General features: G+C 42.8%; 1 protein-coding gene and 1 long non-coding RNA gene across 3 annotated transcripts; both read right to left on the bottom strand.

Moving 5' to 3' along the window:
• Positions 1-42,242: 42,242 nt before the first annotated feature.
• On the bottom strand, positions 42,243-47,911 carry LOC123952189. Its single transcript, XR_006820570.1, has 4 exons — positions 47,855-47,911; positions 46,160-46,286; positions 42,741-42,899; positions 42,243-42,358 (listed from the first exon to the last, which is right to left on the bottom strand). It is a non-coding gene; the product is annotated as an uncharacterized LOC123952189 (long non-coding RNA).
• A 3,690-nt stretch (positions 47,912-51,601) lies between these two features.
• RAPGEF5 (Rap guanine nucleotide exchange factor 5) lies at positions 51,602-277,590 on the bottom strand. 2 transcript variants are annotated; one of them, XM_046020444.1, is made up of 26 exons: positions 277,301-277,590; positions 237,632-237,682; positions 235,452-235,558; positions 229,997-230,118; positions 228,387-228,555; positions 213,950-214,016; positions 194,146-194,194; positions 165,208-165,281; positions 155,160-155,285; positions 124,603-124,721; positions 124,057-124,145; positions 99,333-99,411; positions 95,113-95,257; positions 93,815-93,912; positions 91,197-91,227; positions 90,165-90,243; positions 87,764-87,913; positions 83,689-83,786; positions 80,230-80,352; positions 78,205-78,383; positions 72,817-72,907; positions 70,653-70,703; positions 69,764-69,851; positions 64,037-64,101; positions 58,670-58,724; positions 51,602-55,683 (listed from the first exon to the last, which is right to left on the bottom strand). In XM_046020444.1, exons 1-26 carry the CDS (start codon positions 277,529-277,531, stop codon positions 55,562-55,564), a joined length of 2,658 nt encoding a protein of 885 aa, XP_045876400.1. In that variant the 5' UTR covers positions 277,532-277,590; the 3' UTR covers positions 51,602-55,561. The 2 variants fall into 2 exon arrangements, with proteins under 2 accessions (XP_045876400.1, XP_045876401.1); XM_046020445.1 differs by having other exon boundaries at positions 51,602-55,680.
• Between the last annotated feature and the right edge of the window lie 10,768 nt (positions 277,591-288,358).

Raw genomic sequence — 288,358 nt, 5'->3', positions numbered from 1 at the left:
TCGGTCAGGGGGGCATGTTAATGTACTTAACCACTCTCCTACTGAAGGATTTCCAGTTCTCACTTTATTGAAAATAACATGTATGTTTTCTAGTAAAAACCCTTTTAGACATATCTCCATGCATTTGTGCGTATAATTATAAGGTGAATTCCTAAAAACAGAATTACCAAACAGTATAATCCTCGCTAATCAGACAGGTGACTGGTTTCCACTTCAGTCTTATTTAACTAAATATGAGGTTGAGAATCGTTTCATGTTTCATTTGCAATTCTCTCTGTTTGTGCCTTGCTGATTTGTTTGTTTTTCAGTTAGACTGATGGTCTTGTTGATTTATAAAAGCATCCTTTTAATGCATGTCTATCCAGTTTGTGTTATGAATTTCTGGGGTCACTTTTGACTCTTACGGTGATTTTTACCCTAAATAAATGTTTTTTTTTTTTATTTGACAGATAGAGATCACAAGTAGGAGAGAGAGAGAGAGAGAGAGAGAGAGAGAGAGGAGGAAGCAGGCTCCCTGCCAAGCAGAGAGTCCGACGTGGGGCTCGATCCCAGGACCCTGGGATCATGACCTGAGCGAAAGGCAGAGGCTTTAACCCACTGAGCCACCCAGGCGCACCACACCCTAAATAAATTTTTGGCCATTTATGCAAATATAACAATTCTTACCTCTTATGACTTTTGGAGTTTCTTTATATTTGAAAAGTCCTCTCCACTGTAGTATTATAAAAATAGTCACTTCTTTATTTTAAGAATGTTTATGGCTCCATCCATCTGGGATGAGTTGTGGTTGAGAAAGGAGCGAGAGATCCAGTTTCACTTTGTTTCCACATGGTTGGCCATTATCCTAACACGGTTTGTTCCCTGGTCTATCTTAAGAGGCAGTGTGACCACCCCAGGCTGTCATCTCATAGAAGTGTTTTAAGCCTGCTGCTTTCTCATGGATCTAGGCACAAACGCTCAAAGCTACATATTCATAACGTCTGTCCTTAAATGTCAAAAATCTCCACTTCATATAATCAAGATGTTTTAAGCTCGTTTCAAGATTCCAGGATTTTTCAATTCTGTTGGTGCTGGGTTGCCTCTTAGTTCTAGAATAGAACACAGTATGATCTCATATTCAGCATACGAAAAAGCAAAAAGCTCAGACAGCCCTCAAGTTTTTTGTCATGATTCACTTGATGGCAAAATCGAAACTAATCCATCATAAAGTTTATAGCCTCTATTCTGCTTAGTCCGAATGTCTACACCTTTCACTGTGGATCTCCATATACAGTGGGCACCCTGTATTCTTTCAAAATTGAAGAGAGTATGAATGTTAAAAACATATCTGCTCCTAAGGATTTTGGAAAGGGGACTGGGGCTCTGCTAAGAGTTATTTGTCTTACAGAAGCAAAAGCTTGCCAATAAAGGGAATGGAATGGAAACGGGAAGGAGGGGGCAGGGAAGAAGGGAGAGGATAAAAACTGTGAAAAGCTGGAGAGGAGGAAATGCTCTCACAGTCGATTCCTCCTATTTAAAGCCTCAAAGATGCGTATCAATCAGACTTCAAGCTCAGTGATTTGGTGGGAGGTTTTACTAAGAGCACAGCTGTAAGGAAGCCCTTGCAGAACAAAACACGCCAAAACAGCACTGAGATTTTTAACATTACCAGTAAGGAAAAAAAGGTCACAACTAATATTATACTAATAAAATAATGCCGGGTTTTCCTGTTTCTTCAAGGATCTTGCAATACTTCTTGGTACTCTGGGATGAGGTTTCCTTTCTGTCAAAGGGGTAGGTAGGTAGATCCTGGACATAGATTCTCCCAGACACATTTTAGGCTAACTTTGGGGTTTTCATTATGTTTGAAAGTCTTATCCACTCTAGTATTTCAAAAACAGTCCTCCCTCTTTTTTTAAAAGAGAATCTTAATGGCTTTTTAGAACCATAGCTAGGAAGCCAGAACTCTCTCAGCTCTGGCTGTTTGATCTACAGCACCAGAAACAAGACAGACAGTTGGCCTTCGCTCAGCTGAAACCAAACAGAAGGAAATAAATAGGAAGAGAAGGAACGACCTGAAGCTTCTCAATGTTGGCCGCGTATCAGAGTCATCACTTAAAATGTTATCAACTACAGGGGTGCTTCCCCATAAACTTGAATGGGATCAGAATCACCCTGGAGCACTAATTCACAGAGTGCTGGGCCTCACCCTCACAGTTTCAGAATTGGCAGGCCAGGGCTGGGGCCTAAGAACATGCATTTTAAGCAAGTTCCTGGGTGCTGCTGGTCCAGGGCTGTCATTTTGAGATCCCTATCTATCTATCTGAGAGAGAGATCGCCAGAGACACCACAAGTGGGGAGGAGAGGGAGAAGCAGGCTTCCTGCTGAGCAGGGAGCCCAACGCAGGACTCGATCCCAGGACCCTGGAATCAAGACCTGAGCAGAAGGCAGATGCTTAACCCACTGAGCGACCCAGGTGCCCCTGAGACCTGAGTATTTCCTTTTCAGAATTCCCCAGGTGATTCAAAAATGCAGCCAGGCTGGGGAACCACTGAGCAAGGCAGACACTTTCCTACGCAAACCAGACCAAGAGAGCCCATGTCTTTCTCCACACCGTAAGGAGACAGTCCTTAGTCTTATCTTCAGTACTTCTCAGCTAAGGGGAGAAGGTTCTTTATAGAGTTCTGGAGAGAACAGTAACGTTGCTTTATTGGAGGAGAAAGGTGATCCAAGAATACAAATGACTAGGTTGATCAGGATAGGATTGGGAACGAGATTCTGGGATTTTCCATAAAATCTAATTTAAAGTACACACTTTGTCTTTTCTTAGAAGCATAATTAGAAACATTGAGAATGTTGGGTTCCTTGTAAAAGGAATCTGGAGAATTTACAATAGGCGATTGCTTAAGAGCCCACTATAATTTGGAACATAATAACCCTGGGCAAAAGTGAATTTTGCCTAAAAGTTGCAGTGCAGGAGAAATTCCAGAGATTGTACAAATGATACCCTTGGAAAAGAAATGTCTGTAGTGATGACTGTCAGTTCATTTCTGGAAACTCAATAATCTACTCTTACAAAAGATTTTTTAATAGGATTGTAAAGATGAATGTCAAGGGTGAGCCAGGCATTTGCTCTGCTTGAAACTTCACGCAAACCCAAGATTTTGTTTCTCTGTTATTCCTAAATGTTGGAAGAGGCAGGAGACATGCTCTAACATGCTTATTCACTCCCTGGCAGACTATGGCACTAGACTGATTTGATTCTCCCTTATTTGTTGATTTTTTTTTTTTTAATAGCCTCTGGCAACATTGTTTGGCTCTGGGATAATAACCACTTGATCCTGCCAAAAAGAAATCTGGGAATTTTCTGATCTGCCTTTGTTTGTTTCCCAAATCTGCTTTGAGGACATGCAGAACCGGTTCTGATGGGTGGTAAAAGTATAAGTGAAGAGAATGTAGATTTTGCTGAATGAAACAGAAAAAAAAAAAGGACATACGCCTTCAGGATTCTCAGTACTGCAAGACTGGTTTATTTAGCTCTTAGCCTCTTTATTTGCGCTTCTATCAAGCCTCACTACATCCGCTAGACATTCTCTTTCACTGCCACGCCGTCCGCACTCAGGTGAGAACACGTATGTCACCAAGAAGACAGAATCCACAACAGCAAAGACTGAAGTCAGCCTTAGCAAGGAAAAGCTGCACTTAGCTTAAGTAGTAAAGGCAGGAGTGCTTCTAACTTCCTTCTCTAATGTAGCTAATCGTGCCCAAGCCCCCTGCTTGATTCAGTTCCCTCACGTGGCTGACGCATGAGACAGTGTCTCACTGGCCAGGTGAAAACAGACTTATCGAACAGATTTATTTGAACCTGAAATTGCTAGAAACCTAAGAGATGGGGGATTTTTGCATTTAACTCTTTCTCAGCCTTGACATACCTTCTGGGATAAGACACAGGTCGCTGCACTGCAGAACAGAAGATAGGGCCACCGTCGCTAATAGGCTATCATCAGTCCTCCTTTCAGGGGCCCCGCAGGGACACCAAGAATTTCCTCTGACCCGTCTCCCCCTAGGTGAGGGTCATTTTGCCACTCGCACGACCTTTGCCAGGTGGACAGGAAGGGAAAGAAAAGGTAAAACACAAACCATACTGCTGGTCTCTTTGCTGTTCTGGTTGGAGGCAGCTTCGCACAAAGCTTGACTGTCTGAAGTCAGATTCCACTTTGGTGACAGCTCAGAGCTCCTGGTCCTTACCCTACCTTAGCTGTCACACTTGCAGCAGGAGAGGAGGCTGGTGGGGGCTCTCTGCCATCCTCTCTGGCAGATCACTGTATAGTCCTCAGTGTCTCTGATCATGGGGCACAGCAGTTAACTGGGAGGTTTTCTTTCTGGAATCCCTTTTGGTTTTCTTCTCACTGCCTGCCTAACCTTGGCATACCGGGACACTGTGCTGACAGTCAGCAACAAGGACATCTCCCTCTCTAGGTCTTGAAAGCCATTAGAGACCATCTTACTACAGAGTCATGCTGCCCATCACAGAGCCCGCACCACTCCCCACCACTTAACACACTTTCACAGAAAACCCTCTTCTTCCTGCCCCACTCTCCATGTCCAGGCTTCCTCTGGCTGCATGAGCTTTGACTCATTTGTCAACACATTCCTAATCCCCCACTTTGCTCTAGCTCCCAAGAGTTTTGTCCCCAAAACTAATCCACAGAGGACTGTGACTTCCTCTCCTTCTAGCATGTTCAGAAATATATATTGTAACAGGTTTCCTTCTTCCTTTGACAAAGCCTAGAATCAACCTTGGAATAATACATCATTTGAGACAGACATATGGGATGCTTGTTGCTTAGCATACAGAACCTGGAACTTCCCCCAAGACAACTATTTGATACATACAACTGCCAAAGGACAAGAACGGAGCATCTAGAAGCCATGAAAATCAGCTTAAAAAGATGAGCAATCCAAAAGCGAAAAGGGCATGAGGAGAGGAAAGGGTCATTGAAAAAAAGAAAACTTGAAATATCAACAAACGTTTGAGAGGAAACTCAACCCCACTAGTCACCAGGGAAATGCAAATAAAATCCCCATCAGATGAGCCACATTTTTTTAAAATTTTAAAAAATTTTTGAAAGTCTGATCATATAAACTACTGACAAGGACAGGGGTGGGAGTGGCTATTCTCAGGTCCTGCCGGTAAGAATGTTAACTGTCTAGTCCCTCCGGAGAAGACACAGCCACGGCTGGGAAGTTGGTGGACACTTGACACACCGCCCAACACTGTTCCCCGAAGTACAGGTTCTACAGCATCTCTCACAGATACACACAAGAAGTTGTTTACAAGGGTGCTCAGCAAAACATTGTTTGTAATGACAGAAAGACATGGAAACATTCTACATATTGATCAATAGGAAATGGAGAGATAAACCACTGTATATACTCACATAATGGAACAGTGTACAGCATTTCTAATGCATGAGCTAGAGGTCCACGTAACAACATGGATAATTCTTTTTTTTTTTTTTTTAAAGATTTTGTTTATTTGACAGAGAGAGATCACAAGTAGGCAGAGAGGCAGGCAAAGAGAGAGAGGTGGAAGCAGGCTCCCTGCTGAGCAGAGAGCCCGATGCAGGGCTCCATCCCAGGACCCTGAGATCATGACCTGAGCCAAAGGCAGAGGTTTAACCCACTGAGCCACCCAGGCGTCCAAAATGGATAATTCTTACAAATACAATGGAGTACACCACAATTCATCTGGAGTTTAAAAGCACACAGCATACTACTATGGGCACTATTTCTAAATATATACCTGTATATTCCAAGTATTACAACACAGACGGGGAATCTGGCTGGCTTAGTTGGAAGAACATGTGACTCTTGAACTCAGGGTTGTAAGTTTCAGTCCCACGCTGGGTGTAGAGATGACTTAAAAATAAAATCTTAAAATCTTAAAAACAAAACAAAACACAAAAAACGGACAGAAATGGTAAACACCACCAACAATACTGTGGTTAACTCTGGAGAGAGTGAGAGGGACGCACTGACCATTATATCCAGAAGCTTTTATTGAAAAAATAAAGTAAAATGGTACAATGTTCATTTATATTAAATATGGGTGGAAATGGATATAGGTACTTTTCTGTATCTCTGAGATACTTCTCTTTTCTCATATTATAATAACTTCCATATTGGTCAAGAATGGATCTTTTAACCTCTTCAGAGGACAAATAAACCTAACAATTGAACTCGGAGTTTCTTCTTTCTTTCTGGTTCCTGGGCGTCTCCTCCTGGGTTTCTATAGGAAGCCCAGGGAAGGGACCAAAAGTTGCCAAGTGGACGTGCTGGGCACATTGAGTACCTTTGACCAGCAAACCTCTCCTCAGGCTGGGCTACACGTCAGTGCTCAGACACTTGCAGAAAGCGCTTTTTGTCTCATTCTCCTTTAAATGCTACATAGGAAGAAACAAAAGGAGATGCCCCCCATGGCTTTAAGTCAAACCCTTAATTTCATTTGAATATAGTTTTTTGTCATTTAATTACTGCCATTTTTCCTTTTCTTTTTTTTTTTTTTTTAACACTTCCAGATCGCTGTGTAATTTTTGTATCTATGCAGATTAGATGAAGAGTCCAGGAAGACCCAGCCACATAATTAAGGACAGAATGGAATCTTTCACTTTTACACCCATCTTTCCCCATTTAAAATATGACATTTTTCTAAATCATACATTTTTGGCTTCCAGATTTTTGCTTTAGACAAATATTTTCTGCTCAAAACAGGCTGCCATGAATCTGCAACCTCTCAAGTCAACCTGGTCTGGAATGGACAAATGTACTGGTTTTCTGCTCAGGATCCAATTCAAGGAAGAAACAGTGGGGAACCACAGGAGAAATTCCCCCCTCATTCGGGGCTCTTCCTGAAGAGCTTTTGTAGGACCTCAAGCTAAAATCTGTTACACATTTGGAAGGCTTTTTCGCAGCACTTGTCTCTTTGTTGCCTACCTGATCTTTAAGGCTGAATTACTTTAAGAGAAGTAAAGGCAACAATGGGTTATCAGCGTCTAGAAAACAGAGGGCATACTCATGTTTGGGAATTTGGGGAAAGTTTGATACAAAGACTATTTACAAAGATGTCATCAGGGTAAATGAGAGCCCATGATTAGTGCCCCTCAGGCTGTCACCACCCCTAGACGTCAACACAAGAGGAATGGAGTGGTTATCTATAGCCAGAGAGAGAGAGAGAGAGAGAGAGAGAGAGTGTGTGTGTGTGTGTGTGTGTGTAACAGGTGGGTGCTAGGACAAAGGCACCATTGCACGGAGGGGCCAGGAAAGAAAGACTCAGCGCTTCCTCCCTCCTTCCACCTCTGATTGGTGCCCCTCCTTAGCCAAAACCCAACTGGAACCAGAAGATGAAGAACCTTGTGGATTTCAGGTCAGCCTTCCAGAGCACAGCGTAGGACCATTAAGGAGAGTGGCTATCAGCACACCAGGCTATCCAAAATAGTTCTATAAATGTTCCCAGGATCTCCACTTGTTTCACGTTCCACATAGGCTAATGCACATCAGGAATTATTCCATGGAAGCCGTGTTCCCCATTTGGGTAGTTGAGGGAGCCAATTCTTCCGACAACGTACCTATCATCTAGAGATGCTCTGATCCCTGAACTGTTCCACTAGTAGGGGGTTAACGATCAACTGGTTATACTTTGATCATATAGATGATTGATCAGAGGAAGACGCAACACATTTTGCACTGACTGGGAGTGTAATAAAGTAAGACCAAATGCAAATGGATACAATTGCAGCTGATCTGTGACATAAAGAAGAGACCTTTCTTTGTACTTCTGTGTTCTGTAGAGCACTGATAGTGGGTCTTTCTCTCCACAGAGGAGATGTCTGGATCATCACAGAAAAAGTGTACTACATTTTCTCTCATGTTACGATTTAGTGAAACTTACATGTACTAACCAAGATGCATTATTAAATTTGAAAAAAAAAAAAAAAAACCCTTACTGGTGCAAAATACACCATTTCTATACGAAAGGCGCTAGTGAGATGACTGAAGCACAATTCCTGCCCCAAGACAAAAATAAATGGTCCTTCTGCCAATTAGGAGAGTCACAACTGGGTTACTTTGTGTAAAAATGGCCAAAGCCAAACCCAGACACAGCCAACACCCTACTTAACCACCGCAACCCCCTGATGGTCCTGTCTCAATACGGTCCCACTTAAACCTTCTTCTTTCAGTTCAACGACAGGACACCTGTGTTTTGTTTTGCTTTTGTTTAAAAGATTTTATTTATTTATTTGACAGAGAGAGATCACAAGTAGGCAGAGAGGCAGGCAGAGAAAGAGGAGGAAGTAGGCTCCCCGCTGAGCAGAGAACCTGATGCGGGTCTTGATCCCAGGACCCTGAGATCATGACCTGAGCCGAAGGCAGAGGCTTAACCCACTGAGCCATCCAGGCGCCCCTCTAAAGCAATTTTAAAAGACATCCCTCATCTCCTTAAAATGTGTTTGCTAAACAAGACTGACCAATGACGTAGAGAATAGGCAGGCTTAGGTTGGAATGATGAGGGGCGATAAACAAGGAAGTAAGTGGTTTTATTTCAGGAACCGTCAAGTACAAAGTTCAGGACCCTGAGAGTGAGTATCTCCTTAAACTTTATGCCCAGGATGCTTTAATCACACGTCCCTACTCTGGGCGATCTGATTAAGAATTCTTTTGAAAAGGCCGATTAAGCAGTAGGTGGGCAGAGGGAGTGTGAGGGGGAAGAGAATGCAGCCATGTCCATTCTTCACCCTGCCTGAATACTGCAAAGGTGTGGAGGACTTCTAAAGATAGCAATGCCTGGAGGACCCCTCTGAAGATTCTCATTTCACTGGTCCGAGAGAGTTTGATCTTGGGTACTCTGTAACTTTCCCAGGTGACTTTAATAATCAGAGTGGCTGATGAAAGGCTTACCTAAAAATGATGACAGCTCTTGTGCAGGGAATAAAAAAAGATACCATCAGATCCAGAGAAATGCAAAATAAGTGACTGGAACCATCCAAACCTTCAGTTACCGAAAGGCATTGTAATTTACAAGTAATGTTATTATAATGTCCTTAGAAGGCAATACCCACTGTGCCCACGAACATAACCATGCAGGGAGAGGGGGCTTGGACCACTTCAATACAAAGCTGTATCCGTGAAAAACGAAGCTACAAACAGAACCTAGGAAGATACGGAGGGCTGGATTGTTTCACATCAATTTCACGAAACTGGGGAACTTTCCTGAAGACTCGAGTACAAACTCTGTCAGCTATGGCTAGTATAAGGCAGAGAGAGTCATCGTGATGTAGGTTTGGATAAAAGCAGATAAATACATGTTTATTCCAAGAATGGAAGCAACATGCAAAAGACAGTTCAGCTATTTCCATGAATGCAGATGTTGGTTATAAATTATAGAATGAAGGACAGAGTACTATTTTGAAGTACAGGAAAAGCAGGGAGAATTCCCACCAAAAATAAAAAGGAGAAACCTATCCTTTACTTTCCATCTTCATGGAAAGTTTCATGCCTTTTTTTTTTGCCCCCTTCCTTCTTGCCTTGTCTTCTGACACCCCCTAATTAGTGCTCTCATCTCTGCCTCTGGCACAGTGCATGCTGTAGGTGGCTGGCGTGACATCGGATGCCTGCCCCTGCCGTGCTAGGAGGCACCCTGTGGCGCCCAAACAAAAAGCCCAGAAAGCCTGACCCAACTATTTTCCTATGAATAGAACATGTTTTCTTTATTGAGATAAAAGGTGTTTGTGTGCATCTATTTGTACGAAGATGAGCTATAAATATAGGGAGTTTTGTGCATGTCTATTGCATGTGAGTTTCTGAGTCTATTTAAAAAGGTTTGGGATCAGAATATTTCAGTGGGTCCTCAAATAGGACTGGAAACTCCTCAAAGACTCAGTATTTGTCCTCCTCGTTTGAAAGACTAAGGGAAGAGAGTGTAACTTTCTAAGAAGCAAGCTGGAGTCGAGTGAAACATTCCTGATCTTGAGATTAAAGGCGCTCCCAAGAAATAGGTTAACCTCCTCTTCCACCATCTTCTTTAATGACATCGTAAGATGGAACTGCTCTTTGCCTTGGAGAGAAAAATCTCAGAAACTTCCAGCGTGAGGATGAGAACAGTTTTTTGTTTGTTCATTTTTGTTTTGTTTTGTCTCGTTTTTACAGTCAGACATCCAACTAGGATTTATCCGGTGACTCCAGAGGGCTGAGCATCTTGCTGTGTTGAACCGAAGGCACTCTGGATCTCACTAGGGGGTATTTTCCAGAGACCTGTAACGCCACCCTACCGTGAGTGCTGAGATGCTGAAAGATGATGGGTGGGAATAATCAATGCTGAAAATAGTCCCAAAGAGGAGGATCTGGACCTCTGTCTCTCCCCAGGGTGGGGACATATTTGGGGAAGTCCCAGTACTAACACTAGAGGGATCAGTGTTAAAAAGCCAGGGCATGCTATGGCAACAGCCCCTTCCCTGCCCCTGTTGTCCCCCTGCTCCTGGCCACCACCAGTGCACCTGATGCTCCATGAAACAATCAGGAAACAGCCCCACTTCAGCCCTATCAGCTCAGCTTTCTGCCACAATGGAATTTTGAATGTTTTGGGTTTTTTTTTAATTTTGTTTTGAAAAACAATAAACAGGCAACTGTTAAAAAAAAAAAAAAAAAAAAGCCAGGGCAGTAGAGAACATGGTGATTCATCAGACCAGAGCCCACTCAACTCTCTAAAATGCAATGATGTAAGCTCTCTGCTATAGTCCCTGACCTGAATCTGGGAGGCAGGTTGTTCCCCCTTTCCCCAATGTCTGCTGGAGACTAGAGGCTGAATGTGTGCTTTCTCCCCAACTCTGCCCAAATTCATGGATTGAAATCCTAACCCTTAAGGTGATGGTATTAGGACATGAGGCCTTTGGGAGGTGATTAGGTCATGAGGGCTTTGACCCTTGTGATTGAGATTAGTGTCCTTATTAAAAAGAGTGCCCATGGGGCACCTGGATGGCTCAGTTGGTTGGGTGACTGCCTTCGGCTCAGGTCGTGATCCTGGAGTCCCAGGATCGAGTCCCACATCCAGCTCCCAGCTCCATAGGGAGTCTGCTTCTCGCTCTGACCTCCTCCCCTCTCATCTCTCTCACTCTCTCTCTCAAAGAAATAAATAAAATCTTAAAAAATAAAGGGGGGGCAGGGGCGCTCAATTGGTTAAGCTTCTGCCTTTGGCTCAGGACATGATCCTGAGGTCCTGGGATCCTGAGATCCTGGGATCCTGGGATCATGAGGACATGATCATGAGGTCCTGGGATTAAGTCCCACATCGGGCTCCCTGCTCAGTGGGAGCCTGCTTTTCCTTCTCCCTTTGTTCCTCCCCTCTGCTCCTACTCAGTCTCTCAAATAAATAAAATATTAAAAAAAAAAAAAAAAAGAGGGTCCAGGTGATAGCTCATTCCTTCTACTATGTGAGAACAAAGAGATCCTCTCTATGAACCAGATTCCAAATCTACTGGCACCTTGATTTTTGGACTCTCCAGCCTCCAGAACTGTGGGAAATAAATTTCTTTTATTTATAAGCCACCCAGCTGAGGCACTTTTGATCCAGCAGTATGGAGAGACTAGCATACCGTCTTAGACAGCGGCGGTAAACGTGCTGCTTATTCTACTGCTGTAGATGCTAAGTGCTCATATAAGTGCTCATACACATCTCCATTAGCCTGGGACAGGCCCACTGAGTCCCCATTGTCCTGGTGCACTTTTTTTTTAATTTTTAAAAATTTAAAAAAAAAATTTTTTTTTTAAAGATTTTATATATTTATTTGAGAGAGAGAGTGCATGCACACAAACGGGGAGAGACAAAGGGAGAGGGAGCGCAAACTCCCCACAGAGCAGGGAGCCCATCCCAGGACCCTGAGATCAGGACCTGAGAGGAAGACAGACGCTTCGCTGAGTGAGCCACTCAGGCGCCCCTGTGTTAGTGTGTTTATTAACAGAACCTCTTACCCCCACAAGCACCCAGGTTTGAGTCCCTAGTGAAAACTGAGTGGAACAAGGATTTGACGCTTATAATACAGGATCTGAAATTGACTGGTACCTTTGGGAGCCCTGGTTCACACAAAGTTAGGAAGAATCTTTTCATTGTTAAAAGTAATTGAGGACTTCTCTGTTTTAAACAAGATGAATGATTTGTCAAGCCTTTCAAGGGATCTGCTCTTTACTAGGTCATTCACTGATGCTCCGTGGGCTCTCCTGTATGGCTGTGCAGGTGTTCCAGCCACGGGGAGGCAGCATGGGTGAGCAGGTGGGTGGGGGATGAGCGTTCTGCCTCCATGCATTGCACCCAGGCTGAGCTCCTTTTCTGTTTTGTTTTGTTTTAAGATTTTATTTACTTATTTATTTGACAGAGAGAGAGCACGCACACGTGAGCAGGGGAAGAGGAAGAGGTTGAAGCAGGCTCCCCGCTGAGCAAGGAGTCCAGTGTGGGACTCGATCCCAGGACCCTGGGATCATGACCTGAGCCAAAGGCAGCCACTTAAACCAACTGAGCCACCCAGGTGTCCCCTGAACTCCTTTTCTTACTCAAATAAGAGCACTGTGTGGAGAACAGTGGCCTCAGGCATGGTCCCTCACAATGAAAAATATACACTGTGTTAAGGAGAAGGGACAAACACATTTGCTAACCCTTACAGGACAGGAGATAATGAAGAGCTAAATTTGGAGTGCCTGGGGTAGGGCAGGGTAGCCAATCCATAAAGGCTGAACGAATAAACGAATGGATGGTATCAAATTCCCATCATATGCCCTGAGTTCAGAAAAGGGGAAATCAACTAGAGTTAGACTGGGACAAACTGTTTTAATGAGTGAGATGGGAATTCTAAGGGAGGAATGAATTGGATTGAACAGACAGGGAGGATCTGTGGGGAAGGGGAGTGGGGAGAAGAGCTCCATTTCCAAAGGAGAGCAAGACTGTAGGAGTCTAGACAATGCAACAGGCTGACGCTTGAGAGGAAAGAGAGAAGACTTCCACTATCTTCCTAAAAAATAGACGCAAGAGCTATGCCCCTGTAACCACCATGTATAATTTGGCCAACAGAAAAATAAAAAAAAATCAACTTGATTTTCCAGTATAATGGAAGGAACAGCACAGTCAAGTTCTCTAGAAACATCTTTGTTACTTCCAGCCATGTAAACCACTGGCCTTTTTGACCTCAGAATCTTCTTCTGTGACTGTGTGTGGGAGCAGACACCCATGAATGACTGGGCATTTTAGAAAGAGCTCTGAACACGCGCAGAGCATCTAATTCTCTGAGGTGATAAAAGAGTTTACGCTAAAAATTCCAGATGCGCAGGAGGAACAAAGTCCAGGGCCGGGCACGCTCAACTCCTGGGACCACAAACTCGCATGCCTTCAGTAGCCAGGCAGTAAGTGTAGGACTGAAGCTGATGAGGTGAAAACAGTAAGAAATGGCACACAGGCTTGTGTCTTCTGGTCAGTGTATAGCTCTCTTGAAGCATTTAAACGAACATTTATAACCCACTCAGCTGGGGCACCTGGGTGACTCAGATGGTTAAATATCAGCCTTTGGTTCAGGTCATGATCTCAGGGTCCTGAAATCAACCTCCCAGCAGAGCTGGGAACCGGCTACTCCCTCTCCTCTGCCCTTCCCCCTGCTTGTGTTCTGTCTCTGTCTCTCTCTCAAATGAATAAAGAAAATCTTAACAAATAATAAAGTAAAATAAAATGAAAATAAAACCCACTCAACCAACCAAAGAAATAATCTGTGAGCTGAACTGAACCTCTGGTTCAGGCACTCAGGAAATGTTTGTCGAATGAATGAGGAGCCAATGTTCAAGAGACATTTCATATTTACTTTCAGAAAAGAACTCCATGACCATGAGGATGGCTGTCTAGATAGACACAAGGAAAGTTGTCCCCTTTCCTCATGGTTAAAATTTTGCAAAAGCTTTACTGGTTGAGAGTGTTTGACACTTTGATTGTTAAACAGATCCTCCTCCTCTATTTCACTGGGGAGAAATTGCCCAAGACCCGCAAATTCTGACAGTCTCTCTTTCAGTTACATTCACAGCAGATGCACTTGAAACAAATCAGACCATTGCAGGGAGATGTAAAGAAACTTTGAAATCACACAGATGAATAAACCATGCTTTTTTAACCCCAAAAGAAGCAGAGATCAAACATTCTTAAAACCAAACTTGCTCAATCTTTTAAAAATAATTTCTACATTGGGGTTCCTGGAATTCACAGGGCAAACTGGGGGACAGGAATTCTTTCTGTCCATTCTCAAATGGTTTGACAGGACAGTAAGGATGGTGGGTATCAACCATATCCTAGATCTAAAAATCACACTCCTTTCTAGCAGTGTAGCTGGCAGGGAAAGGATGGACTTAAGGATTCTAAATCTACTTCCACTGCCAATGAATGTGACCTTGAGCAAACTTTAAAAAAGATAAACACCATAACCTGAAATTGTCTCTGGAATATACCTTAATATTTACGAATGAATCAATTTGCAAATGACTCATCTTAGATGTAAAAATACTAAGAGTTTTAACAACACAAACCAGCACAATTGAATCTTACATTAAAAAAAAAAGAACAAGAGGGGCACCTGGGTGGCTCAGTGGGTTAAGCCGCTGCCTTCGGCTCAGGTCATGATCTCAGGGTCCTGGGATCGAGTCCCGCATCGGGCTCTCTGCTCAGCAGGGAGCCTGCTTCCCTCTCTCTCTCTCTCTCTGCCTGCCTCTCTGTCTACTTGTGATCTCTCTCTGTCAAATAAATAAATAAAATCTTTAAAAAAAAAAAAAAGAACAAGAAAAATATATATACATGGAGGCATTTACTATGTAAACTAGCTGTACCCTGAGGACAATTCATTATGCTCTACCTGAAAACACGACCATTAACTCCTTACACTCCACGCCACCCTTTTGCGTCTACACTGTGCACTTGCTGTCAATTTCAATGTTATTTCCAGGCTACGTATCCGACAGTTTAGCTTACTATAACTTTACTTTGGGCGCCTCACAAAAAGAAAGTAAACTGAGGTAAAGGGAAGCATGCTTTAATAAAGACGGTTCATAGGCTATCTTACTTTAAAAACCATTCATTCTCCTAAAGAAACCTTCTTGATGTGGGTTAGATGAACGCAAATTCAACGCTGTAACAGGCTCTCAATAACTACGTGTTTAACTCAAAATAATATAGGGGAAATACCTAGTACAGAATCAGAAACATAAAAGTAACTATGTGAGAGCCCCTGTCACTACTATTTCAGAAAATAAAACATAAGGTATTGGCTTTGCTCTTTTCAAGACTTGGCAAGTACACTGCCGTAGACAGTGGTTCTCAAATGTAACTGAGCATGAAAATAATTGGCGAGTATGTTTAAAATGTAGATTCCTATGTCCCACTAAGTCAGATTATCTGAATTATCAGATTAAAACTCTTAAATATATATATTTTTAAAATTCCCTAGTTTACTCTGATGCAAATGGACTACCACAAGGGAACCGCTGTCTCAGGAAATTTTTCCTTAAAAACTTAAAATTTGGGGGCGCCTAGGTGGGTCAGTCGGTTAAGTGGCTGCCTTCAGCTCAGGTCATGATCCCGAGGTCCTAGGATCAAGCCCTGCGTTGGGCTCCCTGCTCAGCGGGGAGTTGGCTTCTCTCTCTCTCTCTGCCTGCTGGTCTGCCTACTTGTACTCTCTCTCTCAAATAAATAAATAAAATCATTTAAAAAAAAACTTGAAAATTTAAGAATCAAGAAAAAAATACACACATCGATTTAGTATGTGTGTCTTTACATATACATCTATATGTAAAATGTACTGACAAAGATTCCTTGCTTGACCAAATTGCAGTCAAGCTCCTGAACCTTCTCCTAGGTCCATTTAAACACTTCCTTGTAAAACCCAGTTCTACCAAGAACTAAGTGGGTTTAGTGAAAGTCTTCAACCTCCTGAGCAGGTTCCTCATTCTTCACCATCCCCCAGGGAGGCCTGATCACTCCAAGCCTGTCTTCAGCAAGAATCCTGTTAGATTGGTTGAAGCAAAAAAAGTCTCCTTTACTGATAATTTCTCTTGGTAATTTTCTACCCACCCCTCCTGACCCCACTCTTGGCTGTAATTCCCACTGCTCATGCTGCATTTGGAAGTGAGCTTAGTCCTACACTGAGGTCTCTCTTCCCCTATTGCAATAGTCCTGAATAAACTCTGTACTTCTTCACCTGTTGTCTAGCTCTGGTTTTTCTCTGACACATTCATGTGTATGTAGGCGTGTACACAGATAACCACACTGCTAATTTTCCACGGCTGCTTCTTAGGGAGAAAGACTTTTGCCTTTTAAGCATTTTTCAAATTACCATTCTGAACTAAAATGAGGGACCAAAGCCAATAAACCTCTCAAAAAATTTAGCAGGCCATCATCTAGATATAGAAATGGTCACCTCAATACTTCAATGTGTTTGTCGACTTCTGTAGTATGAAATATACTACGACTCACTTTTGATGATGGTGGGTAAAATAAATAAATAAAACCCACTCAGCCAACCAAAGAAATAATCTGGAACAAAAAATGATGCAACTCATTTTTGAAAAACTGATCTGAAAACTTGCCTTTGTGCTGAGAGACAGATAGACTTAGAAAACATTATTGAAAAAGTGAAAAACTTTCCGAAGGTCCCCAAGATGGATGACAAAGTCACTGTGTGCCTCACACTCCCCCACTGTGAACACCACTCTCAGAGTTTGACTATACACAAATGTTTAGACCATTCCACTAAATGACTGGAGGGGCACCCTGGGTACAAAGGGAATCAAGGGAGCTAGGGAGATCCTCTCTGTGAATGGGGAGGTCACTTCCGTGGAAGCTAATGGACTCTGAGTGGGGGTGAGGATGTTTGCTACATCCTAGTGAGAGACAGTTTTCTTGATGCCTCAGTCTGATCTGTACCTATACTCTTAAATTTGAATAATTTAGAGGAAAAATTCTTCTCTTTCATTCTCTACTTTGAGATTTGGGGGGCTGAGGGAACGCTACAGAAAACAATTCTATCCCATATGAGGAAGGATAAAAACAGCAATATTCATTCTTTATCTCCCTCTGCCTCTCATTCATAAAAAAAAAGAGATGAACTGGCTGGGCCCACTAACATTTTTCAGAGGCTCCATAGCTTTAAAGGACATACCCCAAAGCATATCCCTAGGATTAGGATAAAATCATGGGATACTTACTCATTTTAAAATTTTGATAGGCTCAGCAATGCTAACTGTGAGAATTCATGGGTCTCATTCATCACTGACCAGCTCCATTAGAACGTTTATGTTCTCTTACAAGTAACAAATGGACAGAGACTTTCATGTGACTCGGAGAATGACATGATTGCTAGTTAACAATCCATTTAGGAAGACCATTCCACCCATTTTTGCAGACATAGCCTTGATATACTCACAAATGGCCAAAGAAAACATTTCCTAGAGAAGCCTTGTATAAAGAAAGCAAGCAAATACAAAATTGGGTAAAACTATCCTGTTGACCAGTGTCTTCCAGAAAAAAATGCCTACCCAGCACCGCGCCTGGTACACAGGGGCCATGGAAATTATTTATTAAATGAACAAACACATGATGGGAGTGGTGGAAAATGCATTGGGAAACAAATACTAGAAGGAAGGTGCCTGGGCATTCACAGTGTTTTTCTGTCTCCCTTTTACTTTTTTGTATTTTGTGTACCAATTTTCTACAATAAGCACTTACTACTTTTATAGTTCCAAAAAGCAAATAAATATTAAAACCAAACAAGGCCTTTTTCTTTCTATTTCTCAGTTTTTCCCACCTGAAAGCTTTGAGGTCTGACTTCCTATTTTGGGAAATTACTTTCATATTTTATCCCACGGAGAACTATTTTTTCCGATACTGAAAATACAGCTATTAGGGAGGAGATATTAAAAAACAAAAACAAAAAGGAAAAGAAAAGATGTCCTTCTGCTTGGAAAGCTGCCTAATCAAATTAGAACAGAACTTAACCGAAAACTTCAACAGGGCTTACTAGCGACCTCATCGGAACAAAGTAAGTAAACCAGGAAACCTGTCCGCAGTAGGAAATACACGACTGCTTAGCTGGGTGAGCGGAGGCTGACACTGACTCTAGCACCGGCACCTCCCAGGCTGGCCGCGGTCTGTGCGTTGGTCCGTCTTCATTCCCTCCGTCACTCACGCATCGTCACCTCACGCTTCTCGAGCAGCACACTCTCGCATGAGGCTGGTGGAGGTTCAGGCCAGACGTGTGACCACTAAACGACCCCTCGAGTTCTTCCAGTCTCAAAACAGTGTGGACTTTTCCTTAAAGTGAAAGAATCTCGTCAGTCAGGACACCTAAGACTTCGACAGTAGCGCTCCTCAAGGGCTGCCTTGCCCGTGGGGAGAGCCCGGATGGCAGCTCCAGCAGGGTCTGGAGAGCAGGACCAGAGTGCCAGGCGCCAGGGAGCGAGGTTCTTCCATTCGAGTCATAAACTCCACTTACATTTGAACAGAAATGTCCAAAGTCCATTCACAGCCTTCATCACTTTGACCTCCTTGACCACCCTGTCAAGTCAACATGGCAGAGTGCCCTGTGATGGACAGCTGTGTGAGGGACCCTAGAAATGGAGCGACTGACTACCTTCACACTGTTTGCTGGGAGGAAACTGAGGCAGGCCCGGAGCGGGGCTCAACTTCCTTTCAATGTGGCACACCGCCCTTCTCGACCCTGCAGGAATTTAAAGAGCCAGAATGCTCACCCTGATGGCACGGAGCTATTCTAAGTCATTGGCACTAGGTGAACGGTCTCCAGTAACTGATTCAGCTTGATGTGTACACGGGCAAGTAATTTTCTGTTAGACAGCATCATCATTAGCTTTCAACAATTAAGATCCTTGTCCCTTTAGCCCAGAGAAGCCCATGGAGAAGCTGTTCAGGTAGTTCTGATCCAAATTTCACAGATCCAGGAGGCTTGGTTTTTCCATCGAAGGGTCAGTAAAGCGTACAGATGATGGGCTGCGGAGTGGCTGTGAATGGCTGACCCTGTTGAGGTTTGCCGGCCACCACGGGCTGTTCTGATCACACTGTCATCTGGCAGGCAGCTTTCAAGCAATTACCCGTGGCCACTTAGTGACAGTATTAGGAAAGTTAAGTTGGGATTGTTCCCAACTCCTAATTCACCTCAATAAAAATCGAAAGTTAAAAAGACAACTGGCTTGGCTGCTCTCTCTAAGTGTTTTTGAAAGACACAGCTGGGGCAGGTGGGAGTGAAGGAAGCCATCAGGCTGTGAACGGAGATTAGCCAGAGATGCTGGGGGAGGACTGGGAGCGGCCCCACGAGCTGTTGCCAGGGGCCAAGGGAGCTAAGAGTTTTAAGATGTGCGACGGGACAATCTGTGCTTATCCGGAGGGTGCTTCTCTTTTATGGATCTTCAGACAAGACCCTGTGATCTCTGCCCTGTCCCAGCCTATTTTCTTTACTCTCCTTTGATAATGCATCTCCACCCCGGGGCCATCAACGTGAAAACACAGGACTCTGTTTTGTAACGTCAGGAAATTCTGACTTCTTTGTGTGATTCTTGAGGACACATTAGTGGGGTTTTTTTTCCTTTTTTTAAAGATTTTATTTATTTATTTGACAGAGAGAGACACAGCTAGAGAGGGAGCACAAGCAGGAGAAGTGGGAGAGGGAGAAGCAGGCTTCCCGCTGAGCAGGGAGCCTGATGGGGGGCTCGATCCCAGGACCCCGGGATCATAACCTGAACGGAAGGTAGACGCTTAACAACCGAGCCAGCCAGGCGCCCCATGTCAACTTTATCTTAATTTTTAATCCTGTCGGTTGCATATTTGGTTTTAAAATGATCTGTGATTTAAAGAACTTTTTTTGTGTGTGATTTAAAGAATTTTATAGGAACTATAACAAAAGGAAAAAAAAGAGAAAGAAAGGAGAGGGGAGACACCCCCCCGAACCTCAGCTACCCACCCCAGCTTTTGCTTTTCCTCCATTTCTTTCATTTCCGAGAATTTTTAGAAAGAAGTTTTCCATTCAAGATGCTTAATATTTCATGGCCCTGAGCCTCTGCAATAGAGTTATGATAAAGTGGCTGGATTTGGGGGGTGACTATTGTCTTAAACGTGAGTGAATACCGAAGGACCCCAGCGATCCTCAGCTGGCAAATGAAGAGTCACTTCCCCACCCCACAGCACTGCGTACTCTCCCACCTCCCGTGGCTGGCTTCCAAGAATTCTTGACATTGACAATTAGCTCAGCTCCTTATAATTTAAGCAAGACTTAATTTAAACAAATGGTTCTGTTGCCATCTGGGAAAGGCCTGGCAGAGAGTTAGAAAAACCCTCTAAAATGTTTAGTCTGTTTTACTCCACATTTTCCTAATATTTTGCTTTATGTGTCTCTTTCTGGTTAGCAGCTATTACGAGTCTTCATCTCTCTCCTTGCCCACTTACACCTGTTCAGCTCGAATTTCTGTACTTCTTCCTTCCCTCTCTGGCTTCTCCCTCTTCCGATTGGTTTCTTCCTACCCTTTCTGATGAGGTCGTAGTGTAGCGTGAGGCACAGGCCCACGGGCTTGTTAAGGAAGGTCCCCTAGAAAGTCTTGCTTACCTGTTTCTGTCCATCCCAGGGAGCAGAATCTTAATAGGTAGGTAGGGGAGGTACGAAAGTATTCATGTAAGAGTGAGAAATGAAATCCCAACCAGTTACGAATTTTAAAAAGCTGACTGATATTAAATGTAAAGTCAGAAAAGCAAAAACAGGGCACTTGGGTGGCTCAGTGGGTTAAGCACCTGCCTTCAGCTTAGGTCATGATCCCAGGGTCCTGGGATGAAGTCCCACATCCGGCTCCCTGCTCAGCGGGTAGTCTGCTTCTCCCTCCCCCTCTACCCCTCCTCCCTAGTCTTGTGCACTCTCTCTCAAATAAATAAATAAATAAAATCTTTTAAAAAAGAAAAAGAAAAGCAAAAATAAACAAGTGGTACTACAGCGAACTAAACAGCTTCTGCACGTCAAAGGAAACCATCAACAATGTGAAAAGGCAGTCTCCTGAATAAGAGAAAATATTTGCAAATCATCCACCTGATAAAGGTTAACATCCAAAATATATTAAAAACTCAGACAACTCAATAGCAAAGAACCAAATAGTCCATTCTCAAAAGGGGGTAGGATTTGAGTAGACATTTTCCAAAGAAGATGTACAGGTGACCAATAGGCACAGGAGAAGGTGCTCAGCATCACTCATCAACAGGGAAATGCAAATCCAAACCACAAAGATATATCATCTCACACTTGTTGGAATGACTATCATCCAAAGGACAGGAAATCACAAGGATGGCGACAGGGGATGCAGAGAAAGGGACCGTGCATGCACTTGCGTGAGATGTCAATGGGGGCAGCCACTATGAAATGATGGCTTGAAGATCTGTCACCAAATTAAAATCAGAAGGACCACATGACCCAGCAATTCCATTTCTGGGTATTTATCTGAAGGAAATGAAAACACTAAACTTGAAAAGGTATCTGCACCCCCATGTGCACTGCAGCATTATTTATAATAGCCAAGACATGGAAACAACCTGAAAGGATGAATGGATAAAGAAAATATAGGCTATATATATCATATATATATAATGGAATATTATTCAGCCATAAAAAAGGAAATCTTGACATTTGAGAAGATGGTTGGACCTTGAGGGCATTAGGCTCAGTGAAATATGTCAAAGAAAGACAGATACCATATAATTTCATTTATATGGGGAATCTAAAAAAAATAAGCAAACAAAAAAACCCCTGAACTCAGAGATAGAGAACAGACTGAGAGTTGCCAGAGGCAGAGGATGGGGTGTAGGTGAAATAGGTAAAGGGGATTAGTATATGTGCTGCCGAAGCGAGCACAGGTAAAGGGGATTAGTATATGTGCTGCCGAAGCGAGCATAGGTAAAGGGGATTAGTATATGTGCTGCCGAAGCGAGCACAGGTAAAGGGGATTAGTATATGTGCTGCCGAAGCGAGCACAGGTAAAGGGGATTAAAAGTTACAGACTCCTGTTATAAAACAAGTAAGTCATGGGGACCTAATGTAGAGTGTGATGATTATAGTTAATACTACTGCATTGTATATTTGAAAGTTGCTAAGACAGTAGAGCTTAAAAGTTCTCATTACAGGGGGACCTGGGTGGCTGGGTCGGTTGAGTGTTGACTCTTGATTTTGGTTGGGGTCGTGATCTCAGGGTTGTGAGACTGAGCCCCAAGTCAGTCTCTGTGCTGGGTGTGGAGCCTATGTGGGGTTCTCTCTCTCTCCCTCTTCCTCTTCCTCTGCCCCCTCCCTGCTGTTCATGGACACACTCTCTCTCAAAAAAAAAAAAAAAAAAAAAAAAAAAGGTTCTCATTACAAGAAAAAAAATTGTGCCTGTGTGTGCTTATGGATATTAACTAGACTTATGTAGTGATCATTTTGCAATATATATACACATCAACTCATCATGCTGCACACCTGGAACGAATAATGTTATATGTCAATTATAGCTCAATAAAAAATAAAAAGCTGACAAATATCGCAAACATCACAAAATCCAGAGATGCAGCATTATATATACATAATTTATATATAATTATTAAAACAATAATTATATATAAGTTGACTGACCAGCCCATTATTTTTTCCTTTATTTTTGGCTGTGCACTTTTTATATGACATTAATTTTTATAATATCAAATAGTAACATCTCATTCTTAAATATCATACAAATTTTTAGAAATTTTTTGTCAAATTTAGGAAAACTCAGGGTACATGGGTGGCTCAGTGGGTTGAGCATCTACCTTTGGCTCAAGTCATGATCTCCGGGTTCTGGAATGGAGCCCTGCATTGGTCTCCCTGCTCAGTGGGGAGCCTGCTTCTCCTTCTCCCTCTACCTGCCCCTCCCCCCTCAAATAAATTAATACTTTTTTTTTAAACTAAGGAAGCTATTATTTTTAACTTAAAATTTTAAATAGTAACAACTCTAAATGCTATACCTTGAAGCCCATTATGAATTGGCTTGTAACAGATGTCCTTGTTCTGGTGGCCTGTTATGAAGGTTTTTTTTCTTCATTTTTCCCCTTACTTTTCTTATCTGAGTATACGTGACACACAATGTTATAGTAGTTTCAGGTGTACAACATAGTGATTCAGCTTCTCTACATGCTATGCTCTGCTCACCACAAGTGCAGCTACGGTCTGTCACCATGGAAGGCCGTTACAATCACCTTGACTCTATTCCCTGAGTCATGCCTTTTAGTCCTGTGACTTCTCCAGTCACTAGAAGCCTGCATCTCCCCTTCCCCTTCGTCCATTTTGCCCACCCCAAAACCCCCTTCCCTCTTGCAAACATCAATTTGTTCTCTGCATTTACAAGTCTGATTCTGCTTTTTATTTTGTTTTGTTTTGTAGATTCCACATGTAAGTGAGATCATATGGTATGTCTTTCTATTTTTTAATTTTTTATCTAAACAGATACAACTTCTGCTTTAACCCAGCACCAATGAAAACTAAATCTTTTACTTATGACATTTAAGATCTGATGAGTACATGAGTTTTCCACAGACTAGCTTCTGGCTTTGTGCATTGCAAACCTATTCCTCCTTCATTATATACACACTTTGGTCTTAGGCACCTTTGTTTTACAATGCTGGGTGAGGAAGCATAGTAGACCATAGGTGTTCAAGTTCCTTCGCCAACTGGGACAATCCGCAAAACTTTGTGCAACCTATTTCTCCACGAAAAAACTGGGAACTATGGGACACCTGGGTGGCTCAGTCAGTTAAGCATCTGTCTTCAGCTCAGGTCATAATCTCAGGGTCCTGGGATCGGGCCCCACATCGGGCTCCCTGCTCGGTGGAGAGCCTGCTTCTCCTTCTCCCTCTCCCTCTGCTGCTCCCCCTGCTTGTGCTCGCGTACGCCCTCCCCGTCAAATAAATAAATAAATAAAATATTTTAAAAAAAGAAAAAGAAAAACATAACTGGGAACCAAAAAATAGGTCCTATGAAATCCAAACCAAATGTATCTGCCATTCAATTTTCCCTTGGCTGCATCACCAAAACGACTCTTTTAACACTTCCAATGCCACCAGATGGAAAAAACCACTGGAGTGAAAGTAGAAAAAGAGAGTGGTTCTAACTGATTACAGTTAAAATATCTCATCTTTCAAATTTCACAAAAGCATGTGACATGTGAATACGTTCCCAGCTCAGCCCAGGACTTGAAAGAAGCTGTGCAGTCTACGGCCATACCACCCTGAACGCGCCCGATCTCGTCTGATCTCGGAAGCTAAGCAGGGTCGGGCCTGGTTAGTACTTGGATGGGAAAGAAGCTGTGCAAATGCACATCTCTGAGCCTTCAGCTTCATTAGCTGCACTAGGAGTCTGCGTCTGCTATAAAAAAAAGTTTACCATGGGTTATTTTTTTTTTTTTAGAAATCGAAAAAAAAAAAAAAGCTTTAGGAACAACAGAAACCTTATTCTGTAATAAGACCTAAATTCAATTGCTTCTACATATTCGTACTGATAAAAATAATTATTTTTGTACAGGGGCTCTCTGTACAGATGTGACCACTGGAGAGCAGTTCAGGTTCACAGACAATGAGGGGGCACCTGGGGATAGGACAGGGAGGGCAACTTGCTGGACCAAGGCAGCGGTGAGGAAGGGCTGAGCATGCGTGGAGCCCTCCAGCTCAAACCCCAGGCAATTACAGCCTTGAAATGGCTCCTCAACATGACCCAAGCTGTGGAGATAACCACCACTTGATTTTTGGCAAGCAACGCCCTTCAAAACAAAACAAACCAAGAAATCAAACAAGGATGAAGACAACAACCTCCCTTCTTCTTTCATCTCACCTGAGAACCTCATTCTTTCTTTGCCAAATCCATTAACCCAGCTGACAAGAGAAAGAAGAATTCTTTTTGTTGTTGTTTCTGGCTGGCTGGGCAGGCACATCAACTTCTGCCTTGGGGTCCCTTTTGGCCATCCCTACCCCCTAAAATGGGTTCTGATGTCATCTGCCTGGTCTCCACATGAAGAAACCAGTGTAAATTCTTCCACAACAGGCTAGAGAACATGGTCTGCTCCAAGAGGGATCCTCGCAGGTGGCCCATGACGTGAACATAAGGCGTGGGAGAGATGGGCTGGCATTCCTTTGCCCAGTGGGTATGTTCTTTCCTTTCAGAAACTGTGTTCTTTGTGTGTTTTGACTCTAGAGAACATGGGAGAACCTCAAACACTCACTAATGCGCAGAAGTCAAACAGAACGCTGCTTAGCTTTCCCCCTCACAACTATTCCCCACTCTATTTTTCCTAATGAAAGCATACCCAAGAATCAAAAAACTCAATTCACAAATTCATTCATAAATATTCACTCTCAAATATTTCTCAAATGCCAGCACAGAAGAATTAGCAGTGCATAGGGCAAAGTTCCTGTCCTCGTGGCCTTTATATTGTAGTAGGTGAGAACCTAAGATGGGAATGAGGGATGAAAAGAGCTCCATGAGCAGCGAGAAATAGTAGGAGGTGAGGAGGGAGAGGCACCCTGGGTTGTAGTCACCAGAGTTTTGAGGACCACAATTGGGGCTTTAGATTTTATTCTAATCCATTGAAGGTTGGAGTGACATGATCTGACTGACATTTTAGAAGGCGCACTGTGCTGCTGTGGTGAGAACGGACTTAGGGAGTGGACAAAGCCAGGGAGCTCCGCGTTTGGAGGCTGCTGGAATAAATGTCAGGTGGTTTCCATGCAATGGCCAATGGTTGGCCAAATCTGCCAAGGTTTGCAGTGGCCTCCAAGTGAAGTCCTCGGTCATTTTGTGTCCAGCTCCAGCCTGAGTCTGAAGAACTTTCGTGTCATCCTACCAGGGGTCAGAGTGACAGACCAAGAGCCCATGTTTCCCACCCATTTATACCAACTGCACAGAGGGGTGCAAAGCTCCAGGGGCCACACAGACCTGGGGTGGAGCCTACACAGATGAGCAGAGACTCTGGGCAAATTTCTTAACCTGGAGAGTCTCGGTTACACGGTGTAGACTTGGAGAGGCTGATGCCATCCAGTTGTGAGAACAAATGAGACAATTATGTAAGTAAGGATTGAGCAGAGTAGCAGGCATTTGACTGTAATCAAATCTAAAATGTAGCCATATCAGTGGTGAAAATGGCCACTTTCCGCCCTCTAGAAGTAAAAATACTTCTGTAATATTCTGATTACCCAGAGAAACATCCTTTGAAACAGTATCCAGATTCCTGGCAAATCTCCAGGAAATTGATTTACTGCGACTGTGTCTCTTAGTGTTGTTCAAAGTAAGGAATGTACCAATTGTGACATCAGAGGCACTTGTTAAAAGTGCTGATTCGCCATTAGGGAAACACAAACCAAAAGCACAACTGGATATCACCTCACACCTGTCAGAACGGCTAAAATGAAAAACACAAGAAACAACAAGTGTTTCAAGGATATGGAGAAAAAGGAACCCTCATGCACCATTGGTGGGAATGCAAACTGGTGCAGCCTTTGTGTCAGACACTATAGAGTCTCCTTAAAAAATTAAAAGTAGAATTACCATATGATCCAGTAATTCTACTACTGCATATTTACCCCCCAACCCCACAAAAACACTAATTCAAAAAGACATATGCACCTGTATGCTTATTGCAGTATTATTTATCATGGCTAAATTATGGAACCAGCCCAAGTGTCCATCGATAGATGGATAACGAAGATGTGGTATATCTATAATGGAATATGACTCAGCCATAAAAAAGAATAAAATCTTGCCATTTGCAATGACGTGGATGGAGCTAGAGAGTATTATGATACTACGTGAAATAAGGCAGTCAGAGAAAGACAAATACCAGAAGATTTCACTCATATGTGGGATTTAAGAAACAAAACAAATGAACAAAGGAAAGAAGACAAACCATGAAACAGACTCCTAACCACAGAGAACAAACTGATGGTTACCAAAGGGACGGAGGGGGGGTGGCTGAAATAGGTGATGGGAATTAAAAAGTACACTTATCACGGCGAGCACTGGGTGATGCACAGAATTGCTGAATCACTATACATACAGCACACCTGAAACATATAACACCGTATGTTAACTATAATGGAATTTTTTAAAAAATCCAGATTCCCAAGAGTTCCAAACAGAATTCCCAGGTGAGGGCAGGGATCTGCATTTAAAGCTCCTCACAGGGTGGTGGTGTCTTTTGAGAACCACCACCGCCCCCGCCCCAAGTCTGCAGGGAAGCCCAGAGAGAAGGGGCCCAAGACCTCACCCAACTGGAGGAGGCTGATCCAAGTCTCATCCCCGCTTTGTGAAAAAGGACCCTCTGCCTCCACCGAGGCGGCTGCAGGAGGTGCAAGGGCTGATGGCAACACGTCTTCATTTGGGGCAACATTTCAGTCCGCCTAGTGTCCCCTCCCCCCTACTCCCCTCCCCCTACCCGCAACCCCCTGCCAAGTCGGAAGGCACATCCTTCACAAATCTGCGGGCTCTCACTTTCCCGACCACAGCGACACCTGCTGAGGTAAGGCGGTAAGTGCGACTTGGGGACCGGGCTCCTGGCCGAGCATCCCCGCCGCCGCCAGGAGCAGGGCGACCACACCGGGCAAGGGGCGCAGGACCCTCCCTCACCCAGCTGATGGCCACCGGTGGCTGCTGCCCAAGGGGGCCCCGGGGAAAATTTCGGAAGACAGCCCCGCTGCAGTGAGATCTCGCAGAAAGTCCACGGCTTTTGGGAAATCAAAGGACCAGCGCTCTCCAGCGCCCACCAGGCGAGAGCGTTTGTGTCTAGGAACAAGCTTCCCAAAAAGGGAAGGAAGCGACCCTACCGTCCAAGAGGGAAAGCTTCACTCAGCCGTCACCCCCGCCCGCCAGGCCCTGGGGCCACCGCTCCCGCTGGCACTCTCCCAGTTGCTGTGTGTCTCGGTGCCCTGCTGGGTCCATCCCATCCACATTCCCAGGCGAGAGGGCCGAAAACACTAGCCGGATCTCAGGGAACCACTGAGGGAGGCAGATAACAGGACGGAAAGGGAGAGGTCCAGAGAGCTTTCTTGGAAAAGCTTAATCCAAGAAGAGGAAAGCAGTAGGAAGGGAGGGCAGGGCAGCTCGCTGGGGAATGACAATCATTGCCCACACACTCCCCTCCCTGCCTTTCCACACCCACTCCATCACTCTCTCCCTGCCAGCCACGGGGTCCCACGGTGTACTGCCTGGAGATACAGGACTTGAATTTGAGTTCTCTCTCACTTAGGGTATGTCTTAGCTCTTGTAACAAATACCAAAGACTGTGCCTTAAGCCCTAGAAATTGATGTCTCAGACTTCTGGAGCCTGGAAAGAGAGGGATCAGGGTGTCAGCACAGGGGGTTCTTGATTTGCAGAATGAACTCTTGCCTCACATGAGAGAGAGTAGAGGGGGACTAAGTTGTCTCTTCTCCTGAGGCACTATGCAGATGGGGGGGCGGTCTACACTGATGACCTTATTACATCATCAAGGCCCCCCTCCAAACACCATCAACATTAGGAATTAGGGCTTCCAAGGGGAGTGGGGGGAATAACACAAACGTGCAGTCGGTTAAAACGTGCATCAAGACATCTTAGTGATTCTGACAGTAAGAACCTAGTACCCTTCAAGTTATGTATTATCACCTTCTGCTCCCTTCATTGTCAGCTCTAAGGGGTAGAGGTTTTTACTGTCTGTTCTGTTTCATTCCCTGCTGTACCCCATGCCTGGCATTGTCTGCTTAATATTTATCTGTTCAATGAGCAGTCATAAGACCCACTAAGTCAGAGCTCACTCTGTGCAGTAACTCCCTTATTCTCACAACTCTCCCGGAGACATGATTTTCAGAGAAGGGAAGCCAGGCACCCCATAAATAATGTACATGAGGTCACGTTCCTCACAAAAATTGAAGCTGGGGTCAGACCAGCAACCTGGCTCCAGAGTCCTCCCAGGTCACCGGGGCACCACCCTGCCTCTTGTGAATGAAGGAAGGAGAGAGAAAAAAAATGTTGGTTCTCTGGGGAAAGGTACAGGCTTTTGGGCCGCACAAGTTCTTAGTGCCAAGGAGGACCCTTCTGACTTAGTGCTGGGGAAGAACTGGGGTCCCTGGGGTATCCAGGCTCTGTGGACCAATGCTCTGGAAACTCATCCAGAGTAACCAGCCTGTAGCAGCTCTGCACCATGCCTGGGCCTGTGGCAGTGGTTGTCAACTCTGTCTGCACGTTAGAGTCACTTCTAAGAGACTGTAAAAAGAAAAAAACCCCAAAAAACTCAGCAGCTCAGGCCACCCCCCACCCCCACCCCTTAACACAATGAGAAGCCTCAAGGATGAATCCCAGCCACCAGTTCAGTACTTCTGGAAGTTTCCAGGTGATTCCAGTGAGCAATCAAAGCCAAGGACCTGGGAGGCAGGGAGTGGAATTTGGGGGGTGGGGGGGGAGCAGGAGCCATGTTCTTTCTCAAGAGTGTGGTCACTCATCACGTGCCTCAGGCTTGTCTGTCAAGAATACACATTTCTGGGTCCCCTCCAGACTTACCAAATTGAAATGTCCTAGAGTGAGCCACGGGGTCTACTCAAAAGGACTAAACTTCTTGATGTTTATGTCCAGGGAAGCCTGGGAAGCCGGTGAAGCCAGAGGGCAGTGGTTTTGAGAGTCCCACACCAGCAGCAACAGCGCCACCAGCTGGAACTCGTTGGAAATGCAAACGCCCTAGCTCCCAACTGAGACCTCGGGGCCCACAAACTCTGGGAGTGGGCTCCAGCAGTCTGTGCCTAATGAGCCATGGGGTGATACTGGTTCTTGCCAAAGTTACGAAAACCATTGCCCTGGGTAAAGGGCCTCAGATTCGAATCCCAGCTTGGTCACTTCCTAGAAGTGTGGCTCTGGGAAGGTTATTCATCTCTGTGCTTCAGATTCTTCATGGGTTAGTTGTGGGGTCGGGGTGGGGGGTGATTGTATGAATTGTGTTCTCCCCACTCCCAGATTTATACATTGAATCTTCACTCCCAGTACCTCAAAATGTGGTCTTATTTGTAAATAGAATCTTTGCAGATATAATTAGTTAAGATGAGGTCATACCAGAGTGGGGTTGGTCCCTAATCCAGCATGACTGGTGTCCTTCTAAAACAGAAAAACTTGGGGATGCCTGGGTGGCTCAGTGGGTTAAGCCTCTGCCTTCGGCTCAGATCATGATCTCAGGGTCCTGGGATCGAGCCCTGCATCAGGCTCTGTTCAGCAGGGAGCCTGCTTCCCCCCCCCCCCCCTCCCTGCCTCTGCCTACTTGTGATCTCTCTCTCTGTCAAATAAATAAATAAAATCTTAAAAAAAAAAAAAAACAGGAAAACTTGGGATGCAGATAATCACACAGCAAGAATGTCATTTGAAAAACGGTATTATGCTGCCACAAGCCAAGGAACTACCAGAAACTAAGAGACCTGGGACAGTTTCTTCCCCTAGTGCCTTCAGAGGAAGCGTGGCTCTGTCCACACCTTGATTTTGGATTTTTTTTTTTTTTTAGTATGAAGTTTTCTAAAAGATTTTAATTTATTTGTTGGACAGAAAGAGCAAGAGAGCACAAGCAGGGAGGAGGGGGTAGAAGGAGAGGGAGAAGCAGGCTCTCTGGGAACCTGATCAATTCCGGGACCTTGGGATCATAACCTGAGCCAAAGGCAGATGCTTAACCAGCTGAGCCACCCAGGTGCCCCTTGATTTTAGATTTTTGATCACCAGAACCTTTACTCAACATTTCTGTTGAGTAAGCCCCTCTGCTTCAGTACTTTGTTACATACAGCAGCCCTTTCAAACTAATACGGGGTGGGGGGCTGGTATTTGGGACAAGGCAAGCAACTAGTGACTTCTCAACAAACGTTAGATTTGGTTATTACTAAACTTGAAAGTGATTCTGTACACTGCCCCCTTAAGTAGGAATTAAACCCAAGGAAAAGGAAGAAAGCTTGACATTCCACCTAGTGGACTGGGGCTCAGGTGGGCGGAGTGGTGGTGTGTGCCAGGCCAACTTGGCCCTGGCCAGAGGCCGAGAAACAGAGGACAGATGGTCATCACCCCGATCTGGACAAGAACCAAATGCGGGATCCAGAGGCAATGGCGTGTTCAGCTCTGATGCAGCTCTCCTCATCTCAAAGCTCTCTCTGTGGAGGCTTCCCCTGAATTGTCCCAGCCCTTCCAAGTCGTAAGCATCCCTGACATGGGGACCAGAGTCCATTACCAATTCCCTGATCTACTCAGACCCTCCAAAACTGCCTTTGCGTATATGTGTGTGTGTGTGTGTGTGTGAGAGAGAGAGAGAGAGAGAGAGAGAGAGTGTGTGTGTGTGTGTGTGTGTGTGTGTGTAAGGTTCATTAAATCACCTAAAATGGAAATAAATGAAGCAGAATAAAGTTCCCTTTCCTCAACACTTACAGAGAGCTATCCGGCTGCTAGTTAGACAATGCCACCCTTAAACAGGGAGTAAGGAAAGGGGGAAAGTATAAGCAGGGAGGGACAGCACCCCCACCCCAGCTCTGAAACTATTCCTGGCAGGCAAAAGAGCTAAGACAGAGTGAAAGGGAGATAAGGGAACAGACCAGACCACCTGGCCCCGGAGATGTTAGTGAGTATTTCTCTTCCGCGCCTACACTGTAATCAGAGAAAATGACCAGACCTCAAAGGAGTCCATCATTAAGGGTGTTATCCATAATAGTCCTTGCTCAAACTAAGAGAGCTTAAGAATCTCACCGCCACAAGCTTCCTGGTCAAGTTTTCAGTAAAAGACCACCACTAAAAGCCCTCGTGGCAACCCATTCGGGACCCCTCTCAGTCTAGAGAGCTGCTTCTTCTTTTCTGCTCTCACCTTCACTGAATCAACTTTCACTTCACTTCACCCTATTGCGTCCACGAGATCCATTCTTCGTCTCGGTGAGACCAGAAACCTGCCATCCTGCAGCGATGGGAGCCCAACCTCTGTAGTCAGGTGACTTCTTCACTTCTATTGTCCTCCAGAGAGACAGAGGGAGCCAGGTGTGTGCATGCGACCCAAGCAATTGGGGTCCCACTTCCTCCACGCCAGCCTCCTCATGCCCGGCACGGGGAATTTGAAGCTCATTTTAAAAGAGTCTGTCCTGAGGCAGTTGGCATGCTGGGAGTATCAAGGGGGTGCTTCCTTTTTAAAGACTATAACATTTCTTTCAAGTCATTAAGGAGGTAGAGATCGTCTGAGAATGGTTCTCTCTTTTTTTTTTTTTTTTTTTTTTTTTTTTTTAAAGATTTATTTATTTGACAGATAGAGATCACAAGTAGGCAGAGAGGCAGGCAGAGAGAGAGAGAGGAGGAAGCAGGCTCCCAGCCAAGCAGAGAGCCCGATGCGGGGCTCGATCCCAGGACCCTGGGATCATGACCTGAGCCGAAGGCAGAGGCTTTAACCCACTGAGCCACCCAGGCGCCCCAGAATGGTTCTCTCTTGAAGGCAGGTGCTCTGTGCCAAATGCAATCATCCCAGCAGACAAGGCTGGCCTCTCTGCTGTCCTAGGCCCTATGCAAGATCATGGCAAGGTTGGGGAAATGAACTGGGCTCCAGTCATTGCATGGCATCACAAGTGTGACCCTCAGGCCAGCTGTTAGCTGCCCTCTGTAGTGACAGTGAGAGGCCTCGGCTCCAGCAGAAAGCTAGCCCTCCAACTGGAGGCGAAGTTCAAATTCAAACTCCTTATCCACATTCCACCCACTTCTTGCAGATCCTCCTCTCCCTCCTGGCAGCAAGAGACATAAGGGGCACTGGTTTTAGAGGGGGAAAGAATGCTGGGTGAGCTTGGGCAGTTATGCAACCTCTCCAAATTGAGGGCTTTAGTTTTCCTTCTCTAAAATGGCTTTCCTCATGAGGCTGGGAAAAGTTAAGGCTGGGTAGGGGAAGCAGTCTGTAAACAAGAAGGAATGATACAGATGGAAGCACTGGACAGCAAGGCAACTGATTATGGCCTGTACACACACAGCTTGCTTACAAGGCCAGGGTTTGTTGACCTTGGTATGACGGCTTTGCACTTGGCTTTAAAGAATATAGATGAAGGGACACCTGGGTGGCTCAGATGGTTGAGCATCTGCCTTTGGCTCGGGTCACGGTCCTGGGGTCCTGGGATCAAGTCCCGCATCGGGCTTCCAGCTCAGTGGGGATCCTGCTTCTCCCTCTCCCTCTGCCATTCCCCCTGCTTGTGTTCTCTCTCTCTCTCAAATGAATAAAATATCTAAAAAAAAAAAAATTAAAAAAAAAAAGATTGCAGACAAAGTTCAACGGGAAAAGTAGCGGACTGAATAAAGGCAAAGGGAAGTGAACCAACAATATTCAATGGGCAGGGATTTTTATCATTTTATCATTTAATCCACTCAAAAATCATTTAATCCACTCAAAAATCAACGGGGAGAGAGGTAACCAACCAAAGCAGGAAACCTGAGGTTCCCAAACTTTCTCAGTTCTCAGGGCTCTGAGTGTGTCAGCATCCCTAGGAAAAGAAATACCTAGAGGTTCTATTTGTTCTGTAGACAGGTTCAGACAGTTATGTGTGCTGATACCCCAACAACTGAGCACCGGTGGGCCCTGCACAGCTCCGGAGATTTGGAGTCAGGACACGCCCACCTCATCTCTGGTTCCATATTGAGCTTCACACATTTAGTGTTTTATCACAGCTCCATGCCTAGTCTCACGCTGATACAACATCATCAAAAGGAATGACAGGACTTAATGTTGAAATGGAACTATGGCAAGCTAGAGGTTCACACGATGGCAGACACATGTTCCCATTTCCCTTAAAAATTCAAAATTTCCCCGAGAGCCCAAGTCAGCTCACTGTGGTGCCCCAGGCTGCCTCCCTGTGTAGTCTGGAAACTGAGGTAACAAACTAATGTTCAAAGGTTTGAAGTAATTTCAGGTCAGAGCTTCTCAAATTTTCACATGCACAGGAGTGGCCTGGGGATCTTGTTTAAATATGGATTTGGGGGGCACCTGGGTGGCTCAGTTGGCTAAGCACCTGCCTTCCGCTCAGGTCATGATCCTGGAGTCCCAGAATCGAGCCTCACATTAGGCTCCCTGCTCAGTGGAGAGTCTGCTTCTCCCTCTGACCTCCCCTCTCGTGTGTGCTCTCTCTCTCTCATGCTTTCTTTCACTCTCTCTCTCAAATAAATAAATAAATGATCTTTTTAAAAAGTAAAATAAATGTGGATTTTGATTCAATAGGTCTGGGGCAGGGGCCTCAGAAGCTCCTGTTCTAACAAGCTCCTGAGTATGGAGGATGCCACAAGCTGGAGGAGTACACTTGGCGAGTAGTAAGGTGCTCAATGAAGCAGTTGGAAGAGGCTGAGCCACCATCCTAAACACCCGGGTCTCTAGAGCCCACGCTCTTCTCCACAACCACACTGTTTCCCCCATACCTAAAACTGTACAGGGAAATTTTTTACTTGTTATCAATGGACGTCCGGTTTCCAGATGGGCATTTAAAGAAGTTCAGAAGTTGCCTTACTTGCCTGATGAGGAGGACAAAGGGACAAGAAGAATGTAGATAGAATTTAAATTCCTGGGGTGCCTGGGTGGCTCAGTAGGTTAAGCATCTGATTCTTGATTTCGGCTTAGGTTATGATCTCAGGGTTGTGAGATCAAGCCCCGTGCTGGGCTCTAGGCTGGACACTGAACCTGCTTGAGACTCTCTTTCTCCCCCTGCCCCATCCCCATGCACTTGCCTGTGCGTGCGCGCGCTCTCTCTCTCTCTCTCTCTTTTTCTTAAATAAATAAATAAATGTCCTTACAACTTGTAGCCGTTTGACAACGACGTGAGACAGGCAGAGTGTAACAGTTCTCAAGGAGTTCACAATTGTCTCATTGTTAATGCTTTGCTAGAGACAAAGAGCGACCTTATCTTGACCAGCCAGACCTCCAGGTCCTTGAAGTTCCTTTCAGAAACTTCCTTGATCTCCACCTACCCTCCCCCACCAACTTAAAAGTATATAATCAATCACTCCTCAAAATCCTGGTGCAGTTCTTCGTCCTGTCCCCATGCTTTCATAAAACCACCTTTTTGCACCAGAAACATCTCAAGATCTTGACCATCCGCTCTAGGCCAGCATCGCATGGTCATCCATCCACACAATGACAAGAAACGTGGGACAAACTGAAACCCAACAACTCTTCCTAAATTCATCAGAGAACTCAGGCAACAAGACAAGCCACTGCCCCCAGCATTGGCAAGACACACAGGCGAATCCCGAGAACAGTGACCTACCGGGCTCGCAGCTCAGAGGCTCTAATCCCCAGGACACCAGGACACCAGCGCAGGATGGCGACAGCCGCGGGGTTGCTGGAGGCCCTGTGCAGGCAAGGCTGAGAGTCAGACTCCAGGAGGGGCTGGAACACGGTGATGAGAGTTACCGCTGCCTCTCGCCTCTCGGAGGGGGGTTCAGGGAGAAGTCCCCTCCTGCTTCAAGACAGGGGGTGGGGGAAAACAGCTTTTCTTAAATACACGTGGAGATTGCCGTTCTTCTAACAAGGCCAGCCCCTCAGTGAAACTGTTTTCCCAGAGCCTAGTGAACTTGGGGAAGGGAAATACTCAACTCAGCCCCTTCAGGCCTCCCCTGAGGGGAATGAAAGGACACACACACACACATACACACACACACACACACACACACCCCCCACCACCACCACAACCGCCCCCCACCCACCAAAGAGCTCTCCCGCTGGTCAAGGCGGCCCAGGGGCTCCGCAGAGCCGAGACTCCAGAGCCGAGCTAGAGAATGCTTCCCTCCACCTGCCTCGTGGCCCGCTGAGGCTCCTGTATAGCAATCAGGGCTGCTGTGAACCTCACAGGAGATGGAAGAAGACTCGGGAAATCCGAGGACAACACGGGAGACAAAATGGAGGACACCAGAGGAAAGCTCAGCTTCTGACACCTACCCCTGCAGCAACCCGCACGCGTGGCCAACCCTCAGCCAGAGAAACGTAAACCCTTACACTAATGGCCCATTTCCCTCGATTCCTTTCACCTGGTACATCACGTCCAGCTTGCAACCAAAAAAACTACAAGCCATGTTAAAGACCACCCCCACAATTTGAAGAGCCCCCAAGTCCCTGGCATATGTCCCACTGTCCCATCAGACAGTATTTACAACACACAAGTTCCCACTAAAATTATGAAGACTTTCCAGATGGAGGCCGCAGCGCATCACCCCCAGGCATGGGTCCCTCATGTGTCGGTGACCCCGAACGCAGCCCAAACGTCTGCCAGACCAAAGGCGTGGGAGCTGTGTAGCCCGGGGCTTGCTCATACCCGAACTCTGCTTCGGATCCCTCCCAGGAACTAGCTCTGGAGAGGACTGTGGGTTTTTTGTTTTGTTTTGTTTTAAAGATTTTATTTATTTATTTGACAGAGATCACAAGCAGGCAGAGGGGCAGACAGAGAGAGAGGAGGAAGCAGGCTCCCTGCCGAGCAGAGAGCCCGATGCGGGGCTTGATCCCAGGATCCTGGGATCCTGACCTGAGCTGAAGGCAGAGGCTTTAACCCAGTGAGCCACCCAGGCGCCCCGAGGACTGTGTTTTGAGCCTGGGGTCCTCACCAACTCTGTGACCCTGTCAATCATTACCCTGTTCCCCAGCCCCACCTCAAGCCCAGCTGGCCCATGGAAGCCCAGGTGCTTTCTCTTTGGATGCCTGCCCTTGCCCAGAGAGCAAAGCCAGCATCCTACCCCCGGAAGAGACCCCTGTTTCTGCGTGTGCCTGTAGTGTTCCATCAACACCGCCGGGCAGTCTACAACACTTAGATCTGCTCAGCTGTTTTGAGGAGGAAACAGTGTATAGATAAAATTCCGAGCGGTCTTTGCAGAAACAACTCAATTGAATGACATTCCCAGGAGATGTTTACTTAAAGCAAATCAAAGCTATTCCACGAGAAGAGCGATAAGATACATGCAACGGGATCTCATTGCAAAAAGGAGTCACTTTGGGCACCTGGGTGGCTCAGTTATTTCAGTGTCTGACTCTTGATTTCGTCTCAGGTCACGAACTCATGGTTGTGAAATGGAACCCTGCATCAGACTCACGTGCTGGGCATGGAAACTTTGGGATTCTCTTTCTCTCTCTCTGCCTCTGGCCTGCCCCTAAAAAAAAGAAGGGGTTACCTCAACATAGAAATGAGAACATGAAAGAATTCAGAAAAAAATCAACAAAGCCCTGGTCCCACTGGGTATTCCTGCGAGCCAACAGAATTGAGGCACCAAGTCCTAGTCCATGGAGCCTGCTGGAAGCAGCAGAGGATCTCCTGCAAAGGGAGGGGGGTCCCCCACGTGGCAGCAGGAACCTTGAAAGGAAAGTAACTTGCAGTCTGCAATCACAAGTGCCTTGCTGAAGGTGGACCCTGGAGAAATGAAAGACGCATTCCTTCTGCCAAGTTCCCAAATGCATGTAGATTAGCAGAGTGTGGTCCGGAGCTAAGCTTGGGTGGCAGGAACAAAAGAGAGCTGGGGGACTTTGGTTTTGCTCCTGAGGGGACACAGTGGAGGAACTGAGTGGGACCTGGAGCCTGCATAGCCAAGGGATTTTTTTTTTTTTTTTTAATACAGGGATGTCATGAATTCAATGTTAAATTGTCTGTGTTGCTACAGTAATGGGATGGTATGAAATACTGATTGAAATCCATCTTTTTTTTTTTAACATATTGTCAGAGAGATGGAGCACAAGCAGGGGTATGGCAGGCAGAGGGAGAGGCAGGCCCCCCACTGAGAGGGGGGCTCCATCTCAGGACCCTGCGATCATGACCTGAGCTGAAGGCAGGTGCTTCACCGACTGAGCCACCCAGGCATTCCTGGGATCCATTTCTGACTCCAGAGGCTACAGTAAAGGGCAGGGAAAACGAAAATCCGCCAAGTCCTTGTATTCTTCAGGTACGCCAGGGCTACCAATCTTCACAGGGAACCTATGCAGACAGTGAGCTAGACCAACCAAGTTAACAGCCCCCCTCCCTGGACACACAGATAGGCCTGTGTACAGTGAAGGATGAAGCTTGCACCAAAAAAAAGGCCTGGCCCCGCTGTGCTCCCGGGTAGTAATCTCTGAGCCCTGGGAATGTCCTGAGAAGAGTGTATTTGTTTACATGGGGGCCTTGGGTCACACCAGTCTATGCCAACAAAGTGATGTACGGTGGGGACCGTGGACCATGTGATTTCAGCTTGCTCTCTGAAGGCTGCAGGCTAGAGGCTGAGACGGAAGACAGTCACATGAGCAGGCAGCCATGTCTGCATGACCACTCCCAGGAAATAACTGGGAGACCAAGACTTCCATGAGTTTCTCTGGTTTGCAGTACTCTGTGTCAGCTCACACAGTTGCTCCCGCTGCTTGGGTTCCCTCTCTTGCTGTCTCTCTCTGTCAAATAAGTAAATAAAATAAAAGCTTAAAACAAATAAAAAAAAAAGGAGGTGATTGGAAAGGAAGAGTCAGTCTGAGATGTGGAGGGAGGCTTGAACAGAGCCCAGTGGAGGAGCTACTAAAAAAAGGTTTCACACTTACACCTTCCCACTGGGGGGTGCCTCAGTGAAGCTGGCCTTCTCCGGAATCCCCTCTGCACAGCGCTGTCATTCTTAATCCTGACTGTACTTGAGAAGCACTGAACACACCTGGGCCTTGTCTCCAGAGATTCTAATTTAATTTGTCTGTTCTGGAGGTTTAACATTACATCATTTTTAGCTAGCTTTATCAGGAAATAATTGACAATGAAATTACCAGTTTGAGATTAAAAAAAAAATTTATGTATTTATTTGATGAGAGAGAGAAAGCAGAGGGAGAGGCAGATTCCCTGCCGAGCAAGGAGCCTAATACAGGGCTCATTCCCAGGACCTGGGATTAGCACCTGGGCAGAAGGCAGATGCTTATCTGACTGAGCCACCCAGGTGCCCCAGTTTGTTGAGCTTTGAGAAATGTTTACAGGAATATAAACATGTCAATCATCATGATGAAAAATATATGCATCTCCCCAGAATGTTCCTGATTGATTTGGGTGGCTTGCAAACAACATAAATGTATTTTTCCCAGTTCTGGAGGCTGGAATGTCCAAGATCAAGGAACAAGCAAGGTCAAGTTCCAGTGAGAGCCTGCCTCCTGGTTTATAGCTGGCCCCCTCTCTCTGTATCTGCACATGGAGCCTCTTTTTACCAGGCACTAACCCCCTTTATGAGGGCTTTACCCTCGTGACCTAATCCCCTCCCAAAGGCCCCACCTCCTCATACCATCAACCTTTGGGGTTAGGATTCAACATATGGAGGGGGACACATTCAGACCAGAAGAGTTTCCTTGTACATCTGTAGAGTTAATGCACTATACATTGCTCTAACCCCCGGCCCCAGGCAAACTATGATCTAATTCTGTCCCTATACTTGTGCCTTTTCTAGAATTCACATAAATCGAAGTGTATATCATGTCACTGGGTCTAACTTCTTTCACTTGGTGTTGTGCTTTGAGGTTTATCCACCTTGTGTTCAACAGTAGCTCGTCACTTTTTACTGCTGAATGTTTGCCAATCTGTGTATATACTGTAATTTCTTGCGGTTTGTTTGTTTGTTTATCCATTCACCAACTGATAGATATTTGGGTCTGGCCTGGGACCCCTGACTGAAGGTCTTGCAGATCCCCTTTCTCCAGCGGGGCTGAAGCGCTCAGCGGCACCGCAAGCGTGGCAGCCACTAGATGGCGCTCCGCGCTCACACTGAACTCGAGAAAAGTTCGCAGGCGCAGAATCTGGTGGTTGCCTCATCATCCTTCAAGTACCACAGGCCCACAGTCTAAGGCCCACCGTCCTTTTAGGGACCTACAAAAGTTTTAAAATTTCTTTTAAAATCAAGAGTCAAAAAGGAATATAATATTCCTGGATTATATTCATCTTTATACCAATATGTTTATATACATATACACTCAGCTATTCTTTATATATGCATACCTTATATATTTATTTTTTTTACTGCAGGAAGGATTCCATGAAAGCAAAGTGTCTAGGGTCCACAAAAGTCCCAACTTGGCCTGGATTATTTCTCCACATCACATTTACTGTGTGCATAAAAAATGTCATTGGAAGTTCAGGCAGGTCCCAGGGTACATCTCTCCTTATGAACATCTACCAAGATGCACACATTCATTTATTTATCTAACTCAATAAATTCATTCTCAGTCAAATTCCTCTTGATCTTACCTCCTAAATTTCGCTCCAATCTGTCACCTTCCCTGTGCACCCACGCGGCCACCTAAGTACCAGTCACCGGCCTGTTTCCCCATGGATTAGGACATTAGTCTCTGGTTGGCCTCTCTGCTTCCAGCACCTCTCTGTTAGCAGCCAGAGAGCAACCCTGAAGAGCTCTAAGCTGTTAGTTAGCCTTTGCGTGCTTACAAATGTTTCACACAGAGGACACACCTTCCTAGTCATCACCTCACCCGATAAAATCCACCTGCCCCTTCAATGCCCATCTCCGCGGGCTCTGGCTCTCTGCAGCCTCTCCTTGCTCCTCTCCAAAGTCTGGCTCCTCCATGTGCCACCTTAGCTGTACCATATTTGTGTGTTTATATTTTTTCCTTATCATGTTATGGGGGTGTGTGTGTGCATGTTTCTCTTGTGCGCAGAGGACTACTATTTTTAGAGCGGCCACTAGATGCTGGACACTGTGCTACACATAGAAAGCTCTGTGTCCCTCCAATTCGCCTCTCATTTTTAGGTGACCAACTTACCCTACTTTGCCTGGAACTTTCTACGTTTTAGCTCTAAAAGTCCTGGGTTCCAGGAAACTCCTCAATCTCAGGTAAAAGGGGATGGATGGCTAGTCATCCTAGACAAGGAGCCCATCATACAGATGAGAAAACTACGGCTCAGAGAAGTTACAAAAACTCAGCAAAGCCCATAAAGCTAGTTAGTGCTGAGGGACCTGGGCTGTGTCCTTCAGAAAATCAGTCCTCTTTCCACCATGGCATGCTGCCTGTTCACAGTAGTCAACTTTGTAGCTTCATACCTATGATGATTCTGCATATATTAAATATTTGATGGATGAGTGAATGAATGAACAAATTCTCCAATAGAGAATCAAAACAGTTACCACCTAATGAGATAATGAGCTAGCCAAGCCGTCTCTCCTCCCTCTCTGGGATTCTGTGTAGTCACAGAATGTTAGAAAACTGGGCTCTGAGGGGAGAGATGACTTGCCCAAGGTCACACATCTGGGAAGAAGGTGGAGCAGGAACCAGAACGCAGGTTTCCTGACTCAGGATCTGGGCTTACTACAGAACTGAGTGAAATAAACCAAAGCGTAGAGGGAAGAGTAGGAGAAAACTGGACTGTTTTGTTTTGTTTTACATCTAACTGAAGATGTTAAGCAGCTCTGAATGGCCACGATCTGCACCATTAAAAAACAAAAACAAAAAACAAGATTGAGAACTTCTTTTTTAAAAAAAGGTAACTAACAAAATAACAACATCTAGTGTTCCAAGTCGGGAGGGCTTATTACTGGAGCAGGAAAGGCAGGAGGTACCAAATTTGCCAACCAGAGGGAGCCTTTTTTCTTGTCGATCCTCCCTAATTCCACTTGGAAACAGTCAAGACTTGGGTTCAAACCAATCGGGCATCTCCAAAACGGAGGGAGTGTTTGGAGACCAAGTGGCCAGGCACGGCCAGCCGGAGAAGGGGCCATGCACACTGCGACTGCGGCACAGCTCTGAAATGCCCACTTTGTCTCCAGTTTTATGAGCAGCTCTTGGCTTCCAGGCTTTGTTTGTGCTTTGTCCCAGGCCTTTACTGACCTCTTTGATTCGGAAGGGAAGCTCAGCCCCAGGCAAATGGGAATTTCAATGCACAATGGAAACGGTTCCTCTAGGGAGTTGGCTGGTCCCAGCATCTCGACTCTGGCCTTTCCAGAGAAGTGTGGCCTCACTGTGCTTGGGGCAAAGAACAAAGACGCCCCAGTGGCAACTACTGGGGCCAATGTAAGTGCCTGAGGGATGAAAAGTTGATGACTTTCCCCTCTTTTCCTCCTGGATCTGCCCTCAAGGCTCTTTTATGGGAAAGACGGGAGGAGGGAAGGAATAATCCTTTGTCTTAGCCTTTTGTGTGTCCCCCATTCCCAATACCCCAATCTAGTGGGCTGCAGGTGGCCCATTGAGTCCATACCTAGGAGTGTTCCAGATGCTTTTAAGTGGCTGAGGAAACAGGGCTGCTCAGCCATTAGGAGAGTGGAAATCCTTAGCCTTCAGGGCGAGCCACCCAGGTAATCAGCCCTGGTAGGACTGTTGGGACAACAGAGCAGAGGAGAAAGTTGAGCAGAGGAGGAGGATTCCCCACACCCCCAACCAGCATGAGTGTTGTTTCTGAGCACAGCTTAGTTAATGTCTCCCACGCTGCTCTGAGCTGTGGATGGCGCTCCAGAGCCTCAAGGAGGAACGTGACAATGTGCACTCTAGACTCCGGGACCGACTGCTGCTCCCACGAACCTCACGGTTGGCTTACCTGGAATCTGCTCTGGGAAAGAGAACTTGGATTCCCCTGAGCCATAAGGGCTCAGAACATGCTGAAATTGCTACCAGGTCTTTGGACAGACAGACCCCAGAACAGTGGGAGGGGCCAAAGGGGACCTCCCTGGGCTCAACCCCAGCTGTGGGAGATGCTCACCTGTCAGGCAGGTTCACGGTTATGGCCACCCTCCCAGGGTCTTGAAGTGACCCCTGGCCGAGGTGGCCTCGTGATGGAGAGACTCCCATGTGTAGCCACTGGTGTCCTGTCCCCGGCTCCGTGACAGTTACCTTCGCCTTCCAGCAACCACACCACTACCTGCCACCAAATCAGTGGTTAAGACGGCAGTCTGTTCCCTGAGAGACCATCTACTCCAGTCAGGAGGGGAGGGGTCGCGCAGCAGTGCACAGGCTGTCGCCTCGTTGGAGGAGGTCAACCTGAGGGGCGGGAGGGTCCAGAGGCTACCCTCAGAGGGAAAGCCAAGGAGGCCGGGGGCCGGGAAAGAGCCACTTTCCTGAAGGTCAAGGAGGGGATGCAGGCGGGGCAGTTGACGCCCCGCGGGGCAGGTAAGTCGGCTTCGCCAACCTAGTCCCAGGTGTAGCACAGCGCCTCCTAGGCCACGGAGGACCGCTCTGCACCAGTTGTTGAACGAGCAGTCCGAAGGCCTGGGAGCCAGGGTACCTGAAAGATGTAACTGGGCTGGAGTGAAGCCAGGTGGGATGGGGAGAAGGGTGGGATGGGGGGTGGGCGACAGTCCCGGAGGAGAGGGGGAAGCGGAGGTCAGATGGGAGGCGCCCGCTCCGCCCTGTTTGGGATTTTCACGTTCTCCGGAGAGCACGGCCAGTGCGGGGAGCTGGGAGGAGTGGGGACTTGCTGAGTCATCCCAGCCCGCCCTCACCCTTCTCATCCGCTAAGGAGACAACAGGTGGCAGTGCCCCCCCCCCCCCCCAACCCTTCAAGCATCAGCATTCTGTAGTCGGGCTCCTTTCTCATTCCCTGATTTCTGTATTTTCAAAAAGGCTCTGCATTGTGCTGGAAAAACAGAGAACAAAGCCTTCTAGCCCGAGGCCCGGCAAGGACGGCAGCACAGCCCTCGCCTCTCGCTCTGCTGCCGGCCTTGACAGGGTCCCTTTGTGTCCTCCGATTTCACCCGCCCCACAAGAACCGCAGTTTCAACAGAGGTTGAAGTTCTGCGCAGGATAGTCGCATGCCCACCAGATGTCGCTAATGTCTCGCATTTTGGTCACGACCGTTTGCAGGGCCCCCGTCCATCAAGGATAAGCATGAGGCACCGAAAGTGCACTGTGAGCGGGCCGAGCACGTGGCAAAAAAAAAAAAAAAAAAAAAAAAAAAAAAAAAAAAAAATCCTTTTTCCCAGGATTGTTCCGAAGTTAAAAGAAAGTTCTCTCTTATAATGGATAAAGTCTGTACAACGGAAACTTTGAGTTGCAAACCTAGGACCACCTTAAAACACTTGTTTTGAGGGCCTATGAGAAATCCGGTTTTAGGCATATTGCATTCCACTTGGCTAACTGCAGTCCCCAGAATCTGGGATGACAAAATCATAACTCATATTTCTTCATTTCTCCCCAGATGGGAAGTCTGAATGAGAATGCAGCCCCGGAAGGAACGTGGTGAAGTCAAAGTTGAAGGTGTGGTTGACAGGGAAGCGAGTTGTGTGGGCAGCCTTGCTGGTGGCCCCACGGAGAGCTTGCTGCCCAGCGGGGTGGTATATGTTGGGTGGCCCTTGGAAGGGATGGGTGCTTCCACGTCATTCTACACAGCTGTGCCGGGCATGCTTGGAGCGCAGAGCCCACGGTCTGAAGGAGTGTTATTTAGCTTAAATCAGCCAGAAGCACATGCCCATCCTACACAAGACCCAGCTTTTCCCTTTGACCCTGGTGAAAATTCCAGAAATGGATGGGCACGAATGTCCAGCATATCTAGCATACACACCAGACTGGTGTAGAGAAACCCCTGTGGGCTCCCCAGTGGACCCCTCAAGCCCAATACATCCCAGACTGAGCTCTTGATAGTCTCCTTCAAACCTGCTGCCTCTGACGGCTTTCTCATACCAGACAATTACAATGACATCATTCCAGTTTCTCGGGCCAAAATCCTTTGGGTTAACCTTGACTCCTCCTTCTTTCCACATTCAGTCTGTCAGTACCTACCGGCATACCTACCTTCTAAATATATCTAGAATTATTCTACTTCATACCACCCCACTTACCCCACCTGGTGGAAATCACCATTGTATCTTGCTTGGATCACTCCAGTAGCTTCCTAACTGATTTCCCGGCTTCCACGCTTACCCCATTTTTGGTCTCTTGGGAAGTCAGCAGGCAACATGATCTTGCTGAAACACAAATCAGAGCGTGTCATTCTCTGCTTCAAACCTTCCGGTGGTTTCTCCTTTGAGCTAGAGGAAACACCCAGGCTCTGTGCGTTCTGGACGTATTATCTCTGGCCTCCTCTCCTTCTCTCCCCTCGCTGACTGGCTCCAGCCACACCAGACTCCATGCTGGTCCTTAAAGTCTGGGTGCACTGGGCGCCTGGGTGGCTCAGTGGGTTAAAGCCTCTGCCTTTGGCTCAGGTCGTGATCCCATCATCCTGGGATCGAGTCCCACATGGGGGGTGGGGTGTCTCTGCTCAGCAGGGAGCCTGCTTCCCTCTCTCTCTCTACCTACTTGTGATCTCTGTCAAATAAATAAATTAAAAAAAAAATCTTTAAAAAAAAAAGTCTGGGTGCACCTTCAGGATCTTGACACTTGCTGTTCTTGCTGCCTGGGATGCCCTTCCCTCAAGGATTTGCAAGGCTGGCTCCCTCCCTCATTTCAGTTCTTCTCACCAAGTCTCTACTCTTTTCCCAGGGCCCCCATAACAAAGTCCCACAAACTGGATCTCGCAGTTCCGGGGCTGGAAATCAGAAATGAAGGTGTTGGCAGGGTCAGTTCCTTCCGAGGGCTGTGAGTGAGAGTCTGTTCCGGGCCTCTCTCCTCGGTTTGAAGCAACTGTCGCCATGTTCGGGCAGTGTTCTCCCTGTGTGGTCTCCGAATTTGCTGTTCTTATAAGGACACCAGTTTTACTAGATGACCCATCACGGCAACATGATTTTAAATCTGTACAGACCCAATCTCCAACTAAGGTCACGTTCTGAAATCCTAGCTGTTAGGATTCCACCATGGGAGTTTTTTGGGGACCAAGGCAACCCACAGCAATGGCCTCCCCTGGCTGACCTGTCGAACATTGTACCCACCTCCCTGGCACGCTCCAATCCCCTTCCCCTTCCCTCCTTTTTACCGTCTGAGCTATTCCCAATGATTTTACTTCTGCATCCTATTTATTGTCTAGCTCTCCAAGGGGACTGGAGCTCCAAAAAGGGATCTTCGTTATGCTTGTGGCCGTTTTTCCACCACTTAGAAGACTCCCTGCCACACACAGGTGCTCAAGAAATGTGTGTGAGGGAGTTGATGAAGCGTGATACAGATTAGCATTAGCTTACTATTAAGAGAGGAGCGAGGGAGAGACAAAGTTACTGGGTGATTTAGGGAAGAAAAGCACTAGGTAAGTGTAACCTGAAGTCCAGCGTGGGCTGTCCCTCCTGCTTTCGACCTCTTGGGCTTTTCTGCCTTACAAAGGGCTTGTCATCTCCAACCAGGGCTCAGTCTGGGCTCAGTCTTCTAGTGCTTGCCTCAACAGACTCTAAATGAACCACAGAAAATTCCATTGAGGACAAGCGTCTGTCCTCAGTCTCAGGTCAGAAGCATGATGCTTCTACAGGTTGCCCCCAGGAAGCACGAAGCTTGTTAGGGGGAGCTTATGCCCAAGGGTTCCCGGGTCTGGGGTGGGAGCAGGGGGCCTGCAGGGGATGGGGTGGGAGGGGCCCAGGAAAAGCCCTCCCCAGAGCTGCAAGTGGTGGGGTGGCCCCGGATCAGGTATGAATAGGCCCAAGGCCTGATATGCCTTTCTTCTCTGTGTTCATCTTGAATGACAGTGTGAATGCTGACATTGGAAGGACCCCAGCTTTGTAGGCTCTATGCAGACATCTTTGCTCAGATCAATCAGCAAACATTCAGGGCGCCGTTGCTCTGTCCCAGGGTCACACGGGGCCCGTGGGGATTCGAAAGGAAATCTACTCGTATCTCACTCTAACACGCACAGAGGACTCTCAAACGCACCGTCCGTTTCATGGTCACAGCTGCCCGGTGGCAAAGATGGTGCTAATTCTCTTGTTTGACAATTGAGAGCAGTAAGTGTAAGAGAAGTTCAAGGATTTGCCTAGAGGAGGGTAGAAATGTGGGTGCAAATCTGCTGGCATGCATCCAGTCGCCCCCGTCATCGTCGTCTTCTTCATCCCTATCAGTTGCTACCACTTGAGCACCAACTGCATACCGGGCATTGTAGTCAGCACTTTACATGCATCCTACTGTGGTTCTCGTACCACCCTGTGAGGTGGGAGTATATGAACCCCGGGTTAGTTTATCTTATTTTTATTAAATACTTTATGTATTTGAGAGAGAGAGAATGAAAGCGAGCGGCCATGAGAAGGGGAAGGTCAAAGGGAGAAGCAGACCCCCTGCTGAGCAGGAAGCCTGATGCGGGACTCCATCCCTGGACTCCTGACTCAGGCCATGACCTGAGCTGAAGGCCGCTGCTCAACCAAATGAGCCACCCAGGAGTCCTGAGCCCCCGTTTATGATACACAGAAAAGGCAGCTAAAATCAAGGTGGGAACTTGCACTAGTTCGCCCAACTCCTCAATGTCTGAGCCTGACCTCAGCCTGGCAGTCCGCCTCAGAGGCTATGCTGTTCAGCGTTTTCCTGACCCTGGAGGTAGCCTGCCCTGGATGGGAGGCAAGACAACACGGGGTGGTTCCCCAGAGAGCACCGGTGGGCCCTGATCCCGAGAACTCAGGGATAAGGGATTCCTGTGGGGGATGGGATCTCCCAAGGGGGCTTTAGAGAGGACAAGCCTTACTTGGTAGGGACGGAAGGGGGCTCGGGCGGAGTGTGTTTGGTGGGGTGGGGTGGGGGTGGGGGGAGAGAAGAGACAGGGCAGGCCTGGGTGCTGGATCCCGGTAGGGGGCTGGGAGAAGGCACACTGGGGCCAAACGGCAGAGCAGGGCACACAGAGGCCGCTGAATGGACAATTTTCCCTTACTGCGTCTCCTCCTTACCCCACAGGAGGCAGTTGCAGGCTGGGTACCCAGAAGCAGCCCCCCGCCTAGTGAGTCCAAGGCCTTTATTGGGTTTTTTATCGCCGGCACTCACCTCTGGTAGGACTGAGGAGTCAGCATCAGCGCAGGACAGGAAACAGGCTCCTTTCCGGCCCCCTTCCCCTGCCTTTTCCCTTCCAGTTTGAGGCGGAGCCGGAGCCGGGTCAAGTGAATACAAAGGGGGCAGGAACAGTTATTTCCCACGTCAGCCAAGTCGCTTCGGTAAAAAACAAAAAACAAAAAACGAAAAAACCCAAAGCAAAACAAAACTAATTAGCTCTAGCAGTCACGGATCTGCACCAGCTTTCTTAGCAGCCGGTGGCTGGAAGGGACCCTGAAGGTCTCCTGGCGTCGCCCTCATCATTAGCTGCGGATTAATTATCTATAGGACTTTAAGGTTTAATACTTTGAAAGTAGCAAATAAGCCTCGCATACACTTACTTATTTAGCAATTATTTTCTAGGTGCCAATTCCCCACTGCCCCCCCGCCCCGAATATCGGTTTAAAGAGGGAACCAAATTATCAGTCTCCTGGGGCAGCTGCCTGATGTCTTGGGCACTGGAGAGGCAAGCAGAGGCCAGGAGGTAAAGCCCTTGCATGCCCCTGAGCTTTCGCTCTATAGCCTGGGGCGCTACTGAAGGATTTTGAGCTGGGCAGAAGCATGATCACATTTGTGTTTTAGGAAACAAAATTTTTGAGGGCAGTTTGGAGATTTTATGGGGGGGAATTCATGGGACTGCCCGTGATGAGGGAAGGACACAGGTAGGTGACTGTAATGACGGAAAGACTGGACAGCAAAGGTCTGAGCTCAGTCTCAGGGATGGGATGGGGCTGCTGGTGGAGACACTGACAAACAGGGGGTGTCGGAGTGGGGAGACAAGATGGTCGCCACACCATGGACTTGGCCTGGTGGTGTATCACCGTGTGAGATTCCCCCAGAGAAAGGGACCTCTGAGTTACGTGATGCCAGAGACCCACTATTGTCATAAAACTTGGGAAAGATCTTGCCATTGCCTTAAGTCTTCCATGTGGGCTAATTATTTTTGACACTTGAATCTTTCTTTCCTTTTTTTTTTTTTTTAAGGTTTATTTATTTGAGAGAGAAAGAGAATGAGAGCAAAAGCGTGAGCAGCAGAGGAAGAGAATCTCAAACAGACACCTCGCTGGGCACAGAACCCAACTCGGGGTTCGATCTCATGACCCTGAGATCACAACCTGAGCTGACATCAAGAGTCAGACGCTTAGCCAACTGTACCACCCAGGTGCCCCAAGACTTGAATCTTTCTGCTGCACTGTTTTTGGTTTTGTTTTTGTCAGAACTGTAAGAACAAGTGGTCCACTGCAGAGATTTTCTCGGAACATGATTTTTTTTTTTTTTTTTTTTTTTTTTAGAACATGATTATTTTCACACAAGTTCTAACTAGAAATTACAGCCCCTAACCACACACAGACAACGTGGGACCCTCCAAAGATCTGTGAGCAGGAAAGGGGCCTTCGGGGGAGGAGTGGTCAGTACCACTTCCCAGGATAGCCTCTCAGGCCAGCCGGCTCCAGACTGGGACCGCCTGTGGGTCTTCTGGGAGAAGAGAAGTCCAGTGAGGAATGCCTGGCTTTTCCACCCTCCCCACTCGCAAGATGTCGGAGTGACACCCAGGTGACAGCCCGGGGATGTCAGAAACAGCCCAAGGTATTGGGAGCAAGTGACTCAGCAGACAGACGTGTTACTGTCTTCCTAGGGCAAACTGCCCAGGCGCATTGGGAAGATCTGGGACGTGGTACAGTTTTAGCAGGAAATTAATGATGAGGTGGTGCGGCTGGCCAGCAGGGAAGGGCTCCCACCCTTCCCCTGCCCACTGTCTCCCTGGAGTGCAAGCGCTATGCAAGGAGAGACTGGCAGTTCCTTTACCCCCAGGTCAGGGGTGGCTGCAGAATTTACTCCGGGACTGCTGTGGGGAGGAGTGAAATGACCTGCTGGCAGAAATGCCCTGAAAACTAACCATAGGGAACCCTACCCACTCCCCCCGAAGACTGCCCCCGTCCAAGCGGGGGTCGGGGAGGCATAATGAGGAGCCACAGTAGGGCTGAGGAGTAGGTCAAGTTCCTCCTGAGCAAACATCATGTCACGGTAAGAGAAACAAAACTGAGAGCCGCGGTTGGACCCGGTTCTGAGTGTGGTTGGAGGGGGGTTCTCAGCTCGCGACCTCCAGAGCCAAGGGCATATGCTCAGACCGCACGCTTCTGCATAGCACATCTGTCTTGCTTGCGGGTATGCCTTCCTTGTGCTGGGAAAGGATGCTGGCGGCTTCTGCTAGGACAGAATTGTGCTGCCTTCTGGAACAGGGACACTCTACCAAAGAACATTAGCTGGTCTAAAGTTTTAGGAATCTTGTTTGTTAAGCAATGAGCAGAAAGCAAATACACAGGCAGCTCAGTGGGGATCCAGAAGACCTCAGAGAAGAACCAAGCCAGCCTTGGAGCTCTCTGTCCTTGAAATAGGACTTTGTAGTGAGAACACCAGGGTCAGGACCAGAAAGTTCATTTTGAAGTTTGCTAATTTGAACAGGAACATTTTTCATCCTCCCAAAATGGGGTATGAGCGGGGTATGAGCAATCCCGATGAAGAGAATCTCCCAACTATCGGCATCAACGGGAATTCTGATTTCTTCCGCTCCCTTCCAAAGCTGGAGCTGAGGGCTTCCCTTCTCCCTTCTCTCCTGCCTCGCTCCAGACGGTAGGCCTGCCCCCTGATGAAGTGGTAATGGATGAGGACAAAGGCGCTGGGGCCCAGTGGTTTTCCCCTTGCTGCTCCCTAATCTTCTCAGAGGGAATGTACCCCTGCTCTCGCCTCTCACTTTCCCTTGGCACCCAGAAGGGCCACTTCTGGGAGTAAGAGTCCAAAAACATCATCTTCTGGTCTTTTTTCCCACTTAAAGAAAAGGCCTCTGCCTGGCAGTGTGACAACAGTAGTCAGTTTCATCCATGAGGCATCTGCAAGCCAGGACTACGGCCCACACACTGAGGGAAAGCACAGTTTATCAAGAAAGAAGTGTCCTGGGAGACTTGATTAGCTTAGGCTAAATTCTGCTGAGGTAACAAATCACCCCCAAACCTCAGTGGCTTCTAATGCCGATGTTTTATGTTTCTCTCAAATTACACGTCCTTCACAAGCTGGGAGGGAGACACCTCTTCCTGGAACATGGTAGGTCTTATGGTGGAAGGGACCCGGCAGGCGTGGCTACCTGGTCAAGCTTTAGTTTACCGGTTGCACAGGTCACTCTGCCTATTTTTCACTGGACAAAGCAGGACATTTGGCCGCTCCCGAGTTCAACATGGCAAGATACATATTCGTGTCGCAGGAAGGAATTACCACATGCCAAAGCTTGATACTGGTGAGCAGGAGGTATGAGCCTCCCCTAAGAAGGGGTGGAGATTTTGAACAAGGATATGGTCTAGTCTTCCCACTGCCCCAGACCAGAGCAAGTAATTACCCCTGTGCTTCACCATCCCACCCACAGCTTGGTGCGGGCCGGGCCTGGAGCTTCCCTTGGTATCTGGGTTGATGAGGAAAGGAGAGGTCCTGATCCCACTTGAGTGCGGTGACAGGGGTGACGGAATGTGAGAATACCGACGTCATTTCCTACACAGGGTCTTAGGTCCCCCGATACCCCATGGCAGCCTGGGAACCTCTCCACCTACTTGTGGATCTTTCAGCGAGCAGGTGATTTCTGGGTCCCAAACAGTGAGGGTCAGGACACAGGCTATGGAGCCCACAGACGTAGCAAGAAGCTATGAGGCGTGAACAGCATCTTTAACATAATCTTATATTTGGAAAAGCAGTTTTTAAAAAACACTTGAAAATACAAGATAGGGTAACAGTGACTTACATAAGTTTTCACCTTATATTGCTTGGGCCATTTTTTACATATAAATTATTGCTTACTAGCTTCGATAAATACACAGCACGGTCATATACACAGAAGCAGAAAGCATGATGTAAGGAGAAAGAAAATACTGTTAATGGCAATTCTGGTAATTCCACAAATGTTTCATATTCACCAGCTCTTATAATGGTGGAAAACTATGAAGTGTAGTCCCTGAGAAGTTAGGTAGACACCCTGATTGCGGGTTTGCTATCTTCTAATTGTTAACGCAAGCTGACAATGTCCCAGCAGTCCTAATTAATGGTACATTAAAGAGCGAGAGTCCTTGCTTCAGGGCGTCAGTTTCATCCCAGTATTTAATAACCGTGTCATACGAATACAATAAATAGGCTATGCAAATAAATATTACTCTGCTAAAAAACGTTTAGTATATACAGCTTTGCTTTATACAGTAGTACAATTTCATCTAACTTTTTGGCAATTTTAAAAAACTTTTCTTCCCCCTTTAAGCACGACGGCCCACTCACTGAGAAGCAGGCTGAAATTCTAAGGACATCTCTTTGAAGCAGTTAAAAGAAACTCCATATTACACAACTGCAGAGGACCTGATCTCCCCCCATTTGAATGTTTTTGCCTAGTTTCTGAGAAGCGTGGATTAGCTGTGCCATTCCAAAATGCAAGGTCTGGGACCTGTGCTGTATGTGACGGCCCTAACAAGACAGGGGACTAGGATCGGGGCCGTGGGGAAGCCCAGCTCCAGAGGCTAGAAATCACCAACTCCCTCTTTCATTCAACCGTCTCTCTCCACTCAGAGGCTTGCCTACACGGCGCAACACCTTCTGTCTATCGGAGGCCTGGCTTTTTGCTTTATTCCTCATCCTTGTGACTTCAACGTACGCTCCACCCACCTTGCTTGCAGACAGGGGTCTAGGAAAATCCATTTACTCCAACTTCATTAATGATACTAACAGAAAGTGAATGTAGATCATAATATTTAGCACTAGAATCAGTTGGTACAGATTATAACAAAAAGTGAATTTAAAACGCTGTAACCTGTGGAGCATCTGCAAATATGGATGGAGATATCCGAAAGGTTGCCGTTTTGCCTGCAGGAACCTGTCCTGAGCTCACTTCCAAGTAGGGCCGCTCTGTTAGGCTGCTGACGAGTCCACGGGCCCACAGGACCATCCGGAGGTTGTGCTGTAGCAGCAAGAGCCTGCTGACAAGTGCTCATGGGCCACTTGCCAAGGAAGGTGGCAGATGACAGGTTTTCAGAGTGAATGGAGATCTTATGCAACCACAAAATCTAAGACCTGGGAGGGAGTTTCGACATCTTCATCCGTGCTTCTAGCCAGAACAGAACCTATTACCAAGAGATGTGGGCAAATATTTGGAAAGGGATTACAGCCCACCCCTCTTCACAGGGGACCTTGCTGTCGGACAGACTGGCTTAGGGAGAGCAAGTTTCACGCTGAGCTAAGTGTGGTTCCCACGGTTCCGCCTTCAGTTCTTGAGTTCCAGAACGAGGTCTTCACAGGGCTTTGGGAACCGCTGAGCAGCTGATGTTTGGGAACTCTCTGGAGACAGTTGTTAAATTTCAGAAAGATTTGAAAATTCTGACATTCAGAAGGCAGGGATGAGAAAGCAAATGTAAACCACACAAAACCCTCCCTTACGGCTGCTGCCGCGCTCAGAGTCGCGTGGCCACGGCTGGAGGGGACTGGGGGCAAGAATCCCATTCTCCGTGGCCTGGGTCTGCCCACACCGGGCGGAATCCCGACTGCACGTTTGAAGGTGTTCAAACGTGGTGCATGTGTGGATGCAGGTGGCTGTGTTCGCATCCGAACTGGGATCTGGGCCGCTGGAGCTATGCTGAAACCGTTCTCTGCTGAAGCCAGGTCCTCAAGAGGTAATGCTCTGGTGGGAGCATCAGAGATCTGATGTGAACAGAGCTAATGCTAAAATGTGGAGACGATGTTAAACCGGCCTGAGACCATCGGACTGGCCACACGATCCTCCTCCCTAGCGCAGAGAAAAGGTGAGAACACAGGCCTTTGTGCTGTCAGCCCACGCTATCTCCAGTAACTGCCAAGGGGAGAGCTCTCGCCTTGCTCAGCCGTGAGAGGAGCCGGTCTTCCCTGGCTCACTGGCTCTCGTGTCCTCCAGGGTCTCAGTCCATTCCAGGTAGCCTGAGCTTGTCTTTGAGTGGCCCAGTCCTGGAGGGTGACTTTCCCTTACAGCCCTGTTAGTTTTCAGGCCTCAGGTTTCTACACGCAGGGACAGATGGCGTCTCCTTGAAAAGTCTTCCCCCCCAATTTTCTCCATATGGTTCCTTCCCATGACCTCTCAAGCTCATGCGGTTCCCAAGCCCAGGCACCAGCGCCGCTGACAGGGTATATCAGCCAGCTTCGGGCACCACTGTCCTAAGGTGTGGACGGGACAGCGGGAAGCAGTTCTGTGAGGGCACCTGAGGGATGAACAGGAGGAGCACGGAAAATTCACTCGCGTGGAAAAGGAGGGCCGAGCACCTCCTCGGGACGGGCATGTAGCCGGCAGCGGCAGATCTCACTCTTGTATCCCACACACTTGTTGTTCACGGGAAGCTCAAGGGTAATCCTCTAATCAGGTCTTCAGAATATCAAGAGGTTTTATTTACTAGCAGAGCCAAAATTGGAATAAAAATAGACTAAAAGGTTCTTAGACTTTTGGGGGAAAAAAGACAAATTAGAGAAAGATCCAGGCCTTGGCTGGGAGGTGGACTGCAGAACTTCTGAGTGTCCAACATCAATCAGACATCTGGGTATTTGGGGCTTCTTATTTGCTGTAAGACGGGCAGTCACTGGTCACCACCTTGCCCTTGTCTTGGGAGTGCTAAGTGTTTGCCACATCAATCCCACTTAACCTCCCTGTAGCTGGCTGTTACCATTCTATACTGGGGCAGAGGAGCCTGCCAGAAGCCAGCAAAACCCCAGGACATCATCAGGCACAAGAAGGTACACCTTTGGGACTCTGTTACCTCTCTGAATTATTACCAAGTGCCTATCCTTTATCAGGCACTGTGCTTTTCAAAAAATCACGTTGTTCCCAATAATAAATGCGAATCTTCTTGCATACATGAAGAAAATCCCCAGAAATTAAACAGTAAGTCTGTTTCTTACAAATGATGACTATTTTTCCTTATTGGCAAAGCAATGCAGCCCATAGCTGTAAATCAGTTGGGCAGAACCGCATTTCCCCTACAAGCCTGCATGGATAAATGACTGTGGATACAAAGAAATGCATGCCTTGGTATTTCCATTTTGGAGATCAGAGCATGGATGCCAGTTGGTCTTCACTAACTTCCTAGACAGTGGCTTTTGGTGAAATCATGGTTTGTACTGACATCGGCCACTCCTTTTCCTTGGAAATTAAGAGATGCCATCACTGTCTTTATGGGTTCAAATGAGCTGCTTTTTTGACAGCCTATAAACAGTAATCTACCACCAGGCAAAGTAAAACTCTTGTCTCACGCACACTCGTACTGACGTATTTGGTCACTAGGACAAGACATGCTCTCGTCTTGACACGGGCACATCTCGAGATCAAAATTGGGTTGCATCAACAATGCAGTCGTAAGAAGCCAGACTTCTCCACTTCAAGCATGCTTCTGACTCTTTTTCTGCCTTCTTGTTCTGAGAGCAGCTTGGAGAGGCCTCTCCCCATCTCTGGTGGCTGACATCACTTCCTGAACATGCCCGGCTTGGCCCTCCTGTGTGTGTCTTATGCTGATAAAACTCAGCAACTTCTTTTCTCACAGGAAAGCAACGTGCTCAGCACCGACATGCCCAGAGCTCAAAGTGCTGCAGTTAAGGGGGAGGCTGGCTGAGGGGAGAGGGGGCCGCTCACACCCGGGGCTCGATCCGGTGGGACAGCTCAAACAGGGCCTGCTGGCTGTCGATGACATACAGGTGATTAACGTAGGATTTTAACTCCTGGTGCTCCTTTGGAGACATGTCACCTCCTGCTTTTTGGAAGGAAAAAGAAAAGAAAAAGTCAATCTTCTGAGAACAGAAACACTATCTCTAAATACCAGTAAAACCTCAGGCTGAGGCTGAGGGCACATGGACCAGGTAGCTTCTAAGTCACATGCCAGAAGGGAGATCCTTATCCTCATGGCGCACACACTTCTCCAGCCCAGGCTCGGGTCTCAGCTCAGGCCCTTAGACTGGCAAGCTATTTGTTTCACTAACATTCAAGGAGCACTTACTACCTCACATTATCTCGTATTTAGCAATTGTGTCAGGAGCCCCCCTACAGAATGGGAAGCAGCAGAGACACACAGCCAGTATGTGGCAGAGCACGACTGGTGCCCAGGCCACGTGGCTCCAGAGTCCACGTCCCTGGTCCCATGTCACGGCAACTGCCTGTCTCAACGGCTTTCCCGGCTCTTTGAGCTCCGTCTGGAATTGTCAGAAGTTACTGCTCATCTGCTCAGCACACGGACACGACAGTTGGCTTGTGTTTAGATGTTGTATAATTCTTTGGCATCCTTACTTTTTGAAAGAATAAAAAAAAAATGAAGGAAATAGTTGAATGAACACGTAGCACGGAACTGAACTTAAGGTATGCTGAGCAGGCAAAGCAAGTTCTGGAAGTACGCGGACCGGCTCATGTCTGCCCAGCAAAGGACGAGGCAAGGGGGTTTTCTCCTCCCAGGAGACCCTCCTCCCAGGGTCGTTAAAAACCTGAAGGGCCGTGGGAAGCTTTCACGCCCTGTGAGCTCGCAGGCACGTGCCATGCTGGTGACAGCTCCGATAAGGGGCCTGAGATAAAGCAGCCTGGACAACGGGGCGGGCCCACTTCCCAGAGTCAAAACCAAACAAAATCCAGAAAAAATCCCCCCAAAACTCAAGGCACTGGGGCCTGACTAAACCGCCAGAGAGAGACAATGTCCCTGAGAGACGGTGACGTCATGTCCTCCGGCCTCACGGGGTTTCAGACGGGAGCAGCAGCAGTGGGCCTGAGGAGAAGGGGTGTGCAGGGGACTAAGAATTTTAGTGCAGCAGTTTTTTTCTCTGGGTGAGATCCATTTTTTTCCTCCTCTGTGACACACGTGTTTTATCATTTAAGGCTTGTAAGTCATGGGTAGCTTGTCATTCCTTAAGGCTTAATGGCAAACAAGGCTTTGAAACAAGGTTTCAAAGAGTTGAAGCATCAGGAGTTCAAGTTTTTATCATTCCACTTGTTTGGAAGTGACCAAAAGCAGTATTATTCTAGAACACCTTCTCTGGGAGACACTGAGAGACTGCTTTTGGTTTAGTAAATACTGGTTTAGAAAACAGAGTGGTACAAAATAATTTTGTTATTACTTTTTTGACCTGAAGATGGCAGAATGAATGGTTCCAACCATGACCAATGACACCTGCACGGCACTCTAATTTTTAAGTGACTTGGTTCCTGTTATCATTTTATCCCCAGTGCTGACATGGGTTTACTATGACTATATAAACTATCAAACTTAACCGCACTCAGTCGCAAACCCAATTTTTAAAGATATGTAAGTAGAGAACACAGAGTTATGCTTCACGTTCTGTACACCTACTCCCTGGCGACGGGAGGTTCACCCGTGGAGGGTGGAGGCCACCAAGCAATATGACCTTCCTGCCCACACTTGGAGAGTCTCTTAGTCAGGGAGACGGATGTCTCAGAATGAACTGAGTACCCATCGATACTTGGGAGGCCAAGGAGGAGGAAACAAATAGGAACCAACACTCAGCAACATTATGCTTGTACATTTGAATGAATCCCCAGGACCCTGTTATCACTGTTTCTATGGTGAGCGCCTCGACGGTGTGCTTTCTGCAGAATTACACATGCACGTGTCAGGTGGCAGTAACCGACGGAAATATTTTAAAAAACTTTGGTCCTGCATTTGTAGCTCTCCCTTTCAAGCAGAAACTTGATAATTCAAACTGAATTTCCGTTGCTTTGTCGGGAGACAATACTGCCAGCCGAGACCAGCTGGGACAGAAAAAAAAATTATTAAAAATATGCACTTATCCTTAGGAAATAGGACTTTGATCTTTCTGCTTTCTACTTTGTGTCTGTATTGTTGAGAAAATTACAATGAGGATGTTTTACTTAAAGCTTTATTTAGTGGCCAGCTTTGATTTCTAATTATTGAATTAAACTTTCTAATTTTTTTTTTCATTTCTCTTCTTATCTAGGGAATCTGCACAAGGCAAAGAAAAGAGGATGGGTCAGGAAGTCTGGTGGGCTCCATCTGACTAATGGCCGAGTGGGTTAACTCTCCGAGGCTCTGCTTTCTGCTCTGCCTTAATGATCTCCGTGCACCAATCACCAATACCGGGTTCAGGATGCCAGTGCCCATGTGAACGCTCCTTGAACTCAACAAAGTTATTTCCTTCCTTCCTGCTGTGTTTTAATGCTATTTAAACATAGTGTAAATTATGCTTGAGGTTTAAAAAGGACCACATATTCCTACATATGTTCATCTCAGTGGGGGAGTCCATAGAAGTGCTCAGAAAAATACACTTTCAGTGAAAGGCAACTCCGGTCAGGAAGTTTTTGTTGGAGAGGAGTAAAAATTCTGGAAGGCTGCTTTAGGCACTTTTGCAAACTGTGTTCCTGTTCCAGGAAGGCTCCAAGCAAGGAGGTTAGGGACAGGATCACCCCTGATAAACCCACTGGTAATTCGGAGCCATGGGTCAAGCAAACACTTTCTGGGTCAGGGGTGCAGTGTGAGCCTCTGATTGTCTAAAGTTACTCTGTACAGGGAGACCTGCTGCCGAGAGAGGATAAAAAGCTGCCATATCTTGTCTTCCTTTGCATCTCTAACAGGCAGTGACGAAATGAAAAGAGAATATGGCATCGGCATATTACCCTTTATAATCAGTTTCAATACATTCCCACCAAACATTTGGGACTGGCTCGTGGTCTGTGCCCAGCGGCAGTAAGCTTACATTCTGTGCCGGACTGCCAGTACTCACCAAACTGATTCGTCCTGCAGTGTCTCAGGGTTCGGACAGTGTCGGCAATCATGTGCTGCAAGGGAGAGCAGAAACCTATCAATGGGAGAGTTATTTAGTGTGCTGCTGCCTCCTGGGATGGAAGGATTTTATACCCTTGGGTAAAATGGAAGGGATGTATTTGGACCTGGGCTTTAACTGAGAACACTGAGCTTGGCTTATGAAATGATATTCGGTCTTCATCTGCAGAAACAGTGCTCCTAGCCCGGGCTGCACAGAGTCTAACTGAGCCCTGGGTTTCCACATGCCAGGGACTCTGACAGCCCTTTGCTCTGACAGTGTTGGCAAATCGAGCACCCCAGCCCCATCTGCCTGTCTGAATCTGCACAGGCTTTTCACTTCTGGGGATGTTTTGGCTGCTTTCCGTGAAGCCTGTCTGAGATTTCCCTTCTGAGTCTGGGAGGCTCCTTCGGACAGTACAGATTGGCCTGTGCGGTCATCACTGCTCAGGATCTCTGCACCTCCTCTAGGTCAGGTGCCGCTAGAGAGGGCTCTGCGTGCCCAGCACCTGTTACATGTCACACAGGGATTCACTCATACTTGCTGAATGCAGGTAGGAATATGGGTGGCATCGAAGACTCAGTATCGCAAATCAGAACAGGAAAAGAGTCACAAAAGTCGAATATTTTCTAAAACCCCAGTATCATTACAGAGACTATTTTCTGTTTATGATTTACATTCCCTCCAACAGTCTTCAGGATTTTGCTTTAATTCTTTCTTTGAAGTTCTCACTGATCTGCAGGCAAAAATCTTCTTGACCTTATGGCCACCTTAGACCAGCTCCCACCAGCTCATACTCAGGTACCTCCAACAGTCTTCTAGTTCTCTTGTTTTTGGCGTTCCACCATGAAGGAGAGAGAGAGCACTTAGGACAACACCATTCTGCACTGCCGTTCCTCCCCTCCGGTTGCTAGAAACATCTCCCAACACTGTTGCTATCATGTTCTAGTCCTCTGGAAAATCCACAGTGACTTTCTCATTTGGTTCATCTCAAAATCCAAACATCAGGGGCGTCTGGGTGGTTCAGTGGGTTAAGCCTCTGCCTTTGACTCAGGTCATGCTCTTAGGGTCCTGGGATCGAGCCCCATATCGGGCTCTCTGCTCGGTTGGGGGGGGCTGCTTCCCCCTCTCCCTCTGCCTGCCTCTCTGCCTACTTGTGATCTCTTTCTCCGTCAAATAAATAAATAAAATCTTTTAAAAAATCCAAACATCATCCTATTATTCGAGAATAAACATTATCCATTATCTGGTCCTCCAAACCTCCCTAAACATGTCATCATCTTTCCTGTCCTGCGTGTACATATCAAGCAAAGGCTCGTCCATTTACAGCAAGCCCTTAATGAATGATTGCTAAAAGAATAACATGAGTACAAAACTTTTTTTTAAATTTAATATCCCTTAGAACTGTAGAAACTTTATTTGAACATGACCTACTTATTAAATTGTTCTCCGCTGTATTTCTAATTTATTTCTACTCAATAGTGAAAAATTAAATAGGGCAGTGATTAGAACAGTAGCTCAGTCTGCCTTTGTAAAGGAAATGAGACGTGACTCATGTCTGTGAATGTATTGTTAATGTTTCCTTCCCCAAACGTGACCGCTCTTCCCAGGGCAGGTCTCTTGTTCTAAGCTATGGCATCACACTGATTTCTATCGTGTGCCACTCGTGTGGCTCCCGGGAGCCCTGGGCAGGTGTAAGGCTGAGCACTGAATGCCACAGGGACACCTGGGTCCTGGGCCTCATCTTTGGCTTTCCTGAAGCAGGAAGGAGGAGGAGAAAGAAGATCTGGTAAAGCATGACACTCTCGACATGGAAAAGAGAAAGCGTCTGTTTCTTGGTTATTTAATAGTTCAGGGGTGAAATGGTTAGAGCTGCTAAGACAGCAGAAGGCACGACGGACAGCTCATTAGACCCAGTGTGTGCTTCTGGGCCCTCGTGTCGTTGGCCGTTGGCCATCATGTGCTGGCCTGTAACAGCCAGATAAAGAAAATGCACTGAATTATTTGCTAGCTGGCGTAGGCTAATATCCACCATGAGGAACTGGCTTCTTACCAGTTAATTCAGTTAGGTTCTATTGGTTCATTATTGTGAAAGATGATCCTGCTGTAGCTTAAGCAAAATGCTGTTCCTTGCTAAGAAACATTCCTTCGAAAATATTGACTCCATTAGGAAATTCAGTTTCCTTCTCCAGCATCCAAGTAGGAGACAGGGCTGTGTATAATGTAAAATAGATTTCTGTCCTTCGAAAAATGTGAATGCACCTTGTCTTCTCTGTGTGAGGAAGAGGGTCAGCCTGAGGTGGGCTGCATCATTAAGTGGCATCTACTTTGAGGACCAGGAACTCCCCAATATTACAAAATCTGCTCTCTTTAGCAACGATGTGCTAGCAAGCACCTAATGGGTGCACAGGGGTGCTAGGACCCTGCTCTGGGTATGTATACCTCTGTTTCTTTCTTTCTTTCTTTTTTTGGTGGAAAACAAAGCAAAATTTATTGAGCAGTAGTTCAAAGCTCCTGAAGAGGGAGCGGACCCAAGAGGACAGCCTTATACCCGCATTTATTTTCTAGCTGTCTTTTTTTCATAAAGTCCTCTTCAGGAATTTGAAATTTAAAAGAGAGGGGCGCCTGGGTGGCTCAGTTGGCTAAGCATCCGCCTTCGGCTCAGGTCATGATTCCAGGGTCCTGGGATCGAGCCCCGCATCGGGGCTTCTCCCTGTGCCATTCCCCCTGCTTATGCTCTCTCTGTCAAGTAAATAAATTAAAGGGCGCCTGGGTGGCTCAGTGGTTTGGGCCGCTGCCTTCGGCTCGGGTCATGATCTCAGGGTCCTGGGATCGAGTCCCACATCGGGCTCTCTGCTCGGCAGGGAGCCTGCTTCCCTCTCACTCTCTCTGCCTGCCTCTCTGCCTACTTGTGATCTCTGTCAAATAAATAAATAAAATCTTTAAAAAAAAATAAATTAATTAAAAAAAATAATAATAAAATAAAATTCAAAGGAGAATATGATTACTTATATATGCCATGTTATTTCCTTAAACCATCTTAAAGAATTAAGGGGTACAGATAGCTACTGATTTTAACAGAAGGACTGTTTATTAGACTTTGTTTTGTTCCCTGTGGTTAGTCTGAAGTCTTTTTTAATTTTTTTTTTAAGATTTTATTTATTTATTCAACAGAGGGAGAGACAGCGAGAGGGAGAACACAAGCATAGGGAATGGAAGAGGTGAGCAGGCTTCCTGGTGAGCAGGGAGCCCAATGTGGGCTCACTAGACCTTTATAGGGGATTCCACTCAGTGTGACACACCCATCCCACAGGGTTACACATGCTCTCCAACGCTTGTTAGGCATTCTTAACCAGATGTGCAGGCCAGGGTTTGAAGGAGATACTGATCGAAAGCATCATTTGCTTGAAATCATTTCATTAACATCACACACTGGAGATGAACCTACACAGAGTCTAGAATGTCAGTGCCTATAGCCTTTGGTTGCAAAGAGGTGCCCTATGGTCTTTAGAACATGACACACTGATGTAGCAGAAATCTCAAAGGATCAGTACCAAAAAACCCACTTTGAATATCCATTTCTGGCTGTGTTGGTTTGACTGTAGAGTCTTCTAACTGAACTCTGAGCAATGTAGAGGGTCTTGAGAAGTTATAGACTCACCCACTTTTTTTTTTTTTTTTTTTTTTTTAGATTTTACTTATTTGATAGAAAGAGTGATCATAAGCAAGGGGAGCACTAGAGGGAGAGAGAGAAGCAGTTCTCCCTGCTAACCAGGGTGCCTGATACCGGGCTTGATCCCAAGACCCCAGGATCATGACCCCAGCTGAAGGAAGACACTTAACCAAATGAGCCACCCAGGTCCTCCTAGACACATCCACTTTACAAATAACTGGGCACAGAGGCACCTGGGTGGGGGAGTCGGTTAAGTATCCAGCTCTTGGTTTTGGCTCAGGTGGTGATCTCAGGGTTGTGAGATCGAGTCCCATACAGGGCTCTGTGCTCAGCACAGAGGCTGCTTTAGATTTTCCCTCTGCCTCTCCTGCTCATGATCTCTCTCATATAAATAAACAAATCTTAAAAAAAAAAAAAATGGGTACAAACCTATCATCCTCCAGTGATTAAAATGGAGCTATGACAAGATATCCCAAGATGTCTGTCTCCCAGATTCTAGAATTATGGGTTTTCAAGTTGCACTGTGGTTCTCTGCTGCCTCACCCGCAGTGCAGTGAGTTAAGCTGACCATAAGAGCAGGGCACTTACAAGGCAAAGGTCAGACGTCAAACCCCGCCTGGACTCATCAGTGTGTACTGCTCTTTGGTCATGGTCTGCAACCTCTGTCTCCCTCAACCTTCTGTCACAGGCCTGACCTCGTCTCATAGGGAACGGGGGGGGGGGGGGGGGTGTCAGTTCCTGAAAGAGTTCACACAAACCCATTATCATTGCTGAAAAGGTCACTCAAAGGTCAGGATCTCCGGACAGGGATCACTGGTATCATCTCTAACTATGAAGGACAATCTCATTTGTGTCACTAAAGCTCATTTACCAGACAGACTCATTCTGGGGTCAACTGGGCCTCTTTGGAGCACTCCTATTTGATTTATCTGGCTCAGTTCTGGCAGGCCACCCCTCCTTGGCCCCTGGCCACTCAGAAAGGTGAGGAGGAGCCTACTGTATGAGAAAAAAACCTGGGAAGGTCCTAGAAATAATTCAGTAAGATGCCTTCTGGTCACTTGCAGGGAGGAACTGACTGGGAACCTTTCATCGGTGAGCAGGGAGGGCACTATGCCAGCGCTGCAGTCTCCACAGCTGTGCGCCCTTCAAGGGCTGGCAGAGGCACGCGACCTGCTCTCACACTCACACGCTCCCAATTCCACCTTCATATCCGAGTGGGGAGCACTGGAAACAAACACACCTCCCCAGAAGCTTCCTCCTGAGCGTCGGGAGCTGTGTACACCGAGACACAGAGCAACGCCTTTCAGGCAGTCAGGCTTAGCCTCCTGCATGCGAAATTCCTCCCAACAGAACCTTACGGTTTTACTTCTGGTTCAGTAACACACCTTCCACCTCTGACAGAAATGCAATGAAGTCCCATTTTCAAGCCGAAGAAGCAGGTTTTCATATGTGGTTCTCAAAGCCTTGCGAGCACCCCCATTTTTAACTGGAATACATTTTCGTGACAATGCATAACATGCAGCGGACGAGCTCCTGCAAACCATCATGCTTTCAAAGGAGAAAAGTACTTAAACCATTTGTTTCTTGGAGCAAGAAAGAAAAGCATACACTTTCCTTACAGGAGGGAAAGGGGAGAAATAATGAAATTTACATACCAGTTTTTCAAAATTGACAAGATTATCCAAAAATGTTTTATTTCCTTCATGAATAAATGTTACATCTGAAAATTAAAAACAAGATATATGTGCTGTTAGGAATGAGTCAGGGCTAGGGAGGTCTAGATGCAATACAACCTATTAATTTTTCTTAAACATTGTGCATTATTCCATAAATTTGACGAGGCAGCCTGGAATTGAATCTATATGGTATTCGATGTGAAAGGCATAATTTGTGTCTGTGAGTGTGGGAAGAGAACATTAACGAACAAATGCAATGAGATATTTTGTACACAGTGAAGAGCTTGACTTCAACTTAACCAGTATAACTTAACCAGTCCACTAATTTTTAGGCCAGAACATTGAGCAGGAAAGAACAACATAGCCAGAAACAAGAGTTTTAATATCTTTGTGTTTGCTTTATAACAATTTCTGGCCAAGTGCATGGGGCCTGTTTTACCTAAAATGTTAGTGGATCCAGACGCAGATGTTTCCATTTAGATTTTTGGTTCCAAAACCCAGTGCCCGAATGTGTATCAGAAGTGTATCAGAAAGGGACAGGCCAGAAAATGGCAGAGGTTCTGGCCCTCCTTGACGGGTGCAAAAAAGCATCACTGACAAAAAGAACACAAGGAAAGTAGGATGAAAGTGCATTTTCAGAGGAAGGGGAAGTTACATTTGGTTTGAGCCTCACTGCCTTTAAAGTGACAGAAGCTCCTCAAGCAAAAATCTCCTTTTGGTTGCAAAAACAAACAAACGAAACCCCAAAAATCAAAAATCAGAACCAAAAAACCCAGGAGTGCCTCTTCAAGAGAAAGGGATTTGGGAATCAGTTAAAATAAAGATAGCAGCTGAAGCTCAATGAGCGGTGACTCATACAAACTCACATTAGAGGGTCAATGACTGAACACTAAGGGAATCCTCTAAGATAAAAATCAAAATAAGAAATATATTACAGTTTAAAAAGCCTGCAAATAATCATGTCAGATCACAAATGTGGAGGGCAGAGGTGCCTGGGTGGCTCAGTTGGTGGGGTGTCTGCCTTTAGCCGGGGTCATGATCCCGCGGTCCTGGGATTGAGCCCCACATTGGGTTCCCTGCTCAGCGGGGAGCCTGTTTCCCCCTCTCCCTCTGCCTGTAGCTTCCCCCTGCTTGTGTGCTCTCTCAGTCTCTTTGTCAAATAAATTAATAAAAATCTTAGTTTTAAGAATTAAAAACCAAAATCAAAAGTGGAGGGCAAACCAAATGAAAACTACATTGCTAAAGTAAGCTGACATAAAAGAGGGAAAAGAACAGCTTTAGATTCCTATAAATAGAAAGGGAAAGCATTTGCATCTAATCAAGACTTTCATTCTGCTGGTCCCCGTGGGGCAATTATGAGCTAGGTGCTCTGGAAACCTGCCTAGGATGCATTTGGCCGCTGAGCTTTGATGGCCCACGAGGGGGCGACACGAGTTACATAGTTACAGGTTACCCTGATACAAATGTTTCCTCAAGCCATCCATTACATACAGCTTCCAGTACTGACTGCAAAGTTTTCCTGGGACTTTTCCCCTTCTTTAAAAATGATGTTCTACCTCGGGCCGATCGCACGCCCCCCGTGGCAGCGACGACCCATTCAAACGTCTGCCCTAGGGACGCCTGGGTGGCTCAGTGGGTTAAGCCGCTGCCTTCGGCTCGGGTCATGATCCCAGGATCCTGGGATCGAGTCCCGCATGGTCTCCTTGCTCGGCAGGGAGCCTGCTTCTCTCTCCACCTCTGCCTGCCTGTGTGCTCTCTCTCTCTCTCCTTCTCTCTGACAAATAAAAAAAAAAAAAAAAAAAATGATGTTCTAACAGGAAAACAATTCACAATTATACGATCATCTGACAAACTCTGGTTATTTTATTATCTTTCAAGACTTTGCTTTCAGAAAAGAACTACAAGCTTCCATTCTGTGTCACAATAGTTAGAAGACAGTAGTCCTGGGTCACCTGGCTGACTCAGTCAGAAGGGCATGCAACTCTTGACCTTAGCGTTTTACATTTGAGCCCCACATTTTGTGTAAAGATTACTTAAAAAATAAAAAAAAATCGTGGGGTGCCTGGGTGGCTCAGTTGGTTAAGTGGCCGACTTGGTTTCAGCTGAGGTCATGATCCCAGGTGCTGGGATGGAGCCCTACGTCAGGCTCCCTGCTCAGCGTGGAGTCTGCTTCAGGATTCTCTCTCTCCCGTTGCCCCTCCCCAACTCATGCACTCTCTTTCTCTAAAATAAGTAAATGTCTTTAGAAAATCTTAGAAGACAGTCGTCAATGCAGTTAGCTCTTACCTTTTCGGTGTGACAAATAAACACCGTGTGTACCCTATCTACATCACACACCACCTAAAAGCCTAGCCTCCCCTAACTCCCTGAGACCTCAGGTCACAAACGCCCTCTTTGAGTCCCTTGGTCCATTTCCCCAGGGTCACATTATTGTCATCCTCTCATGGTGTTCCCAAGGATAATGATGAGGACTCATGACAATACGGGCACTTACCTGTACTAAGAGCATTAACAAAGGTAAGGTACAGCCCCAGCAGGACAGAGTGTGAAGAAATTGTGGGCCAAAGAATATGCACTTCTGGCTCACGATGAGAGCTCTCCTTGTCCCAGCCAGGATTCAAACCCAGGGAGCCTGGTTCCTCTCACCACTGTGTCTCTCCAGGAGCTCAAGCTGGACAGACTTGGGCATTTCTTATACCCATCAGAGCCGCCTTGCCAGATTTATGGCACAGGGAGCATGTCAGCAACTTTCCACGTCTTCCCTTTGTGGCTCCCTCTCTTCCCTCCAGCCTGAGGTCTCTTCTCTTCTTGGGTGGTCTCACTTAACCCCAGGGGCTTGGAGGCCAGGCTCATACTGGCCTGAGAATAAAGCAGGGAAGGTGCTTTTGGCCAGGTGTGAAGGAGAGAGAGGCTGGAAGGGGCTGCCACCCAGAAGGGGCTCAAGGGGCTGAAGGGTTTGATGCAGGTGGATGGCAGGTGTGTGAAGAGGAAGGTAGGAGGAAGATAAACCAGTAAGTGGAAGGAAGGGAGGGAGGGAGGGGGAGAGAGAGAGAAAGAGAAAGAAAAGAAAAGAGACAAAGACAGAGAGACCTGGTTTTTCAGAACCGTAAGTCCGGGGCTGGGAAGCACTTCAGGGAACCCAGCCAGCAGAGTGCAGGAAATGAGCGCTGTTCATCTGAAGACACTCGAACACTCTCCAAACACTTCATGTAATAGAGCTACTGGAGGAAACGGCTCCATTTGGAGATGACAAGAGAAGGAAGAAATGTACAAGCACCCTAACATTCTTTTGATTTAAAAGCCCCTGCAACTCTGCAGTAATCATCTCGGCTCTGAGATACACACAAAACCCCCCAGAGGACCTCAGTTCACCTTCCTACACCTGTTGATAGTCACTCTGCTGGAAAGGACTACCGTCTCCCCAAACGCCGCATGATGCACACTGCTGGGCTGCTTCTGACTCTAGCTCAGCGGGATCCTTGCCCCTACACTCGTTTAGGGTTTCCCATTCATCTGCTTTCTGAATTGATTCCACACCCCGGGTGGGGGGAGGAGTGGCGAGGGGGGAGGGGCGGCGGGGGGCGGGATCAAAAGGCAAGAATTCAAATCAGAAACAGGAAAGCTGATGCTGGAAGGACCCTCAGGTTAAGGGCTCACTTGATAATCTGCATGTTTACTGGGAACTGACCCGCTTACAAAATGAAACACGGGAGGTCTAATCCTTTGTAACACCCAAGGAGTTCAATTTGGTCCTTTTTCTCTAATAGCAACCCGAAGTGGGAGGAACAAGGGGGAGAGGGGTGAGTTTTCACTAAAAGGCTGGTTGTTCTAAAGTAGTTTATCACAACTTTAAAAAAATTTTGCAATTAAAACACCCCCAAATTGATGTTTGTTTTTTTTTTTCCAAAATGTTTTGTTTCAGGCATGACATACATATTTTAAATTTTCACCCTATATTCCTTCAGAAATTATTTCAGATAAAAATGATAATTTGAAACAATAAAGTGTTAATGATGTTTATTTTTATAATGACAAAATATTTGAAAAGGAAAACTAAGTGCTTAAACTCAAGAAAGCTTCTAATGAAAAAATGTTTAATTTACTAGAGTGAATGTATTTGCAGAGAAAAAAGGAAAATTTGTTTTGCTGCCAACAAAGAGGTCTAGATAAACTCAGTAGAGCAGAAAATTGCATCCAAGCTAAGATGTAAGTCTGAGACACTTGACTGCATTAAATATTTTGGGGGGAAAATCACAAATATTCAGCAAAAAGCACTGCTCATATCTAATTAAGCTAAAGGGACACTGTCAACTAATTTCTCATTACCTTAAACTTTTCTTTCAAAATTTTTTCTGCTTAAGATTAATTTCTCTCCCAGATCTGTCCTCATTTCCTGTTTCCTATTTGTGTCTAAAGGATTCTGTTACTTCCCACCTGCCACCCCCCACTCTCCCCTTGAGAATGTTTCATTTTGCAAATAAAAACTGTAAGCCTGAATAAAGCTTTAAATTGTTACTTTGGCATTACAATCTCTCCCTATTCCATCCATTTACATTTAGCAGAATCTTTTCAGCTTGAACGAAGCATCTGCATACCTCAGTTGTGCTAACAGAGTATTGTTTCAGGAAGATTCTTGCTTTGTACTAGATGCAGAGTGGATGAGGAGTGGCGGGGCTCACAGCCTCTCAGAGATTTCTGCAAGCTCTGCCTGTTCTGGAGAGAGGCCGAGGAGGGAATACAGGCATCTTTGCCAGTGGGAGCAGCGATGGGGTTGGGGTGGGCTGGGAGAATGGCCGGGCCATCCAGCAATCTGGTTCCCAGGCAGCTCATTTCCAGAATCACATGTAGGAATCCAGTCATTGGGGCCAGACCCAGCAGAAATTATAAGCCTCTGAAGGGCGGAAGCTACATAAAAAAGTCTTCCTATAAAATCCCTTGGAAAGACTCAAAATATGGCCAAAAAAAAAAAAAAAGTCCAAATCCCTTTTTCCTGGAAAGCACATAGGTAGCGTATATATTGAATGTTAGTAGCACAGGCCAGATTCAAAGGAACTTCCTTTGAATAAACCCTCTTGGTTTGAAAGAGACTACTGAGATCTCACTAGCGAATTTAACTAAAGTGTTTCGGGATGAATTATTTGGGGCTCTCCAGGAGACAAGTCAACGGACCAGCTTGCAGCATCACATACTCCCTCGAATGCCACTCCTGGAAAGACAGCACCTTCTCCCCCAGTCACAGACTCTACTGCCAGGGGGTTGACCATCGGTACTTCTCACACAGGGCAGCCTGGCAGTTAGCTCTCCGAAATTTAAGCTGCAAACTCTTCGGAGTGTGATCTCGCTCTGGGTTTTTTCTCCCAGCCTGACGAAGTGGATGGTCAACTCCAGGAAAGTAAGCCTGCACTTGGAAGCAGAGCAAAATAAAAACACAGGCGTCCAGTGCCAAGTTCTATGAGTCAGGTGAAAATGGTTTGGTATCTCTCCGAAACAATTCAGTACTTCAGTTACCTCAGAAATAACTGAGCACTTGCAAACCCATCTCAAGCAAACACAGTTAGGTCTGAATGTCAAAATTGCTCTGAAGAAATAGACCAAGAGTCTCTCTTGCTCTTTTTTTTTTTTTTTTTTTTTTTTTGGCCCTGTATAGTTAGAGTGATACATTTCTGCTGATGGGATTGGATGGCATAAAGGGAAGACAATTGTTACCTTTAAGCAACAGGGGCATGAATGGGATTTTGGGTGGTTTCATCTTTTTGAATGCATCTCTGTAGGCTTTGTGATTCAGGGAAGGATCCTGCCAAAGGAAGCAGATTACAAAGAGAAAGAAAAATCAATGTGCTATAGAAACAATTCTAAATCCACTTTTGCTATACAATTTGAACATGATTTAGATATTGAGAGGTTCTTCTTCAGAACAAAGTAGATAAAGGTTTCCTAGGAGAAAAAACTCACTAAATTAGGGCAGGAAATGTAGGCAATGAATAAAAGTCAACTTATTGGTTTACAATAATGGGAAATGACTGCAAAAGAGAGGCACCTTTTGATTGCCTTATTATTTTCCTCAAATAGATTCTTTAAGCACAGTTTCCTCTGCATAATTTCTATCACGAGGTAGCCCCAAAGTCTTTTGTTAGGTACACTGCAAAGAAAAACCTCCCTCATAACGCACAGACAATGCACAGAAAATAAGAGAATGCTGTTTTCTTGTGTTCTGAAAAGCAACTAGACATTTTAAAAAATTTAAACCCTAGAAATGGTACGAAGGAGAAAAAGGAAAAAAGAATCATGCATTAGACACTGCACATTCCATTTATACCAATTAATTTTGTAGACGTTGAAATAGACTATATACTTAAAAATCTGCATTCTGGAAATCGCGTTAAAAGGACCCTTCTCACTACCTTTCTCCATGGAGAGGAAGAAGCATTAACTGTCAACTTCTTCCCTCTGTAGGAAGGAAAGCTACAGTTTCAGGTACGAGTGGTCTAGTCTAAGCTACCAGTCACGGTAGAGGGTCATGAACAAGGCAATCTAGACAGAAATTCGGCACTATCAATTAATTTGAAGAGTAAGTCTCGTTTGGCTCACTACTTACTGTTAAACTTTCAAGTTCAGAGAAAAGTTTCTTAAACTTCCCAGGGATTTTCTAAAATCAAACAAACAAAATACAAAAAAGAAAAGGTCAAAGAAGTCTGTTACTTTCAGAGGAACCAAGGGGGGAACATTCTTAAACTAAACTTCCACGTGTCACGTATCTGAACACAAATACCTCTATCATTTGGTTTACCCTGTCTGCTTCTCACTATGCAATCTTCAGCATTCCTTAATATGACACTCCTTGGGAATGTTGCTAAAAACAGTTTTAAAATAGGTCATGGCTACGTGACTCAGGAATCTAGCTGATTAGATATTCCACACGCTGGTGATTTTTAAACACAGACTAGGATTTCTGTTCCATATCCCACCTTTGGCAAATGCTCTTGTCTTCTCGCGTAGTCTTGCTGAGTGGGAAATAGTAATATTGGCTAGCTTTTTTTGTTTAAATGATCTAACTGCATTTCACAGCAGAGGGCTAAATGGTGAAAGGCCATAAAAACCCTAACTGAGCTGCGAAGGTCACCCCCAGCAGCAGGTGGCATGGGAAGTCACAGAGGGTGGAAACAGGCTCTCCAGGGCAGTGGAGTCTGAATTTGAATTCCCACATTGCCCCCTTCCAGCTGGGTGGTTTGGGGTGAGTTTCCACTTGCCCTCCTGGGGTCCAGTCTGAACTGGTCCCGGATCTCCTTTATCACCACATCCTCTGTTCTAATTGGTCCAGCCCATTCTGGATCCGCCATGGGGCAGATGGTCAGGGCCCTGCACATAGGAGACCATCTACATGTCCACGAAATGCACACTGTTTGAATTGAATTGAATTCTTTCTCCTCTCAATTTCTACACATCGAGGCTTCTTTCCAGGTTTAATTCAAATTCCATGCCCCTCCGACCCTGGCTGGCCATTAGTTTCCCTCCAGCTCTGATGGACTGTGGCACCGCTGTCCACCTCCTTTCACCTTACGATGCGCACGCACGTCTTGTTTGCTTAACTGGGCAAGCAGGCCTTCCGTTTCTTTTCTTTGGCACTCCTCTAAGGAGCACTGACCCCGACCCTCAGGTCACCACCATGCTTCCCAGGGGAGAATGGCCCCTGATGCAAAGAAAGTGAAACCCTAGCACACTGCTCGGAGCCCTGTGCTGACATCTCACGGCAGAAAAAAGAGAGTCGGCCTGTCTTGCAGGAGTGAGAATCGGGAACCATGGAGAAAATGGAGTAGTGACAGGAAGTGAGGCTGAGGGGACTGGAGAGATGCTAAGGAGAGTGTGTGAGCCATACACAGGTCAGGGCCATCGGGGCAGGCTTGATGGTGAAAGAGCAGGGCTGAGGGAGAGAAATGGTACATGCAGTGAGGTAGCCAGTCAACAGCAACAGAGAGACAAACAGAAGCCCAAAGAAAGAAGGTGATGGGGCCAGGGGAAGGGCCAGAGCCCTCTTTCCTGTGTCTGGTCACACTCAGGGACCCCCCAGTTTCAGCTCCTCCCACATAGGCCCTTAGAGTCCGTGTCCCAGAACTTGAATTGACTTGAGTGGGCCTCTCCATCTGAGAACGCAGGCCACCTTCCCCAAGCAACAGGGACACAGGCAGAGCCCAGACTGGGGAGGGGCTGAAAGTTAACACTCTGTGGGCCTTCTTTAAAAAAAAGAATACAAAACTACTGTACTTCTGCAAATTTTACAGAGATACACATCATCCACATGAACACACTGCTGGGGGGTAGGGGGGCCTGCAAGAGAGAGGTCTGGAAGCTTATGTCCATTAGCATCTCAGCAAATCTGCTTCTGGACACATGTCACCACTTCTGAAAGGACCAGCATGGGACTGCAACCACACAACCATGGCAGCAAAGCAGAAAACTAGGCGTGGAGCATTATACAATTTTTATCTCCTTCATATATATATATATGTTCTCTGTATGAAAATATGTATTTCATGTATTGGATTTTATATAAATAATAGAGCCATTCTGAAGATCATTTGATTAAAACAGTCCAACCTGATACATGGATTTTTAACTTTTTTCTTTCCTAGTAGTACTTACCTCATTTAAACAATCCAAATAAATTTATTTTGAAGAACGGGCTTTCGCTGGAACATTTCCCATTCAGTTTTCTTTATCCCTAACACCCCCCTCCCCTTTCCATGTAGACCCCCAAGGCTCACCTCCCAGGTCTGTGACAACCGGCTCACAGAAGCAGTGTTGAGACCCATCACGATAGCAAAGAAGGAATTCAGGTTTCTCTGGGCTTTGCAGCTACGGAATAAAGAAAGCACAAGGTACTTGGAGCAACATCCTTTTGCCAGATGGCTGCAAAAGATAAAGATGCAAAGGCTCTCCTAGGCCACAGAGTTCAACATCCAGGGTGGTGTGGGACTCCAAGGCCAATACACACTGAATGCCCTTGTGTGTGTGTGTGTGGTGGGGGGGGGAGGGGGCTTGGCGGTGTCCCCTCTGCTGCTCCTCACCAGGTGACAGATTCCTAACACTCCAGCTCATTTTTCCCTCTAGGAAAAGATCTGTGCTCCGACACCCTCTGGACACCTCAAAAGATTCCTCCTTTTAAAAAATCTATTTTGGGGGCACCTGTCTGGCTCAGGTCATGATCCTGAGGTCCTGGGATCAAGTCCTGCATCGGGCTCCCTGCTCAGCGGGGAGCCTGCTTCTCTCTCTGCCTCTGCCTGCCGCTCCCCCTGCTTGTGCTCTCTCTCTCTCTCTGACAAATAAATAAAATATTTTTTAAAAATTAATAAAAGATCTATTTTGGATGATGCATCTACAATTTCAACAGAAAACTCTTGAATTCATGTTTCTTTTTATATAGCATACTCTTTTTTTTAAATAAAGATTTTATTTATTTATTTGGGGGAGAGACAGAGAGAGAATGAGAAGGGGGAGGGTCAGAGGGAGAAGCAGACTCCCTGCTGAGCAGGGAGCCCCTGATGTGGGACTCAATCCTGGGACTCCAGGATCATGACATGAGCTGAAGACACTTATCCAACTGACCCACCCAGGCGCCCTAGCATACTCCTCCTATAACAGCTCTCTTGTCCCATCTCTCTGTACCCAGGATGCTGTCATTACACTTTGACAGACAAGCCCCTCTCCCCTCACTGGTTCAAGCTCCCTCTCCCTCGACATTCAGGTGCATTTTCTTCACTGTCCACCATATAGACACTGTCCTATGGATCTATGTAAAATATGGCATGTGCTGTGGGGATCCCGTCCCATGTTTCTCATTTAGAGGAGAAAGGAGGAAATAAAATCACATTGAGCTCCATTCACTCTGTGAGATTATCTGTTCTGCATTACGTCAGTCATGCCCTTCAATCTAATCGGTCAAAAGTCCACTGGTTTTCAAAGCTTGCAGAGGGGGCTTGGCCTCCCAGGTCAGCTAGGGCAGCCTGTGTGTTCCAGACACTCCTTTATCTGCAATGTTTAAAAAAAAACAACAAAACACTTCTCCGAGCCAAGTTTTTAAAGTTAAGAAATTCCTCTAACATGATAAATATGAAGTCATATGAAAGTGAGCAAGAGTAAGCCAGGGCAGAAAAAGTGCCAGCTTGTGCCAAATGCCCTCTGTCCCACTGCATCCCCACTGGGCTCATGAGGAACTTGGGGACAGTGGATGGGTAACTCCCGAGTCCTGCCTTTTCAGTTATACTGTGTTAGAGTGTGTATTATGAATTCTCCACTACCATCATAAATGGCTGTACAACTTCATCAAAAACGTTTCATGATTTGTTTACTTATTCCCCTATTGTTAACATTCAGGGTATTCTCAATTCAATTCAATACAGAAGGCTACAAAGAGTATCTTCGTGCATAAAACTTTTTAACTGGATTTATGGTTCTTTTAATTAAAATTCAGTCATTCATGACATGATTGGTCCAAAGCTATCTTGATGTTAAATGTTCTCGGCACATACTGAAAACTGTCCCCCAAAATGGCACGGCTTCCCAGTGGCACAGGCTGTAGGGGAAAGTATCTAGTTCAGAAACAGGAGAACGGATGGGGCTGTTTCCGGTCACACACACAGTTGGCTGTGCCTGGCAGGTCCTCCCTACACAGCTGCTCCCAGGGCCAGCCTCGGGGGCTGCATGCTGCCCAAGGACAGCTGCGCCTGGGCTCCAGGGCAGACAGGGCCCCACCAGGGAGCATGTGGCAAGTTCTATCCCCGCCAACTGTGGAATGTGCAAAGGCACTGCTGCCTCCACACTGAGGGTCCGAAGTATTTGGGCTAGACCCTGTCCCACAGGCCCCTCACTGCGGAGCCTCCACGGTCATGGGCTGTGTCCCTCGGAGTCTTCCTTGCCTGGCATCTAGCCCTGCCTGCAGCTCGGGGGTCGGTGAGGGGACCTGAAACTCAGTCTAACTGGCCCCTTTATCTGCTTTCTACCAACTTTCTCCTGGTGGACACTGCTTGGTATGCTTCTCTGGGTCAATGATTTTGAAAATCCACTATTTTTGTATATTATCAGTGACAAAAGTCATCTATTACCTGGACTCTGCTTCCCTTTCTGTCTCCTCACCCTCCCTGGAAGGTTCATACCAGCCAGAACAGACATGAGGCAGCTCTAAGGCTTGGCGTGCTGATGGGAGGTTCCTCTGAGGAGAGGCTCCTGTGGTCGGGGAGAACCATCTCGCCCCTAGGCCACAAGCACCTCTGTGGGAGGCTCTCTCTGACTCCCAGGTCCTCCCACTTACTACAGGACGGAAGCCCAGTGGGTCCTGTGATTCTTCACTAGACATTTAGGTTCCTCACAGCTAGAGGATATATCCATTCATTTTTATATTCTGCCCATCACCCAAATACCCAGTATACAGCAAACCTTTCAGACAGCATTTGCTGGAGTTGAAAACAAGACTTTTGGGGGATATGGTTTTATTAATATTCATTTTTAAAAGTTTTATTAACTCCTCTTTTTATTTGGTATCATTTATCTGTCTGGAGTCTCAGGTAGAATTCTCATCTTTTTATCTTTAAGCTCCCATAAACAATTTTCCTAACCCAGATCTCTTTTGTAGTCATACTTACAATAAAAAAAAAAAAAAGCACACATAACTAACGTCTGAACCTAAAAAAGAACAAATGCTTTCTCTAGAAGACAAATTGATAGAGTATAAATATTGGATACCAATCCGGTCTGGAATCCTTTGTTCCTAAGGTTCATTCATTCCACGATAAGAACAGACTGACACTGAAACATTCCGGTTTAGCAAACACTCCTTTGTCTGTGTGAGGAAATAAACTCCACTCAATCCACAGAGGTGGGGGTGGGGAGGGCGAGAAGGAAGGAAACATGAATATGCAAATAGATGCCTTAGGCAGGGGAGACACTTCATGATCATGGAAATTACTGTTTCCCTAGGTTATTCCTACTAGTGTGATTATGAGGAATTTAACTTTATGTTTCTGTTGGCATTCTACTCCATGGGCTAGGGATAGAGAGACCAGTACCGTAAATAATTCAAGAGCATGGGGCCATATGGAGAAGATGTGAATATATTTCATTTCCCTGAGGATAGATATAATCTTATACTGGAACTAAGCTGTGTGGTGTCATTTTACTCCTTGGGACATTAATGTCCCGTTTCTCCAAGTAACTGGCATTTATAAGAAAGCTTTTGATCCAAAAGAGCTTCACCTTTATGAATTTCACAGGCCATTTGGAATGCACTGGCCAAATTAAGAAGAAGAAGAAGAAAAAAAGGAATATTCACCATAAAAACTATCCAAGATTTAGGAATATCTGCTGAATCTCTCGCCTTCCATTCCCAGTAACACCAAATACCAGGTTGGGTACTTCTGTTATCTCTTGCGAGGTAAACTACATGCACTGCATCTGGGGTCTTTTTGCTTGCAGTTCAGTCTATGCGCTACCTTCTGATCAACCTTCCTAAGGACAGCTCTGATCCTGACAGTCTCCTGCACAAAAAAGGCAACGAATCCCTAGCTCCTCGATTCAGCCTAAACTCTTTGATCTGAAATGCACTGTCCTTCACAATTTGGTTTTATCTTCCTTTGCAGATCAATCTCCCACCACTTCTGTACAAAGAACACTCCATTCTGGTGAAAGCAGATGAGGTCCCTTTCCCTGACCGTATGCTGCCTGCCTCCTCCTCGAGTGAGGTTCACTTCCACGGACAGAACGTACTTCCGAACTCTTATCTGTCCAGCTCCCCCCAGAATTCAAATACAGCCTTGAATGCTAATTCCTTCACAAATGTTTTCACATCCTCCTTTTCCACATCATTGGCATACGAGCTCCCCGCCCCCCAAAGTCCCAGGAGAATTCGATCTCAGAATAAGGCATCCCCCATTCTATTTTGCATGTTAGCCATCTGAGTTATCAAAGTATCCCCTCCAGCAGGTTGCAAACTCCTCAAAGGCATGGATTGGGTGTAGGGTGGGTCTGGTTTCCCCATGGAAACCCATGGTTCCCTGCAAGGATCTGTACAAGTAATGAGTGATTATTCATAGTTTCCTGAACGTGTTACACTGATGCACACTCCAAAACCGTTTGACGTAGAAACTACTTGGGAAGACAAAGGAGAAATAAAATGGGTAATAGTAGGAACTGGGAAAGATTCTGATTCCTGCTGCCTGCTTCCTTTGGAAGCCCTCTCAGGATACTAATCTGGCATTTTAAGGGAAGCTCTCAGCAAGTTGCTAAAATGTCATTCAACTAACCTTTACTGAGTCACTGCTATTTAAGTTCTGCATCAGGCGTATCAGGTACAATGTTTGATTAGTAATGGCCCCTGTCCTCTGGAGGCTAACACAGGCAAGGGAAGGGATTCTATATAAACAGGGAAGTTTAATAAATGTAATAAAAGAAAAAGTTGAAAGGGAATAAGCATGTGTGTGAGGGAGCATGGGGGTAGGGAGTAGTTAATCCTGCATCCGAAAGTCAGAGAGGGCTTCAAGAAGGAAGCAACTTTGATCTCGGTCTTAAAGAAGGACAGCAATCTGCAAGGTGGAAGTGGTCATTTCGGCAGAGCCAACAGTGCCGTGTGCAGGCCTGGAGGACAGCGTGCCTGGGACAGACAGCCATTAGGAGCGGCTGCGACATGGAGCGCACCCAGCGGGTGAGGCTCCGAGGTCAGGTGGGACCAGCCAGGGCTGGGCCTGCAGAGGAGTTTGCAAAGTCCACACAGTGGGCATCAAGCAGCCAAGAACAGGATCCTAGAATGCACCCAGTTTGCAAGGATTCTCCCCCCTCATGTCATCTTCCCGGTTCTCCCTGCCTGCTGTAGCTCCCCAGGCACACCATAGGTCAGCTGCAGGACGGAGCATGTGCGTGCTGGCTGCTCACTCTTTCTGCAGCACAGAGCAGAGGGCCCGAGTCTGGTATTGACACTGACTGCAAAGTGTAAGCCCTTCACACGCAAAGACATAAATATTCCAGAACAGACCTTTTCAATCATTTGGTCACTTCACTCTGTATTTTACTTTTACCTCCCAACCCCTCTTATCATCACAAAGGTAAAAAAATGGACTCTCTCAAGGAGACCAGAAGAACTGCCCAAGTCACCGTTCAAAACTCACTGCGCAGCGATTTTGATGAATTTTTTCAGCAGCTGCACTCGCTTGGCCAGCTGGCTGCAGAGCAAGACCTCCGTGGCCACCCAGAGCTGGACTTCATTGCATCTCTGTAGGAGAAGGCTGAGGTTTGCCGTGTGCTCCCCACTGCCTTGTCGGCCAAACGTGAAATAGATCAGCTCTTGCTGCAGGAAGACAGGTGCACATCAGCATTTATTTTCAGCAGAGACAAGCTGATACAAAAGTCAGTCCATGGTTAAGAGCTGCCGCCGGTGGCCACTCTCATCATATGTCATGAGAACGTAACAATAGATCCGACCGGAAGCAATGCAGGGTTAGAGACGCCTTGTGAAATAATGTTCGCTTAGAATCCTCACAAAAAATGTTATTTTTAGAATGTGCAGATGACACACTTTTACGTGAAACTCTAAGAAGTTCTGAAGTTTAAATCACAGGCTGAATCAAATCCAAACTTCCTGAACTTGGTGTACTGGCAAAAGCAAGTGGAAATGATTGTCACTAGTACAGGGAGGTTCTCTCCACGAAGGTTCTCTGATTGTAGAGTGAATCAGGATCACCTGGAGGCCTGTTACAGCAGCTCTCTGGGCCCCAGCCCCCGAATTTTCTCCTTTGAGAGGTCTGTGGTGGGACCCCAAACCTGTGTCTATAACAAGCCCCCAGGTGGTGCTGCTGATGCTGGTCTGGGCACCCGCTCTTTGAGAACCACGGATAAAAGAGTAAAATAATGAACAGAAAGACAGGGAGATCAGGGAAAGGTCCAAAATTTACAAAAGGGAGCAAGACCAGCCACTCTTTATCCAGACTGATCATAGGCAGAGCAACAGAAGGGATGTGTTTTTAAATGAAAGGGTGTGTGCACTTCACAGGAGGGGCCCCTCACTCCCCTGAGAAAGCAGTACAAACAGCGACACAGCCTGCTCCAGTCACATCTCGTAAGACGCATATCGTTCAGCTTGAAGGAGTTCACCACTTGCTTGGATTTAGATTATAATGTGGGCATTTTTCTGAGGAGGATATTTAAAAAACACTCCAAACAGAAGAGAGAACTCAAGTCCCCAAACTGGGCATGAGTTTCTTCAGAAGGAAAGGCTGTTTGTAATGAAAAATGTCACTACGTGGCAAAGCAAAGGCAACACATGGTTGCACAGAAAGGTCTCATTTTTCATCTCCTGATTCCTGTGAGCCCTTCCACTGGCTACATTTACTCCTTAATTGTCAGTAGCATTTGTCCCTACTCTATCATTTTATAAATGTTTAAGCTGTCTTCAAAGGGAGGGGTGATGGACATAAAGATTTGTAGCCTATCTCCAAAGTTTCAAGAAAGTACTTTAAGTCTCGCAGCAATCTAAATGTTTAGAACGTTCTAGAGGAAAAGAATGACTATATGTGTACATGCATAAATATGATTCTGTACAAAACCATGAACTTTATGGAAAAAAATTAAAGTATCAATATCAAAGTTGTCAAATGTAAAACGGCTTTTCAATTCCATTAGATCTTCATAATTATGCAAATACATACGTATTCAAACATATAAAAATAGAGCACTTTTATACTACAGTACACATATGATTATATTAGGAGCACATAAAGCATGATCATGTATCTGACTTTCCTAGGTTTATATTTAATGTATTTAAAGTCCCCAAATATCTTTTGGGCTACGGCATCCTAAGCAGAACTACAGCACAAGATGATGGATCTTCTTAAAACTGAGTCATGTACAAATACTCTTTTAAAAAAATACAAAGTTAGGGGCGGCTGGGTGGCTTAGCCTTCAGTTTGTGTAATAATCCTGGGGTCCTGGGATCCAGCCCCGCATCAGGCTCCCTACTCAGTGGGGAGCATGCTTCTCCCTCTCCCACTCCCCCTGCTTGTGTTCCCTCTCTCACTCTCTCTGTCAAATAAATAAAATCTTAACTATCTCAACTATGATTTAATCATTTAAAAAAAAGAATGCAAAGTTAAAATAGCACTAGCATTTATTTTATCTTTCCACTCCTTACTTACCTCGTGAATTGAATTGAAGAGACTCCAATCAAAATTCATTAATTCCAGAGCAAGATCCCAAGTGTTCATTCCCAAAATCCTCATCGACCTTTGCTGTGATTCCTCATTTTCTGCAAATGGGTTCTAAACCAACAGACAGAAGCAAAAGGATCGTCGGTAATTCCCAAATGTTTGGCACTGAACTGGCTGACCACAGAAAGCCACTAGAAGCCCAGATTAGGAAAGTAATCTTGTCTGAGTGCACTTATTATTTTTCCTGGTCTGTTCATCTTTGGTGAGTTACAACCAATTTGGGAAACAGCCTTGGAAACGGCAGAATGTGATCAATGATACTTCAGTGAGTTAGCCCGCCCCTCCCCCCACCACACATGCACGCATCCACAGATCTGATTATAAAACACTGCCCCAGCAGACAGCGTAATGAAAGCGAAAGCCCTGAAATCACTCTGGCTTCTGGTAAGAATTAGTGTGCCAGCAGGTTAGTATAAAAACAAACAAAAGAAATGTCATGGTGCACTTCAATAAAGACAGACATGGTTTTCACAGGAAATACATTTAACAAGCCTCATCCCAGACACACATTTACAAATTTTATTAAAATGCCTGTGGGAAGTGATAAAAATTTAAACAAGAAATAAAAAATAAAAGTTACTTCATTTATGCCCCATGGTGGATGATTATTTCCAGTATCTGTTGCTTTACCTACACAAAGAGGTATGAGTCTGGTAATGGCACTTCCTTAAATGCCACCAAAACTTTAAATATTTTGTCACTGTTAAATTTATTAAAAATTATCTGGCATCTTTTCAAAATACTTGATATTTTCTAATTAAAGTACAAATTCTCCAGGGGCATCTGGCTGGCTCAGTCAGTAGAGCACATGGTATGGGGTTGTGAGTTTGAGCCCCATGTTGGCTAAGCATTTACTTGAAAAAAAATTCTCCCATTTGAGGGGTTGGATTTGAGTAGTTAATGATACTAAAGCTATTAATAACTTGGAGAAAAAAGAATGGGACTTTGCAAAAATAAATGACATGACAGTATGAAGAAGTTCCAAATATTAATTCCTCTTTTGTTGTTTTTTTGTTTGCTTAAATATTTTATTTATTTGACAGAGAGAGACATAGTGAGAGAGGGAACACAAGCAGGGGAAGTGGGAGTGGGAGAAGCAGGCTTCCTGCCAGGCAGGGAGCCCAATGCCAGGCTAGATCCCAGGACCCTGGGATCATGACCTGAGCCAAAGGCAGACGCTTAATGACTGAGCCACCAAGGTGCCCCTAATTCCTCTTTCAAAACTGTAAAATTATTAGCATTTCACAAGTTTTACTGTTATGAAAAGGTTTCCTAACTTGAAGAAGGAAAAAAAAAAAACAAGTGACAAAAGACCTTCCCAGAGCTTCTCCAGACTTTTTCAGTGCAGGTCAAGGTACAAATTGTCCCTGTAGCCCCTGGTGGGACACAAGGGGGAGCTCAATGAGGGCGGACTGAAATAACGCGTGTGCAAATACTGAGTAGGGTTGGGTGCGGGGGAAGGAAAGCTCACGTTTCTCGCGGCCTGATTAGTCTGGAACCAGACAGATGCCACACTACTCTGCAGGCATTCAGCGGGAGAGCCAAGAGCTGGGAGGATGGACATAAGTCTCTGCATACTAATTTGGAGATGTAAGGATATTTTCAGTTGGCTTTTTACCCCTCCTGCTTTTTCTCCCTAAATGTACCCCTTGCCCTGGTACTGCCTTCTGGGTACCCAAGGCTGTCTACAACCCTCTCCAACAAACACTTTCTAATTCATTCAGGGCTCTAATTCCTGCCTTCTGAGAAGAGCAACTCATCTATACGTAAGTGGAATGGGGGGCTAGTGGCTCCCCACATTATCTCTCCTGCCCTTACAATATTCCATTTCAACTGCAATCTTTTGGAGATAAAATGCTGAAAGCTAGGACTCCAATAGGGAACTCCGAGGCAGCATGCAGAGCTGGTGGCAGGATGGCACCTGGTTCATCCAGGACATACTTCAGAGCCCCCATGTCCTGCACTAGGACATTGCTCAGGCCTGCCTTCTGCTCTTCTGAAGCTGGTCCTGGTTGGTGGTCAGAGAGCACACGGGGCGTGCGAAGCAGGGAACTGCAAAGAAGTCTGTGGGTAGCATGAGGAAGGAGGGCGTGGAACACAAGAGTGTGAGTCTCCACCATCACCCAGGAGCTCCAAGGAAGCCAGAGGGTAGATTGTCCTCCTCCCTAGGGAGGGTTAAAGCCAAGCCAGTCTCACTGTCTATTTAAGGATGCTGGGTGGTAACAGTTCACTGACGGAATTACGTCATGCACAGACATGGGACCTGTGACCTGCTGAAGGACACTCCAAAACAGAGAGGCTAGAGTCAGACAGGTTTCCCTCTGCTTTGCCCCCTCATCACATACAAATGAAAGGAATGTGCAAGACCTTCTGAGGCCAATAATATTGGAGTCCTAGCCTGGAGTCCTACCACTTCCCCTTCCTTGGCTGCTGGAAGCTACAGTAAGGGACTCTGCCTCTCTGAACTTCACAGGGTCACTGGGAATGTTAAATGAGATACCGTAGGTAAATTACCCAGCACCTAAGTGGTAATAAGTGCCAAAAGTGACAAAGATTAGTATTCTGGTAGGCTGATACTTGTAGATAATTTTACTTAAAATATTTTTATTATAAGCAGTTTTGGCTAACCCATGTGGTATATACATTCCTCAATTATAAACACAACAGGAGTCGCCTAGAAAGAACCATGCCAGTGATGGCTCCGTGAAACAGACTAGGACCGTGTCTCTAGAGGATACCATCACCATCTGGCAGGGCCTGCTCTTTATGGATATGGGTCTGAGGCCTGATCCTACCAGGCAGAAAGCAATCACAAGGCTAAGGTTTTTAGGAGGGTAATGACAAGTCATCTGCTTAGGCGTAAATGGTCTTACATTTAAAATGAAAGTAACTTATAGCACGGGTTCTACATTTCTTCCAACTCTTATTCCTCACCAGCATCCCATACATCATCGTTATGAGCTGATCTTACATGGGAAGGCTGATAATTGTCCCTTTCTTCCAGTGAACGGTACACTCAAAGTGCACCAGAGAGACGGATACAATACAGAGTCTCTTTCCCCCTAAATTTGCATAGGGTACATTTCTCAGCCTGATCACCTCACATCCACCAAAAAAGAAGGAATGGAATTAAGATTAATGGGGAGGGGGGTCACTTCTCTCACATCCCCTGTCAGAGGCCCGAGAGAAGCAGGCTTTGACTTAGGGAGGCTTAGGATTCCTCACAGTGTACCTGTCTTTGATTTGCAAAGGCAGTGTTGCTTGCCAGGTATATTGCTGGCTAGAGGAGGAAGTAGTTTGATGTGTTTCTCTAACATTCATTATAAAACATACAAAAATATGACTTTAGTCTGCTATCTGTTTCAAGTAAAGGCTAAAAGTCCTTACCAAAGTGTCAGCTAGGTCTTTTCGGTAGACATATATCCGACCCGATGCTTCAAGGGATTTGGAACTGGCCAAGTCATTGGGCTGAAGTTCATGCTTTTCTTTATTAAAAAAAATAGAAAAGGTAATTAGAAACACGAGAACAATGGTAGGCATGCACAGTATACCTAAAGAGTGAAAATTGCCAAAGAAAAATATTTAAAAGCAAATAGAATGCAGATGTAATTCAGATCTGCATACTCTGTTCAATGGCACCAATGGGACCATGGACATCACTGCTCAATATCCACAGAGTGGAAGCCTTTTGCAATTCCTTCTTGTAATATTTAGTCATTTTTTAGAACACAGAACAGTTTAGAGAAAAAAGTAAAAGTCACTCATAATCCCATCACTTGGGGTTGCCCTGGTGGCTCAGTAGGTTTAAGAGTCTGCCTTTGCCTCAGGTCATGATCCCAGGGTCCTGGGATCAAGCCCTATGTTGGGCTCCTTGCTCAGCGGGGAACCTGTATCTCCCTCTCTCTCTCTCTGCCACTTCCCCTGCTTGCAATCTCTCTCTCTCTCTCACTGTCAAATAAATAAATAAAATCTTAAAAAAAAATCCCATCACCCTCAGATAACCATAGGATGGTAATGTTGGTAATATTTGGGTATGTTTTTATTCTGCTCTTGATGTTAATGTGTGTAAACGACATTCACACCTACAACATATAATTGCAATTACTTATACATACACATTCATAATTAGTATGGATACCTACATATACATTTGTAGTTATTCCATATGTGGTTTTATATTCTGATTTTATTACAAGCACTTATCCACTTGTCAAAATTAACTATGTATATCATGTTTAACTGGTTACATAACAGTCCATTATACCATCATGTAATCTTTCCTCTATTGCTGACCAATTTAATGGTTTCCAATGGTTTGTTTTTTTTTTAATATTTTATTTATTTGACAGAGAGAAATCACAACTAGGCAGAGAGGCAGGCAGAGAGAGAGGAGGAAGCAGGCTCCTTGCGGAGCAGAGAGCCTGATGCAGGGCTCAATCCCAGGACCCTGACATCATGACCTGAGCCGAAGGCAGAGGCTTTAACCCACTGAGCCACCCAGGCGCCCCATCCAGTGTTTTTGTCATATTAATTAGATGGCAAAATATATGCAAATACTAGCACAGGGTCTGGTACTTAATAGGGGCTTGATAAATGGGATCTATTATTATAGCAGCCGTAATATATACTGCTGAAGTCAACTTCCTAATGCATAAATCGTTGGCTGCTCATACATGATTTTTATAAATAGATTCCCAGAAATGGAATTACTAGGTCAAAGTGGAATGAATATTTTTTAAAAGTTTTCGATACAAACTGCCAAACTGCTTTCAAATTCTTACACTGACCAACACAGATCATTCCTGGTGGTAAGTTTGCTATTTAGCTAAAACCAAAAATCGATTTCTCGGTTTATTTTAAATTTCTTGACCACTGGAAAAGCCGAGTGTTTTCCATGTATTCTTCTATTTCCCTTATTACAAATTATTCCTGTCCCTCAGCCATTTTTCTACCATCATTGGAGTGTTCTTATAACATAATAGCCGTCTTTGTAGAAAAATGTCCTCCTCCAAACTACAAATTACAGATACGAATTGACTAAACTAACCCTCAAGTTTATTGCATGTAACATAATCAGCTTCTAAGTCAGCCTTTTAGCTACCTAGCATGGCTGGGGAATACTATATTCCATGTATCTTCTTCTAGATAACTTAATCAGTTCAAAGGCCAAATTTGGTTTTGAACATCTCTGCTTAATACAGAGCACACAAATGATAATCCAATATATTCTTTATGGCCCAGCATTATAAAGATCAATAGCACTTCCATGTCAGGCCGTTGACGTGTGTGGTAAATGGTCCCACACGGCTGGGCTCTGAAGTTCTTCCATCTCTCCTCCCTCTTTCTCTAGCTACAATTTCTTGCCACCCTGTGTGTGCTCATATCTACCCTACATCGGAATTTATGAAGCCATTCTGCCCTTGCTACAGAATAAAATGCCATGACTTTCTGACAGTAACTTTTCCATTTCCTGGGAAATATTTTTTTTTTCTTATTTTCAGGTTTGTTACTACACTCTAAAAGTTAAAGCTCATAGAATTTTAAACTCTGAAAAACTATAGGGAGGTATGTTTCTGTTACTACATACATTACACCTACTCTGGGTATAAAACAGCTAGAAACCTACTGAAAGTCATGAGGATAAAAGCCCTAGTCCTTTTAGAAAAATCCACAGAACCTACCACATTTGCAATATCTTTAAACTTTTTTTGACAAAAAGAAAATAAGAGTAGATCTCACTGTAATTTCATTTTGAAGTAGTATTTAAAAGATTATTTACTGAAAATTAGGTAACCAGAGCAAGGAATACATTAAAACACTTTTCCCCCTTCTTTTTCTTCATAGAGCATTATTGTTTGGAGGTTATTAAGCTATGGGCAGAAAGGTAAAAGTATAAATAAAAGTACTAATTGATGGGAAATGATGGCACATATCCAAATCTGTGGGATAATTCAAGAGATAAGCTGATATTTCTAGAGAAGATTAGCAATGAGTCTATACACATTCGAACAACATTGGCCTCCCTGATGAACCTAATTTAATAGAGTGTAAAAATGGTATTTCATGGCCATCAAATAGATATTGGGTAGTAAAACAGCTACTCATTACTCTCCAGGTTCAAGCGTGGCTCTGGACTGACTCGGAGTCAGCCCCAAGGGAGAGGGGTCTCAGGTGTGCTACCAAGTTCTCTCAGGGTCCTTCCTCCTCCACAGTGGGGACCCAATGACTACTTTCTATAACGGTACTGTCTTGAGAGGCAAACGATGGTTTTGATGAAGTGTAATATTATTTAGAATCACTTAATATTTTTGGTCACTTAAAACTAAACATAATACACATTAGTCATATCCATCTGGAATGCCTGAAATATTTTATTAAAAATTCAACACATTAAAATTCATGTAGTCCAGATGTTTTCTTCCCCTTTTGCTCTTTTTCTCTAGATAATGTTTTGATGGGATGCACAATTAGGGCCCCTTGAGAGAGAGGAGAGACTCTCGTGAGGCCCAGGGAGAGGGACTAGGTGGATTGCATATGTAATCTGCTAGTTTATAGGACTGTTTTACCTGCTTCTGTCACAGAAATGCTTTAACACCAAGTTAAATTCTGATCTTCTCCTCCTCCCCCTAGCCTGGTAACAAAGGGTAAACAGGAACGCTGGTTATCTGCTCCCCCCTCTCCCTCTCGCCCCATCTCTGGTTGATTGGCTCACACACTACTCCCATTTTTCAACCACTGATGCTAAGTCACTTTCTTTGTATTCTTCTCAGAGTTAATGAGATATTAAATAAAGACTGTAAGCCAAAAAGGAGGCCAGCAACATTGAGATCTGACAGGCCCCAGTGAAAACGAAGGGGTCCGTTCAGGTCACGTAGATCAATAGTGTCAGCTTGTAATCTGTGTGATCTTATTCAAAACAGACAATAAACCATTCTCTGAGGATAAATAAGGCCCAGCAGAAGGAAAAGCTATAACCAGACCTCACTCCCCACGTCCACCTGAACGAACACAGCCTGCGAGCTTTCAGCTTATTGGAGTTTTTATTTCCTTCAACGGGGAGTCTTTTTAAGTATTAAACTGTCAGCCAGCAATATGACTAGTTCAAGGCTGTCTTTCTTCCTCCTTCCTAAAGTAATTTCATACTTTAGCAATTTCCCAAGTTAATTTAAATATGAAAGTAGAAGGCTTATCTAGAGTATAAAATATGAAAAGCTTTATAATATATTTCAAAACACTGGCATGGCCCTTTATTCCGTTCTTGGGGAGGAAATTCAGGATCCCACAGTATCCAGCTGTTGTCATGGAAACGCCTCTGCTAGGCAGCTTCTTATTGTTACTGTGGTCACCCAGCTGCGGACCCAGAAGGGACAAGCCGTGCATTTACTCTATAAAAATGTCGACTCTCCTCCTCTCAGAGGCGATCCAGGGAAAGATTAATATTCCAGGACAGAAAACAGTTTACCCCCAGAGAACGTGACAGCCACCAGAGCCAGCTCCTCTTCTGCATGCTGGATCTTTTCTGCCACAACTTTCAGGATCTCATGTGCTGTACTGGAAACTTTGGCCTTCACACTGACATAGGAGTGCTCCGTTATGTACACGTGGCAGAAGACTGCGTACAACACAAGAATCGTTAGTCAACAGGGAACTGGAGGCCTGAGGTACAGACATTTCCAAATGAAGGCATCCACCACCCTATTCTCTTCAGTATAAAACTTACACAACTTGATTTACATATTTATGTCTGCGCTTGGGTGCCCGAGGGCATCCATAGAGAAACAGGTACTTGGCCACGCGGGATATACAGACATTACAAAGCTGGTGAATGAGTGTGCCAAGGATTTAGGCTTCCCAAACTGGAATGAGAGACCTGTGTCACGAAAGCCACGTGCTCACGGTGGAGACAGCCTGACCACGGCACAGGGGGATGGGGTGCAGGGGAAGCTACATAACTTATAGTTCTGAGTCCCTTCTTTGAGGGTTACTGAGATTTCCCAAAGCACTGTGTTAAGATATCTCACTCATAAATCTTTATTTTACACTACATTTCCAGACAGTCACTGTTGGGTCAATCAGGAACACCACATTATGCTATTGGAGCTCTCTTAAGCTTATATAAAAAATCTGTCTGTTTGCCATGGTTTTTGTGTTCAGGCATCTTGATCATTTAATAATGATGTCCCTCATCAAGATGCAGGTGAGTCTGGTTTCCAAAGAGAAGGCACATTTCTAGCCCTTTAAATATCCTTTTTGTTGTCTGCAGTGCAAATAATTATTTCTAGGACATTATCACTACCAGGGTGACTTGGGGTCCTGGAAAAAAATTTTCTTCATGATTTGAGAGCAGAAAGTGTTAAATAGTAGTGAAGATAACTGATACATTGTTTCTCATAGCAGCTACTTTGAATTATAAAATACTAGCTTCTTTCAAAAAGATAATATACTTATTCTTCTCTGCCATGTTCCAAAAAAAAATAAAAAAACAAAGGGGGAGTGCAGTTCCTAGAGAAATCTTACATGCAATTTAAATGCCCCCCCCCAATAAACCCAGGATGCTTCCCACAGAAAGGCAGATGAGGCAAAAGAAAAATGAGTTTACGTGTAGGAACCTCAAAGTAAACACCACTAGAAGGCACGGACAATATTTTGGTCTTGGTTTGTCACTAAAACAATAGCATCTAACAAACAGTTATTTTATATGTTGTCAACAGACATATGAGAAGCAACAAAAGCTTTTTTGCTTCCACAGAAAAATAAAATTTTGAGCAAGACAAGATCCAGTGCACAAACCACTGAATATGAGGAAAGCTTAAAACCTGCTTAATAAACAGATGAACAAAAAGAGGCCAGGGGTCTTGAAATACTTCCGCTCTTTGTAACTCAGCTTGGGAAATTATCTGGTTAAACTGTAAGACAAATCAGCCTGGAGGGTGGGCAACTAAGAAGGAATTAGGAGGTAAGATTGTTTCTTTCCCAGCTTCTGCAAACACTGTGCAGCCGCAGAAGCCGGGGTGTGACACTTTGTTTAAGTATGTGAGAAGCGGAGCAGACAGGAAAGGTTCTCACTTAGAATTTCAGCCCAGACGGAGAGGTGGGCTCTAAGAGATGCCTCCTAATCACAAGAGTGTGAACGTTTCCATTGTTATGTTTCCCCAGGCTCTGCACTTGACTCAACCTTTATGCACACAGAAGGAAATCATTTCCTGCTCTGTTACAAAGGAGTAACATAGAAAGCAGCACCTTCATGGGGCTAAAGGTTATCTACCCTCCCCCACCCCTACTGTGCAAGCATCTTCAGAGTGGGTCCTGAGCCCTGTCACCCACCGGGGAGCTTTGAGGAGTGCTGATCGAGGGTGGGCGGACAGGGCACGCAGCACTGTCTTGCCGGGGGGGTTTCTGCCACACTCCTGTCCTTCTGCTCTTCTTGCCAAGAATCTCTTCTCTGCATCTCAGGGACTGAGCCTATCAAAGCCCCACATGTTGGCTTTAATAGGCTTTCCAGTCAGTCCCACACAGCGAGCTGACTGATCAAGGGAGAGAGCAGCCAAGAGGAACAGGTAGACCTTCCCGGCAATGCTGCACCTCTCACCGTGAAAGTAAAGCTCTTGTTCCAAGTTTTCTTTCCTCCCTTCTCAGTCAGAAACATCCTTGGCCCCTGAGACACTGGTGTAGGGTGAAGAAAATGGCCAGACTCGAAGCAAGAAAATAACGACTATCATATTGGGTGTGAGCATGCTCGACACAGGTCACAGGGCTGTGATGGCTGGAAATGTTCCAAGGCGGGCTGATGTGTTAATGCTGGAGAATGAGGGTGATTAACTACGACTCCACCTACCCCAAACCCTCGTTAACATGACACTCACTTTCCTCTGTTTCAGTCACGGTTCCTCTATGCTGGAGCCAGTTCTCCTTGAGACTGAATTGGTGGAAAAGGGCTTTATTCTGTGAGAAGCGAGAAAGAGAACAATGAATGAATGCATTCCTGCCCTTTGGAAAACCACAGCTTTTTACAACATGTTCCAAAAGAGCTAGCCAATTTTTCTTTCTTTCATTTTTTTAAAATATGAAATCCACCCATCCAATTTTAGAGGACTAAACAGGGAGTTAACCTCTATTCATGCATGTGGAGGTAAAGAGGCTGAGCAAGCAGACCTTGGCCAAAGCCAGGAGCCGGCAAAAAGCTCCTATAATTATTCCCTGCAACATGCTGGAGAGTATTGGCCTGATTTTGAACCTCTGGCTACCACAAACACCCACAGGTTCTTCTCTAAAGAGAGATATCCCAACATTAACCACGCTTTGGAACAAAGCAACTTTAGATGGTTGCACGCTTCCGCTGTAGCACCAGGACTTGCTTAAGGGAAATAAGTACATTATTCATTATGATTATCCACCTGATAGATGAGCTTCTACGAAACGTGTGCCTGACATCTCATTTTGCATTTCCCCTTCAAGGTGAATAGGAAACACACTCCTTCTTTCCCTTTTTGTCGGGTTGAAAAGTACAAACCTTTTGCTTATTACTAGACTTCCTCACCCTTGCAGTCAAGATTCTTGCCTGCATTTCTTTTTTTCTTTTTTTCTGCATCAATGTTTCAAATTCAAATTTATGTCACTCTGGGAACACTGGAGAAACTCCGAGTTTCCAAAAATATGTAAAATGTCAAGTCAAGGGCACGTGGCCAGCGTCTGATCTGGATCTACAGTGGCTCAGGCAAGGTGAAGTGAAGCCGTGAAATCCACGTAAGTCACAGCCCCTGGCTTCCCCGACTGCCCCTGGTCTGCTGGAGGCAGGATTCATTTTAATTATGAAGAAAGGCCAACTGAGGCCAAGCAAGGTCTCCCAACTTGACGGCCCCATTTCCCCATTTCGGATAGAGAAAGGTCTGCCTCACCTTCCTTTGTGGTGAATATTCATCTACAGTGCTGAAAGGAAAAGGAAAAGAAGTCAGTCTTTGTCCCAAACCCAGAATAATGCAGTGACTGTCACAGATTAGTTTTCAGGCACTGGGCAGATGTTTTTGCTTTTCAGAAAGATAAAACCTGGTATTCATTAGGTCACTATGTATAACACCCTTGACTTTGGGCTCTGGGTTTCGACTGAATGAGGAAGAAAAGATGTTATCTGCTCAATGGGTATATTTTACTTTCTATGCACAGAAAGTGAGTGCTGAAGGAAGAACTAGGTTTAGTCAGTCCACAGAAACTATACTGATAGATTGGGTGAAATTCTTGTTATTCAGATGGTTAAGTTAACCAAGGCACAACTTTTCCAGAATGTTTCTGTGTATGGTGGAAGTAAGGGACATTCTGTAGGTCCCCAGCTCAAACCTTTTCCTAGAATCTAGCGATAACTCAATCTTTCACCAAAGAGGCAAAAACCATATCTTACATCACTTTTTTTTTTAATTTATTTATTTGACAGACAGAGATCACAGATAGGCAGAGAGGCAGCCAGAGAGAGAGGAAGGGAAGCAGGCTCCCTGCTGAGCAGAGAGCCTGATGCGGGGCTCGATCCCAGGACCCTGGGATCATGACCCGAGCCGAAGGCAGAGGCTTTAACTCACTGAGCCACCCAGGCGCCCCTTACATCACTTTCTTATTTCAATCTATTATTTCCCATTTTATGAGTTTTTAAAATGGGATGTATTAAGTTCCATTAATGTACTGAATGTATATAAATGCATTAAGCCATGAATTAAAGTTTCCCAAGGGTAACCAGGCCTGCCTTATAGCAAAGACCAACTTCTACATGGGGGATTATTTTGATGTAAAGGTTGTCTCTCTTATTCTTTCCTGCTTCATTTATTTGTTTACATTTTCATACTCATCTTAGGTGCTGAGAACTTATTACAGTGTAGACAGTGACAAAGGAACAACACCCAAATTCCCAACTTTATTTCTAACACTGCCCCATACGGCATCTCATTTCTGAATTTCTAAATGTGATTTTCATGACTTAGTGAGGACTAAAGCTGTTACATGATTTGTTTGTGCCCTAAAATTAATTTATATGGACATTTAATTTGCAATAGGATCTCTCTTTCCTAAAATTAGGTCAGGCTTGAAGTCTCAGATTAGTCATCTGAAAGGCCTAAATTAACACTTTCTACGAGAAGTGCCTCTGTGACTGCTGACATCTTCATAGAAGTTTCTCACAACTTGACAACATGTGCATTTCATGTTTACTAAATAGAAAGTGCACTGCAAATCGGAGAAGAGTTTTTCCTTTCAGATGAAGTTTGCAGCTCTATCTGAAAACTGAATAATGACCTCATGTTTTCATTCACCAATATTAGTAAGGAGAATTTGTGGTCAATCAGGTGCTGGCAATCTGAAAGACCAATGAGACCTACCATAGGGACACTTAGACATACCAAAAGTCAGGGAGTAAATGGTTTTCTTTAATCTTTCTAAATTGATAAAAGAAACCCTAGGGAATCCATAAGATGGAGCTTTAAAAATGCTTCATGACTTGCTGAAACCTATTTCTAAAACTTTTTTTTCCCCTATTCCATTAGAGACAGCTATGAGCCCCCCAAATGACAAGTTAAATATTTACACTTTTAAAATTAAATAGTAACTTATTAAAGAATTGTTTTTATGTATCCAGGTTGTTCTTGCTCTTTTGGTTTCTATTGTATCAAACAGTGTTTAAAAAAACAGCCAATATTATGCAGCCATAAGAAAAAAATGAAATCTTGCCATTTGCAGTGAGGTGGGTGGAACTAGAAGGTATTATGCTAAGTGAAATAAGTCAGTCAGAGAAAGACCATTATCATATGATCTCACTGATACGTGGAATTTAAGAAACAAAGCAGAAGATCATAGGGGAAGGGAGGAAAAAACGAAACAAGATGGGATTGGGAGGGAGACAAACCATAGGGACTCCTTTTTTTTTAATTTATTTTTTTTTATTTGACAGACAGAGATCACAAGTAGGCAGAGAGGCAGGCAGAGAGAGAGGAGGAAGAAGGCTCCCTGCCAAGCAGAGAGCCCGATGTGGGGCTCGATCCCAGGACGGATCCCAGGACCCTGGGATCATGACCTGAGCCGAAGGCAAAAGCTTAACCCACTGAGCCACGCAGGCACCCCAGGGACTCTTAATCTCAGGAAACAAACTGAGGGTTGCTACAGGGGTGGGGGATGGAAGGGATAGGGTTGCTGGGTTATGGACACTGGGGAGGGTATGTGCTACGGAGAATTGTGCAAGCCTGATGATTCACAGACCTATACCCCTGGGGCTAATAATACATTATGTGTTAATAAAAATAAATAATTAAATAAAAATAAAAAATCGGCATGTAAGTGGAAAAAAATAGCCAATAAGCTTGATATTGTGTTCATTCATTTTGATATAAAAGCAAAATAGACAATTCACTACTAGAAAAGCTAAGGAATCAAGGGATCCCAGATTCAAAGTGTTCAAGATGAACTTTGTAAGACACTCGAATTCTATCACCTTTGCTACTTTCTTTTATTAACTGTAATACAGAAAGGTGTAGGTACTCACTGGCGACGGTGCATTCCAAGTATCTTCTGAAACTCTTTCAGTTCTTTTTCAAGTATTGGATATTCATAGACATCATCCAGTACGTTCCTGTATATGGTCTGGGGGGCAGGGGGAGAAAGAAAAGGTGGCTGAAATGCCTATCCTGTCAGGACTAGGACTCGCACGACAGTTAACCTGCTGAGGGAACAGGTGGAATGAAGGATCATGCAGGGGTTAAACCAGTACCAGTGGGATCCTAGGTGGGATTCTACCTCCTAGCCCCTCACTCAACTGTGTGGTTCTCTCACAGCTGTCAGGGGCCATACATAGTCAATGCTAAAGTTAGAGACACCTGGAAGGCTACTCGAGATTCCCATGCCTATTCTATATTAAAAAAATAATACCCACATAGTCACTTGGAAAGAAAAAAAATGGACTGAATCTTATTACCCAGTTGTTTTGAAAATAACATTAGTTTTGAGGCACCTGGTGGCTGAGTCAGTTAAGCATCTTGGGCTCAGGTCATGATCCCACAGTCCTGGGATTGAGCCCCAAGCCCGGCTTGTATGTTTTATCTACCTTAACTATTTAATCTGTAATCAAAATTCCCATGAATTATATAAAGTAACCTTGGGGTGCCTGGGTGGCTCAGTGGGTTAAAGCCTCTGCCTTCGGTTCAGGTCATGATCCCAGGGTTCTGGGATTGAGCCCCACATCGGGCTCTCTGCTCTGCGGACAGCCTGCTTCCTCCTCTCTCTCTCTGCCTGCCTCTCTGCCTGCTTGTGATCTCTATCTGTCAAATAAATAAATAAAATCTTAAAAAAAATAAAATAAAATAACCTTAAATTAGCAAATGTAAAACTGGCTGCCTACATTTTTTTTCATAATTGATGATTTTCAATGAAAAAAATTTCTTTAAAAAAAATTTCTATCTATGTATAGAACAGCAGGCCTCAAAAATCAAAACAGGGGCACCTGGGTGGCTCAGTCAGTTAAGCATCTGCCTTCAGCTCAGGTCATGATCCCAGGGTCCTGGGATCGAGTGCCGCATCAGGCTCCCTGCTTAGTGGGGAGTCTTTTTCTCCCTCTTTCCCCTACCCTTCTGCTTGTGATCTCTCTTGCTCACTCACTCTCTCTCTCTCTCAAATAAATAGAATCTTTAAAAAAAAATAAAAACTAATTAATATTTTCTTTGAATCACAGCTTGAATATGACAAAAAAGTTGCTTGACTGCCACCTACAAAAGGATTTTTGAAGTACAGAACTGAAAATAAAATCAGTCGTTTGGAATCAAAGAATATCTTGAAGTTTGACATTACCTTTAAGAACATTTTTGAATGTTCGTCTTCATGTAACCAGTCTTTGTAGAGGGCAATCCATTGGGACACAAGATGCAAAACCTTACGTTTCCGACAAGGAATATCTGCGTTTTCTTCTTTGCCTTGATACTTCTTAGCAGAATAGGTGCAAATGGTTAAGAAAGAATATTGCATTGTTGGAAATATTGCATTGTGCTCTAACTGAAAATACGAAGAGATGCATGTATTCTTATTTTCACAAAACATGCTAAAGCATTTGCCAAAGAATCTGCAAGTATCTAAGCCTGTGGGAAGAAAAGAGCTTGGGTAGCAAGAGCAAAGGTGTGCACCAGAAAGAGCAAAAGTAAGTAAACCCAGGAAAATGATGTCCCTGTGCTTGGTGGCAGGTCGTGAAGGTTAATTAGATGATTTGCATTGACAGCTGCTGACACAGTCCCACAGGCAGCACGGGTCAATGCCACCATGAAGAGATTCTAAGTGGCCCATGAATTTCAAGGGTGGCCACAGCAGAGCTGGCCTCATTGCACAGGTAGACACCTTCCATAAGTTACGTCAGAACTAGGCCAGATATCCTTTGATTTTCAGAAATTCACAATTGATAAAAGCAGTCACTTCTCAATTAGCCCCGATGGGCACTGATTTCTGGAGTATCATTTGTGCTGATTTAAATGACCACTCCCAGGAATTTGCTTGGAAAAAAGGACTGGATAAGCATGTAAACATAATTAAAAAGGACTACTACTTTTCATTTTCATCAGCATAAAAAAAGTAAAATAGGAATAACCTAAATGGGTCAAGCACTGGATAGTTAGCTAAATCGTCACAGATCCATTAATAGGCAATCTACGGCCATAAGACTGATGGTCTAGTGGTGCATTTATGGATGGCGAACACTTACCATATTGTTGAGCAGGAAAGCAAGCAAGAAAATATGTTGGGATCACCTGCTTCCATTAACTATGCTTATTTATAAGAAAAATTTCATCACCCTGAATGATATATACTGGAAGTTAACAGGGGCGAACTGTGCTGTTCAAATTACATAAAAATAACAACTCCCCAAAGGCAATGTGCTTAAAGCCTTGGGGATGAGATGGAAGCGTGGCATTTTCCAAACCAACCTAGTGTTTTTGTTCCCCAAATTATCATTTCTGACCATCTCGGACACAGTGGAAAGTTACATAGGGAAAGGAAATGCTATGATACCAAAGACAGGGAGGCTTTGGGGCTGCTGCGCAGGATTCTCCACTACTCAATGCTGAAATATAACTGCAAAATACGAGTATCTATGTCAGCCTTTGTAAATATTTTAAAATATATTTTAGTCACTGTCTCTCTAACCTGCAAGAATACATCCAGGGCACTTGATTTTTTTTTTTTTTTTTAATTTCTGTGTGAGTAATAGACTCAGACAAACACACAAAGAATCTGTTAAAGCATCCATTTTCCCCTGGTTTTTCTCTTAACAGACAAAATATAAAATATTATAGCCTACATTATTTCTACTTGTACAAAGGTCATGTTCTTCTTTTCCTGTGACTACCATGGCCTAACCAATATAAAGAAGAAAACCTAGAAAATTCGGAAATACTAAAAACTTCTTTCTTTTACGTCAGCACGTATAAGTCAGGAGGTGGGCTTTTTTATTTTTTTATTTTTTTGACAGAGACGCAGCAAGAGAGGGAACACAAGCAAGGGAAGTGGGAGAGGGAAAAGTAGGCCTCCTACTGAGCAGGGAGCCTGATGTGGGGCTGGATCCCATGACCCTGGGATCAAGACCTGAGCCGAAGACAGATGCTTAACGACTGAGCCACCCAGGCGCCTCACGGAGGTGGGCTTAATTATTACCACTGCATCTATGTTCTATAATTATGGACCTGTAGGATAGAGCCATTTCAGGGACTGAAACATCAACGGCCCTTCTCCATTCACAGTTATAACCATTTATTTGTTTCATCTTGTTTTGCCTACAAGATGTATTTTTCAAAAACTTTAGCAATTAAATTTAACATTTGGGTTACTCTGTTTTCTTTATCAGGGTATATTCACTTTTATACATTTTGCCCATGCTAGATTATATTGATTTATAAACATAGCCAGAGGAAGGGAATAATGGGAAGGCACTGGATGACAACTATACCTTCAGTGTAGTGCACTGAACATTAGCTAGCCTAAGGCTGGAAGCTTACATAATACTTTTTATGATGATAAAAGCTAAAAAATATAAAATTCTATCACAGTAAAAGTATCTGTCGAAAATACCCAAACACAGCATAAATGGCTCTAATCTATAACTAATGTTTAAAAACAATGGGAGACAAACAACAAAAACTAATTCAGACCACTCCTTAGAAGGGGATGGCAGTGGGATATATAAGATAGCTTCACTAAGGGACACAAAAAAATCTCTCAAATTAAATATGGATGCCATATTTTTGTTTGTGGTTTGTATTATTTCACAAAAATCAGAGTATGGATTTCATGGGTTTTGATAATTAGTAAAAAGGCTGCTAAGAATATGAACTAAATTTTCATAGAACATGTCTTGGTCAAAGACTTAAAACATGGTCATATGAAAGTGAAGGTTTAGAGACTTCAGGGAAATTCTATGAGGCATTAAATTACTCAATAATAATCTCAAATAATACTAGGATCCTATTTATTTATTTATTTATCAACTTTTATTTAAAGAGAGAGGGATGTGGGGAGGGGCAGAGGGAGAGAGAGAATTTTCAGCAGGTTCCATGCCTGGCGGGGAGCCTGATGCCAGGCTCAATCTCAGGACACTGAGATCATGACCTGAACCAAAATCAAGAGCTGGATGCTTAACTGACTGAACCACCCAGGTGTTCCTATAAGGATCCTATTTAAAAACAATGGTTTGAAGACATCTATTTGCTATGAAGCAAACTATATGGTTTAATAGATGGTTTAGTATTAAAATGTTGAAGAAATTAGCTCATAGTTATTTTTCTAAAACACTGTTAAAGAAGAACTTGAAAGCCTTGTAATTATTGCAGAATTTTTTAATAACATCCACTTGGAAGCTGTGGAAGAAATCTGTTTTTAAAATTCTCTAAATTCAAAATGGGTAATGTTTCAAGACCAGTTTTATGAACCAGTTCAAAAAGCTCCCCAAGAAATGTAGCTTTGGAGGCGCCTGGATGGCCCAGTGGGTTAAAGCCTCTGCCTTCAGCTAAGGTCATGATCCCAGGGTCCTGGGATCGAGCCCTACATTGGGCTCTCTGCTCAGTGGGGAGCCTGCTTCCGCACCACCCCCACCCCCGCCTGCCTCTCTGCCTACTTGTGATCTCTGACTGTCAAATAAATAAAATCTTAAAAAAAAAAAAAAAAGAAATGTAGCTTTGTGTGGCCATATGGACATAGCAAAGCGCTACGAAGTAACCATGCTTTCTAGTTTATATATTTATTAAGAGAGATTTTATTTCAGTTAAAAGGCTATCAAGCTGGGTAGAAATGTAACGATCATTTAACAGGACAATATTACCAAGACCACTACTACTATGGCTCAATAAAAACTCAGGTATATGCAAAAAAAAAATAAAAAAAAATTCCATCTTCCTAAAAATGTTCACCAGGGCTCTAGTGGAATCTTCAGTTTGGTTTGATAAATACCTGACAGTTAACAGACTTCTTAAATGCTTCTGAAGCACCTTTCTTGCACACTGTGAGTCAAGAAGTCCGTATGGAGACTCTGTGTAAGTTTACTTGGCTTAGCCTTATGCCTTTCATCTGTTGCATCCCTTCTAGTTCATGTGTCAAATCATAAAGCTTCCCTAACTCGTCATTAACCTTCTCATCACACCTGTCATTCTAACAGCACATGTCTTCACAAAGCTTCTGAAAGATGACAGTTGATTGTCTTACAAGTTCACTTATGGCCTGTCCACTCAACCTCTTGACTCTGGGCTTTACCCGCTGGGCCAAACTTACCTCAGATTTCTCATCTTGAGACCTACGTTTGAAGAAAACATGACACAAACAGTACAATTTACCCACAACCCAGAAGGTGAGAACAGCAGTTCTCCCTGTCTATTCTGTCTCATTTCATCTTTTACCTTGGATATCATTACATTAATATTTAACAGACCCACACTCTACAGAGAGGCTGAGTAAATTAAGAAAGGCAGTTAATTCCTAATGTGAGACATCTGTCTGAGAGGAAGCCAGCACAGCATCCTGAAGTTAATGAAGGATATTGCCTCAACAGCGCCTGGCACAAGTCATCAGTTGTCATAAAGACCGTGTACGTGAGGAGGAAGTCATCAAGGAGGGTCTCTGCAAAGAAAGAAAAACAAACACAAGGTAAGCACACCAGTGATAAGAAGGGCAACTGCTTCTCCAGGCTCTCAAACAGCATGTATGGCAGAAATACGGTAAGTGGTGGTGGTTGTGGGAGGGGTTAGGATAGGAGAATTTTAACCAAAAAATACATTATTTGTTGAAGTTAAGATTTTTTAAACTCCTTACACAGAACACCTCAAGCAATGGGATTATTTTTCTTGTTGCAAGGCTCTCTAAACATACAACAATTGTTATTTTTTTCGCTCCCTAAAACATCATTTATTTTTGTGGGTGAAGATGTTATAGAAACCCAATGCATAAATAATATCCTTTTAAAGATAAATTTTATAGTCTTTCTGGGATATACACTCCAGTCCCACAGGGAATGAAGCTCGCGTGTTCTAATAAATTAAGACTTTCTAAAGTCATTTACCTAAGTCTAGGCCAAGAACAATGGATAATAAAACTTAGAGGACACATAACAGGTTCCAAGGCCATTCACCTTTCTCTCTCAAATACATCTATGAGAAGCGGGAAATGTGGTGGGTGATGGTACTATGGTGGAGAGAGACACAGCTAAGTCCTGTTAAGTATGGGGAGCAGGGGCGCCTGGGTGACTCAGTGGATTAAAGCCTCTGCCTTCGGCTCAGGTCATGATCCCAGGGTCCTGGGGTAGAGCCCTGCATTGGGCTCTTTGCTCAGCGGGGAGCCTGCTTCTTTCTCTTTCTCTGCCTGCCTCTCTGCCTACTTGTGATCTTTCTTTGTCAAATAAATACAAAAAAATCTTTTAAAAAAATTAAAAAATATATGGGGAGCAGGGATAACATACCATGATATACTCCTTCCCAATCCCTTCCCTACCTCCTCAACTGACAAAAAAAGCTTTGATTTTTATTGCCTCTTGGCCTTGAGTGTTCTTGGAAAAGTGCAGCTTACATGTACTATGGAACAGCTGAACAGGTAAACCCTGACCCCTCAATATCATTTCCAAATTGATAGAAAAAAATCACATGCACTGTGCAAAGTAGAGCTCTTGCCATACTTGTTTTTATCCAGCCTCCTTAACCTAAAATTCTTTTTACTATATGATTTCATTTTTATGTCTTTTACATCCTGGAATAAATTTCTAGGAATTTGAAATAGTAATTAATCAATCGTAAGAATAATGAGCTTGTACATGCGATACAATTTATGCTCTCCAAGAGCTATACTGAGTGTGTAAGTAGAAAGAATAGCCCTGTATAGAGCTCTGAAGGTCTATGTTGAGGTCTTATACATCTAAAAATGCCAGAATTTTTAGAAATAACCAATAACATTTACTGTAAGAAGTGATCAATGCAAAACAACAAGGCTATGTTTATAAACACAAAACTCTGATATAAAGAGGTAGTGAATGATATCTCCAATCCTTGTCAGCTGCCCCTGCTTAATTAATTGTTTTGTTTGGTTGCAGAACATCAAGATCATCCCAATTTACACCAATAAGTGATTGCAAATGGTCATGTTAAAAAAAACAAAACAAAACTTCCTTTCTAATTGCGGAATGGCCTTAAGTGAAATGAACCAGAGATGCTAATGAAGAGTATTAAGAAAGTTTTTTTTAAAGATATTTACTTATTTATGCTAAGTAATAGTATTCCTTATTAAAAAAATAAATTTGACAAATGGCGCCCGTAATGTCAAATAAGCCTACACGTAAAATGTATCACACTGCAATATATTAACAGTCTCTGCTCCAGCTTACTGTTATTTATAAAAGTAAGTTCTCAAACAGATGTGTCTGGGCCTTGCTAGGCAGAAATGAAGCCCTATCCACTGTAAGTGTGTAGGGGAAGGAACAGCCCCGTATAGAGCTCTACAGCCCTATATGCTGAAGGTAACTGTGGGAGTGTGGCTGGTTGGACAATTCAGTGTGAACGCACACGCACAGCCTGCACTCACAGAAGGCCTGGGAGCTCTCTCCTAGAGACCCTGTCTACAACAGTGACTGCCAAGCTGCGACCTCCAACATAATTTCCAAATTCACAGGAAAGATTCCGTGCAGTTTCAAATATTCGTCTGCACAAAAAGGCAGGAGAAACGGTATTCTAAGCCCCCAAAACTAGTTAACCTGGCAACAGAAGTTCATCACTTGGTTATCCTAATGAAAATCCTGAAATATACATTTTGGAGGTCTGTGTGTCCTTCATCACAGTTCTTAAAATAGTTTCAAGAAAAATCAAACAGTGGCATAACATCTGAACCCCTAGGATACTTTGAAATACTACTTAAAAACTCACACTCTGGGACACTACTGAGCAGGGATAGTCACCAGTTCTAACACGGTTCTGTAATAAATATGGGTGATGAAAATCTTCAAGCTCTCTGCTCTCGTTAGAAATTGAGTCTTTTTTGCATTCGCTGCTAGGTACAGGCAGCAAGAACCACAGAGTAGCCTAAAAATCTATTTGAGGGTTCTCTGTGGGCCCTTATAGATCAGAGCAGATGATATACAGAAACCAATGAGTGAGAGCCAGAGAACCTCACCATTCAGCGTTCAAAATACTTGATGGGATAGGTTCAGACTCTTTGGAATGTTCTTATACTTAGCTGATTCAAGGAGGTTGGAACTATTCTCTAATCAAAATTTGCTCCATTAGCAACTGAGATGAAAAAGAATGCCATTAAACTTTGACATAACCAGTCATTCCATTCTGGAACAGCCTTGGATAATGAGCTGAGTGACTGTGAGAAGTCTGGTTTATATGGTGGCAAAACCATTTGGCATTCGACTCAATTAATGAGCTCACATGTGACGACATTTTGTTAAGGGCTTTGACCCAGAAATGCTTTCCCCTAAGCTACTACCATATTTAATATTCAACAGCATTTACCTAATTATCTCTTTGCAACAGAAATATTAATTAAAATAAAAACAACAAGGCTACATAAAAACATTTCCAGTTAAAGTCCTACCGAAAGGCTAAAATTCCTCAACAGAGAACAGATTCCCTATGCCCTTGATTCCAATCTTTCCCTATTTAACTACCATATTGTTATGAAATTCTTTTCTATATAAAGAACTTTCCCTTACTTTCTTTCAGCACTGGTATTTTTTTTTGCTGCCCACGAAAGTAATTGAATGATATAATCAAAATGACACACTTCAAATAAAAATGCATTTTGTTACAGCCATGTATCAAAAAAGACTGTCCCATGGTATTCAGAGATATTTTTAGAACCACAATGGCTATACAAATGATCCCCTGAAGACTATTAGCCAACAATAGCCATTTAGAAAGACTAGCACATCCTCTGGCATCCACATTAAAACACTGTAATTATCTATTATATTATATAGTGCTTAATTAACAGTAATTTAAGACCTTAGGCAGAAAAGCACCTTTGTGTATAAAAGTATCTTTCATTTAAACAAATTCATAGTTGCCGTATACACTAACATTCTGAATAAAAAGATATATTCATTTTGCTTTCTAACTCTGTGAATACTTAGGTATTAATAGACAAACACCTTTCCTTTGAAATTCCATTCATTAAATCAATCACTAAATCTAATCCCAAATTCTTGGCTCATCACTGACAAAAGTATTCAGCCATCATTTTGGGAGTACTTTCCCGCTCCCCCCAAATAACAGAATATTTATGTTGTGGCTTTTTTAAATATAGGAAGTATTCTTGCAGTATAAAAGAAACATGCTGGTGACAATCAAAACTGGAAAGCAGATACTATTAATTTTAAGCATTATGTTCACTTGAAATAAAATACATCAATGTATAGTCAAAATCTAAAGCTTTGATAGAAATGACTCTAAAAACAATGAATCTTGGAACACTGAAAAAATTTTTAAAAAAATTACTCTAAAACTCATGACCATAATGATGTTAATACAGGACTTTTCCCTCATCTGTTACTATCTAAATCTTAAGGTATAAGAAAAGAACTGTCCATTTTCATTTGATTTTACTTGAATGTATTTTTCTTTTATGCAGATATTAAAATATCTTCTCATTCTCACTTGAAATGTATCAAGCACTAAAATGTCCATTTATTTCTGTAAAATGCAAGTGTTTCTGGAGCATCCTAGAGTTGTGTCAGGTGGACTAGTAACTGATCCTTTTTATAGGGTTCTGTTACATAAATGTAATCAATTCAGAGGAACTGATCTAAATGCTTCAAAAAGGTCTAAGCCTAGTGCTTTTCTTTTTTTTTCTTTTTCTTTCTTTCTTTCCTTCTTTTTTTTTGGTATAAGTGAATTGCCATGAAAGCAAATGGTAAGAATTTTGACAGACAACTGCCAATAGTTCCTATTTAAACGAAGTATGGTAATGTGAATATTCAACATTTCTATAATGACCCATATTCCCTAAAGTACTGTTAGCAGTTTTGTTTCACCTATATTTCTACTTCAGATGCAATGGAATTTAAGGCACTCTAAAGTATGTTCTACTTAAACTTTATTTCGAGAAGCCAAGAAAAACTCTGTACTTGAAAGGTCTTGTTTCTGGTCCAGGAATATTACAACTTGCCATTATTTTTCGAGAAGCAGTGCCAAAATGTACCACGTAACTTGATTAAGCACAAATTAAAAAAAAAAATTAATGTTCATGCCTGAATCATAGGTTCAAGTGTTGTGCCCTTAAGAGCTATGCTTTTTTCTCAGTTTATTTGACATTTCTGAAAGCAATATTCATGACCTCAAATGCAGCTTTTAAAATTAACTCAATTCCTGGATATTTTTACACTTCGCCAGAGTATTCGCCAGAAGAGCTTAGCTATTCTAAAATGACCAAATCTTGAGATCTCGTTTTATTTTTCCTTATTGGTTACATAAAAAAATGCTTATTCATTGAATGCTGTTTCTACATCAGATTTTAAAGGTCACCTCTTTCATGACAGGAGCTTACTTACTACACACAGAGCTTGGTGGCACTCTTCAAATAATGAAATCTGTTCTTATCGTAACTTGAAAAATTTGGTTTTGGAATCCCATCATTCTTTAGGAAGAAACGATTTGAATACAACAGGAATTATGTTCTGCACTATATTGCGTTTCACATGCTGCCTTTTAAAAAATGTCACTAGACGGAGCATGCACTAATAAACCCAGGGCTTACCCACATTCTCCACACCAACAGTCGCGTTTGCAAGTCACCCTGGGAGGGGAGAGAGGTGACAGGCCCCATGAGCTCCTGCTGCCCCAGCCCTCAGCTGCTCTCAGAGTCTAGGCACAATTAAAATTACAACCCATTTGTGACTCATGCCTGTGTCTGCTAAACCTGCTAGGAAACTTAGAAAACAGTGTGGAAAGTAATAAGGGAATCAGAGAACTGAATTTCTACCTGGATAACCTTAGGCACAATGTTGAATGTCTCTGGGCCTTAGTTAAGTCAGCTATAAAGTGGGTATCATATCCACACGTAGCAGAATTGCAGGCAGAATTAAACAGAATTAATGAACAGAATAGCGCATTCTCAAGTACCTGGCAGAGAACACGGTGTACATTAGGCACTCAATAAGGACCACCTGTTCTTACATTCATAAAATAATATTCAGACCCTTTTCCAATTCTCCAAGTCCTACCAATCAACCAAGGAAAAAACTTAGTACTGACAACTGACTATATAGAAGGCATTTGCTAAGGGATTTGGGGGTGAGAGACAAGAAAGCACGAGGGAGCCATGGCGTCAAGCTCATAATTAGTCAGGGAGCTGAGACTTTTGTCCCCATGAAATGAACTCAACAAGGCAACACCTCAACTGGGCAGCCCCAATCATAAATGTTCTAAGGGATGAAGGAAACTCCAACATGCCATGGAAGGGGCCATGAGGGGTCACCCCTGAACTTCTAAGAAGAACTGGTGGAGGGGTGCCTGGGTGGCTCAGATGGTCGGGTCATGATCCCGGGGTGCTAGGATCAAGCCGTGCGTCGGGCTCCCTGCTCAGTGGGAAGCCTGCTTCTCCCTCTCCCTCTGCCATTCCCTCCGCTTGTGCTCTCTACCTCTATCTCTCTGTCAAATAAATAAATGAAATCTTAAAAAGAAGAAGAAGGAGGAGGAGGAGAATAATTGGTGGATAAAGAGGTTAAATAAATGTGAGCGAAGGAGTGACAGCGTGTGTGTCTGCTGCCAAGTCACAAACGCGTGGCCTCTGGGCCTTATCTAGCCGTTAAAGATATTTTTCGTTATGTGACAATGTTTAAAAATCGGAAGACCTAGGCGCCTGGGTGGCTCAGTTGGTTAAGCATCTGACTACTGATTTTGGCTCAGGTCATGATCTCAGGGTTGGGGTCACGCTTAGTGGGGAGTCTGCTTGAGATTGTCTCCCTCTCCCCCTCCCCCTCATTCACATATTCTCTCTAAAATGAATAAATGAATCCTTAAACAAAACGAAACATAATAATCAAAAGATCTGGCAATACCCGACCCACATGTCATAAGCCAACTTAGTTTAGTGCTGAGTTGCCCTTTTCATTGCAGGGTACGCTCTGTGGTTCATCACGGCTCTGCCCTCCTTGGCTTCACCTGTTCTTATGAGTGGTCTGTGGACAGGTGAGTTTTGAAGTCTTGGTCTATGATAAAGTTTAGAAAGAGTAATGGAAGGGATCACATGTGTAACTGCAAAGTAAAGCTAGAAAGTAGGTTGGAACCAATTCCTGGAGGGTCTTTAAGCTCTAGAGCAAGAAGCCTGGGGCTTGTTTTATAGGAAAAGGGAAGTGAATGGAAATTTTCAAGGGCAGAAATGACAAGAGATACAGATTACACTTGTTGCATCAGGACAGTCAGACTGGATAAAGGGAAAATCAGGAGAGGGAAGATGAGTGTACTTTTTAAATACTTGGAGCTTGAGTTCCCTAAGGTTACTTTAAGTGAAGATACTGGGCAGAAATATCAAAGACCAGAGCTCACTAAAGAGGTCTGGATGAGGGGCACCTGGGTGGCTCAGCGGGTTAAAGCCTCTGCCTTCAGCTCAGGTCATGATCCCAGGGTCCTGGGATCGAGCCCCGCATCAGGCTCTCTGCTTAGCTGGGAGCCTGCTTCCTCCTCTCTCTCTCTCTGCCTGCCACTCTGCCTACTTGTAATCTCTATCTGTCAAATAAATAAATCTTTAAAAAAAAAAAAAAAAAGAGGTCTGGATGATTATGGGAGCTACCATAAGAAGGGATGGAGAGGGTGGCCGGAACAACATCAGCTCTCAGATACAACCCCAGCAAGTTGTAAGCAGGGAGCTGAGGGCTGAGCTGGGGTGTATGTTCACATTTGGGCAATGCTAAGAGAAGGATGTGTTCAGGAAAGGGGGAGAGAAGAGAAAGAAACAGGAGAACAGGGAGAACACAAACATAACAGAAGCCAACTAGGAAGAGTGATGGATAGGAAAGGAGATCCTGAGTGTCAAAATTTGCTGGAGGGAGGTCCATCAGACTTTGCCTGAATTCAAAGGCCACAGGGTTTGGTGTGTGGATGGTGTGGGTGTCTGATGGCTTTGGAGAGATGCCCCTTGGATACGTTAGGGGCATACCCGAGTGAGACTAGAAGGAACTAAGGATATTCTTTTTTTTTTTTTCCATTTTATTTATTTTTTTCAGCGTAACAGTATTCAGAACTAAGGATATTCTGATAGTTGCCTTCACACCATCTATCGCACTGTTTTCCCCAAAGACTCTTCTTGCAGGTGTTATAGCTTCCTGATTAGTAACAGCAGCAGCTCTCACAATAAGCTGGGAGGAAGTATTTCTTCCTGATCAATCTAAGTATCATTTTATTTAACAGTATAAGATGAGAATGTGGGAAGTGTCATGGGTATGGAGCCTTCAATACAATCTGCCAGCATCTACCAACAAAAATTAATAACCAGTTGCAAGAGTCACTCAGGCTAACACAGCCGACTCTCAGAGTTGCTCCATCTGGTGTGATTAACGTCACAGAATGCATTCTTAAAGACACAAACTGTGTTCCTAAGTGCTTGTCCATTAAACACTCCAAAATGTCACAAAATGAAGAAAAAATTAATTGAAACATCAAATTCTAAATTAGAAGTCTGGGGCATGGTTATTTGAAGCAATAATTTTAATAGTGGAATCAACTTAGGACAAAGTATGATATTTTTATCTCCCAGGCACCACGAAGAATCTCTATTATCAGCCTTCTTCCAAAACTTGGAATATATCACCATTTGGAATGTTAATTTTTCCACCCTGGTCACTGTGAATCATTATCACTGAATTCAGATGAGTAAGATTTTATTTTTTGTTTCTGCTTAACAAATTCTAGAGCTATGAGAGAGAAGTTATTTTCCTCCAAGCTGAGCGAGAGGCAACTTCCTTGATTTAAAGCTAAGGATGAGGGGCACCTGAGTAGCTCAGTGGGTTAAGCCTCTGCCTTCAGCTAGGGTCATGATCCCAGGGTCCTAGGATCAAGCCCCATATCGGGCTGTCTGCTCAGCAGAGAGCCTGCTTTCCCCTCTCTCTTTGCCTGCCTCTCTGCCTATTTGTGATCTCTGTTTGTCAAATAAGTAAATAAAATCCTTAAAAAAAAAATAAAGCTAAGAATGATAACTAGATATATTAAAGATAAAAAGATACTCTACCAATTTACTAGTTTAATTTAAACACAACTAGGGTGCCTGGTCGGCATTCTTGATCTAGGGGTTGTCTGAGTTTGAGCCCCACGTTGGGTGTGGAACTTACTTAAAAATGAAATTTTTTAGCGGTGCCTCGGTGACTCAGTCAGTTAAGTGCCTGCCTCCTGGGATCCTGAGATCGAGTCCCATGTCAGGCTCCTTGCTTGGCAGGGAGCCTGCCTCTTCCTCTGGCTGCTGCTCCCCTTGCTTGTGCGCGCGCGCTCTCTCTCTCTCTCCCTCATTCCTCCCCCAAGAAATAAGTGAATAAAATTTTTAAAAATGAAGTTTTGGGGCACCTGGGTGGCTCAGTCGGTTAACTGTCTGCCTTCGGCTCAGGTCGTGATCTCAGAGTCCTGGGATCCAGTCCCAAATTGGGCTCCCTGGCTCAGTGGGAAGCCTGCTTCTCCCTCTCCCTCTGCTGCTCCCCCTGTGTGTGCAAATAAATAAATAATTTTTCCCCTCTCTCTCTGTCAAATAAATAAAATAAAATCCCTCTCTCTGTGTCAAATAAATACAATCTTGTAAAAAAAAAAAATGAAGTCTTTTAGCGGTGCCTGAGTGGCTCAGTTGGTTAAGTGATTGCCTTCAGCTCAGGTCATTGATCCCGGAGACCCAGGATTAAGTCCCACAGCGGGCTCCCTGCCCAGCAGGGAGTCTGCTTCTCCCTCTGACCCTCCCCACCCATGCTCTCTTGTCTCTCATTCTGTCTGTCTCAAATAAATAAATAAAATCTTAAAAAATAAAGAAGTCTTTTAAAAAAACAATTAAACACAATTAAACATAACTAAGCCTCTTTCTAAACAATCTGGCACGAGATCTTACACGATCTGAAAATGCCCAAAATTAGAAAGCTCACTTACCTGTGTAGCCCATGTTTAAAATTATTTCTGGGACAAATATTTCACCCACTGACTGACAGCAGGGATGCTTTTGTGCTCTAGGTTCCAGAACAATCTTTGGAGTTCTTTTCAGTACCGCAGAGCTGCTTTCTTTCTCACACGGGTGAAAGGGAGACTAGTGCTTTTGGGTCACAAAGAAAAGTTTGGTCACAACCACTGACTGAACATGTATTGCTTGGGGTTGAGCTCTGTGCTTGCTGCCATGCAGAAGGCCAAGTTTTAAGGCCTCAACTTTTACGGGGTTTGAAATTTAACTGGTGACATCATAAAAGGACCACATATGGGAGCCTATAGCCCCAAGCTGATGAATATTCCGTTCATGAGAATGTCTGAACAAACCGTACCCCCACTCAATCCCACATCCCTCACCCCCATCCCCCACCCAGCATGCATTTTAGCCCTAGAGAGCCCCAAATTTGCTTTGAACCACATCTATTCCTTAGTGTGCACCAGGAAGCCAAAAACAGCTTTGATGGGCAACGAGGAAAAGTAGAGAAGGGAAGATAGTAGCTATTCTCTTTGAACATAATCGAAAAAGCCCCCCTCTACTGACCACATCCTGCGTGCTGTACCAGGAGCTCTACCCACACGATCTGTGCACCTCATACTCTTTCTAAGAGGCAGGTCTGATACTCTTTGTGGGATGACTGACGCCAAGCCCGAGCTAAGTAGGGTGAAAAACTACTGAGTTGCTGCAGGTTAATATCAGAAGGGTCCTAGGTCCCAAGGGGGGCTGATCCCCAGCTCTGGATTTCACTGCACTCTGCTCTTCTGAGGCTGTGAACCCCAATGGTCCATACTAGACATGGAGGTAATGGGTGTACAGGAAAGTAACAGAGTCCTGGTTGTGGACAGGGAGGAGTGCCACAGATATAGGGACTTAGTCTTTTTATTTCTGAATTGACAAAAGTGCCCCCATAAAGTCGTTTTCCATCTATACACCAGCATGCTAGAGTTCCTTTATTCCTATTCGAATTTCATTTTTATTTTCTAGCAAATACTTGGTAAGTAGCAAAGAGCTATAAGGGATCAGCTAATTTCCTTTTCTAAAAGTAGAACTGACCATCACATGGAAGGATTAAGATAGTCCACAAACTCCTAATGCTTTTAAGTTTTTTTTTTTTTTTTTTTTTTTTTTTTTAGAGAGTGCTTTAAAATGCGCTTTTTCTCTAAAGCACATGTACAAGCACCACAAGGTGGGGGGCGCGGGGAGAGGAGGAGAAGAGGGAGCTGAAGTGTAAAGGCAGAAACTGAAACAATTTTTTAAAACAGTCAAACTGTAGGGGGGCGCCTGGGTGGCTCAGTGGGTTAAAGCCTCTGCCTTCAGCTCAGGTCATGATCCCAGGGTCCTGGGATGGAGCCCCAAGTCAGGCTCCCTGCTCAGAGGGAAGCCTGCTTCCTCCTCTCTCTCCCTCTGCCTCTCTGCCTGCTTGTGATCTCTGTCTGTCAAATAAATAAATAAAAATAAAATATTTTAAAACAGTCAAACTGTAAAACTCCTCTTTTCCTTCTAGATAAACTTCTCCATACTAAACATTACAGATACTGACAATCATTAGTCATGTTTTTATTTTGTCCCTTTCCTAAAACAACAACAACAACAACAAAAACGGACTTCGACATCAAAGTCTTGTCTGTTCCTCACTTCAGTGATCATGTTTGCTTATTCGTCCAACATCTGGGTAATCAAGCCATTAAACATGTATTAACTGTCATTGGTTAAGGTATTTTTGTCTTTTTGGCTAAAGTCATTCATACAAACTCCTTTGTCTCAAATGGTTCTAATAAGTCAGTTTTGTGTTGTTTCAAAATAAGTGTACTACTTACACACCTTAAAACATCCTTAGGCCTTTCTCCTAGCACTGAAATCACACGATTCATGGTGATTTGACCCACTCATCAGGTACATAAGAGTTCCAAAATATCACCAGGAATATAATAATATAATTATATGCTTAAGCTATTTTTATGAGAACAAATTTAATGTGTGCTATTATTAAGCTTAGTCGAAGTCATAATATAGGAAATATTTTTTAGTATGTGCCTCAGATGTTTTGTGAAAAACATATATTTTTTTAAGATTTTATTTACTGGGGTGCCTGGATGGCTCAGTTGGTTAAGTGTCTGCCTCAGCTCAGGCCATAATCCCAGGGTCCTGGGATGGAGCCCTGCTTCAGGCTCCCTGCTCAGCTGCTCCGTAGGAAGCCTGCTTCTCCCTTTCCTCTGCCTACCACTCCGCCTACTTCTGTTCTGTCAAATAAATAAATGAAATCTTTTTAAAAAAAAAAGACTTTGTTTATTTGGGAGGGGGAGAGAGAGAGTGATCTAGAGCAAGAGCGCAAGAACAGGGGAAGGGAGAAGCAGACTCTCCACTGAGTAATGAATCACAATATTTTTACATTTCTTTAAAGAGACAGAAATGTAATTATGGTCCGGGATCTAAATTATCAAAACGAACTAACATTAGCTTCCATTTATAAAATTACATGCCGTATTTCATTTCTTAGGAATCGAACTTTGCTTTTTTGTTGGCCATATTTTGCATGCTCTCGAGGGGCGCGCACAGTTGGGCGCTCTCTCTCTCTCTCTCTCTCTCTCTCTCCACAAGCAGGGGGACTGGGGGAGGGAGAAGAAGGCTCCCCATTGAGGAGGGAGCAGGATGCGGGGCTAGATCCCAGGATCCTGGGATCATGAACTGAGCTGAAGGCAGACATTTAATGACTGAACCACCCAGGTACCCCATTTATTTGTATTTTCACATGAGAGATAAGTATATTTATACCTTGTTTAAGTTATCATCTGTTTTTCTGTTACACGCAGCCTAAACCTAATAACAAATAATATATATATACACACAGAAAATTCTTAGGAGTTCAAACACATGAGGAGTACTGTGACCTGCTTAAGTTTCTCTATTATCCAAAGCAAGCAAAGTACATTTACTGAGAGCTAAGTATTGTGACTTTATCCTGATCTCACTACTATGGATTTCCAGAATATGCTGATGAAGACACATTTGCCTTGCATGTTTTTTTCCCAAAGAACAAACACTCTCCCTAGGAGACTGTAAAACAGAGTAAATTGTCATCATAACTCTGAGACATGCACTTGCATTGTGCCAATCAGCACTGGCAGAACTTGAGCTAACTACAATGCTTTTATAAAAGCCAGCACAGTGGTAAATAAAAATGGCTTGCAAGGCCTTTAAATTCAGACCAAACTGAAACAAGACAACAAGAGGTTACACTTTATAGGTCCAACTCTCGGGGGTAAGATCCAAAATAGGGATGAAAATATCTTCACCATGTTCTTTCTTTTTTCTTAACAAAACACATGACACCATTTATGGTATATTTAAGCCTGTTACACAAAAACAAAATTTGTGATATCAAGCAAGGAGGAAAATTTAGGGGGGGGGGAACCTAACTTGCTTTAAGTACTAGATAAACCTCTCTTCCTAACATGTATATTTAAGGGACACTGAAAGGGATTATTTTTTTTTTTATTTTATTTATTTATTTGACAGAGAGAGAGAGATCACAAGTAGGAAGAGAGGCAGGCAGAGAGAGAGTGAGAGGGGGAAGCAGGCTCCCCGCTGAGCAGAGAGCCCGATGCGGGGCTGATCCCAGGACCCTGAGACCATGACCCGGGCCGAAGTCAAAGGCTTAACCCACTGAGCCACCCAGGCGCCCCAAGGGATGTAATTATTGAAGTAGTATGCCAGATGCTTTAATACTAGAACTACTACCTATCATGAGTCCTGATATATACAACTCATTCACCAAAAATTAGGCTCATTTAAGGCTGAGCATTTAAGAAGAAATACCCAGCCAGGTATGCAAAAGGTAATTCTAACTTGTACTTTTCATCATCACACTAAGTGAAGCTCATTTATAGGATTAAAGGATTTAAAAGATTCACAAAGTATTTTGTATGCAGAAAACAGACAAGAACAGTAAGTCTGAAGCAGAAAAGGATACAGAATTGCTCTAAAAATAATTTCCTAGCACTATTCAGATTACAATAAGATATTTTGGGGATTACAAGATATTTTAGTTTTCTACATTTTCTTTTCACTCATATTTAACAATTCCGTCTAATTTCATATTTATTGAAAGATTTGGGGGAAGGCCTGCCAGCCAGGCATTGGCCTTCTGTATAAGGCAAAAAGCTCCAAACAGAATGAAAAGAATGGTTTCAATTGTAGAGCAAGAAAGCCCCAAGGGCAGAAAATGAGGATAATGGGAAATGGGAGGGGAAGGTTATAATGAGAAAGACTGCAAAAGAGAAATGAGAAAAAGCTCAATTATAGGTATGTTAAAGGCAAAAATTCTCCTGCTCAAAGAATATTCCTTTCATTGACATGTGCTTGTCAATTACAGCAATTCTGTGGCACTGCGCCCTTTCAATGAAGCAATAATTTGACTGAAACATGCTGTGAGAGATTAACATGCAGTGATTATAATCAACAAATTGCCATTCACTAACATTTAGGAGACTACCTGAAGTACACACTCTTACACAGAAAAAGGACAATTTTTTTTTTCCCCCTGCTAGGATGCTAGTTTTGCTTGAGGAAGGTGGCACAGCATTTTAAAATACAAGACAAGGACAATGGATGATCTCACTTTAAATCTTTCAGCTGTCTGGGGAGATGACACACAAGATCACTGAGAGAGAGAGAGAGAAAGGAGAAAGAGAAGAGTTTTTCCATCCTTTTTTTTTTTTTTAAATATTTTATTTATTTATTTGACAGAGAAAAATCACAACTAGGCAGAGAGGCAGGCAGAGAGAGAGAGGAGGAAGCAGGCTCCCCGCAGAGCAGAGAGCCCGATGTGGGGCTTGATCCCAGGACCCTGGGATCATGACCTGAGCCAAAGGCAGAGGCTTTAACCCACTGAGCCACTCAGACGTCCCCAGTTCTTTCCATCCTTCAACATTATCTTAGTCTCCAACTTCAGCTGCTGATGTTACAGTAAAACTGTGGTCTTGCTAAAATCACTAGATTGTCAACTCTATTGACACAGTGTCTTGTCTTTGTGAATTTCCGAATCTGCTCCTTCTAATTTGCTCCTCCAAAAGAGCCTGACTGATATCACACATTTAAGCAAGTTTCTAGAAATACAGCTGGACATGACAAAATCGTGTTCGCACTAAAGTACAACATTAAATATGCCCAAAGACCCAAAACTCACTAGGAAAATATGGTAATTTTAGAAACTCTGAGATTTGAGAACAGCATTTCTTCTTCAAGGAACAGAAATCCATTTTCTTTTTTAGTTTTTAAAGATTGTATTTATTTATTTGAGATAGAGAGAGGGAGAGGAAGGGAGGGAGGGAGCAGAAGGAGGGTGAAGCAGATTCTCTGCTGAGCATAGAGCCCCATCCAGGACCCCAAGATCTTGACCTGAGCTGAAGGCAGATGCTTGACTGACTGAGCCACCCAGCCATCCCCATTTTCCTTTTAAAAGAATTAAAAAAAAAAAAAAAAGAAACAATTTACAAGAACAAAGAAATCCATTAGTACCAAGCTGAGAAGGTATACTATAGTGGTCCTTCTTCTTCTTTTTTAAAGGATATTTATTTGTTTATTTGTTTATTTATTTATTTATTGAGAAAGAGAGAGGGCACACACTCGAGCTGGAAGGAGCGGGAGAGAGAATCTGAAGCAGACTCCACACTGAGCACAACTCAGGGCTCCATCTCACGACATGACATCATGACCTGAGTTGAAACCAAGAGGGAGCCGCTTAACCGGGCCACTCAGGCGTCTCTGTACTATAGAGATTCTTAGTAGGCATACGTTAGGGAGACAGAATATGAAAACTGAACAAAGCTGTTACCTTTCTCAAGTTTACTTTTATGAAAGAAAATTCAAGTTGCACTGATGATCTGTGTTTCACAAGCAACCTCCATCCTATGTCAAAGAGACTAGATAGATTTAAGCCAGTATTTTATCCTCACAATAATAAAGCTGAAGGCTCTCAGGGCCTCATGATTCGACATGAAGTTTGTGTCGTATCAGATAGGGCCTATATAATTTATATTGAAAAACAGACTGTAATTTTATATACTCAGATCCTTCAAAAACTGACAACTCATGTATATACTTAGGGCAACTTTCCATGTACAGAGTATTTTATTATTTGCAATAAATTTTTCTCCAGCCATTCTAGGAAATTAGAAATTTACTGAACTATAAAGAAATTCCCGTTTCCTAACAATATGTCAAATTGGGCATTTGAGGTGAAGGGAAAGCAGATAAAATGCAAATAAGGGAAATAAAGTAAATAAAATGTGCAAAGGTGAATGAAGGAGAAAGCCCATTCATCTCCACACCTTTCTGTAGTTTACATGGAAAACCCCTCCTGGTTCACGGGTTGAGGACATTAGCACCAGGACTGGCTGTATTGAGACAACAGTCACATGTGAATTTCATGTACCATACAGTGTGAAGGGGACCCTCAAAGACCCTCTGTCTCACCTCCAGGCTCTAGGACAAGGCCTTCACTCAAACCATCAGAAAGCAGTTGATTTGTTTCTTAAAATATCTTAAAAATACCAATTTTCTAAAATGAAGTCTAGAAACTTGTCCAGATGTCCAAGCTCTTCAACATTCTTACAGTTAAAAGGCTTAAGAGTTCATTTCTCAGGTAATTCTTGCTCCTCATGCATCTTATTTTCCCTTTTTAATCTTCATCCTCTGGAAGTTAACTTTCCATAGCCCTACAATATTTTAGTTTGTCTCTGGTATGCTCTGGACTTATAGTTGAACCTCAAGTATTAGAAGAGGTCATGTGGGTTCAACATGAAAATGATGCAATTGAAAGAAATGCATTCTCAACAAGGATTGTGTGCCCGGAAACTATGCTGTCCTTCTACTCATAGCCTCATGCATTACACACCTGCCTTTGCCCATTGGTTATGCAGTAATGAAAACGTCTGCATTTCCATTATTAATCAGTGTATGTTAATGACCTTATGCTTTAGCTCTGTCTCACTTCATTTCACCTTGCTTCATTACCAACAAGGGTATTAATTAACCTACAATCTACTGGCAACATAAAAGCATCAATTCCCTTGTTATCATACATACTATCACATGTCTAAGGTGGTGGGAATAGATTAGTCCAGAGGATGAACACCTCAAATGAAATCCACAGTCAAAATCTGATTTTTAATCACTCCTCCTGTGAGCAGGCTGACCCTGCACCCGGCTGTACTAGGACTTCTTCCTCCACACCCCTTCTTTTTGTAACCTCTGGGACAGAGGCGGCTGGCCCAGGGGCCATGCAGCTCACAGCTGGAAACCTGGAAGCAGGTCTTTGTGCAAGATTAGAGCACTCTTAAGCAGCTTCGGAAGCACCTGATTTGGGGTTGACAGCTGGAGTTGAACAGTAGGTTCCTACTTCAATTAGGCCTTTTATCCATGACTCTAGTCACTAAGAGGAAAAAAATGATCTCTGGGAAAAAGCTAGGGATACACCTGAGTTCATTTCCAGTTTCAAATGATCATTCTATCTCTGAAGCAGTTTAGATAACTTCTACCTTAGCCTCTAGGTCCATTAGATGGGGTCAATTATCCGGTACTAAAATGCATCAAATGGTAAGGAAGGTTGGATAAATGGAGGGGAATCTTGAGTAACCTTCAAATCCTGGCTCTCAGATCTGGACGGGGCCTCTAACAACATATGGCCAAGTCCTCTGCTTTCATCAATGAGGCAACCGAGAAGACAAGTTCTACACAGTTCTAATCCCTCATCGTTTGTCAAAATTAAGTGTTCAATTATGGTCAGCAAATACATGACATTCTCTGCAACAGTAAGAGGGAGGGAAGCTAAGGGCACTGCTAGAAAACCAAATTAAATCAGAGCAAACCAAACCCACAGTACAAAGACTGTGCAGCAGAGCACTGACTACATTCTAAAGTAAACACTTGCACTTCCAGCTCTCTCGACAGCACTCTGGGGTTTCCACTGTCACCATGGACAGCTATTTCAAGCCTTTGCTCCACCTGGAGAAGTCAGTCTTCTTGGAGCTGTGCCGTGCTCTGTGGTCTGAGCAGTGCTGTGGTCTGAGGCATACTCAGGGCAGCTGCAGTTGGTGCTAATGAATTGGGCTGCTGTTGACTTTTTTACTAAAGCATGTCTGTAAACAAAATTAACTGTTACTTAAAAGTGGTGGTTTCGTAAAGCTGAAAAAGACCTTACACGACAACTTAGTCTAGGTATTTGCCTATGAAAAAGTTGTTCTCACAGGTCAAGAGGGTTAAAGCCTGATATGAAACATTTCCATGGGTACGGATCCTATGGCTTATAGTCCTAGCTAGTACCAGCCAGGGATGCCTATACCTACTTCAAATTTCTTTCTTTTTTTCTTCAATTAAGTCTGTTTCCTTTTGTTCTAAACTTTGCTGCATACAGTTTCATGTTAGTTCCTGAAAATATCTTTTTTTTTTTTTTTAAGTGGGGTTCCAGCCCAGCATGGAGCCCCAGGTGGAGCTTGAACTCACAACCCTGAGATCAAGAGTCAGACACTTAACTAACCTGAGCCACCAGGTGTGCCTTGAAAATACTTTAAATACATTAAAATATCCTCTCGCTTATTTTTAAAAATATTTAACTCATTTATTTGTCAGAGAGAGGAAGAGCAAAGCAGGGGAAGCAGCAGGCAGAAGGAGAAGCAGGCTCCCCGCTGAGCAAGGAGCCCAATGGGGGACTCAATCCCAGGACCCCAGGGATCATGACCTGAGCCACCCAGGCGTCCCGCCTAGCTTATTTTTAAAGACATGCAGATATAGCTATCATAAAATAGTGCCTATAATGATTAGCATTTAATATCTACTGTTTTCCTACTTCTTCTTTTGGAATTTTTGAATTCCTCCACTGGAATATATACCCCATGAAGGTAAGGAGTTTCTTTTGTTTACAACTGTATCTCCACATGTAGGACAGAGAAGTGTTAAAGACGTTTGTGGAAAGAAGGAATTATATTTTTCTAAGGTATTCATACATGGACATATAGATGCTGAGTAATTAAAAATGCACAGTTGTGTTTTAGCACAGAAGCAGTATATAAAGTTAAAAGTAAAGAAATTACAGGGAGATGGCTAGTCTAAGAGATATGATGCAGTATCTTTCACCACTGGGAGAAAACTGCCACTTTTCCTTGGCAACAGACTCTTCCTGAATATCCCAAGATGGCTTGGTAATATAATTTGGTAAATGGCTTTTGCTAGTAGGTGATAAATCAAAGCCATTCTTTGGAAATGTTATAACATAATATCTCAAAGAGCTTAAGAAGTTTCCCAATGAACAAAGTTATACACGAACACACATAAATCATCACCAGGTATGGCCACTAAACAGTGGGTTCCAAGCTTCCTCCTCCTATCAACATTCTAATTGCCCTATGATTCCGAAGAGACGCAGCAGTAATGTAAGTAATACAAAGGTAGACTGAATAGCCTATGTCCTTGTGCAATGGCTAAGTGATGGTGATTTCAGCATAAAATGACCACAAGTTTCTGGAAACTGTCTACATGAATTCTAGGGTCTCTCCTCCAGATCTAGAATTTCATGGCTGTGTGACATTTGGAAAGAGGTTGATGTAGATCCCTTTGAATCAAGGTGTGTTAGCGATGAAAGACAATCCATAGATTGTTTGTATGACTTGCTTAACGTCTCAGGCTGGTTTATTACTGGAGCCCAGATCTGAGACCCAAGACCTCAGAATCTTATTTCCATTCCCTTTCTCCTCTGCTACGTGAATTTTCTCCTTTCTTAAAGTCCGATTTCTTGCAGAAGTAGGCGTCTTGGCTGTGAAACCCCAGGGCCACCCAGGGATTTTTATGGCAGGACAGAACCCTGGCAAAAATCCAGATGGGTTTTGTTCACTACATATCACCCCTCCTCATTTCAAGAGTTGAGAAATTCAACAGCTGTGTGTCCATGTCCAGTACCTCTGTCTCCTCTGATTGTTTCTTTTCAAAATGATTTCAAGGGGTGGACCAGCAGTGCAGGTGTATAAATTGTGAACCTCTCAGACTGCAGAGGCAGGGACCAGTGGACATGAGGCTGACCAGTGGACATGAAGCCCTGGAGAGGAGATGGGAGATACAGGGGAGGTGGAGGAAAAGGGAACTGATACCCCTAAGTCTCTAAGGCAGATCTATATTTGCAACTCTTAGAAACTTGGAATAAATCTTAAAAAGTTGGAGGAAGGTAGATGAGACAAGGTCAACGTTCTGTTTCTGTGGCTCTCACATCTGGCTGCATATTAGTATCACCTGGGAGCTTTTAAAGCCCAGAAGGCTTACAGCCCATCTCAGGTCAACTGAATCAGAACCTCCAGAGTGCGACCCAGGCACTGTATTTTTTAAAAGTGCCCCATGTGCCCCTAGTGTGTAAGATCCACTGGTCTATTTGTTATGGGACATTACAAAATAAAAACAAAAGATACATACAAGATAATTTTTAGGTGCATCTGAATTGCTCAAAACCACAGAGTGATTTACCACCATTTAAAAATTTTCTGGGTCTAGCCTCAATGACGTTTAGCTCGTGCAAGCTAAGCTGCTACATGGTCATCGAGGTCTTTGCCACCTGCAAGAGGAAGTCTGGGACAGAAATGCCAAACATCTTTCTAGAAATCCTAAAAGGCAAAGAGATCAAGGAAGAAGTTCCATTTGTCTTCTGTCTTTCCAATGACCAGGGAAAAACCCTTCTTAATTTTTCTTCACAAGAAACATGCATCGAGCACTTAGGACAGGCTTGGTGCTAGCCGGAAAGAAGACAGAGAAGTTCATAAAAACCAGTGCCTGTCCTCGCTTTCATCAAGGTTCTGTCAGTGCATTACTCTAAAAAAGCCACCAGTAAGCTGGCAACCGAGGTTAACCTTTGGACTCTACCGATGGAGTGAGACACCCCTATGATGTAAAGCAGGTACATTCACGGAGGTCGTTGCCTTGTTACAAGGGTAAAGGACTCAGTTTCTCAATGATATGCTCACCCTACGAAGGGCTGCTGAAAGCCGACCAGTAACACGTGATCATAGCAGGCCCTTTCACCCCAAGTCCCATCCACAGAATGTGCTGAAGGACAGCCGCCTGAGTAACGAAACCAGCCACACCTTGAAGAAAGCAGGTCAAGCCTAATAAGAATGAGCCTTTTGGCTTTACCTGTTCCTACTATCCTATTCTCTCTTCATTTTCTTTTCTTTTCTTTTCTTTTTTTTAAAGATTTTATTTATTTATTTGACAGACAGAGATCACAAGTAGGCAGAGAGGCAGGCAGAGAGAGAGAGGGAAACAGGCTCCCTGCTGAGCAGAGAGCCTGATATGGGGCTCGTTCCCAGGACCCTGGGATCATGACCTGAGCAGAAGGCAGAGGCTTAACCCACTGAGCAACCCAGGCGCCCCTTCATTTACTTTTCTTAAAAACCCACACCCTTAAGCACATTTGCTTCAAAAGTATGAATAAAGAATAAGAAAATGGGGGGAAAAGAGGCCAGCCAATAATGTGTTTCCTCCTAGATTCTCCCTAAGATGGACCTGTCATAACGCGGCTTCAGAGGGAAGAATCAATAAGAAGGTTTTTCTCTATGTAATCCATCCAATACATAATTCCCCCAACCCTCCTGCTATCGCTTTGAACAGGAAGTTACTATTCCCAACAACAGCAGCCCTAAAGAAAACATACTCTATCCTTTCCACGGAGCGGAGCGGGAAGAGTTAAATCAGAGCAGGAGCCCTGGAAGACCCCGCAGACCAGGGCTGGCTGGAGGCAACTCGCTAGTCCCTCCCTCCAGCTCCTCTACTCACAACTCCTTGTTTTTCTTTCTCCTTGCCTGCTTTGTAATTCTCCTGGGCTGGGAGTGCTCAACAACGTCTCCCCTACATCTGGGAAGATGAAAGACAGAGCTGCTTGATTTTTCTCTACCATTCCAAAGGTGTAAGCCAGAACCTGAACCTTGACAGAAAAGGTCACCTTTGAAAGCTGTTTCAATCACGATCCATGTTCATAAATAGATAACCAGCGGATGGACTCAGATAGTTTTTCCATTTGAAACAATGAAGATTCGCTCATTCTTTCATTCATTCACTCATTCTAGAGCTATTCCTGGAAAGACTCCTCGTGCCTGGTCCTACAAGGGAGGAAAGGTATGCCTAGAGGGGATGATGAAAACACACAGGGCATTCGTTGTGTGCATCGGATCACTTGGGAAAACCATTAGTAGGTTGCTCTTAAGCATCTCTAATACTATTGCTTTTAAAACTCAGCTTGACTTGGTGACAGAATACTGTAGGAATGGTTGATTTTGCTTCTTGATTCAGGTGGCAACAGGATCCCATTATTTCAATAGCTCTGGCATTCTCCTTCCTATTCCATTCAATTCAGTCAACGTTTTTCCACTTGCACATCCATATCGATTAGTCATCACTTCAACTGCTCCTCTGTGAGCGCAGAAGGTCTCTTCTATTGGGCCTTGTACCTCCATTTGCACAACTAAGTGACTTTTGTGGGAAAGAGATGGGAAATGACTCACATCTCTTGCTCCGTTATTTTCCCTCGCCTCTGGTGGGCACAGGAATGTAACAACCCAGAACAGGCTCATTCTGGTCCATGGGAGCACTTACAGCCTCCCATGTACCCTTTCCTCCTCACTGCCATCGGGGCCATGTGGACCACCACCAGATGGCTCCAGCCAGCCCCATATGGCTCCCGCTCCCTAAAAGGGGTGCTTGAGAACATAAAAACGCTGATCTATACTTTTATTGCGGCCCCTTCTCATTTTCCTCCATCTGTCTTCCATATGTTTATACGATGCTATTAGGCTCTTACACACATAGGCCTTTGATAATGAGGGTTGCTGGCCTGACCGAAATAAAGAACGAGAATTCACCTCTGTTGGTAACAAGGGGCCTCAATTCCTTTAAATATGTGATTCATAGAACAAACTAACAACCCTCTTTTCCTCAAGGTGCCCAAGGAATTCATTTTACGGTTACATATATGATATACCTTTTTATTTTGGCAACAAAAACAACACGGCAGCTTTTCTGTTGTGTCTTCCCCAAGTGCTGGAATGTGACGTTTTGGAGAACCACACGTGACTTCACTTAGGCCTCCCTATTACGTACACACCAATCTCTCTCTACATTTGACTCTTCCTTTTCCTAAAGTTCTCTGTTAATCACAGGAAAAGTTGCTACCATGCTTTCTTTCAAGTATCACTACAAAAACCTGAAGTTTCATGCACCCTCTGAAAACTCTGAGGAAATGAGTAGGAACGAGGGGAGGTTGACCCTGAGAGGCCTCCTCCTGCCCTGCTGAGGGCAAACCACTGAGCTCTGGTCCACTTTGCTTTGCTGGGCACTGGGCTAGAGTGACATATGTGGTCCCAGGCGAGGCGTAGCAGTCACTAGACACCGTGCACAACACTGTTTCCAGCAGCAGGCAACTCCTGGCATTAGTACAGTCATCCGAGAGACTTTTCATTCCCAGTGTTAGCTAGATAGTGGGAACCTGTTATGGGCATTAGGCCATCTTTCTCAAAAAACCACCGACAATTACAAAGAAAAAAAGAAATCAAGTTAGGCCTAATACTGGCTTTAATAATTTTTACACTTACTCACATGATCTAGACAGAGTCTCACATTACAGACCAGAACGGTGGCACTGTTAAGAAGAAGCAAGCATTTAATCCCCCGAAACATCTATCCACATTGAAAGGTGTCCCCTTTGTGGCAGATTATTTATTTGCCTGTAATCTAGTCCAAACCACCTGTGTAAAGCAGCCTGGTAATCAGTACATGGAAAATGATGCCTGGTTCCATGATGATTATATCTGATGAAGCAGAACATGGGAATGGTGCTCAAATGCACGAAATATTAACCAACAGACATACAAAAACAACCCAGCAAACGCCATGAGAATGTTTTTCTTTTAGGCTGCGTATAAATGATAGCTACTGATTTCCCCCACCCCAACGTGTACAAAATAAAGTATCTATTTGATTTTTGAGATCAAAGTATAACATTACTGTAGGATATGGGATTGGGTCATTTTCCTTTTTTTTGTTTTTAAAGCCCATTTACATACTTCACACAACTTCGTTTCTCTTCACGTCCTTTATAATGCAATTTAGAGTCAGATATCAATTAGGTTTGGACAAAAACCTACCAGGACCCAAGGAAACTTGCTCCCACCTACACAGTCATTTCACAATCCTTCCTATGAGGGAAAAAATCCTGAGGTGTTACTCTGTAGGAATTCAACCCACGAGCACAGGTGCTCTGATAGCAGCAAACAGCACATTTTAGTCATGATATCAAGTTACAGAATCGAGGCTGCAGCCAGAGACCGGTTCACTGGAATGATTGTTCCATGCTGGAACAAATGACAAATTCTGGTGAGGAGAAGAAAGTACTTGCCCTTTGGTGATAAAGGAAGCATAGTAAGGGTGTTCTGTACGCGCAATGGTACTGTTTCCCAAAGTGCAAGGGTGACAAAGCTAAATGGGTACTTGGCTCCCAGATTAGCTAGAAAGGACAAGAAGTCTGATCAATAAGCCTTCAGTGAATTACAGTTTCTGGTCTGCAAGCTACGAGGAGGATATTCCTGCACAGCCGAGCTTGCTCTGAGCAGTTTGTAAACCACCTGGAAAAAGGCAGAAGTTGCTGCTACCCTGACAGTTGCTGAGTAGTTGCATTAATTGTTGACATTTCCGCAGGGAGGCTGCTCCCCTCAGCTCAGGGCTTCCCACAGGCCAGCTGAATGCTCGTCCCTTGTATTTCTTCCCAGTGAACACTGGTTATTAAAATGCTAATCTCTTGCCAACTGCCTTTAGGTGAGATTTGGTAAAAACTGCCAAAGACACAAGAACATCTGCCTTCCTATGGCTTTCTTTGTACAGCGACTTCCCAGGCAGCTGCATGGGTCTCCATGTGTCCATTTACTGGATTGCAACAAAACAGCATGAGGGCAAGCGGGGAGGTGCACAGAGCAAATGCTCTTTCTGCCTGTGCCAGTTTGGGCTGCAGCAGGAGCCTTACCCCTAGGGGGACTGACAAGGGCAGGCGCCGTGGGGGGTCTGGAAGCTGGAGACACCCAGTGCCCTTACCTGTTTCTTTGTCCTGGACTTCTTCCAGGTGCAAGTCATTCAGAAGGTGCTCCAGTATCTTCTCGGGGGTCCCGGACACGACCACGTATCTGTCAGAGAGCAGAGAGTCCACCGAGTCATCCTCGGTGGAAGACTGCGAGCGGCTGCTCCATTCATCGTCCTCGTCCTCCTCGTCAATGTATTTGAAATAAGGCACATCGAAGGTAGGCAGGGGCAGCTCTCGGTCGGAGAGCGCGGCGGATTCCTTCCTCTCTAGCTGAGGGTCCAAGACCCTCAGCCGGGAGCTGCCCATTGTGAACGGCTACCAACAAAGGCATCCCCTAAGAGCGCAAAGATCTTGCCATGTCTGTCCTTTCGCTGGGAACTGAGTCCATCTGGCTGCCAAGAGCTTTGCAGTCAGCTAGAACGCTCGAGAGGCGGAGAGAAGAGGGAGAGAAGAGGGGGGAGGGAGGGCCGCCAGGCAGCGGGAGCGAGGGGGACGGAGCGAGAGAAGGGGAGGCGGGCAGGGCCGAGGAGAGCGGGGCGCGTGCCGCGGGGCCAACTCACCTCCAATCCCGCTCGGCGCCGCCGCCGGCTGGGGGGGCCGGGCCGCAGCTCTGCACCCTCTTCAGCACCAGGACGTTCCGCTCCTGCTCCTTCACCTCAACGGTCGCCACTTCGTCATCCTGCTCTCGTGGGGGAGTAGGGTGGGGGGTGACGGACGGGACACAAAGGGGAGAGAAAATTAGACAAACCCGCCAACAAACACAAGAACAAAACCAAACCAACCCCAGCCCCTCCAACAGGGGCCAAACTGAAGCTGCGTTTTCTCAAGTCGCTGTCCGCCAGGATTTCTTGAAAGATCCTGAAATAAAGGAGGAGTCAGGGCAAGAATTTCCCTCTGATGATAGAGTGTCTACAGGCACAGACAAGTATTAGGGAGCATAAATACTGTCAAGGAAATGGGAAGAAATAAATAAAGTGGGGCTGGGATTCAGAGAGCTTGCATTTAAACTACCTGAGTGATTGGAATTAAGGCATCCAAAGCTCAAAGTTTCAAAAGACACAATATGCTCATTGCATATGTATTCTCTTTTATCTTGTTAATGCTTATTAAATATTCACTGTATTAAAACTGGAAAGTCATAAATCATTTAGAACACTAAAACAATGAGCAAGCTATATTAAGTATTCTTCATAGCCCTACTTTAGTTCATTCCCCCCAAGCCCCCTCCTCCAGACAGAAGACAGCCTTCAAATTTATCCTATCCCAGTTTTGCTCGAATACAAGCAAAAATGGATCTCTAGTTAGAATCTCATCTGGGCTGAAATTCGCATGTCACGGGTGAGTGCACTGACTTTCTTCACCTCAGTCCCTTTTAAAAAGGCGAGCAGGCTGAACAATCATTCATTTCTGCACACACAGCTTCCAGGGCCCAGAGCTAGTGTGGCCCGCTGACGTGGCTCTGTTGGAGTCCGGCTCACTGCTGACCCAGCAGTGTGGAGGCTGACCCTGAGTGATGAACACTTCCAGAGGATAGAGTGTGAAATTCTACCCATGTGTGACACCCAGGAAGGGTAAGGTAGCCCAGGGGCAAAAACAAAAAAACAACAACAAAAAACAAACAAACAAAAAAAAAACCTGTGAAATGCAAGTAAGAAAAGCTAACTTCTGTATTTCTGAGGATTTGGGCAAAAGATGAAGGCAAGAAAAGTTCACACTAGGTAGGCTTCACCTTAAAAATGATAGCAGTTCTTTCAAAAGGGAAACATGCCCTTTTGAGTTCCTAGCATGTTTCTGCCACAGGCAGAAAATCCAACTGATAATTAGATGCAAACATTAAAGAAAAAAAAATATTTTTCTCCCCAGTGGGTAAAATGTACTATGTCCATTGTATATTCTTAATCAATTCCGTAGATCTACCAGGGATGTCCATGTATTTTATCCATCTTTCTTAAGAATACAAAGGCACTAATCTTGCCATAATTGTCAACCAAATTGGTGATAAAATTAGGCTTGCAACTGCTGATGTCCTGACTCCCAAGAAAATGTAGAGACAAAAATAAAAATTATTGGTCACTCGAAACAACAATATAATTTTATGATAATTTAAAAAATCTTTTAGTGGCAAATAATTTTACTATGTAAAACTGGTGTATTACATTTCAGCAAGGTCAGATGCTCAGTTACTGTGGCAATTAATGTTGGATATTCATTGTTCAACTCCCTGAGGACGGCGGTGTGACTCCTGTAACATGAATACCAATGTGTAATTGCTATCTTTCATTTCTCCAAAGGGGTCCTTTTGTTACCCGTGTAGTTGAAGTGAAATAAGGTGGCTGGAGAGAGGGGCATATATTGACCAAAAAAAAAAAAAGGCAAAATGTGGGTCTGGGATACTGAGACACAGAAACGAATAATTCACTCAACAGTGGATTTGGAAGGACAAAAATCTTTCTCTGGTTTTCCTCTCATCGTAAGCCAATATTCATTTTCTATGAGCCTGCTGTCATTGTGAAGTACATTTTACATTCTACATGCACGTGATATATGGCGTTATTAACTTCCACGGGCCACGCACATACATATGGATGGGAAGGGCTTCCCTAATGTCTGTGTAACTAATATGTATTACAAGGCTGTGCAGAGAGCAGCCACACTCTGCTGGGCAGGGAAACAGCTGAATCATATTGATGTACTATCAATAGCATCTTATGTCATAGTGATCGTTTCCATTTTGAAAACCTGTTAAAAAAATAAAGAAAAGAAAAGGCAGAAAAATCAATGTATAAAGGGAGATGTAAGTGATCTAAAAATGCCATGAAAATATAATGATCCTAGGTATTCTGTCTTTCAACAAGGAAGGTAAGGTGAGTGCTTCAGGACCCATGCATGCTCACCTAATTGCTCTTCCTGAAAAAGAGCAGAAGTACTATGGTTGGGGTTCTGAACATGAAACTTTGTTCTGGTGCTTGGTTGGTGAAGAATGAAAGTATTTAGAGCTCTCGTGATGGAAAACTGTTCAATGACAAATAGTTCACGAAGAGCAAGCAAAGCATTAAAATGCTTAATTTATAGTCGTTCACTCAACAAACACTGATGATGTCCATGGGTAAGGAAGTGCTGAGCTGGATACCAAGTGACAAACAGAGTAAGACAAGTCCCTTGCCCTTAACTAACAAGTTAATAGGCTCCCTAACAACATAACTGTAACTTGGCAAGCACCCTAAGATGAGGCCAAATGGGAGAGACAATGCAAAGGCAGAACCCATGGGATATGATGGTTAAGATGACTGTCAGTGACAGAGAATGGGAATGCCATGAAATGGGACAAAAACATACAGAGAGGGGGCACCTGGGTGGCTCAGTGGGTTAAAGCCTCTGCTTTCCGCTCAGGTCATGATCTCAGGGTCCTGGGATCGAGCCCCACATCGGGCTCTCTGCTCAGCAGGGAGCCTGCTTCCCTTCCCCTCTCTCTGCCTGCCTCTCTGCCTACCTGTGATCTCTGTCTGTCAAATAAATAAATAAAATCTTAAAAAAAAAACATACAGAAACTCTGGTTCTGGTGAGACTGATGAATCTAGTTTCAGATAAGTGATGTTTTAGTACCGATAATCCATCATGCTATAGATACACAGCAGACAGTTCGAAATAATGAACTAGGCTTCTAACAGAGGTCAAGGGCAGAGAAAAATTTGTGAATCATTCAAGTTTGGGGAATGGCTGAGTCGTTAAGAGGAAACAGGAGAGAAAGGGAACTATAAAGATGGGTATAGGGGAAGGAAAAAACCCACAGAATGTTGGGGAACAGGTAGAGGGTCAGAGTCTTGGGATGATGAAGAAGTAAAACCAAGATGAGTCAGGAGAATCTAGAGGGGATAGTCTCAAGAGATTCAAGGAAAATGCTAGTCTGTTGCTGTAGAGTTTACAGAGATCAAGTTTAAGAAAAAGAGATGATGAGCTCCCTTTGGTCTAGGGGTAAGAAGAGAACAGCTAAGGTGTGACTGAACGGGGAGGGAGTCCACAGACAGAGAAGACCACTTCCTGGAACTGCCTTGTGAAGGGAAGGAGTCACACTGCAGGGGTTGTAGGGCTGGGGAAGGCAGATACTGAGAAGAGGGGAAAAGGTCAGGAACACAGTAGAGGGGGCAGGCTAAACAAGGATGAATATTTCTTTCCCTCAGAGAGGTTCAAGGGAAGGAGGATGGGTGGAAACTTAGAAAAAAATAAAGTAGGGAAAATAAGGAAGCCACAGTACAGGCTATGAGATGGCTCTGTCTTCTTAGTAGAGGGCGGATTGAGACTACCTTCTGGAAGGAGGGGGTTCAGGGTGAAGATGGTGAACACATGGCTTCCAGGGGTACAACGGGGGATAAACAAATTATGAAAAAGAGGATTGCTAGGCAGCTCTGTGGACTGCTGAGGCTAGAAACACACGTTGACGGTTGTATGTCTTTCTGCTGAAGGGCTCCCAAACCTTAGAGGGGAACAGTGTCTGATGGGGCCCACCCAGAAGAAGGGGCTGGCAAAGGCAACGACAGGAGGTGACAAGGGGAGGGCTTCTGGGTGGCTGTCCGCATACCAAGGAACGTTGCTCATCACCACACAGGGTCTGTCTGACTAGGGAAAGCAGTGAGCCGAGAAGAAGTTGATAAACTGGGACAACATGGAGGGGCTGAGGCCCCATAGGAGCTAAGGGGGCCGGCAGGGGGTGGACTAAGCAGGCGCAAGCTTAGACCAAGAAGGCAAATACGTGAAGTGGAGCAGTTCAGACTGGTGAAGCCCCTGGCACTTGCGAGCTGGCCGGCACCCGCTGCTAGGCTGGGCTTGTCCTGGGAGCATCAGTGACTGTGGAAAGTCAGCATCAGAAAGGCCAATCTGTGACCGCGATGGAACAAGAGAGACAAAGAGCCACACGGTCATCACACCTGAACACAGACAAAGCACGAATGTTGGCCAAGCCAGAAAATACCAAAAAAGCCCAGGGAATGAGCAACTGCTGCTGCTTTCCCAAATACACTTCAGTTTTTCTCTGGTCTGCCTTCCCTGCGGGTAAGACTCAAGACAGCGAGTCAGAGTCACCCCATATCCTGACAGCAAAGCCTTGCCTCTTTAAACCCTCCTCCTAATCACCAGACACAAACCCAAGTCCTAGGGGCCCTTTCTCTTAGCACCCTCTCATTCTGATTGGTTCCATGGCTCCCCATAGGGTGAGGTCTCCCCCTCAGCAACAGGCACCAGATCTAGCTTGTCCAACTACGGGTGTGTCCCAGGGGGCCTCTGGCTGGAGGACACTGACAACGGTTAGAGGATGCTGCCTTGCCACTGGTATGGAGGGGCATGGAGACGGTGGTCACTGGAGTCAATAACACACACACACACACACACACACACACACACACACACAGCATTTCCTAGTTAGGGTGATGAGACAGTCATACAAAGGGATGTTTCTGAAAGTGACTGCGGGAAACGGGGCTCAAAGGATGATAAAGTAGGAGATGGATAATAAAGCTCCTGCAGCAAGTAGAACAGCATCTGGAGGGAAGGAAAGATGACCTGAGCAGGAAGCACAGGCCTCGGGAGAGAAGGGAGAAGGGGCTTCTGCAGGTGTGACCATGGTATGGTAGGTGACGAGGGGCACAGGGTGTATTCCCAGAAGGCACCACACTCCTTCATGCCTTTGCCTGTGGTGTTCAGCCCTGCTTTGTACATGTCAGTGAAAATTCCCATCTCTTCCCTAAACATGCATGAGACTCCAGATCTGCAGAAAGCAGTTCTTTCCCTACGCTCCTGAAGGGATGGCGGGAAGGAAGAAGGAGGAACACTGAAAGCTGGGCCAGATGGAGTCTTCCCAGCTTTGTCTATGGGATGTGTCTTAGGATAAATGGGGAGGTGGGGAAGGAGGGGAAATGCAAAACCAAACAGGTGTCCTCAGCTGAAATGGTGTATGTGTGGGCGGGGGAGACAATAAATGCCAACAGGGAAGGTTGATGGGTCACAGAATCAAAGGACCACTGAACAGAGCCCATCAGGGTCAGGAAGACAGAGGCAGGATTTCAAGTTGACCCTGTTCCTCGTCTTTGAGCCATTCTTTGGGTGGGTAGCTTTTATTCTGGCTATACTGCTATCTTGCCTGTCAATTCTGAATGAATTATACAGAACCAGTACCTTTGACTTATTTTTTTAAAAGATTTTATTTATTTTTTTGACAGACAGAGATTACAAGTAGGCAGAGAGGCAGGCAGAGAGAGAGGAGGAAGAAGGCTCCCTGCTGAGCAGAGAGCCCGATGAGGGGCTCGATCCCAGGACCCTGGGATCATGACCTGAGCTGAAGGCAGAGGCTTTAACCCACTGAGCCACCCAGGCACCCTTTGACTTACTTTAGATTAACTTCAGTGATCATGATCAGCTTTTGTATTCTAAATCAAACTTCTTTTCTTTCATTTATTCGCATGAAAGACTTTTATTTTTAGGGTGAAAATACCTAATAATAAAACTATGGATTTTCAAAAAATAAGGTGAAGAATCGATGCTCATGGTTTAGTCTTAATTTGTGTTATCCCAAACCAAGTTTCTGACTGTATTTATATTTTCACTTCTCACCAGCACTAGCAAAAAAAGTGATTACTAAGGGATTTCTCAGGCCTCATGGAGTTGTCACAACTACTTGCTTGATTTTTCCATTATCACAGATAATGGAAAATATTCCTCTCCAAATACTCACATAAAGTAGCCATCGATATTCTCTATGGCATTGTGTCCCTGCTGCTCTATGAGCATAAACTCTTACAAGAGTAAGAGTTTATGACAGAGTTAGGGATTCAGAGAACCCTTTGAAAGTATCCAAAAAAAATTTTTTTTTTAAGATTTTATTTATTTATTTGACAGAGAGAGATCATAAGTAGGCAGAGAGGCAGGCAGAGAGAGTGAGAGGGAAGCAGGCTCCCTGCCGAGCAGAGAGCCCGATGTGGGACTCGATCCCAGGACCCTGAGAACATGACCTGAGCCGAAGGCAGCAGCTTAAACCACTGAGCCACCCAGGCGCCCTGAAAGTATCCAAAATTTTTATGTGTAAGCACATTTTTCTAGGTAGAGCCCAGAGTCATCAGTCTCACTCAAGTCTATGAATACCAAGAAGTGCAAACCATTCCATATGATGGAACTTTTACTTATCTTCTCACCTAAGAAAACTGCTTTCCAAGTCCTGCCACTAACACCTTCCATCCAGACGAGATGCCCAAAGAACCCGATCATGACGCCCATCACAGTGACCTCTATTCATTTGCTCTCCGTGTTCTCCACTAAACGATGCCATCTTGAGAGGAGGGACTGTGCCTTCTATCTCTCTAACACATAGCTCAGGGCACATGATATTCACTTGATAAAGGTTTACTGTACATACCAATTAATGAACAAGCAAGAGAGGGAGTGAATTGCCTCAAAAAGGCAGAATTCCATGTTGAAGGGCTCAAAGGTTATTCTCACTGCAAGGCTTCCTTCACCCTCCATTTCGTCACTTTCCTATTACAGTGCTCATCACAAGAGCTAACTGTGCTTTGAACTTTAGTGTTATAGTTATTTATTCCATCTATGAAACCAAGCTCCCATGCAACTAATATATAAGAAGCCATGTAAGCAGGACAGCATCAGGAAGGCATTCACTAAATGGTACTGTCCCTTGGTCTACGGCATATAAAAAGGGGGTGGATATGAACAGGTCAAACTGTGGGCTAAACTGTGAACTGGCCAAGATGTTTATTTTGTATCCTCTATTCTCCCCCTCCTGCTTGGCCCCAACCAGGATCTTCAGCAACTCACATGGCCTTGTGCTCCATCATCAAACCCGCCTGAAACAGGCAGCACAAGAGAACCTTTCAAACGGAGAACACAAAGACTCACCTGGCATGATGCCATGGCGATCAAGAAGTCACACAAACTGCAATGCTGTTTTCCCTCAAGCTCGTGAAAACAGTATCTGAAGATGCTAACTTACTTATAAGAAGGCATTTTCTATGGACTAAATGTGCCCCCCTCCAGAAATTCCCAGGTTGAATCCTGACCCCTAGTGTGATGGTGTCTGGAGGTGGGCCTTTGGGAGGTGATTAGGTCATGAGGGTGGAGCCCTCATGAATGGGGCTGGTGCCCAGAACGTTCCCTCACCTCTCCTTCCTTGTGAGGACCCAGTGAAATGATGGCTGTCTACGAACCAGAAAGCAACTTGTCAGCAAACGCTGAATCTGCCAGTGCCTTGATCTTGGACTTCTAGCCTCCACAACTGTGACAAATAAATTATTGTTGTTTATAAGTCACTTAGTCTGTGGTGTTCTGTGAGAGCAACCAGAATGACTAAGACATACGGCCAATAGCTTGTTATGACTCCTTTCCTCTCACGACCTTCTTGGTCCCCACCAGGTTCACTTTGAGAACTGCTGCCTCTAGGAACACCCCTCTCTTTGCCTCCAGTCTGATTTGGCTGGCCCTTCTCTGAAACCCCATGGTACCGCGGGACTCCTTGTGACTCAGCACTTGGAGAAGCACAAAGCAAAAGCCCACTTGTGGGACGCCTGGGTGGCTCAGTTGGTTAAGCAGCTGCCTTCGGCTCAGGTCATGATCCCAGCGTCCTGGGATCGAGTCCCACATCGGGCTCCTTGCTCGGCGGGGAGCCTGCTTCTCCCTCTGACTCTGCCTGCCACTCTGTCTGCCTGTGATCCCTCTCTCCCTCTCTCTCTCTCTGACAAATAAAAAATAAAATCTAAAAAAAAAAAGCCCACTTGTGGGCAGGTACCAAATCTTCATCTTTGAATTCCCAGTGAGGTCTTAATGCTTCACAGATACTCAAAGAACACTGCATGAATAAATGAACAAAAAAGATGAATGGGTAAATGTGCCTTTTAGAGTGAAGGCTTAAGAGAATAATACCTTAAATCTCAAAAAATCCTTCTCAAAGATGGTGCTGATAGAGGGGACATTTTGCTGTGCTCTTCCTAAGGGAGGGTCATCAAATTACTCTGGTGGTGGGTGACACTGGCTTGTGCTGTTCTGCATCTTTACCATCAGCTTGGGCGAGGCACTCAGATCGGGTAAACTGAAAAGAACAGCTGGCATGCTCACCCAACTGGACACTGATAAATATAGGCAAGGGGTTACATGATAAATATCAGATCCAAATGACCTGTTCTAGCTCAGCATCTTGGCCTGAGGGTGGTTCATGTGAAAATCACTACAAGGCAGCTCCAAGAGTTGGCCCCTATCTAAGAGAATACATGATCGATATTTTATGAAGAATAAAAATCACGCAGTTGTTAACTAGTGGACCGTTAAAAGCTAATATCATGGGAATGGAGGTAACCACAACTCAAGAAACAAGGAAAAAGCAGTGCCATATGCAATAAACAGATTCACTAGGGAGGGCAATAAGGAAGGGATCAAGCCACGACCCAGGCAGATAAATGGAAAACAATAAGCATTTACTGAGGGTTTACCATGTATCAGGCAAAGCTAAAAGCTGCACAAGCATTATCTTTTCATTAACAACAGTTCTATGAGGTAAATACTATTAAAACCCCATTTTCGTTTTTTGTTTTTTTTTTAAGATTTTATTTATTTATTTGACAGAGATCACAAGTAGGCAGAGAGGCAGGCAGGGGGTGGGGCAGGCTCCCCATTGAGCAGAGAGCCCAATGTAGAGCTTGGTCCCAGGACCCTGAGATCATGACCTGAGCCGAAGGCAGATGCTTAACCCACTGAGCCACTCACATGCCCCTAAAACCTTTTTGATAAAGTAATTTAGCCAAGAAAGATCACAGGGTGCAGGTGTGGTAAAGCTGAGACTGAAGTCAGATAGACTCAACAACAGAGCTCTTAAACAGAACCACAGATGTTCCCTTAAAGATGGTCAGTAACGTACATTATAGACTACAACTATCGGAGGGGACTTGGTTTACTCTGGTGTTGCTAGCCAAAGCAGGCCAGTCTGCTTGGGGGTCAGATAACAGGTGTGTCTAAGTCATGGAGAGGCTCAAAACTACTAGGGTCACCAGTTTTTAGGTCTAGATGGCCCATGTGATTTGGAAAACCCATCAAGGGACTGAAAAGAGAAGACAGTTGAAAAGTATCAGGACCACAAGTAAACCAGCTCAGGCAAGGGCAGAGCTCAAGAACCAGCAAAGGAAGAATGAAGTGCTAGCTAGAACAGAGTTAAACACGGCAGGGATCAGAGGAGTGAGACTCTGGGCACCTGTGCCCACACACCCTGGGTACACAGAGACATGCAGGTTAGGGCTGGTGGGACTTCTGGTGCATTAACTGCCTTGGGAAGATACTGAATTATACCCACTAAAATGTGAATTTTAGAGAGAAAGAAAGAAAGAAAGGGAGGGAGGGGATGCATGGATGGATGGATGGAGGGAGAGAGAGAGAGAAAGAAAGAAAAGAAAAAAAAAAAGAAAGGAAAAGAAAAGAAAGGAAGGGAAAAGAAGGGGAAAAAATAAAAGAAAAATCCAAAACTGGGCTGTGATGAGCCTGTAGGCACAGAAGTTTGCTGACTGGGGCACACGGGGCCCTACACCAAGGAGCCACAAGGGGTTTTGAGAAATATGCCTTGTGAGGTACAGTTCACGTAGCTGGAATGTCTAAGAAAGAAAAGCTTGGGAGAATGAAACCCTGGTAGGTAATTTCCATTCTGTGAGCTACCCTACCCTTCCTATGGGAGAAAGAGCCACAGGATTACTCATGATGTTCTAGAAAGGTGACCTTCCATTAATGGGTGGCTAGATAAAAGAGGCCGATTGTGTTTCAATTTAAGGAAGCCTTAACAACAGAGGTGGAATGAGCTCTCCCTCAGGCTGGAGCAGAGCCTGTCAATAATATTATGGAACAAGGAAGATGGTTATTCAGGGAAAGTGGGGGCCAGACAAGATGACCTTGGTATCTTTTCCAGCATTAAGATTCTACAAAAATTCAGCTGTCTTGACTTCACTTTTCCCACAGAAGCCCAAAATATTGGCTCTCCTGAATAGGAGAGATGCATATGATTTAGCAGTATCTTTTCTCATCTTGTACTATGGAAATTCACACACAGCTTAGAAAACCAAACCACCAATGCCCACATCTATTCTTGTACCGTAGATGTGGGTACAGCAGAATTAAAATACTTATCTGAAAAAAAATAATCTCCCCAGCCAAAACCAATTTTGTCTGAAAACAACCTTCATAGAATTTGCTGACAAGGTATCTCATGATTCTGTTTTCTCGTGGAAAAAGGTAAACAGAATTAAAAAAAAAAAAAGGTCAAAAGAATATTGCTGGCAAGACAGACCTGATTAAGAGAATACACTAAGAGAGAGATTAAGGAAGCAGGTGTACATCAAGGTGAGTGGTGGCTTGGATTTAGAGAACCACAGAGTGCTGACCTGACAATTACATCTTTGCAGAGGCTACTCTAGGTAGAAAGAGACATTTTAGTAATGACAATGGGTTCCTTTTTTCAATCCCACACATATTAAAATTAATAACTCAACCTAAAGCCTAAATGGAACTAATAGGATTTATCATCCCCAAACTCACAAAATCTAGGTACAGTCTGACTTCCATGGGTATAAAAGCAAACACAAAGTTGTTAGTGAATGTGACCAAACTTCCAGTGGAAACCGGTAAACATGTCTGGATGGAAAGCTCTGGCTGCTAGGGAAGAACCATATTTATTAAATTTCATTGCCCCTGGTAATTATTACGATGTAAAACAAGCCGTTGAAGAATCCTAATATTAGGGGCAAGCCTAGGACTTGGATCCACCAATGTCAGTGAACAACCCTACTGAGCAATAAGAGGAGAAGAAATGGGAAGAGACTGAAGTATCTTGAAATGTAAAGTCAATATTTTTTGATCCCAAGTATATTGCGATATGCCGTATTAGCTTGATTGATTATTCTGGAAAAAAGAGAGAGAGGGGCACACTCAGCTAGAGTTCTGAAAGTGTTTAATGAAGGGACTATTTACAGAAGTGCTGCTAGCTTGGAGGAAATTAACCAAAAAAAAAAAAAATGGTGAAGTAACAAGCCTAGACAGAGATCTTATCCACCCTTGGGCCTGAAGGGCAAGAGGACGAGAGTGAGTGTGGGATCCCACTGGGAGCCTGAGAGGTGAGAGGCTCCCAGGGAGGAGTGGCTGTCACAGAGGGGTGTGGTCACCGTCAGAACTGCAGGAGGAAGTGGGACAGAGGTGGGAACAACCAACATCTGATATTCCTCTCCTCCTACACTCTGATGTCCAGCAGTGGCTCCCACGGGCCAGGTCCCATTTGGAGGTGGCAGCCAAGAGTACCCGGGTGCCAGAGTCCGCAGGAGTCAGGACTTACTGGGCTGGCAGCACAGATCAGAGGTGGAAATGGAGGAGAGGATATGGATACAATGGTGCCTTTCTGGTCCCAGAGAAGCTGGGGTCAACACACCAGGAATGGAGTCCATCATCTTGCTTCAGGAAAGCAACTCAAAGATCTAGTAGCTCTTGAGTAGGACATGTCAGTAATTACCCAGCTGACTTAATCTCATTCCTGCAGGCTTCCATGTCTTAACAGTCTTCTTCCATCAGTTTACTGCAATTCCAGTCCCACAACATGCTTCATACCTGACACTCCCCAGGTGACCCTTGAAAGTTGCTGGACTACACAGATGTCAAAAAAAAAACACCTCAGATTTTGATAAATATTTCCCAGAAAGTTCTCCTCTAGTTCTGGTATAAATATTTTTGGTTGAAGAGCAGATTTGGGGGTGAGGATGAAGGGGAGAATAGAAAGGAGAAGTGGCAGGACAAGTTCTACTCTGATATTAGCTGGATGAGAACATGGGTTTGGTCTGTTTCATTCTCTGGGCTGTTGTCACCGTCCAGAACAACAGTACCTCCTAAATGAATGAATGGCCTGGTGAATTATGGATAGGTGTACTGATACTATGTATCAGAATGACCCAAGATCAAGGACAGAGGATTGGGAGAGGTAAGGAGGCAGAGGTTCAGCCACAGAGGGACTCAGTCCTGATAGCAGGTTAGGGCAGAGAGGAAAAATTCAAGCTACAAGTCTGCAGAACAAAAGGACAGGATCTAGGCCACCAGTAGCTATGAACCAGTGCTCCAAAGTTAGACAGAGGCAAAGGGTCTGATTAATGGACTCGCCTCACCCATCACAGAAATGACACTTGATTCTGACTCCGAGATGAGCCACTCTCATCCAGGGAGAGCCCTGTCCTCAGAGACATAATCTGGGTTCACAGCTGCAGACATGGCCTCAATCTATCCTGAGCGGACAGAAGTTACAGGGTGTGCCTTATCTAGAGTAAAAGCCTACAACCATTTAATAGCTGTGTTCCAGGAGAAGAAATGTACTCCCCAAATCCCAAATTGTAATTTGAAATATGAGGATATTATACCACCCAGAAGGTTTTTAGGCACTAAAGAAAGACTGTATGCAAAAGGCCTCGCATAGTCTTGCCCAGCTACACTTTTATCACAAATTACTAGAAAAAATAATTTGTTTAACAATCAACCCACCTTCCTAAGCTCCCTTCTACCAGATCCCATGTCAGAGGTATGGTCCATTTCTATTTCCTTGGTAATTATCAATTCCGAGCACAAAAATTAAACCGAGATGACGACAGCCCTTCAAAGAACCTATGACTTCAATCCAATTAAACTCATAGTCACTAGAGTGAGGACAGACCCAACTGGGTTCAAATCCTAGACCTGCCACTTACTAGCTGGGAGGTCTTAACAAGGTTGTTCAATATCTCTCAGCATTGGTTTTCCTGCCTGTGAAAAGGGATAATATCTACCTTATTATTAACCCAGTTATAAGCACTAGACATAGAGAAAGCCCTCAGTAAATGGATGCAGAAAAACATACAAACTGTATTGTAACTGTATGCAGTGCCATTTTGGTATATTAATACCGAAGTGTTACAAACTGAATTTGTAGCAGGGCCTTGCTACAATTTTGTTCATGTGTATGTGTGTTTAAATATCATCCATATTTAAAGAGACACAAATAATGTCATCAAACTTTCTTAGTTGCACTGGAAACTACTCCCCATGGTGCTGTAAGCACCACAGAGAGCCAGAGGCCATCCCAGCAAGTTAATTACAGAGCTCACTGAACCTGGAGGAAAGAAGGCTGCATGCCGTTCTGCTGGAGAACTGGGATCAGGATCGAGAAAATGGATCATTCTCATGGGAATGTAGGGTTGTTTCTCTCTGGCACCCACCTTACCCCTCAACCGTACGTCTCACTTGCCAAGAAACCATATACTTCCAGAAGCAAAGATCTAAAAGAAGGGAGACAATGAATTTCAGTTTTCTCTGACTCATACATTTTTAAAATAAAATTTCAAGCGTTAGTTGATGTGAGGGAGTAGTCAGCATCCTCTAGCATCAGCAAATCCAAGGTATAAACAGGACAAAACACCCACAGCAATAAAGAAGGTGTGGGGTCAGCCATGGTCACTGGGGTGAGGGCAATTAACCCCACAGCTTCTGTTGATTTTCTCTCCAGATACGGTGGTCATTTCATTCTGCTAAGACTCACGAGTCATATCCACTCACCCTGGTTAGTGGGCCCGAGGAAATATACAAAGGGTCAGCTGGGAATCTCACCTCTTGGCTTCTCTGGAATTAAGAAGTCTAGGTCAAAGGGCAATTGAGCATTGCCTTGTGCTGATAGAGGTCTATCTGAAGGTAATTCAGAAGACAGGAGGATGCTTCAAGTTCTAAATTAGATCTGTAGGCATTTCCCAACATGTGGATTCAAAAGAAAGGGGAAAAAATTCAATGACTGGGTCACTGGAGAAAAAACTATCAATATTTTGAAAATGTGAATTCCATCAATCCATGGCTTCCATGCAGACTGATGCATTTGTGACATGCCTCAAAAAGCTGAGATGACTTTAATGCTGAGAACAGCACTTATTTCTGCCTCTCATTATTGGTTTATCTTGATGGCCATCAAAATGTAATACATGGATTACCTGAGACTTAGAAAATACCTGAAATCTTGCTTCCTAGGAGATTTTGCAAAAATGACAAATATAAATGTTACATGGAGATACCTTCTAATTTCCAAGTATTCTCAAATCATTTCGTGTGTGTGTGTGTGTGTGTGTGTGTGTGTGTGAGACACATGTGCCAAGTTATTCTAAAGATTTTATTTATTTACTTGAGAGAGAGCATGAGAGGGAGGAGGGTCAGAGGGAGAAGCAGACTCCCCGCTGAGCAAGGAGCCCCATGTGGGACTCCAGGATCATGACCTGAGCCAAAGGCCATCGTTAACCAACTGAGCCACCTAGGTGCCCCCCACCCCAAGTTATTCTAAATGGAAAATGTCTTGACACTCTCCCCAAGTGGCCCAGAGGTGGGGTGATAACCTATGCTAAACTATCACTCAGACTAAGTTTCTACATTCTGGCTGCAGATATACTTGTCACTTGGGGTTTGAATAATTCACGGTCGCAGTTTTATAGAAGCCTTTAAAATCTGAGTAACAAGAGGACAGTATGGATTTTTAGAGCAGGACTTGATAGCTAGCCCTGTTTCCTATCACTTTGGCTTCTTCTCCCAAATTTTTCTTGAAGGAAATTCAGAGGTTTGAAAATACTTCTTGATTAAATGAAAACCTAATTTATAAACTGAAGTTACTTGAAAAAGCTAGCTCTTAACTCTGAATAGACCCAGCAGAAGTAGTCTTCAAATTTAAAAAGTAGTGAATACTGAATATTTGCTAAGAGTAGATCTTAAGTGTTTTCACCATACAAACACGCACACATTCACCATGTAACTATGTGAGGTATGGAGATGTTAATTAGCTTCATCGTGATAATCACTTTACAATGTATGTACATACATCAAAACATCCCATTGTATATTTTTTTCCATTGTATATTTTAAATATATATGGTTTTTACTTGTCAACTATACCTGTTATAAAATAACACGCTTGGAAAATGGAAAGGCTTCAAGGCAAGGAACTCTCTAACTCCAAATCTCTTTTGTGTGTATATACATGTGTGTTTACAGATGTGTGCACATGCTTGCATGCATCTGTAACTTCAGAGAGGGCAAAGCAGTAATAAAAGATGCAGCCTGAATACTTACGCAAGTTAGGGAATGAAAAATCCCTAGTTAGCGTAGCAGCTGCTAGATCGTATGGCATGGGGGGCAAGGAGATACAAGCAATGTAAGTTAATACTCTGTTTTTTTCACATTTTGTACATTCCTTGGCGTTTTTAGAGAGGTACGCCTTTGGTCTCTGTAGTAACCATCTCAGAAACCTCATTTTACAGTTTGAAAACAGATCGGAAGAAAGGTAGGACTGTGTCACTCCTGGTTCATTGCAAAACTGTAGAAAGTTGGTATTAAAATTCGTCAAGAGAATTTAAAGTACAATGAAATATTGCTAAACTCTTCGAGAAGCAAACAAATAAAATTAGAAGGTAAAAAAAATAGAGACTTGGTTAAAATAAGACAAAAATAAATTTCACTGCATGGTATTGGTCTTTCTCCCTGTTTTTCTGGGGTGTGGCTGGAGGGTGTGGGAAGGAAAGATCAAGTGAAAAGAAATGGAAGTACTTCAGTGATAATACAAAAACATCTATTTTTCTGAGTATTAACTTGCACTTGGGCTACCAAAGAAGATTGAAACCATCATAGACAAACCTGCCTAGGTAAGGTTCTTACTCCATCAACCGTGACTCATTGAAGACTGAAAGCTCATGTCTACTCTTTACCAAGTATGAATTCTCCCAAAGGTTTGTCTACATTTACAAACTAACTGTTGGTGTTGAACTTTCTTGTCTTTTCTGCTTGTCATTTCCAGGTGAATTCCCTGTAGTACAAAACCTTTCACTTAAAGCTGAAAATCTCCAAAGAACTGGAAGCCTGGGGCTGGTACAACTTTGGATTTGCACAGATTTGGTTTGGGTGCTTTAACTGGGGAAACATTTCGAATTACCCACAACTGTCTTCTCTCCTGGATTCATGTCCACAAATACTGATTGAAAGTCTAGTGCTAGACATTGGGGATAAAAGTCCAAATAAAAATGGGGATCACCCTCAGAGAATAAATTCTTTACAGGACAGATATAACTCTGCATTTTTTTTTTTTTAAAGGAATGGTTTGGAGCTAGGCTGTAGATAGCGGTTCATTAATGAACTTAGCCAGTATAAATAATCAGGCCACTTTCTTGTTATTTCTAGGAGTTCAAGGCAGTAAGATCCAACATTTTTTAGTTTGTCATTATTTGGGAGTTGCATTTCTCAATCCTCCTCAGGACATTCTGCACTCAGAAAAACAATTCCAAATATTTAATGACTTGACATGAAATGTAACTATGATAACCTGAGACCAGAGATATTTCTAGCTGGGTATGTTAGATCAACCATCTGTCCCATATCAACGCTTTTTCACAAAAAGTAAATTTTTAGAAGTTCTATCCACATGAGTATTTTTAGAACATAAAAGAACAGGATGATTCTTGGCATCAATAGGCACGTTCAATCAGAGTAAAAAAGGGCTCCTGAAAGCCTCCTGGGTAATCGATTGTTATCAGCTATAAAATGGCAACAATTTCCCAAAAAGTGTTCAACACTCAAATAGTAAGGATGTTGCTGAATTTTTCGGGGGTGGCCTTCAACTTAAGAATTTCAGAGCTAGAAGAAATCTTAGATATCTAATCTCTTAACCTTATAGATGAGGAAAGTCAAGCTCAGAGGGGTAATGTGATTCACTAATTTGTACTCAATGTATTTAATTTGGAGGAAGTTTGTTAATAGAATTTCAATTCCTCCAGAACAAAATGGATTTTTAAAATGCTGGTAACAAAATAGTAAATTAACTTAAGAAAAATTTTATATGTGATAGGTAATCAAGAAATCAATAAAAAATAAATCCCAGCTATGTTAAAGACATGAGTGAAAAGTACAACTATTAAAGAAATTGACAAAATAAAATTGAATATCTGGCCACAGAATGGGGAAGGGCTTTTTCACTTAAAGGGTATTTTTAAAACTTAAAAAATGTGAATCAGCAGTTTTGCTCATATATATATATATATATATATAAAGATAAGTAAACAAGTAAGAAACGAATGGAGGAAAACTGCATGCAACAAGCAGGATTTATATCCTTAACATATAAAGAGCTCATTCAGATCAATGAGAAAAATTTCAATGGAAAAATGGGCAAAGGAGGTAAATTGGTTATTTACAGAAAAAAGATAATGCATTGATATAAATTGTAAATATCCAATCTTGCAAGAAACATAAATTTGGACAAGATAATACTTCCCCCCATCAACCTAGAAAAAATGATAAATTTCTCCCTCTGAGAATCATAATGCTCAATGAAGTTAAGGATGAGAGCATTACAAAAACAAGTGTTTTCATGTATTGCTGATATAAGTGAACATGTGCACAAGCTTCATCAAAGTGAGCAAAAACATAAAAGAGATTAACACATTTCAAACCTGTAAGTAGAAACTACTCAGCTAAGAATTTATCCTTAAGAAATGTAAAATTAGGTAAAAATTTTTCTAGTGATGTGCATGTCAGATCATTTATAACAGCAAAATCTTATAAACATATTTGTACCCAAATGGAAGGGTGATGAAGTAAAGGATGCCATGAAAACATAAGGAAAGACTCATAACTTTGAGTCTTTCCTTATTACATTAAATACTGATATACTGGGCAAGGTGGAGGGGGAATCATGGTTATTTTTCACTAAACTTTTCTTTCTTGTAGCTGTCTATTATTACTAAATTCTCTGCAAAAGTTATGTATTTCTTTTACAATTAGTAGAACAATTTTAAACAACCAGAAAATCTTTTCACAGCAATACATTCCAGCAAGTTGACTGATCTCTTGTTCTCGATTGTTAAACACCTATAAATCTCTTCTAGACGTTGGTTTTCAGAAACAAATTCAATCAGTAAAACAGGTCCAGAGCTATATATACTATTTAAAAAAAAATATTTTGTATTTGGGGTGCCTGGGTGGCTCACTCAGTTAAGCTTCTGATGCTTGATCAGGTCATGATCTCAGGATCCTGGGATGGAGCCCTGGGTTGGGCCTCCCACTCAGCAGGGAGTCGGCTTGTCTCCCTTTGCCCTTCCCCCATGGTGCACAGGCTCTCTCTCTCCCCTTCTAGAATAAATCAATCTTTAACATTTTTTTTTGTACCTAGGAAGTGGGGCGAAGGGAAGACGGTAAATGCCAAAAATATGTCATTTTATTTAGCTTTGACATTTATTATCTTTTGCCTTTTATGATTTATGTCCTTTCCCACTCATAACCTAGGAAGTAGAAAAGATGATGCTTCCTTTAGCAAATGCCTCACAGGAATGTGAGGCAACAACGTTCTGGAAACAAATACCTTATTTAACGTAGGCCCCTTTCTTTCTTCCCCGTGCAGAGTGCTGTTCACTCTCCCGTCTTTGTTTTCTCCCTCACTAACTGGAGGGTGCCTTTGGGGCTCAAATCAGATCTTGTGCACTCCTGCCTCTGCTCTATTTTGTGTGGTGCCTGGTTCACAGATGCTTTTCTCAAGGAAGGAAGGCAAGACTAAATTAATCTTAGCCAGGTATTTTAAAAATTGACTCTATATACGAAGGGGGAGAAAGGTCTACTGAGCTTAAAAATTTGGCCCCCAACGAAGTTAATTTTATGTGTGATGGCTGAACAATCACGGCTGGTGGCAGGAAGCTGGAGAGCTATTTGGCTGCCCACCCCCCTCACCTGGTAGGATTCTTTCTCATCATCTCTATGAACTCTAAGGATGGGAATCTGAGATGAGCTGCTCATTGGTGGACAAATGAAATGTCTGATGAAGGGATGCCAGCTTCTGTCTGAAGATCTCAGCGCAGTTAGGTAAGTAACCGAATTCCCCAGTGTTGATAGGTCACCACATTCCACCAAGGAATGCATATTCAATTTACTCTGCATCTTCCTATAAGCCTGTGCTATGTAACTCTTCTTTTTAGGGACCCCAGACTGATCTGCCTGAAGCCTGCTGTCCTTGTCACTCAGAAGGAAGAGACGCCATTCCTGGCTTTTCTATTCTGGATTGAAGTAGTCTCAAAAACTTAGGTTGAGGCCAGAATGGACCAAGAGAACGCTCTTTGACTACATTCTTCCCCAAAGGCGCTGAAGTCACCTGATGTGGTTCATAAGAGTAGAGGTTGGGGCGAAGATGCAGCAGTGGCAAGCCACAGAGGGTGGGCCAGAGGGGAATAAGCAGCCGCAGGTGTTGAATAAACCCGGGGCCCTCTGATCTTCAGTAACAAGGGTTTTTCCAGGGTGTGGTGAGCTTTTCTCAGGCCTGTGCGTATCTCTTCCCTATGCCAAGATTATGAGTAATACCCAAGGACAGGAATTTGAGATTTACTGAGTTGGTACGGAAATGGAATCTACTCAAAATTGAGATAAAGTCAGAGTTGATTGCCAAATTATAATGGAAATGGTACTTAATAGTTCAACAAGTCATGAAAGGTTTCTGTCCACAAGCATCTGGCATTCACGTGTATTCCTCAGAAGACAATCAGAATAAAATTGGCTCTCTGTTTTGTTCCAAGGTTTCTTCTCTTGGACTTTAAGTTTGTATTCTGCCTCGTCCAACCTCAAAATCTTCCCTTTACCACCTTGATGGATTATCCCTTAACCTCTAACCAGTAGGTATAAATCAGCACCAGTTTGGTCCCATGGGTTCTACTGTGTCTGTCATTCTATTTCCTGTAGATCTACTCACTGACATCTTTTAACATTCCAATCATACAGGTGGCTATAGGAGATGGTATTATTTCCATGGCTTCAATTACCCTCTCGGTTCCCATGTTTTTAGAGTTGTATCTGAATATTGTTTTAATACTGAGTTAATTTTTAGATCTTTGGCTCCCTATGGATATTTAATGAGAAGCACTGGATGATCCCATTTATTTTTTGCTGACAAAATTTTTTGAGTCTTTCAGGAGTTGCTGTGCTGATTTTCTAATAGGTTAACTGCTAATAAGTAGGGGAGAAGCAGTCCATCAGAAATATTTTATGGGGGCAAGGGTCATTTCAATCAGGCTAGCCTCACTTTAGGCCCCACAAAATCGATTCTTAGGAACACATGTAAAAACACAAAGATTGAATTGCAACTTTCTCTAACAGATACCTAGTTATTATTTTTATTAATTTTTTTTTTTTTTTTGCTTCTGACAACAAAGGTAAAAAAGGATCTATTTTACTAGGGGAATATTATCAATGGAAGTATTTCTAACCTTTCCTTGTGATTAACAAACTTCCAACGGAAGTAATGGATTGTATAGTATTTATTGCCTTTTTTTTTTTAAATTTATTCATTTGACAGACAGAGATCACAAGTAGGCAGAGAAGCAGGCAGAGAGAGAGGAAGGGAAGCAGGCTCCCCGCTGAGCAGAGAGCCCGATGCGGGGCTCGATCCCAGGACCCTGGGACCAAGACCTGGGCTGAAGGCAGAGGCTTTAACCCACTGAGCCACCCAGGCGCCCCTTATTGCCTATTTTAGAGGAAACTCTACCATCCTATTCAGCAGGTGCCAGTTTTTGAATGAAGGTTTCTTCTTACCCAAGCAATCAAGACACTGGGTATCTAAAGTTCTTTTCAATGGCTATGACTCTCAGAGGAAAACTCCAGGATACTCAGACTGATTGCAAAAAATAACGCCATCATCACAATCCCCCAACTTGTAATAACAGTAAGTTCACTGAGCTGGAAGAAAGTGATAGCATCCATCAAGCATAAAATTCAGTTTGGGATTTATCATGCATTGCACCACTCAGGGATCATTAGACTTCTCTATTCATATGAGTATCATATGAATACTCTATAAATCCTAGCCAAGGCAAGACCACGAAAGGTTTAAGGACTCATCTGTCTAAAGTACCATTCTCTCCCCTCACTGACTGCACAGGGCCAAAATTTTACCTTGACATATTCTACCCTACCCCCACCTTTGCAATCACCAAGACATGCTCTTATGACTCATTAAGTTTTCATGAGCCTCCTTACAAAATTCCTACCCCCAAGCCACTTCCTGCCATCTTAATTGTCTTATTATCACTATTATTCTCTCCCTCTATGTGTTTCTTGGATCTCCAGAAGCCCCTAATCTTTTATTCTGACTCAGCTTGCCTTGATCGTGCCCAGCCATTCCTGGAACCTGAACAAAGAGGACATTTACAAGGGTTTGTTAAAATTGTTGAACCTTGTTCACTTAATTATGGGCAAATGTACCCTAAATGGATCTATACGCCACATCTTATTTCTCCATTTTTTAAATATAGGAGGAAAATACTGGAAAACAACAACAAAAAATTAAGAAACCTATTCGAGGTAAACCCAAGCACTATACATCAATTTCTACAGACTAAAACAAGTCTTTTCTGCTTCAGCAGAATGGACTTTTTTAATTAAAGACAAACTTTTATGTAATGAAAATTAAGAACACAGTCACGTTTTAAATAAAATATGGATATTTAACGTGATTTATCAGAGAAATATGTACTGTACACTTGCCCACAGTCTGTTATGTTCTGTTATGATATTTTAAGTAATCTTCTATTTTTGCTATCTTAAAACAACATTTAGGGCTGTTGTATGCCAGATGGAATTTTTTCCTTTCCATCCATTTCCCATTGCAAAAGGAAGATGCAAAAAGTTCTTTGCATCTTACACGGAAATCTCGAAAGTATTTGAATCACTCAGAAATCACCAAACTTTGGCTGAATCAGTATGAGGTAAATATCATAAAGCAGAGAGTGTATTTAGAATACAGCCTGTGTAGTATTCAGTAACAGAAAGTATTCATATGACATGCAAGCTCAAAATTCACTTCTACAAAAACAGGACCGGATCACAGTCAACTTTCAAAGAAAATGATGATGTAGTGGTGTATTTTAGGGTAAAGCTAATGAACTGGAATTGAGCTATAACTGGACATTCTGTCTTCCCAGGGACTTAAAGCTTAAGTCCACAGACACGGGACTTGAGCTCCTCACGTGAAATGCTTAGGTGATGCTGGTGACTGCTTCATGTAAAACCAACAGAGAGGACCGTGAAGAAAGGGAGCGAATGAAACCCATACCTGTGGTACAGAGAGCCATCTCCAAAACTTGAATGCAACCACCCTTTTCTCTTTTGCCTATTGAGTTCTTCACAAGAGCTCAAAGGTATTTTGTGAGGAGCACACAATTTTTGGGCGCCATGCTCTGGCCACTTGGTTCCACCTCTGGAGCTACAGCACTCTCTCTCTGTGGGCCCTTCACATCATTGTCACCACACGTGCTCTCCTCCACCTGAAATGCCTGTCTTTCCTTGCTTCCAGTAGTGCTCCTGGCCCTTCAGAGTCTCTCTTCCTCAGGGACAAGTGCATGTCTCCCGAGACCCCCTGAGTTCCCTGTGACAGGCTTCCATAGCACTCTGCCTAACGCCTACCTCCCAGGGAATGAATTCAGCCTCGGGATCTCTCGCAGTGTTAGGTCTCTGAAGGCAGCGAGGTATCAGGATGGTCCGTGAGAATAAAAGCACATTTTAAGTTGGTACCTCTGTCTCCCTTCTCCATGAGATCTCTTCAAGTCTTTATTTCTCCCAGCCTCAGTGGCACGCAGTTGTCACGAAAGCACTGTCCCTCTGGCTGTGCATCTTTCCCCTACCTTTCTGCCATGAAGCATTCACATGACACTTGTGATGTCATGCAAGCAACATCTGGTAGTTTAGTTAAACTACCAAAGATTCCTAGTGTTATCTAATCAGATAACCAACTGGAAGGTAATCATATTGTTGTTTATTAATAGTAATGCCAAGCTGGCCGTGACAGGGGTAGAAGAGGAAAGAATGTAAGGTTGCCCAGGGTCTGGGGCCATAAACCAATGGAAAACAACCTATTTCTCAACATCTCACTTTAATGATTTCTCAGACATTCTAGAGAGGATATGCCTCTTTTAATTTTATAAGAATAAGAACTTAATAAACCTAGGGAGCATCACCTCTCCATGGGGAATACAAGATCTTTGAGAATGTGATTTTAATAAATCTGACGGAGCCACTATCACTTTTCTTAATTGGGCCTTTTAAAATAAACTTGAGTATTTTCAGAAAAATAAATACTGTAATGACAAATTCCTCCATTTAAAAACATTGAGATTCATTTTGGGGGGCACCTGGGTGGCTCAGTGGGTTAAAGCCTCTGCCTTCGGCTTGGGTCATGGTCTCAGGGTCCTGGGATCCAGCCCTGCATCGGGCTCTCTGCTCAGCGGGGAGCCTGCTTCATCCTCTCTCTCTGCTGCCTCTCTGCCTACTTATGATCTCTCTGTCAAATAAATAAATAAAATCTTTTAAAAAAATAAATAAAAATGTTGAAATTCATTTTTTAAAAAAAATAAATGTCAGGACTTGCAAGTGGGCTTCTTGTAAGAACTTAAAAATATAGCTAATGAGCAGATGGTTCCACCAGACAGCATGAACCCATCACTTTCACTGGCAGCTTGGTGGCCATTTCTCTGGTAAATAAATAAATAAGTAAATAACCCAGCAAAACTAGAATTTAAAGACCTCGTGGAGGGAACCAAACTTGTAAAGCTTGCTGTCTAATGGAGAAGAGTATGGATTGATGCCTTCATGAAAAATGTTTATCAGAGGTGTTTACTTCTTAACGCCTGTGAAAGTATTTAAACATTTGATTAAATACTGTCTTGGATGATTCCTTGTTTTCCATGGGTAAATACCTCCTCTCCACCCCTCAGCTCAACTGTAAACTTCTCAGAGGCACCAATTATCTTCTGCCATTTTTGTGTTACTCTGTGGCCATATTAATCCTGATAGAAAATGAACTAAAACTGTTCATTTGGGGCCGTCTCTCTCCTATGAAAAGGTATTTTAGTACCAAACCAACACAAAGCCAAGATTCTGTTATTAAGAAAAATAACATCACTTCTATAGAGCGATTTCTCAGTTTATAGGTAGGCAACTTAATATATAATGAATTGTCTATCATATCTGAATTCTGACTTTCATTATTAAGCAATAATGTTATAAAATCCTGTTTGTATTTAAGTAGCTCCTCGATTAAACAAAATTACTGATAAACTTTAAATAATGCCATGATTGCTCTTAACTTCACTAGATGTATAAAGCACGTACGAATACAGAACGGTAAAACCACCTTCGCTTTTAGTATTTCATAGAGAGTAAAAACAGGGCTTCTAGCTTCTACTTAGCCTTACTTTTTAAACAAAGTAAGAGACAAATGAAAGTTGGAAAAAGGCAGAGGCTAACTTTTAATAGGTGAAGTAAGAGGGACACCCGCCAGGATACCCCAAACCACTTCTCCCCTAGTCATCCGTGAACAAGGGACCCTTTGACGTAGGCAGAATTGCAGGATGAGGCCACAGGAAACAAGGAAAAGGAAGCCCGGTGGAGGCTGAGTGATAGGGACCCTACCCTGACAGCTATGCCAAGATTCGGTTTCAGCAAAATCCCCTTCCCACCCATTTGTCAGAAGCAAATGAGAAAAGGGGAAGGAAGTAGGGTGGGTCCTCAGACTTAACAAAGGAACTGAAGAAAACCGGTGGGAAGAGGGCGGGCTATGGGCTGAGCCCCTGGGGAAAGGACTGCTTAGCGAGGCTCTCACATACATTTCACACATCCACATTTCAGCAGTTTGGAAATTAGGAACTCGGTTTATCAGCCACCACCGGTATTTCTACTCTACGAGTTAATACACTACAAACATCCATGTTAGGAAAAAATAGTTCTAGTTTTCTGGTCAAGAGGACAGTTGTATTCCAGGAAGGACCTACATATAGATATATACTTTAATACAGTTATCTCACAGATATGAAAGTATGAACAGCTTACATGCTTTTCAAATCTAAGTTAGGACTCAAACTAAGCAAGCACCTTAGCATTCTCTTTTCTGCAATCCTTCCCATATCTGCCACTACCGTCCTGTCAATACATAATCGTTCTGTCTCTTTCCTCCACGGTGGTCCTGGCCATTCCTCTTTCTTGGGATCATCATGATTCTTGTTGTCCTGGTTTCCTGTCCTCTGATCAGCCCTCCCTCCAATAATGACTGTGGAGAGAAGATACATCCCAGAAGCCAACAGACATGAGACTGCTCTTAGCCCAGCTCTGCCTAGTCACTCCTCAGCCTCAGTTTTTCTCAGTTTTCAAACTGAAGCACATCATTTACCTCACAAGAGCTCCCCCCCACCCCGCACTGCCCCCACTCCTCCTTTTCTAGGAAAACTAACAAAACCAAGTCACCGGTGACTTCTCATTACTTTAGAATTCAGTAAAACTTTTCAGCCTTCAAAAATCCCCCATGGTCTTGTCCCAATCTCAATTCTCAAGAAATCTTCCTTCTCCTGCTTCCTTGTCATTAGATCGCCCTTCAGCCCCACTTGTGGTACCTTGGTGACACAGATGGTTTCTGATGACCAAAAATACCTTGTACTTTGACCTTCTGTGCATTTTCTAATGCTGTCCTCCCCTCTAGCAATGCTCTTCTTCAATTCGAATTGTTAATAGAACCCAAACCCACTTTAAGGTCCACATCAAACTTTATATCTACAGTAAGAGAGACTCCTGTTTCCCAGGTGGAAATTCTTCTTCAAACTTCTGGGTACTCTCTGGGGATTACCAACACTGTCTTCTTGTATCTCAGTTACCTGTGTTAATGTCTTCTTTCCACAACATGACTATACTTCTTCAGGAGCCACCATAGTTATTCTGAATCCCCTATGACTTTGCTTTACTTAAAGGTATGCTCAATGAATAAATAATTGAGAGTATTCTAAAATAACAGCATGGTAATACCATTTCAGACTCTATGGGTCAAGAGAGCATTCCTGAAATCATGGCTAATTCTAAAGATGGCACACACATCATTGCAGCAAACGCCAAACTCTGGCTAAATAATCCAGTTCATCGGGGGGCTACCAGAGGTGCTGTCTGCCCAAAGTATTTTCAAAAGGTCTGGTCTGAGAAGATGGCTTATATAGTTCCCATGCCGCTATCCAGAATCCCCACCTCACAATTTGCCAATGAGTTAAACACTGTGTGCTTTAGCTTGTATCTCAGACACCTGAAACATACTGCAGGAACACAAAAGCAAGGTAAATGTTTTATAGCTTTTTGGTAAAGGCCACCAACCGTTCTATTGCTAAACAGAACATTCTAATGTCTACCACTTAATAGAAAATAACACTCATTCCCACCTGCTTGTTACCAGTCATCAAATCCTGCCAATTTTACCACCTATTGTCTACATCTACAGCTTTCTCATTTCCCATCTACCACCCTGGTTCAGGCTTTCACCTTTCACCTGATTCACTACAATAGTTTTCCAAGGGTTCTCTCCAACACTCTCCTCTTTTCCACTCATTTGTTCCTCTAAGCCAATGCCAAAGAGATCTAACAAAAACTCCATCTGACTGTGCCACTTTGCTTATTTGATGGCTTTCCTTTGCCAGAAAGACAAGTCTAAACTCTTTACAGTGGCGTACTAGGTCTTATGCAGCTGAATGGTAACCTCCCTCACAACCCACTCCCCTTTATTCCTCATGAATCACCCAGCACTCAAGTCATGTGCATTCTTGCTAGTCCCTCTGTCTACCAGGCTCTTCCCTGTCCCCCCCTGCTGGGGCCATTAGTCAGCCTTCTGGGTCAAGCTGAAAGGCCCCAGGTAAGCTGAAAGGCCTGTGGTAACACAGGCTTTTCCCTTATTAATACAATTTGATTAAGACTAGGAAATGTGATGCCTACCTATAAAAGAAGTAATTTCTTTAAAGAGTTAATGACCAAATTTCAATCCCACTATCATAATGTTTAGAAGAAACAACCAATTTCTGTCCTCTTCTTAAAGTTCTCACATAATGATTTTCGACACTTAGTAATGAGTGTGGGCTAATTTTGCCTACAGCTTGTTAATATAAAATAAGAAAACCAAGTGCTTCCTGAGAAACTTGTGGTAATTATACATTTAAATATTTTTCTTTCAGAAATACCTTGCCAAAAGCTCAGAGCGAAGTGTGCCTCTAATTAGTTGCACTTATAATCATGGCATTGACCAGTTTGAGAAAATAGGAGAAATGCCTGCTTGGAAAGCTCGAAGCTCCTTCTATTTGTAACAAGATGCACCAGCAACAAAAGCTTCTTTTCTATTCAGTGGTACTTTAAAGCAGCTTTCTCATTTTGGCACATACGTATTGATGTGGAATTCTAGAACTGGAGAAGCAATGTAGTTTAGTTAAAAAAGAAAAAAAAAAACTCCATGGGTAACTTAGACTCTTAACTCAAATTTCACCATTGTCTCCTTAAATAGTTTTGGCCCAGGAATGGCAGATGAGGTAGGTGAAGCATTTTAAAATCATAAAAGAAAGGAAATCAGTATGTAACTCCAGGGTTGGGTCATCATTGCTACTGCTATTACAAGAAGAAACCGCGGGCCTGGGTTTACACTGGGTAAACGGCAGTTTCCTCTGTACATCCTGTGTGTTATAACGGAGTTTTCATGAGCCAGAGCAGATGACCGCCACTGAAAAGAGAGCGAGGACAGGAAAAAAGGCAAATGCCGTACCCAGCTCATGAACACGGTGAACTCCGTGGGGAAGCAAACATGGAGATATATCAAATGCTCAAGACCTAAATGAGTCAGATCATCTACCAGATGGTTTTTGTTCCTAATACATCACTGCAAAAAGCGTAAGCATCTAGTATTAAATAACCCATCGAGTGGAACACAACATCAGTATCAGCCTCGAGAGCTGATTAGTTCAACTGCTGTCATCCTGCAGGAGGGACATGGCAGAACGGCCGAGGTTATATTCATCACTGAGGAAGAAAGAGCTTGAATATTCACCTCTCCTCACTCGAAGCTCCCAAAAAAAAAAAAAAAAAAAAAAAAAGGAAGGTCTATGTAGCAAGGCCATAATTCCAATGCTGATTTATACACCATCTTTCCTCTCAGGAGCATAAACACTATCAGAGCTGCTAATGCATTCATATCATGACATTCATGCAAGAAGTAACAAACCCTAGTGTTGCGTTTTACAATCTTAAGCTGAAGGATGAAAGCTTCATTTTAGGGAGCCGTATAGAGTAGATAGCAATAGCAGATAACCATAAGCAAAGTTGTCAATCTTCTACCACTAAATTTCTGTCTCTTGTTAGAAGTCATTACAATGACCAGCACCGAGTTCAGATTTCCAACCTATATTTGGAGGGTATGATCGTCTCATTAGTTTTGACTATAATATTCCAGACGGAACTAAATACAAGGCGAAGGCAACACTGGTATCTTTTAAAACAAGCCTGAAGTTGTCTGTGGCATAAGGCCGATGATTTCTAGCCTTGGTGAACTGGTACTCTACCACAGGTTTGGCTTTAAAAGATCTTGCCCTACTCTCAGGCAGTCGCTGGTCCACTTCACTGAATATGCAATTCATTGTAAAATATATCATTCATTTTAAGGACCGCTAGGAAGGAAAAATGCTGACAGTTAACCCATGATGTGTTTTCCAATCATCAGTCATTGAGACTGGCCCTGATTTCAGAGATGCTAAAATGCAGGGGAAATGTGCATTTTGAAATCAACAAAATATGGCAAATGAAAACTATTGCTCTTCTAATTAGAAACTTAAGTCACACACTAGGATACTCAAATATTCTTTTTTAAAAATTTTTTAAAAAGATTTTTATTTATTTATTTGACAGAGAGAGATCACAAGGAGGCAGAGAGGCAGGCAGAGAGAGGAAGGGAAGCAAGCTCCCTGCTGAGCAGAGAGCCCAATGCGGGGCTCGATCCCAGGACCCTGGGATCATGACCTGAGCTGAAGGCAGAGGCTTTAAACCACTGAGCCACCCAGGCTCCCCGGATACTCAAATATTCTAAGGACACGGCAGAGATTAAGGGTCAGTCTTTGATACAGTCAACCTTCAGGGTGCTTTTAACAATTCAAACAAGTTCCTGGACTTTCTAGTAGTACCTACTGAAGTGAAGGCTGCTAAGATGTCCACTCTCACTGAAAGTCACCAGTCACCCCTGAAACAGCTCAGCCGCAAGGCTTTGAAACTGCTTGATTATTTTCCCCCTCAAGACACCAACTGTTATCAACGTTGCACTGTTAGAGGCGCATTATGTTCAACTGAACAGCCTGCTGCCTTGAACATCTCCTCTCACCTCCTGCTCAGTAAACCCCTGGCATGTGTACTGAGAGCAGAAAAAGCATGAAGCAATTTTTCCCCTTTGGAATGGGTTGGACATAAAATTCCAAGGAAAAATTAAAGTCAGAGGAAGACATGTTTATACGCACTGAAGAATTTTCCCTTTCGTGAGCAACCCTGGATAGCTGAGCACTGAGAGCTCAGTCTTACAAACGACAACAAAGTCAACCGACGACAATGTGTAGCAGAAGAAAGCAGTGCCATTGTCCCCCCAGTGTGAGGACAGCATTCTCAGTTCTCAAGTTCAGTCTGAATTACTGCTTTCAGGAGAAGGAAGCAGAGCATCCCTTTCCTCCAGTTGAACTCCATGCAAACAACAGAACTTTTGCTGGAACACAAACATTCATAAGACACTGGGAAAACTCCCTTCTGACTCTCCCGCTTGGCGAAAGCCTCTATAATCTGGTACTCTGCTCTTACCTTTTTCTACTGGGGTACATTTGTTTGGTGACTAGAGCCACGCCATACTTAACATAAAAGTACATCAGAATGTTCTTCCGAAATTCATATTCCACAAACTATGTGATGGGTGGAATTCCCAAAGTCAAACTTGAAAGCCATCGAATCAAAAATCATACACAGGCATTCATATTTGCTTACATATATTCTTCTACTTCTACAGGATTTACTTTAGAGGAGAGCTCTCTTATGTACCTAGTGTTGTGAATGCCTGGCTTTGAGTTCTGAGCAGCTGTCGTTTTTACTAAAGAGGATGACTTGGGGGGGAAAAAACCCCAAAACTAAAGAATTTAAAATATTTTTTCCTTCAAGCATACAGCCAGGCAGAAACACTTTTCACCCCTTTCAAACCTGCATCCCCAAGAGAAAAAGGGCTTACGTGTTCAGATTTCTCCTGTTCTTTTTTGTCTGTCTGTAGAAACTGACAGTTTTCTCTCGCCAGCTTCTGGACCAGTTCAATTCGTCCGATGTCATCTCTCTCCTGAAGTTTGCACATCACTCCTGCCTTAAGAGTTGGAGAAAAAGCGAAGATATACTTAAATCCACAGTCCCAGGACATGACACCACTGCAAAATTCGCCTTACAATAAGCTCATCTTCTCTGTTGCCTGCATTAATGCATGGACTTGGTAAAATAGTTGGCCTTTCCAAAACTGAAACTGAATTATTTTAACCTAGGAAGCTCACACCACAAGTCTTAAAGTTCAGATCACGTATCGGTCCACTTTAAGAGAGGGAAGGGCAGAGCAAACTAAATCATTTGCTACTGAAGTAAGCTCCTGATATGCCACTATTTGTTCCTGACAGCCTGTTTCCTGTTACATAAGCAAAGCCTCACAAGAGGTTAAAAACTCATGGGAAAGTTAGCCAGCAACCACTCTGACAAAAAGGGTGAAATGATACAGAGGACTAAAAATAACAGTACACAAGCTCCTAATTCTTTTACTCCACCAGATTATTCCACGTATAAATATGGAGTTTTTAACAAGATCACAAGATTTTTCTTTTTAACAACTGGAAAATTACTGTGGGGCATTATTAGCAAAATACTTCTAATGTTCCATGAAATATGGTTTAAAAAAAGGTTATTAAAAATAAACTGCAAAAAGAAAGCTTCAAATGTCATCAGGGATTGGAAATGAACCATTAAGCATCACATTTTTTATTATGCCAAAGTACCTAAGTAACAATAATATGAAGGAGAAGAATCTAGGACTTTCATTAGAAAAAAAAGATGTTCATTATAACACAAATTGTTAACTGTTTCTGCTCAAATTATTAAAAAAAAAAAATGTCCTGACCTATCAAGACATGATCTAATGAAATCTGAAGTTACTCTTGGCAGGAGCAGTCAAAATTTGGGAATCTACAATACAACTATACAGGATTTTTCTTATTTTTTTTTAATGTACAGGATTTGAATGGACCTAGCAACAGGACCAAATATGGAGAAGGGGCCAGCAAGTGATGTTCAGCTTCATGGTCTTAATTGTGCCAAAGATAACCATTATTTTGAGCGGGCATCGATGAAATGGGATCCTCCGTGCATGCAAAACAATGACTATTATCTTTATTCCCATGGGCAAAGATAGGTCCTTATCTAACAGCTTCTTCAACAACTAGGAAGGAAAGAGAAAATTCTTCAAGTGGTCCAAATCACAGATTCCCAGGAGACAGCAAGTGGAATTCCTCCCCCAAAGTCAGATGTTTATTTTTAAAATATCCCTCACAAGCGGCCCTCCAGTTTGTCTCCAAGCTTCTTGCACAGGGATCACAGTTTATCTTGAGAGAGCCTGTGTACTGTTGGAGAGTCAGTTGTTGGAAAGTCCCTTACCACACTAGACAAAACTCCGAAATCATTCAACATCAAGCCATGAGTACCTTTTGCCTTTTATTTTAATTTTTTAAAAAAGATTTATTTATTCTAAAAAGAGAGGGAGAGAGCGAGTGAGTGGGGAGAGGGGCAGAAGGAGAGGGAGACAGATTCATAAGCAGACTCCCCGCTGAGCCCGGGATCCCGACACCAAGACCCTCCTCTAGGAGGAGAAACCGGCGAGTAGTGAAGAAGGTGTTTTAAGGAGGAAGGAGAGAAAAACTGTATGGAATGCTGCTGAAATGTCAAGTATGATAGGTTCGAAATGACAGATTTGACAGAATTTTGATGGAAGTAATCGGTGGCTTTTGATGATAGTTTCTTTTTGAGCAAAAAAAGTGGTAGGGGGGAAAAAGGCTGCATTAGCTCAGGGTTCAACAGAGAACGAGCAACAACCCTTCTGAGAAGTTTTGTTACAAGCAACAGGACACTAGCTCAGGAGTGATGTTGAAAGGAGTTTTGCTTGCTTGCTTGTTTATGGTAAGGGATGTTGCAGTCTACTTATCTTATTAGAAATCATCCAGCACAGAGGGAAACCTGAGGATGCGGGATGGAGAGGGGGCATTTTGGGGAGTAATGTCCTTCAGGCTCAAAGAAAGCATAAAGATCTACTATCAGACAGAAACAGGCCTGTGAATATGTCACTCACTGTAACAGGAGGGCAGGTGAAGTACATGGGTAAATATGCAGGTCGGCTGGCATATTTCTCTTCTTAAGGATTAGAAAGAGAGAGAGAGAGAGAGAGCATGAGCATGTGTGCAAGGTGAGGGAGGGAGAGAGGCAGAGAATCTCAAGCAGACTCCCAGCAGAGCCAGGAGCTGGACATGGGGCTCGATCCCAGGACCCTGAGATCATGACCTAAGATGAAATCAAGAGTTGGACGCTTAACCGACAGCCACCCAGGCACTCCTGGAAATTCTTTTTTGAATGCTTCTATTTCGCCAAAGAATAAGTCAAGTTATTAGCTGAGAGTAGGGAATATGAGAAGACGCTGTGGAGGTATAAGAAAAGAAGGCATGTAGTGGTCATGGCAATGACAAGTATTGGTTAGTTTTTTGGGAAAGGGCCAGAGTGTCCATATTCCAAGATTTGTAGGCGACATGGTCTCTCGTGCCACTGCCCAGCTCTGCAGGTTTAGTAGAAGAGCAGCAGATATGATAGGTGGGTGAAAGAGCACAGCTGTGTTCCAGTAACACTTCACTTACAAAAATTGGGAGTCAACTGTGGCTTGCTGCCTCCCAACTTGGGAGGAAACAGGACAAGGGAAGTAGAATAAGATGGTCAAGCACTACTAAGGGCGCACTTGATTTTATTTTTAGATCCCTTTACCATACTAGCCATCCTCCTTGGAGCATGTTTCTGTTTGTTGGGATTTTAATGGAGCCTATTACCTGATGTAATGCTAAACACATGGGCTGATCTTGAAGAGGCACTTTTAATCAATACTAGAGAGGTACAAGAGGATCAGTGGTGTTAAATATCCTCCTTCAAACTAAAAAGGCAAGGGAACTAGGGAGGGGGATTCAAATGATTAACATCCTTTAAAAGCTCAGACACTTAGAGGAATAAATTTCTGTTATCTAAAAAATTCATTGATGTCGGCCAGCTAGAATTTCTTCTCTCTCCATCCATGTCACCCTGACAGCATTTAACATACTGTCCTGCGAGCTGAGAGAGGAGGTTCATGACCCTGCAACCTTAGGACCTGCCCTGTGGTTGTTTATTTCGCAGTGTGATGGATTAGTCCTAATCTCTCCATGCTCCCCAGTGGGGTGCCCTGTATAACAGAGCCTGTTGAGAGGGGGGGACTGGGGCCAGGAAGGGGCATACATAGGATGAAAGCATCTTGGAACTAAACAGGCATGAGACTGAGCCCATTCCTTCTCACCAGCACGGGTTTCAGAGTTAACTGGTCTAAGCTCCCATGTGCTCTGATTTGGAGACGGTCTTTCCATGGTATGTATATGGGAGACAGACCCATGTACATTCTTTGGTTTTTTTAAAAGATATTTTTTATTTTAGAGAGACAGAGAGAGTGTGTGTACGTGGGGGGAGAGGCAGAGGAAGACGGAGAAAAACTCTCAAGCAGACTCCAGGCTGAGCACAGAGCCCAATGTAGGGCTCGACCTCACAACTCAAGGTCATGACCTGAGCCCAAACCAAGAATCGGAAGCCTAAGCAACTGAGCTACACAGGTACCCCATCATATACATTTTTTAAAAATAACTGATATCATTAGCAAAAAGAGGATGGGACTGAGTAGTGAAAACTTAAGACACCTTAACTGTTTTTTTGGTTTCTGTGGGAACATGAATGGTTAAGTAACAATAAACATTCTTTATATCATATGCTTAGGAATCTAAATATAGACTCTTCTTTAATGAGGAAATACATTTTTATTAGAACCAGGTACTTGGGTGCACAAATTATGTATTTTAAACACAAAATGCTATTACTTTTAAGTATGGATTTCAGAGCAATTGTTTCATATTTATAATTAAAACATCTTGTAATTAAAAAAGGAATATTGCAGTCTTGAATTTTCTGGTTTCTGCATAATTTCTAGATGTCTTTTTATAAGATAATCAATTCTACAGCACTCCTTACATAACAACCATCAAAAAAAGGCTTTCCAGGAGGGTTATGAATGCTTCTTCATTCCCTGGAGAACTTGAAGCCCAGAGAGATGCCCCTACATCCTAGATAGTTTCTAAGACAGTCCTCTGAGGAAGCACCGTCCTCAGCCAGATGTTCTCTGGGGGTCCCTTTCACAGCTCTGTAATTTAGTGATTTAATTTGAAAAACCCATGAATTTATTAATACATTTTGGGAGCTTTGTTATGGCAGGAGAAGCAAGATAAGTAACAGCCCTTGATCTAGACTTTCACATTCTTGAACTACTTAATTTGTCTATACAAAATTAATTATAAACAGTTTACCTAACACTGCTAAGCCAGAAAAAAAATAAAAGATTAATCTGGACTGTCAGAAGAGTTATTTAAGAGCCTCATTTCAAGGTCTGCTTTGAAAAAAAAAAATCTCTGTAATGTATAATTAAAGCTATTCATATGATTTTCAGTGTTTGAGGAGAGAAATGTTGTGAATGTAAATTAAAGTCTGTTTCCTTTATAAACGGAGTCATAAAAATGTTGGGTCCATTCTTTCTGTGGTTAAATGGTGCTTGGACAGGATTCCCTTAGGAACGCTACAAGGATGATATATGAAACACCTTCATGACAAAAGGTCAAAGAGCACATTTTGTGTATGAAAACACTGTTTGCATTATCTTCACTTTAAAAACCACTTTCTCTAAAACACGTAGATAAAGCATCATGCAAAAAGTGAAGGAAAACTAGAACAAAAGGGCCCACTTTTCAAGTAAGCGCTTTTGCAGTAACAGAATGCTACTCAATACAGGTTCATGGTATTTGGATAAATTCTTATTCATTACTAAATAGAGTCACTTCTTTAACAATTCAATCTCACACAGAAATTCATAAAGCAAATTAGAAAACTCAAATGATGAAACACTGATGGGATGGGAAGATATATTACATGACTCAACTGTATGCACATACTCCCTAAGCAACAAATATTAAGAATCCCTTCCAGCGGTGGTGGGGTTATGGACATTGGGGAGGGTGTGTGATATGGTGAGTGCTGTGAGGTGTGTAAACCTGGCGATTCACAGACCTGTACCCCTGGGGCATGGGTACATTATATGTTTTATACATATAATGTGTATATTATATGTTTATTTAAAAAAATTTTTAAAAAAAGAATCCCTTCCAGGAAAATTCTGAACACAATTACACTAAATAATAATAAAATTATATATAATATTAATAACAAATGCATAAAATATAATACATTAAAACATATAACATATTAATAATATAACATAATATGGGGGTGCTTGGGTGGCTCAGTTGGTTAAGCGACTGCCCTCGGCTCAGGTCATGATCCTGGAGTCCTGGGATCGAGTCCCACATCGGGCTCCCTGCTCAACAGGGAATCTGCTTCTCCCTCTGACCTCTCCCCTCTCATGCTCTCTCTCAAACAAATAAATAAAATCTTTAAAAAAATTAAAAATAATAACATAACGTAACATATACTAGAATATATCATAATTATAATTATAGAATCATAATATTTATACTATATTAAATATAATAATAAATTATAAATTGATAATAATAATCATAAATAGCTATTTTATTTTGTAGGGCACCAAGCATTCATTTTCTCAAATTTCTTCAGAGAGGAAAAGAAAACTATGAAAAATTTCCTCTTGGTTGGGCTAGAAAAATACACCCTTTCCTTGAGGGAGAGGGCCATGTGGCACCCACAGTGAAAAGTACATGTGATGGGGAGCATGAGGCAGGTGTGCTCATGTCCAGGGAATCATTAGGACAGGCCTCAGGCATCATGCTGGGGCATCACAGAGCCTGAGTCATTCAGGGACTCCTGGCCCCTTACTGTCCAGGTAAGGCACCAACTTCAGGAAGGCTCACTTCTCAGATCCTCCTCCTTTCTGGAATTGCATTTTGGTTGGACAGAACCATCCTATATAAACACTGTATGAAACTCCATCCTGCCAGAGCAGAGTGGGAGGAGGGAAGGAGGCAGAAGCTATACTTGCATGGAATTTATAATTGCTGTTTCCCTCAAATATTTTCTTAATCTATTATACTTACATAATTTGCTCTTCTGATAAAACTAAAAAATGCACTGCCATACATTTACATAGCTGATGAAGTAAAAGTTTTACTTATTTCATATACTTGATTCCCTGAACTTTCATATTAGAGTAGGAAGGACACTAATATTTTGTCTTGTTTGGACCTGAAATTTCAGCTCAGTTCTGTAAACATTACTGTCCGCACTGCTAAGCAGGGAAGCAAAGTTGACAAATGATAAAGAAGAAAAAAGCAAATTCTAATAAATTCCAACATAAAGGATTTTAAACGATCATCTATTTTCTATTGTCACTATCATAGCCTTAAATAGCAGCTTTCTTCCATGTATTAAAAGAGAAGTCACGGGGTGCCTGGGTGGCTCAGTGGTTTAAGCCACTGCCTTTGGCTCAGGTCATGATCTCAGGGTCCTGGGATCTAGTCCCGCATTGGGCTCTCTGCTCGGCAGGGAGCCTGCTTCCCTCTCACTCTCTCTGCCTGCCTCTCTGCCTACTTGTGATCTCTCTCTGTCAAATAAATAAATAAAATCTTAAAAAAAAAAAAAGAAGTCACACTTTGGTTACTGATAATCATAGAATACTTTGCAATTACTTTATACAATTAACAGTTACCATCACTTAATATTAAAATGATTGATACAAATGAAGGCTAGGAGACATGAAAATAATTACTGAATCAGTGGTCAATGGACACCTGAAGCAAAGGAAAAATTTCCAAAGTTCAATGTTATAAATTACTCATTAAAGATCACATTGAGTCCTAAACTAGAAACTGGCAAAAAGTCTACACTTTTTTTTTCATTTACAATATTATTTTTTCAAGGAGAGAGTGTCGGACAGAGGGAGAGAGAATCTCAAATAGACTCCCCACTGAGCACAGAGCTCAATGTGGGGTTCAATACATGACGCTGAGATCATGACCTGAGCCAAAATCAAGAACTGGATGCTTAACCAACCAGGCCACCCATGCACTGCAAAAATTCTATACTTGGTTTTTTTTGTAATTTAAAAGATTTGTTTGAGAGGGAGAGCTGGGAGAGAGGCAGAGGGAGAGGGAGAAAGAATCCCAAGCAGACTCCAGACTGAGTGCAGGGCCCAACGTGGGGTTGAATCCTACGATCCTGAGATCACGACCTGAGCCAAAATCACGAGCTGGATGCTTGACCAACTGAGCCACCCAGTCGTCCCCCAAATTTTATACATTTTGATTAAAAAATTCTTTAATCCTTTAGTCCTATATAAAGAATGATAAATGAGTTTATGTATGTGAAGACAGCATAATGTTAGAAAGTAATACTGCCAGCGAGCCAGACACCTTCGATATCCAAACCGAAAAGCAATGTGACAGATGATCACGACTATGGCAGTAACTCATAGAGCTTAACTTCTCTGAGTACTTACTATGTCCTGGGCACTTTTTGTCTCACACATCTTCATCTAACCCTCAAAGCAACTGAACCATGACCCTCATTTTACAGACGTTAGAAAAGCAGGTTAGCACAGGTGTTAAAAGCCAGGGTGTCTGGTGGTGGGTATCAAGGAGGGTGCATATTGCATGGAACACTGGGTGTGGTGCATAAACCATGAATCTTGGAACACTGAAAAAAAAAAAAAAAAAAGCCAGGGTATCAGAGCTGGACCACCCGGGTTTGGTTCCTGGCCCCGGCACATACCAGCACATCTGTAAAGCGGTGGTAAATCCAGGGCTTGTTGTGCAGGGAATAAAACAAAGTGCTTTGGTGAATGCCTACTGCATCCAAAGGTCTGCCCAGGTGGACTCTCGGTACTATGACAGAAGAGGCTCCGAGGTCAGGAGAGAACATGTTGCCCAGGCTCCAGCAGCAGAACCAGGAGGAAACCCCAGGACGTCCAGCCCTGAAGGCTGCACTCTGGACCTCAGACATGCTGCCTCTGAACTCTTACACACGTATGTCCTACACTGCTTCATTTCAGTCCTCAGACCACCGTACTTCACAGAGATGAAAACCCCGCATGCCAGTCACCTGCAGGGACTTGGCTGGTGATGGCACCATGGCGATGAAGTCACTGATGTCACCCTGCAGGAACGCCCGGGCTTACACGCTGAAGAGCTTGTATAAGGACACAGGCTGTGGAGAAGAAGGGCTGGGAGGCAAACCCCAGTCTACATGCTCGCTCCACTCCCCCCCCCCCCCCACATTACTGCATTAAAACAGGGAGTTCCTCAGGCAGAAAAGATATTTTTAGGGAGAAAAGGAAGAAAGGAGAGAACATCTGAGGAGAGAATTAGAGTTTTCAGGCAGGGGGAAAATGTGTCTAGGAGATCCTGTCTCTCCATCTTAACCCTTTACACATCTGAAGTTTTCAACAGCCCCAGGGCATTTTCCCCAAAGCGATGTATTTTCACAGTTGGGGAATGAGTGAGAAATCAATTTCTGCTTGCTTAAAATATGCTGCGGAGTGAAGACTGCAACAATGTGAAATACCAGTGAGCCCAGCATACAGATGCTCTATCCGTTATGTGTGCATACACCATACATCAAAGTAATATGTTCTGGAGTCAATGTAGACACCCATGGGCACACACAAACATTTATTTCTAATTCTGATGGTAAAATTCTCAAAGTTTTCTCTGAGCTCACCCTCCATGACTTGAACCGCTGAGGATGCTAACTCCAGAGCATTTGGAAAGATGGCCTGCAGAATCGATAATCGACAAAACTGATGCTTGTCCTGTGGTAGCAGGTCATGCTTTCTCAGACGTGTCAGAGGAAGTGACAGCTCCCTGCCTTCCTCCACGGCCTAGGCCTGTCACCCACAGTTAGGCCTCCAGTGAACTTAATTCCTGCCTTTCAAACCTGAATAGAAACCATTCCTGATTGAATTATGGATTCACTGGTTTTGTCTGGTTTCATGATTTCGACCCTCAGTACCTCCCGTAGATGTACACTCGCAGCACAGCTGAAGAAAACCACAGAATCCTAAAAAGTCAGGTCTATGTATCCTCTTGAGACACAAATATGATTCCCTTACGACAGACTTTTGCCCACAGAGTAAGTTCAAAACAAGTAAAGAACAGCAATGTATGTTTAGAAATATCTGTCTCACTAAAAATTTAATGACTTAAGAAACCTTTGAGAGCATCTGGAATACACTCAGTGGGGGAAATCCCTGCCCACCCACATTTGCTTGAAAGCCTGAAAGGCGATTTCAGTATGAGCTTGGTGATGGTAGAATTTTCAGTATCTCCACAGCAAAACGACTCCCAACAGCTCCTTCCTTCAACTTACTGAACTAGGGCAGCCTGTGCTATCTTGACTGAAAAAGCTAATGTAATGATTCTAACCAGAACCAATAAAGATTTAGAACTGGAAAGGAAGTACAATGGGTCAGCCAAGCCAAGAATCTTTAAATGCTCTGATCTACATCGAGTTAGCATTTAAGAGTGCTAGGATGTCCAAAGTGGTGAGGCCACAATGCTGTTTGGAGGTGAGATGCTGGTCAAAGCATATCCGTCCATCCGTGTGGCCCAGCACCGCCTGTCCCGCTGTCAGCCAGTCCATTCTTCTCTGCCATCTCCTGGGGGTGGGCTGCTCTAGGGTGGTCTCTCTTAGCTCTTAACTTATTTCCTTGCTTTCTCTGGAAAGTGGAGGATGTCTGCCCCTCTGTCGCTCCCTCATGAGTCAAATTACAAATACTTAACAATTTAGGGTCCTTCCTATGAAATGCCTCTCTGTCAAAAATAAGCAGTTTGTTCCCAGGAATACTCTTTACAGAACACAGAAGGTCAGACCTGTATCATCTGCAAACCCCTGCTTACGTCAGCATTCCCAGTGCAGAAGACAGGCATCGTAAGAGAGGGCCACAGAACTGATCATACCTGAGAATCTGGGACACCTCCAGCTTCTGTCCCAATCACGTGTTTGTCACCATTTTCTTCCTCTTGTTCAATTGCTTTAAACAAAAAAAAAAAAAGAGAGAGAGAGAGAGAGAGAAACAATGTTAAAAAAAATGTAGTATCGTAAGAAAACAGTTTCAGATCATTTTCTTTCAGATGGTAATTTGGCAGGAAAAAATAATGTGAGGTAGAGTCACAAAATGTAAATATCAGCACTATTTTTTTTTTTAAGTATTTGGTTGAAGGTTTAACTACAGGGAGCACTTTTCATGTACATTATCTTGTTTATTAAATCAAGGGCAGTGGGAAAGTTTGCTTTCATCTCTTCTCTTCACCTAAATCCATCCCGACATCAGCATGTCAGTACTGGGCTTCAACCAAGGGGGAATTAGGGTGTAGTCGAAAGCTTCGGTCGAGTTTATCTGAGAACATTTTTTTTTTTAAATAGTGTGGGGTATTTTGACTGGTAGTTTATGGTCACATATAAGGAAAGCATAATATTGTCTATTCTGACCACTTCAGTGCATCATTACTACAAAATTCCAAACTGTGGAATCTCAAATCGACCTCTTCTTATTTTCCCCAGCATCTCCCTATCCAAGTCCTTGTCACCCTTTCCGTGTGGGGGCAATCATTTCCTAACACAAAGCTCTTAATTCCTCTAATACAATCCAGCTGGGGCACCACTGCTTAAATAAGCAGTCTCAAAAAACAAACAGAGTGCCATGCTTTGGCCTATGTATGGCTTATCTTATCAAGTATGAATTCCCTGTTCATCACAAAAGGTCTTCCTTGAATTCTCTAGCTTCCTCCTAATCTCCAACTTCACAATGACATTCCATACAACCCTGATCCAGGCAGAGGGATTTAATTATTTCACTCTTTGTACAGTTTGCTCTTTCACTTTCAAAATATTTACTGAGTGTCAACTATGTGCCTGACACGGGGGCTACTCCTAGAAAAAGGCAGGTGAGCCCTGACTTGATGAAATACACATCCTAGCTGGGAAGATAGTCACTGCACACCTAGTACTGTGACAAACAATAACAATCATAATAATTATAAATATAATAATAATTTAAAAATAAGATGATCATGATAAATGGGGATATGACAGAAAACAACGGGGGGTTGGCCACTTCTGGCGGTGGCGGAGTGGGGGGATGGTGCTTCCCTGAAGAAGTGACAGTTGGGCTGCGCCTCAAGGTTGAGATGGAGCCACCGATGGCTGGGGAGAGTGATAGGAGCTGGAGAGAGCACGGACCACTCTGTGAATTCAGATGTTAGCTTAAGAACAGGGGAAAGCACTAAGGACTTTTAAATTGGGAATCACATGATTTGACGCATATTTTCAAGAGTTCTTTTAGCTTTATTGTGGAGAACAGACTCAAGAGAATCAAGAGAGGAAATAGGGAGACCAGTTTGTGGCTGACATCCTGACTAGAGATGATGATGACTCGGGCCAGGGAGGTGGAGATGAGGTGAAGACACATAGAGGATGTGAGTTGAATTTTTAGGCAAAATGGACACCACTTGTCAATGAACTGAATATGGCTGGGGGTCAGGGGAGATGAGGATAAGAAGCAATCAAGGATGACTCCTAAGTAGAAGAAGTTATTCCTTGCATCTGCCATGCCGTTTTTTTCTTTTGCCCTCTCTATCAAAAGCAGGGCAAAAACATTACCAATCTTGCTGACAGTGAAGTCACGCACTGTCGTTATGGGTTCGGTTCGCAATTTTTTTTTTTAAGATTTTATTTATTTATTGGACAGAGAGAGATCACAAGTAGGCAAAGAGGCAGGCAGAGAGAGTGAGAGGGAAGCAGGCTCCCTGCCGAGCAGAGAGCCCGATGCGGGACTTGATCCCAGGACCCTGAGATCATGACCTGAGCCGAAGGCAGCGGCTTAAACCACTGAGCCACCCAGGCGCCCCCACAATGTTTTGTAGACATTCAAATACTGTGCTCTCTGCTCTGTACTTTTTTTAGAGTAGCATTTCATGTACCTTTGGCTTTTGTATGCCTTTTATGCCTACTGTGTATTACTTGGCATGGAGTGCATCTAAAATGCTGTGTACGCAGTAGGAGCTCTGTAAAAACCGGCGGATGAACAGTTCCTCCCCGAGTGCCCCAAACGGTACAACATGACTACCCCTACTTACAGAAACAACTGCTTCCATAACTATTTATGAAAAAGAGGGGAGGAAAATTCTTCCGTTAAACACCACGAATAACTAGGATAACTCCCATCACTGAGCATCTACAGGCAAGGCAGGAACAGCGGAAGTGGACAGAAGCTTCTATTTTCAGCAAAAAGTTCCATTCATGTTTGTTCAAAGAGGGTCCCCTCTTGCTACTGTTGCCCGATTATGAGAAAACTTAAGAAGAAAGAAAAACTCCCATGATTTCTCTGAAAAACTAGAAACACGAATGCCAAGAGAAAAATACAGAATAACATTTTAAATTCCACTTAAAAATGCATTGGCTCAGGGCACGGGGGGTTGGTGGGGGAGGCTCAGTCAGTTAGGCATCTGACTCTTGATTTCAGCTCAGGTCTTGATCTCAGGGTTGTGAGTTCAAGCCCTGCACTGCACTCCACACTAGGCGTGGAATCTACTTTAAAAAAAAAAGCCTTGGCTACAGAAGTTAGGAACTCTGTTTAACTAACTGAAATAAGTCTTTCCTCAGCCCATAGTAGGGAGTCATTCTCCTGGAGAGCAACTAATGTGGGACAAGTGTGCCCATATGAAGTAGGAACCGTATCTTGGTGCTTTCTTTATGTTGTAATTTGAATTTTTGCTCTTTAAAGTTTTAATTTAGATGAAAATGAAGAAAATTGAATTTGGAATATTTTGCCAACTAAATTCATGCTTTTATTTTAAATTTTTATTTAAAGATTTATTTATTTATTTATTTATTTGACAAAGAGAGAGAGAGAGAGAGATCAAAAGTAGGCAGAGAGGCAGGCAGAGAGAGAGGGGGAAACAGGCTCCGTGCCGAGCAGAGAGCCCGATGTGGGGCTCGATCCTAGGACCCTGAAATCATGACCTGAGCCGAAGGCAGAGGTTTAACCCACTGAGCCACCCAGGCGCCCCTAATTTTTAATTTTTTTTCAAATATTTTATTTATTTGACAGAGAGAAATCACAACTAGGCAGAGAGGCAGGCAGAGAGAGAGAGAAGGAAGCAGGCTCCCTGCAGAGCAGAGAGCCTGATGCGGGGCTCGATCCCAGGACCCCGGGATCATGACCTGAGCTGAAGGCAGAGGCTTTAACCCACTGAGCCACCCAGGCGCTCCTAATTTTTAATTTTTTAAGAGAAGACATTTCACAGCATTTATTCAGGTTAATCAACTTCATTCAATAATCTGTCATATTGTTGTCATGCTAAGATTACTGCATTACTATTTCTTTTTTGAGAGGACCATGCCTTTATTTGTTTTAAATATTTTATTTATTTATTTGACAGAGAGAGACACAGCAAGAGAGGGACAAAAGCAGGGGGAGTGGGAGAGGGAGAAGCAGGCTCAATCCCAGGACTCTGGGATCATGACCTGAGCAGAAGGCAAATAATTAACAGCTGAGCCCCCAAGGCATCCCAGGACCACGCTTTTAAAAAATCTGGGTTGGGGCGCCTGGGTGGCTCAGTGAGTTAAAGCCTCTGCCTTCGGCTCAGGTCATTATCCCAGGGTCCTGGAATCAAGCCCTGCATAGAGCCCTCTGCTCAGCAGGGAACCTGCTTCCCTTCCTCTCTCTGCCTGCCTGTCTGCTTACTTGTGTTCTGTTTGTCAAATAAATAAATAAAGTCTTTAAAAAAAAATTAAAAATCTGGGTTGGATTTCCATGATGTCTAACTCTATAAAAATCTTTTCCCTTACCAAAACGCAACCCCCTCATCACAAGAGAAACAGGAAAACCGAGATTTAGTTATAGAAAGTGATCTCCACCAGAAACAATTCATAGTCCATAATCTTTCAGGATTGTACTCTTATTTGGGGCCTCTTTTGTAGGGGAGGGGGCTGTCTCTCATAAATGATTCCTTAAAAGCGAGAACATGCCCTACTGCATCATAGAAGGAAAACAAGGTCTAGTTCCCAGACAACAGGCAGGTGGTCCTCCAGGAAAGGAACCCTAAGGGCTCCTAGGTGACATTCTGCCAAGGTCAGGGAACAGAGTCAGTGACCTTCCTACCCTCACCAGTCAGCAGTAAAAAGGTCTAACCAGCTGAGTGGGAGAGGTAGTAACTGGCTTCCACTGAGAACTTCTAGCTCAGGAATGTCTGTGTTTGAGTAAGTGGGAGCTGGAGGGAGATGTTACAGAGTCTGGAGAAAATGACTAAAAATAGGCAAGTGTGGCAAAGATACAGGTTTCTTACCAGGGGGACCCACAGAAAGGGGGCACCTCCAGCCAAGGGCAGTCCTGTGCTTTTCTCGGAGAAGAGAATACACTGAGTGGGGTCCGCAGTTTTCGGGTAACAACTGGAATGATACTGAGCAAGTGGAAAGTTAATTCAGAGTTTCCACCCATGGTTCAGAAAACACTGAGAGCACGCCTGTGTGCAAGGCAAAGGGACAGGTGCCAGAAAACCAGCAAGCTAAGATGTGATCCTGACTGGAAGGAGCCATCTAGCAGGGGCCATCAGACCCCTGCACACCACAAAGTGCTGTCCTCGGGGCCACGTGGAGGGAAGGACGGCTTCTGGCCAGCCGCGTCAGGAACGGCATTCCTCCATCCTCTCCTCTTGGTACTCAGCGCATCCTCTGTGCCTCTGGGTTATTGCACCGCCTGGCCCATTCCAGGCACTTGCTTATCTTCCTTATCTTTCTTGGTGGTGTGAGAAAGGGAAGTTTGAGAGATAAGATCTTGCCTCACAGGTGCCTGGTGTGTGTGGAGCTGATGTATGGTGGAAGTGTTACTCTGTCTTGGTTCAGAAAGGTGGGGAAAATTGGGGGAACAAGGAGCTAAGACAGAGTGGTAAGGGTATGGTGTCTTAGTCAGAAGGGGCGAGCAAAGTTATTCCAACAAGCAGTTTAAGTACACAGCTTCAACCAGACGATAGAAAGAGCATCAACACGGCCAAGGACCTCAAGAAGGTAGCTGGAAGCCCTCGGCCAAACAGGTGAGTCTGCAGAACTGGGAAGCTTAAATCCTTTCCTGTTTTCTGGTCAAGCTCAACCAGAGCATATGAAAGAATAATGAATAATTTGAGGGTCTTCAATTTCTGGAAAGTAGAAAGATCAAGTAAACTCAGCGTTCCCCAGCATTCCTCTCCCTCACCCCCAAAACAGTGAAGTTGAATGTCAAAAGTGCAGAGAAAGTTTTTGGATACCTTCTTCGAGTGTGTTTTTGGTGTTTGGGTCTATAAGCAATCAAGATGGAGAGAGATGCTATCCCAAAGAGGAAAGTTTGTAGGAACCAGAGCAGTTGAGCCATCCAGCCATGATGCCTTTAGACTTCCACAAAACCATGGCTAACAAGGACTCTCTCACATCAATCATCCAGGCAAGCCAGCGGCCACTGTGTAGGAGGCTGTGATGATGGTCTACAAAGTCCTAAGTGAACAGGCCCAGGGGCCCAGGGCTCTGATAAGGGATACTTTGAGGCCAGGAGACAACTCAGCTCGGTTAAGTCATAGTAACTGTGAAGGGGCAAGGGCGCAAAGGCAGGACCGTGTGAGCAGAAACCATCCTGTCCATGTTTTTGTTTTTAGAACAACATTCTGGTGCCTAGGCATGGATTATTTCACATTACATTACAAAAGAGGACACGCAGGACAATAAAAAACAATTTCAGAATTGAGAGCAAGCACTATTTTTTTTAAGATTTAGGCATAATTCTTTATACATATAAATAGAAACAAAGGAGGCAGGGATTAGCATCAAAACATAACGGTAGAAAGACTCAGACCTCTATTTCTGGCTTACCCTCAAACAACAGTACTACATTTCTTGTCATATCTCTGAAGACCTCAAAATTAGTTGCCCAGCACTAAGGTCAGATTCACAGAGTGAGAACTACAAACACAAGAAAGGTCATCAGGGATGTGGCAAAGGGAACTCGGCAGTCCATCTCAATCTGCCCAAGGGAGGCTCCCAACGTTCTGGGAGGCTCTTATCTGCAGCTCTTGTCCTGCAGCAGGACAAGAGTGTGGTCTCTTCCAATACATAAATAACATCATTTTCTTAGAAACACTGAAAAAGTATGATTCCAAAAAGTAAAATTCCAAGTATTTTGGCCGAAAGTTCATATATACTACTTGGGAAAAAAATATACTGATGCTGGGCTTCTGAGGATTTATGATCACCCTGGGACGCCTCATGTATGAAATATGCAGTCAGTCACATAAGAAGGAGTGTTCTAGTGACCCCTGGATATGAAGATGAGTGTCAAGGAATACATAAAAACACAATCTCTCCCTTCATGCCTCATTGTGGTGTGCTCCATGTGCTAGGAGGAGGAGGAAGCAGTTACTCAGAGTTTTGAGCTGAATTTTCTTTTATCTGATCCGAGTAAGAGTAGGCTGGGGAAAAATCCCTACGCAAATATTGATTCTGGGACAGTTCCCTCCGGCGGAACACGTACACAGGAATGACAGCTTCTGGGACTGAGGGAGGCACGGATCCGCCCTCTCTGCCAACACAAACCATCTCCTTATCTCTCAGCACAGAGTCCAAAAGCAAGAAAAGGCCTTTGAAAATAACTTACCACAACAAAAGTCATAAGCACAAGATCTAAAGCGTGTATTTTGAGCAGTGAACATGAGAGCCGGCATGAGAACTAAGTATATCTGTGGAAAATTAGCACGAATTCACAGAAGAGTACTTAGTTTCAATGTCTCTATTTGTAAGTTAGCCAAGAGCTGTTCAAGATGAGCTATTGGAGACAGCCTTCAAGATTTTAGGGCTTGCCTTACTGTTCCTTCTGTGTTACCTTCAGAACAGGTTTTCTTTCCTCGTGACTTCCGAGGATGATTGCTAAGAAAACTTACTTAATAACTCTACTAATATTATTACTTAAATGCAAAGAAGACTGATATCCTTTCAAAAAATGCTCATTTAATCTCTGATCCATTTTGCAAAGAGATGAAAAAGCCACATTCACAGAATATTAAACAGAATGATCACTATGCACTAGGTGACTATACTTAAAGGTGTTCTTTACAAACTAACCAAACTATTCTTTTTTTTTTTTTTTAATTGACAAGCCCACCCCAAATTTCACTACAGATAGAAATTCAGCATTTCAAGTCTCAATGTGAGAAACCAGCATGGTCCAGAAAAAGAATTCACTGAGTACTTGTCAAGAATTAAAATTTGGGCAATTTTTACAGAGAGAGAATTTTCATGAAGGATCTTATTCTGATGTCCACACGCCCCAAAGATGGGGACAGGTAAAATCCTCCCCATTCTAGAGATGAGGTTAAGTAACCTGTGCCAGCCCTCCCTGTATGACATATGTTATCTGTGGCGGTTCAAGTCTGGATCTGTTGTGGACCGAATGGTACAGTGCTGGTCAGACCACACACCAGCGAGTCTGTTCCTCTGGGTCCTGACCACTATTTCTAACGAAACACAACATGATACAATAGAAAGAACAGAAATGAAGTTTAAACATCACAACGCATCCCCACTAGTAACATTGAGGATCTCTCACCATGTGGATGAGGCGTGTACCAGACCGGGCTGCTTTGTGTGTTCAGTGGGTCACGGACTTGACCATGCTAGGAAAACACTGAGGTGTTTCCAGGCCACAGGAGGCAGAGCCCTGTTCCTCATTATCTAAATAACCAGCTATTTTTTTGTACCATTCCTGGAGAAAGACCCTAATATTTATTTTGGGAGGCCCCTCCCCAAGGCTCCATCCCCATTCAGCAGGCAGAGCGTTCCCCTGGAGGTGGTGTGCAAACGAGCTGGCAGCGAGAAATGCTGATCGAGTCTATTTATTTTTGGTTACCGATATATAATCACAAATGCTTCAAACTGCTCCAATCTTCTCTAGGCTTTAAAAAGTAAGTGGAAAAAAAGCAGATACAGTCTTCGTTTCATCGCTGTATTTTTTAGTGTTAAAAGTTGAAAAATATTGCTCAGCATTCCCCATCAAGATAAGCCAAAGGGTATGATAATCGGGCCCACCCAGAGTGCCATCTGAACTTCACGTGGAAAGCTGACCAGTGCCTATGACATCTCTGTCCCAATTGTCTTTTCTCAGTCCTCTGAGCTGAACTTGGGATTGCGGTTTTAAAACTCTCTGTTCTGGGTCCTTATCATCTTGGAAGCCTCTAAAAATGCAAGTTTCCTGCAGGCTCTCTCTTCTCTCACTGCCTCTTTCCTCAGTGATCTTATCTGTTCCTATGGTTTCGATTTTCACGGTTATGCAGGTTATTCCCAGATCTGTGTCTCCATCTCGGTCCTCTTCTTGGAGCCCCAGATCCCTTCTCCAGTTACACACCAAACATTTCCATGCTGCAGACCATCACGCCCCTGAGACGTACAAGCTGCTATCACAGAACAGGGGCATAGCCTCTGTCCCCAGTGGTGCGGGGGGAGGTAGGGGCACACAAAGATCTGAAACCACAAGCACCATGTCCACTGGATTTCACAAGCCTCTTCCTCCTCCTACAGAATTTTAGTTTAAGTCACCACCAGGTGTCTTCATGTTCTCCCTTCCCTCTGCCCTCACATCGGCCTCTCACTACACCAGGGGGTCACTTCCACCCCTGAAATGTCTCCATCCTCCCTCCTCTCTGCCACGGTCAGAGCTCAGGACTACACTGCCTCTCCCCGGGGCCACTGGCACAGCCCCCCAGCCAGCCTCTCCTCCAGTTCATCCTCTCCTCCACACAGGTGCCAAGTTCCCCTTCCAAAGGGCGAGCCTGCTCACACTAGCTCCCCATCCCTTCAGACTCCTGCCTCTCCCCACCAGACATGAGAGTCACACAGGGGCCTGAGTACCAAGTGAGGTCCCACCCCCGGCAACCCTGATGCAGGGGGGCACAAAGGGCTGTGCAGCTTTGAGAGCTTGGACACACCTGTGGTCCCCACTCTGCAGAACATTCAGGCAGAAGCCTCAACCCAAGACTGCTGTCCAGGCCCATGGGTCTCAGACTCTCTCCCCAGATGCACCTCCCACATTTCTTTCTTTCTAGCCTGGACTGCCTTGTTCCTGCCTTCAACAGGTGAAAACTTTTTTGTCCACTGGGCTCTCCACGTCTAACACCATCTCCTCGGTTACGATCTTTCTGAGTCCTCACTCCTTGTGCCAAGACTCTAGATTAAACGAGGTCCCTCTTCTTGGCCTAACAAAGCTCCTTTTCTGTACACGTACATTTTCTTATCTCAGTGTTTTAGAGTTAGCAACATAAACCTCTGTCTTTACTAATCTACACCACGAGTTCCTGAGGGGAGAGGGTATGTTTTCCTATTCTAAGGACCTGGAATCATTTCTAAAACAGAGCGCTGTTAAGCAATTGTCTATTGAACTAAATGAATATGACTGATTCAGAAAATAAAAATTTTAAGGCAGATACAAACACTTAATGTCACATCCAGTCTGGGGGAGAGGGTAAGATGACGGAAGAAGAGTCTTCAAGGAAAAGGTGGATTTTGGTGAGTGGATGAGGTGAGGGGAAAAAGGACGGTCAAGGCGGAGAGCTGGTATCAACAAAGGTAACGCAGACGTGAGCAAGGGATCTGACGCGGGTCCGGTGCACAGCACACAGTGTTGTGGAAATGCAAGAAAACAACGCCAGGGAAGTTAGCTGGGTTTCTATGTTAGGCTGAGGAGACTCATTTAGTAGCAAGTGAGGTGATGTGAGCAAAGAAACTGTTATCATCATTCTGCTAAATATGCCCAGCTCTTGAGCTTTTATCCTTCAGACACAAGTTCTCATTGTGGGTGCTCCCATCTCCTCTTTCTCACACCCTTCTGCTGGAGGTACTGGCGAGGCGGCAGGAGGTATGTGGCCACTGAGAGCAGGCTAATAATTTAATCCTTCTTTTTGCCAATGTTTGTTAAATATCTATTCAGTACTTTTTTAGTAGGGCTCATGAGAAACTTAGTTTATATTACTAAAAGAACTTTCAATAATTTTTACTTAACTCTTTAATAAAAAATTAGTAAACTATTAAATCATTTTTCTTGGAATTTAGCAATTTGCTTCTTTTAAGTTGTGTCATTTGGTAATCTAACTGACATTCTTTTTTTTTTAAGATTTTATTTATTTATTTGATAGACAGAGATCACAAGTAGGCAGAGAAGCAGGCAGAGAGAGAGGAGGAAGCAGGTTCCCTACTGAGCAGAGAGCCTGATGCGGGGCTCGATCCCAGGACCCAGGGATCATGATCTGAGCCAAAAACAGAGGTTTTAACCCACTGAGCCACCCAGGTGCCCCTGACATTTTTTTTTTAATATTTTATTTATTTATTAGAGAGAGTGTATGCACACAGGAGCAGGGGGAGAGGCAGAGGGAGAAGAAGCAGACTCCCCATGAGCAGGGAGCCTGATGTGGGGCTTGATCCCAGGATCCTGGGATCATGACCTGAGCTGAACGCAGACACTTAACTGACTGAGCCACCCAGGCATCCCTTAACTGACATTCTTAATTCTTAATTAATTTTCCAACACACTTAACTAAAGAGAGAGGTCAGTTGTGGACATGGATAAAACCATGTTGCCCAAACCCAACAACACCCCATGCCTGACTTGGTTTCATAAGGACACTCATTGCCGACCAAAAGCTAGCAAGTCCACAGGTGATGGGGTCACCTTGGTGGGCCTTCAGCAACATGTGTACATTCACAGACGAAGTACTGATGGGCCACATTCAGACCCAGCAAGGAACATTCATCCATTATCTGTAGATACAACTAGCTTCCTGGCCAAAGCAGGATCCATTTACCGTTCAACAGTTACTCAATTCATTTCATAGAGAAATCAGAGTTAAATCAGATCCTACTGATGTGTTAGGACAGGTGTATGGTCGGCCTTCTCCTTGATTCGATTCCAAGAGCTCTTATGATAATCCTCATTTCAGACATGAGACAATGGATGCTGAGAGAGGCTAACTAGCTGGCCCGGGATCACACACGAGGAGGAGGAGGAGACGGTTAAGTACCCAGGTCTGACTCTACCTGCTTGCATATACCACGAAGACTTAAATTGTCCAAAAGGAACTGAACGGGAGTGAGACTGAAAACAGAGGAAACAGGAGGTTTACTGTAAACAGTCTAGGCAAGAACTGACATGAATTTCCTATGAGGAATTCAGTCTATAAAAATTAAGAGTCATAATGACTTACTCATTGTTAATTGCTCCCACATACCTCTTATGCCCTCACCATGCTTCCTAAGCCCTGAATCCAATAGAGAGAAGATAATATGTGTTTGCTGCACAAAAGAAAGCATAGCTTGTACTAACATTTGAATATACAGGCACTGATGTTCTGGAAATCGACATCACTCAGGTAACATAATAAATGTACAGTGAGGAGGTGAAACTAAGAGGTAGCTGAAAACTGCCATTTCCCCCCATCAGACGCTACATACTCGGGACCCTTGGCTGCAGGTGGCTCAAGCCAGAGACACGCCAGCTCTGGACTGCTTCCCCCACCCTGCTGACTGCAGGGTTTATCCTGCCCTAAGGGAGAGTGTCCCCTTCAATTCTTAGGCCTTGTCTTAGGGCTGAGACCCTTCAAAGTTCCCTTCCTCCACTTCGTAATAGATTTTTACAATGCTTTCTTTTGAGTAACATGTAATAGACGTCTAGTCAATGGAAAAGTTATTCAACAGAGAAAAATGATAACATGAAAAGAGCCGAGTGTGTCCTGTATGAAATCCTTCGATCAGATCATAAATATTTGCCCCATTACCCAGAGTGATAAGTACCTGAGCCCAGGAACCTGTTTGGTTGCCCTTCTTTTGAGGAAATATGCCAGAAAAACGCAAGTTTCTTTTTAATGCAAAGACAGCATGTACATGGTCAAACTAACCCTAGCTACAGTTTTTCTTCAGCATTTCTGTTGGGAGACAGAAAGCTTTCGGTTTTTAATAGTCTTACAGAGATATGTTCTGGAGACGGGACAGGTTTAGGCCAATCTGCTATAAGCACATCTTAAAGATGTGGTACTTAGACACTCCAAGATGCTCACTCATTTAAAAGGACTCTAGTGATGAGGTGCCTGGGTGGTTCAGTAGGTAAAGCGACCGACTCCTGATTTCTGGTCAGGTCGTGACCTCAGGAAGGTGAGAAGGAGTCCCCAGTCTGGCTCCAAGCTGGGTCTCGAGCGTGCTTAAGATTCTCTCTCTCCCTGGTCTCTGCTCTTTCCCCCGCTAAAAAAAAAAATAGTAAAATAAAATAAAAAGTCCCCAGTGCACTTCTCTACTCTACACATCTCTCAGGAATTAACATTTTAAAAGATTATCTCATCTGTTTTCTTAAATTCCACATCTGAATAAACTCAGATGGTATTTATCTTTCTCTCACTTATTTTGCTTAGCATAATACATTCTCGCTCCATCCACGTCATTGCAAATGGCAAGATTTCATTCTTCTTGATGGCTGAGTAATATACATATTTTATATATATATTATATATAATATATATGTACACACATACATACATACATACACACACACACACACCACATCTTCTTTAACCATTCATTAGTCAATGGACATTTGGTCTCTTTCATAGTTTGGCTGTTATTGATAATGCTGCTATAAACTGGGGTACATGTATCCCTTCAAATCTGTATTTTTGTATCCTTTGGGTAATAACTAGTAGTGCAATTGCTAGATCATAGGATAGTTCTATTTTTTAACTTCTTGAGGAACCTCCATATTGCTTTTCTGAGCAACTGCACCAGTTTGCATTCTCACCAACCATGAAAGAGGGCTCCCCTTTTCTTTGCATCCTTGCCAACACCTGTTGTTTCTTGTGTTGTTAATTTAGCCATTCTGACAGGAGTGAGCTGGTATCTCATCGTGCTTTGATTTATATTTCCCTGATGATAAGCGATGCTCAGTATCTCTTCACATGGGGAGGGGGAAGAAAAGAGAAACTGAGAGAGAGAGAGACAGAGAGAAGGAAACAAACCATAAGAGACTCTTAAGGATAGGGAACAAACTGAGGGTTGACAGAGTGAGGTAGGTAGGGGATGGGCGAGAAGGGTGGTGGGTATGAAGGAGGGCACTTGTTATGATGAGCACTGGGTGTTGTATGTAAGTGATGAATCACCGATTTCTACTCCTGAAACCAACACTGCACTGTATGCTAACTAGAATTTAAATAAAAATTTGAAAAAAGGGAAAAAAAAGTAAAAGTTTTATCTCAGGAAACAAAAGAAAAGTAATTTCTGAGTCTAACTATGTGTCGATGTGGAGTTAACATGTGTTAGGGCACCTCATTTAACTCCCCCCACTCCTAACAAGCCCCAGAGGCATATGCCATTAGTTCCATTTTGCAGAATAAGAAAATGAGCCTCTGGAAGCCACTATGTCATAGCAAGTGAGTAAGTTAGAACTGAACCTGTGTTTCTTTCTTTTTTTTAATTTAATTTATTTATTTGACAGACAGAGATCACAAGTAGGCAGAGAGAGAGGAGGAAGCAGGCTCCCTGCCGGACAGAGAGCCCAATGTGGGGCTCGATCCCAGGACCCTGGGACCATGACCTGAGCCGAAGGCAGAGGCTTCAACCCACCGAGCCACCCAGATGCCCCTGAACCTGCGTTTCTTGATTTGCTTTTCACTGCTACACAAATCTGCCCTGAGGATTGTAAAAAAGACGAAAACAACAGGTCATATCTACACTGACACTTCACTAAGGTTTTATGATAGAACAGCAATCTGCTTTTAAAAAATAACATTACAGCTTTCTGCCACACATGTGATGTTCCCAAGCTTTTTTTGTTCCTGAAATGTCAGTTATGCTACTGCTAAGTCTTCCTGTTGACATTACCAGGAAATTCTAAGACAGAGCAACCACCACCAATTCCCTAAAAGTCCCTGTGTTTGCAAATACAAGCGAAGACACCAACAGTTAATCAATAGAGCAATCAATGGTGGGTGTGCAGCTCAAGAGGGGGCAGGCAAAGATGTGAATTTTCCTTAACCCTCATCTAAGCTGTCCTGCTAGAATTTAAAGAAACTGCCTTTTATGACACATTTGGGAGGGGAAAAATATAGCATCATTCCTACAGTCCTTCTCATGTATGATCTTTGTCAAGTGATATCACTTCCCCGAGCCTCATCTTCATTACTTGAAAAAGAGGGATGATCATTACCACGAAGCACCCTGTAGGATGAATATGTGGAACAAAGAGTGGGCCTGAAGTGCTTGATTGAGGGCAGCTACCTTCTATTCCCAACACAATAAGGTGCTTTTTCCCTTTTTGATTTTTAGCCACAGATGGGGCCCTTCTCCTAATCAGACCCACCCACCACTACTGGGGTAGAGTCCAAGATAAGGAACATAGAAACAAAGTCATTACTATTCATATTCTGACACCCAAGCTAGAATTTTTCCTTGAAAGGGCAAAGCTTATAGGGAAATGTCACCTTCCTTTGCACATCAAGAACCAATTCTATAGGTTCCAAATCTGAAATAGCGAAGCCACGGGTCTGTCCCCCTCAAGAAGTAGTCAGGAAGTAATGGGCTAGAAAAGCTCAAGGCTGTCCTCAAGTTACTGCAAGGGGACGGTCGGGTTCAGGGGACAGGGTAGTAGAGAGGCAGCGGAGATGAAAGGTAAGAGCTACGGGCCTCATCTTCCCTTGGTGGGCTTGGGCTCTGAAAGGTGAGCTCAGGCAGATGGCTGAGTGAACCCTGAAGACAGGAACACAGTTTGACATGCAGACTGTGACTTGACACACAGAGGAGACCATCAGTCTACCCTGAGCATGACGTGGCCGTCAACATGCTCACGGCGCATTCAGCAGGAGCATAGTAAAGCTAAGGACAGGCAAGGGGTAGATGGCGTCCAGAGCTTATTATTCCTGAGTCACTCCTCTCTACGAGGACGGGAAATCTGCAAAGACCCAAAAGCTTCCACATGCTCTGGGGACAGAAGCCGGCAAGGGAGCCCACCTTATAGAGGGCCACAGGCTGCAGGGAGTATGCAGCAGGGAAGCAGTGGGGTTTGCAGCCTCAGCAAAAGGCATCATAGGGTAAGACAGCCAGAAACGCCCAGAGACCCTAACCCGGCTGAGATGTGGCTGGCATGGACATCTCTGCAGAGACAAGTATAGCCCAGCAGCATTGTGGGGTTCCAATGACCCCCTCCCCCATGCCAGGGACTGAGTGATCCAAACGGGGATATTTCATCCTCAGCCTAGACAGGAGCAATATCCTGGATGGACCATGTATCACAAAAAGAGTTCCGATCCAAAAGAGCTCAAATGTTGGTCCCTGGTGGGAGGTGGCAGCTCGCTGAAGACCACAGTGTTGTGGTCTCAAGTAAAGAGCACAGCGTTTTCCACCTCGTTTCAGGGTGGAGAATAATTCTGAGACTCTGTTAATGACCACTTTTGAGGGTCAATGCAAGTACTTTAATGACTCACAAAATAAAATAATCTCCTAAGATTACCAGATAACAAAACCAAGACAAACCACATGTGGGGGAAAAAAAGGTTTTTGATACAGCATGGCCTGTCAACCCAAACTATTTTTCATATCCATGCCAAAGGCACTGAGTCATATTTCCTCTCAAAGAGAAGTAAATGTATTTTGAATTTTCATGCAAAATTGATAACTATCAGTAGTTTTATTTGTCTTTCTTCTTGAAATAGAAAGGTAATAAAAAAACTGCACTTAGAGCATGTCCCATGCAAATTTCCTTAGAGGGTGCTGACCACCCATATAAACGTCATCATTTGATGAAACTGTCCATTTGGTTATAAGACTAAGCCTGAAATTAGCTATTTCATGGGGGCCTAATGTTACCAACAAAATGAAGCAACTTCAGTAACTTGCACTTAGGTACAAATGCTAAGTGTGATTTCTACACCTGTTGTTAGTTTCAGAAATGAGTCTAAGAGGCCCAGAGGGTCCAAGATGCCCACTGTCCAAACCTACAGCCCATGTGTGTGGTGTTAACACTGTGAAGACCCGTGATGGAATATGCTCCTTCCCTGACAAGGCAGACACACACCACACACTGCCTGGGGACCACAGACGGCAGAGAAAATGCCCCCCCTCCCCATCTTCACTGTCAGCAACAGAGGTTCCCAGCCAGGGCTTACGGTCACTCTCCCAACTCCCTTAAAGACGACATCTGAAGGGTGGTGAAGTTGGTTTTATTGTTAACATGCGACAATTTTGTGTTTACTGTATACCTCCCCCTTTGGACAGAGGAAAATTATCTCTCCTTAGCTTCACCTTTGGAACTATGATTTAGAAATGGGCCTTCTAAATGTATAACAACAAAACTAAAAATCAAAATGAAGAAAATAAGAATCTGTAAAACTGAGATGGCGACTGTATCCGTGATGCTTGGCTCTCTACCATCTGTTCCTCAGGATAGATACAAAGTAACCTCAATCTCACATTTCCCACAGTCATTTTTCTACCAGAAAACCATGACATGATAATGTGTAAACCTCCACTGATTTTAATAGTTCTTAAAGTGAAAGCTTCATGTTTTTTCTTTTATGCTTTGTTTTTATTAAATGTTTCCGTTTTCAAAAGATCGGCGGTAGCTGCTTTTTAGCAAAAGGGGAACCAGAGAAGCCTGTCTGTTCTGCCGACTTGGGACGGGGCCGGCAATTTGCAAGGACTGGCTTTACAAGGATGTGGCTTTGGCTCGGGGCACTTGCTGGGAGCCAGGGTTAAAAAGTCCACTTCTCCTTTAAATGATGCCGACCACTCCCCTCTCAAACATCTTCCTGGTAAGTTTAGCATGGAAAACCTCAGTGAGAATGTTCACTTATTCCTGAGTCCCTAGCCGATAAACCGTGGTAATAATTCACTTCATTTATGAAGCTTGTACTGTTAATGCCATGAGAGCGTTAGAATTCTGTTATCATTCCCATGACAAAATCTCTAGTCGGATAGAGAAACACTGACAAGTTAGGCAGTTGCCTAATAAATGAGTTAGTAGCCAATGTATTAACAACATTTTGATTGCCTCCACCACACTTGCTTCATTAGACCAACACCCTTCATAAAACACCAGCACACTCCCTGAGACAGCGGATTGCACAGACTTTGGAATGTGTCTGTCAAATCACTTAGGGGATTTGGTTGGTTAAAAATGCAGACACCAAGGCCTCCATCCAAGCTTAACTGGAGTAGGGGGGCGGGGGGGGGGGGCGGGGGGGGCGGGTAGAGAGCAGGAATTATGAGCACTGCAAATTAACTGCTATGCAAATTAAATGCTTTACAAGAACAAAACTAGGATTATTTTGCAAAGTATCTATCCATCTCTGTTTCCTCACCTCCAAACAAAAACACTATCAAATTTAAGAAGTCATATAATACAAGACATCATTGACTCTGGGGTCAAAATTTCTATGGCCCATCTCACTCCAAAAACAGACCTCAATCACTGTATACAGCATTAAAATGAGGTATTTTTATGACCTGGCTGGAAAAAAAAAAAAAAGGCAAATAGCTAGAACCACAGTTTGGCCACTTACAAAGAAAATGTCTGATTTAGAAATTCTCCAATGTTCAGTATTTATGTGTGTTTTGCATAAACAGAAAGAAAGTACATGAAACAAATTTCACTTTTATCACAACAGCATCACTGGAAGAATTCAGCTAAATCAAATGGCTCGCTGCCCTCTGTACTACGGAGCATTATTTACTTACCCTTACATACCCTGTGCTCATGTCATTGCAGTTTTACTGAGAACAGCTCCATTTTCATGGCTGTTTACACAATTAGACTTTTAATGTGATGAATGCTGGACTATAGCTGGGTCATGTGGCCAAGACAAAGATTTCCCTTGATAGCTCTTACTTGTCAATACAAATGAGAGTTGGAAAATGTTCTCTGAGGAGGGGGGCAGGAGCAGGAAGGGGCTTCTGCACATTTTCAGGAGGAAAAAGGCACCGAATCATGAAAGTTTAGAAAGGAAATTAAACGATCAAAAGCTATTATTCCCATATTCTTACTGAGTAGGCATCAACGTATAATTAAAGAGAAGGAAAGCTGTCTAGAACTTGGTACTTAGGACACGACCCACAGGCTCAGCACAGCCCTCTCATCATCAACCATGCGTGCCCGCTTCCTTTATGAAAGATGGAGACTGAGGCTGAGGGCAGCCAGTCCATCTAGCAGAGTGACTGGACACAGGAGGCATGGGAGTCCAACTTCCTAGCCACATGCCCAGGACTGCTGGATTTTGGTGGGAAGGTGTGTTTACCAGGCTGTAGAACGTTGTCACTTTGTAAGAATAGCATATGGCAAGGGTTCTTTTAAAGGAACATTTTAAGACAGCTTTCCATTTAATTATCTAATCATCTTCTTTAAATATTTCCTCAAATATGCTAATATTTGGAACACCTACATCACTTTCATTTTGTACCCTAGGGGTATACAAAGAAGCCATCACAGAATTATCAATTCTGAAAGTGGATGACAGATCAATCCTCTTCCCTGGCCTCACCGGGCATCCTTCAAATGCAAAGCTGACTTTGTCAGCCACAGGGCTTTACGTGGAGGCCAGCCTTTCGGGACACCTGGTAATTAGTACAGCCGCCTCTCAGGCTGGACTCGGGACACTGGGTGGCATGTCTCCTATGTTCATCTGGGGAGCAGCTCCCACTCCCAAGCACAAAGGAGCTGGTAGGCTTCAGGGAGAAACTGCCCTGTCCACCGTGGATTAAAGACACCCATCAGTTGCCTCAATCAACTAACTGGCCCAACAAAGGCCCAACCTAAATCACCGAAGAAAGTGGCCCTGATTGCATCGCTGGCTTCTGACTTGGTGTCACCAGCCCAGCAGAGCAGCAACAAGGTTGTTCCACAGGAAACGCAAACCTGCCCACACTAGGGAACTGGAATGGGACGGGGGCTCAAATTTTTATGAAAGTCGAGCCCTACCAGGAAGTTTCACTGACAAGGAGAGAGTACCAGGGAGACCTCTGTGTTTATGCTTTGAAATTTAAATCAATTTAAATATAAATTACTCTCCTTTTTTGTCATTACGAGAATGAAGTAAAATGTGCGTTTCAGATCTCTGGTGTGCAAATGGTCATTAACTTTCATTTGACCTTGGGTATAGAACTAATATTGAATTTGTGCACAGGGTACACTCATTATACTCATCTAGTTTCCTCACAGAAAATAACGCTCCCAGGAGCTGCAACGCTAGAAGCCGCTTTCAGGCACTCAAATAGAAAACTGGATTCTTCCTCTAAAGCCTCTCCCCTGCCTTCCGCCCACCTCTCTGCTCCAAACCTCAGGGAGGCTTGGCAACATATATAAAACACAAACACTAACAGGTAAAAATCTGAATGACCATGCAGGACAAGAGCCTGGTCTGTGAGCCCTCATGTTCCTGGAAACGGGTGCCATCAGTTCTCAGTTCTCCTTCCCAAGCCTGATTCCCTGAGACAGGGACAAGCACCCATTTAAAGAGATAATTACCTTTGTCTATGGAGCCCTTATAAGCATTACATACGGCCACTGAAGTGGCCCACAGAACTTTGTTTTGAAAACAAAACCCTGGCATTCCGGAGCACACTCTGTTGTGGTTGTAATTATTCACCTCCTTGGCAAATCAGTTTCATTTACTATCTTAATGGACATGACCATGCTGAAGGATAAGAAAGAAAATCATCTTGCTTGCTTTCTTCCATTCTAAACAATCCTCAGGGTTAAAGGAACCCAACTTCAATCCACTCAGATCTCTTGCTGTTCAAGGAGAAATCAAGGAAAAGGGCTATTTTCTTTTATAGTATGCCATTGAATGGATATTTATCATTTAGACTTAATAGCTCTAATTACAAAAGACAGTGTCACGGGATTTTTTTTTTAAAGGCAATTTTCTTTGTATCCCAGTGGGAGAGTTAGAAAAATTCACAAAGCATCTGCTGCATGCATTTTCAATCATTTCTGGGTTTTACCAATGCTATTATTTTCTTGATTGCAAGAATTTTACATTTTCAAAGATCCTTTAACTTGACATTGCATTGATAATTATTAAGACTTTTAGTGTGGTTTTATGCCATTAAAAAAAAGGAAAGATGTAACCTGTTAACCATTGAATTGATCTCTGATAAGAACATGTACTAGAGATGGGATATGGATGTACAAAACCTGTCAGCAAGCAGGGACAGAACATGCTCTGGAAATGTTAGAACAAGGAGTTATTATGGCACCAGAGGAGGAGAGAGATTTTTACAAGCTTCAACAATCAGCCTGGTGTTAGGCAAAGCTCTCTCTTCTAGGGAAAAAAATCCTACATCGTCAATCAATTAGGAAGACCACAATGTTGTGCTGATTATTTGAGGGGGAAACACATGTGACTTCTCTCCTCTTGGCTGACAAATGCTAAAGAACACATTCAGTGGGGCTCCAAGACAATCCGTGTAGGTCTGGGCTGACCATGAATGAGAGTGATGGCGGCCGGTCGGCAGCCGGCACAGCGTCTGGGACGTGGCAAAGGAGAAGAAAAGGACAAAAAACATACCATGTGGAAATATCAATTCTGAAAGGACAAGGTGCATCCTTAGGGGGCAGGCTAAAGAAGACTTGAGAAAATTTAAGTGTCTGAAAGTATCCCTAAAAATTAAGCATAATGTCTTCATTATTTAAAATCCAGCCAACAGACTTCTGCCATGAGAGTATTTTTTAGCTCCGACAGTCATTAGTAGAGCCCTCAGAGATCAGATGAATAAACACCTGTAAAAGAAGATCATCATAGCTTTACTTTTAAATTTTCAGTATAAACTATCACAGAAAACTAGAAAGGTCGAAGGAGCCTGACACAGCAGTAACTGTACTAGCATGGGAGCTGTCTTTGCTGGCCCTTCACTGTATTTTTAACACCTACTCTAAAATCTCATTCTGTTGTGCCTTTTCCTGTCCATGAGCTATGGGCTTACAAAAGGGAAAGGGTCAAGTCAAACAGTGTTCTCCATGAAAAGGAAAAATCTGTCAACTAAAAATAAAAAGTAAAAATTTAGAGGACCATAAAAGTCAGAGCAATTCCATAGGTTTAATGCTTATTCTTTTTCTTCTAAGTGTATAAAAGGAAAAGCATTCTCTACTGCTAAAAGTAATCAATCTATTTCATTTCTCATGACAAAGCAACATGAATATCTTGTCTTTGTAATGCTTCTGCCCTGAAGAAGATGTTTTTTCAATTGTGTCAGACCTCAAGTCTCACACCAGAGCTTCCTGTCAATACCTCATTTCCCCCAATCTTACACACACATTCTTAAGAAGGAGGCTTAAAACTGCTGAAATTTCCTAGTAAGTATTGCTGATGCCCAGTGATTATTACTAACAGAGGAGATCTTCAAAGCTGCCAACTGATGCAGACTACGGGGGTGACAGAAGCCCCTCAGCCTGTCTGATGGGTCCACCCTGATGATCAGATCTGGTGTTGCCTGCTTCAATATGTTACATGCACAGAGTCCACTGCATGGCAAATAGTAGCAACTGGGCTGTTGAAATCACACACCCATTCAAATGCCTAAATAAGCTGGACTATAGGATCCAAAAGATGAGAAAACAAACATGAGGATCTAGAAGGGTAGGACAGAAAATTTACCTTCAATGTAAAGCACTGGCTTCCCTCGCATCTCTTTTGTTAAAGCCTATTAAAAATAATGTTTACCAAAAGCTCAAATTAAACACAATAGAGTGAAGCTATTTTATACTATTTTATATTATATATATTTAATATCCCCAAGAAATAATAAAATATCTTGGTACATAAATACCACTTAAACCTCAATCCCTGGCTAATCGATCCTGGGAAGAGGGAAAAAAAAAAATGCTGCTATCTGCTACTTGAAAAATGTATGAGCTTTTATCTGGTCTTTTCCATTCCAGGAACCAAAGTGTAAAATGGGAACATCTTTCCGCAAATCCCATCTACAGCCCCATAATCCAGAAAATCACTAACAAGGGAGGGAGCATAGTGTAGTTGGAAAAACTGGAGACTGGACGTTGAAACACTTGGTTTCAACCAAGCTGGCTGTGAGTGTGCTGTTCTGGCTACGAGCTTGCTGACCTAGGCCCATCTCAGGCCCAACATTTCCTCTCTAGACTCTGTTCTGACATTGAGACATGATGCAAACAGCGCCACCTGTGGTGAGCACACACAGTGTCTGCTCACTGCAGGTCCCTCTTCAGCTAGTTTTCCTGGAGGAGCCACATCCATCCCAGCCTCCGTGCATGTGTCTTCTCTTGTGTGCAGGCCGCCTGATCTCTCAAACCACCCCCACCAGGCTTCTCCTGCTCCCAAGGTGGGCACGTAATTCTTCCAACAAGGTCCCCAGTGAGACATCTATGGAGACTACCCAGATAGAGGTTTTTTCCCTTTCTGCTGCAATGAACTCCAGAGGTTCTCTGAGCCCATAAATTCACTTTGCAGTTTTCATTTTGTTTGTTTTAGCACTTGTCCCTAAAAGAGTTCTGTATAAAATATTCCCAAGGGTGTGACTCCATTAAGGATAATGAAGGTAATTAATAAAAATATGTATTGCTATAATTAAATAATAGAGCTGAAAGGCATCTCTCAGGTTATCAGATTCTACATCAATCCCCTCGTGATGGAAAATCGAAATCACTCTGCTAAGGTCACAGTGACAATTCATGGCATAAACAGAGCCTAGAACCCCTTTCTTTCTTTTCCAAGCTTTCATTTCCTGGATACTTAGTTTTAAAGCACTTAACTAGCTATGGACTAAGCAGACAGAGTAAAATATAACAACTGCCAAGGAGATTTACCAATATGGTATTTTTGGCTTTCCAGAAATAGAAGCCCACCACCGCACAAATTTCACATGATCTAAAGATAATGAGAGCTGAAAATGCTTTGGCTGTAGATTCCTGCAAAAGGGAAAAAACATATCTCCCAAGACTCTAATTAGCTAACATTAGCAGGCAGAATAAGCAATCAAACAAAAAGAACGTGCAAGGGTATCTGTGCTAATTTTTGTAAATCTCTCGAAGCCTTAAAATGCTATTCACATTCACTAAGGTCAACATTTGGAGGAAAAGACTGTTTAAAGGCACATCCTAATGGCCTTTTAGAAAATTACAACAAAATGGATTTTTTACTAAGCTAGAGCCTTGAATCATTTATATAATCTATCGATTGGCAGTTACTTTTATTTCTATTTGTAGGGTGAGCTGAAATAAAAAACTTTTGCTTCGTACTAATTCTTATTTTAATAACCCTTGGCAATGAGACATAAATCTGGCACGACCACCTGAGCCCTAATTAACAGTTTTACTGTAAGACATAAGATATTAGGGTAATCAATTCCTTCTGCCAAGCCCCAGCCATGCTATCATTTTCATACTTTTTATTAGATGTACACCAACCTCTTTTTCTTCTTCCTTGAAAAACCACCTCAGAATAGTTCAGAAAGCCACATCAAGCATACACAGAAAGCACTATTCTGCAGCTGGAACTCTAATTAAGGCTGTGCTGAATGTCTCTGCATTTTATCGCCTCCTAACCGCATAGTAATAAGTTCTTCTTTTTCAAACAGCCAGTGGTTCATTAATGTTTTCTATTTATGAAACATTTGTTGTAATTTAAAAACAGCAGGGGCCACATTTATCTTTGTTATTATATCCTCACGTCTTATACTGTACCTGGAATACAGCAGGTGCCAAATTAGAATCTGAGAAAGGCACAAAGGAATGCCAGACCTATGATAGCCTCTCTTGTACCTTGCCATTGTCATTTTTATCTCCTCTCAATGTCAACTCAAGTGATGAGAGTATGGAATGAAACAGGTAAGTATCTCTAGTACTTTTCATATTTGGATTCTTTGAATATTTCAGTATACAACTTGTTGGACTTATTGGTTATTTCTGCCCTTACACTGCTTACCAAATTTGTTTGGGAGTGCAGGAGAGTAATGTCTTTTTTTCTCACTAAAACAGTCTTTCTTTAAAAAGTTAACATATAATGTATTATTTGCCCCAGGGGTATAGGTCTGTGAATCATCAGGCTTACACACTTCACAGATCTCACCACAGCACATACCCTCCCCAATGTCCATAACCCAACCACCCACTCCATCTCTAAAATAATCTTGTTGACTCACGTTATTCTTTTTTTTTTTTAAGATTTTATTTATTTATTTGAGAGAGAGGAGAGAGATTGATAGAAAAAGTGGGGGGAAGGGTAGAGGTAGAAGCAGACTCTCCTAGGATCAGGGAGCCTGATACAGGACTTGATCCCAGAACCCTGGGATCATGACTTTAGCTGAAGGCAGATGCGCAACCCACTGAACACCCAGGCACCCTCATGTTACTTTTCTAACCAAAAATATTATATTTAAAGCCAAGGACAAAATGAGAATGCCAACTATCATCACCTTAGTCAACCTTATATAGGAAGACCCTGTCTAATGAAATAGTATGAGATAAAAAGGATTTACTTAGATGGATGAGACAGAGACAAACTAGTCATTATTGATAGATGATATATTTGCCCATATGGGAAATCCAAGATCATTTTAAAACAAGTTATTAGAATTCATTTGAGTTTAACATTTTTGCTAGACCCAAAATCTCATACAGCAGAAGTTACCAATTATAAAAGACGATAGATGTGGATATTAACAAACTGATTCTAAAGTTTATATGGGAGGAAAAGATCCAGAATAGCCAACACAATATTAAAGGAGAAGGACAAAAGTTGGAGGACTGACACTACACGATGTCAACACTTACCAGAAAGCCACAATAATTGAGACAGTGGAGCATTACAGAAATAACAGACAAATGGATCAATGGAATGACAGAGAGCCTAGAAACAGACCCACAAAAATATGTCACTGATCTTTGACAAAGGAGCAAGGGAAATGCAATGGGTAAAGAAGAGTCTTTTCATCAAATGATACTGCAACAACTAGATATCTACATGCAAAAAAACCCCAAACCTAGACATAAATCTGTCCTTTCACAAAAAATAACTCAAAATGGATATGCAAAACTATAAAATTCCTAGAATATGCATAGGAGAAAAATTAGATGATCTTGAATATGGCATGACTTTTCTAGATATCTAGATTTTCTAGATATCAAAGACATGATTCCATTAAGGAAAAAAAATCTTGACTTCATTAAAATTCAAAAATATCTGCTCTTCAAAAGACCATGTGAAGAGAATGAGAAGACAAGCCACAGACTGTGAGGAAATATTTGCAAAAAAGATATCCAAAAAAGGATTCTTCCCCAAAGAATATAAAAAAAAAAAACTCTTAAAACTAAAAAATAAGAAAACAACTAATCCAAAGACCTTAACAGACACTTCGCCAGAGATATAAAGATGGCAAATAAGCATATGGAAAGATGCTCCACATCTTATGTCATCAGGGAAAAACAAATTAATACAACAGTGAGTTACCACTACACTACTATTAGCATGGCCCAAATCCAGAACACTCAGAACAACCAATGCTGGCAAAGATATGGAAAAATAGTAAGTCTCATGCATTGCTGGTGGGGATGCAAAATGGTATAACCACTTTGGCAGGCAGTTTGGTGGTTTCCTATAAAATGAACAATATTCCTACCATACCATCCAGTAATTGTGCTTCTTAATATTTACACAAAGCAGATGAAAATTTACACCTACACAGAAACCTACACAGTGTTATAGCAGCTTTATTCCATAACTGCCCAAACTAGGGAGCAACCAAGATGTCCTTCAGCAGATGAATGGATAAATAAACTGTAGAACACGTAGACAATGGAATGTTACTGACTGCTACAAAGAAGTGAGCTTTCAAGCCATGAAAAATCATGAAGGAAACTTAAATGCATATTATTAAGCAAAAGGAGCCAATCTGAAAAGGCTACCTACTGTATGAATCCAACTCCATGACTTTCTGGCAAGGCAAGACTATGAAAACATCAAAAAGACGAGTGGTTGCCACAGGTTGGGAGAAAGAAAGAAATAGGTGAAGCACAGAGGATTCTTAGGGCAGGGAAACTATTTTATATGATACCATAATGGTAGATACATATCCTTATACATTTGTTCAAACCCAAAAAATGTACAATACAGAGTGAACCCTAACGTAAACTATAGACTTTGGGCAATAGTGATGTGTCAGTGTAGGTTCACTGATTGTAACAATTGTGTCACTCTGAGGTGCTGATAGTAGGAGAGGCTGTGCACAGCTGGGCGCAGAGGGCATATGGGAACTTTTGTACTCTCTGTTCACTTTTTCCGCAAATCCAAAACTTCTCTAAGAAAGTACATGTATTAAAACAAAAAGTGTCATGAAAGATAAAGACTTGAGAAACCATCACAGAAGAGAACTAAAAAAGAGAGAGAGAGAAAGAATGGAAAAATAGTTCATTTACAATAGTTACCAAAACCACAAGGTAACTAAAAATACAAACAAAATGTACAAGGCCTTTACGGAGAAATTTTCACAGCAGTACTAAAAATTTGAAAAAATAAGATATCCTCAGTTCATGGATGAAAACACTTATTTCACAAATGACACATTTATCAGAGATCTATAAATGCAATATACTTTTAAAAATTCTGAAGGAGATTTCATAGAACCTAACAAAATAAAACTATGAAGAGAACAAGAAAGGTAAAAAGAGATTTGCCTTAGCCCTACTCCAGAAAAAGTGTTATTATTATGAAGTTCTGGTAGGTAATTGAAATAATATATATGAATTCCATGTATGATGGAGTTAGCATCATGTCCAATAAATGTTCCTGGGGTAGCAGGCTTAGCATCAGGAAAACATAAAATTTGATTTCTACCTGACAGCATATACAAAAACAAACTGCAGAAGACTTAAAGTCCTAAACGTGAAGAACAAAACTGTAACAGCGTCTACACCTAGCTATCAACCTACATATTCCAATTTTAACACTTATATATTTATATATATAATCATGAGAAAATAATTGGAAAAGAGCAAAAATAACACAAGCACAAGAATATATATTTAGGTCCTTCTATTATTATTTAAAATAGGAAAAAAATTAAAAACATAAATGTACAACCAAGAATTAGTTAAATGAAGTGTACATATATTTAGCTAACAAAACTACTGATGATGCAGATCTATACTACTGACATGAAAATAAATCCTATAAAAAGTGAATTAAATATAGCGACAGTAATCAAGATGGGTGCACACCAACGGAATCTGTTCAATCGACAATAACACAGAACCTAGAAATATACCCACAGAAATATGCCCAACTTCTTTTTGACAAAGGCGTAAAAGCAACTCAATGAAAGAAAGATGGTCTCTTCAACAAAGGAGCTGGGGCAACTGGACATTCATAAGCCAAAACAACCCAAACAACAAACACAGGAAAAAAACCCTTCACCTAAGTCTTACATTTTACGCACCTGTGCCCAAATGCTCTTGTTCGGCTATCCATATGCTCACCCCTTCACTGATTTCAGGTCTTTTGCTCAAATGTCCCCTTCCATCCCGCTCTGTGAGAAACAGTAACTCTCTTCTCCAGCCTATCTATATTTATTTGCTCTGTTTTTTCTCTAGCAATGACACATTGCAAGTTTATTATTTCCCTTTTTTCTGAAACTTAAAAAAAAAAAAATCCTACCCTATAAGGCACTACCATTCCAACTCAAGTGGACTGTAGGTTTTGTTTCTTATGATTATGAATGAAGAGCAGCTGTAGCAGAATTTATCTCTTGGCCCTCTCTCCCAAAACCTTTATACTGATGTCCTTTCTCCATCAGGCTTCCTCCTACGCAAGCAGCCACGATCTAATGCTGGCACTTACAAGCCCTATCCAGGCTGCCCTCTCCTCACTACCCTGGGGGTCAAGTTGGCTGTTCTTCGCATCCTCTCTCCACCTTTATGGCAGGCAGGCTCTGTGTCCTCTCCATCAGCCAAAGCAACAAGCACAAGATATTACGTAGGGAAAGCTAATTCACACTAAGGTGTATTGGATTCAAAAAGTAACTGAGGGAAAAGCAAACTCTTAGCATTTCTAAGTGGAAAAAGAAAGATATAAAATGCATGGTTTGTGTTTTCGAGGCATTTCTGTTCCATTTATTTCTTCGATTTTTGTCATCTCTTTGATTTTGTCATAATCTTTCTGCCTGAAAAGTCTTATTCCAGTTTGCCGTGATCCAAGTAGCATTTCCCCTCAGTTTGTCATTCTATTCAGCAATGACCTCCTCCCTCTGAAGAGCAAACAATGCCTCCTTCTCCCACTCTTCCTAAGTGTTTTTCTACCTCAGTAAGTCTCCATCTCATATTAAATTTCACCAGAGCATGGCTTTCTCTCCTTCAAAATGTATCTGAAAGCTCCCTTTTCCTTTCCACAGATCCACCTCCAGGTTGTGTCCTATAGGTGTCAGGGATCAGATCCACGCAATTAGTCTGACGTAAAAGCTTGCTTATGCTTATGCTTAAGCTTATGCTTAATTATTTATAGAAGAAACTGCTTTGAGAGGAAAAATACAAAGACCAACTTCGTGTTATTTTCCTGTCATTACGATAGGTAAATGCAATGTGATTTGCTTTCTTGGGTTGTGTACAGAGACTTTCTTCATGGCTGCAACAGATTACAAACATATTTTTTTGATTTTTAATTTCATTTTTCCTTGAAATATGAAATAAAGCAAAGCAGTGAAATTTTAAAGAACTACATAGAGTATTCTGTGCTATTTCAATGGCAGAATAGATGATTTTAAAAAGAAACAGTGATATTTTTCTGCATTCTGCATCTAAACCTCCCAAGATACACCCAGTTCCAGGAAAGACTACTCACCAGACTTCCTTGCTTTCAAAGCAATAACAGCCGCTAGTTCTCTCTGCACCTGGTAAGATATTAGGGGGAAAAGATCAAATTAGAAAAAGAAAAATGTAGTTATCAAAAGCAGTACTTTGTGTTTAGGTATGAACCAAAATTAGGAATTATGGCAATGAAAATTAAGTTTGCTGTCACGTTTTGGGGTTTTGTTTGTTTTTAATATCAGGGAAAAACCTCTGCATAGGAATTTTAGGCCAAAAATCTGGAAAAATCATATTGACTTACTTTCACAAGAAATTAGGCAGTTGCCCGAATGTATACACTGTAGAACATTGGTATTTTTGGGAAGAGCCTCAAAACAGTAATTATAAAACATTTAGAAATGACACAAATAATCAATCACTAAAACATGCATGACACCTTGGTAAAGATATTAAATATTCTTTATCCCTTCAAAGATTCTAGCTTACATAGAAATTCTAGAAAAATTAAATAGGTGATCCTGGTGTACTTGGATCTCTACTCAAACACAATCAATGCTCATTTGAAGTCTGGCAGGTTTACGGCAACCATTTTGGAAAACATGCCCCAGAAAAGCAAGCCCCACCCTCTCCCAGGGTAGGTGAAATGGGAACAGGCAAGACGACCCTTAAAATCCCTCTACCCCACTTATTTGTCCACATTTCTGCTTGCTCCCAGTCTCTCTCTCTCCGCACACACTCACGCCCCCTCAACTTTGAAGGCTTAAATCCTTTCCTAAAAGCATTCCCAAAGAGGAACATAAGAAAGAGACAAAAAAGATAACCATAGTCACTTGTAAAGACAAGATTAAAACAAAACAAAACAAAAAGGTACCATGAGGATAATCTTTGGGAAATCTATGTTTAGCAGCAATAAAAACTCCATAACGCACAAGCTCATTCCTCTCTAGGACAGTCTTTTAAGCTCAGAAGTGTGAGTATGTTCAGGTGTTTGGAGACGCGGGTGAGTTTCGGAGCACCCTGCAGCTTATTATACTAATGACATTTTAAAGGGAGAACACGCAAGTTCAAGGTTGCATAAGACTTGCTATTGAAGTTAATCTAATTTATATTCATTTACTTGAAGGCAAAAGTAGATCTATATGCTAGACTCTGGGATCCTGCTGTGGACTGCTCTCTCAATGGCCAGGATCATGACCCCTGAGGAAGGCAGCTCCCCTCCCCGCCCCCCACCACTGGCTTACTGCTGTGTTTTCCCCTCCTGGCTACTATGCTTCCCACACAGAAGGGCTTACTCTTCATTTAGCCCATTCTTTGATACCTTCAGACACTCCCTCTCTGGGAAATTATGCAGTAATGAGAAGGCCATCAGTCCCTCTCCAAGTTCTGAAAATGCTCACAGTAGGAAAATCTGCAGTTGAACAACTTACGGAGAAAAAGAGGGCGATGGAAAGAGAAGGCATACATGACCAGAGAAAAACCTTTACAAATACGTGTACAGGTAGTCAAATAAAAACAGCCACAGATTAAAAACATCACTTACTGCATACTTTATATATTTGTAACGGTTCTATCGCCCTCTCTATTCAGGATTTTCTTCCCTCACCATGTCACAAATACTTGGGGCAAAGAGGCAGATCATAAACATCCACTAGGATCTTGTCAACAGGTTTCTGATTTTATGACCTCACAGGGGAGATCCCACCCGGGCTCACGGCCAGGAAGAAAGCACAGACGGAAAAGTTGCCGGAGGCAGCAGATCCCTTCATTTGCTTACAGAAGATCAAAAACAGTCTTCCTGATGTGGTCCATATACAAGATGGAGTATTATGCCTCCATGAGAAAGGATGAATACCCAACTTTTGTAGCAACACGGACGGAACTGGAGGAGATTATGCTGAGTGAAATAAGTCAAGCAGAGAGAGTTAAGTATCATATGGTTTCACTTATTTGTGGAGCATAACAAATGACATGGAGGACATGGGGAGATGGAGAGGAGAAGGGAGTTGAGGGAAAGTGGAAGGGGAGATGAACCATGAGAGACTATGGACTCTGAAAAACAACCTGAGGGTTTTGAATGGTCAGGGGTGGGAGGTCGGGGGAACAAAGTGGTGGGTGATAGGGAGGGCACGTATTGCATGGAGCACTGGGTGTGGTGCAAAAACAATGAATACTGTTACACTGAAAATAAAAACAAAACAAAACAAAACAAAAAAACAGTCTTCCTCACCCTCCTCTCAGTTTTCCGAAATTCTCTTCAGCAGACCTTCAGTTTTTCTTCTAATCAGAAATGTCTCAAAATGCAAAGAGCTCAGAAAAGGAAGATATTAGATTCCTAGCTTCGTATAACACCTCAGCCTTTCAAAGATGTGGTGGGACAAGAAAGGGAGAAAGGGAATGCGTAAGGAAAGGATACAACATTTCAGCAGAGCTGGAAGGAGGGGAGAGAGGGCAATGAGAGAGACAAGAACTTCACAGGTGAATGTAGAAAGAACCTAAGTTTTAAAAAGTTTTAAAGTAAATGAGATTACTCTACAGAACCACACAAAATCCCCTGAGTGTCTGTAGTCAGGGAGGATTTAAGAGTGTGTTATGCGGAGTGGGGTGTGGAACAGCTTCCATGTTTTTGCCCCAGAATGGAGGCTTTTGACAAACACCCCAAAGGTAGGTATTCTTCCTATAAAATATAAAGGACAAAGCACTGATTAAGCAAAAACACAAACTAGCTAAGATCTTATCATGTGTTCCTACAGCAACTCCACAGAACCTTTTTTCTTTTTTTAGAGGACACTGCCAAGTATTTAATGATTTTCAAATGAATGACTAATTTGCTGTCTTCTAGAGGAGGCTCCACCAAGGCAGGGATCTGTTTGTCTTTTCCTGGTATTATCCAGAGCAATCATCAACAGTCACTCACTAGCCCACAGGAGGTGGGTGCCTATGCAACTTCAGGAAAATCATGGAAAGGACCTAGAGGGAGAGAAAAACAACAAGGAGAAGGCATTCTCCACTAATAAGTTACTCCCAGGAGGTCTCTTCAAAACAGAATATCAGAAGGACTCAGGGCCTCCTCTGCCAATAATTATTACGTTTATACTGAAAACTGAAACTTTGGGCAGCTGCAGAAACAGAAACGAGAATTTTCTAGGAAGGGACTGGTTGGCACTGAATACCAAGTCCCGGTTCCAGCACCAGACAGCCAGGATCCTGGCCCCCATTCTGACAACTTCCTGAGCCACCCCGAGCAAAAGCAGCCCAGCTGTGAGATGCTCCGAATTCCTGACAGTCAGGAACTGTTTGAGATAATAAATGTGTAGTTCCAAACCACCAAAGTCTGAGACAGTTTGTTCTCCCGAGGAGTCTTTTATAAGAAAATGACTATCTTTCTACTTGACCTACTCGTACTGATGGTTAACCTTCGTTTTTCTCTGTGACTGAAATGAACCCTCTTCTAATATTGGGCTCAGGACATGTATGTGGCCAAAGCCAAGAGCCATGTTCTGCTACTGGCCATTTTTTCTATTTAATGTAGGTGCTAATCCACTGCCTTGGTGAGTAGAAGGAGGGTATACTATTACCTTGACCTTCCCCATCACAGCCCTTCCCCACCATGATCTGCACCCCCTGGGGCTAGATGTAGTTCAGAATTCCAACTTTTATCTACTTCAGAGAGGGACTTTATCAATGTCACATCTTCAGGGAGGTCTGGGACAGCAAGTCGTCATCAGAAATCAGACACATGAATAAATTTCTGCAGCGAAATGTGTAATTATTCACACTAGATGAGACAGTGGAACACTAGAAAAAGGCCTTGGGATTTTCCACTATATATGTTCAGTGTAGGTTAGGTTTTGTCACTGAGTAAGTACTAAGAAACTTGTTTTCCAGAGCTTTTGTACTTCAAAAGTGAATAAGAGATGGTAAACCTCTACAAATTGTTCACTAAAAGCTTTTCTCCCTCATTTTTTTTTTTTAAAGATTTTATTTATTTATTTGACAGAGAGAGATCACAAGTAGGCAGAGAGGCAGACAGAGAGAGTGAGAGGGAAGCAAGCTCCCCGCTGAGCAGAGAGCCCGACGCGGGACTCGATCCCAGGACCCTGAGATCATGACCTGAGCCGAAGGCAGCAGCTTAAACCACTGAGCCACCCAGGCGCCCCTTTCTCCCTCATTTTTCCCCCTCATGTTTCTTCTTATCAAATAGCTATGGAGTCACTGCTTTATTAAGAAATGCTTTCTTTAACTAGCTTGGATTTTCATCAAGCTATTTTGGCAATTCCCAAGTCTGACTGCACTTTGGAATCACCTGGGGGGCTTTAAAAAACTTCGGACACTAGGCCCCAACTAAGTCGGACTCTGGGGGAGAGTGCAGACAACTTGCTCTGCTGTGGTTTCAAAGGCCCCTAAGGCCCTTAGGCTGGATCCAGGGTTGACCATCACTGTTCTGTTCAATAGGTATCTTAGTTTTATCTTAGTTTTACAGGGCCTTCCCTGTAGTGTAGCTCTAGAATTACGCTATAATCCAATCAAATGATAAGATTCAGTTCCTGCATCAGCAGTTCCACAGTCACCAACGACTGAAGAACAAGGAAAACTGCAAGGACACTTTTTAAGACGCTGAAACTGGGGCACCTGGGTGGCTCAGTGGGTTAAAGCCTCTGCCTTCAGCTCAGGTCATGATCCCAGGGTCCTTGGATCGAGCCCCACATCAGGCTCCATGCTCGGCAGGGAGCCTGCTTCCCCCTCTCTCTCTGCCTGCCTCTTTGCCTGCTCATTATCTCTGTCTGTCAAATAAATAAATTAAAAAAAAAAAAAAGACGCTGAAACTTTAACTGAAATCATAGTTGATTCAATATACAAGAGCACTAAATAATAAAAACACATCTGTAGCTTAGGGTATATCTGCTCTTGTGAATATCTACACAGCTAGGGTAATTAAGGGAGGAAGAAGACATTTGTTGAAAGTGTCCCTCTCCCCTTGTTACCCATCAGAAACATGTAGCAATATTTTAAACTTCTTCAACAATCAGCAGGGCTGTTCACTAAACAGCCCTGAAATTCAACAAGAGTAAGAGCTGGTCTTACTTCTAGTGTTTTGCCTTCTCTTTGGCACTTTAGTCATACCTTCAGCCCCCCAAATCCGAAGACTCACGAAGTTGCTTTGTGGCAATGCCAAGAGGCAAGAGGAAGTGTCAAATGCAAACCCTGAGTGCCAGGGAGCATCTCTGGGAGAGGTTCACTGAGAAGACATGGAGGAAGAGACACTTGAAAGCCACGTTGCCTAGAATGAAGGTCATTTTGGGGGAGACAGAAAAATTGTGGCAAAGGCCTTAGCTAACCAAAGCATTGTCCTCACAAACTAACTTTGAATAAATTGCCAAAGATTTTCTAAAGGTTTTCAGTAAATCTATTTAGAAACATTTGAATTTTGATACTGTGATGGAAATGTTTTACAAGCATAGAAGCTATTTTCTCAATTTTCTATATTAAAAGGAAGAAGAAACATAATCCAATTCTCTTCCCTTTTCTATTCCCAAATATACTCACCTTTAAACCATTCTAAAATCTTAAGCTAGTAAGGACATTAAGAACTCCAGAAAGAAACAAACATGCTCCTTAGACAACACACTTTCAGGTAAGATACAAAGTGAGCAGTGAGCCTTGGCTAGACCTCTGTCCGAGGAAGGAACACCCAGGAGCTAAGTTACTATTTCCTTTGTTCCTTCCTCAGAGGCCTGTTTTCCTCTTTCCACAGTCATTATTTTGTTCCAAAGAACTAATATTGCCACAAGCCTGACACGTGGATAATCTTGTGATTACCTATTATTAGAAAAGCAATAATTAGAAACCAATAATTAGAAAATTAAGAAAGTTATTTATACATCTGTCTAGACACTGCTGCTCTCCACCTAACAGTTTATTTAACAAACAGTTGTTTTCGCAGGAACTGCTGTCACCACATTGAAGATGTATTTGTTAAGCATGCTGGGATGGTAAGATATGCCTACTCAGCTATTTCAAAGCTATTAAAAAAATCTTTTATGTAGGAGACTCTGTTGAATATATACAGTTATACCTATTAATTTTATTACAACAGCTGACCAAAGACTAATATGTAGGTAGAAGTGGCCTGAAAGCAACAAGATGCACTAGAATAAGGTCTTCCACTTCAGTTCTTAAACCTGCTATTCAAGTTGGCCATATGTACATGCATCTACTTTGACAGGGGTTCGTGTTAAAAAGATCTGGTAGTTTTTAGGTGATCACAAGCACGGTGTGAATTAACAACGGAAATGAGATTACCTAGAAGAAATAACAATGTTTTTAGGAATATTACCAGAAGGGTGACATTCAGGGCCTCCCCCCCCCCACCTCAAAAAAAAAAAAAAAACAAAAAAAAACCCAAAAAACCACCAAACCCTAAACTAATAAAATCCAGAAAGATCAGCATCTGGGTTGTATTTTGTGTGGAACATTATGTATTATCTGTTCAGCTTCTTGAGGAAGAGACAGTATCCACAGGAAGAAACTAGGGAATAGCCACATCCTCATACCTAACTGAGCTGGAGGCAGCACTCTTTATTTACTGGGTCCTCTGTGTAGGATTTGAATCTGTTACCTGTTCTCTTCTTAACTGCTAGGATTTCATGACACCACATATTCCAGACTTTTCTCTTTCCTCTCTGGCTGCTATTTCTCTTCTCCCAAGGCTCTCCTTTTCTTCAACCTTTAACTTTGAATGATCCTTAGGAATCTATCCTCAGCCCACTAGACCTTCTCTGTTCATTTTTCATAGGTCATTTCATTTCCTCACAGTGCTTCAATTATATCTGTATCTCTAGGGCCTTTCACCTCCTGGACCTCAATGTTCCATGAGCAGCTCCAGCTACCCACTCCCAAATATGAAATCACTTTCTTACCACTTCTTCCTATCCTGTATAATTGCTCCGTGTCCTACATAGCACCATGCACCCAGGGGCTCAAGCCAAAAAGTGAGTTGTCCCTGAATTAGCTCAGCCCATTATTTTTTTCCCATTCAGACTGTTGTCTCTAACTTCTCTCTCTTCAAACCACATCATTCTTTATAGCAAAACTACTCATCTTACAATATAAATTTTACAATACATCTCTTGCTAAGAAACTCTTCAGATACTGGCCCATGACAGTATGACAGAGTCCAATGCCTAACACTGCATATATAGTGTTCTTCTGATCTGGTCTTCAGTATTCTATCTCCATTACTCCTCTCAAAAATCTGTGTTTCAAAAAAAAGAAGTCAATGCTCCAGTCTTAGTAAAACAGAATTCCCGTAAATTCTCTAAAAGTGGGGCGCCTGGGTGGCTCAGTGGGTTAAGCTGCTGCCTTCGGCTCAGGTCATGATCTTGGGGTCCTGGGATCGAGCCCCACATCAGGCTCTCTGCTCAGCAGGGAGCCTGCTTCCCTCTCTCTCTCTCTCTGCCTGCCTCTCTATCTACTTGTGATCTCTCTCTGTCAAATAAATAAATAAAATCTTAAAAAAAAAATTCTCTAAAAGGGCCATGTTCTTTCCTCAATCGGGCCTTTCCACATGTTCTTCTCTCTCTCTGGAATGCTTCTCCAACTCCCCACTTTGTGTGACCGTCACTTATTTGCCCTTCAGATCCCACCTAAGTTACTGTCTTCTCTTAAATGCTACCCAACTCCCCCAATGGGGCCACATCCTCCCTGTTTATACCCCAATAATATATACCTCAATTATAAGGCTTTCACAGGCTAATGAAACCTCCCCTTTAGTTGGGGGTCCCCAATAGTTTATTATAAGACCCTTGAAATGAACTCCTTTACTCATTGTCTGACCCTGGTTCTTGGTACCACTCAGGCAATATGGACGTCTATGATTGAGAACAGAAGTGAGGTGCCCTGCCGCGAGAAGAGATGATCTTATGATCATGAGCTTCAGATATCTGAAAGGCCAAAGGTACAATTCAGACCAATGGAGTGAAGTTACAAAAAGGTATGATTTAGCTCTGAGAGCTTTCATATATTCAGAGCCGTCCACCATGGAAATGGTCTCCCATGCGAAATTCAGTAGAGGATGCTTTGTAGGGGAAGGTAAAGATCAGAAGTGCTCAGACTAAAGGACTGTTCTCAAGATTTGTTTTACCAGCGCCTCCTTCTCAAATCACCCACGACCAAGAGAGTACAAGCAAAGGCCTCCTGTAGGTGGTGGTATCTGTCAGCTTCCAGTTGAAAAGTTGGCGATGTCACAGCCGCCTAAGCCACCCAACAGAGATGAAGATGGCACAAATCTTAAACAGATGAAAAATAACTGCCAGGGGCCTTTTTTGGAAATCTCATAAATTTCATGACACAAACCGCAGGAGAAGCTACAGAGGTACCGGTTGAAAGAAATCTGAAAAGAGCAAGCTAACAACACTAACATCTTCTCCAAAGAACAGATGCATCTGCTCTTTCAGTCTTCACAGCTGCTCTCACTGCTTCTGATCAGGGATTTCCCCCAAGCCCTAACTGCTGGGCTGCATGAATTTCTTAACAAATGAAAATATCATATATATGAAATGTATTTTAAGTAAACAATTATATGTTGGACATTCCAATCTTAGTTATAATAACCAAATAAAGCATTATGTTTACTTCGTTTATATTTTTAGTGTTTACGTCTCATTATTTTTTTTTCATTTTCTGGTAAGCTCAGAGTATTTTCAATCTATACCACATTTAAATAATTTTTCAATGGATTTAGAGTTTATTTAACAAAGTTACCTCGAAGGACATATTGTAAGTCGCAAACTCATTTCTTTTATTCCTTATTAGATGCCTATGGTAAGATGCCTTTTCTCAATCATTGCACTTTTTGGAGGTAAGGTTCTCAACTGTGGCAACAGTGTTAACTGTAACCGGTCAGGTCCCAGAAATTCTAGGGGTCTCCTATCTGTTTGAATGTTACATTGGAAACACCTGTATTCAGATGAATTCAGATCAACAAAACCTCTTTGCAATCAGAAAGTCCATCTATAAAAATGGCTAACATGGGAGGGCTCCCTAGAAGAACAGATTCAGAGCCTCAGATCCAAAAGCCTGAAATAGGAGAAGGAAATCTCCATTTACTTTATGTCGAAGAAGTTCTAGGATGCCAGGGTGTGGGGTGGAGTCATTGCCTTCTACCTCAGTGGGTTGTTTTTGGAATCAAACTAGTTAACACCTAAAGGCATCTGGAACACTGCTTGACACTGTCATCATATTATTATTATAATTAATATAGTTGGCCTTAAAATAAATATAGTAAAGACCCAGTACTTAATTACTTTAATACTTCATATGCTTAGGCCCCTCTTTCCCACTTGGAGTATGCTCCTTGACAAGCAGTGCTGCCCCTGCTTGTTACATTTTACCTACCCAGCCCCTGCTCCATTGCGATGCACGTAAAAGGACTGGTAAGTTTCATTGAGAAGTTGTGAACCATGTTTAAAGTGTTTGTATTTTCAGCATTTACTTTAAGAATAAACTTTTAAGGGGCGCCTGGGTGGCTCAGCGGGTTAAAGCCTCTGCCTTCAGCTCAGGTCATGATCCCAGGGTCCTGGCATCGAGCCCCGCATCGGGCTCTCTGCTTAGCGGGGAGCCTGCTTCTTCCTCTCTCTCTCTTTCCCTACTTGTAATCTCTATCTGTCAAATAAATAAATCTTTTTAAAAAAAAAAAGAATAAACTTTCAAATGTCCACAGAATTCTGAAGATTTCATAAATGTATGAAGGACAGAATTTATTTTTAGAAATTTATTCTCAGGGGTGCCTGGGTGGCTCAGTCGTTAAGTGTCTGCCTTGGGCTCAGGTCATGATCCCAGGGTCCTGGGACTGAACCCCACATTGGGCTCTCTGCTCTGTGGGAAGCCTGCTTCTCCCACCCACTCCCCCTGTTTATGTTCCCTCTCTCACGGTCTGTCTCTGTGTCAAATAAATCAATACGATCTTTAAAAAAAAAAAAAGTTGGGATTTTAAACAAAAAAATTCACTTTCAAATTTCAGAGATACCCATGAACTTAACTAGCTATGGCCTGGCAGCTTCGGATGTATGAGAGATTAACTGCTCTTTCATGAATCAAGGGACAGTGGATACGTATTCAACAAGGAATGTGTATTTATTTTGTATTTCTGCCATTGAAAACTATGACCCATTTATTGGCTTACAATGACATCCATTTAACATCCCACACTTCCGGAGGTCAGGAGTCTGGGTGTAGTGTGGCCCACCTGGATCCTTTGCTTAGAGACTCACGAGGCCAGAACCAGGTATGGGCACAGCTGTATTCCTTACTGGTGGCTCCAGGCTCATGCAGGCTGTTGGCAAAATCTAGTTCTCGCACCTGTAAAACTGAGGTGCCTGCTTCCTTGCTGGACCCTGGCAGCCTGCCCTGAGCTCCTGAGACCTTTCTCTGGTCCTTAAACATAGGATCCTAGTTCTCACTTCCAGCCACGCAACACTGAATCCTGTTCATGCTTGGAATTCTTTCTTTTCCTTCTCTTCTGCCATTTCTCTTTGACTCCTGCCAGACCAACGTCTTCATGTTTAAGGGCTCTTAAGTGATTAGACTGGGTCCGTGTGGACAATCCCGGTCTAAAGCCTTAATTATAACTGCAAAATCTCTTCTGCTCTGTAATATAGTATTTGCAGGTGCCAAGTAACGTATTCATCTTTGGAGGACCATTCTCTCTACCAACGAAGAGTAACACAGGTCCTCAGGGCCCTCCAAAAAATTATCCCCGAATGCTTTTTAGGGCCTTGTCATAACCTGCCAATAGAGCCTAGTTCTGGAACATGATCTACCTGCTATAAAATCAGAACGTACCTCCTGAGTTCACACAATGGGACCAGAAGACCTTAAGAGCCAGTCTGAATGAATGTCTCAATTGCTAAACTATGCAGTCATGTTTACCAGTATTTAATGATTCCCAACAAGTTAAAAATTAAAATGCTATTTAATGTAACTTCATAGGTTTCATTTCATAAAATTGTTTAAATAATAAGAGAATTCTATAATCCTATACCATACTCAACTTGCTGAGACCTATTCAGTAACTATGAAGTATTTTAAGTGAAGATAATGTGGAAACATTGCTTTTTGAACACTAACCTGTTATTTTAAATTAATGTGGACTCTTAATACTTCCTATTTTTTTTAAAGATTCATGTATTTATTTGAGGGAGAGAGCTGGAGAAGGGGCAAAGTGAGAGGGAGAGGGAGAATCTCAAGCAGACTCCCCACTGAGCGTGGAGCCTGACTCAGGGCTCGATCTCACGACCCTGAGATCATGACCTGAGCTGGAAATCAAGAGTCAGACACTCAACTGACTGAGCCACCCAGGGGCCCCAATATTTCCTGTCTTAAACGCTCCATCCCTCTACTGTGAATGAGGGGTACTGAAATATGATAGTGCATGAAAAGCATTAGCAGAATGCCTGCACAAGGTCAGAACTCAATAAATAATTGCCAGTCTTAGCCTTTCACCCATTTCTCACTTGGTCTTCTTAAATCAATAGCATGTTAATAAATGACATCTGCAAGCAGGTTTCTTCAATAATTTCCCCACAGAGAAGTTCATCTCTGCATTGTTTATAATAGCAAAGGATTGAAAATAACCACAATGCCTAGGATAGGAGATAATGAAAAATCCATGGAACACAATATTTTATAAAGCCACAAAAATGCCATAGGAGGAGGTTTCCAGCACTGAAAACATATTTGGTGAAAAATACAGACCACAAAATAAAAGGGTGAGTTTTTTTCTTTTTGGTAAAAAGTATACATAAAAGAAAAATAACCTAGGAACTAATAAACACTTAAGTTAATAATGAGTTACTAATGAATGGTTCCATTACGGAAATTTTTTCTATTCTAGAATTTCCTAAATTGCAAAGTCTTTCTATTCAAACCAAACAATCCAAGTGTCAGATAAATAAAAGAGAACTGCAAACATAACCTACAGTAAGGACAACTCACTGCCACTTCACCATCATTTTGACATTTACAAATATAGCAGTGCAATTCACATTATCTCTACCCAGCATTCACCTGAAATTTCATCATAACTTCAATTCTACAACAATATAAAATAACATGAAGTAAGTAAAAATCTACTTTACTCCATCATTACCAAGAGCTCAAGTAATTTTCACTCTTCTATAATACTCCTGGTCCTTCTGCACTTATGGACATACTGTATAAAGCTATAACATTGCCTTAAGGATGCAAAATCACACTTCCTCTAAGCAGCTAGAAGAAGTTCTATTTTAAACAAATGCACAAAGCAGCAACCAATATGAAATGTTCATGAATCATCCCTTTAAAACTCTTTCAAGTCCCCTCAGATAAGATTTCATGGTTATATTTTACAAACCCATGACTGTCAATATATAAATTGATAACTGAATGGTGTATTTCTATTCCTTGTCAATTAAAAATGTCTATGTTTTCCATGTGAATTGCATATCAAAATGATTTTCCTCACCTTGAAAAGAGATACCCAAATACCTTAACATACATAAATGCATACAGGTACACACATACAAACGCACACACTTCTGTTCACAAGGGATTTGTTAAGACCTGTTTTATTCTTGAATGGGTTCTACACACTCACACCTTGCTGAACAAATGCTTTTAAATAAACATCCCCTCACTGGCATCATTTCAGTAGGTAAAACAACATGTATTATGTTGCTCACCAAAACCAAATTCTCAAGGCTAGAGTCAAATGAGATTACCACATAATCAGAGTATGCGCAGATGGTTTCTTTGGAAGTAGAGGTAACTTAGTAATTAATGTTAAAAAGTTGTGTGTGTGTGTGTGTGTGTGTGTGTGTACATGTGGCATTTAGGTATCTACTCAAGGAAAATCATTTTGATGTGCAATAGATATAAAACACACAAGCATTTGTGATTGAGAAAAGACAGCAATCAACTATTCAGCTGTCGGCTCAGGTATGAACAAGCATGGGTTGGGGAAGTATTACTGTGAGACCCTCCCTGAGGAAAATTGCAGCTGTCCATGAGGTCCGAGAGACCTACGATCCACAGCCCAAGGCCCTGTGGACACTATAGCAGATGAGGGAGTTCTAAAGAATAATGAGGAAAGGTACTAACAATTCCCATGGCTCCTTACAAATAACAAGAACAATGAATATTGTGCCCAAAATGTGTTACAATTCCTCTGGTGTGTTTTTGATGATCTTTGAATCCAGGTCTGTATTCTTGGGCCTCCCTTGACACTTTGAAAACTCAAGTTACTTGGCCTTTCCCCAATCACACAGTAGCTCTTCAGCCCCTGGGAAAACTGAAGCCAAGGTAAGGATTCCAAGTGGGAATTTTATGTTCCCCACAGATAAGAAATATAAGGTAACAAGATGTTCATAATCCTGTAGCAGTCGGACAGAAGGTTAGTCATTCCCTAAGGGATTAACTTACTTTTATGCTCTGAGCAAACATGCCCACTCAGGTCTATGATAGACTAAAGGGAGATTAACTACACTCCATTTCTCCATTCCCCAGAAACAGAGAGGCAGATAGCCAGGAAAAAGGGTAAGTGGAAACTAGCATCCAGTTTTTTTAAGAAAAATCTCTCTCTAAATATGGTAAAAATCATCACCGGATTATGCCCTTCATATACTAAATGTGACCGAATCTTCCCCACTCTTACTAACCCAAGATTATTTCCAAACCTTGCTAACTTGGCACACAATCTCTTAAGAGAATTCTAACTTTCTAAAGATTCATCAAAACCCAAATCCCATGCTATTTCTGCTTCCTGAACTGGTACCTTCTTGAAAGTTCCAACTGAGAAAGCTGTCACTGTTATCTTCAGATACTACTGTTCAAAAAGGGATTCCCCCAAAGTACCAAATCCCATGTGTAGGTTCATCAAGAAGGACAAATAGAGGGAATCCTACCCGTATTACATGCTTCCCAGACCCAGAAAGGGTATGGATAGCATCCTGTGAAAGGCACGTCCTTAGAGAAAATGACCAAGCTTCAGGTAAGATGGCAAAGGAAAGAAGACCCAAATACACAAAAGCAGAACACAAGAACAGGCAAGAGCAGAGGAAGGAGAGAGCCAGCAAGATAGCGCATTGTGAAAAGTTTGCATCCTTGAGTTCCATCGGGCACTGGATGATACGAGACAACTGCCTGTTTATTAAGACCCAGTTAGTGTCCTTCCGTAACAAATATTCCCCAAGAGAACTCTAAGGAAAAGACAAATAGGGAGAAGAATCAAAGGCCTAAGTTCGGCGCAGGTCTTAGTGAATGAGAGTAAACTAGATCCACTCTACCCGAAAAGTAGAATCCCAAATGGAAAAAAAAGTGAGAACAAGACTTTAACTACAAAGAATGCTAGACGTCACGGGAGAACAAGTTCACAGGTGACGTGAAAACTGATGGAGTTACAACTTCTGGACACTGAGCCAGGAAAAATGTTTCTGTGACAATGACAATGGGCAGCAATCTGTTATAATCATGTTTCTCGTTCCTGGAGAGGTGTTAAAAGAGATTTCATAGCAGGTTTCTTTTTCTCTAACACTTTCAACAAACACTATATATCTTAGCATGCATTTTTGCTTTGGGTGGGGGACTTACTTGCTTCAAGGTCTTCTAGAACTTGTAGCCAACACTCCATTTATAATTTGGGTTATATTTTTTTTTTCAGTTCAGTGCTATTTCTCTAACACTTTCAACAAACACTATATATCTTAGCATGCATTTTTGCTCTGGGTGGGGGACTTACTTGCTTCAAGGTCTTCTAGAACTTGTAGCCAACACTCCATTTATAATTTGGGTTATTTTTTTTTTTTTCAGGTCAGTGCTATTTCTTAGAGGAGTGATACTATACCCTACGAGGAGTGATACTGTAGAAATTCCATTAAAAGCATCATATGCAGAGCTTCTAGGGTAAGGTTGGATGAACCGAAGAAAATGAGCAAGGGGATAGAGCAGTACCATACAGAGACATTGAAACTGATGAGAATGATAAGCCAAATCAGGTTTTAGAAGGAATACAAGGGAGTAAGTGTGTCTAATTAATGATCCCAGAGTTTTAGATTTTGCCCCTCTCCTCATTGATCTTTCTTCCTAAATTCAGCACCATCGATTTGTTACTTGTTTTAAAGATTTTAAGTAATCTCTACACCTAACAGGGGCACTCAAACTCAAAATCCCAAGATCAAGAGTCACGCGCTCTACCGACTGAACCAGCCAGGTGCCCCTTGATTTGTAATTTTAATTCCTCTCTCCAGATATGTCCGCAAACTCTCCATCACTACCACTACCAGGTTAGTGTTTCAGGGCAGATACTCAGCACTGTTCTTTTCCACCATCTGAGTGATGGCTGACTTCACTGGACCAAGCAGCACAGCATACCACACCACATGCCCCCTTGTTCTTCTGTAAGTGCCACTAATGTACCCATCCCACCAAACAGGCATTTAATACCTGTAATTCACAATTTAGCCTAATTTACATTACCCTCAGCAACTCGACAATCACTGTGTAAACAAAAATCGCAAATTTCAGTCAAGCCCAGGCAAGATATTTGTGTTTTTTTATCTACAATTTCCATCATGAAAATTTAGTCTAAAGAAAGAGAAATAGCTTAATTGGGTTTGTTTTGGACGTTGGTCTTAAGTAAGCAAAAGATGGAAGCTCACCATTAACTTTATTTCCTACTCAAAGATACTCACGTTTCCACTTCCTGTCTTTGAACGTTTCCAAGTATGCTCTTCAACAGACAACTTCTCTATGACTCGTTCCTCTACCTTTAGTCCTGACCTCTCTCTAGGCTCCAGATTCACATCTCCAGGTGTTTCTTGAATATTTGTATATTCTATATTTCTTTGTCCTCCAACTCAGTATGTCTAAACTCCATGTTGCCTTCCTGATATTTTATTCAACTTCCTAAGAGTATCATTACTTTTCCATTCTGTCTCCTATCTTTATCTAGTCCTACTGATTTTTAAAAAATTCTTTGTGCTCCTTTTTGAACTCATTTTTCTCTTGGTTCCCACAAAAACCATGATAAAGTAGGTTTTCGGCAGCCTCTCAATCAGTATTCCCACCTCCAGCTCATCTTCTATCTTTTTTTTTTTTTTTTTAAGTAAGCTCTATGCCCAATGTGGGGCTTGGTCTCACAATCCCCAGATCAAGAGTCGCATGTTCTACTGACCGAGCCAGGTGCCCCTCATCTTTCTTTTTTCTTCCATGTCTATTTCATTTTGTTAATCTGTTGTTCAAAAAGTCTTTCACTTTTCTTAACTGGGAGCTTCTTCTCTAAACAGTTGGCTCTACTCAGCATTTTCCCTTTCTACTTTCTCATTTCTCTATCTGCACAATAAACCCCACTGCTAGAGTACTTGTCCTCCTAATTACCACATATTCAAATCCTGACTGCCTTCATTGGTAGTTCAAGTCTCTTCGATGAAGCTGTTACTGTTCTTGAACTTATGGTCTATACACCACTATATTCAGTGTTCAGTTGCCAACTGCTTTGTACCTGAACTCTCTATATGTACTTCTCTTCCTGGTATAGGAAACATGTCATATGTCTTTGCTGCTTCTGAAACTATCCCAATAATATATTACATTACCGAAAAAAAAAAAAAATGAGGCATAGTAGTTAAGGAACATGATTAGGAAGTAGAAAATTCTGAGTTCAGACTCTGGCTTTGTTCCTTTGTAGGTGAGTGACCTTGGGCACGTTACTTAACCTCTATAAGCTTTCCTATCTGTAAAACAGGGATAAGTCCACCTATTTCATAGGGTTATTGTGATGTTTAACAGAATGTGTATATGTGTGTATGCGCAAACACAGAGAATGTTTAACAAGGTAACTGATCCATAGTGAGTGCTTTCTAAACAGATGGCTGTTATGATTTTGCACACAACAGGTACTCCTCTTCAGTAAATATTTTAAACTGCATACTCTATAGATACAGTGAAATCCCTATCAAAATTCTAAAGGCATTTTTCACAGAAATAGGACAAACAATTCTAAAATTTGTACGGAACCACAAAAGATCCTCAAATGTCAAAGCAATCTTGAAAAAGAAAAACAAAGCTAGAGGCATCATGCTCCCTGATTTCAAACTGTATCACAGAACTACAGTGATTAAGACACTATGGTATTGGCATAAGATAGACACACAGACCAACAGAAGAGAATAAGGAAGTCAGAAATAAACCCATGCATATGCAGTCATTAATGTATGACAAAGGAGACAAGAATATACAACGAACAAAGTATGATCTCCTAATAAATGGTATTGGAGAAACTGGACAACTGCATACAAAAGAATTAAACGAGATCACTTTCTTACATCACATACAAAAATAAATTCAAAATAGATTAAAGACTTGACTGTAAGACCTGAAACAATGTAAAACTCCTAAAAGAAAATATAGGCAGTAATTTCCCTGTCATTGGTCTTAGCAATGGTTTTTTGGATCCAATATTAAAAGCAAAAGTCAATAAGTGGGACTATATCAAATTAAAAAGTTTCTGTACAGCAAAGGGAAACCACCAACAAAATGAAAAGGCAACCACTAAATGGGAGTATTTGCAAGTCATATATCTGATAAATATTTACAAGTCATTTATCTATCAAAGTATATAAAGAACTAATCCAAATCAATAGCAAAAATCAAACAATCCAACTGAAAATTGGGCAGAAGACCTGAATATACATTTTCCCAAAGAAGACGAAAGATGGCCAATAGGTACTTAAAAAGATGCTCAACACCACTAATTGTCAGGGGAATGCAAATCAAAACCACAATGAGAAATTACCCCCACCTGTCCAAATGGCTATAATCAAAATTACAAGAAATAACAAATGTTGAAGAGGATACCGAGAAAAGGGAACTGTTGTGCACTGCTTATGGGAATGTAAATTCATGAAGCCACTCTGGAAAACAGTATGAAGTGCCGCAAAAAATTAAAAATAGAACTACCATATGATGCAACAATTCCATCTCTGGGCATTTATCCAATGAAAACAAAAACATTATAGGACATATGCACCCCTATGTTCACTGCAGCAGTATTTGCTATAGCCGAAATATGGAAGCAACCTGTGTCCACTGATGAACAGATAAAATAGACGTGATATACACACGTCCATATGTGCGCACATACACACACACACACACACACACACACACAAACACACAATTGAATACTACCTTGCCATAAAAAAGAATGAGATCTTGCCATTGGCAACAACATGGATAGAAGCTGAAGCATTTTGCTAAGTAAAATATATCAGAGAAAGAGAAATAGCATACGATCTCACATATTACACATATATGTGTAACCTAAAAACAACAACAGCAGCAACGGTAAAAAAAACAAGCTCATAGATACATGAAACAGACTGGTGGTTGCCAGACGTGAGAAGTTTGGGGGACGGCACAATGGGCAAAGAGAGTCAAAAGGTCAACTTCCAATTATAAAATAAGTCATGGGAGGTAGTGTACAGCATGGTGACTACCATATACTTCAAAGTTGCTAAGAGAGCAAATCTTGAAAGTCCACATCACAAGAAAAGGTGATATGAGGTGATGGATATTAAGTGGACTTATTGTGGTGATCATTTCACAATATATATAACAAATACCAATCATCAGGTTATATACCTGAAACTAATGTATGTTATATGTCAATTATACCTCAATTTAAAAAAAGGTTAAATAAAAAACTGCCAAGGTCACATTAAATATTTTTTCTTATCAGGCTGTCAGGATTCCATTTCACATGAAGCTTTACACCACCAATCACTGTATTTAGTAAAAAACTACATTTTGAAGCTACATTCCAGAAGAATAGGTAAGGCAACTTTTAACTTTCAAGCTGTGTGCAGATGCTAAGATCTGATGTATAAAATTCTGTGAAAGATCAGTTTTCTCCATGTATATAACCCAATCCAACACAATTTTCAGCAATTACCATTTCAAGAATGCAGTTAAAGCAGAACTGAAGAATCTTTGGGGAGATTAGAAAAGTTTCCCAAAAGCCAAACCAATGGATAAAAGATTTTGTCAGATAGGACAGTGAGAGTCCATCAAAATCTAGGGCTCAATGATTAGCAACCATAGCTAGCTTTTTTTTTTTTAGGAGAATCTTTTTATTTTATTTTATTTATTTGACAGACAGAGATCTCAAGTAGGCAGAGAGGCAGGCAGAGAGAGAGGAAGGGAAGCAGGCTCCCTGTCAAGCAGAAAGCCCGATGTGGGGCTCGATCCCAGGATCCTGGGATCATAACCTGAGCTGAAAGCAGAGGCTTTACCCCACTGAACCACTCAGGTGCCCTGCTAGCTTTTTCTATTAAGAAGAGCATGACTTTTTCTTCAACTAACAAGGCAATTACCAGCTCTTGATTGGCGCCTTTAGAAAACAACTGAAAAATGTTGCAACCTAGCATGTTAGAGACCAATGACCTGGCCTTTTCTTGGTTGAGGTAATTCTTTTTTTTCCCCCTAATGAAACATATGGTCTTTTCTCCTTTGTGTGGCAGGTCACAACATTCCCTAGGTTAAGTCATACTGTATTTTAAAAATCAGATATAATGTCTCCACTATGGTTCCAGAACTTTCCACCAGGAATATCTATGATCTTGCTGGAGAAACTGCACTGAGGATAACAAGTTAATGCCATGTCTCCTTTTGCCTTGATGTGGGCCTCCCACATTGATGTGCACCCAGAGAGCAAATGTCTCTCTCCACTGCTACCCAAACTGCCTCCCCTTGAAGACCCCAGTCCTCATTTGCTGGCCCCCATAGGTAGGAAAAACTGCATGCCTTACCGCAGATGTTAGACGAACAAGAATTTCATCACTGCTTTCTTCTGAGTCTTCGATTTTCTGATGAGACCTTTGAAAAACAAAGAATGATTTATTCTTAATTTTGATTGCTCAAATTTATCTACCAAGTTATGGGGAACACATAGCAAATAATGGCATTATTAATAAATGAGTGAAAGTACCCATGCAAATAACATGGTGTCAGTAATGCCAGGGGACCCAGCTCTGTGGCAGCCCAACTGTTCCTTCAAAATCAATTAGCAGGAACTTCTTTACAATCTACCAGTTAAATCCTGAGGATCGAGTATTTGTCTCCAAATGATATCACAGAATAGTTCTGACACGTGAGATTTATGAACATGGGCATGCACAAAGCATAAACAGATATGACTGGAAGGTGGTTAGGTACCAAAATTCCCTACTAGCCTAAATAAAATCCAGATTTTGAAAATCTGACACATGAATTTCCTGCCACATCTGAATTTCACCCAAAACCAATTTGTTTTGAAACGGTCTATTATAGGCCTAATACTGTGACAGGAATTATAACAGCAGCAGAAGTTCTTCACTCTTTTTTAAAGTACCATAGCCTATACCTGAGAAGGCTCTAAGCCCTCACACAAAAAAGAAGAAGGAAAAAAGAAGAGAAACTGCCACAGCCCAGTTGAGAAGCCAAGAAAACTGCACATATGCTAAATAACTAAAGAGACGTATAACATATAGTATAAGATCAGTTTTTCTGCTTAGGAGAATCACCTTTGTAATGTAACTCATGAAAATATTTTCACCGCACCAATGTATACATGAACATAAAATTATTCACTTTTTTTAAAGAAGCATATTTGACACACAGTATTACCTTAGTTTCAGGTGTACTAAAATTATCTTTAAGGCAAATTTTATAAAATGACATCTTTTTTTCCTGGCTTGGTCAAAGAAAAAAAGTTAATGCCAGTTGAGCATAGGTAATTATCTCCCAGATCTATTCCACAGTAATCCTTTTTGCTATCTTCCGTAGACTCCGAGGGACCAGGGGTTAGTTGCCCTGCAGGGCGGTGTCAACCAGAATGGCAGGGCAAGGATTGATTTCAATCTCAGAGACTGCAGGGGTCCGCTCCAGCACTCCCCTGGCGGGACAGGAGGGCTAAAGAGAAGATCTTTAAGAAGGCAAAAGCAAGTTGGATCAGTTCCGGCATTGGCTTCCTGTTCCTGTGTTTTTAAAACCTTCTATAGAAAACAAACAAATCAACAAACAAACCCCAACCCTCTAAATCAGAGCAGTGGATGAAAAGCCATTGGCCTTTACCAGAACCGCATGCTCTGGGTAGGAAGCAGGGCTGGAGCTGTCAAGTCCTTTAAAGACCTGTGCTACAAAGTGCTTGAAATGCAAGCTAATAATCCACCCAACAAAGACAGTGCAAACTGAGCATTATAAATCCCCATATTCCCTAAAAAGCAAGTTACCCTGATAATGCATATTTCAAACAATGAACTTTATTATTAAAGTTATCTATTCATGAGGTTTCCACATACATGACTTTCTCCTGAGAAGAGATTTGCAATCCTTTCTAACCTAAGCCATTCAACCAGGTGTACAGGGTTAAGTTGAGGTCACTGGACAGATGGGACGGGAAATCGAGAGCCAAACACACTGTGCACCAGGGCACCAGCAAGGGCTTGGGCACTGTCTGCGTCTGCAGGGAAGCAGGGGCTTGTCCCGCCAGCTCCTGGTTTTTAGACCCTGGCACATAGCTCAGCGATGAGTTTATGGGATGAGGTATTTCGCACCAGCAAAGATTCCATCGTGAATGTGTTTTCAATAAACTGCTCAAAGGAACTCCGAATTCCAAGGGGAGGGAAGTTCTTGTATATGTGGCTGATAATGGCTACCTCGTGAGTAACCACTGAGCCACTGATGGTTTATTGACAGATAATTTAGTTCCTGTTCAGAAGCAAAACTACCTTTGGTCATTCTTCTAGCACAAAACATGCCCTGGCAAAACAAAGCAAAACAAAACAAAGCCATCAAAAAATGTTTCCAAAGGAAGTATGTGTAAGACAGACAGAAGTGACCTCCCAAGAGCTGTCCTGCAGCCCTCGTGCCATTTTTATCACCACAACCACCATGACTTGTGCCCAGAGCTCTCAAGTCATTCTCCAGCCCCTGAATCTCTCCCGAGCTCACCTTGCTTTACGATCTGCCTTCAAAGGGGTTCTGAGGGGCAATTCCAGGAACCTCATTTTTCTATAGGCTCCTTGAAGTCAACATAACTTACATTGTATTCCTACTGCCTCATGCCTCTCACAACTCAGCTCCGTGGTCACCCTGTGGCCATTCCCTCTGTTTCCTTCACTTCCCCCCTGTTAAGCCTCACTGACAACTGAAGCCTTCTACTTCTCTTGCACAAATCATTTTTACTATCTTCTAACCAACTTCTTTGTCTCTGGGTTCTCCTCTTGTGCCCCATCTCCTATAGATACCAGGATTATCTTTATAAAACTGAGACCTGGTCCTGCTCCTCTCAGAGTCCAAACCTTCAGAGATTATCCTACAGCCTACTGAAAGATCTAGAATTCATAAAAACTCTTCCTTTCCCGCTCATGTGCCCCCATACCCCCTGCATTGGCAGGCACCCGCATCTGACCTGGCAGAGTAAGGTCTTAGGAGAGGGTCTGGTGGTAAGAGGTAAAGAGTGGAAGAGCTTAGCCAGAGGGAAGGCTAATACCTAATCACTGTGTCCCCTCTCCAGATCTATGCCATAATGCCCAGAAGTACCAGACCCTCTTTACCCAACAAATTTATTTTTTTGAAAGAAGATAAATGTTGATTTTATGTATAGAACCACACATCATTACACAATCCAGTGAAGACAAAGCTCTCCCATGTCAGATCAAAACAGGTAATGAAACAGGGCAAGGGGAGATAAAGAAAAGAATCAACTGTAATACTTGCCTATTTTCCCATTACTCAAGGGGATCAATGAACAGAAGAGGAAGAGAGAAGTTCTGTGTGGTTTGTCAGTGGTTAGAGAAGGGAAGCAGAAAAAGCCCAGCTGGCATCAGCAGGTAATGGCCATGACAAGTGACATGAGACAGAAAGAAACCAGCAGTGACCCCAGGAAGGAAGACCCATCCCAGAGTGTTTGTGCCAGCAGGAAGCTGTGGCCCAGCAGGCAGGACAGATTTACAAATTCCTATGGCTGCTTCTCAAGGTCCCTGCTTCCCAACAGCCCAAGCCAGGTCCAGGAATTCTCCAACGGAAAGTCCCAAGTGCTGATACTGTGCACAGATGTCTTCAGTCGTTTGAGAGGTCTGCAGGATCTAAGGGTGCCAATGGAAAGACTCAGGAATGGCAAAAGCCGCCTCTGTCCCTTAACCATCAAACAGAACACAGTATCATTCTACCCAGTCCCCACCAAAAACAAAACCAAGCCAACCGCTGCCCTCTCTACAGTCTTTCTCCTTCATCAGTGACAACCCCAACTTTCCAGCTGGAAGTTATCCTTGATCCCTGCTTGCTCATCCTCCGTACTACATCCATCCTGAAATCTTACCGGCTCTACCTTTCAGGTGTATCTCCCATTTGACCACTTCTCACCACTGCACCACCACCACCACCACTGCTGTCCCAGCCCCCAAATCTCTGACCTGGACCCAGGAGCCAGAGTGGTCTTGTTAATAAGTTACGCCATGTCCCTCCTCTGTTCAAAATCCTCAAATGACTCCTCATCTCCCTCGTGAAACCGAAGTCTTTGCAGAGGCTGACAGATCTCCCTCCCTTCACATCTGCTTTGCCTTTAATGCTTCTACGTTAGACCTCTGCACTGGCTATCCCCCGGAGCCAGCACTCTTTCCTCAGATATGCACCCCACTTCTGCCTCATAGCCTTGGGGTCTCTGTCAACTTCTTTCCTGACCCTTATCTACATATCCCTCCTTTCCTACTTTATATGTCTTCATAAAATCTTCTACCTTTAACCAACCTAAGTCTGTTTATTTAGGAAATTGTCTGTCCTCCCCTACTAGACTGTAGACTCCATAGGACTAGACATTTCCATTTTGTTCATGGTTACATCCCCAATGCTTAGAACACAAACCAGTCCGTAAGAGGCATTCAATTAGTAACTGCTGAATAAATTCGTGGAGTCCCTGAAACTTTAAGGAGTGGTCTATGAATCTCTATCCCGAGGCTACCATGCAGAAGGTGCTGGCTTGTTACCTGCAGTCAATTCAACTGAAGGACCCTGCTTTTACTCAAGAATGCTTTCCCTGAGCTGTTCCATGGTTCTCCCAGCTCCCTGCAGCAGTTCCTTCTTTCAGTGACCTTCTTGCCATTCACATCCAACCACGACTTTCTTATATTAAATACCAGACATGTGGTAACTCTGAAATATCTTAAAAGTCATCGCAATACAAGGCACCCCCACCTCTTCACCTTTTTCTAAGAAATAACTAGTATAGACGCAGTGACCCAGCCAATTATTTGACAATCATTCGTACAATTCAGCCCACAGCAGAAAAGAACAGTAAGTCCCCAGCCAAGAACATCTCTTAGCTCTGACAGCTCTGTAGTCACATAGTGTTGAGTTCCAATAAAGGGGCTCAGGAGGTACTGAGGCCCTCCTCAGTAAAGGGGGCCATTATCCGGGCAATGGAATTTATTTTATACCATTCAGGCCCAGTGTAATTTCTAACAATTTGGATTTAACCGGTATCCCTGTAGGGCTTCCCAGCATTCTCTCAGTGGGAATTCCTTCATGAGAATTAGTATAATGGGTTTGAAATTATTCCAATGAAGTTCTTAAAAATACATCTTCTATATCTGAGACAGAACCCACGCTCCTCAACCAGATTTTGGCCAAAAATTTGTGCCTTAAGATTCAAAAGCAACCAACACCATCTTGGAGTTGGAAAACCCTACTTCCTTTTTAACTGGAAGAAGTTTTCATGATATTTCAGGGTGGAAAACTGGAGCCATTTTACTACGGAAATATCATCCAAATAAGACCACTTTACATTTGTATATTGATACTTCAAACATGCACGAGTTGTCTGTCAATCTGTGTCTCAATATTGAACAGCATACGTGGGCTGCCAAGAGCTACCATTATGCGTAACATTGTTTGGAAAAATGTATTAAATATCTATTTTATGGTTGTTGGAATTGCAAAAATTTGGAGTCAAGTAGTTCAAGAGGCAGAGACTGTGCATAACTGGCCATGCCAAACCAGCTGGTTATCCACGACCTTCCAGACATACCTGTGCTGACACCATACTGAGCTGCACATTACAAAGAAACCTAACAAAAGGAGTTGTGGCCTCAGTCGGCTTTCATGTGAAATGCTATTACTGCTCTCCCAGGGGTTTCGTTTGTGTCTGGGTGCTTTTTGCATTCACATACACATCAATCTTCACATTAAACAGAGATAATCTAAACTGGGACCCAAGGAGGGTGGGGAACACGCCCATCTCCAAATCAGAATTCTAACGGGGAAGAGTCTGTTCTAGGGGGATGTCAAGCAGGCCTGTTCACTACTTCCCACCAGCACCCCCCACCCCCCAAAGCTGGGCTGGTGTTGAGCTGTCCCGTGCTATTTGTTTGGTTTGGAGGGACCAGAGGGAAATACAATATTTATTTAGACTACCTCTGCTAGAGGCTGATGAAATTCTAGGGTGCAGAAAAAAACCAGAACCAAGACAAACTATACAGGAATCTTTCAAACATGATCCCGCAACAAGCAGAAGATGCACGGCACACACACCTATGAAAACAAAACAAAACAAAACACAGCAAAGTCCACCTTTAAGATACTCTGCCGACCCAAGCGAGAGGCACTCAGCCTCATCTGTCATTGTCAAAGGCTACTTCTTAAGAGCAGTAATATCCAGGGTGAGGTTCAGATGGTAAGGAGTGGTCCTGCAATTGCAGCAGGATTACCAGGACAAGGAAGTAGGAAACAGCAGGAGATTAACCCAAGGCCAGACTAGTCACCACCCCATCTAATAGGGCTAAAGAGTTTCTCTTTTGTGCTGATGGCTAGATAATGGATGGAGAAGTAACTAGAAGAGGGTATAAAATTAAAAGGTTGGTTGGTTTCTGGTTATTACGATTAAGGGAATCATTTGTTTGTTGAAAGAGAAGAGCCAAGAGAGAAATACTGAGAAAGCAGGAAAGGAAAGGCTCCAAGGAAGGGTAGGACCCACAGCCCAGAGAGAAGAATGTGTCGTGAGCAGAAAGAAGGGCTCTCCCACCACCAAACTGAGAACAAATGATGTCAGGTCAGCAGATGATGCCACAGTTCACGTTCTCCTGGGACAACTCAGCGTCTGTTCCATACTTGCTGACTGTTGAGCAAGGAAACTTCAGGGCTTTTCTCTTGCAGAAATATTTCCTGGGCCAGACTTTTTCTTTCTTAGGAATCACTGATAGCAAGTCGTAGACACTATTCAAGAGAATGCTCTCCAGGTACACAGACTCAATCTCCACCACATCCAACAGCCACTGACTCCGGGAGTAAGAAAGTACACTCATGTACTGTCCCTGCTCTAACACCTATATTCTGGACACATCTATTTTGCATAACAAATTCTTATGACAAAAAAGAAAAACTGGGATTGTAGAAAAATGAGAATTAGATTTCTCTTGCGATCTCTGATATCATGAATACAATCTTCTGTTCAACCTTCTAAAGGGAAGTTAATTTTTCACAGGATCTGGCCTCTGTAAGCACAACTAGCAGCCTTTTACCAAACACTAGTAAAATGTGAATGTGACAGGTTTCACTGAGTCCAGGATATTTAGTTACACATTCATCCAAAATCAAATAAAATTAGTTACTACTGATATTTTTGCATTTTATATTGAAGATTTGAAGATAAGTAGTTAATATTTAAGTAAACAGCTAGCATTTCAAATACTAGCAAAACCAGGTTTAAAAGTTCAATTTTTGTTAAAATTCCTATACTACTCTTCAATAATTATGTACTCCAATAAAAATAAACAATCTGTTCCCACAGCTAGAATAAGCCTCTTCTGTAAACAATGGAAATTTTGGAGGGCTTAGTGTTTCCTTGGGAGAAGGGGTGATGAGTAATAACAAAGACTAAGACCAGCTGATTTCATAGCATTTTTATACAATTTTAAAGTAGTAAATGGAAATTTTCTTCACCTATGATCCTAATACAAAACTTGTGCCAAGTTCCATCATGAATCTTTTTCTGAGAAATACTCAAAAAATGTTTACGTATCCAGTATTTATTTCCTACTCCCCAAAGAGCATAAAATGAGAATCTAATTAAGAAAAGTCAGGAATATAAAAGGCTGGTTTGGGACATAGGAATGGTGGACTTGAAGTTGATCTCCGACTTAGAAGATGTTAACCCGGCACAAGTTCAGAAATCAAGAATGCCAATGGATTCTTACCTTGCTTAAACATGTCAGGCAGACAAGGCAAAGTTAGGCAGGATAAGGACAATAAAGGAGTGGAGGTGACGGGGTGGAGGGTGGTGGTGGCATTGGCGTATGCAGGGTGCCAAGGGCAGACAGGGCACTGAATTTTGGAAATCACCACTGTGGGGAGGATATTAAATAAAGAACTGGGTGAGGACACAGCCAGAGTTAAGAGCAGAGAAAGAAGTCTGAGGACTGGGGCGCCTGGGTGGCTCAGTGGGTTAAGCCTCTGACTTCAGCTCGGGTCATGATCTCACCGTCCTGGTATAGAGCCCCGCCTCTTTCTCCCCGCGTGGGGCTCTCTGCCCAGCGGAGAGCCTGCTTCTCCCTCTCTCTCTGACTGCCCCTTTGCCTCCTTGTGATCTCTCTGTCAAATAAATAAATAAAATCTAAAAAAAAAAAAAAAAAAGTCTGAGGACTGAGCACCAGGACACTCCCTGTTCAGAGGTCAGTGTTTCCAAAAGTAGGTTTTATTATTACGCAGGTATGGTGAGGCCAACAGACAAGGAGATGACTGCCATTGAAAAGATAAGTCAGTCTGGGGACAATTAGGTCTTAATAATACGGAGTTTTCCATTACATGAACATGGAGAGGTCCTCTTATTTAAGTCTTGATTTTTTTTTTTATCACTCATGAAGTGTTTGATATACAGCTCTTGCACACTTTTTAGATTTGTACCTAAGTACTTCAGAGTGTTTTTTGTGCTAGTACATAGAAACATAGTTGATTTCTGTACACTGATCTTGTATCTTATGACCCTGCTAAACCTGCTTATTAGTTCTAGTAGGTTTTTGTAGATGCCTTGGGATTTTCTATTTATATAATCGGGTCCTCTGCAAAAAGAGGTGGCTATATTGTTTCTTTTAGTCTGTATATCTTTTACTTCTTTATCTTGCCTTATTGCACTGACTAGTGTTGAAGAGAAGCGATTAAAGGGATATGTATTAGCCTTGTTCCCTTAGTGGGAATGTAGTCAGTCTTTTACTATTAAGTTAAGCCATAGGTTTTATGTAAGGTTTATCAGATTGAAGAAGTTTCCTTATATTCTTAGTTTTCCAAGACTTTTTAATCCCGAATGGATACTGAATTTTTTTCAAATGCTTTCTCTGTATCTATGGAGTTTATCATACAGTTTTTCCTGTTAGACTAAATCTGATGAATTATACTGGTTGATTTTTAAACTTTGAACCATCCCTTTTTTCCTGGGATAAACTCCAGATTTTCATGATGTATTATCACTTGCATATATTGGTGGATTCCATCTACTAAAAAATTTGTTGAGAAAGTTCCTGGTTTTCACATTCATTTTCTCTTTCTGAACTTTGTCCTAATCATGCTGGCCTCATAAAGGGTCTTATATTACTTACACAGAGTTGTATTCCCACAGGGCCAAGCACAAACTTGTACTTCATACAAACCTCATGGTCAGTGAAAGTCTGATGAGGAAGAGTACTGGTGACAAGTAGTTGCCTTTTCCCAGAACTTCTTCTCCCTGCCCCTTTTCCTTATCTAAAGCTAAGAGGAGCAAATTCAGTTATTTAAGGACTCCAGACTCCCTTCCAAATATAGTTGTTTATAAAGCTAAATGAATGGAATTTCAGGAGTGTCAGCCAAGTGGCGGTAAGTACCATGCTTGATAAAATCTTCATCATAATGGCATTAATCTGACTTCTTTACATAGTAGTTTACAACTTTGATTTAGTTAACATTCACGGTTCCTACCACTTAACCAAACACTTTCTGTATGGCTGACTTTACAGAACTGTAGACTTCAACTTTGGTGTACATCAGCCTCACCTTTAGAACTTAACATTAAGTATGGATATGATTGTCTCAGCTCTCCATCCCATGCCTGATTCAACAGATCTCATATTACACCTCCTTATTTTTGAAAGGGTCATGGTTGAGAACCACTGCCACAGAGGTCACTTCCAAGTTCACCTTCTGCCTTCATTTCACATCACTGCAGCCTACCTCGCCGCAGCTCCTTCATCTGTAACTTCAAACCTCTATTGTAAGAAGTGTTCATCATTGCTGCTACTATTGATTTTATTCCTGTTGTCACTTCCAGGCCAGCTTAGGCCATGTGACTAAGCCAATTCTTCCCCATTTTTTAAGTAGGGAGACACCTTTTACATAGAAATGGATCACAGAACCATGAACTCTGTACATGTTGATTAAGCAAACATAAGACAAAAACGTTACTGTGAATTCAAGGAACAAACTGTATTTTACTTCTTTCAGAGCTGACGACACACAGGTCATTTGCTTTCTTCGATGTAAAGATAATGATTGTGCTCCCTATGGGAGCTCCATCTGAGATGTGCTCCCCACTCTTCTCAAAACCTGAGTTCCTCTCGCGGTGACTCCCTGCTGCAGCTGCGGCGACCTACCTTGTGCTGCCCAGACGTGCCGCCGCTCTTCCGAGCTGCAGGCCCGGCACCCTGTGCCATCTACCTCAAGTATGCTTTTGCGTCTCTGCCTAGAGCATGGTATAATGAATGCTAAGAAAGTCATCTTTTTTCTTTTCTTTTTTTTTTTAGAGACGGAAAGGGGTTTGGGGGTTGGGGATAGAGGGAAAGGGCAGGGAGAGAGAGAGAGAATCTTAAGTGGGTTCCACGCCCAGGGCAGAGCACAATGCAGGGCTCCATCTCACAACCCTGAGATCATGACCTGGGCTGAAATCAAGAGTCAGACATTCAACCGACTGAGCCGCTCAGGGGACTCGCTAATAAACTCAGATTAACCTGCTGGACTGAGGTTAAGATACCATTTAACTAAGTCCCCTGCTAAATAAGAATTAACAACAATAAACATGTTTTTGTTTTTTCAATAGTTAGAATCAGGAAAAGACAGGCTGGGATGCCATGAGAGGGAGCTGTTTGAACAGAGGTCATAGGGCTGAATGGACTCTCTGTGGAAGTCACAGCCAGACCCTCAGGAGCACCGGCAACACCAGCAGGTACGCAGGAAGTCCCACCAGCCAGGCAGGACGAACAGACACTGGTCCAGCCAGGATGGACAAACCCAACTTGTACCAGCCCCAGGCTCCACAGCAGATGACAACAGAACACCCCAGTTATACCTCAGGGATCATTAGGGAAGGGGCTGCCCATCCACTAGGCAAAATCAGTGGGGATGGGAAAGGGCCCACCCTGACAGGAGAGCCTTCTCTACCAGGCTTAAGAGACCAATACCACGGGGCACCTGGGTGGCTCAGTGGGTTAAAGCCTCTGCCTTCGGCTCAAGTCATGATCTCAAGGTCCTGGGATCGAGTTCCATATCAGGCTCTCTGCTCAGCGGGGAGCCTGCTTCCCCCCCTCTCTGTCTCTGCCTGCCTCTCTGCCTACTTGTGATCTCTGTCTGTCAAATAAATAAATAAAATCTTCAAAAAAAAAAAAAAAGAAAGAGAGAGAGAGACCAATACCACTCACCACATACCAGAGACTGTCTTCCTGAGGAACAGGGAGTGGGCACAGACTGAACCTTTTTATCACAATATGGTCCACAGCCTTTTACCTTATTAGAATAACTTAACTGGATTAAACTAAAATTACGGGCTTCTTTCCCTTCTTTCTGGCTACCTAGCAAGATGGAGGCTCACGTGGACAATAAATAATAGATAGCTGAGAGGGAAAATGAAGACATGACATTTTTCTTACATGTCTGGGTGTAGCATGAGTTACCTTTGAGCAATCCTCTAGAACTCTTTAAATAACAGCTTAAATGTAAACTGCCCTGTAATTGGAGAAAATAGTTTCGTGTATTTGAGGTTCATAGACTCAGTCCTTTCAGAGCCCTACTGCTCCCTGGTAAGCTGGCAGCTGCTGTAAGGGTGGTTAAACTGAAACAGCCAAGCTTCCTCACAGAGTAAGTCCTCCAATTTCTCACTAGTCCTGAAGGCACGATTAGGTTGTCTTTCCCTATGCTGTTACTTCAGCATTTCTAAACAACATCCCCCCAGCCCACCCACCCTCCACAAAATTAAAAAAAAAAAAAAAAATTTAAAAAAAGAGCTAGAATAAAGTCCATTCTGGATGACTTGATTTGGCTTTCAGCTTGAATAAAATACCATGACTGCTATTTTTTCTCCCAGAGACAGTACTCTCGACACTCCTTTGAAATTATCTACTCAGTTTGGATGTAAAAGTTATTTTGTATAGAACAGGATTTCCCCCCCTCAAATTAGCCTATAAACCTGCAATAGATCCATTTGCCATCCTGCTTTAAGTCTTTCCTAAATGGAAAAAACAAAATCCACTTTAAAAGGATATATTTGTACAGAATTGTGTTTACATAGAGACGTTAAGTGGTTTCCTCACATAATTTTACAGAGATTTAGAAGACAACAAATTAAAGGGACCTAATGCAGAACCACATATACAGACCTTAATAGCCTTCAAATATCAAAAGGACCACAGGACAGGATTTTCAGCTCGTGAATGGATGAAGCAAGTTAATGAATCAAAAGGACCTGAGAGGCCATTTCAGTAGAATGGATAAAAACGGATTAAGAGAGCAGAATGGGTAACACAGGACTAATGACAAAGAAGAATGGGAAAATTTTCGGAAGCAAACAGCAAGCGCCATTAGTTACTGAAAGTAGAACAGACAGGAACTGGAGACGGTGTGTAAGCTCTGTAGTCAAAGTAGGACTTGGGCTCCCCCTTGAGGGGTGGGTAGAATTTGACTAGATAAGGAAAGGGGCCCAGGAAGGAGCCCAAGCACCACAGGGGTAGGAGGGAATAAACGGGTGTGAGATGGGGGTTAGCATGAACGGGGATCACCGGAGGAGAGCAGAAGTTACAACGAGAATCACATGCATCGAGCCACAGGAAGGCTGAGCCATTATAGCTGGAAGAGGACAGTATCCCTAGGCACCTTTTCTCTGACCACAATTTCTTCCAAGTCTGGATAACCTCAACCTTGGCTTTCCAAAATTTAGCCAAAAATTTTACCCTTAGAGGTTTGCTTATAACTGTAGCCTAGAAAAAAAGTTATATATTTGTATATCATATACACATATGTTATATATGTGTATACACCTATCTCCTGCCATTAAGAGACTCGCTGTGGTTCATTAACTTTACCTGTTTGTAGTTAGTAGTTATAATAAGGAACTCAGTCCCCAGTGACAATTGCCCCAGAGGAATGACCACTGTCAATGTGCATGTTCACACCACCACCAATAAAAAACCTGCCAATAAACAAGGCACGAGTGATTCTCAACTCCAGAGGCGTGATGCTGGTACTCAGTGATAGGTGTGACAAATGACTGAGGTAATCTGGAACTAATATTAGGAACTGAATTTTGAAAGTAATTTTTAGACTCTAGAGGGGACTCTGGGTTTCCCTGTAACAAGGTCATCTCCCCCAGTGGCATTCCAATCCGCTGCCCGGGTCAGGGAGAAAGCAATGGAGTGAAATCATGAGGACTGCCTGCAAGCTCATTTCAGCTGCCCTCATGCCCCTGGTGACCTGCGTGCACCCGGGGGGATGGCCCCTCCTCCTTGCGTGCAGGATGGGAACTGGTGAAGGAGAGCTGCTAGAGAATGCCAGTCCCACGGCATCAAAGGGAGTCAAAGTCATCTCTAGCTTCCAAAGCACACGCTCCTTCTTGGAAAGCTTATTAAAGTTTATTAAAATGCTCCTTGACTTTTCTCGGGAAATTCTGACCTCTGTTAAAAGCATCTTACACTGAAGAACATCTGTGCTTAGACAGTTGAGTGAAGAATTACATTCGAATTTTGCTTTACCATTCCAAGGTCCTCTATGTGCAGTGGTATTGGTAAAGTCATACCATTTCAGAGTCTAACATTTATAGCTTCTGTTTATAGTGTCTTAGAAGGGGAAGTTGGAATGACCCCTATAACTCCTGGAACAAACACACTCTGGCAGGTGTTAGAAGAGTGGGTGTTAGATCACATGGGCATGGATGCAAACCCTAACATTCCACTCACCACTCGTGTGACCTTGGACAGGCCACCTGACCTCTGTGCCTCATTTTCCTCACTTAAAAATAGCGACAATAGTCCTAACTTCTGGAATTCAACTGAAGATGAAATAATACAAAGCAGTTAGCATAGTTCCTTACATAAGATATGTTTCTACAATCAACCTATTAGCACTTTGTCTCATTAATATCCTAACATTTATTTCTTTTCTAAAAGCCTGGATTAACTGTCCAGTTTCGTGGGTTTTGTTTTGTTTTGTTTGTAAGAGTAACTCATCTTTGTGATGATTGTAGGTGTTTCCCCTGGAACCCACTTTCCTACCCATGAGATAAAAATGACACCACTTGCCGTGCTGATCTCACAGAGAGTCAACAGTATGGGGACGTATTTTGAAAAGTGAATATGGAAAAACTATTGATGGAAAGTTTTAACCTGAAATTTACTATTCCAAAATAAGCTTATCATGAATTCCGTGGAGAGACAAAGACGTGTCAACAGCACCATATCATGACTCAAGCTCTGTGCCCAAGGCTTTTCTAATGAATTTTAATTCATTTTAATCATAAAGTGATTCACTATCTTCATGTGATTGTGATTCACGTGTTTTAATTTGCCAAATGCTGCTTCTCACTTATTTTCAGAAAGGTCTGTTCACAGAAAGGTCTCTTTCTTAGGAAAGTCACGATGTGGAGAGCACATAATATGTCAGTTATTATTTTATTTCAACCTAAGCCAAAGCATCTTTACCTCTAATTTAGATTGCTGCTCATACAGTGATGATTACAGTAGACGGAGAATAGCACAGCTGGCCAGGCATCCGCTTCTGGGATTCGAATACCACTTCAGTCATTTTTTAGCTGGATTTAATCTCCAGTCATTTCTTTTGCCTTTCTGAACTTGCATCTGAGAAATGGGAATGGGACAGCTATCTCTTAAAGGAGATGGTGACCTTAAACAGCAGAGCACAGTCCCAGAAACAGGAAGTGTTCTCTAAGTGAGAATAATTTTATATCAGAACAAAAGAGCATGTACTTACAGTTCACAGATGCCAGCTCTCGCCGGAATGAGAGGTACAAGTTGCAGTAAAAGCTTGACACCATTCTGCCATTCTTCTTCCCTTTCAAATTCACAGTACAAGTAGCTACATTCATCAGAAGAAAACTGGTAGAAAACATAGGTATCTTGAAAGTATAAATTCTGGTCCACTGTTGGAAACAAAAAAGGGGAGGATCTGTTTTTTAACATCTATTAGAGAGTCATAAACCAAATAATAAATTGAAAGCCCTGCTAATTATTAGGGAGAATCTAGGGGTAGGACTATAATTACATCATCTAAGTCCATTCATGCTCACAAACTCATTGAATTAAAAGGGACTTACTGACCAACCTATTTTTATTACTTGAGGCTTTAGCCAGCATATTCATATGTGTTTTACGATTCTTCTGCTTCACAGACAGGTGAAATCAGTAACGATTCAAAAAGTGGGGAGAATTTCTGTGTGTCTCAAAGCAAACAAATAGATTTAATTACTGGAATGATACACAAATACAACACTATCCCAAGTTTTAAAGACGTGCCTCTCAACCAGGGGCAACTGTGACACCCAAGAGACATTTGGCAATGTCTGGAGACATTTTTGGTTTTCACTACTGGAGGGTGCTACAGGCATCTGGTGGGTACAGAAAGTGACAATGCTGAACAGCCAATAATGCACAGGGCAGGCTCCTACAACAGAATTATCTAGCTCAACATGTCAGCGCCACCAAGGTTGTTTTAAAAGGGATCAAGAATTGGAGACTTAACCTAAAAGTATACTGACACAAATTTTTTTGCTCACCAAAACATGAGACTCAACGAGCAAGCTGGTAACATCCCTCAAAGGTAGTTACCACTTTTCTAAATCAGAGTACGAGGTGCTGGGTATTAACAACTCATTGAAATTATAGCCACATCCCCATTGGTACTACACTGGGGCTTGGATAAGCCTTTCCGAACCTTACTATGCTCTCTGACCCTCAATATTTATTACCTATGGGGACGAAGGAACTTCCGAGTGACCAACTAGCACCTGCATGATGAAGCTAAATTAAGACTCTGGATTGCTTAACTTCTAATTCTTTAATTCCCTGGGATCAACTAAGAAAAGCACTATCTGCCATCTGTTTTAGTTGCTAGTTAACATCAATTTTATGTTCTATTTAAACAGCTAATTTTCATAGGTCATATCTCTAATTGTTCATGATTAGTCAATTAAAATGGCATAACATTCCACTCCATAAAATCAGTTTCTGATAATTATTTTAAGTACAGCTAGATAAATCACACATTTAGAGCAACTAAAGATGTCACTGATAAAAAAAAAATTGTGAGCAGGCTTTTGAGTAGAGGAGAGGGTAAGGGAAAGACACTTAGACATAGTAGTCTATGAATCAGCAAGTACCTACTTATTTTTACAAAAGGTGTGAGAATGAACAACCAAAAGATGACTGGTCATTTTTGTTTATAAAATGTGAGAGAATGCAAATATTTTCCTGTGGAAACAATTTCCATCCAGATTGTAACAGCCTCTAGAAAATCAAGTTTAATTTTTTCTGGTAGCTTAATAAAATAACACTTCTATGCTTCACAAAACATGTAATACTGACCTGATAACATAATTCCCATATCCAGTAGGAGCTGCCAGACGCCTATGGCCATAGATCTGCACTGGACAAAAGGACAGTGTTCTAGAAGCCAGTCTACCAGTTCCGACCCAACACAGCTCCTCCTGAACAAAAGGAAAACCGTTCATATTAAGACATTATTGCCACTCATTTGCCCAAGAATTATATTTAATATTATCCTTTCCAAGGGACTCAATAATAAATGAACAGGCAACTATTACTCATCTTTCCGATTTCAGCTCAACTACCACTTCGGGAAGAAAACTTAGAATCACACCTTCTTATACTTTTGCTTCAAATCACCTACCATGTTGTAATTGTATATCTTTCTGAATGAATAATATCGGCTTCCCTCACTTCAGAATAATTTTCAGGATATCAGGGACTATGGACATAACTCACTGCTAAACCTCAACAGTGAGAACATTCCAGGCACAAAGCGAATTCTCAAAACATGTAGTTGAACAAATGAAGGAATAAATGTAGTGATCCTTTATATAAAGATAATGCTTTTGTCTCGGTAAGACAAGTACCTCAAGGTGATGGTGATAAACTTCTGTTCAACTCTTTGTAGATTTTTATCTAGCCTTTTTGAGAACAAAGTAACTCCAAGAAGATTATACAAAGTTATGACCACAGTGAGTGGTAAAGAGTTTTGTTTGCTACTCTCCAAACACATTAAATCTTAAAATTTGTCTCAAAGAACAATAAATATGACCATTATTTTAAAAAAAGATTTTATTTATTTATTTGGCAGAGAGAGAGAGATCACAAGTAGGCAGAGAGGCAGGCAGAGAGAGAGGGGGAAACAGGCTCCCCACCGAGCAGAGAGCCCGGTGCGGGGCTCGATCCCAGGACCCTGAGATCATGACCTGAGCCGAAGGCAAAGGCTTAACCCACTGAGCCACCCAGGCACCACTACGACCATTATTCTTTTTAATATCATCTAAGCAATCTAGCTAAGCAGCCTAAGTCATAAACTCATAAACCCACAAACCCAGATGTGTATGATGGATTCTACTAACCACATACACAAAAATATCCCCTGTAATCTGTCTTAAAATACACAGCTATATTCGAAGCATGCCCCAATCTGGGCATCACAAGCAGTATTTTCATGCCTACTTTTTCATCTTTATCAGCCTCAGCTGAAAACCCAAAAGAAGACAACTTGCTGAAATACAGTTTTCATTTGCAGAAATTTCACTGAAAATCATTCTCTCTTATGAAAATGTCGCCATTTACTTTTTTTCGAAGACGCATCGTGTAAATGTTTGTCTTTATTCAGTATTTGGTATTTAAGAACCAAAACACATCAACATTTATTTTATTCCTAAAACAGAAAAATACTGCTTATTTTTTGTGACTGGCCATAGGCATCAATACCTAGAAATCACACAGTAACCAACAATGTGAAGAAATGCCATGAGGCCCTAAATTTTCAGGGGTAAAAGGAAAAATAAACTTTTGTGCTGAGATATTTGTTTTGTGGTTTGGGGTCTGTTTGTTTTTGTTTTTAATGCCCAACGTGGGGCTTGAACTCACAACCCCAAGATCAAGAGTCGCATGCTTTATGGACTGGGCCAGCCAGGCACCCCTCTGCTGAGGTATCTGAACAAATATTCCAGCTTTAGATAAAGCATCTTTTTTTGTGGGGGTGGTGGGGTGGGGGGGAAGTGTCACTATTTGAAAGATACTCTAAGGCAATTAGGGCAAACCAACACATTTAGTTGCAGGTTAGTGTTAAGACATTAGAAAGATTAACTGTCAAATAAATGGATGTTTTTTTGAAAAAGGAGAAAACAGATCGCAATAAACTAGGCAATCAGACAAAACACTCAATATTAACTTCTAATTCTATAAGACACCTTTCATGTTAAAGGCTCAAAGTGTTAATTAATTCCTCAACACCTCTGTCAATTAGCCAGCATCTTTGAGCTTGTAAAACACTTTTATCCTATGGATTAAAACACTGTATCATCATAATCCCTATTCTAAGAACAATCCAGTCCTCAACCTGCTCTCAGCGTCTGACCACCCAGAACAGGACACAACCAAACATTTACTAAGCAAACCAAACTGCCAAATTGCAAAAGGTGGCTAGATAGGTGAGTATGTTTGCCTTGCTCAAAGGTAATGGAGAAGAAGTCTCCTAAACTGGGGCTTCTCAAAATTGGGTTTAGGAGCACCTGGGGGATTTGGTTACTGTGTAGATTCTTACGCAGTGTGGCTGAATGGGGCCCAGAAGACCCTGGTGACTACAAAGCCCCAATCCGCCAGCTCTAGCTTCTCACTGGGAAGGGCTCACTCTGTCTTGACGAGCAGAGCTGACTCCACACACTGAAACATATCGTCAGAACACTGATATGACAATAACAGTCTACTGGAGCTCCCCACCCCAGCCAGCAAGCTATGTTTCAGGTGCTCGTGATCCCCTTCTCCACCCCCAACTTTCTCTAGTTGTGCTTCAAATCTCCTTCAACAACCCATCCGCATGAGGGAAAACCCCACTAGGAACAGAGAGCAACACTATGATTAATATCAACAAAGCAAACAGCATGAAGTTAGGGGCCCCTGCACTGAACTCCTCTCCTGACTTGCTGGCCAGGGCTGCAAGAATGCAGCTACCATAAAGGACTTACAGGACTCAGGGGAAAACAAGGAGGAAGAAAAGGGATAGATGGAAGGGAGTGATCTCAACACCCAGTTCTACCTCCCAGGGTATTTTCAGTGTTGTAGCAGATCCAGAAATCGTTTGAGTACATGTAGATCTAACTGGAGCTGCACTATGAGGCAGGAACACTGTGATACGGAGGTGATTAGCTACCAGGCTAAGTGACTGCTATAACATAACACTAAACATGATTTCAGCTCCAGTTTCTGGTCTCCTTCTGTCTCTAGTTACATTTTTAGCAATTCATTCACGGTACTGCAGACAGAAAGAACCCTAATCTCAAATGTAAATGGGGTGATGGTATTTAGAGACTTACTGAAGTCTCAGAAACCAGTATGATTTTTTCTAGAGTGCAAAAAGAAGAGAAAACATCTCAACATTTTGAAAGTAATTCTCATGTAGCACATGGGGACCACTTCACCTCAATTTACTACCAGACAAAGGAAAATGACCCGTCCTAGGCAATCACATCGGCACTGTCTTTAGACCCCGGGCACGAATCAATCCTTATATTGTGAAAGACAGGAAGTTCTGGCCCAACCACGGGGACTCTGAAATAGCACAGCACATGCTCTCTCCCCATTCAAGTCCCACCAAACCCTAAATCTGTTCTAACTCGGATAGATGGTTCTTTTCCATGATCCTCATTAACGTACATCTCCCAATGATTTTTTCAATCTCTATCTGTCGGGACCACATAGAGCACTGAGAGCAATGACAGGTCTTACACATAGACATGGGTGGTAGCTAAAAAGAATCGCAGGAGCCTGCTCATGACTAGACCCAAAGCTTTATTCAACCAGTTTTTATTTTTTAAAAATGAAAAATAATTAAGTAAGTTTAAAGTTGATATCAACTATTAAAAAAAAAAATTCAAAAGGCTCTATGTGAAGTGGTCCAGCCATGAGTGCAACCGCTGTTCTCACCTGTCATGTCTACTTGGCCCGGACTCTAAACTGAAGGTGCTCAGACCTCGGGCTATGAATTGCTTACAGAGGGTGGGAAGGTAAGGCGTAAATTTTTTCAAGAGGTTCATGAGTCCATATATACAAAAACATGCTTTCTCAACAGAATAGATCATGTCTAACCTAGGTCATATTTTTCAAAACCTATATATGTATTAATGTGGTTAACTTAATGGGGGATTTTTGGTCACATGAGCGGCTCAGTTGGTGCAGCATCTGCTTTTGGCTCAGGTCATAATCCCAGGGTCCTGGGATCAAGTCCTGTATCGGGCTCCTTGCTCAGAGTCTGCTTCTCCCTTTGGCCTCCCCACTCCGTTTTTGTGCTCTGTATCTCTCTCTCTCTCAAATAAATAAGTAAAATCTTTTAAAAAATTTAGCATGGGATTTTAAAGTATTAATTCACTGTAGTTCTCCCAGACTCCCTTCCCTCCCTTGCTCACTGGTACCTCAGATTCTGCCAAGAGTCTGCTTAGAAAGTAGTTGGTAGCATGGGATAGTGATGAGAAAAGAACATTAAGGAATTATCTAGGGTATGGATAATAGTTACATAGGTGTATATAATAATAAAAAATTCTTCAAGCTGTACCCTCAAGAATTGTGCATTTTAAGTCATGTCTCAATAAAAAGGAGGTCTTCTTACTCAAGAAGGTTAGGAATCACTATACCCCACATCCAGGCCATGATGAAATTTTTCCCAAACTGTGACAAAGGGAAAAAAACAGGAATATTACAATGAGTTTGTGATAAAGCTAAATTTTGTTAACTTAATGAAATGTCCTTATTCTGAGAATCTTTCCTACCATTTTTAAGATTTATTTATTTATTTGGGGGGGAGGGGCAGAGGGAAAGATTTTCTCAAGCAGACTCCACCCTGAGCATTTAGCCTGAGGCAGCGCTCTATCTCATGACCGTGAGCTCATGACCTGAGCTGAAACCGAGAGTCAGGTGCTTAACCGACTGTGCTACCCAAGTGTCCCTTTCCTTTTTTTTTTTTTTTTTTTTTTTTTGGTGTCATTTATTCTGAGTACTCTTCCTATTTTTTACGGTATATTGCAATCTCATTTCTGTAAGAAAAAATGATAATAAATTTTTTTCTTTTTGTTTTATTTTTATAATTTAGTTTTGGTATTTTTTGGTATGGTTTAGTACCTTGAGTTGATAAAATAAAAGCTCATAATTCACTTTTGTTTTTTCTTTAAATGGCTCAATGAATTGAAAACATGTCCTCAACTTTCTAAGTGACTATTCTCTTAGTCCAGCTGTACTTTAAAACCGGGCATTAGCCCATCCATCTACTTTCATACCTCTGCCCTTATTCACAAGCTAAAGTGGAGAAAAACTAACCCTTTGCCACCTGCCCTTCCCCTTCCTTGCAGTGCCCAAGGAGGGGCTCAACCTCACCTGGCAAGTTAGAGCAGAATTCCCTCTCCCATTTGATTTCCCAAGAGTCCTCAAAGAGCCTTGATAAGGTCCTTGAAGAAGGGACCTATGCTTATTGAAGTCCCAAAGCAGCACATGCCCAGTACAAATATTATAAAACATCACACTTCAGAGGAAGCAGAGCAGACTCTCTCAGGAACCCACTTGCACCTGGAGAGTCCATACCCTGACTTCAGAACCAGGAGTCTACTGTCTAAAGAGAAAAATCACCATCAGTACCCCAAATAGACACTTCAAACAAACAGATCCTCTCAGTAGTGATAAGCCCAGCTCTCTGTGGTCAAGGTTATGATTTCACCACATTTTTCTTTTATTATTCAAGGAGAATTTTTGACAACGTGTTAGAAAACTGTGTTACCTGTAAAATCCCTTGAGGTTCACTCTGTCCTTTATCAGGTCAGCTGCCTGAACGATAATAATATTCCTCAATGCTCTTCCTGCACAAGAAGAATTCTCTCCATAAATCTAAATGGAAAAGACATTCTCCATAAATTTCCAATAATATGACAATTTGTAAGCTGCCAATAGCACACTATATATAAAAAAAAAAATCATGCCCACATCCCTAAGTTTAACAACACTTTAGCCTACGTAGTTATAGACCAACTACTACCCATTTTATTTTTGTTATTGGTCCACTTGTGCTCTTACGTGACAGTAACTATTTTCCAAATAAACTGCTTTAACTATAAATAATTTTTATACCAAGTTTCCAGAATGAAAATTTTTTTTTAAATAGGGTTTCTATCAACACAGCAAACTGAAGCATATTTATACTACATATTACTGTGCCATATTGATAATGCATTCATGTCAAAGTCTTGGAAGACGGGAAAATACGTTTTCCTAACGAGTGAACATCTCACACTGTGACACGATGTGATAGGCTGCTGTCTGCTTTGCTTTTAAGCTTCCCTCTGCTGCAGAGCTCTTTGTTAATTCCAAGCACACTGGTTTCATCTACTTCATGATTCCACCTAGCAGACAAAAATTTTACTTAACTTCCTTTTTCATCCTAATTCACCCATACGCATCTCTGATTCTTAGAGGATGAAGGATCTAGAGAGGTCCACGTCCTACTTTACATATTACCTCCTTTCTCTGTATTTGGCACGTTCCTCCACAGTGCAATGCTGTTCCACAAACAAAGAAAGCTAAGTAATAATGAACTGTCTTGATGCTCGTGAAAATTAATATATACTGGGAATGCACACTACATCTGTTTACTTATTTCTTGGTGAACTCTTTCTGCAGCTACACTACTTTGCACCTATAAAATATTTTATATCTTCTCTTGAAGTAAACCAATTAATAGTATATTGACTATGACTTGACAGGGAACATTTCAACCCTATCCTTACACTTCCCTAATATTCCTAGTGTCACTTCCTAAACACAACCTGATGAGAAAGTGTGAAGGGAAGGAAATGATTTTTTAACATGTTGTAACTGCATACAAAGCAAAACAAAACAAAAACAGCAACAAGTCGGCTGACAGAAAGTACTACCCTAGGGTGAGGGATGGGCTGAATGGGTGATGGGCATTAAGAAGCCGCTTGGCATGATGAGCACTGGGTGTTCTATGTAAATGATGAATCAGTAAATTCCACTCCTGAAACTGGTATTACACTGTATGCTAAGTAATTAGAATATAAATAAAAATTTGGAAGAAAAGAAAAATACGACCCTAAAGGAGGGTCAAGTCAGCTCACCCTTGACAGGTCCTGACAAGGTATCAATGCTCATTCACTAAGTCTTTCAAAAACCATCTAGTGAGGGTGCCAGGGTGGCTCAGTAGGTTAAGCCTCTGCCTTCAGCTCAGGTCGTGATCCCAGGGTCCTGGGATCAAGCCCCACATCGGGCTCTCTGCTCAGTGGGAAGTCTGCTTCCCCCCCTCTCTCTGCCTGCCTCTCTGCCTACTTGTGATCTCTGTCCAATAAATAAATAAAATCTTTAAAAGCAAAAACAAAACAAAACATCTAATGAGTGGCTCTCAGACCCCAGTGTAGATGCTGGGGATACAGTAGTGAACAAGGCCAAAAAGTTTCAGACCTCACAGTGCCCACAGCCTCCTGTTACTCTTTTAAAAAAAAGAAAAAAAAGGAACTCTTTGTCAAATAATTTTTAAACACAGTGAAGGCTCCCCATCTTTTTTCAACAAACCTAGAGATATTCTACTAATAGGTAACTACAAATAAGTCCCTGTTACACCAAGTTTTTAGTATAAAATATTCTCTTTGAAAAATGCAGCATTTCTATTAATACAGCAAATTGAAAAATATATATATATTTAACTCTGCCATATTGATAGCACACTCATATAAAGGCTTGGAAGATGGGAAAATATTTTTTTCCTATCTGGTGAACATCTCGTACCATGACACAATTATCAGAGCATTTCAAAAAACTTCAGCTATGTTATCCCCAGGTGAAGGAGACAGCGTGGGAGACAGCATGCCCAGGAGCAAAGGGAAGAATTCTACATCAGGATTCATAAATCACTGTTTCAGAAAATGCAGTAAGAGAAAAGAATCGTACCTGGGAAGGCGTGTGTTCAAGGTATGGATTGGAAATTCTTCTCGATAGAGTCTATTTTGAAAGAAAGAAGAGGGGAAAATTAGAACAACAAATCTTTGTACCAGCAGGGTCAATGTCTACAATGCGGCAGGTCCAGCAGTCGTCCAAACGAAAAAAATGTGCTTCAGTCTCAAGTCATGGGCCATAAAGGATTCATGTCCTTATTCTCATTCAGTGCAAGCATCTGGTCACCGTTCATTCCAATGGGACAGTTTATTCTGTTTGAACAGCTCCCAACTGAAAGGATACAACTTTAAGGAGGGCCACGAAGAGATGGAGGTTTTCATACTTGGGATTTTATTCTCTGTGTGATTTGATTCTGTTTCTCCTTTCCTTTTCATTTCCTCTTTCCCCACCTAACGCAGACTCCCATCACTGTACATCTACACCACTGCTTCAGCCTCTCCATGGATTTCCAGACCTCTGGTCATGCCCCCACAGGCCATTCTGCAAACCTCAACTGAACAAAGGTCCCCTGCTTTACAGTGGGTCTCTGACTGCTTAGGGAGTCCATCCGACCACCACAGGCTGCTTCCAACAGGTTTCTGTATTCTCCCTCCAACCTCTTACAGGACAAACCTCCTCATCAGAAGAGCTCGGCGCTCCCACCTGCCTCTGCTCACACCACTCTCCACACTGGAGAGTCCTCCATCTTCCCTGACACATCACTGAACCCCGCCAGACTTCGAAGTCCAGGTTTAGTGCAGTCCGTTCCTAGGTGAAGCTCCTCCCACCTGCCCCGGTCCACTGGGGTTTGCCCGTCCTGGCAGCTCTGTTATTCTGTACAATCACGTGGCAGCTCCTGGATGCTCTGTGTGGCTGGCTGGCATTCTATGTGTGCATTTGCCCCAACTAACTCCACAAGCTCCTGGAGCGGGTGCTGACAGTTTATACTGCTTTGTTCTCACAGCATCAAGCGCATAACCTTGCAAAGAAATGTTTACTTTGCTATTCACTTATTTATAGATATTTACATCTCTGTATCAATTTAGTAAGTGTTTACTGAATGATTTGAATTGTAGCGGCTCATTTTTCGTACCTAGCGATCCAGTAGGCAGCACCATCACCCATATATGCTTAAGCACAATAGAAAACTACTATCATTTCCCATTGTGCTTTGGGGAACAGAAAAGAGAAACTAACATTTATTGAGCTCCCAACCTATGTTTAAAAGCTCTTTTCAACTCTATTCCAAGGCTTGCTGTCTTTTGAGATCCCATCGTTTTTAGCCTGCCGCCTCCACTTCTCAAAATCACTGGCTGAATTACAAAACATAGCCTGCCAGTCATCACCTTTCAGCATCTGAACCTTCAACCAAACCTTAGTCTAAGGCACAATTCCCATTCTGCATCCTCTCCACTCCACATGGCCCCCCTGTTACTTATCTTAATTAAACTGAAAGAAATATACAAACTCTTTCCAGAGATGCCAATTGGTTTACTCTGCTAAAGATCTGCAAAGGCTTCAAAGAAAATTAAATTTACGAAAGTAGACAGGCCATTTTTAATTCCCATGTATTAAAATAAAGCACCCACCCACCCCTTCTGGTGTGGTATTATACACACTCCCAATCAGCCCTTCTTAGGCCTTCTGTCGTCTGAGCCTATGTAATATATTCACTTATTGAAATACCAAACAATTTAAAATTTGCATATGCACTAGCTTTATCATCCGAGGATGAATCATCATAAGTGATTTTTCTCCCCCTAAATAGAGAGACTTTTAAAAGTCAATAAGGCAGGCCAGAACTGACAGTCTTTATTACTCATCTAATTGCCTGAATCGGCTCAGAAAAGCAACTACTTCACATGATTTAGTTAAAAAAAAAAAAAAGAAAGAAAGAAAAGAAAGCTTTTAGGTAGAAACAAGTTCTCAAGAACTAGGTAGAGGCACATTCACAAAAGAAAGCAAACCATTTCCTTTCTTTCAGCTGCCAGCCTAAATCTGGCCGTCTCCACACTAGTGTTACACTCACACAATTCTACTTCACAGAAACTTCCCCATGGATAGCTGGTTTCAAAAGATTGGTAAGGTGAGTAAATAAAGCCATGAGATTCTTCCATGCTGACTAGATAACAGATAAGCTACCAGCCCACAGGGAATCGGCAGGAGCAACACAACAAGAACTGCCTTTTCCAGAACACAATACCTACATTTGTTGTCAGAAACTCCTGTGAAGTGCTCTCCTAACTGGTCCCAGGAGGGCTCTGTTTCATTAACGCTCGAGGACAGTGGCTCTCAAGCTCAGCTGGGCTCCAGGAAGCCCCAGAGCTCCCTGCAGAACTCTGTAAAGTTCGGATGTGTTCAACTCAAAACAACTCTCCTAACTATGTGCTTTAGAGACCACTTTTTTGTTGTTGTTGATATTGACCCAAAATAGCAAGCGTCAAAGACCTGGAGAAAAAAAGAACATGAAATAGTCTATGCATGACCTCATTTTTAAGAGGTATTAGGAAATTATGTAAGTTTGTCAGAGGAACATAGTGGGCCAACTTACAAGAATATGAGAATCACTGCTCTGAATCACCTCACCAAATGCTCTCTGGCATTTACCTGAAAGCATCTCTCACAAGAACACCCTTAAAAATGCACCCCTCTCTGTTTTGATATTCTTTCCTAATATGTCATCAGCTGTTTGCATCCCTTCTTTGAATCTCCTGGTTTTATTTCTCCGCTGAGCATTCCAAGGCTTCATCTAATCCTTCTGGTAGCAACAAACTTCCATTCATTTCTCATTTACAAAGCACCTACTGAGTTCCTGGCCAGGCACTGTGGGTGCTTTCAGAAACATACACAAATACATGATGCCGTTCCTAATCTAAATCCATTTACCAGAACAGAGAGGATCTATTTGACAGAGATCACAAGTAAGCAGAGAGGCAGGCAGAGAGAGGAGGAAGCAGGCTCCCTGCTGAGCGGAGAGCCCGATGCGATGGGAGGCTCGATCCCAGAATCCTGGATCATGACCAGAGCTGAAGACAGACGCTTAACCCACTGAGCCACCCAGGCACCCCATAAACATAGAGGATCTAAAGAACAGTTTAAACCCATGAATTCTTTTACTTGATCCTCATTTCCTATCAGTTTACTCTATAATCTTGGATGGCTGTTTGCAGTGATACAGTGTCCTCTTTTAAATGGCTCTCACTATAATATCTCATAATACAATGCCCAGGTGAAATGATTTTTTTTTATTTCCAGTTTCTTAGAATTACTTCGGCTACATGCAATGATACTTTTGTGAAAGACATTATTTCTACCATAGAGAGAAGACTGCCAACAATACAAATGAAATTAGATTTTAATTCAAATTTATTTCTTCGCCTTTCTGTTTTTGTGAACCATGGAAAAGGAATCCCTAAATGATTCCAAGCAAATATTTTTCATATATTAAACGTGTATTAGAAAACTGCAACCCTTTGATATTCACAAACTTCCAGAAACAAATAATGGCATAACTCAAAGGGTAACTGGTTAGTAAACATGTATTACCTTAATTTTTTTTTAAGTTAGGTGTCCACTGAAGTTAAATTATAATGGTCCAAGATGTTGGGTCTGAACCAAGCACAGAACTCATTCCAGAGTCAGTGAGAGTATCTTACTATATTGTATGATAGACTTATGGCACATTTCTTACTAGCTCTTAAAGGACATGCCTTAATACTCTCCCTAGATTGAATTAAATACTTAAGCGGCTAAGGGGAGAGAAGAAGGAGAAAGACCGAATCATTTCAATCCCTGCAAAAGTATGACCTGCTCCATTTCAAAGAGGAACCAGCAAGAACTACCAAATGTATTGATGCCTTGAGAATTCACTTACTGACATGACTCTCTGTCACCTGCAGCCACTGCCCTTTCCCTATTCTGGGCCATCACGTAGAAGATGAAAACATCACAGTGGAATCAGTGCACTTGTTTCTCTCACAAACCCAGCAAACCAGAAAGCTTCCGAAGTTACCAGAAGGTCCCTATGTAAAGAGATGACTATAGACTCCAACAATAAGAGTTGTGACCGAGCAGGCTGTCCAGTAGAGTTCTAAGCCTATGAGTCCTTTTTAAGCCCCAGGATACTCTTCTAGCTCAATCAGAGTTTGATCAAGGTAAAAGGGACCCAACCCCAGCCAGTACGTGGGCTTGAGAATTCCACAGGATCACAAGTCAGGCATGACGCAAGCCGGAGCCAACTGCTGAAAGGGAAGCATGGGGCAGGGGTGCTGCCACCCTCCCGCAAGCTCTCGGGCCCACCACCACGGCCTCGGGCCCCAAGGGATGTGCTCCCACCAGTCAGTCACCACCACAAAGGCCATTTGTGATAACACCTTCTCAGCACAGCCTTGCCACACCAACATCAATCATGTTCTCAAAATTGCCCATGAAGTGTTAAGAAACATGGGATGACATGGAAAGTGGCAGAAATGTTTACTAAGCACCTCCTTGGTCTTTAGCACTTTCCCATAATAGTAACTGCACCCAACTATTCACATTTTTACAGACAAGAGGCCTGAGGAAAAGAGAAACTAAAACATTTCCTTCAATGGGGCCCCTGGGTCATACAGTTAAGCGTCGGACTCTTAATTTTGGCTCATGGCATGGTCTCAGGGTTGTGAGATTGAGCCCTGCATCATGGAATCTGTTGAGAATTTGTTCTCTTCCTCTGTCCCACCTCTCCCCCCACCCCGCCCCCGCTCTCTTAAAAAAGAAGGAAGGAAAGGGGAAGGGGAAAAATGACTTCAAGCCGCTGAGCTGGAAAGTTACAGAGCCAGGACTGAAACAAGAGACTGATTCCAAAGCTACCAGCCTGCTGTAATAGGCTGCCCGCTGTCAATCACTAGCGGGGTTTCTACTCTGTGCTACAGATTGTGCGAAGTATTTTACATGCAACATATACCACTTAATCTGTGAACAACTTCGAGGTAGGCACTATTATTAATTCTATTTCACAGCTGGCAGAACCAGACTTCAAGAGGTTAAGAAATTTACCCAAGTTTGCAACCCAAGCCCATCTGTAGTAATTACTCTACAGGTGTCATTTACAGATTGTGATGATTTAAGAGTGACATGACAAACGAGTGCATCTCACTGCATTCGGAAGTCACAAAGAGCACGAGCTCCAGTGATTCTCAGCCCCTGGACGTAGATTAAAGCCATCTGAAAGCCAGCTGAAGAGAGAAGCTCAACAGGAGCTCACATCCGACCCCCAGAGCACAGAATTAGAACCCCTGGGAGTGGGACCTGGGTGGTTTCTGCCCAGCTCCCCACGTGGGTCTAATGTGTGACCACTGTACAATCCGTGGTGGGAACCGGCAGTCTGAACTTCTCCTCACTCACTTCAGCTATGAGACCCAGAGTACTCTATAAACTGCCTCCTTGGCAGGCCCGTCTGGGTTCAGAACCTCGTAGAGGTACAAGTCCTTTGACCGAAAGCATTGGGATCTGTGGCTGAGCTTCTAAGTCTGGCTTGTATAAAACAAAGGGCCGGTATTTCTGGAAATCCCACCTTGTCCCTGTTTGTGTTATGTGTCTTATTTTTACCCCATCCCAGACAGAGCCCTAAGCCAAGGTACTTTCGTGTCTGCAGAAAAGAAAGACGCTATATACCTTCTCAAAAGGCATACCCCTCTTAATGGCATCTGCAGCATTAAACTTAATTTTTACTTCCCATTAGTAAAGGACTCTCTTCTAGTATAAACATGTTTGCCTCACTTAACAGTCAAAGTAGGAAAGTGAAGTGGGTTCTAGGAATACTTATAAATATTTCAAAATCTTGCCTGCCTAGGAAAATAAATCAGCAAGAAGCAGCAGCTTCTGGGAAAATATACACAATAGGTACGACAGAAACAAACCCCAACATGTCATCGACTTGATTTTTATTCGATTCTTGGGAAAATCTTTCTTCTTGCTGCATTTACAAGCAAGAGAATAGTTCTGCCTAACACGGTGGGGTTTTCTGGTTAACGCAATCACAGAAAAGCCTTTAAAATTTAGGAATCAAGTCACTAAAGATTTTAGAACATTAAGTTAGCAAGCTTACTCACCTCCACTTGTCACTGGATTCCCTACTTGTATTATTATCAACCTACCCAGTCACACCTGGACTCCAAGATGAACCCTTTCTGAAACAGCGACCAACACGAAGATGTTCCCGCTGAGATCCTTTGAGCAGCAAAATAATCCAGTTATTACATCCCACATTGTGGGATAGAAGGTAACAACTGTGCATTATAACCCACAGAATAAATACCCATGAGTCCATACTGATATAAATGATTGAATAAATAAATGTTGGACCAAGCAGGCTAGAGGAGTGGGGACAGCTCTTCCCTACAGAATTCCAATTACTAAATTCAAGAAGAGGCGGAAAACAAGATCACTGTTAGGCAAATATCGCTGTACTAAATACTGCAGACAAAAAAGAAAGCAATCAGCGCATGCCAAAATTAGTGGACACAAGGGTGATAATTGGGCTATCTGCGCAGTGTCAAAGTGGCTTCTCACAAGTCAGTATGTCTGGAGGAGAAAAGAGTCACTTTTCAGAGGAACACAGTGAACCTCACCCTAATTAACTGACAAAAATTATCACCAACCATGAGACACGTTGACATCATTTGCCCACTGAAAGGATACAATGAAGAAGGCACTTTTATGGCATTTTTGTAAAACAGTGTACCTGAATTCAATGAGAAAACAGACGACTGCAAATCGAGGGGTATTCTTCGATATAAGTAAGCCTTTAACTCTGCAAAAATTGCCAAGGCTTTGAAAGACCACGAAATACTGAGGGGGCTCTCCCAGGTTGGAGGGGACGTAAAGAAACAAACAAAAGCCCATGTGTGATTCTGGACTAGGATAAGGACCTTGGTCGGACAATGGACAAACTCTGAATGAGGTCTGTATTTGAGTTAGTTGACTATGAATGCTGTTCTTGTCAAGTGCACTGTGGTTACCTAAAATGTTAACATTTGGGGAAGCTGGATGAAGGTTTTTTTTTTTTTTTTTTAGATTTTATTTATTTATTTGACAGACAGAGAACACAAGTAGGCAGAGAGGCAGGCAGAGAGAGAGGGGGAAGCAGGCTCCCTGCTGAGCAGAGAGCCCGATGCAGGGCTCGATCCCAGGACCCTGAGACCATGACCTGAGCCGAAGGCAGAGGCTTAACCCACTGAGCCACCCAGGCGCCCCTGGATGAAGGTTTTAAGAGGACTCTTTGTACTCTTTGTGAAACTTGTGAATCTGAAATTTATTTAAAAAGGAAAAGTTGAAAAAAGAAAAAGTAATGGCCTCTTTCCACCCCACAAATAAAGTTTCAAAAAATGTTCAAATATTATTTCAAAATAAACCATCTGTTTCTTTGCTAAAAGATGCATGGCCCGGGGCACCTGGGTGGCTCAGTGGGTTAAAGCCTCTGCCTTCAGCTCAGGTCGTGATCCTGGGGTCTTGGGATCAAGCCCCGCATCAGGCTCTCTGCTCAGCGGGGAGCCTGCTTCCCCATCTCTCTCTCTGCCTGCCTCTTTGCCTACTTGTGATCTCTGTCTGTCAAATAAATAAAATCTTAAAAAAAAAAAAAGATACATGGTCCTTACCATAACATTATCTCAAGCTGCAAAAGAGAATGACCCGACTTGCCACCCTGTGCACCCTGACCTCTAGCACAAATCAGATTTATCTCCCTAAAACATCTCCTTACATAGCACCTTAGTTTGCTGTTTTGTTGTTGTTGTTGTTTTTAATTAAAATAGCTACTTAAAAAATTAAGTTTCCTCTCGCCAACTGCTCACGATGTGCCCAGTGAATGATACCCTCAATGATACCCTGCCACGCTTCTGTCCTACAAGGGCTCGGCTCTAGACAGGCAGACTGTGTGATTTTTACTGTGCAAACTATACACATTCTCATCTCTGTGCCCAAGCCCTGGCCATGACCTCTGCTTCCTGCATTTCTCTACATTTCCACACCCTGCTCTTCCTGAGATCCACGCAAATGCTGCATGAAGCCCCCTCCAGCCCTGAGCCTCCCATGACTAATCTCTTCCCCAAATACTCCAGCACTTGTCTTCATCTGCCACAAGGATGCAGTGCCTCCTGCCTCTATTGTACGTGTGTGCTATCTCTCCTCGGCCAGGCTGGCAACTCCCAGTGTTCACTGGTCCCTTCTGTAAATCAAGGCCCTTCAGTGTATAGCAGGGGATGACCACCCAGTGGTGACCTTCCCCCTTGTCATAGAACCTGATGTTCCAGACTCTCAGGCCAGTGGCAAACATGATATTACGACCTCAAAATCTATGAAACCCATTGCCATCTCTGCCATATCATCACCACCCATCCTTTTCTTTCTTTCTTTCTTTCTTTTTTTTAAAGATTTTATTTATTTATTGGACAGAGAGAGAAAAAGAGCACAAAAAAGGGGGAGCAGGAGGGGGAGAAGCAGGCTCCCAGCTGAGCAGGAAGCCTGATGCAGGACTCAATCTCAGGACCCTGGGGTCATGACCTGAGCTGAAGGCGGACCTTTAAACAACTGAGCCACCCAGGCACATCCCACCCCACTTTTTTTTTTTTTTAAGATTTTATCTATTTATTTGACAGAGAGAGAGACCACCACCCTTCCTTTCCCTTATTTCTCAATTCTGTTTTAAGTGGTCCAGTATGCAGCAAGAGTATATACATAGTGTATTTCTATACACTGAATTAATTTTGTTTATTTTAAAACTTAAAGATACATTTGAAAGCCAATTGTTTCTTTGTAGTGAAAAACACTTCCATAAAGTCACTTTGTGTGGGGTCTTCAAGAGGAAAAAAAAGTTCACTTTTCTTCTATGTTACTGGCAAGTCAGAAATCTGCAAATGAAATACACCTTGGAGCAGCCACCTTTTTTTCCTTCCTAGGCTCTGGGAATAAATTAGTCTCTTAAATGTTTCTTCCTGGGGCGCCTGGGTGGCTCAGTGGGTTAAAGCCTCTGCCTTCGGCTCAGGTCATGATCCCAGGATCGAGCCCCACATCAGGCTCTCTGCTCGGCAGGGAGCCTGCTTCCCTTCCTCTCTCTCTGCCTGCCTCTCTGGCTGCTTGTGATCTGTCTGTCAAATAAATAAATAAAATCTTGAAAAAAAACCTTTTAAATGTTTCTTCCTAACTTGCATATAAATTTTTGAAAGCTACAAAGTAATAAAGATGATAATGTTGTCTTCCAGCAGAAGGACGATTTAGAAAACTAGATCTAGATTTTCTTTCTCAGTTACTCATACAAGACATACAAACAAACTCAGAAATAAGCCACTAGAAAAGATATCCTGAGGTCACCTGGCCTACTTCACAGTCTTCATCTACACTCTGAGTCAGGTGGGAATGTGGATCAGGAGTCCGTAAACTACAGCCCACAGATCAAACCCAGCCGCCACCTGGTTTTCATAAAGTTTTATTGGAACACAGCTGGGCCCGTTTGTTTACATATGGTCTCTGGCTATTTTCTTGCTAAAAATATTTACTATACGGCACTTCACAAAAGAAGTTTACCAACCCTGGTCTAGATGATCAAATTTTACAGAACAGGAGGTACTCCATAAAATCCCAGCAGTACATTCCTGTGCTCAGTTACTGATAAGAATTTCTTTCCCTCTTGAACCCCATTATCTCCCACTGCCGTTGGAAGATTATTTGCTCCAAAAATGTTTAATGCACATTTCCGTCTTTATTTACATGTCACATAAAAGGAAGAAAAAGGTCAAAACAATTTTTGGCTCCCAAGATTAAAGCAAACAAAAAAGGAGCAATTAGTTTCACTAACTCCTCCTTCTAAATTGGGAACTTCCAACTTTTGCCATAATGTAGACAAGTCTAGACTTCACAAAACTAGAGCCAAGGACAAATACACACAAGTACTAGTAAATGCAAGGATATCCTATTTCAAATATCGAATCTTGCACACAGTAGTCTCACCGCTTGGAATGACTTCCTCCTCATATATTTAAATTTTCATTGAGTTTATGTTAAAATATATTCATATGCTCAATACTCCCCTATTAGAACTTCTTATATATATTCAAAGTACTTTAGATTCCAGCTACTTATTAACATTTGGATTCCCCCCAGTTCATTTTAAAAATCTTTAAGGTAAGGTCTGTATTTTACTCACATATATAAATATCCACAATATCTAACATGATACATTGCACACACGTAATTCTCACTGAATGCTTCTCAAGCAAAAACAAATTCAGCTCTGTTAATACTTTCCTCAAACCCTCTCCCCTTCGGGAGTTCACAGCTCCTTCCTCCATGCCCTGCACCTTCTTGTCCTGGGATGCAAGCCTTGCATGGTGGTTACAAACAGAGCTCTGAATTTACATGGCTTAGATTCAAAGCCCATCTGTATTACATGTCCTTGAATGAATTATTTAAATTTTCTGCTTCTCTTTCCACGTCTTTAAATGGGAGAAATAAAATCTACCCAGAAGGTTGTTGTAAGGGTTAGATGACTTAAAACAGTGTTCTCAAACTTCATGCATCTGGAGGGCTTAGGAAACCAGATTGCTAAGTCCCATCCCCAGAAGTTTTGGGTTTAGCGGGTCTGGTCTGAGGGGTGCCAATGAACCTGCATTTCTAATAAGCTCCTAGAGGATGTTAATCCTGACAGACGACACCTGGAGAACTATTGACTTAAAATATGTGTAGAGTTTTAAAAAAAATAATTAAAAATTTATTTATTTATTTATTTATTTATTTAATTTTTTTTAAAATAATTTATTTAAAATTTATTTATTTATTTGATAGAGTGTGCGCACACAAGGGGAAGCAGCGGAGGGATAGGAAGAAGCAGACTCTCTGCCAAGCAGGAAGCCCAACGTGGGGCTCGATCCAAGGACCCTGGGATCATGACCTGAGAAGATACACGCTCAACCGACTGAGTCACCCAGGGACTCCAAACACATGAAGAGTTTAGAACAGTGCCTGCTGTAGAGTGAATGTTACCCAGTGTCGCTGCGCATTCAACAAACTTGACTATTACCATGTCCATGAGTGTGGGTGTCACCTACTACACTGCAAGCTTCTCAAGGGACAGGATTGTATGTTTTTCATCCACATCCCTAGGTCAGGACAGAGCGCCTATGACAAAGCAACACGAGTAGAGCCCTGACAGAATTCTCTGCCCCTTGCCCGAGGATCCCCCTGGTTGGAAAAAAAAAACCACAACAGGACTTGTGGGGAAGAAAAGTCTCCCACTAGCAACATTCCCAGGGGTTTCACATCACGCGTGACCCATGGGAGTTAGGTCTCATATCCCATACTTGGGAGTTTGCAAGAGCAAACTCATAATCAGAGAGCTTTTACAAGGCTCTTGGGACCGGCTCTGTTCTCAAATGGGTGCAGAGTTTCAACGGGCTTTTGTCAATGATGATGATCTGCCACTACTGTTTGAGACTTTAGGTACAGTCAGTCAGGGCACCGGGATCAGTTGGTTCTACTCTTGATTTCAGCTCGGGTCATGATCTCAGGGTCATGAGATGGAGCTGAGTCCCATGCCTGAGCTGGGTGTGGAGTGTGCTTAAGGTTTTCTTTCCCTCTCCACCTCCCCCTCACCCCGCCTCACCACATGCACACTCTCTCTAAACACACACACACACACACACACACACACACACACACACACACACACAACTTTCTAGGTAAAATCAATTCTTGTACAACAAGAATTTCTTCTGGATGCCGCCAAGTGGAAATCCTGTCATTCATTCGAAAGTTATACCTTTCTGGGGCGCCTGGGTGGCTCAGTGGGTTAAACCCTCTGCCTTCAGCTCAGGTCATGATCCCAGGGTCCCAGGATCAAGCCCCGCATCAGGCTCTCTGCTCAGCAAGAAGCCTGCTTCCTCCTCTATCTCTGCCTGCCTCTCTGCCTACTTGTGATCATTGTCTGTCAAATAAATAAATAAAATCTTTAAAAAAAAAAAAAAAAAAGAAAACGAAAGTTATACCTTTCCAGTTATTAACTACTTACCTTCTTTAGCATTCCCAAATCCTGGAGTTAATAACTGATTTTGGAATTGAAGAAAGTCAGTATTTACCTAGCAGTCTACAATTTCACATATGTAGCTTACGAAATTCAGGTGATTTGCCATGCTAGGGTTAGGATACAGATTCTCCACAGTTTTACAAATAATCCTAACAGCAGGGCTGTGACCCCATGTGCAGACTTTTTATGAGGCAAGATCAATTTTCTAGTTCCCCAAAGTCATTTGAAGCAATTGGGAACTATTACTGTCTATCATGTGTAGTTCTAGTTTGAAGAATCATTCTCTTGATGGTTGTAGAATAGCGTCATCTCATCGGTCAACAAGCTTACATTTGCCACAAGGAACAGGCTCTGCACAGAAAATGTTAGCTTAGCTGGCCTTCACTTACTTCACAAGCACTCAGTCAGAGGGCACTTGAGTCTTACAGGCTTGTGAAACTTTATTTATTTTGGGTCACATATACTCCTTCCACTCATATCCTTGACTTTTTTTAAAACCTGAGGTCCACTGAAGGCTCACTGTATAGCCACACCAGTTTCTTTCACTTCCTTCTCCTTTTCTAACACCTTCTACCAATAATACTACAGAATCAGAATTCCATTCACATCTCGAGTGTCTTTCCTTTCAGTGTTTCCAGCTATGACACCCTAACTCTCACTTCTCTTCATCTGTTAAGATCTGACTCCACAAAATGCACCACTCGCGACGGGGCCTCTTCTCTTCAGGTCCCTCTCTAAAGCAGACAGAGCCCGGGCAGGACTGTGCCCCACTCTATGGCTGCTGGGTTTCTTGCCCTGACTGGATGCACACACCTGCCCACCCCTGGACCCTGACTGACATGTTCTTCTACCTCCACTGAATCACCTTCTTTCTTCTAACCTGTCTATACATCTTTTCCTTTCTCTAGTAGTCATCACAGAGAGCCCTTCTTCAAACAGTTTCCCTCCTCCCCCCACTTTCTACTCTGGCACAAAGGCCCACTACAGTCCCAGCAAACATTACCAGTGATCCTTCAACCAGAACAAGAAAGACAGCCCTTACCCCCACATGTCCCCAGGGCAGTGTTCAGATGTTCTGGACTCAAGGTGATCTTGAGTTCTCTGATCTCCCCCTGGAACTTCCCCTTCCGCCATCACAGACATCAGCGACTGCTCATCAGTTCTCCCTGCTCATTACAGGCCTCCCAATAGAAGTTTCTAGAATACAATGACAACTACCTGGAAAGTGTTATCTTCCTCAGGTCTCAACTAGCTAATCTCAGATGCTGCTAATCAACAAGCATCTACATTCTTCCAAGTGTGGTCTGTGGGGCAGACCTGAGCACTTCTGGGAACTAGACATCCTTGGGCTCCACCCCACACACCAATGCAGTTGGACGAGGTGTGACCAGATCCCCAGATGAATCACATCACAGTAAATCTCGAAGGGTATTCACCTATACTTCCTAGATACAAAATCCTGCTTCTGCCACACATGTTTCTAAATCACAAAAGCCCTTGAAGGTATCAACAGAGGTCCTCCTAAAAAAGGATTATGTGGGCAAAACGAGTTTTGAAGATGCTGCTTATTTGTCTCCCTCCTTAAAGATGAAAAAAATACACCTAAGGATATTGGAGATGTTAAAGAACTCCTGCAGTAATCCCAAGTTTCTCAAACATATCTGGCCCAGGAATTTTAAAAAATTTATTTCTATAAACAGCTGTTACCATCTCAGAGCATGGTATTGGTATAAACAGAAAGAGGTAAATTAAAAAGCCTGCCCCAGAGATGAAGTACCTCCATTTGACAATCACAAACCATGGCATTTACTCCTCTGGCTTGTGTAACAATGACTTTTAAGTACATGTGTTAATCAAGTTCAATAGATTTTTCCTCCTACCTTCATGGTCAGAGGGGTCAGGCAGAGGCCATCCTTGGCAGGACACTACACAGGCTAGACGAACAAGAAGGGAAAGAGGCCAAACACCAGAACTACCAAATCCCCCACTTAAACCAGCCTGTGATTCCCCCAAACTTTCTGGACATACTTTGCCTCTTCTCTTTACTGGTTTTCACTAAGAGGAAAAAGTCACATCAGATTCCAATTTACTTGTATTCTGCTATAAAAGATCCCAAAGCAGGGCACCTGGGTGGCTCGGTTAGACGTCTGCCTTCAGCTCAGGTCATGATCTCAGGGTCCGGGGATGGAGCCCTGCATTGAGGGTCCCTGCTCAGTGGGGAGCCTGATTCTCCCTCTGCCTCTGCCTTTCCCCCAGTTTGGGCTTTCTCTCTGATAAATAAATAAATAAAGTCTTTTTAAAAAAACTAAAAATAAAATAAAAGTTCCAAAAGCAAGGTTTTTGTGTTCACCCCTCTTCTTTCAGCATAATTACTGTAGAAGTTACCTTCATAAAGGGTTCCATTTTTAGAACTCCCTTAATTTTTAATCAAACTTCACCTTACAGACCTACAACTGTACTCTTTCTGCTTTCTATCTGTATGAAATAGGGTAACAAAGTTATTATCTTCGCTAACTTTCTTTTAGCTCAGATAGACTTAATCATAACCCTAATTTTTTAAAAGGCCCCTTTCAAAGTATGTTAACACTGATAATCTGTTTCTAGATGAAAGATCGACAGTTTGTAATGTGTCCTACATCCCAAAAGTAGGTGACTGAGGAATTAACCAACACCACCTGTATTAACGATAGAGGGGAGACCTTTTGTCAGGGTGTTTTACCACTCAAGAGGGTCTTACAATCCTTGCTTATCTAAAAGCACCATGCCCCCCCCCCCCCCACTGTCCGTGCTGCTATCCCCTTCCATCCACATTCCTTTCCTCCCTTCCTACTCCAGGTACATGATGAAATATTATGTAGTCATACAAACAGTTTAACGAACTCATAATACACAGAAGTATTTTGGTGAAAAGTGAAAAAAAAAAAAAAAAAAGGAAAGCAAAACAAGCAGTAAAGGTCAAATACAGAGGGGTGCCTGGCTGGCTCAGTCAGTGTAGTGTGTGACTCTTGATCTCAGGGTTGTGAGTTCAAGCCCCACACTGGGTGTAGAGATTACTGAAAAATAAAATCTTAAAAAAAATAAAAAGGAGTATGCCAATGTATATCCAATAGTAATGTAATAGATTACTATTACTCATGGTTGAATTTTGTTTCAATCTTTCCAAACTTCCCATTTTTCTATATTAAACACACTACTTTTATAACCAGGAAAAAAGGGGCACCTGGGTGCCTCAGTGAGTTAAAGCCTCTGCCTTCGGCTCAGGTCATGATCTCAGGGTCCTGGGATGGAGTCCCGCATCAGTCTCTCTGCTCAGCAGGGAGCCTGCTTCCCCCTCTCTCTCTGCCTGCCTCTCTGCCTACTTGTGATCTCTGTCTGTCAAATAAATTAAAAAATCTTAAAAAAAAAAACCCAGGGAAAAAAGCTACTGTAAAAGATAAAACCTCCACTTACACCATTATCCTCCACCTCCAACCCTATAAAGGAAAGGCCAAGTTACAGAGATGAAGATGGTGAGTCTTCATAAATAAATGATTAAGAACATAACTGTAGTCAGAAAGAAATCCAAACTTAAGTTAGCTCTCATAAAAGTATATTCATAGGTTTCGAGGACAGTGAAATAAACCTCTAGGTAAAGAGCCAAGAAGATAGGACGGGGTTAAAGATTCTGTTGGAAGGATATTTTTACTCATTCCCCCTTTCTGCTTATGGATCCCCGGTCTCCGCCTGCCCTAAAAAGACAGGAGCATGGGGGAGGCCATTAAGGTTAATCCGAAGGAGCCCTCTGTGACAGAAGACAGTGAGAGATGACAGTGGGATCATCTCAAACAACACAGCAAGACAGAATGGGGCAGCCCTTCTGTTTCTAAATGCCCTTGGTGGGTAAAGGGTATCCACTTTCTCTGCCCAAAGTTCTGACTCTAATAATGACATCAGGATTCAGATTATCTGTTCTGTGGCCAATTTGCTCACGTTTTTAGGATCACTTTATTTTGCCATTAACATCTGTATACTCAGAACTAACAGCGTCTAAAGAAAAAAGTTCAGGAAGTAAATACCCCAAAGTCAAATATCAGTAATTTCTGAGTTCCTGGTGTTTGAATTTATAACAGAACGGTTAGATATCAGCTTCCAGGGAAAGAATGTGAGATACACCATGGATCATGATATGACGAATATATTATATTTAATATGTGATATAAAGACACATGGTTAATGTAGTTTCTAGCAAAATCTAAACTCTCTCTTCTGTCCAAGAGACCAGTATTCACTACTCCTAGATACAAAACTGCACATTAATTTTTTTAATTAATTATGATCCTCCATGCATAGGACACTGGCTTCATCAGAGCCATGAACAAGAATTTAAGTTTCAGGACCAGCCTCGTGGCCTTTATTGTCCATCCAGCACGCTCCTCCCTGAGTCCTGAGTGACCCCCTCTCCAGTCACACACAAGCCAGTGTCAGTACTCAGACGCCCAGCACACAGATAGAGATGAAGTCCTTGACCCACTGCAGGAAAATTGGATGTAAAGAGCCGTTAGGTATGTTTCCACAGAGATCTTTCACTGAAGGTAAGATTAAATCACTAAGACAGTCATTTGCAAATCAGTTCCTAAGCTAGTTTGATAACTTCAAACTCATGGAGGGGGCACTTGGGTGGCTTAATTGGTGAAGGGTCCAGTTTTGGCTCAGGTCATGCATGATCTCATGGGTTGTGGGATGGAGCCCCACATTGGGCTCTGTTCAGAATTCATTTCAGATTTTCTCTCCCTCTGCCTCCGCCCTTCCCCCATGCTCTTTGTCTCTCTCAAATAGATAAATCTTAGGAAAAGGCAAAACAAAACAAAACAAACAAACAAAAAAAAAAACCCACCTCACTGATGGAATATAAAACTGAATTAGACCAAAATCTTTTCAAAAGAACACAAGATTGAAACCTCTTTATTTATCTCTTCAGGGTGAGTCTTGCAGAAGCTTGGTATTTATACACCATTTTGAGTTTGATATTCTTTGTGTCCCTTGGAATAAGAGACCAAGACTTATTTAAAAATAGTTATAAGGGCTACTGAATTGACCACAAACTTTGAAGAAAGGAATACATTCAGGAGTGAGCAAAGAACCATGGTTTTCCTTCTATCACAAATCTCGAAAACCATGAATTAAAAAACACTTGTTTAGAATACTGAAATAGTGTTAAAAGCATACTTATAATAAAGCTTTTTTACCCTCTGGCATTAAACCCATAGGACTCTGGAGACTGGATGCACAACACAATGTGAATGTGCTTAACACTACTGAATATTCAAAAAACATTAAGATAGTAAATTTTATGTGTATTTTGCCACAATTAAATATTTAAAAAATTTAAGCCATATTTGATAGACTCTGAAATTCCAAATTTACTTAAAATGAATAATCTGCAACACAAAGTACATAAGCACGTAACAAAAACCATACTATCCAGGTTGAAGGTTCTCTTCCAGGACACTCTCACTCTGCCTCTATCTCCACGCCATGTGGAGATCTGGCCTTGACAAACCTACATCTTAATTTCAGTGACGTTTTACATGGCAACGGCTGGAATTATAATCACAAGCCAACGAAGCTCCAGGAGTTAATTAACAGAATTGTGTGCCCATATTTTCTTCTTATGAATATATTTAAATACAGCACAAAGGTCATCATTTAAATAAATGAACATGGACGTAAAAATGAGAACTGTTCCACCTGCGGGGTTCAGAACTTTGCTTGTTCCTAGCAAAGCACTTTCTCCCTCTACACCCAACGCACATTTCTTTTTTTTTTTTTTTTAAGATTTTATTTATTTGACAGATAGAGATCATAAGTAGGGAGAGAGGCAGGCAGAGAGAGAGAGAGGAGGAAGCAGGCTCCCTGCCAAGCAGAGAGCCCGATGGGGGGTTCGATCCCAGGACCCTGGGATCATGACCTGAGCGAAAGGCAGAGGCTTTAACCCACTGAGCCACCCAGGCACCCCCCAACGCACATTTCAATGCTACAAAAGGTCTTCAGGAGGTGATCCCCATTTCTTATTCCTGACTATATGTGACACACATGGGAAAACTTATTTTGAAAGCTTTTCAATCACAAATGCATGCTATGACGCACGGCAGGCAATTCCTTTCACAGACTTCTCGCCGAATATATGGCAAGCTGGACAACAAACACTTCCACACAATTAATCCTATTAACCATCAGGTAATGCATTAAATTTTGAACCCCCTTCTCTCTGGCTTTTTCACACCCCTCTATGCCTGCGGGAGCAAGCAACCCACCACAAGGTGAGGGGGACCCAACTGAAAGAAGCTGTGACTGTTTTTTTGAAACCAATGCCTTTCAAACTCCTTTGACTGCCACCCACAGTAAGGAGTGCATTTTATGTGGTGACCCAGGTCACATAAACTTACGTTTTTATGTATATAACTGAAAGCAAAACACCTTTTCTTCATCCCCTTCTACTGCCTACCAAATGAGAGAAACTCTGAGCCTGTTATTTTATATACATTCATATGAAATGTTAACATTTCATTATGATTCTACAATTCTCATGTTAAACTGCCAAAGAAAAACTTCCACTCCATTTTAGCTATTTGAATCTTCACACTATTCAGGTAAATACTTAAGTACTTACATTTTTACATATTCGAAATCAGGCTAAACCACACACTATAAACCTAGATATTATATGTGTGTTTACGTGAAGAGAGAAAAAGAGACTAACCTACTAACCTTGGGACCCAGAACAACATATTCAACACATGAGATATATTCAGTCATTGATTTTTTTTTTTTCTTAAGCAAAGCTTCTGTAAATAGACTCTACTCTGGTTTGCCAGAATAAACAACCCTCAACTTCTTACTTAAAGGAAAGGCTATTTCAACAAAAGAATGTATAATGTAATTTTCTTTGAACCAAACTGAAAAGGGATAACAATATGTGTTGCAGAAATCTTCTGTTCTTTTAAAAATTATTAATAAGAACAAAATATTAATAGCAGTGCTAATTATTAAATATTGATATGTTTAAATATTAATGCTACATTTTCACAGGGGGGGCTCTGAAAGCCTTCAAAGAGGTGGAATGGTTTCCTCTTCCACAAGAGTTTCCATTTTGGCTGTTTCTCATGTAACAAAATAAAAAGAGGAAAGACTAAAGCAGATATTAATAATGATCATGAAAACACAGAATCAAAAAAAAGACAAAGGGCAGAAAAAATTTACTATACTAACCCTAAGGGTAGTAAAATAAAACTAAAGTCCCAAATGCACAGACTATGATCTTTATGTATTCTGTTAATAATGTTCCAGAATCGAAGTTTCTGAGGGAACCGCAAAGAACTGAAACAAAGCCCTTGAACCAAGGTTGGCAATTTGTGATTTAAGGGAAAAGTTAGTTTGAGCAAAGAACAGGTTGTGGGCATGGAAGGAAAGTCTAGGCTAGAGACCAACCTAGCATTATGTTTAGCAGTTAAATGCCAATATATATACATGTATACACACTAATTCAATTAGAAATAAATACTTATCAGACATTAATACATACTTATTATTTATCAGTCACTGTTTCAAGCACTTCTGGCAAACTAATACATTTATTCATCATAACTGTCCTTGGGGGCACAGAATGATTAGGTAACTTGCCTGTGGTCATTCAGCTGGGGAGTGCCAGAGAAACCCAGTCGGGCTGGTTTCAGTGCTTTTCATCCCTACCTTCAGTGGCTTCTTCTCTATCAATATCCTGGGTTCCTGCCCCTTTTGAAACCTATGTCTCCAGGCTTCCAATAATTCTGTGGGCTGACCTGCACTCCAACATCCTTCTAGTAATTTCAGAGTTGGTTTCTCTTGTTTGCAATCAAGACCCTTGACTGACTCAGTCCCAAATCCAATTATAGAGACAAGCTTCTGTGAACACAAAAGCCTCCACTGTACTCTGGCCCAATAACAAGTCAATTACCTGAGGAACACAGAAGGGGGGAGGCGTATTTGTCATGTAAATGAGCCAAATCCTCATCTTACAGGGTGGCAAACAAGAGCCATGGTGAAATTTATGAAAGGAAGAAACAGTGGTGCTTGTTACTGTCACGTTCAAGCAGGAGGAGGAACTCACAATTTCCTACCTGAGCCTACTGTGAAAAGCAGCTCTGAGTATCTTCCAGCAGCAATTCCTTGGACTTCACACACAGAAACTTAAGTACTAGAGAAAGTCAGGAGTGATGAAAGGAAATAAACACTCGCCTGTATATCGGTCAGCTGCCTCTCTTCCCACATAGGCTATCATCTTCTACCTTATCTTCCCCTACCTAACCCAAGGTTGGGTGTGAGGACAGCTGGCACAAAGCTTATCTGGCTTTGAAGGTGGAGCCCTGGCACTGAGCAGATGCAGCCTAAAGGCAAGGTGTTGGGAGGGAGGAAGGGAAGGGGGTAGGGAAGCATCCTTTCCACCTGCTTGGAGGCCATAAGGCAGCACCAACTCTGACAGGACCACCAGAATGGGAGCAGACTGCCCTAATTTAGTACTCCCTCATGGAACCAACAAACTGAAACCTAAAAAAAAAAAAAAAAAAAAAAAAAAGTTCTAAAAACAAATACCACCATTAGTCATTAAAAGTATCCCCTTTCTTTTTCCTTCACGTAAGGTGATCTACACGCAAAGACAATTTTTCATTCAACCACACCAGTGTGCACATGCTCGTGTGCTCTCTCTCTGATAATTTCTTAAATAACAGCCTTGGGAATCTAAGAGATCTTATGTATAGAATATAGATAAACTTCGGTCATATTTCGGACAGAGTTATATTCCTCTCAAAACTGGAAATTTATTTTGAATTCCTGCTGGTTTTTAGCTGCCCATGAAAACAGAACGGATATCCCTAAATCCCAGCATCCTGTCCTCCCAAACTCTGACTTCTCAGCCCCAAGACCTCCATGTCAGACCCTGCCCTCTGTCACCTGGACTATAGTCCCCTAAGTGATTCCCCTCCCTTCAACCTTTCCTGTCTCCATCCTGCACAACACCCACCTACACTGATCTTTCTAAGGAAATGCTTTTGTCCACTCATGGTGACTGCCATCTGACATCTGTTAGATCATGTCTATATATGGTCTCAACTTAATTCTGTCCCCCAAACCCACACATGTATCTCATGAAATAGTCCCCAAATGTCAACATGAGGCACAAAAAGAATAAGCCACAGTGTGGCTAGTCTTGTATAAAGCTGTATTTATTTACTTATGAAGAGCAGTTCTTTGGTAGAGGTTGTGTGATTTTTGCTTTTGTGTTAAAATGACTCTCTTATGAAATGTAAGTCCTATTGAATTTTTTTGCGCCCTAACTTGGCAAAATAAAAGCTTGCACAAGTTAGTTCTCATTTTTAATTTTTTTAATTTTTAGTTTTTAAAAGATTTCATTTATTTATTTGACAGACAGAGATCACAAGTAGGCAGAGAGGCAGGCAGAGAGAGAGAGAGAGAGAGGGAGAAGCAGGCTCCCTGCTGAGCAGAAAGCCCAAAGCAGGGGCTCGATCCCAGGACCCTGAGATCATAACCCGAGCCAAAGGCAGAGGCTTAGCCCACTGAGCCACCCAAGTGCCCCTCATCTTTTATCTTTTATTTTTTTAGAGTCAAATCTTTGTGGCTCTTATTTATTTTTAATGTTTAAATTTGAGTGTAGTTGACACACCATGCACATTAGTTTCAAGAGTGCAACATACTGATTCAATTTCTCTATACCCTATGCTGTGCTCACAGTTCTCATTTAAAAAAAAATTTTTTTCTTTATGAGGGCATTAAACACGAAGTCTGGTAACCTCTACAGTATACAGGTTTTCCAAGGACATTTTTCCATTGCTGATAACAAGCTTAATACAAAGACAAACTCAAGGTTACCTATCGTCTTCCCTCAATTTACAAGTCCAACCCTTTAACCCTGAACTCCAGCCAGGCCCATCCCTCAATGTCCCTACCATATGCCATGCTCCTTTCTACGCCGACCTGCTCTAATGTCTTCCTTACCTATTATTCTCACCAACGAGTTAGTCCTCAAACCCTACCTCTACCCAGCAGTTTCCTTAAATCTTAGTAATCAAGCTTGATTTTCTTTTTCCTCATAGTATATATCCTCTAAACCAATTCTTCTTCTTTTTTTTTTAAGATTTTATTTATTTGACAGAGAGAGATCACAAGTAGGCAGAGAGGCAGGCAGAGAGACAGGGGAAGCAGGCTCCCTGCTGAGCAGAGAGCCCGATGCAGGGCTCGATCCCAGGACCCCGAGACCACGACCTGAGCCAAAGGCAGAGGCTTAACCCACTGAGCCACCCAGGCGCCCCCCAATTATTCTTAAATAAGCTGTCATGACACCCTTTGCTCAGTTGCTATATGCCATGAGAATTTTATTATTAGTAAGAGAAGTACTGAGGCTTATGAGTAATTTTTTTTTTAATCAAAGCAGATTGGTTTTCTAAAACAATATCTCTTCCCAGTATAATTTCCTGAGTGGGCGAACCAGAGGTGAAGAACAACTCCATGTACAGCTTGGTGGAATTCTTATGAGAAAAATAACCCACCGGTTGTTGACCAAGCATTCAACACACCCCTGGAATGGTCAAGCATGTGAGCACTACTACCACACTTTATGTGTGTCATGACAGAGGAAAAATCTTAGAGCCACTGGACTGAGCCAAGAAACATAGTGGGAGAGGTATGTTATAAAAGTTCATGACACAAAGAGGCAAATCTTCAGTACAGGCCTGTCACACTTAAGACAGTAAGCTTCCAGAATTCCGGAATTCTATTTAATATCTACCTGCATTAGGCACTCCAATACTTGCTACATTTAACTAAATATTACAGGCAGAATCAAACAAATTTCTCCACCAGACTATGAGCTCCTTAAATAAGCCTCACTCTTGCTCCCTAGGGAAAGACAGCTGGCACATTATAATATTGAATTAAAAAGTAGTCATGGCTTACAGGCGAAAATACACATAAATATACAACTTTGTGTACAGTTTAGAGGAACTCTAATGGAACCCCCACCCACATGTTCAACAATTATTACTGAGAACCTATCACGCCCGAAGCAGTGGTCTAACTGATTGAAAATACAACCATGTATGAAACAGATGATAATCCTTATCCTTGGGTGGCTTACACGATAGTGGTGAAAGACTGACTACAGATAAAGCACATAAGCAAATTATCAACTACGTATGTTAGGAGACAGAATAGGAATAGGACGTGGGGAGGAGATGGATGTTACAATCCTAAACAGGGTGGCCAAGGGGCTTCATCAAGAGAATGGTCTTTGAGCAGAGCCTCGAAGCAAGTGAATGGTTATCTGAAGAGAAACGGGTTCAGACCTGCAAAAAGCCTTGAGGTAGGAGCAGGCCCAGTGTAATGAAGGACCCACAAGAAGGCCATTGGGGCCCAAAGCAGTGAAGGAGAGAGAGAGTAAGAAGATGGCTTTATCAGATCTCAGGATGAGACTCTTCTTTTGTCTATAAAACAAAGTATTTGCACCGTTACCACACCACTCATATTTATATCTAATGTAAACTATGTCGGAATCTCTGGGCAAATCAAAGGACTGTGCATGCCACCTTTGTTGCCTAATAACTAACCTTGATTGTTGTTTTACACTTGCCTTTATTCCTTTCCTACTGCAACAGCGAGTTTAATTTTTGAGATCAAAGAGCTGTCAGTGGCATAATTGCTCCATAAAGGTAGTTTTTGTACGTCTTCATTAAAAGGATACCTTTGTGTTCCATTTCATGTGAACTAGCAGATCTGTTCTACTGCTGACAGCTTTCATTTCCTCTTTGAGGTCTTAGAGAAAAGAAAGCTGATTTCCTATAGCTGTATCCCAAATTATTAGTTTAGATGTTATACAGTACATAACATAAAATCAGATACCACCCTGAACAAGGTAAGGTAGATCTGAGGCTGGCAAATGACAAACCCCAGCCCCGTGTCACCCCTACTCTAAAGTTTTCCTCCCATCTCCAGCTCAGGGAGGTGGATCCTCTCCCTTTGTGCCCTCAGAATACTTTCTGTTCTATCACAGTAGTTATCATGCTATGTGTTTTGTAGTTCATATAGTTCTATAAAACTAGATTGCAATACTACTAACATGTTTGTCTCCCTGGCTGGACTTAAGACTGGGATCATGGCTTTATTCAGTTCTATGTTCCAAGCTTCTGATGCTTAAAGCAGATGTTACTAATACTGGTTCTTCTCTTCTTCGTCAAAGCTCCTGGAAAGAGGATACTTCCTCAGTGCTTTGAAATGAGTGGGGTAATAGGACTTGCTCTGGCCAATGAGCTATGAGCAAAGATCACCTCAGGCAGAGGCACTGAGATGCCTGTGGGAAATTCCTCCATTCTTTCTTCATATGCTGTAGTCACTGTGGAGGGTGATGACATGGAAAGGTCCTAAGATGGAAGCAGAGACACCACACAGAAGACAGCTACCCTGGAGAGCACCCAGACTCACAAAAGGATCTTTTTGTAAGCAAGAAATAAGCTTTGCTGTGTTAAGCCATATGGATTTTGGTGTATTTTTGTTACTGCAGCAAAACCTACACTATCCTGATTGACAAATCAGAGAGCTCTGTATAACATAGATTTGTAAAAGAAAGGAAATATACCATGGAAATATCAAAGCGGGGATGACAGCGCTGGGCAGCAGCTGGGATGGGCAGGGCTGATGCTATGTTACAAGAGGCTGCCTGCAGTGAGGGAACAAGGAACAAAATCATTAATCTACTATAATTGGTCTTCTGTTTAGCCTTTTACTCCCAAAGATAACTGCTTACACAGAAGCTTCTACATTTATGAGAGTTATTAAGAAATTAAATGGATTTTGAATTTCACAACAATCCTACTTCTTACAAGAATAATACCTCTTGTATACATCCTTTGACCAAAACAGAAGTCCCTATTGAAAGGATGTAGTTTTGAAAATGTAATACCAATCAGCAATCAGTGTAATTATATATTCTCCATCCCATGATGCAGACCAGTTAGACAGTGGTTACTCTTGCAAAAGTTCCTCTTCTTTTGGAGTGGGAGGTTGGGGGGAGGCAAGAGGGAGTAAAGGCAGGAGGCAGAAAGAATGATATAAATGCTGTCAATCATCTAAAAAAAAAATGAAGGGAGGTTGGATGGGGACTTCCCCCAGGGTCTCAAGATAATTCTCTTTAATATGCAAAAATGGGCTGAATCACCCCAACTCCTAAGAAGAGCATCTGGCATCCTCTTCCGTATGAAACAGCCCTCAGCGGGGACCAGGCAACCAGTAAAGGATGAAGAAATAGGAGGGTTGTTCAGTGAACCAAGAAAAGCGAACAAAAGGATGAGGTGGTTCACAGAAGACGTTCTGGGCAGACAGCCCACCTGCAAAGCCTTAAAGGAACAAAGGCTGTGAGGGAAGGAGGAGAAGAAACCAGGGATGATACAGCCAAAGGAAACCAGATCCGAAGGAAGAAGGATGGCTCATTCCAAGGGAAGTGAGTAAGTAGATGAGTCTTCAAAAAATCAGGGGAAAGGCTCACCAGAGCCTTTCTTGGGGCCAATCCAGAGAACGAGATACTTAAAAAAGTTAGAGCTCCTTCCCCAGTGAGGGGGATTGGAAGAACTTGTGCTCTAGACTAGAGTTGAAAACAAGAAAGTGTTGGAGACTAGAAAGCCTGCCTGACTGGGGGGGCACTGACTCCACTCCTTCACACTGAGCACTTCTCTGCTGGCTGATCAGAATCAGGCCCTCACCGGGGTCATTTGCACTGGAATCCCTCTTGCTCCCTCTGGTCAGTTTCCACTAGCAGGTGAACAGGTGATGCTCACGTACCACTACTTCTGGGCAGCCCTCATCGAGGGATCCATCCCCTTCCTGGCAGAGCAAGGCTCTTCTACTCTGTGCCCAGCCACCAAGCCTCCAAGGATGACTGACCAGAAAGGAGGCGAAATGGAGGAAACACAAAGGCTCATATGCCTCCAATCTCTCCCACACTGTGTACCATGAGGTTACATGATTTGCCTCAACTATATGAGGTCAAGCCCCAACTTTCACACACCCATGTTTTCCAATACATAAATGTATGAAAACCCAGAAAGAGGGAAAAAAATTATAGAGTAAATTTTCCCTCACAGAGAAATTTTTCTCTTCCTAAAAAATTTTAATAATAGAAAATTTGAAATTGAGAGCCTGTTTTGTCTTTAAGTGTTTCATTGATTAACACAAAGTATTTGGCTGTTGGTAGCATTCAAACTGTACTACCCCAAAATGATCCATAAAAGGTGTGAAACAGTTCTACCCTGGGCATAATATCTCAATATAAACGAACTGATAAACATACAGAATTGGTGTGAGTTTGTGTTGTTCCATTGCTTACGGGTGAGGTTACTGCTGAAGATGACTTGGCTGAGCACCAAAACCATGAGAAATGGTTTTTATCTTATTGACACGCCCACCACTGGAACCCAGGGGCAAAGGAACTGAAGGTGTAATTATTCTATTCAACTGTTTGTTACTTTGTGAATGTAGTGTTCCCAGGCATTTCAGAACATGTTCAATATACTGCAACAAAATTAACCAAGATCAAAGTACCACATAAAGGTCTTACAGCTCCTATGTATAGACTAACAATGCTAAGGGCCTCTGGAAAAAGGCAGGAGCAGGGGGAAAAAAATACCAAAAAACAAAACTAAGGCAATCATAGAGAAGGGATACAAATTCCTCATGTAAAAGCTTCTCTGATTCTGAACCCCAGCCATCCAAGTGTCTGCACAGGAATGAGGCAGGAACGGCGCTCAGTCACATTCTAGCACAAGTTCTAGCTGCTTACCAGGGACCTCTCGGGACTTTCTGTTAAGCTCAGTGTCACCCTAGAGGCCAGGCCCCCCCTTCCCTGCATTCCTCACCCTCATCTTCTTTTTTTTTTTTTTTTAAAGATTTTATTTATTTATTTGACAGAGAGAGAGATCACAAGTAGGCAGAGAGGCAGGCAGAGAGAGAGGAGGAAGCAGGCTCCCCGTGGAGCAGAGAGCCCGACGCGGGGCTCGATCCCAGGACCCTGAGATCATGACCTGAGCCGAAGGCAGCAGCTTAATCCACTGAGCTACCCAGGCGCCCCCTCACCCTCATCTTCTATCTAAACTTTGGGGGCTTGAGGCTTGACTCCTTGCCTCAATCACTGCCAATGTCCATTCCACTCGTGAAATTCTTCTCCTCATGGCTATACCTTCTACTGTCACCCTTCCTAACACTGCTCTTCCTTGGGCTCCTACACCAATCCAAGGTCCTCTCAGGAATGAGCCTATAAAAGATGGGCAGGCAAGGTTCAGAGACCCCACAGCAGACGCTGCAGCACAAAGGGGGTAGTAACAACAAGCCTTTAAAAGCCACAAGTGGGAGGGCCTACGAAAAGGCAGTTTCCCTGGAGGCTGGAGAGCGCCCAAGTGACTGAGGAGTGACAGCCCAGTGGTAGCTAGCTCTAGACGGTCACGCCATCACCACTGAAAAGTAGAGGGAGCACAGTGGACAAATACTGCCAACTTCTCTCTCCTGGCCTTCCATCGACTGAACCCTAACCAAAGTCCCCAGTGATGAACACCCAGAGGCAGCCTCCAAGGTGCAAAGCAAAACAAAAAGGGGCAGAGAGTATATGGGATGGACAAACAGAACAATCAGCACAGGTGCCATAAACTCTTTCTGTTTCAAATGTTTGCCACTTCTTTTTTAACTACCAGTCACTCTCTAGAAACCCAAAAGGGGTAGTTTCCAATATTATTAATTAAATAAACGTCTCATTGTCATGGTCCTCCACCTTGATTTAGCTTTCCATCATGGAAGTGGCAAACAGAAAACCAGGTAGACTCCTGGCCTCAGTTAACTTTCTGATTAGGAAAGTCACCAAACTCTTGGCAGCCCTTGAGACCAGCGCTACTAAGTGTGGCCCATGGACCAGCAGGATCACCTGGAACCTGATGGAAATGCAGATTCTTGGGCCCTACCCATGCTAGAGACTTCGATTAAAAGTCTGTAAGTGTGGGGCTCCTGGAATCTGTGTTTTCACTAACACTCCAGGGATCCTCAAGTGTGCTAAATTTTGAGAGGTCTTCCTTTAACTTTAGAGACTAAAGATAGGGACTGTAAAGAGTACACAGATAACCTTACACAGACCCTTGGACCAACCAGGAGTTCAGGCTATGGAGCCCCCCACTCTTTTAACTTCCTCACTATGATCTTCAGTAAGACAGCCATGTTTGAGCCTCAGTTATTTCAGTCAATTGCTATTCATACAACAGTAAGAGCTCTTTCAGCTTTTCAAAGAGACTGACCTTGGACTCCCTCAGATCTGTCATTTCAGACAATGATGGTGATGATGATGATGATGATGATGATGATGATGATGGCAATGACAACAGTGGCAGCTCACACTAGGTTTTCTCTGCATAACTACCTCTGTCTTAACAGCCTTCACGTATTAATTTACCTACTCTCACCATCCTATCTTTGCTTCACAGATGTTGAGAGTGTAGCATATAAAAAAAAACTCAGTAACATACTTTTGAATCCATATAAGAAAGGAATACTTAATTCTAGAGTTATGAAAACAGTAAAATAAGAATGCATGTGAAAGCACTTTGTAAATGTAAATCATTATATAAAAGACAGCAGAGTGAACAGCCAACTACTACTAATGAACTGAATTTGCTGGTTTTTTTTTTTTTTTTTTTCAGTGTAACAGTATTCATTCTTTTTGCACAACACCCGGTTTTTTTTTTTTTTTAAATTCAAAGTTCATGAGATATTCAAGGTAGATTAGAACAGGATTAGATTTGTTGTGTTTTTTTTTAAAGGAGTTACGTGCCAAGAAGAATAGGAAATTTGAATGCTTCAATGGGGGCTATTTTGAAGATTTGTGATAAATTTAAAACAGCAGAGGAAAACAAATATTGATGCTAATTTGAAGCGAAGAAACAGCTTTCAGTGGTGACAAGAAATAGCAATGAACCTCTTATCTGAAAGAAGATAGACCTTCCTGGTAAAGCTCTTCGGACACAAAGGGTTGGCTATCACAAGTTCTCTTATGATATCTCTCAGAGAATTCTGTTTATGGCCAAACAATTTAATCTTCTAGGGATAGATTTATAGGTATGTTCTTTTTACTCTTTTCATATGACAGATTCTCGATTTAATCAGATTCTTCCTGTATCTTCCAGTGCTCTTTCTACTAATGCATTATCTTCCCCCTCCCCAACTCAAGAGATACGGTGAATATTAATGATCCATCTTTCCATCTGTCTAAGATATGCCCCAAAGTGTCCTGGGGTTCAACTAGCATCTCAGTGGAGAAAGACCACTTCTCTGACCTTGGTCTGACAAGAAGCAAGAAATGAAAAATGGTCCCCTATCCATCTACTGTGGATTCTCGTGATGGAGCAATGGTATTCCACTTTAGGGACAGAAAATCAGCAAGGTTATTTGACTTATTCCAGGTCATACAGCTGTTAAGTGACAAACGTATAGAAAACTGTTTACTATGTCACAATCAAATTCTATTTTAGACGACTGAAAGAGGCATAATACTTGCCCCAGTTTCTAAAAGGTATCATCACACATCTTCCCTTCTTTTTTTCCCTACCAAAGAAGAATTTCATACCTATATATAAATTCACAGCGCAAAATGATGGAGTGAACCATTTGTCGTGTTTGTTCATTATAGTCAACATTTAGAGTGTTAGACCAAACAGAAGTGATAAGCTGTTCACTTCCCACAACAGTAACAGCAGAGAGTAAAACAAACTTACAGTCAGCGCCAAAGGTGTAAGCATTAGGCCATCACAAGTATCTGCATGTACACCTCAGAGCAGCTGCAGGTAAATGATCTGACAAGGTCAAATTCAACTGAACAACAAAACCACCAATGGGGCTGGAGTTTAAGTTGCTAGACCAGTTAGGAAAAAAAATATGGGAAGACAACCAGCTATATTGCAGAAGCCCTGGTTTTCAGAACTCTTTAATTTTAATGACGATTTTTTTCTAGGCTAATACAAATAATGCAAAATGAAAAGCATTTTATAAGGGAGAAGCCAATGCCTCATGAACAAAGCAGACAAAATTTTAAAAGTTTAACTGAGTCACAGAAGGTAAGCTCTGCCAACTCACCACACAAAGTGGTGACTCAAAGACAAGTCTAAATCTATTATCATTTCAATATATTCACAGTACTTAGTTTAAAAAAACAAATTTATATAAGAAGTTTAACTTAAAATTTTAATTTAAAAAACCTGTGAAACCAATAAATTATATAACAAATTGTATAATAATAAATGATGTAGTTATATAATATACATTATATGTAATAAATTATAAAATAGAAATATTTAAATTATAAATTAAATTTAAATATAATTTTAAAAATTATAAACGATATATAATCATACATAATATAAATTTAAGCTTATATATTATGCATAAGAAGTTATATATGAAACACAGAAATACAAAATACATATATATAAAGTTTCACTTAAAAGAATTTCAGTTTCTTTAATCTTCAACATTACTCTGAGGCTATTCATGCTTTTTGTAGGAAAATACTAAGTTTATTCTCCTCTGACATTTATATTATTACCTAAGCAATATCAGTGTTCATATAAATCATTAATATAATCTTAACCCACATTTTTCATACTTTATAAATAGACATGGTTGTGTTTATATGCATCGTTTTAAAGCTGTGACTTATTCTGAGACTTCTACAAATAAACTATGCAGCTACATTTAAAAACTAGAACATGCCTTACTATAGTTCCTTTATTCTAAGATACCCAAATTTTAAGACATTCCATCAATTTAAGAACAGCTTCATGGGGGGAAAAGAATCCCATTAAATGTTCACATGGATTTTAATATACATCCCTATTCCAAAAGGGTTGAAATAAAAAAAGAGAGACTGTAATTAAAGAAATACATTATTTAGAGAGAGAGGATACAGCAGAAGAGGTAGACCTCATAATATGGAGACTGTTTTCCTGGGTTCGATTCTGGGCTCCTCCACTTCCTGGGTGACCTGGGGCATCTTTCTTAGCCTCTCTGTACCTCATTTTGGGAGGCACTAAAATCTGTACCTCTGTACCTCTCTGTTCCCCTCTTTGGGGAAAAAAGAAGACAATGTGGATGACTGCTACCCAAGGTTGTTAGGGGTACTCCAAAAAACCTCAACACCACAAGTGTGATGCAAGGATTTGTTAAACAAAAACAGTTATCACCAACACCACCGGTGCCCTTATTATAGTCAGACGCAGATAATTTCTAATTCAACACACTAGTAAAACAGGGTAACTCAAGTAAATATTTACTGACGATGGAATGAGTGCTTAATACTATGCTAGATGTTTAGAAGTAAAGGTCAAAAGTAAACCAATTATAGAACCATGGTGGTACTCTCTAGAGACAGAGTAGAGAACGGTTTTTGAATCAGAGGGTCTGTGGTGACCAGGTATCAGGATAGCTACAAGCCCTCTGAAAAGAGATGCAAAAAATATATTAACACGTGCATTTTTCTGGGGTGCTATCTTTTGATTCTCAAAAGGCCTGGGATTAAATAAATAAACAAAAGTTAAGAGCCATCTGCCTCAGGTAGTAATACCACATTGAAAGGTAAACATACCAAAGTTTAATTTTATTAATATATCTGTATATTCTCGATGCTTTTGTTCAATTGTAAATGGATTCAGTTACTTTGACAGGAATCCATACTTCCTGCTTCCTGAAGTTTCTTAAACTGCAAACAAGATGCTGTAAGGAACCCAAATCCTGGGCTAGAAGAAACTCCTCCTTTTTTTCTTCATCTTCTAGACATGCCAGCAAAGGAACCTGCTTGCTTTATAAATTTCCAAGTGCATCTGTACCGGGGAGCTAGTCAGCTTCCAAACCTCCTGGGAAAACAATGGCTTCCAGGATGAGTCATGCCAAGGCTTCCTTCCTGTACAATGGCTGCTATTGCTGGAAGATGAGGGACAGCTGCTGCCCAAGCCATTGGCAACCTTGTGAGTAATTAAAGACTGATCCTGGAAGCCATTACTGAAAACACTGGAAAGAAAATGAACTATGTTTTGCACTTACTTGAAATGTCTTGTGCATTCACTCTTTCAATATACCACAGGCTATGATTATGTCAAAGTCTTAGATAACACAGTATTGAGGAAAGGCCATAGATTCTGGAATCAGGCAGTCCTGGGTTCCAGTCTGCTTCTACTACTTTCTATCTGGGTGACCATGGGAAAGTTACTTAACCTCTCTAGACCCTAGTTTCCTCAGAGGTGAAATTACGTCCAGTCTTTAGGGGACTATTGACGTGCTAAACTGACAAAAAAACATGCCAGTATCCACAGTGGTGTCTGCATATCATTCCTTTCCCACATCCATTTATGAATTACTCATCACAATAATAATCGACCACAAAAAATTGTCATTGATTTTAACTATTTTGCCTTCACAAGCAATTTTCTAACTTCTCACGAACTACTTCTAGATCACACAGCATTACTGGGATTATCAGTATTCCTAACAAAGGTTGTTATGCAACATGGAGGCAAACAAAAATCACAAGTACTCAAAGTCATCACCAGTGACTTATCTCCCACCTCTCCAACTATTTTCAGCTATGCAAGTTGCCAATTGCTCCCAAGTCAATTTAAGAAACAGTGCAAATGTGAAACTGAGAATATTTTGTTATGGTACCAGTATTTATATAACACCTAAGATATTCACTGTATGTTAGGATATTATGTTTTTTAAAAACATGGAACCTGACATTGCATATGAAAGCAAAGTTTTTTGGTTACTAGATTCCTATAAATATGTCTATAAATGTATATTTGCCTAGATAAGCATCCAGTTGGGGGAGGAAAAATTTAAGCTCCAATGTACACCAAAGTCTCCATACACTGTCTCTCTTCTCAGAAAAACTTGCCCCATTCTAAAGGAAGAATGGAGGCTTGGAGAACTCCAAGAATGACTCACCAAAGGAAAAAAAAGAATAACTCACGCAAGGATCGAAGTTTCTGAAGCCATAGTGCATGCTCTTTTCCTTGGATCTACTTATGCAAACAAAGCCTACGCCAGGGGTCAGAGGAGAGAGAAAGAAAGTAAATATGGCATTAACTTGCCATTGAGGTCTTTTACTAGAATTTATGTGAAATTAAAGTAGAATAAATGAATCTATAATTTCTTTTCTCTCTTGTCAAATAAATATTGTTCGAGGTAGCATCCATGGAGTTTTACTTTATCTGTAGCCATCGTTAACAAAGGATTATCATACCAAGGTTTAAGCTGGTACAAAGTCAATGTTTCTCAAATAAGATCAACACGTGTCCCTCATATTTGATCTAACTCATCTTTCCTGGAAGGTGCATGCCTCCCCTCATGGCCCTGATCTCTGACAGGCTACTGTAAGCAGGTAAGAAAAAAGTAAGCAGGAGAATTCACAAACTTTTTGTATTGGCCTTGACTGAGGTGGGCCTGGGTGGTTTTTGCTTATGACATCAAGAATGCTGCTTTTAGGGGCACCTGGGTGGCTCAGTGGGTTAAAGCCTCTGCCTTTGGCTCGGGTCATGATCCCGGGGTCCTGGGATCAAGCCCCACATGGGGCTCTCTGCTTAGCAGGGAGCATGCTTCCCCCTCTCTCTCTGCCTGCCTCTCTGTCTACTTATGATCTCTGTCAAAATAAAATCTTAAAAAATAAAATAAAATAAAATAAAATAAAAAAGAAGAATGCTACTTTTAATTTTAGTCAATATTAGTTACCATTCACCCGTAACCACAATATTTTCCCCTTCTCCCTGCTTTGCACCCAGTAGGTCTACCACAAGCCTCGGAGTACTCAAATGAAAGAAAGATTAGTGTCTGGCATTATCGACAGCATTCACTAACCACTCTCAAAGTGGTAAGGTAATAGAGTACTCTTGGGTACTATAAGGCTAATTAGTTTAGACTAAAATAGACCCCCTGTCCTCAGTGCATGCGAGGAAAACCAGAGAGTCAATTCAGAGCAGGGACTACAGAACCAGACTGGCTGGATTCAAAGCCCCCTCCGCCTCTGGGTTCTTGGGCAAGTTCCATCTCTGTTCCAGTTTCCTCATCTGCAGAATGCAAGTAATAGCATTTAATTCCCAGGCTTGTTGTGGGGGCTAAATGAAGTCTGTAGCAGAACACGCGTGGCACACAAGGATTAATTATTGTAAATTCTAAATCTTAAGTGCTATGAACTGTTAGCTACTGATTTGAATTTAAATACAAAGAATGAATTAAAACTACATGCTTTGCCTGTGAAATATGTTTACAAAATGACTATAAATCGGGCATACTGGTAAAACTTGAACAGTATGTATTTCCCAATCAGTAAGGTCTTAGTTCCAGGAGGGGAGGGTGTCAACTCACACCTAAAACACTTCAGCTTGGAAAAAGGAAACAGGCTACCTTGTTCATTTTTGAGAGAAAATCATGCAGGTAGAGACTACAAATGAAGAAGAGAGAACCTCATGCAGAGAGCTGCTAGCTGTGCTTCCAATTTCTCAAGTTGGAAGGGCACCTGCCATGCCTCAGGGACCCTGCCTGAGCGAGAAGAAATCAGGGGAGGGGAGACTAACCCAAAAGCGGACTGTTACCATTTGATGAACAGTCAATTTGGCACAATTGCTGAATCATTCTGTCTGCTGTAAATAAAACAGATTTTGAAGAGATGAAGAAACTGGTAGAACACTGCAGAAAAGATCACAGCCGCCAAAGCCCAAAATAAGTCAGTCCCAGCAATTTGACAGTATATATAGAAAGAGGGAATGGTAGTTACCAGCTATTCTATTAGAGGGAGAAAATGACAGTCTTAGAAGCAGCCTGATGAGAAGAATTTAAGAAGAAATAAAAAACTTAAGATGGAAGGCCTAAGACCAAGGTAAAAAGTAACGCAACCACCAAGAGAGGCAAAGGTTGGAGGAAAATGAACAGTTTTTAGTAAAAAGAATTAGTGCTCTTTGGAGAAAATGGCTGATTTCAGGTCTGGAGTAGGAAATGGACAAGGTAAGCTTAAAGTATCTTGTGCCAGAAAGCAAGGAAGGTATCAGAGACTACTGGGGTCTTGTAAAAAGTATAGAGTAGATAAGGACAACTTGTGGGTCCAAAAGAATATTGACTGCAATGGTTTGAAACACATAAATTGAGATCCAAAAATTCTTATAATACTTGAAAAAGGAAAACTCATTGATTATCATGGGAGATTGTTAGGGTACCAAATCATTACTCAGAAAATTGATAAAAGGAAAAAAATTAAGCCCTTCCTTTTTTTCCTACACAATCTGAATTTCAGGAGACCCAAACAGTTCATGAGGGTAAGTCCTTTACAGATAGAATACCCAAATAATAAATGCAAGAGAAATGATAGATTTCGATCATCACCATTCTGCAATCCCTAATGAAATGGATCTAGACTACAACCGTCTATGGATATTACAGTCATTAGGTGAAAGGTAGAAAGGTAAGAACCCACTAACCAATCTTAACGTCTCAAAAAGAGACACATGCAGATATCATGTGTCTTGTGGTTGTGATACAACAGATTTTAACAGCACCACCTACAAAGTATGCTTGCCTCTGAACCTAAACCTAATCAGGCCTCAATTCTAACTGCCATATTATAGGAGACATGGGAATTGAGAAACAAGCTACATGACACAAGTGAGAATTTAGCCCCGAAAATGGACCATTCTACCAGACAAATGACCTGTACTCTCTTTCTCCATCAAATCAATGGCATGAAAAAAAGTAGGGAAGGAGGACTATTATAAAATAATATAGATTTAAAAACCTAACAACCAAGGGCGCCTGGGTAGTTCAGTCAGTTGCGTGGTTCAGTCAGTTAAGCAGCTGCCTCGGGCTCGGGTCATGATCCCAGTGTCCTGGGATCAAGTCCCACATCGGGCTCCCTGCTCAGTGGAGAGCCTGCTTCTCCCTCTCCTTCTGCCTGCTCCTCTGCCTACTTGTACTCTCTATCTCTCTGTCAAATAAATAAAACCTTTTAAAAAATTATTAATATTAAAAAACAAAAAAACCCCTAACAACCAAATACAATATGTGGACCCTGTTTGATTCCTGATTCCGACGAATCATAAGTAAAAAGAGATCTCTGTGAATATGGGAATCATATTAAGAAATCATTGTTAAGAAACACCTGGGTGGCTCAGTCGATTAAGCATCTGCCTTTGGCTCAGGTCATGATCCAGGGGTCCTGGGATTGAGCCCCATGTCTGGGGTTCCCTGCATAGCAGGGAGTCTGTTTCCCCCTCTCCCTCTGTCCTGCCCCTGCTCGGTTTGTCTCCCTCTCTCAAATAAATAAATAAATAAAATCTTTTTAAAAATCATTGTTACTATTTTTAGGCATGAAAAACATAGAAGTCATTGGGTTTGGTTTTCGTTTTTGTTTTTAAAGAAAAAAGTTCTTATCAGAGATATAAACGAACACATTTATGAGTGAGATAATAGGATATTTAGGATTTTGCCTTAAAATATACCAGCCCCCACAAAAAAAGTGAGGAAGAGAAATAAATGAAACAAGACTAGCAAAAAGTTAGTAAGTGTTGAAGGCTAAGTGTTTATCACACTATTTCTCATAATCTCCATAACACAATTTTTATTAAAGAATGACTAAAGGGTTTTGGTGGGAATTCAAGCTGTGCCCTATCTTACCACTCTTTTAGAAGGTAGCTAGGGTCCTCCCACCAAGTGAAATGTGGTCATTCCCCACTTAGTCCAAAGAGTGCAGAGTCTTAATCAGTTTGCATTTTGAATTCAGTATGATTAGAAGTGACAACACCAAGGCACACAGGAGTTCTGCAGTATTAACCAAATGTCAGCTTAATTCTTCCCAGTAAGAGACAGCCTACAAGGCACCTGGGTTGGGCAACATAACCTACAAAGAGCTTACTTGATGACAGTTGATGTCTGATTGTCCAGATTTGTGAGAGCCGAAGGCAGCATGGACGAGTGCCACAAGTATTCCTAAATTAAATCTTGGTCAATACAGAAATTGCAAGCCTTCTTACCAACTTGTGTAATATCTAGAGCTGCCTTTTTTTTTTTTTAACCAGTGGTAATAAATTTGTGTTTATTTGTTCCCATAATCACTCAGCTATAATCTGGAGGTGCAGGCCATATAATATAAAACTAAAAGTCCACAGAGGGATCTAAGCCATGATTGTTTGCACAAGCACCACTGATCTAATGAAAGGGCTAACCAGGTGACCCCAGATGCTCACAGGTCACCAGCTAGTTTGGTACATATTTCACCTATTTTTCTCTTTCCTATGTAACCCTTCTGTTACGGACTGAATGTCTCAATTCCTTCAAAATTCATATGTTGCAGTTCTACTCCCTACTGTGGCGGTATTTGGAGAGGGAGCCTTTGCGAGGTACTCAGAGGTAGACTTGGTCATGAGGCTAGGCTTCCATGAAGGAATTAGTGGAGTTACAGGAAAAGGAAGAGAGGGAGATCTCTCTTTCCATCCATGTGCATTGAGGAATGGCCATGTGAGGGTATAGTGAGAAGGCAAGCCAGGAAGAGATCTCTCATCAGAAACCAAGTCTGCTGGCCCATTGATCTTGGACTGTCAGGCCTCCAGAAGTGTGAGAAAATAAATTTCTATTATTTAAGCCACCCAGTCTATGGTATTTTGTGACAGCAGTCTGAGCAGACTAATACAGGTACATATTCCACCTGTTGTTGTCATTTTTTAATTTCTTTCAAACGCTTCCTATCTCTGTTAAGGAAAGGTCCAAAATCGCAACGGTGGTTCCAAAGCCAAAGGGAGGGGAAATAGTTGAAAAGTATGGGTTTCCAACATTGGGAAATTTGACAATCTTTCCCCAATAAAAAACTGGCCATGTACTTACAAAATGTATTTTGAATGTCCCCAAGGAATACAGTATTAGGATCAAAGAAGGGTTAATGAAGTATGTATTATTTGAAGTAACCACATTCAGAATAATTAAGAAGAGCAAATATGTATATTGGCAAGGCACACATCATCATCCCAGGCAGCAAGAAACACAAGCCTTTATGCAGATGAACACAAAGATCTATTTATACAGAAACCTTCAGCAATTCCCGTCACAGATTGCCTGGCTGCCCTCATGTCTTCAGTATTCTGTGCCATGAAAAAGTAACTGTCAAGGATAATAGGAACACGATTTGACCTACTTTTCCCTAGATTCTTGCAAAGTCTATAACTCTGGTTCTTGTGTTTATTTAGCTAACACATCTTTGGGACACATCTTACTTTCTTTGCAGACAATCTGTATGCCCCACGTTAAGGTCACTTGTGGTCAATTCCTTAACTCCACTGGTCATGGACTTTAAGAAGTCCTACATCCAGCTAATCCTCAGAATATCTGTCTGAGGCAGATCATGCCCACCCAGCCATCCCTACATTGGAAGGAAGAGGAGAAACACAACCTGGAGAGGCTGAAGACCTATACCAATTCATACCCTTCTTGCCCAAAGGAAGCCACACCGAAACACATGTTTTTCCCCAACACTCACGTTTCCACAAGCCTATCTTTGTAAGGGCCATAGGTCCTCCAATAAGGTCTCCTTTTAAAGCAGGCAACCTAGACTTCAATTTATTGCAGCCCCCTCCCCCAAAGTCCACATTGTTGCAGCTTCTCAGCAAAGCCTGCTTAATGGTGACAAATTCTAAAGAACTGAGTAGAATCTACCAAAGTTTGCCCCAAAGCCCTGGTGGGCAGGGAAACCCGAGGGTCAGTCCCTTGGCCTGAGGCCCCAGCCCGGTCTCCTGAGCGGCTTGTGAAAGGTCCCAGGAGAAAATCAGCAGGCCATCCCGCTTCACAAACAAAACATGTCCGACCTGCTCAGGCCATTAAATGCGTTTAGAGGCACAACCAGGGACACTCCCTCACCAGGAAATCATATCTGAACACACCATCAGGAAGTCAATATTTAAGATTTGGCGGGGTGGAGGGCGTGCACCCTCCTGCTCAAGGGGGCGTCACCAAGTACCAAGTGCTGGAGACTCCAGCACCCAGGAGCTAGAAGCTCGCCTGGGGAACTTCCAACTCCTGTGTCTCCACTTCGTCGGTGGTGGTGGTGGCAGCGGCGGTCAGAACCAGACCCGACGCCCGAAGCTTGCCACGGGGCGTTCCAAACAAGCTCACGCGTCTCGCGCCTCCTGCAAACTGGGCTCCCGTTTGTGGGGCCTGAGGCTTGCTGCCGAGACAGGGCTGCCCGACAGTTAGGTCCGGGACACCTGCAGCTTCCCCTCTGGGGAGAGGCAAACGGCCCTCCTTCCGGGGATGCCCACGTCCCGCCGCTCTAAATCCAGGTGCCCCTGGGTTAAGTCAGGTGCACCTGGGGGAAGGGGAAGTCGTTGCTCACCCGGGGCGCACCCCCCCGGACCCCGCCATCCCGGGACCCCGCACGAGGGCGCCCCTTCCGCCACCTCCCCAACTTCCAGGTGCCCCTTCTGCGGCCCAGGAGGGTGGGCGCAGGCTCCACGTGTGCGCCGTCCGTGCCCACTCGGGCCGGACGGGTCCGGGCCACTCACCCGGGCCCCAGCGGCGCTCCGCTTCCTCCGTAGCGTGAGCCCGCTCCGCAGCAGCGCCGGCAGGTCCCTCAGCCGCGGCCGTGGCGGCGCCAGCGGCTGTTCGCGCTCCTGCTCGCGGGCACTGGGGCTGCGGCGCAGGGCGCCGTCCGCCGCCGCCACGGCCGCAGCCGCGGCCAGGGCCGGGCTCTCGCACGGTGGCTGCATCTTCACGGAGCCCACGGCCATCCTCATGCCCTGACGGCGGCTGCGGCGCCGGCAGCTCGTCTCCCCCGCGCTCGCCTCCGCGCGCCGTCCGCGCCTTCGCCAGGCAGCGAGAGGGCGCGACTGCGGCTCGGGCGCGGGGCGCGCTGCCAGCCGCTGCCCATTGGCGCGCGCCGCGGCCCCCGGCAGGCTCGGCCCCGCGCACCTCCCCCTCTCCGCCCAGGTGCGCCGGGCCCCGCCCCGCCCCGCCCCGCCCCCTCCGGCGGCTCACCTCCGCCCGCCGCCGGGCCCCCCCTCGGCCACTCCCGGAACCCAAGAGGAAGAGGGTGGGACACATTGGGCACCCGCTCATCCACAGGTGCGGGATTCCCAGAACCTCCACCAACCCACTCTACTGCCCATCCCACCCCCACCCCCACCCCCAATTTCCTTGAGGCTGAAGAGTCTCCTCCACCGCCTTTTACCTAACAGCCTGGGTTGACTTGGACTTCCACCGTGTGAACTGGGAAGTCTGGGACACGCCTCCCTCTTCCAGTCCCTCCTTGCTTTTTGCACAATCCAGACCCAAACCATAATCGCTATTCCTCAAAAACGGTTTTTGCCCAAGAACTTCAGAACAGGCTCTATAGTCTGGTACAGGTCAAACACCGTTGAGATAGACTTGCCTCTACTCTTTGGCACGTTCATCGCTAAAGAGTAAGGGGAGAAAACTTTGGTTGGCTATGATAGGCGTATGGCAAAGAGATGCAAGTCTGGTGACCTGAAGGTGAATCTCAGTTAACGTGTTGGAACCTGACCTTCCCTGAAAGCCTGATGCATGTGGTGAATGTGCTTGGTAAACTGCATAGGCCTACCGTACCGTGGTGTGAATCATTGTTTACACCATCCCAGGAGCTAGGAATAGTGGAGCATCCGGAGCGAAACTATTCCAGCAGGGCCTCACAATCCAGACAACCCCAAATCGTCACATCCCCCCACAGTCTGTCTTCAACAAGAGCCAGCTGGGGCTTTTACTCCTTACCAGTAGGACACTGGGGCCTCATCTTCGCCCAAGACTTGTTAAAATCGAGTAAGTTTATTCCTGTTTAAAAAAAAAAAAAAAAAAAAAGAATTGACAAGAAAGGATTACAGGTAAGAGCTCTCAGTTGGTTTAACTACTGTACCCTCAGCCCCTCTCATTATAGATGCTTGGCCATAATATGGGGAAATAGGCCACATTAGGAAAAAACAGAACGACCTGTGATCTCTGCCCTCAAGGAACTTAAGACTTTTTTTGCCCAGAAAAACACAATAGAAAAACAAAGATATTGCCTTGTACTCTTTGTAATTGCCAAGAGAGTATGGATAATGAACATTCCAGACCATAGAAGTGAGAAATGTTTCTGGCCTGGGATGGGAAAAAAAAAAAAAAAAAAAAAAGTCAACAAAGAGAGTTTGAGTTGTGCTGTAAGGTCAAGAGTTGAAGATTGAATCATGCAGAAAGGAAGGTAAGGATCCTTTAGGTAAGGAGGAAAAACATGAGAATAACACCAAGGCACCGAACCTATTGGGCACTGACCACATCATACTGCTGAGAGAAAAGGATAGCACAATGGAGAAGCAGGGAAAAAATATCAGAATGGATGCTGGTCAGACACTGCAGAAGGCCTTAAATCCTGTCAATTTCAGGTGTGTGTGTTTACTGGAAAGAGCTCTGCAGTGAACTCCATAGTCCGTTCCCATTTCCAAATACCTATCACATATATTTATTCCAGGCTGAAATTCCCCTTGTGTTATCATGTAAGGCTATACCAGTTTATATAACGCTTAAGGTAATCAGTCATTGTCTGGAGCACCCTGTACTCCAAACTTTCCCCTGAAATACCAACTACAGGTCCACTAGACATTTAGTCCTGGTCCAGAAGAGGTCCTCCAAGACACTTTTGGTCAACAGAACTCTGTTATGGCTTGTGCCAAATCACCCCCTGGTAATTTTGAATTATACCATTAGCCTACTCTGCTCCAAAATAGAACACCGGTGTTCTTGCATCCCAGTTTCTCAGTCCTCCCATTCTTCCACATAGCTTCTCAGTGTAAGATCAAGGAGCTGAGACTTCAGCCAGTGGATTGTATGGCACTGATCAAGAGTCTAAAACTCAAAAAAAAAAAAAGAGAGTCTAAAACTCAATATCCCTAAGGGCCTTTGGAAAGCTGGCTTGGGTTACAGTGATAAAGGTTAATTGCCATACAGCCATAGTATAAGGCAGACAATAGGGAATGTAGAAATGTGTAAACAGAAGAGCTATGCCACTGCTTAGCTAAATCAAGCCATGTCTCAACCTGGGACCTTTGTACTTGCCATGCCCTCTGTCTGGTATACTCTTCCTCTGCAACGTGAAGCAACAGAACTTCCTGCAATGGTGGAAATGGTCTCTATCTGTTTTGTAGCTGGTGGTCACATGTGGCTTCTGAGCACTTGACATGTAGCTAGTGTGTTTGAAAAACTGAATTTTTAATTTTAATTTGATTTTAATTAATATAAATTTAGTTAGCCACAGATGGCTCTAGGCTACCCTATTGGAAAGCAAGGTTCTAAAAATCCATGTTTCCCTTCCTGTATATTCCTTTTTTTTTTTTTTTTTTTTGAACTAAAATGCCCATTTCAGGGAGGCCTTCCACAACCATGTGATTTAAAAGTAGAGCCCTTCCCAATCGCTCCTTTTTCTATCTCCTTCTAAGCTTCCACAGAGCTTACTGCCACCCAAGATTCCTTACATTTTACTTGCTCATTTCATCTATTATCTGCTTTTCCACAACAAGAATGTACCTGTTACAAGGACCTGATTTTTGTTCCTTTTGTTCAGTATCGAGAACATATTAGTTGAAGAATTTTTCCATATATGAGAACTCAGTTTTTCAAAAGGAGCTTAATCTGGATTTTTACAGAAAAGCCTCCCAATTTTGCAATATTGGAAGTTTCAAAAACAAAACAAACAAACAAAAAACCATGTAAATCCTATCTGTGTCAACATCACCCAAGTCAAAGAGCCATTCAGTACCAGAGCCAATTTTTAGGAGAATGACAATCATTAAGGCTAAAGTTTATGGAAATACCCATGGTAAGAAAACACAAGTTTTATTGGCTATTTGCAGTGAGGGGGAAATTGGAGACTGGGAAGATAATGCCAACATTCAACTAGCTACAAAGAAATGAGGGTCTGAATTAGTGGGGTCAGTGGATGCTGGGGGAGGTGAGATGTGAGACATTGCAAAGAAAGATCCTCTGGCATAACATGTGTTAGGAGGAGAAGAAAAGTATTTCAGGTGGCGTCGCCCATTGTGTTTTACAACGATGACCAGCTCTGGACCTTGTATTCCCCAAGACTTTTTCTGCAATATGATCTCTCTACTCCCCCATGACTAGACAGGGTTTCTTCCTCCGTTCCCTTCATCTTGGCCTAGCCCTGTGACCACTGTGGCCCATGGAATACGGTAGAAATAACAGTGCCTGCTCCAGAGGTAGCCCTTAATCGACCTGGAGTGCTCGCTCTTGGGATGCTCTCACTCAGAGGCCGGCTTCCTTGCTGTCAGGAGCCCAAGCCTCTTGGAGAGGCCACGTGGAGGTGCTCTGGCAGCTGAGTTCTCCTCCAACAACCAACATCAAGGGCTGGCCAGGTGTAAGCCATTTTGGACACGCAGTCCAACTGAGTCTTCACCTCACCTTTGCACAAGCCAACATCTGACTACAACCATATGTAAGAAACTGAAGCAAGAAGTACCCAGCTGAGCCTAATGAACACACCCAACTATGAGAGAATAATAAATTGCTTTAACTCACTAAGTTTAGAGGTATTTGTCATACAATAGTAGGTGACCAGACACCTAGTTCAGGAAAGTATGAAGAACATACTCCCTTGTGAGTAAAAAGGAAGGAAATTTATAGTCATATTTGTATATGTGAAGAAAGTTGAACTTCTTGCTAGTCAGAACTGGCTACATGGGGAAAGGAAAGAAGGAAGATTTTTCGTGTGTAAGTTTTTATGTTTTTGGTTTTTTTAAAGCATGTATTACCTATTTAAAATAATTAAATTTTTAGAAAAGATTGTATTTATTTATTTGTCAGAGAGAGAGAGAGAGAACACAAGCAGGGGGAGTGACAGGCAGAGGGAGAAGGAGAAGCAGGCTCCCCACTGAGCAAGGAATCCCCCCTCCATGTGGGCTCAATCCTAGGACCCTGGGATCTTGACCTGACCTGAAGGCAGATACTTAACTGACTGAGCACCCCAGGCATCCCTGCACAATTTTATTTTTTAAATGTCGCTGGATTTAGAAAAGTCAGGGAGGTGGGAAGAGCTGGTTTTTAGACCTCGTTTTTCACGGAAGTTCAACTTGACTAAACTAGAAGGCACCCAAATGAAAATGCGGCCCGCGGGCAGAGGGTGAGCAGGAGCTCCAGAGAGAGGATGGGCACAACGGACAGGTGAGTGCTGCTGCATGAACAAGTCTGGCAACAAAGGGTAGAACTAAAGGAAGTTGCTCGGAGGAGAGGAGGAGCAGAGACAGTTTTCCCCTTCCCAAGCAGGGCCCTAGAGAACATGCAGCAGAGGACTTCCCATTTCCAGCTGTATGAAATTTGGGGTAATGACTCTTGTGGCGTTTCCTCCTTTAATTCGTGTAGTCCTATATGGTTACCAAGATCACCACAGTATCTACTGGTTGAGCTTTCCCTGTGTTCTTCCACGCTGTGTGCACCTGCTGGTCTCCTGATAAACGTACCAAAAAGACAAGTCATGCTAATGAGTCTCCTAACGCGAATTGCTATTAGGACTTTGATCAGTCTTCTTGGAATTCATCCCTTCCCAGCATCTCATTTTTAAATTTTTCCTCCATTTGAGATATTTTGCATTGCTTATCAGCTCTTAAAAATTTAAAAAAAAAAAAAAAACCTAAATACAATTGTGTCTCCCTATTGAAGCCTGCCAACAGTTTAGTAGGTAATGATCAAAATGGACTGAACCTGACCTTCCCAAAGGCCAAGGTTGAGCCCTGCGATCTCAAAAGGCAGACCTTGCACAGGTAAACGGGTACTGCCCATCCTACCTCTTCTGAGAAGTCCTGACAGAACTGTTGGTTTACTTGACATTAGTGCTATTTTTATGTTTTCTTAGGGAATGAATATGCAATTGGGAGAAATGTAGCAAAATGATGAAACCTGTTTCAAAACTAAAAATATTAAGGCTTACTCACTTTATTTTAGTTTTCAAGAATCACAAATAGAACTACATGCTGTCAGACTGTTCATGACAAACCTGTGTGACGCTGGGCTATTATTTTTGTCATGCAGCACACGCAAGTATTCCCCTTGAGGAGGAGACATTTTCCTTACACTATTTGCATCGGCTTCTCCAGCCAGAGACTGGCTGTTAAAGATGCCATGGTAAGTTCGTCTTCTGTTCATTATACTTGTAATCTTGAAACAAATTCTACTGATGCTTTTTCATGCTATTTACATTATCATCTTGGAAATTTCTTCCTTTAAGTCAAGAGTGCAAGTTTGCCACCTTTGGGTATATAGGAAACTTTTGCAAAAAAAAACCAAAAACAAACAAACAAACAAAAACCACTTGGTGGTCAAATGCTTAAGAAGACAGAGGAAGAAGGCAGGAAGAGAACTAACGTGACCAGCGGACAGCTAGAAAGGCAAGCCAGTCTTTTCCCAGAATCCCTGTTCTGCTTGTACAAGTCTACTCGCCCTTACGCAGATCAAACAAAACCTCCTCCCAGAAGCCTTTTCTGCTCTTCCCATTTGGAATTAATTCTTCCTCAACTAAGGATTTACCTACAACTATGAATCTACTTTTACCACCTCCCTTACAACAGTCCGTTTGAATATCTGTCATATTTGAATACAATGTTTACCAAGAAGACCTATGTGAAGTTATAAAGTCCTTGAGGGCAGAAAATATTCATCTTTGCATTCCCCTCTAGTGTCTTTGGCAGTGCGTAGCACATAGTAGATGCTAAGTTAATGAACGCACGCATACATGAATGCCGGTGGATGAATAACAAAAATGAATAAACAAAATCATTATTAGTTAAACACTGCTATCATAAGTAGAAAAAAGTAAGACAATGGTATTAGCGGAAGCAGAGGCTTGGAGGTCGTAGGAAAATACATTCTTCCAAGGGTGAGGGGAGGCTATAAATGGACTCCAGATGGTGGCATGTTCAGATCAGCCGAGAAGGAAGATGATTTTAGCATCAGTATGAGATGCGAGAAGCTGGGCAGCCAGCAAAGCAGGTTACAGGATCCCAGGCATGAAGTATTAAGACAGTAATCCATAAAATTGGGTTGATGGAAACTTGTTTTCCTTATACTATTTGCTTGGGTGTATTATGTGTACAAAGCGTCTGTGCTAATTAACTGAGCCGATGTTTGTAAGGCTGTTTGCACACTGTAAGGCACTGCAAAAAAACACTGCCTTTCTGTGGGGGTTGGGGGCAGATGAAATGATACCTTGGAGGAAGCAGAGCCTGGAGTGGGATGACAGACAGGAGCAGGAAAGGAAACAGTATGTGGAAGGTCAAGCCCGACAGCAAGACAAAGGACACTAAGAATGTGTTGCTTCCTATTTGTGAATATTAAGCATCTGTAGTATTGATCCAAGCCAACTACAGAATAAGCCATGAGAAAATCTGCCATTGTGGGTCTGGCAACATTGTATGACTTCAAACTGGCTTTTGAAGACCTTGGAGAGAAGATTTAGACGGGGCTAAAAACCAGGAAGAGCTAGAGCTCCGGCAGGAGCAAGAAAGGTCTCCAAAGTTCTTAAACCCTTAGGCTGAAGACAATGACAGCTCTCAAGGGGTGACAAGGTAGCTGTTTTCAAATATTCTGAATAGGTAGAAGAGGAAATGGATTCATTCTACACAGAGCTAAGACCAAAGAAGGAAACCACCAAGAAAAAAGTTTCTTCTCATAGTAAAGGCTTTTCTCTCCCTTTCAAGTCCTTTTGAACATGGTCCTTATCCTTGCAAAATGGGGAGATGCGACTGAACCTCATGGGATTTCATGTCATCAGACAGCTGACTGGACTCAATGACCTGGAAAGTTCCTTCCAACCCAAAGATTCAGTGATTTTCTCCCGGCTGGTGTGCATACAGAAGCAGTTGTAGGATACCGGTTCTCAAAGTGTGGTCTGGAGACCTCTGGGCACCCTCAAGACCCTTTCAGGGATTCCACAAGGCTGAACCTACTGTCTTAATAATTCCAAAGTGTTATTTGCCCTTTTGTTGTTATTCTATCATAAATATACATTGGTATTTTCCAGAGTCTAGAGACATAATGTTGTAACCAACAGAATACAACATTTTCTATTCTAGAAAGCCACACATTGAAGAAATTCACAAAAATGTAAACAACGCCACTCTTCTCACAAAACTCTTTTTGCACTGGAAAACAGTTATTTTTCATAAAACCTATCACTTATATTAACATATAATCGGCTTATTATTCTCTCCTTATCACCTGGCCCCTTGGGAAGGAAAGGACAGCTCTGAGACGCTGAAGAGGTGATAATTCATAACTACTATTTGCTGAGCTGCTGACTACATCTGAACAGGTGCTCTTTGATGTCTATGGGTTTAGAGGTAGGAAAAGCTGTTAGTCATGAAGTTTCTGTTTACGCCTGCTGAAATGTTAAAACCTGCATTGTCAGGGCTGAGAGAACCTGACTCCGTTTTCCAGTTGAATCAAGACCAGCCAGTTTTGGTCACAGTCTACTGGGGTATCTGCATATTTATTACCCTTGACTCCTCTTTAGCTGTGCAATTCCTAAGGACTGAAGTCACTCCTTGTGAATATCATGTAAATTCCCCATTACTTGTTGTATTGTTCTCTGCAGTGTGGGCATTCCATGGAACTGTAATTTTGTCATTCCAGATTAAAACTGATAATGTTTCACTTTTCAAATACGTAGATTTGAAACATTCTCTTTGATGCCATTCACAATGGTAACAACAAAATTTCATATTTACTTACACAAGACACTCAAAGGATCAATAAGCCTTCATGTTTGGAGAGTTTTCATAGTTTTTCCCTATGATTTTAGCATCAGTATGAGATGCGAGAAGCTGGGCAGCCAGCAAAGCAGGTTACAGGATCCCAGGCATGAAGTATTAAGACGGTAATCCATAAAATTGGGTTGATGGAAACTTGTTTTCCATCAACAAGGCTATATGAACAAGGTGATTTTTAGGGGTGCCTGGGTGGCTCAGCTGGTTAAGTGGCTGCCTTTGGCTCAGGTCATGATCCCAGTGTCCTGGGATCGAGCCCTGTGTGGGGCTCCCTATTCAGTCAAGAGCCTGCTTCTCCCTCTCCCTCTGCCACTTCCCCTGCTTGTGCTCCCTTGCTCTCCTCAAATAAATAAATAAATACATCCTTTTGAAAAAAATTGATTTTTAGATCTCTATGATGTAGATATTAGAAGAAACAACAAAATGAAGTCAAGTGTCCATGAAATCTTAGGATAAGATTTGGAAGCATGGGGTGTTTATCGTAATAACTCACTTCCTCTCAGCTTTCTTTACAGTTTCTAATTCAGGAATCCTAGATAAGCACCACTGTAGTATGGGGGTCTCTGCGGCAAGGCTGGCTAGATTCAAATCCTCCCACTGCCATTATCAGCCCCAAGAAGTTCCACAGGCCACATCTTTGGCCTCAGTTTCCCCATTTATAAAATGAGGATACTCACAGGACCTGCCTCATTAGATTCGTGTGGGGAATAAGAGAGTTATTTTGTGTCGAGTATTTAGACTGGAGCTGGGACAGTCAGGAGGACAGATGTGTTAGAGATGATCCTTATTATTCGTTTCCATCAGGGGTCCACAGGCTTTACAATGGCTGGGAACCTCCTGAAATATGAAAAATATCTGTACACTTTTCTGATGAAAGAAACATAGGCTTCATCAGATTTTCCAAGTAGGTAATCTAATAACAGCATCTCTAAAACCTATGGCATTTGGATTAGAGTCTACTTTCTTAAATGTGAGCATATACGGACAGGCCAAAGACAAAGACAGATGTAAGCTGCCCATGTACACTGAGTCATTAACTATGAATTCAATTACAGTCCAAAGGAGTGCTCCTTCTCTTAGTGAACATCTAAGTAGTACAATTTAATGCTCCCCACCCCCACCCCCAAAACACACACACCTGAAAATGAACAAAGGTTAGCACTCCATGCAGGTCCGTGTGACGTAAACCGTTAGCTGCTGGCACAGAGAATTTGGGGGCGGGGTGTAGCTTGGAGACAAATTGGGAAAGGGCAAAACAAATGGAAATCCATTACGTCTGTTGATGCTCGAATCCTAAAAATACCCTGAAGAAGTGACAATCATCACAGGATTAGATACGAGAGGTAAATGCGACAGGAGAAAATGCCAAGAGAAGGCATTTGCAGGAGGCAACTTTATTTTCTGTTCCGGTTTTGCATTTGTCTTCCTAAGGCAGCACAGATCCTCCATGAGAAGAAAAAGACAGATGGGATGACAGAATTTTGTCGCTGTGTTTTCTGGAGCATTTACTGGAGAATTTACGACTCCTCATAATTACTGTTAGATATGTCTTTAAAATAATTTTCTGCCATGACAACAGGTAATCCTCATAAAATTTCAATCTCCAAGAAGAAGGCAGAGACATTGCTTTCCTAGCTTTTCTGCCTTTCAGCTTGCATATTAATAACCTTGAATAGCTACTTGGTATTCTAAATAATTGAAGCTGCCTTGCTTGAAATCCACTTTATTATTGTTGGCTAAAAAATGATGAATCCTTTCTTCTCTCTGGAAAATTTTGACAACTTCCTGGAAAGGGTCCTACTGCTTCAAGTTCACATCTTTTGTTCACATTAGATATTTCTGGAAACAGACTAGAGATGATGCTGGTTTTGCCTTAAGAAACGTGTCAACACTTGAGGTATTTTCCACGTCCAGGAATCAGATAATCAATAGAGAATTCCAATCCTGCGCTTAGGCCACACATGTGGCCGGCAGCATCCATTCCCTTAAGGGACTCAGAAATGAACCGGGAGAGTTCAAACAATCCCATTTGAAACAGGAGAAAACCATTCAGTAGTCACCAAGCCTCATTGTGTTCTGCTGTAGAGATGGAAAAAATGAATTGGAAAGGGTTCTTCGTCTTCGGGAGCAGGGGAACTCTTACTAGGAAATGTGTTGAGGGAAGAGCTTATGTGACTTCCAGAACCTCAAAGGAGGAGGACACAGATGAGAGTTGGCACGGTTAAGACATCACAGCTAAGGTACCCTGTGAGGGAGGAAAGGGATTTAGATAGACAAGCCATGGGAAGGAACAAATCAGGGAAATAGGAACGATGAGTGCTGTAGGAAGCACAATGCTAGGAGCTGTCATTTCGCTAAGAATCAATGTCAACAATGCCCTTGGGCATGAAATTGTCTGACCCGGATGACCAGGGTGGCTCTGAAGTGATCATGGCTTCTTCATGGTAAGTGGAAAAAGCAAAGCATGTTGAGGCGTAAAACACGACAGTATGCTGGGATAGGGGGGACAGGCTGAATTACAAAGGGCAGCAGGAGTCAGGCAGAGGACACTGGATGGTGCCTAGCAAGCCACAGGGAGCATGACAAGTCTCTGAGTTGGGGAGGGATGTGGTAGAAGCATGTTTTGGGGACGGTTAATCGAGAAACAGGAGGCAGAGTTGCCTGGACTGAGGTGATCAGGGAGGCAAGCTTGGAGGTATCATAGTGATACTGGGTGAGGGGATGACCAACGGTCTAAGCAGGAAGGGGGACGGAAGGAGGAGCTGGACATATTGAAACAAAACCGAACAAGATGGTGATATG

Source organism: Meles meles, chromosome 10 (assembly GCF_922984935.1).
Source record: "Meles meles chromosome 10, mMelMel3.1 paternal haplotype, whole genome shotgun sequence".
In the NCBI taxonomy this organism is placed as follows: domain Eukaryota; kingdom Metazoa; phylum Chordata; class Mammalia; order Carnivora; family Mustelidae; genus Meles; species Meles meles.
This window is presented reverse-complemented; position numbering and strand designations above follow the sequence as displayed.

Bases quoted from the DNA above. Each gene is read 5' to 3' on its own strand.
- RAPGEF5 (XM_046020444.1), bottom strand. From the start codon at position 277,531: ATGAGGATGGCCGTGGGCTCCGTGAAGATGCAGCCACCGTGCGAGAGC. The intron at 237,683-277,300 runs GTGAGTGGCCCG...CTTTCAAAATAG, and splicing joins GGAGCGCCGCTGGGGCCCGG to ACTCTATCGAGAAGAATTTC. The intron at 124,722-155,159 runs GTAAGCCCTTTT...CCACGAGAGCAG, and splicing joins AACAGGAGAAATCTGAACAC to GATGACGAAGTGGCGACCGT.